The sequence below is a fragment of the Cervus elaphus genome, unplaced genomic scaffold (genome assembly GCF_910594005.1).
Source record: "Cervus elaphus unplaced genomic scaffold, mCerEla1.1, whole genome shotgun sequence".
Lineage (NCBI taxonomy): Eukaryota > Metazoa > Chordata > Mammalia > Artiodactyla > Cervidae > Cervus > Cervus elaphus.
In genome coordinates, this window is record NW_025316779.1 from 7,547,353 (window position 1) to 7,831,443 (window position 284,091).

Here is a 284,091-nt window from a genome sequence, read left to right on the forward strand (position 1 = left end):
CAAGTGTCCCTTTCCAAGTGCCACAGGAATCCTGGGACTCCTATCAAGTTTCACGAGAAGTCAGGCATCGGCTCCTTTGGAGGCACTGATCTCCGCGTACCTCTGGAGTTTTCAAAGGATGTGAGGCTATCGGTCGCGATGAGGTGGGAAACTAAGTCTTTCTCTGTGCTTTCCACAGGGGATTCAGACATCCTTTCGTCTTGGGAGATGCAAGACGAGCCTGCATTGAAGTCACTGCAGGGATATCCGGCCTTATTTCGAGTCAGGGCATCGCGGTGTCCATTCCACTTGAGGCCGCAAACTCAGGGTACCTCTCACATACCTAGAGCTGAGAGAAGCCTCCTCTTGAGGTGCTTGTGGTAAGGTGGTATTCCTCTGGAGACGAATCCAGGGACTAACCTCTCTTTTCGAGTTGATTTTTGGTCCATAGAGTTCTTTCGTGTTGCTACAGTGACCTCAGGATCCCTCTAGCCTTGAAACATTGTTCTTGGGGTTTCTCTGGAGTGCCATCAAGGAAATCAAGGCTCCTTTCATGTGTGATGTGCAACACGGAATTGCTCTGCACGCAGTGCAGGGGAATCGGGCCTCTTCTCCCGGCGAGGGGGCAGTCTCATGGTTTTTCTCGAGTTGCGGCGGGAACCTGGGGTATATTCTCGAGTTACGACGGGGATGGCCCTTCCACCCACGTGTTTCTTCAGCGACGTCAGGACTCCTGCCTAGTTGCGAGGAACAACTCTGGATTCTCCTCGAGGCTTGGCAGGGCAATTGGGACGCCTCTCCAGCAGAGGCGGGAGACCAAGTGTCCCTTTCCAAGTGCCACAGGAATCCTGGGACTCCTATCAAGTTTCACGATGAGTCAGGCATCGTCTCCTTTGGAGGCACTGATCTCCGCGTACCTCTGGAGTTTTCAAAGGATGTGCGGCTATCGGTCGCGATGAGGTGGGGAACTAAGTCTTTCTCTGTGCTTTCCACAGGGGATTCAGACATCCTTTCGTCCTGGGAGATGCAAGACAAGCCTGCATTGAAGTCACTGCAGGGATATCCGGCCTTATTTCGAGTCAGGGTATCGCGGTGTCCATTCCACTTGAGGCCGCAAACTCAGGGTCCCTCTCACATACCTAGAGCTGAGAGAAGCCTCCTCTTGAGGTGCTTGTGGTAAGGTGGTATTCCTCTGGAGACGAATCCAGGGACTAACCTCTCTTTTCGAGTTGATTTTTGGTCCACAGAGTTCTTTCGTGTTGATACAGTGACCTCAGGATCCCTCTATCCTTGAAACAGTGTTCTTGGGGTTTCTCTGGAGTGCCATCAAGGAAATCAAGGCTCCTTTCATGTGTGATGTGCAAGACGGAATTGCTCTGCACGCAGTACAGGGGAATCGGGCCTCATCTCGCATCGAGGGGGAAGTCTCATGGTTTTTCTCCAGTTGCGGCGGGAACCTGGGGAATATTCTCGAGTTACGACGGGGATGGCCCTTCCACCCACGTGTTTGTTCAGCCACGTCAGGACTCCTGCCTAGTTGCGAGGGACAACTCGGGATTCTCCTCGAGGCTTGGCAGGGCAATTGGAACGCCTCTCCAGCTGAGGCGGGAGACCAAGGGTCCCTTTCCACGTGCCACAAGAATCCTGGGACTCCTATCAAGTTTCACGAGGAGTCAGGCATCGTCTCCTTTGGAGGCACTGATCTCCGCGTACCTCTGGAGTTTTCAAAGGATGTGAGGCCTCCGGTCGCGATGAGGTGGGGAACTAGGTGTTTCTCTGTGTTCTCCACAGGGGATTCAGACATCCTTTCTTCTTGGGAGATGCAAGACGAGCCTGCATTCAAGTCACTGCAGGGAAATCCGGCCTTATTTCGTGTCAGGGCATCGCGGTGTCCATTCCACTTGAGGCCGCAAACTCAGGGTCCCTCTCACATACCTAGAGCTGAGAGAAGCCTCCTCTTGAGGTGCTTGTGGTAAGGTGGTATTCCTCAGGATTCGAAGCCAGGGACTAACCTCTCATCTCGAGTTGATTTTTGGCCCACGGAGCTCTTTCGTGTTGCTAAAGTGACCTCAGGATCCCTCTAGCCTTGAAACAGTGTTCTTGGGGTTTCTCTGGAGTGCCATCAAGGAAATCAAGGCTCCTTTCATGTGTGATGTGCAACACGGAAATGCTCTGCACGCAGTGCAGGTGAATCGGGCCTCATCTCGCGTCGAGGGGGAAGTCTCATGGTTTTTCTCGAGTTGCGGCGGGAACCTGGGGTATATTCTCGAGTTACGACGGGGATGGCCCTTCCACACACGTGTTTGTTCAGCCATGTCAGGACTCCTGCCTAGTTGCGAGGGACAACTCGGGATTCTCCTCGAGGCTTTGCAGGGCAATTGGGACGCCTCTCCAGCTGAGGCGGGAGACCAAGGGTCCCTTTCCACGTGCCACAGGAATCCTGGGTCTCCTATCAAGTTTCACGAGGAGTCAGGCATCGTCTCCTTTGGAGGCACTGATCTCCGCATACCTCTGGAGTTTTCAAAGGATTTGAGGCCTCCTGTCGCGATGAGGTGGGGAACTAGGTCTTTCTCTGTGGTCTCCACAGGGGATTCAGACACCCTTTCGTCTTGGGAGATGCAAGACGAGGCTGCATTCCAGTCACTGCAGGGATATCCGGCCTTATTTCGAGTCAGGGCATCGCGGTGTCCATTCCACTTGAGGCCGCAAACTCAGGGTCCCTCTCACATACCTAGAGCTGAGAGAAGCCTCCTCTTGAGGTGCTTGTGGTAAGGTGGTATTCCTCTGGAGTCGAAGCCAGGGACTAACCTCTCATCTCGAGTTGATTTTTGGCCCACGGAGCTCTTTCGTGTTGCTACAGTGACCTCAGGATCCCTCTAGCCTTGAAACAGTGTTCTTAGGGTTTCTCTGGAGTGCCATCAAGGAAATCAAGGCTCCTTTCATGTGTGATGTGCAAGACGGAATTGCTCTGCACGCAGTGCAGGGGAATCGGGCCTCATCTCGCGGCGAGGGGGAAGTCTCATGGTTTTTCTCGAGTTGCGGCGGGAACCTGGGGTATATTCTCGAGTTACGACGGGGATGGCCCTTCCACCCACGTGTTTCTTCAGCGACGTCAGGACTCCTGCCTAGTTGCGAGGGACAACTCTGGATTCTCCTCGAGGCTTGGCAGGGCAATTGGGACGCCTCTCCAGCTCAGGCGGGAGACCAAGTGTCGCTTTCCAAGTGCCACAGGAATCCTGGGACTCCTATCAAGTTTCACGAGAAGTCAGGCATCGGCTCCTTTGGAGGCACTGATCTCCGCGTACCTCTGGAGTTTTCAAAGGATGTGAGGCTATCGGTCGCGATGAGGTGGGAAACTAAGTCTTTCTCTGTGCTTTCCACAGGGGATTCAGACATCCTTTCGTCTTGGGAGATGCAAGACGAGCCTGCATTGAAGACACTGCAGGGATATCCGGCCTTATTTCGAGTCAGGGCATCGCGGTGTCCATTCCACTTGAGGCCGCAAACTCAGGGTACCTCTCACATACCTAGAGCTGAGAGAAGCCTCCTCTTGAGGTGCTTGTGGTAAGGTGGTATTCCTCTGGAGACGAATCCAGGGACTAACCTCTCTTTTCGAGTTGATTTTTGGTCCACAGAGTTCTTTCGTGTTGCTACAGTGACCTCAGGATCCCTCTAGCCTTGAAACATTGTTCTTGGGGTTTCTCTGGAGTGCCATCAAGGAAATCAAGGCTCCTTTCATGTGTGATGTGCAACACGGAATTGCTCTGCACGCAGTGCAGGGGAATCGGGCCTCATCTCCCGGCGAGGGGGAAGTCTCATGGTTTTTCTCGAGTTGCGGCGGGAACCTGGGGTATATTCTCGAGTTACGACGGGGATGGCCCTTCCACCCACGTGTTTCTTCAGCGACGTCAGGACTCCTGCCTAGTTGCGAGGAACAACTCTGGATTCTCCTCGAGGCTTGGCAGGGCAATTGGGACGCCTCTCCAGCTGAGGCGGGAGACCAAGTGTCCCTTTCCAAGTGCCACAGGAATCCTGGGACTCCTATCAAGTTTCACGATGAGTCAGGCATCGTCTCCTTTGGAGGCACTGATCTCCGCGTACCTCTGGAGTTTTCAAAGGATGTGCGGCTATCGGTCGCGATGAGGTGGGGAACTAAGTCTTTCTCTGTGCTTTCCACAGGGGATTCAGACATCCTTTCTTCCTGGGAGATGCAAGACGAGCCTGCATTGAAGTCACTGCAGGGATATCCGGCCTTATTTCGAGTCAGGGTATCGCGGTGTCCATTCCACTTGAGGCCGCAAACTCAGGGTCCCTCTCACATACCTAGAGCTGAGAGAAGCCTCCTCTTGAGGTGCTTGTGGTAAGGTGGTGTTCCTCTGGAGACGAATCCAGGGACTAACCTCTCTTTTCGAGTTGATTTTTGGTCCACAGAGTTCTTTCGTGTTGATACAGTGACCTCAGGATCCCTCTATCCTTGAAACAGTGTTCTTGGGGTTTCTCTGGAGTGCCATCAAGGAAATCAAGGCTCCTTTCATGTGTGATGTGCAAGACGGAATTGCTCTGCACGCAGTACAGGGGAATCGGGCCTCATCTCGCATCGAGGGGGAAGTCTCATGGTTTTTCTCGAGTTGCGGCGGGAACCTGGGGAATATTCTCGAGTTACGACGGGGATGGCCCTTCCACCCACGTGTTTGTTCAGCCACGTCAGGACTCCTGCCTAGTTGCGAGGGACAACTCGGGATTCTCCTCGAGGCTTGGCAGGGCAATTGGAACGCCTCTCCAGCTGAGGCGGGAGACCAAGTGTCCCTTTCCACGTGCCACAAGAATCCTGGGACTCCTATCAAGTTTCACGAGGAGTCAGGCATCGTCTCCTTTGGAGGCACTGATCTCCGCGTACCTCTGGAGTTTTCAAAGGATGTGAGGCCTCCGGTCGCGATGAGGTGGGGAACTAGGTGTTTCTCTGTGTTCTCCACAGGGGATTCAGACATCCTTTCTTCTTGGGAGATGCAAGACGAGCCTGCATTCAAGTCACTGCAGGGAAATCCGGCCTTATTTCGAGTCAGGGCATCGCGGTGTCCATTCCACTTGAGGCCGCAAACTCAGGGTCCCTCTCACATACCTAGAGCTGAGAGAAGCCTCCTCTTGAGGTGCTTGTGGTAAGGTGGTATTCCTCAGGATTCGAAGCCAGGGACTAACCTCTCATCTCGAGTTGATTTTTGGCCCACGGAGCTCTTTCGTATTGCTAAAGTGACCTCAGGATCCCTCTAGCCTTGAAACAGTGTTCTTGGGGTTTCTCTGGAGTGCCATCAAGGAAATCAAGGCTCCTTTCATGTGTGATGTGCAACACGGAAATGCTCTGCACGCAGTGCAGGTGAATCGGGCCTCATCTCGCGGCGAGGGGGAAGTCTCATGGTTTTTCTCGAGTTGCGGCGGGAACCTGGGGTATATTCTCGAGTTACGACGGGGATGGCCCTTCCACCCACGTGTTTCTTCAGCGACGTCAGGACTCCTGCCTAGTTGCGAGGGACAACTCGGGATTCTCCTCGAGGCTTGGCAGGGCAATTGGGACGCCTCTCCAGCTGAGACGGGAGACCAAGGGTCCCTTTCCACGTGCCAAAGGAATCCTGGGTCTCCTATCAAGTTTCACGATGAGTCAGGCATCGTCTCCTTTGGAGGCACTGATCTCCGCGTACCTCTGGAGTTTTCAAAGGATGTGAGGCCTCCGGTCGTGATGAGGTGTGGAACTAGGTCTTTCTCTGTGGTCTCCACAGGGGATTCAGACATCCTTTCATCTTGGGAGATGCAAGCCGAGCCTGCATTCAAGTCACTGCAGGGATATCCAGCTTTATTTCGCGTCAGGGCATCGCGGTGTCCATTCCACTTGAGGCCGCAAACTCAGGGTCCCTCTCACATACCTAGAGCTGAGAGAAGCCTCCTCTTGAGGTGCTTGTGGTAAGGTGGTATTCCTCTGGAGTCGAAGCCAGGGACTAACCTCTCATCTCGAGTTGATTTTTGGCCCACGGAGCTCTTTCGTGTTGCTACAGTGACCTCAGGATCCCTCTAGCCTTGAAACAGTGTTCTTGGGGTTTCTCTGGAGTGCAATCAAGGAAATCAAGGCTCCTTTCATGTGTGATGTGCAACACGGAATTGCTCTGCACGCAGTGCAGGGGAATCGGGCCTCATCTCGCGGCGAGGGGGAAGTCTCATGGTTTTTCTCGAGTTGCGGCGGGAACCTGGGGTATATTCTCGAGTTACGACGGGGATGGCCCTTCCACCCACGTGTTTCTTCAGTGACGTCAGGACTCCTGCCTAGTTGCGAGGGACAACTCGGGATTCTCCTCGAGGCTTGGCAGGGCAATTGGGACGCCTCTCCAGCTGAGACGGGAGACCAAGGGTCCCTTTCCACGTGCCAAAGGAATCCTGGGTCTCCTATCAAGTTTCACGATGAGTCAGGCATCGTCTCCTTTGGAGGCACTGATCTCCGCGTACCTCTGGAGTTTTCAAAGGATGTGAGGCCTCCGGTCGTGATGAGGTGTGGAACTAGGTCTTTCTCTGTGGTCTCCACAGGGGATTCAGACATCCTTTCATCTTGGGAGATGCAAGCCGAGCCTGCATTCAAGTCACTGCAGGGATATCCAGCCTTATTTCGCGTCAGGGCATCGCGGTGTCCATTCCACTTGAGGCCGCAAACTCAGGGTCCCTCTCACATACCTAGAGCTGAGAGAAGCCTCCTCTTGACGTGCTTGTGGTAAGGTGGTATTCCTCTGGAGTCGAAGCCAGGGACTAACCTTTCATCTCGAGTTGATTTTTGGCCCACGGAGCTCTTTCGTGTTGCTACAGTGACCTCAGGATCCCTCTAGCCTTGAAACAGTGTTCTTGGGGTTTCTCTGGAGTGCCATCAAGGAAATCAAGGCTCCTTTCATGTGTGATGTGCAACACGGAATTGCTCTGCACGCAGTGCAGGGGAATCGGGCCTCATCTCGCGGCGAGGGGGAAGTCTCATGGTTTTTCTCGAGTTGCGGCGGGAACCTGGGGTATATTCTCGAGTTACGACGGGGATGGCCCTTCCACCCACGTGTTTCTTCAGCGACGTCAGGACTCCTGCCTAGTTGCGAGGGACAACTCTGGATTCTCCTCGAGGCTTGGCAGGGCAATTGGGACGCCTCTCCAGCTGAGGCGGGAGACCAAGTGTCCCTTTCCAAGTGCCACAGGAATCCTGGGACTCCTATCAAGTTTCACGAGAAGTCAGGCATCGGCTCCTTTGGAGCCACTGATCTCCGCGTACCTCTGGAGTTTTCAAAGGATGTGAGGCTATCGGTCGCGATGAGGTGGGGAACTAAGTCTTTCTCTGTGCTTTCCACAGGGGATTCAGACATCCTTTCGTCTTGGGATATGCAAGACGAGACTGCATTGAAGTCACTGCAGGGATATCCGGCCTTATTTCGAGTCAGGGCATCGCGGTGTCCATTCCACTTGAGGCCGCAAACTCAGGGTCCCTCTCACATACCTAGAGCTGAGAGAAGCCTCCTCTTGAGGTGCTTGTGGTAAGGTGGTATTCCTCTGGAGACGAATTCAGGGACTAACCTCTCTTTTCGAGTTGATTTTTGGTCCACAGAGTTCTTTCGTGTTGCTACAGTGACCTCAGGATCCCTCTATCCTTGAAACAGTGTTCTTGGGGTTTCTCTGGAGTGCCATCAAGGAAATCAAGGCTCCTTTCATGTGTGATGTGCAAGACGGAATTGCTCTGCACGCAGTACAGGGGAATCGGGCCTCATCTCGCAGCGAGGGGGAAGTCTCATGGTTTTTCTCGAGTTGCGGCGGGAACCTGGGGTATATTCTCGAGTTACGACGGGGATGGCCCTTCCACCCACGTGTTCGTTTAGCCACGTCAGGACTCCTGCCTAGTTGCGAGGGACAACTCGGGATTCTCCTCGAGGCTTGGCAGGGCAATTGGAACGCCTCTCCAGCTGAGGCGGGAGACCAAGGGTCCCTTTCCACGTGCCACAAGAATCCTGGGACTCCTATCAAGTTTCACGAGGAGTCAGGCATCGTCTCCTTTGGAGCCACTGATCTCCGTGTACCTCTGGAGTTTTCAAAGGATGTGAGGCCTCCGGTCGCGATGAGGTGGGGAACTAGGTATTTCTCTGTGGTCTCCACAGGGGATTCAGACATCCTTTCTTCTTGGGAGATGCAAGACGAACCTGCATTCAAGTCACTGCAGGGATATCCGGCTTTATTTCGAGTCAGGGCATCCCGGTGTCCATTCCACTTGAGGCCGCAAACTCAGGGTCCCTCTCACATACCTAGAGCTGAGAGAAGCCTCCTCTTGAGGTGCTTGTGGTAAGGTGGTATTCCTCAGGAGTCGAAGCCAGGGACTAACCTCTCATCTCGTGTTGATTCTTGGTCCACGGAGCTCTTTCGTGTTGCTACAGTGACCTCAGGATCCCTCTAGCCTTGAAACAGTGTTCTTGGGGTTTCTCTGGAGTGCCATCAAGGAAATCAAGGCTCCTTTCATGTGTGATGTGCAAGACGGAATTGCTCTGCACGCAGTGCAGGGGAATCGGGCCTCATTTTGCGGCGAAGGGGAAGTCTCATGGTTTTTCTCGAGTTGCGGCGGGAACTTGGGGTATATTCTCGAGTTACAACGGGGATGGCCCTTCCACACACGTGTGTGTTCAGCCATGTCAGGACTCCTGCCTAGTTGCGAGGGACAACTCTGGATTCTCCTCGAGGCTTTGCAGGGCAATTGGGACGCCTCTCCAACTGAGACGGGAGACCAAGGGTCCCTTTCCACGTGCCACAGGAATCCTGGGTCTTCTATCAAGTTTCACGAGGAGTCAGGCATCGTCTCCTTTGGAGGCACTGATCTCCGCATACCTCTGGAGTTTTCAAAGGATTTGAGGCCTCCTGTCGCGATGAGGTGGGGAACTAGGTCTTTCTCTGTGGTCTCCACAGGGGATTCAGACACCCTTTCGTCTTGGGAGATGCAAGACGAGCCTGCATTCCAGTCACTGCAGGGATATCCGGCCTTATTTCGAGTCAGGGAATCGCGGTGTCCATTCCACTTGAGGCCGCAAACTCAGGGTCCCTCTCACATACCTAGAGCTGAGAGAAGCCTCCGCTTGAGGTGCTTGTGGTAAGGTGGTATTCCTCTGGAGTCGAAGCCAGGGACTAACCTCTCATCTCGAGTTGATTTTTGATCCACGGAGCTCTTTCCTGTTGCTACAGTGACCTCAGGATCCCTCTAGCCTTGAAACAGTGTTCTTGGGGTTTCTCTGGAGTGCCATGAAGGAAATCAAGGCTCCTTTCATGTGTGATGTGCAACACAGAATTGCTCTGCACGCAGTGCAGGGGAATCGGGCCTCATCTCGCGGCGAGGGGGAAGTCTCATGGTTTTTCTCGAGTTGCGGCGGGAACCTGGGGTATATTCTCGAGTTACGACGGGGATGGCCCTTCCACACACGTGTTTGTTCAGCCACGTCAGGACTCTTGCCTAGTTGCGAGACACAACTTGGGATTCTCCTCGAGGCTTGGCAAGGCAATTGGGACGCCTCTCCAGCTGAGGCGGGAGACCAAGGGTCCCTTTCCACGTGCCACAGGAATCCTGGGACTCCTATCAAGTTTCACGAGGAGTCAGGCATCGTCTCCTTTGGAGCCACTGATCTCCGCGTACCTCTGGAGTTTTCAAAGGATGTGAGGCCTCCGGTCGCGATGAGGTGGGGAACTAAGTCTTTCTCTGTGGTCTCCACAGGGGATTCAGACATCCTTTCATCTTGGGAGATGCAAGACGAGCCTGCATTCAAGTCTCTGCATGGATATCCAGCCTTATTTCGCGTCAGGGCATCGCGGTGTCCATTCCACTTGAGGCCGCAAACTCAGGGTCCCTCTCACATACCTAGAGCTGAGAGAAGCCTCCTCTTGAGGTGCTTGTGGTAAGGTGGTATTCCTCTGGAGTCGAAGCCAGGGACTAACCTCTCATCTCGAGTTGATTTTTGGCCCACGGAGCTCTTTCGTGTTGCTACAGTGACCTCAGGATCCCTCTAGCCTTGAAACAGTGTTCTTGGGGTTTTTCTGGAGTGCAATCAAGGAAATCAAGGCTCCTTTCATGTGTGATGTGCAACACGGAATTGCTCTGCACGCAGTGCAGGGGAATCGGGCCTCATCTCGCGGCGAGGGGGAAGTCTCATGGTTTTTCTCGAGTTGCGTTGGGAACCTGGGGTATATTCTCGAGTTTCGATGGGGATGGCCCTTCCACCCACGTGTTTGTTCAGCGACGTCAGGACTCCTGCCTAGTTGCGAGGGACAACTCGGGATTCTCCTCGAGGCTTGGCAGGGCAATTGGAACGCCTCTCCAGCTGAGACGGGAGACCAAGGGTCCCTTTCCACGGGCCACAAGAATCCTGGCACTCCTATCAAGTTTCACGAGGAGTCAGGCTTCGTCTCCTTTGGAGGCACTGATCTCCGCGTACCTCTGGAGTTTTCAAAGGATATGAGGCCTCCTGTCGCGATGAGGTGGGAACTAGGTCTTTCTCTGTGGTCTCCACAGGGGATTCAGACACCCTTTCGTCTTGGGAGATGCAAGACGAGCCTGCATTCCAGTCACTGCAGGGATATCCGGCCTTATTTCGAGTCAGGGCATCGCGGTGTCCATTCCACTTGAGGCCGCAAACTCAGGGTCCCTCTCACATACCTAGAGCTGAGAGAAGCCTCCGCTTGAGGTGCTTGTGGTAAGGTGGTATTCCTCTGGAGACGAATCCAGGGACTAACCTCTCTTTTCGAGTTGATTTTTGGTCCACAGAGTTCTTTCGTGTTGCTACAGTGACCTCAGGATCCCTCTATCCTTGAAACAGTGTTCTTGGGGTTTCTCTGGAGTGCCATGAAGGAAATCAAGGCTCCTTTCATGTGTGATGTGCAAGACGGAATTGCTCTGCACGCAGTACAGGGGAATCGGGCCTCATCTCGCATCGAGGGGGAAGTCTCATGGTTTTTCTCGAGTTGCGGCGGGAACCTGGGGTATATTCTCGAGTTACGACGGGGATGGCCCTTCCACCCACGTGTTCGTTCAGCCACGTCAGGACTCCTGCCTAGTTGCGAGGGACAACTCGGGATTCTCCTCGAGGCTTCGCAGGACAATTGGAACGCCTCTCCAGCTGAGGCGGGAGACCAAGGGTCCCTTTCCACGTGCCACAAGAATCCTGGGACTCCTATCAAGTTTCACGAGGAGTCAGGCATCGTCTCCTTTGGAGCCACTGATCTCCGCGTACCTCTGGAGTTTTCAAAGGATGTGAGGCCTCCGGTCGCGATGAGGTGGGTAACTAGGTGTTTCTCTGTGGTCTCCACAGGGGATTCAGACATCCTTTCTTCTTGGGAGATGCAAGACGAACCTGCATTCAAGTCACTGCAGGGATATCCGGCCTTATTTCGAGTCAGGGCATCGCGGTGTCCATTCCACTTGAGGCCGCAAACTCAGGGTCCCTCTCACATACCTAGAGCTGAGAGAAGCCTCCTCTTGAGGTGCTTGTGGTAAGGTGGTATTCCTCAGGAGTCGAAGCCAGGGACTAACCTCTCATCTCGTGTTGATTCTTGGTCCACGGAGCTCTTTCGTGTTGCTACAGTGACCGCAGGATCCCTCTAGCCTTGAAACAGTGTTCTTGGGGTTTCTCTGGAGTGCCATCAAGGAAATCAAGGCTCCTTTCATGTGTGATGTGCAAGACGGAATTGCTCTGCACGCAGTGCAGGGGAATCGGGCCTCATTTTGCGGCGAAGGGGAAGTCTCATGGTTTTTCTCGAGTTGCGGCGGGAACTTGGGGTATATTCTCGAGTTACAACGGGGATGGCCCTTCCACACACGTGTGTGTTCAGCCATGTCAGGACTCCTGCCTAGTTGCGAGGGACAACTCTGGATTCTCCTCGAGGCTTTGCAGGGCAATTGGGACGCCTCTCCAACTGAGACGGGAGAACAAGGTTCCCTTTCCACGTGCCACAGGAATCCTGGGTCTTCTATCAAGTTTCACGAGGAGTCAGGCATCGTCTCCTTTGGAGGCACTGATCTCCGCATACCTCTGGAGTTTTCAAAGGATTTGAGGCCTCCTGTCGCGATGAGGTGGGGAACTAGGTCTTTCTCTGTGGTCTCCACAGGGGATTCAGACACCCTTTCGTCTTGGGAGATGCAAGACGAGCCTGCATTCCAGTCACTGCAGGGATATCCGGCCTTATTTCGAGTCAGGGAATCGCGGTGTCCATTCCACTTGAGGCCGCAAACTCAGGGTCCCTCTCACATACCTAGAGCTGAGAGAAGCCTCCGCTTGAGGTGCTTGTGGTAAGGTGGTATTCCTCTGGAGTCGAAGCCAGGGACTAACCTCTCATCTCGAGTTGATTTTTGATCCACGGAGCTCTTTCCTGTTGCTACAGTGACCTCAGGATCCCTCTAGCCTTGAAACAGTGTTCTTGGGGTTTCTCTGGAGTGCCATGAAGGAAATCAAGGCTCCTTTCATGTGTGATGTGCAACACAGAATTGCTCTGCACGCAGTGCAGGGGAATCGGGCCTCATCTCGCGGCGAGGGGGAAGTCTCATGGTTTTTCTCGAGTTGCGGCGGGAACCTGGGGTATATTCTCGAGTTACGACGGGGATGGCCCTTCCACACACGTGTTTGTTCAGCCACGTCAGGACTCTTGCCTAGTTGCGAGACACAACTTGGGATTCTCCTCGAGGCTTGGCAAGGCAATTGGGACGCCTCTCCAGCTGAGGCGGGAGACCAAGGGTCCCTTTCCACGTGCCACAGGAATCCTGGGACTCCTATCAAGTTTCACGAGGAGTCAGGCATCGTCTCCTTTGGAGCCACTGATCTCCGCGTACCTCTGGAGTTTTCAAAGGATGTGAGGCCTCCGGTCGCGATGAGGTGGGGAACTAGGTCTTTCTCTGTGGTCTCCACAGGGGATTCAGACATCCTTTCATCTTGGGAGATGCAAGACGAGCCTGCATTCAAGTCTCTGCATGGATATCCAGCCTTATTTCGCGTCAGGGCATCGCGGTGTCCATTCCACTTGAGGCCGCAAACTCAGGGTCCCTCTCACATACCTAGAGCTGAGAGAAGCCTCCTCTTGAGGTGCTTGTGGTAAGGTGGTATTCCTCTGGAGTCGAAGCCAGGGACTAACCTCTCATCTCGAGTTGATTTTTGGCCCACGGAGCTCTTTCGTGTTGCTACAGTGACCTCAGGATCCCTCTAGCCTTGAAACAGTGTTCTTGGGGTTTTTCTGGAGTGCAATCAAGGAAATCAAGGCTCCTTTCATGTGTGATGTGCAACACGGAATTGCTCTGCACGCAGTGCAGGGGAATCGGGCCTCATCTCGCGGCGAGGGGGAAGTCTCATGGTTTTTCTCGAGTTGCGTTGGGAACCTGGGGTATATTCTCGAGTTTCGATGGGGATGGCCCTTCCACACACGTGTTTGTTCAGCGACGTCAGGACTCCTGCCTAGTTGCGAGGGACAACTCGGGATTCTCCTCGAGGCTTGGCAGGGCAATTGGAACGCCTCTCCAGCTGAGACGGGAGACCAAGGGTCCCTTTCCACGGGCCACAAGAATCCTGGCACTCCTATCAAGTTTCACGAGGAGTCAGGCTTCGTCTCCTTTGGAGGCACTGATCTCCGCGTACCTCTGGAGTTTTCAAAGGATATGAGGCCTCCTGTCGCGATGAGGTGGGAACTAGGTCTTTCTCTGTGGTCTCCACAGGGGATTCAGACACCCTTTCGTCTTGGGAGATGCAAGACGAGCCTGCATTCCAGTCACTGCAGGGATATCCGGCCTTATTTCGAGTCAGGGCATCGCGGTGTCCATTCCACTTGAGGCCGCAAACTCAGGGTCCCTCTCACATACCTAGAGCTGAGAGAAGCCTCCGCTTGAGGTGCTTGTGGTAAGGTGGTATTCCTCTGGAGACGAATCCAGGGACTAACCTCTCTTTTCGAGTTGATTTTTGGTCCACAGAGTTCTTTCGTGTTGCTACAGTGACCTCAGGATCCCTCTATCCTTGAAACAGTGTTCTTGGGGTTTCTCTGGAGTTCTATGAAGGAAATCAAGGCTCCTTTCATGTGTGATGTGCAAGACGGAATTGCTCTGCACGCAGTACAGGGGAATCGGGCCTCATCTCGCATCGAGGGGGAAGTCTCATGGTTTTTCTCGAGTTGCGGCGGGAACCTGGGGTATATTCTCGAGTTACGACGGGGATGGCCCTTCCACCCACGTGTTCGTTCAGCCACGTCAGGACTCCTGCCTAGTTGCGAGGGACAACTCGGGATTCTCCTCGAGGCTTCGCAGGACAATTGGAACGCCTCTCCAGCTGAGGCGGGAGACCAAGGGTCCCTTTCCACGTGCCACAAGAATCCTGGGACTCCTATCAAGTTTCACGAGGAGTCAGGCATCGTCTCCTTTGGAGCCACTGATCTCCGCGTACCTCTGGAGTTTTCAAAGGATGTGAGGCCTCCGGTCGCGATGAGGTGGGTAACTAGGTGTTTCTCTGTGGTCTCCACAGGGGATTCAGACATCCTTTCTTCTTGGGAGATGCAAGACGAACCTGCATTCAAGTCACTGCAGGGATATCCGGCCTTATTTCGAGTCAGGGCATCGCGGTGTCCATTCCACTTGAGGCCGCAAACTCAGGGTCCCTCTCACATACCTAGAGCTGAGAGAAGCCTCCTCTTGAGGTGCTTGTGGTAAGGTGGTATTCCTCAGGAGTCGAAGCCAGGGACTAACCTCTCATCTCGTGTTGATTCTTGGTCCACGGAGCTCTTTCGTGTTGCTACAGTGACCTCAGGATCCCTCTAGCCTTGAAACAGTGTTCTTGGGGTTTCTCTGGAGTGCCATCAAGGAAATCAAGGCTCCTTTCATGTGTGATGTGCAACACGGAATTGCTCTGCACACAGTGCAGGGGAATCGGGCCTCATTTTGCGGCAAAGGGGAAGTCTCATGGTTTTTCTCGAGTTGCGGCGGGAACTTGGGGTATATTCTCGAGTTACAACGGGGATGGCCCTTCCACACACGTGTGTGTTCAGCCATGTCAGGACTCCTGCCTAGTTGCGAGGGACAACTCGGGATTCTCCTCGAGGCTTTGCAGGGCAATTGGGACGCCTCTCCAGCTGAGACGGGAGACCAAGGTTCCCTTTCCACGTGCCACAGGAATCCTGGGTCTCCTATCAAGTTTCACGAGAAGTCAGGCATCGTCTCCTTTGGAGGCACTGATCTCCGCATACCTCTGGAGTTTTCAAAGAATTTGAGGCCTCCTGTCGCGATGAGGTGGGGAACTAGGTCTTTCTCTGTGGTCTCCATAGGGGATTCAGACACCCTTTCGTCTTGGGAGATGCAAGACGAGCCTGCATTCCAGTCACTGCAGGGATATCCGGCCTTATTTCGAGTCAGGGCATCGCGGTGTCCATTCCACTTGAGGCCGCAAACTCAGGGTCCCTCTCACATACCTAGAGCTGAGAGAAGCCTCCGCTTGAGGTGCTTGTGGTAAGGTGGTATTCCTCTGGAGTCGAAGCCAGGGACTAACCTCTCATCTCGCGTTGATTTTTGGTCCACGGAGCTCTTTCGTGTTGCTACAGTGACCTCAGGATCCCTCTAGCCTTGAAACAGTGTTCTTGGGGTTTCTCTGGAGTGCCATGAAGGAAATCAAGGCTCCTTTCATGTGTGATGTGCAACACAGAATTGCTCTGCACGTAGTGCAGGGGAATCGGGCCTCATCTCGCGGCGAGGGGGAAGTCTCATGGTTTTTCTCGAGTTGCGGCGGGAACCTGGGGTATATTCTCGAGTTACGACGGGGATGGCCCTTCCACCCACGTGTTTCTTCAGCGACGTCAGGACTCCAGCCTAGTTGCGAGGGACAACTCTGGATTCTCCTCGAGGCTTGGCAGGGCAATTGGGACGCCTCTCCAGCTGAGGCGGGAGACCAAGTGTCCCTTTCCAAGTGCCACAGAAATACTGGGACTCCTATCAAATTTCACGAGAAGTCAGGCTTCGTCTCCTTTGGAGGCACTGATCTCCGCGTACCTCTGGAGTTTTCAAAGGATGTGAGGCTATCGGTCGCGATGAGGTGGGGAACTGAGTCTTTCTCTGTGCTTTCCACAGGGGATTCAGACATCCTTTCTTCTTGGGAGATGCAAGACGAGCCTGCATTGAAGTCACTGCAGGGATATCCGGCCTTATTTCGAGTCAGGGCATCGCGGTGTCCATTCCACTTGAGGCCGCAAACTCAGGGTCCCTCTCACATACCTAGAGCTGAGAGAAGCCTCCTCTTGAGGTGCTTGTGGTAAGGTGGTATTCCTCTGGAGACGAATCCAGGGACTAACCTCTCTTTTCGAGTTGATTTTTGGTCCACAGAGTTCTTTCGTGTTGCTACAGTGACCTCAGGATCCCTCTATCCTTGAAACAGTGTTCTTGGGGTTTCTCTGGAGTGCCATGAAGGAAATCAAGGCTCCTTTCATGTGTGATGTGCAAGACGGAATTGCTCTGCACGCAGTACAGGGGAATCGGGCCTCATCTCGCATCGAGGGGGAAGTCTCATGGTTTTTCTCGAGTTGCGGCGGGAACCTGGGGTATATTCTCGAGTTACGACGGGGATGGCCCTTCCACCCACGTGTTTGTTCAGCCACGTCAGGACTCCTGCCTAGTTGCGAGGGACAACTCGGGATTCTCCTCGAGGCTTGGCAGGGCAATTGGAACGCCTCTCCAGCTGAGGCGGGAGACCAAGGGTCCCTTTCCACATGCCACAAGAATCCTGGGACTCCTATCAAGTTTCACGAGGAGTCAGGCATCGTCTCCTTTGGAGGCACTGATCTCCGCGTACCTCTGGAGTTTTCAAAGGATGTGAGGCCTCCGTTCGCGATGAGGTGGGGAACTAGGTGTTTCTCTGTGGTCTCCAGAAGGAATTCAGACATGCTTTCTTCTTGGGAGAAGCAAGACGAGCCTGCATTCAAGTCACTGCAGGGATATCCGGCCTTATTTCGAGCCAGGGCATCGCGGTGTCCATTCCACTTGAGGCCGCAAACTCAGGGTCCCTCTCACATACCTAGAGCTGAGAGAAGCCTCCTCTTGAGGTGCTTGTGGTAAGGTGGTATTCCTCAGGAGTCGAAGCCAGGGACTAACCTCTCATCTCGTGTTGATTCTTGGTCCACAGAGCTCTTTCGTGTTGCTACAGTGACCTCAGGATCCCTCTAGCCTTGAAACAGAGTTCTTGGGGTTTCTCTGGAGTGCCATCAAGGAAATCAAGGCTCCTTTCATGTGTGATGTGCAACACGGAATTGCTCTGCACGCAGTGCAGGGGAATCGGGCCTCATCTCGCATCGAGGGGGAAGTCTCATGGTTTTTCTCGAGTTGCGGCGGGAACCGGGGGTATATTCTCGAGTTACGATGGGGATGGCCCTTCCACCCATGTGTTTGTTCAGCCACGTCATGACTCCTGCCTAGTTGCGAGACACAACTTGGGATTCTCCTCGAGGCTTGGCAGGGCAATTGGGACGCCTCTCCAGCTGAGGCGGGAGACCAAGGGTCCCTTTCCACGTGCCACAAGAATCCTGGGACTCCTATCAAGTTTCACGAGGAGTCAGGCATTGTCTCCTTTGGAGGCACTGATCTCCGCGTACCTCTGGAGTTTTCAAAGGATGTGAGGCCTCCGGTCGCGATGAGGTGTGGAACTAGGTGTTTCTCTGTGGTCTCCACAGGGGATTCAGACATCCTTTCTTCTTGGGAGATGCAAGACGAGCCTGCATTCAAGTCACTGCAGGGATATCCGGCCTTATTTCGAGTCAGGGCATCGCGGTGTCCATTCCACTTGAGGCCGCAAACTCAGGATCCCTCTCACATGCCTAGAGCTGAGAGAAGCCTCCTCTTGAGGTGCTTGTGGTAAGGTGGTATTCCTCAGGAGTGGAAGCCAGGGACTAACCTCTCATGTCGTGTTGATTCTTGGTCCACGGAGCTCTTTCGTGTTGCTACAGTGACCTCAGGATCCCTCTAGCCTTGAAACAGTGTTCTTGGGGTTTCTCTGGAGTGCCATGAAGGAAATCAAGGCTCCTTTCATGTGTGATGTGCAACACGGAATTGCTCTGCACGCAGTCCAGGGGAATCGGGCCTCATCTCGCGGCGAGGGGGAAGTCTCATGGTTTTTCTCGAGTTGCGGCGGGAACCTGGGGTATATTCTCGAGTTACGACGGGGATGGCCCTTCCACACACGTGTGTGTTCAGCCATGTCAGGACTCCTGCCTAGTTGCGAGGGACAACTCGGGATTCTCCTCGAGGCTTTGCAGGGCAATTGGGACGCCTCTCCAGCTGAGACGGGAGACCAAGGGTCCCTTTTCACGTGCCACAGGAATCCTGGGTCTCCTATCAAGTTTCACGAGGAGTCAGGCATCGTCTCCTTTGCAGGCACTGATCTCCGCATACCTCTGGAGTTTTCAAAGGATTTGAGGCCTCCTGTCGCGATGAGGTGGGGAACTAGGTCTTTCTCTGTGGTCTCCACAGGGGATTCAGACACCCTTTCGTCTTGGGAGATGCAAGACGAGCCTGCATTCCAGTCACTGCAGGGATATCGGCCTTATTTCGAGTCAGGGCATCGCGGTGTCCATTCCACTTGAGGCCCCAAACTCAGGGTCCCTCTCACATACCTAGAGCTGAGAGAAGCCTCCTCTTGAGGTGCTTGTGGTAAGGTGGTATTCCTCTGGAGTCGAAGCCAGGGACTAACCTCTCATCTCGAGTTGATTTTTGGTCCACGGAGCTCTTTCGTGTTGCTACAGTGACCTCAGGATCCCTCTAGCCTTGAAACAGTGTTCTTGGGGTTTCTCTGGAGTGCCATGAAGGAAATCAAGGCTCCTTTCATGTGTGGTGTGCAACACAGAATTGCTCTGCACGCAGTGCAGGGGAATCGGGCCTCATCTCGTGGCGAGGGGGAAGTCTCATGGTTTTTCTCGAGTTGCGGCGGGAACCTGGGGTATATTCTCGAGTTACGACGGGGATGGCCCTTCCACACACGTGTGTGTTCAGCCATGTCAGGACTCCTGCCTAGTTGCGAGGGACAACTCGGGATTCTCCTCGAGGCTTTGCAGGGCAATTGGGACGCCTCTCCAGCTGAGACGGGAGACCAAGGGTCCCTTTCCACGTCCCACAGGAATCCTGGGTCTCCTATCAAGTTTCACGAGGAGTCAGGCATCGTCTCCTTTGGAGGCACTGATCTCCACATACCTCTGGAGTTTTCAAAGGATTTGAGGCCTCCTGTCGCGATGAGGTGGGGAACTAGGTCTTTCTCTGTGGTCTCCACAGGGGATTCAGACACCCTTTCGTCTTGGGAGATGCAAGACGAGCCTGCATTCCAGTCACTGCAATGATATCCGGCCTCATTTCGAGTCAGGGCATCGCGGTGTCCATTCCACTTGAGGTCACAAACTCAGGGTCCCTCTCACATACCTAGAGCTGAGAGAAGCCTCCTCTTGAGGTGCTTGTGGTAAGGTGGTATTACTCTGGAGTCGAAGCCAGGGACTAACCTCTCATCTCGAGTTAATTTTTTGTCCACGGAGCTCTTTCGTGTTGCTACAGTGACCTCAGGATCCCTCTAGCCTTGAAACAGTGTTCTTGGGGTTTCTCTGGAGTGCCATCAAGGAAATCAAGGCTCCTTTCGTGTGTGATGTGCAACACAGAATTGCTCTGCACGCAGTGCAGGGGAATCGGGTCTCATCTCGCGGCGAGGGGGAAGTCTCATGGTTTTTCTCGAGTTGCGGCGGGAACCTGGGGTATATTCTCGAGTTACGACGGGGATGGCCCTTCAACCCACGTGTTTCTTCAGCGACGTCAGGACTCATGCCTAGTTGCGAGGGACAACTCTGGATTCTCCTCGAGGCTTGGCAGGGCAATTGGGACGCCTCTCCAGCTGAGGCGGGAGACCAAGTGTCCCTTTCCAAGTGCCACAGGAATCCTGGGACTCCTATCAAGTTTCACGAGGAGTCAGGCATCGTCTCCTTTGGAGGCACTGATCTCCGCGTACCTCTGGAGTTTTCAAAGGATATGAGGCTATAGGTCGCGATGAGGTGGGGAACTAAGTCTTTCTCTGTGCTTTCCACAGGGGATTCAGACATCCTTTCGTCCTGGGAGATGCAAGACGAGCCTGCATTGAAGTCACTGCAGGGATATCCGGCCTTATTTCGAGTCAGGGCATCGCGGTGTCCATTCCACTTGAGGCCGCAAACTCAGGGTCCCTCTCACATACCTAGAGCTGAGAGAAGCCTCCTCTTGAGGTGCTTGTGGTAAGGTGGTATTCCTCAGGAGTCGAAGCCAGGGACTAACCTCTCATCTCGTGTTGATTCTTGGTCCACGGAGCTCTTTCGTGTTGCTACAGTGACCTCAGGATCCCTCTAGCCTTGAAACAGTGTTCTTGGGGTTTCTCTGGAGTGCCATCAAGGAAATCAAGGCTCCTTTCATGTGTGATGTGCAACACGGAATTGCTCTGCACACAGTGCAGGGGAATCGGGCCTCATTTTGCGGCAAAGGGGAAGTCTCATGGTTTTTCTCGAGTTGCGGCGGGAACTTGGGGTATATTCTCGAGTTACAACGGGGATGGCCCTTCCACACACGTGTGTGTTCAGCCATGTCAGGACTCCTGCCTAGTTGCGAGGGACAACTCGGGATTCTCCTCGAGGCTTTGCAGGGCAATTGGGACGCCTCTCCAGCTGAGACGGGAGACCAAGGTTCCCTTTCCACGTGCCACAGGAATCCTGGGTCTCCTATCAAGTTTCACGAGAAGTCAGGCATCGTCTCCTTTGGAGGCACTGATCTCCGCATACCTCTGGAGTTTTCAAAGAATTTGAGGCCTCCTGTCGCGATGAGGTGGGGAACTAGGTCTTTCTCTGTGGTCTCCATAGGGGATTCAGACACCCTTTCGTCTTGGGAGATGCAAGACGAGGCTGCATTCCAGTCACTGCAGGGATATCCGGCCTTATTTCGAGTCAGGGCATCGCGGTGTCCATTCCACTTGAGGCCGCAAACTCAGGGTCCCTCTCACATACCTAGAGCTGAGAGAAGCCTCCGCTTGAGGTGCTTGTGGTAAGGTGGTATTCCTCTGGAGTCGAAGCCAGGGACTAACCTCTCATCTCGCGTTGATTTTTGGTCCACGGAGCTCTTTCGTGTTGCTACAGTGACCTCAGGATCCCTCTAGCCTTGAAACAGTGTTCTTGGGGTTTCTCTGGAGTGCCATGAAGGAAATCAAGGCTCCTTTCATGTGTGATGTGCAACACAGAATTGCTCTGCACGTAGTGCAGGGGAATCGGGCCTCATCTCGCGGCGAGGGGGAAGTCTCATGGTTTTTCTCGAGTTGCGGCGGGAACCTGGGGTATATTCTCGAGTTACGACGGGGATGGCCCTTCCACCCACGTGTTTCTTCAGCGACGTCAGGACTCCAGCCTAGTTGCGAGGGACAACTCTGGATTCTCCTCGAGGCTTGGCAGGGCAATTGGGACGCCTCTCCAGCTGAGGCGGGAGACCAAGTGTCCCTTTCCAAGTGCCACAGAAATACTGGGACTCCTATCAAATTTCACGAGAAGTCAGGCTTCGTCTCCTTTGGAGGCACTGATCTCCGCGTACCTCTGGAGTTTTCAAAGGATGTGAGGCTATCGGTCGCGATGAGGTGGGGAACTGAGTCTTTCTCTGTGCTTTCCACAGGGGATTCAGACATCCTTTCTTCTTGGGAGATGCAAGACGAGCCTGCATTGAAGTCACTGCAGGGATATCCGGCCTTATTTCGAGTCAGGGCATCGCGGTGTCCATTCCACTTGAGGCCGCAAACTCAGGGTCCCTCTCACATACCTAGAGCTGAGAGAAGCCTCCTCTTGAGGTGCTTGTGGTAAGGTGGTATTCCTCTGGAGACGAATCCAGGGACTAACCTCTCTTTTCGAGTTGATTTTTGGTCCACAGAGTTCTTTCGTGTTGCTACAGTGACCTCAGGATCCCTCTATCCTTGAAACAGTGTTCTTGGGGTTTCTCTGGAGTGCCATGAAGGAAATCAAGGCTCCTTTCATGTGTGATGTGCAAGACGGAATTGCTCTGCACGCAGTACAGGGGAATCGGGCCTCATCTCGCATCGAGGGGGAAGTCTCATGGTTTTTCTCGAGTTGCGGCGGGAACCTGGGGTATATTCTCGAGTTACGACGGGGATGGCCCTTCCACCCACGTGTTTGTTCAGCCACGTCAGGACTCCTGCCTAGTTGCGAGGGACAACTCGGGATTCTCCTCGAGGCTTGGCAGGGCAATTGGAACGCCTCTCCAGCTGAGGCGGGAGACCAAGGGTCCCTTTCCAAGTGCCACAAGAATCCTGGGACTCCTATCAAGTTTCACGAGGAGTCAGGCATCGTCTCCTTTGGAGGCACTGATCTCCGCGTACCTCTGGAGTTTTCAAAGGATGTGAGGCCTCCGTTCGCGATGAGGTGGGGAACTAGGTGTTTCTCTGTGGTCTCCAGAAGGGATTCAGACATGCTTTCTTCTTGGGAGAAGCAAGACGAGCCTGCATTCAAGTCACTGCAGGGATATCCGGCCTTATTTCGAGCCAGGGCATCGCGGTGTCCATTCCACTTGAGGCCGCAAACTCAGGGTCCCTCTCACATACCTAGAGCTGAGAGAAGCCTCCTCTTGAGGTGCTTGTGGTAAGGTGGTATTCCTCAGGAGTCGAAGCCAGGGACTAACCTCTCATCTCGTGTTGATTCTTGGTCCACAGAGCTCTTTCGTGTTGCTACAGTGACCTCAGGATCCCTCTAGCCTTGAAACAGAGTTCTTGGGGTTTCTCTGGAGTGCCATGAAGGAAATCAAGGCTCCTTTCATGTGTGATGTGCAACACGGAATTGCTCTGCACGCAGTCCAGGGGAATCGGGCCTCATCTCGCGGCGAGGGGGAAGTCTCATGGTTTTTCTCGAGTTGCGGCGGGAACCTGGGGTATATTCTCGAGTTACGACGGGGATGGCCCTTCCACACACGTGTGTGTTCAGCCATGTCAGGACTCCTGCCTAGTTGCGAGGGACAACTCGGGATTCTCCTCGAGGCTTTGCAGGGCAATTGGGACGCCTCTCCAGCTGAGACGGGAGACCAAGGGTCCCTTTTCACGTGCCACAGGAATCCTGGGTCTCCTATCAAGTTTCACGAGGAGTCAGGCATCGTCTCCTTTGCAGGCACTGATCTCCGCATACCTCTGGAGTTTTCAAAGGATTTGAGGCCTCCTGTCGCGATGAGGTGGGGAACTAGGTCTTTCTCTGTGGTCTCCACAGGGGATTCAGACACCCTTTCGTCTTGGGAGATGCAAGACGAGCCTGCATTCCAGTCACTGCAGGGATATCGGCCTTATTTCGAGTCAGGGCATCGCGGTGTCCATTCCACTTGAGGCCCCAAACTCAGGGTCCCTCTCACATACCTAGAGCTGAGAGAAGCCTCCTCTTGAGGTGCTTGTGGTAAGGTGGTATTCCTCTGGAGTCGAAGCCAGGGACTAACCTCTCATCTCGAGTTGATTTTTGGTCCACGGAGCTCTTTCGTGTTGCTACAGTGACCTCAGGATCCCTCTAGCCTTGAAACAGTGTTCTTGGGGTTTCTCTGGAGTGCCATGAAGGAAATCAAGGCTCCTTTCATGTGTGGTGTGCAACACAGAATTGCTCTGCACGCAGTGCAGGGGAATCGGGCCTCATCTCGTGGCGAGGGGGAAGTCTCATGGTTTTTCTCGAGTTGCGGCGGGAACCTGGGGTATATTCTCGAGTTACGACGGGGATGGCCCTTCCACACACGTGTGTGTTCAGCCATGTCAGGACTCCTGCCTAGTTGCGAGGGACAACTCGGGCTTCTCCTCGAGGCTTTGCAGGGCAATTGGGACGCCTCTCCAGCTGAGACGGGAGACCAAGGGTCCCTTTCCACGTCCCACAGGAATCCTGGGTCTCCTATCAAGTTTCACGAGGAGTCAGGCATCGTCTCCTTTGGAGGCACTGATCTCCACATACCTCTGGAGTTTTCAAAGGATTTGAGGCCTCCTGTCGCGATGAGGTGGGGAACTAGGTCTTTCTCTGTGGTCTCCACAGGGGATTCAGACACCCTTTCGTCTTGGGAGATGCAAGACGAGCCTGCATTCCAGTCACTGCAATGATATCCGGCCTCATTTCGAGTCAGGGCATCGCGGTGTCCATTCCACTTGAGGTCACAAACTCAGGGTCCCTCTCACATACCTAGAGCTGAGAGAAGCCTCCTCTTGAGGTGCTTGTGGTAAGGTGGTATTACTCTGGAGTCGAAGCCAGGGACTAACCTCTCATCTCGAGTTAATTTTTTGTCCACGGAGCTCTTTCGTGTTGCTACAGTGACCTCAGGATCCCTCTAGCCTTGAAACAGTGTTCTTGGGGTTTCTCTGGAGTGCCATCAAGGAAATCAAGGCTCCTTTCGTGTGTGATGTGCAACACAGAATTGCTCTGCACGCAGTGCAGGGGAATCGGGTCTCATCTCGCGGCGAGGGGGAAGTCTCATGGTTTTTCTCAAGTTGCGGCGGGAACCTGGGGTATATTCTCGAGTTACGACGGGGATGGCCCTTCCACACACGTGTTTGTTCAGCCACGTCAGGACTCTTGCCTAGTTGCGAGACACAACTCGGGATTCTCCTCGAGGCTTGGCAAGGCAATTGGGACGGCTCTCCAGCTGAGGCGGGAGACCAAGGGTCCCTTTCCACGTGCCACAGGAATCCTGGGACTCCTATCAAGTTTCACGAGGAGTCAGGCATCTTCTCCTTTGGAGGCAATGATCTCCGCGTACCTCTGGAGTTTTCAAAGGATGTGAGGCCTCCGGTCGCGATGAGGTGGGGAACTAGTTCTTTCTCTGTGGTCTCCACAGGAGATTCAGACATCCTTTCATCTTGGGAGATGCAAGACGAGCCTGCATTCAAGTCACTGCAGGGATATCCAGCCTTATTTCGCGTCAGGGCATCGCGGTGTCCATTCCACTTGAGGCCGCAAACTCAGGGTCCCTCTCACATACCTAGAGCTGAGAGAAGCCTCCTCTTGAGGTGCTTGTGGTAAGGTGGTATTCCTCTGGAGTCGAAGCCAGGGACTAACCTCTCATCTCGAGTTGATTTTTGGTCCACGGAGCGCTTTCGTGTTGCTACAGTGACCTCAGGATCCCTCTAGCCTTGAAACAGTGTTCTTGGGGTTTCTCTGGAGTGCCATGAAGGAAATCAAGGCTGCTTTCATGTGTGATGTGCAAGACGGCATTGCTCTGCACGCAGTGCAGGGGAATCGGGCCTCATCTCGCGGCGAGGGGGAAGTCTCATGGTTTTTCTCGAGTTGCGGCGGGAACCTGGGGTATATTCTCGAGTTACGACGGGGATGGCCCTTCCACCCACGTGTTTCTTCAGCGACGTCAGGACTCCTGCCTAGTTGCGAGGGACAACTCGGGATTCTCCTCGAGGCTTGGCAGGGCAATTGGGACGCCTCTCCAGCTGAGGCGGGAGACCAAGTGTCCCTTTCCAAGTGCCACAGGAATCCTGGGACTCCTATCAAGTTTCACGAGGAGTCAGGCATCGTCTCCTTTGGAGGCACTGATCTCCGCGTACCTCTGGAGTTTTCAAAGGATATGAGGCTATAGGTCGCGATGAGGTGGGGAACTAAGTCTTTCTCTGTGCTTTCCACAGGGGATTCAGACATCCTTTCGTCCTGGGAGATGCAAGACGAGCCTGCATTGAAGTCACTGCAGGGATATCCGGCCTTATTTCGAGTCAGGGCATCGCGGTGTCCATTCCACTTGAGGCCGCAAACTCAGGGTCCCTCTCACATACCTATAGCTGAGAGAAGCCTCCTCTTGAGGTGCTTGTGGTAAGGTGGTATTCCTCTGGAGACGAATCCAGGGACTAACCTCTCTTTTCGAGTTGATTTTTGGTCCACAGAGTTCTTTCGCGTTGCTACAGTGACCTCAGGATCCCTCTATCCTTGAAACAGTGTTCTTGGGGTTTCTCTGGAGTGCCATCAAGGAAATCAAGGCTCCTTTCATGTGTGATGTGCAAGACGGAATTGCTCTGCACGCAGTACAGGGGAATCGGGCCTCATCTCGCATCGAGGGGGAAGTCTCATGGTTTTTCTCGAGTTGCGGCGGGAACCTGGGGTATATTCTCGAGTTACGATGGGGATGGCCCTTCCACCCATGTGTTTGTTCAGCCACGTCAGGACTCCTGCCTAGTTGCGAGGGACAACTCGGGATTCTCCTCGAGGCTTGGCAGGGCAATTGGGACGCCTCTCCAGCTGAGGCGGGAGACCAAGGGTCCCTTTCCACGTGCCACAAGAATCCTGGGACTCCTATCAAGTTTCACGAGGAGTCAGGCATCGTCTCCTTTGGAGGCACTGATCTCCGCGTACCTCTGGAGTTTTCAAAGGATGTGAGGCCTCCTGTCGCGATGAGGTGGGGAACTAGATCTTTCTCTGTGGTCTCCACAGGGGATTCAGACACCCTTTCGTCTTGGGAGATGCAAGACGAGCCTGCATTCCAGTCACTGCAGGGATATCCGGCCTTATTTCGCGTCAGGGCATCGCGGTGTCCATTCCACTTGAGACCGCAAACTCAGGGTCCCTCTCACATACCTAGAGCTGAGAGAAGCCTCCTCTTGAGGTGCTTGTGGTAAGGTGGTATTCCTCAGGAGTCGAAGCCAGGGACTAACCTCTCATCTCGTGTTGATTCTTGGTCCACGGAGCTCTTTCGTGTTGCTACAGTGACCTCAGGATCCCTCTAGCCTTGAAACAGTGTTCTTGGGGTTTCTCTGGAGTGCTATCAAGGAAATCAAGGCTCCTTTCATGTGTGATGTGCAACACGGAATTGCTCTGCACGCAGTGCAGGGGAATCGGGCCTCATCTCGCGGCGAGGGGGAAGTCTCATGGTTTTTCTCGAGTTGCGGCAGGAACCTGGGGTATATTCTCGAGTTACGACGGGGATAGCCCTTCCACACACGTGTGTGTTCAGCCATGTCAGGACTCCTGCCTAGTTGCGAGGGACAACTCGGGATTCTCCTCGAGGCTTTGCAGGGCAATTGGGACGCCTCTCCAGCTGAGACGGGAGACCAAGGGTCCCTTTCCACGTGCCAAAGGAATTCTGGGTCTCCTATCAAGTTTCACGAGGAGTCAGGCATCATCTCCTTTGGAGGCACTGATCTCTGCATACCTCTGGAGTCTTCAAAGGATTTGAGGCCTCCTGTCGCGATGAGGTGGGGAACTAGGTCTTTCTCTGTGGTCTCCACAGGGGATTCAGACATCCTTTCATCTTGGGAGATGCAAGACGAGCCTGCATTCCAGTCACTGCAGGGATATCCGGCCTTATTTCGAGTCAGGGCATCGCGGTGTCCATTCCACTTGAGGCCACAAACTCAGGGTCCCTCTCACATACCTAGAGCTGAGAGAAGCCTCCTCTTGAGGTGCTTGTGGTAAGGTGGTATTCCTCTGGAGTCGAAGCCAGGGACTAACCTATCATCTCGAGTTGATTTTTGGTCCACGGAGCTCTTTCGTGTTGCTACAGTGACCTCAGGATCCCTCTAGACTTGAAACAGTGTTCTTGGGGTTTCTCTGGAGTGCCATCAAGGAAATCAAGGCTCCTTTCATGTGTGATGTGCAACACAGAATTGCTCTGCACGCAGTGCAGGGGAATCGGGCCTCATCTCGCGGCGAGGGGGAAGTCTCATGGTTTTTCTCGAGTTGCGGCGGGAACCTGGGGTATATTCTCGAGTTACGACGGGGATGGCCCTTCCACCCACGTGTTTCTTCAGCGACGTCAGGACTCCTGCCTAGTTGCGAGGGACAACTCTGGATTCTCCTCGAGGCTTGGCAGGGCAATTGGGACGCCTCTCCAGCTGAGGCGGGAGACCAAGTGTCCCTTTCCAAGTGCCACAGGAATCCTGGGACTCCTATCAAATTTCACGAGGAGTCAGGCATCGTCTCCTTTGGAGGCACTGATCTCCGCGTACCTCTGGAGTTTTCAAAGGATGTGAGGCTATCGGTCGCAATGAGGTGGGGAACTAAGTCTTTCTCTGTGCTTTCCACAGGGGATTCAGACATCCTTTCGTCCTGGGAGATGCAAGACGAGCCTGCATTGAAGTCACTGCAGGGATATCCGGCCTTATTTCGAGTCAGGGCATCGCGGTGTCCATTCCACTTGAGGCCGCAAACTCAGGGTCCCTCTCACATACCTATAGATGAGAGAAGCCTCCTCTTGAGGTGCTTGTGGTAAGGTGGTATTCCTCTGGAGACGAATCCAGGGACTAACCTCTCTTTTCGAGTTGATTTTTGGTCCACAGAGTTCTTTCGCGTTGCTACAGTGACCTCAGGATCCCTCTATCCTTGAAACAGTGTTCTTGGGGTTTCTCTGGAGTGCCATCAAGGAAATCAAGGCTCCTTTCATGTGTGATGTGCAAGACGGAATTGCTCTGCACGCAGTACAGGGGAATCGGGCCTCATCTCGCATCGAGGGGGAAGTCTCATGGTTTTTCTCGAGTTGCGGCGGGAACCTGGGGTATATTCTCGAGTTACGACGGGGATGGCCCTTCCACCCACGTGTTTGTTCAGCCACGTCAGGACTCCTGCCTAGTTGCGAGGGACAACTCGGGATTCTCCTCGAGGCTTGGCAGGGCAATTGGGACGCCTCTCCAGCTGAGGCGGGAGACCAAGGGTCCCTTTCCACGTGCCACAAGAATCCTGGGACTCCTATCAAGTTTCACGAGGAGTCAGGCATCGTCTCCTTTGGAGGCACTGATCTCCGCGTACCTCTGGAGTTTTCAAAGGATGTGAGGCCTCCTGTCGCGATGAGGTGGGGAACTAGATCTTTCTCTGTGGTCTCCACAGGGGATTCAGACACCCTTTCGTCTTGGGAGATGCAAGACGAGCCTGCATTCCAGTCACTGCAGGGATATCCGGCCTTATTTCGCGTCAGGGCATCGCGGTGTCCATTCCACTTGAGACCGCAAACTCAGGGTCCCTCTCACATACCTAGAGCTGAGAGAAGCCTCCTCTTGAGGTGCTTGTGGTAAGGTGGTATTCCTCAGGAGTCGAAGCCAGGGACTAACCTCTCATCTCGTGTTGATTCTTGGTCCACGGAGCTCTTTCGTGTTGCTACAGTGACCTCAGGATCCCTCTAGCCTTGAAACAGTGTTCTTGGGGTTTCTCTGGAGTGCCATCAAGGAAATCAAGGCTCCTTTCATGTGTGATGTGCAACACGGAATTGCTCTGCATGCAGTTCAGGGGAATCGGGCCTCATCTCGCGGCGAGGGGGAAGTCTCATGGTTTTTCTCGAGTTGCGGCGGGAACCTGGGGTATATTCTCGAGTTACGACGGGGATGGCACTTCCACACACGTGTGTGTTCAGCGACGTCAGGACTCCTGCCTAGTTGCGAGGGACAACTCGGGATTCTCCTCGAGGCTTTGCAGGGCAATTGGGACGCCTCTCCAGCTGAGACGGGAGACCAAGGTTCCCTTTCCACGTGCCACAGGAATCCTGGGTCTCCTATCAAGTTTCACGAGGAGTCAGGCATCGTCTCCTTTGGAGGCACTGATCTCCGCATACCTGTGGAGTTTTCAAAGGATTTGAGGCCTCCTGTCGCGATGAGGTGGGGAACTAGGTCTTTCTCTGTGGTCTCCACTGGGGATTCAGACACCCTTTCGTCTTGGGAGATGCAAGACGAGGCTGCATTCCAGTCACTGCAGGGATATCCGGCCTTATTTCGAGTCAGGGCATCGCGGTGTCCATTCCACTTGAGGCCGCAAACTCAGGGTCCCTCTCACATACCTAGAGCTGAGAGAAGCCTCCTCTTGAGGTGCTTGTGGTAAGGTGGTATTCCTCTGGAGTCGAAGCCAGGGACTAACCTCTCATCTCGAGTTGATTTTTTCGTCCACGGAGCTCTTTCGTGTTGCTACAGTGACCTCAGGATCCCTCTATCCTTGAAACAGTGTTCTTGGGGTTTCTCTGGAGTGCCATCAAGGAAATCAAGACTCCTTTCATGTGTGATGTGCAACACGGAATTGCTCTGCACGCAGTGCAGGGGAATCGGGCCTCATCTCGCGGCGAGGGGGAAGTCTCATGGTTTTTCTCGAGTTGCGGCGGGAACCTGGGGTATATTCTCCAGTTACGACGGGGATGGCCCTTCCACCCACGTGTTTCTTCAGCCACGTCAGGACTCCTGCCTAGTTGCGAGGGACAACTCTGGATTCTCCTCGAGGATTTGCAGGGCAATTGGGACGCCTCTCCAGCTGAGGCGGGAGACCAAGTGTCCCTTTCCAAGTGCCACAGGAATCCTGGGTCTCCTATCAAGTTTCACGAGGAGTCAGGCATCGTCTCCTTTGGAGGCACTGATCTCCGCATACCTCTGGAGTTTTCAAAGGATTTGAGGCCTCCTGTCGCGATGAGGTGGGGAACTAGGTCTTTCTCTGTGGGCTCCACAGGGGATTCAGACACCCTTTCGTCTAGGGAGATGCAAGACGAGCCTGCATTGAAGTCACTGCAGGGATATCCGGCCTTATTTCGAGTCAGGGCATCGCGGTGTCCATTCCACTTGAGGCCGCAAACTCAGGGTCCCTCTCACATACCTAGAGCTGAGAGAAGCCTCCTCTTGAGGTGCTTGTGGTAAGGTGGTATTCCTCTGGAGACGAATCCAGGGACTAACCTCTCTTTTCGAGTTGATTTTTGGTCCACAGAGTTCTTTCGTGTTGCTACAGTGACCTCAGGATCCCTCTATCCTTGAAACAGTGTTCTTGGGGTTTCTCTGGAGTGCCATCAAGGAAATCAAGGCTCCTTTCATGTGTGATGTGCAAGACGGAATTGCTCTGCACGCAGTACAGGGGAATCGGGCCTCATCTCGCATCGAGGGGGAAGTCTCATGGTTTTTCTCGAGTTGCGGCGGGAACCTGGGGTATATTCTCGAGTTACGACGGGGATGGCACTTCCACACACGTGTGTGTTCAGCGACGTCAGGACTCCTGCCTAGTTGCGAGGGACAACTAGGGATTCTCCTCGAGGCTTTGCAGGGCAATTGGGACGCCTCTCCAGCTGAGACGGGAGACCAAGGTTCCCTTTCCACGTGCCACAGGAATCCTGGGTCTCCTATCAAGTTTCACGAGGAGTCAGGCATCGTCTCCTTTGGAGGCACTGATCTCCGCATACCTGTGGAGTTTTCAAAGGATTTGAGGCCTCCTGTCGCGATGAGGTGGGGAACTAGGTCTTTCTCTGTGGTCTCCACTGGGGATTCAGACACCCTTTCGTCTTGGGAGATGCAAGACGAGGCTGCATTCCAGTCACTGCAGGGATATCCGGCCTTATTTCGAGTCAGGGCATCGCGGTGTCCATTCCACTTGAGGCCGCAAACTCAGGGTCCCTCTCACATACCTAGAGCTGAGAGAAGCCTCCTCTTGAGGTGCTTGTGGTAAGGTGGTATTCCTCTGGAGTCGAAGCCAGGGACTAACCTCTCATCTCGAGTTGATTTTTTCGTCCACGGAGCTCTTTCGTGTTGCTACAGTGACCTCAGGATCCCTCTATCCTTGAAACAGTGTTCTTGGGGTTTCTCTGGAGTGCCATCAAGGAAATCAAGACTCCTTTCATGTGTGATGTGCAACACGGAATTGCTCTGCACGCAGTGCAGGGGAATCGGGCCTCATCTCGCAGCGAGGGGGAAGTCTCATGGTTTTTCTCGAGTTGCGGCGGGAACCTGGGGTATATTCTCGAGTTACGACGGGGATGGCCCTTCCACCCACGTGTTTCTTCAGCGACGTCAGGACTCCTGCCTAGTTGCGAGGGACAACTCTGGATTCTCCTCGAGGATTTGCAGGGCAATTGGGACGCCTCTCCAGCTGAGGCGGGAGACCAAGTTTCCCTTTCCAAGTGCCACAGGAATCCTGGGTCTCCTATCAAGATTCACGAGGAGTCAGGCATCGTCTCCTTTGGAGGCACTGATCTCCGCATACCTCTGGAGTTTTCAAAGGATTTGAGGCCTCCTGTCGCGATGAGGTGGGGAACTAGGTCTTTCTCTGTGGTCTCCACAGGGGATTCAGACACCCTTTCGTCTTGGGAGATGCAAGACGAGCCTGCATTCCAGTCACTGCAGGGATATCCGGCCTTATTTCGAGTCAGGGCATCGCGGTGTCCATTCCACTTGAGGCCGCAAACTCAGGGTCCCTCTCACATACCTAGAGCTGAGAGAAGCCTCCTCTTGAGGTGCTTGTGGTAAGGTGGTATTCCTCTGGAGTCGAAGCCAGGGACTAACCTCTCATCTCGTGTTGATTCTTGGTCCACGGAGCTCTTTCGTGTTGCTACAGTGACCTCAGGATCCCTCTAGCCTTGAAACAGTGTTCTTGGGGTTTCTCTGGAGTGCCATCAAGGAAATCAAGGCTCCTTTCATGTGTGATGTGCAACACGGAATTGCTCTGCATGCAGTTCAGGGGAATCGGGCCTCATCTCGCGGCGAGGGGGAAGTCTCATGGTTTTTCTCGAGTTGCGGCGGGAACCTGGGGTATATTCTCGAGTTACGACGGGGATGGCACTTCCACACACGTGTGTGTTCAGCGACGTCAGGACTCCTGCCTAGTTGCGAGGGACAACTCGGGATTCTCCTCGAGGCTTTGCAGGGCAATTGGGACGCCTCTCCAGCTGAGACGGGAGACCAAGGTTCCCTTTCCACGTGCCACAGGAATCCTTGGTCTCCTATCAAGTTTCACGAGGAGTCAGGCATCGTCTCCTTTGGAGGCACTGATCTCCGCATACCTGTGGAGTTTTCAAAGGATTTGAGGCCTCCTGTCGCGATGAGGTGGGGAACTAGGTCTTTCTCTGTGGTCTCCACTGGGGATTCAGACACCCTTTCGTCTTGGGAGATGCAAGACGAGGCTGCATTCCAGTCACTGCAGGGATATCCGGCCTTATTTCGAGTCAGGGCATCGCGGTGTCCATTCCACTTGAGGCCGCAAACTCAGGGTCCCTCTCACATACCTAGAGCTGAGAGAAGCCTCCTCTTGAGGTGCTTGTGGTAAGGTGGTATTCCTCTGGAGTCGAAGCCAGGGACTAACCTCTCATCTCGAGTTGATTTTTTCGTCCACGGAGCTCTTTCGTGTTGCTACAGTGACCTCAGGATCCCTCTATCCTTGAAACAGTGTTCTTGGGGTTTCTCTGGAGTGCCATCAAGGAAATCAAGACTCCTTTCATGTGTGATGTGCAACACGGAATTGCTCTGCACGCAGTGCAGGGGAATCGGGCCTCATCTCGCGGCGAGGGGGAAGTCTCATGGTTTTTCTCGAGTTGCGGCGGGAACCTGGGGTATATTCTCCAGTTACGACGGGGATGGCCCTTCCACCCACGTGTTTCTTCAGCCACGTCAGGACTCCTGCCTAGTTGCGAGGGACAACTCTGGATTCTCCTCGAGGATTTGCAGGGCAATTGGGACGCCTCTCCAGCTGAGGCGGGAGACCAAGTGTCCCTTTCCAAGTGCCACAGGAATCCTGGGTCTCCTATCAAGTTTCACGAGGAGTCAGGCATCGTCTCCTTTGGAGGCACTGATCTCCGCATACCTCTGGAGTTTTCAAAGGATTTGAGGCCTCCTGTCGCGATGAGGTGGGGAACATGTCTTTCTCTGTGGGCTCCACAGGGGATTCAGACACCCTTTCGTCTAGGGAGATGCAAGACGAGCCTGCATTGAAGTCACTGCAGGGATATCCGGCCTTATTTCGAGTCAGGGCATCGCGGTGTCCATTCCACTTGAGGCCGCAAACTCAGGGTCCCTCTCACATACCTAGAGCTGAGAGAAGCCTCCTCTTGAGGTGCTTGTGGTAAGGTGGTATTCCTCTGGAGACGAATCCAGGGACTAACCTCTCTTTTCGAGTTGATTTTTGGTCCACAGAGTTCTTTCGTGTTGCTACAGTGACCTCAGGATCCCTCTATCCTTGAAACAGTGTTCTTGGGGTTTCTCTGGAGTGCCATCAAGGAAATCAAGGCTCCTTTCATGTGTGATGTGCAAGACGGAATTGCTCTGCACGCAGTACAGGGGAATCGGGCCTCATCTCGCATCGAGGGGGAAGTCTCATGGTTTTTCTCGAGTTGCGGCGGGAACCTGGGGTATATTCTCGAGTTACGACGGGGATGGCCCTTCCACCCACGTGTTTGTTCAGCCACGTCAGGACTCCTGCCTAGTTGCGAGGGACAACTCGGGATTCTCCTCGAGGCTTGGCAGGGCAATTGGAACGCCTCTCCAGCTGAGGCGGGAGACCAAGGGTCCCTTTCCACGTGCCACAAGAATCCTGGGACTCCTATCAAGTTTCACGAGGAGTCAGGCATCGTCTCCTTTGGAGGCACTGATCTCCGCGTACCTCTGGAGTTTTCAAAGGATGTGAGGCCTCCGGTCGCGATGAGGTGGGTAACTAGGTCTTTCTCTGTGGTCTCCACAGGGGATTCAGACATCCTTTCTTCTTGGGAGATGCAAGACGAGCCTGCATTCCAGTCACTGCAGGGATATCCGGCCTTATTTCGAGTCAGGGCATCGCGGTGTCCATTCCACTTGAGGCCGCAAACTCAGGATCCCTCTCACATACCTAGAGCTGAGAGAAGCCTCCTCTTGAGGTGCTTGTGGTAAGGTGGCATTCCTCAGGAGTCGAAGCCAGGGACTAACCTCTCTTTTCGAGTTGATTCTGTGTCCACGGAGCTCTTTCATGTTGCTACAGTGACCTCAGGATCCCTCTAGCCTTGAAACAGTGTTCTTGGGGTTTCTCTGGAGTGCCATCAAGGAAATCAAGGCTCCTTTCATGTGTGATGTGCACCACGGAATTGCTCTGCACGCAGTGCAGGGGAATCAGGCCTCATCTCGCGGCGAGGGGGAAGTCTCATGGTTTTTCTCGAGTTGCGGCGGGAACCTGGGGTATATTCTCGAGTTACGACGGGGATGGCCCTTCCACACACGTGTGTGTTCCGCGACGTCAGGACTCCTGCCTAGTTGCGAGGGACAACTCGGGATTCTCCTCGAGGCTTTGCAGGGCAATTGGGACGCCTCTCCAGCTGAGACGGGAGACCAAGGGTCCCTTTCCACGTGCCACAGGAATCCTGGGTCTCCTATCAAGTTTCACGAGGAGTCAGGCATCGTCTCCTTTGGAGGCACTGATCTCCGCATACCTCTGGAGTTTTCAAAGGATTTGAGGCCTCCTGTCGCGATGAGGTGGGGAACTAGGTCTTTCTCTGTGGTCTCCACAGCGGATTCAGACACCCTTTCCTCTTGGGAGATGGAAGACGGGCCTGCATTCCAGTCACTGTAGGGATATCCGGCCTTATTTCGAGTCAGGGCATCGCGGTGTCCATTCCACTTGAGGCCGCAAACTCAGGGTCCCTCTCACACACCTAGAGCTGAGAGAAGCCTCCTCTTGTGGTGCTTGTGGTAAGGTGGTATTCCTCTGGAGTCGAAGCCAGGGACTAACCTCTCATCTCGAGTTGATTTTTGGTCCACGGAGCTCTTTCTTGTTGCTACAGTGACCTCAGGATCCCTCTAGCCTTGAAACAGTGTTCTTGGGGTTTCTCTGGAGTGCCATGAAGGAAATCAAGGCTCCTTTCATGTGTGATGTGCAACACAGAATTGCTCTGCATGCAGTGCCGGGGAATCGGGCCTCATCTCACGGCGAGGGGGAAGTCTCATGGTTTTTCTCGAGTTGCGGCGGGAACCTGGGGTATATTCTCGAGTTACGACGGGGATGGACCTTCCACACACGTGTTTATTCAGCCACGTCAGGACTCTTGCCTAGTTGCGAGACACAACTCGGGATTCTCCTCGAGGCTTGGCAAGGCAATTGGGACGCCTCTCCAGCTGAGGCGGGAGACCAAGGGTCCCTTTCCACGTGCCACAGGAATCCTGGGACTCCTATCAAGTTTCACGAGGAGTCAGGCATCGTCTCCTTTGGAGGCACTGATCTCCGCGTACCTCTGGAATTTTCAAAGGATGTGAGGCTATCGGTCGCGATGAGGTGGGGAACTAAGTCTTTCTCTGTGCTTTCCACAGGGGATTCAGACATCCTTTCGTCCTGGGAGATGCAACACGAGCCTGCATTGAAGTCACTGCAGGGATATCCGGCATTATTTCGAGTCAGGGCATCGCGGTGTCCATTCCACTTGAGGCCGCAAACTCAGGGTCCCTCTCACATACCTAGAGCTGAGAGAAGCCTCCTCTTGAGGTGCTTGTGGTAAGGTGGTATTCCTCTGGAGACGAATCCAGGGACTAACCTCTCTTTTCGAGTTGATTTTTGGTCCACAGAGTTCTTTCGTGTTGCTACAGTGACCTCAGGATCCCTCTATCCTTGAAACAGTGTTCTTGGGGTTTCTCTGGAGTGCCATCAAGGAAATCAAGGCTCCTTTCATGTGTGATGTGCAAGACGGAATTGCTCTGCACGCAGTACAGGGGAATCGGGCCTCATCTCGCATCGAGGGGGAAGTCTCATGGTTTTTCTCGAGTTGCGGTGGGAACCTGGGGTATATTCCCGAGTTACGACGGGGATGGCCCTTCCACCCACGTATTTGTTCAGTCACATCAGGACTCCTGCCTAGTTGCGAGGGACAACTCGGGATTCTCCTCGAGGCTTGGCAGGGCAATTGGAACGCCTCTCCAGCTGAGGCGGGAGACCAAGGGTCCCTTTCCACGTGCCAGAAGAATCCTGGGACTGCTATCAAGTTTCACGAGGAGTCAGGCATCGTCTCCTTTGGAGGCACTGATCTTCGCGTTCCTCTGGAGTTTTCAAAGGATGTGAGGCCTGCGGTCGCGATGAGGTGGGGAATTAGGTGTTTCTCTGTGGTCTCCACAGGGGATTCAGACATCCTTTCATCTTGGGAGATGCAAGACGAGCCTGCATTCAAGTCACTGCAGGGATATCCGGCCTTATTTCGCGTCAGGGCATCGCGGTGTCCATTCCACTTGAGACCGCAAACTCAGGATCCCTCTCACATACCTAGAGCTGAGAGAAGCCTCCTCTTGAGGTGCTTGTGGTAAGGTGGTATTCCTCAGGAGTCGCAGCCAGGGACTAACCTTTCATCTCGTGTTGATTCTTGGTCCACGGAGCTCTTTCGTGTTGCTACAGTGACCTCAGTATCCCTCTAGCCTTGAAACAGTGTTCTTGGGGTTTCTCTGGAGTGCCATCAAGGAAATCAAGGCTCCTTTCATGTGTGATGTGCAACACGGAATTGCTCTGCACGCAGTGCAGGGGAATCGGGCCGCATCTCACGGCGAGGGGGAAGTCTCATGGTTTTTCTCGAGTTGCGGCGGGAACCTGGGGTATATTCTCGAGTTACGACGAGAATGGCCCTTCCACCCACGTGTTCCTTCAGCGACGTCAGGACTCCTGCCTAGTTGCGAGGGACAACTCGGGATTCTCCTCGAGGCTTTGCAGGGCAATTGGGACGCATCTGCAGCTGAGACGGGAGACAAAGGGTCCCTTTCCAAGTGCCACAGGAATCCTTGGTCTCCTATCAAGTTTCACGAGGAGTCAGGCATCGTCTCCTTTGGAGGCACTGATCTCCGCATACCTCTGGAGTTTTCAAAGGATTTGAGGCCTCCTGTCGCGATGAGGTGGGGAACTAGATCTTTCTCTGTGGTCTCCACAGGGGATTCAGACACCCTTTCGTCCTGGGAGATGCAAGACGAGCCTGCATTCCAGTCACTGCAGGACTATCCGGCCTTATTTCGAGTCAGGGCATCGCGGTGTCCATTCCACTTGAGGCCGCAAACTCAGGGTCCCTCTCACATACCTAGAGCTGAGAGAAGCCTCCTCTTGAGGTGCTTGTGGTAAGGTGGTATTCCTCTGGAGTCCAAGCCAGGGACTAACCTCTCATCTCGAGTTGATTCTTGGTCCACGGAGCTCTTTCGTGTTGCTACAGTGACCTCAGGATCCTTCTAGCCTTGAAACAGTGTTCTTGGGGTTTCTCTGGAGTGCCATGAAGGAAATCAAGGCTCCTTTCATGTGTGATGTGCAACACAGAATTGCTCTGCACGCAGTGCAGGGTAATCGGGCCTCATCTCGCGGCGAGGGGGAAGTCTCATGGTTTTTCTCGAGTTGCGGTGGGAACCTGGGGTATATTCTCGAGTTACGACGGGGATGGCCCTTCCACACACGTGTTTGTTCAGCCACGTCAGGACTCTTGCCTAGTTGAGAGACACAACTCGTGATTCTCCTCGAGGCTTGGCAAGGCAATTGGGACGCCTCTCCAGCTGAGGCGGGAGACCAAGGGTCCCTTTCCACGTGCCACAGGAATCCTGGGACTCCTATCAAGTTTCACGAGGAGTCAGGCATCGTCTCCTTTGGAGGCACTGATCTCCGCGTACCTCTGGAGTTTTCAAAGGATGTGAGGCCTCCGGTCGCGATGAGGTGGGGAACTAGGTCTTTCTCTGTGGTCTCCACAGGGGATTCAGACATCCTTTCGTCCTGGGAGATGCAAGACGAGCCTGCATTGAAGTCACTGCAGGGATATCCGGCCTTATTTCGAGTCAGGGCATCGCGGTGTCCATTCCACTTGAGGCCGCAAACTCAGGGTCCCTCTCACATACCTAGAGCTGAGAGAAGCCTCCTCTTGAGGTGCTTGTGGTAAGGTGGTATTCCTCTGGAGACGAATCCAGGGACTAACCTCTCTTTTCGAGTTGATTTTTGGTCCACAGAGTTCTTTCGTGTTGCTACAGTGACCTCAGGATCCCTCTAGCCTTGAAACAGTGTTCTTGGGGTTTCTCTGGAGTGCCATCAAGGAAATCAAGGCTCCTTTCATGTGTGATGTGCAAGACGGAATTGCTCTGCACGCAGTACAGGGGAATCGGGCCTCATCTCGCATCGAGGGGGAAGTCTCATGGTTTTTCTCGAGTTGCGGTGGGAACCTGGGGTATATTCTCGAGTTACGACGGGGATGGCCCTTCCACCCACGTGTTTGTTCAGCCACGTCAGGACTCCTGCCTAGTTGCGAGGGACAACTCGGGATTCTCCTCGAGGCTTGGCAGGGCAATTGGGACGCCTCTCCAGCTGAGGCGGGAGACCAAGGGTCCCTTTCCACGTGCCACAGGAATCCTGGGACTCCTATCAAGTTTCACGAGGAGTCAGGCATCGTCTCCTTTGGAGGCACTGATCTCCACGTACCTCTGGAGTTTTCAAAGGATGTGAGGCTATCGGTCGCGATGAGGTGGGGAACTAAGTCTTTCTCTGTGCTTTCCACAGGGGATTCAGACATCCTTTTGTCCTGGGAGATGCAAGACGAGCCTGCATTGAAGTCACTGCAGGGATATCCGGCCTTATTTTGAGTCAGGGCATCGCGGTGTCCATTCCACTTGAGGCCGCAAACTCAGGGTCCCTCTCACATACCTAGAGCAGAGAGAAGCCTCCTCTTGAGGTGCTTGTGGTAAGGTGGTATTCCTCTGGAGACGAATCCAGGGACTAACCTCTCTTTTCGGGTTGATTTCTGGTCCACAGAGTTCTTTCGTGTTGCTACAGTGACCTCAGGATCCCTCTATCCTTGAAACAGTGTTCTGGGGTTTCTCTGGAGTGCCATCAAGGAAATCAAGGCTCCTTTCATGTGTGATGTGCAAGACGGAATTGCTCTGCACGCAGTACAGGGGAATCGGGCCTCATCTCGCATCGAGGGGGAAGTCTCATGGTTTTTCTCGAGTTGCGGCGGGAACCTGGGGTATATTCTCGAGTTACGACGGGGATGGCCCTTCCACCCACGTGTTTGTTCAGCCACGTCAGGACTCCTGCCTAGTTGCGAGGGACAACTCGGGATTCTCCTCGAGGCTTGGCAGGGCAATTGGAACGCCTCTCCAGCTGAGGCGGGAGACCAAGGGTCCCTTTCCACGTGCCACAAGAATCCTGGGACTCCTATCAAGTTTCACGAGGAGGCAGGCATCGTCTCCTTTGGAGGCACTGATCTCCGCGTACCTCTGGAGTTTTCAAAGGATGTGAGGCCTCCGGTCGCGATGAGGTGGGGAACTGGGTGTTTCTCTGTGGTCTCCACAGGGGATTCAGACATCCTTTCTTCTTGGGAGATGCAAGACGAGCCTGCATTCAAGTCACTGCAGGGATATCCGGCCTTATTTCGAGTCAGGGCATCGCGGTGTCCATTCCACTTGAGGCCGCAAACTCAGGATCCCTCTCACATACCTAGAGCTGAGAGAAGCCTCCTCTTGAGGTGCTTGTGGTAAGGTGGTATTCCTCACGAGTCGAAGCCAGGGACTAACCTCTCATCTCGTGTTGATTCTTGGTCCACAGAGCTCTTTCTTGTTGCTACAGTGACCTCAGGATCCCTCTAGCCTTGAAACAGTGTTCTTGGGGTTTCTCTGGAGTGCCATCAAGGAAATCAAGGCTCCTTTCATGTGTGATGTGCAACACGGAATTGCTCTTCACGCAGTGCAGGGGAATCGGGCCTCATCTCGCGGCGAGGGGGAAGTCTCATGGTTTTTCTCGAGTTGCGGCGGGAACCTGGGGTATATTCTCGAGTTACGAGGGGATGGCCCTTCCACACACGTGTTTGTTCAGCCACGTCAGGACTCTTGCCTAGTTGCGAGCCACAACTCGGGATTCTCCTCTAGGCTTGGCAAGGCAATTGGGACGCCTCTCCAGCTGAGGCGGGGGACCAAGGGTCCCTTTCCACGTGCCATAGGAATCCTGGGACTCCTATCAAGTTTCACGAGGAGTCAGGCATCGTCTCCTTTGGAGGCACTGACCTCCGCGTACCTCTGGAGTTTTCAAAGGATGTGAGGCCTCCGGTCGCGATGAGGTGGGGAACTAGGTCTTTCTCTGTGGTCTCCACAGGGGATTCAGACATCCTTTCATCTTGGGAGATGCAAGACGAGCCTGCATTCCAGTCACTGCAGGGATATCCAGCCTTATTTCGCGTCAGGGCATCGCGGTGTCCATTCCACTTGAGGCCGCTAACTCAGGGTCCCTCTCACATACCTAGAGCTGAGAGAAGCCTCCTCTTGAGGTGCTTGTGGTAAGGTGGTATTCCTCTGGAGTCGAAGCCAGGGACTAACCTCTCATCTCGAGTTGATTTTTGGCCCACGGGGCTCTTTCGTGTTGCTACAGTGACCTCAGGATCCCTCTAGCCTTGAAACAGTGTTCTTGGGGTTTCTCTGGAGTGCCATCAAGGAAATCAAGGCTCCTTTCATGTGTGATGTGCAACACGGAATTGCTCTGCACGCAGTGCAGGGGAATCGGACCTCATCTCGCGGCGAGGGGGAAGTCTCATGGTTTTTCTCGAGTTGCGGCGGGAACCTGGGGTATATTCTCGAGTTACGACGGGGATGGCCCTTCCACCCACGTGTTTCTTCAGCGACGTCAGGACTCCTGCCTAGTTGCGAGGGACAACTCTGGATTCTCCTCGAGCCTTGGCAGGGCAATTGGGACGCCTCTCCAGCTGAGGCGGGAGACCAAGTGTCCCTTTCCAAGTGCCACAGGAATCCTGGGACTCCTATCAAGTTTCACGAGGAGTCAGGCATCGTCTCCTTTGGAGGCACTGATTTCCGCGTACCTCTGGAGTTTTCAAAGGATTTGAGGCCTCCTGTCGCGATGAGGTGGGGAACTAGGTCTTTCTCTGTGGTCTCCACAGGGGATTCAGACACCCTTTCGTCTTGGGAGATGCAAGACGAGCCTGCATTCCAGTCACTGCAGGGATATCCGGCCTTATTTCGAGTCAGGGCATCGCGGTGTCCATTCCACTTGAGGCCGCAAACTCAGGGTCCCTCTCACATACCTAGAGCTGAGAGAAGCCTCCTCTTGAGGTGCTTGTGGTAAGGTGGTATTCCTCTGGAGTCGAAGCCAGGGACTAACCTCTCATCTCGAGTTGATTTTTGGTCCACGGAGCTCTTTCGTGTTGCTACAGTGACCTCAGGATCCCTCTAGCGTTGAAACAGTGTTCTTGGGGTTTCTCTGGAGTGCCATGAAGGAAACCAAGGCTCCTTTCATGTGTGATGTGCAACACAGAATTGCTCTGCACGCAGTGCAGGGGAATCGGGCCTCATCTCGCGGCGAGGGGGAAGTCTCATGGTTTTTCTCGAGTTGCAGTGGGAACCTGGGGTATATTCTCGAGTTACGACGGGGATGGCCCTTCCACACACGTGTGTGTTCAGCCACGTCAGGACTCTTGCCTAGTTGCGAGACAGAACTCGGGATTCTCCTCGAGGCTTGGCAAGGCAATTGGGACGCCTCTCCAGCTGAGGCGGGAGACCAAGGGTCCCTGTCCTCGTGCCACAGGAATCCTGGGACTCCTATCAAGTTTCACGAGGAGTCAGGCATCGTCTCCTTTGGAGGCACTGATCTCCGCGTACCTCTGGAGTTTTCAAAGGATGTGAGGCTATCGGTCACGATGAGGTGGGGAACTAAGTCTTTCTCTGTGCTTTCCACAGGGGATTCAGACATCCTTTCGTCCTGGGAGATGCAAGACGCGCCTGCATTGAAGTCACTGCAGGGATATCCGGCCTTATTTCGAGTCAGGGCATCGCGGTGTCCATTCCACTTGAGGCCGCAAACTCAGGGTCCCTCTCACATACCTAGAGCTGAGAGAAGCCTCCTCTTGAGGTGCTTGTGGTAAGGTGGTATTCCTCTGGAGACGAATCCAGGGACTAACCTCTCTTTTCGAGTTGATTTCTGGTCCACAGAGTTCTTTCGTGTTGCTACAGTGACCTCAGGATCCCTCTATCCTTGAAACAGTGTTCTGGGGTTTCTCTGGAGTGCCATCAAGGAAATCAAGGCTCCTTTCATGTGTGATGTGCAAGACGGAATTGCTCTGCACGCAGTACAGGGGAATCGGGCCTCATCTCGCATCGAGGGGGAAGTCTCATGGTTTTTCTCGAGTTGCGGCGGGAACCTGGGGTATATTCTCGAGTTACGACGGGGATGGCCCTTCCACCCACGTGTTTGTTCAGCCACGTCAGGACTCCTGCCTAGTTGCGAGGGACAACTCGGGATTCTCCTCGAGGCTTGGCAGGGCAATTGGAACGCCTCTCCAGCTGAGGCGGGAGACCAAGGGTCCCTTTCCACGTGCCACAAGAATCCTGGGACTCCTATCAAGTTTCACGAGGAGTCAGGCATCGTCTCCTTTGGAGGCACTGATCTCCGCGTACCTCTGGAGTTTTCAAAGGATGTGAGGCCTCCGGTCGCGATGAGGTGGGGAACTGGGTGTTTCTCTGTGGTCTCCACAGGGGATTCAGACATCCTTTCTTCTTGGGAGATGCAAGACGAGCCTGCCTTCAAGTCACTGCAGGGATATCCGGCCTTATTTCGAGTCAGGGCATCGCGGTGTCCATTCCACTTGAGGCCGCAAACTCAGGATCCCTCTCACATACCTAGAGCTGAGAGAAGCCTCCTCTTGAGGTGCTTGTGGTGAGGTGGTATTCCTCAGGAGTCGAAGCCAGGGAGTAACCTCTCATCTCGTGTTGATTCTTGGTCCACGGAGCTCTTTCGTGTTGCTACAGTGACCTCAGGATCCCTCTAGCCTTGAAACAGTGTTCTTGGGGTTTCTCTGGAGTGCCATCAAGGAAATCAAGGCTCCTTTCATGTGTGATGTGCAACACGGAATTGCTCTGCACGCAGTGCAGGGGAATCGGGCCTCATCTCGCCGCGAGGGGGAAGTCTCATGGTTTTTCTCGAGTTGCGGCGGGAACCTGGGGTATATTCTCGAGTTACGACGGGGATGGCCCTTCCACACACGTGTGTGTTCAGCCATGTCAGGACTCCTGCCTAGTTGCGAGGGACAACTCGGGATTCTCCTCGAGGCTTTGCAGGGCAATTGGGACGCCTCTCCAGCTGAGACGGGAGACCAAGGGTCCCTTTCCACGTGCCACAGGAATCCTGGGTCTCCTATCAAGTTTCACGAGGAGTCAGGCATCGTCTCCTTTGGAGCCACTGATCTTCGCATACCTCTGGAGTTTTCAAAGGATTTGAGGCCTCCTGTCGCGATGAGGTGGGGAACTAGGTCTTTCTCTGTGGTCTCCACAGGGGATTCAGACACCCTTTCGTCTTGGGAGATGCAAGACGAGCCTGCATTCCAGTCACTGCAGGGATATCCGGCCTTATTTCGAGTCAGGGCCTCGCGGTGTCCATTCCACTTGAGGCCGCTAACTCAGGGTCCCTCTCACATACCTAGAGCTGAGAGAAGCCTCCTCTTGAGGTGCTTGTGGTAAGGTGGTATTCCTCTGGAGTCGAAGCCAGGGACTAACCTCTCATCTCGAGTTGATTTTTGGCCCACGGAGCTCTTTCGTGTTGCTACAGTGACCTCAGGATCCCTCTAGCCTTGAAACAGTGTTCTTGGGGTTTCTCTGGAGTGCCATCAAGGAAATCAAGGCTCCTTTCATGTGTGATGTGCAACACGGAATTGCTCCGCACGCAGTGCAGGGAAATCGGACCTCATCTCGCGGCGAGGGGGAAGTCTCATGGTTTTTCTCGAGTTGCGGCGGGAACCTGGGGTATATTCTCGAGTTACGACGGGGATGGCCCTTCCACCCACGTGTTTCTTCAGCGATGTCAGGACTCCTGCCTAGTTGCGAGGGACAACTCTGGATTCTCCTCGAGGCTTGGCAGGGCAATTGGGACGCCTCTCCAGCTGAGGCGGGAGACCAAGTGTCCCTTTCCAAGTGCCACAGGAATCCTGGGACTCCTATCAAGTTTCACGAGGAGTCAGGCATCGTCTCCTTTGGAGGCACTGATCTCCGCGTACCTCTGGAGTTTTCAAAGGATTTGAGGCCTCCTGTCGCGATGAGGTGGGGAACTAGGTCTTTCTCTGTGGTCTCCACAGGGGATTCAGACACCCTTTCGTCTTGGGAGATGCAAGACGAGCCTGCATTCCAGTCACTGCAGGGATATCCGGCCTTATTTCGAGTCAGGGCATCGCGGTGTGCATTACACTTGAGGCCGCAAACTCAGGGTCCCTCTCACATACCTAGAGCTGAGAGAAGCCTCCTCTTGAGGTGCTTGTGGTAAGGTGCTATTCCTCTGGAGTCGAAGCCAGGGACTAACCTCTCATCTCGAGTTGATTTTTGGTCCACGGAGCACTTTCGTGTTGCTACAGTGACCTCAGGATCCCTCTAGCCTTGAAACAGTATTCTTGGGGTTTCTCTGGAGTGCCATGAAGGAAACCAAGGCTCCTTTCATGTGTGATGTGCAACACAGAATTGCTCTGCACGCAGTGCAGGGGAATCGGGCCTCATCTCGCGGCGAGGGGGAAGTCTCATGGTTTTTCTCGAGTTGCAGTGGGAACCTGGGGTATATTCTCGAGTTACGACGGGGATGGCCCTTCCACACACGTGTTTGTTCATTCACGTCAGGACTCTTGCCTAGTTGCGAGACACAACTCGGGATTCTCCTCGAGGCTTGGCAAGGCAATTGGGACGCCTCTCCAGCTGAGGCGGGAGACCAAGGGTCCCTTTCCACGTGCCACAGGAATCCTGGGACTCCTATCAAGTTTCACGAGGAGTCAGGCATCGTCTCCTTTGGAGGCACTGATCTCCGCGTACCTCTGGAGTTTTCAAAGGATGTGAGGCCTCCGGTCGCGATGAGGTGGGGAACTAGGTCTTTCTCTGTGGTCTCCACAGGGGATTCAGACATCCTTTCATCTTGGGAGATGCAAGACGAGCCTGCATTCAAGTCACTGCAGGGATATCCAGCCTTATTTCGCGTCAGGGTATCGCGGTGTCCATTCCACTTGAGGCCGCAAACTCAGGGTCCCTCTCACATACCTAGAGCTGAGAGAAGCCTCCTCTTGAGGTGCTTGTGGTAAGGTGGTATTCCTCTGGAGTCGAAGCCAGGGACTAACCTCTCATCTCGAGTTGATTTTTGGTCCACGGAGCTCTTTCGTGTTGCTACAGTGACCTCAGGATCCCTCTAGCCTTGAAACAGTGTTCTTGGGGTTTCTCTGGAGTGCCATCAAGGAAATCAAGGCTCCTTTCATGTGTGATGTGCAACACGGAATTGCTCTGCACGCAGTGCAGGGGAATCGGGCCTCATCTCGCGGCGAGGGGGAAGTCTCATGGTTTTTCTCGAGTAGCGACGGGAACCTGGGGTATATTCTCGAGTTACGACGGGGATGGCCCTTCCACCCAAGTGTTTCTTCAGCGACGTCAGGACTCCTGCCTAGTTGCGAGGGACAACTCGGGATTCTCCTCGAGGCTTTGCAGGGCAATTGGGACGCCTCTCCAGCTGAGGCGGGAGACCAAGTGTCCCTTTCCAAGTGCCACAGGAATCCTGGGACTCCTATCAAGTTTCCCGAGGAGTCAGGCATCGTCTCCTTTGGAGGCACTGATCTCCGCGTACCTCTGGAGTTTTCAAAGGATGTGAGGCTATCGGTCGCGATGAGGTGGGGAACTAAGTCTTTCTCTGTGCTTTCCACAGGGGATTCAGACATCCTTTCGTCCTGGGAGATGTAAGACGAGCCTGCATTGAAGTCACTGCAGGGATATCCGGCCTTATTTCGAGTCAGGGCATCGCGGTGTCCATTCCACTTGAGGCCGCAAACTCAGGGTCCCTCTCACATACCTAGAGCTGAGAGAAGCCTCCTCTTGAGGTGCTTGTGGTAAGGTGGTATTCCTCTGGAGACGAATCCAGGGACTAACCTCTCTTTTCGAGTTGATTTTTGGTCCACAGAGTTCTTTCGTGTTGCTACAGTGACCTCTGGATCCCTCTATCCTTGAAACAGTGTTCTTGGGGTTTCTCTGGAGTGCCATCAAGGAAATCAAGGCTCCTTTCATGTGTGATGTGCAAGACGGAATTGCTCTGCACGCAGTACAGGGGAATCGGGCCTCATCTCGCATCGAGGGGGAAGTCTCATGGTTTTTCTCGAGTTGCGGCGGGAACCTGGGGTATATTCTCGAGTTACGACGGGGATGGCCCTTCCACCCACGTGTTTGTTCAGCCACGTCAGGACTCCTGCCTAGTTGCGAGGGACAACTCGGGATTCTCCTCGAGGCTTGGCAGGGCAATTGGAACGCCTCTCCAGCTGAGGCAGGAGACCAAGGGTCCCTTTCCACGTGCCACAAGAATCCTGGGACTCCTATCAAGTTTCACGAGGAGTCAGGCATCGTCTCCTTTGGAGGCACTGATCTCCGCGTACCTCTGGAGTTTTCAAAGGATGTGAGGCCTCCGGTCGCGATGAGGTGGGGAACTAGGTGTTTCTCTGTGGTCTCCACAGGGGATTCAGACATCCTTTCTTCTTGGGAGATGCAAGACGAGCCTGCATTGAAGTCATTGCAGGGATATCCGGCCTTATTTCGAGTCAGGGCATCACGGTGTCCATTCCACTTGAGGCCGCAAACTCAGGATCCCTCTCACATACCTAGAGCTGAGAGAAGCCTCCTCTTGAGGTGCTTGTGGTAAGGTGGTATTCCTCAGGAGTCGAAGCCAGGGACTAACCTCTCATCTCGTGTTGATTCTTGGTCCACGGAGCTCTTTCGTGTTGCTACAGTGACCTCAGGATCCCTCTAGCCTTGAAACAGTGTTCTTGGGGTTTCTCTGGAGTGCCATCAAGGAAATCAAGGCTCCTTTCATGTGTGATGTGCAACACGGAATTGCTCTGCATGCAGTGCAGGGGAATCGGGCCTCATCTCGCGGCGAGGGGGAAGTCTCATGGTTTTTCTCGAGTTGCGGCGGGAACCTGGGGTATATTCTCGAGTTACGACGGGGATGGCCCTTCCACCCACGTGTTTCTTCAGCGACGTCAGGACTCCTGCCTAGTTGCGAGGGACAACTCTGGATTCTCCTCGAGGCTTGGCAGGGCAATTGGGACGCCTCTCCAGCTGAGGCGGGAGACCAAGTGTCCCTTTCCAAGTGCCACAGGAATCCTGGGACTCCTATCAAGTTTCACGAGGAGTCAGGCATCGTATCCTTTGGAGGCACTGATCTCCGCGTACCTCTGGAGTTTTCAAAGGATTTGAGGCCTCCTGTTGCGAAGAGGTGGGGAACTAGGTCTTTCTCTGTGGTCTCCACAGGGGATTCAGACACCCTTTCGTCTTGGGAGATGCAAGACGAGCCTGCATTGAAGTCACTGCAGGGATATCCGGCCTTATTTCGAGTCAGGGCATCGCGGTGTCCATTCCACTTGAGGCCGCAAACTCAGGGTCCCTCTCACATACCTAGAGCTGAGAGAAGCCTCCTCTTGAGGTGCTTGTGGTAAGGTGGTATTCCTCTGGAGTCGAAGCCAGGGACTAACCTCTCATCTCGAGTTGATTTTTGGTCCACGGAGCTCTTTCGTGTTGCTACAGTGACCTCAGGATCCCTCTAGCCTTGAAACAGTGTTCTTGGGGTTTCTCTGGAGTGCCATGAAGGAAATCAAGGCTCCTTTCATGTGTGATGTGCAACACAGAATTGCTCTGCACGCAGTGCAGGGGAATCGGGCCTCATCTCGCGGCGAGGGGGAAGTCTCATGGTTTTTCTCGAGTTGCGGCGGGAACCTGGGGTATATTCTCGAGTTACCACGGGGATGGCCCTTCCACACACGTGTTTGTTCAGCCACGTCAGGACTCTTGCCTAGTTGCGAGACACAACTCGGGATTCTCCTCGAGGCTTGGCAAGGCAATTGGGACGCCTCTCCAGCTGAGGCGGGAGACCAAGGGTCCCTTTCCACGTGCCACAGGAATCCTGGGACTCCTATCAAGTTTCACGAGGAGTCAGGCATCGTCTCCTTTGGAGGCACTGATCTCCGCGTACCTCTGGAGATTTTAAAGGATGTGAGGTCGCCGGTCGCGATGAGGTGGGGAATTAGGTGTTTCTCTGTGGTCTCCACAGGGGATTCAGACATCCTTTCATCTTGGGAGATGCAAGACGAGCCTGCATTCAAGTCACTGCAGGGATATCCGGCCTTATTTTGCGTCAGGGCATCGCGGTGTCCATTCCACTTGAGACCGCAAACTCAGGATCCCTCTCACATACCTAGAGCTGAGAGAAGCCTCCTCTTGAGGTGCTTGTGGTAAGGTGGTATTCCTCAGGAGTCGCAGCCAGGGACTAACCTTTCATCTCGTGTTGATTCTTGGTCCACGGAGCTCTTTCGTGTTGCTACAGTGACCTCAGTATCCCTCTAGCCTTGAAGCAGTGTTCTTGGGGTTTCTCTGGAGTGCCATCAAGGAAATCAAGGCTCCTTTCATGTGTGATGTGCAACACGGAATTGCTCTGCACGCAGTGCAGGGGAATCGGGCCGCATCTCACGGCGAGGGGGAAGTCTCATGGTTTTTCTCGAGTTGCGGCGGGAACCTGGGGTATATTCTCGAGTTACGACGGGAATGGCCCTTCCACCCACGTGTTCCTTCAGCGACGTCAGGACTCCTGCCTAGTTGCGAGGGACAACTCGGGATTCTCCTCGAGGCTTTGCAGGGCAATTGGGACGCATCTGCAGCTGAGACGGGAGACCAAGGGTCCCTTTCCACGTGCCACAGGAATCCTGGGTCTCCTATCAAGTTTCACGAGGAGTCAGGCATCGTCTCCTTTGGAGGCACTGATCTCCGCATACCTCTGGAGTTTTCAAAGGATTTGAGGCCTCCTGTCGCGATGAGGTGGGGAACTAGATCTTTCTCTGTGGTCTCCACAGGGGATTCAGACATCCTTTCATCTTGGGAGATGCAAGACGAGCCTGCATTCCAGTCACTGCAGGACTATCCGGCCTTATTTCGAGTCAGGGCATCGCGGTGTCCATTCCACTTGAGGCCGCAAACTCAGGGTCCCTCTCACATACCTAGAGCTGAGAGAAGCCTCCTCTTGAGGTGCTTGTGGTAAGGTGGTATTCCTCTGGAGTCCAAGCCAGGGACTAACCTCTCATCTCGAGTTGATTTTTGGTCCACGGAGCTCTTTCGTGTTGCTACAGTGACCTCAGGATCCTTCTAGCCTTGAAACAGTGTTCTTGGGGTTTCTCTGGAGTGCCATCAAGGAAATCAAGGCTCCTTTCATGTGTGATGTGCAACACAGAATTGCTCTGCACGCAGTGCAGGGGAATCGGGCCTCATCTCGCGGCGAGGGGGAAGTCTCATGGTTTTTCTCGAGTTGCGGCGGGAACCTGGGGTATATTCTCGAGTTACGACGGGGATGGCCCTTCCACCCACGTGTTTGTTCAGCCACGTCAGGACTCCTGCCTAGTTGCGAGGGACAACTCGGGATTCTCCTCGAGGCTTGGCAGGGCAATTGGAACGCCTCTCCAGCTGAGGCGGGAGACCAAGGGTCCCTTTCCACGTGCCACAGGAATCCTGGGACTCCTATCAAGTTTCACGAGGAGTCAGGCATCGTCTCCTTTGGAGGCACTGATCTCCACGTACCTCTGGAGTTTTCAAAGGATGTGAGGCTATCGGTCGCGATGAGGTGGGGAACTAAGTCTTTCTCTGTGCTTTCCACAGGGGATTCAGACATCCTTTTGTCCTGGGAGATGCAAGACGAGCCTGCATTGAAGTCACTGCAGGGATATCGGGCCTTATTTTGAGTCAGGGCATCGCGGTGTCCATTCCACTTGAGGCCGCAAACTCAGGGTCCCTCTCACATACCTAGAGCAGAGAGAAGCCTCCTCTTGAGGTGCTTGTGGTAAGGTGGTATTCCTCTGGAGACGAATCCAGGGACTAACCTCTCTTTTCGGGTTGATTTCTGGTCCACAGAGTTCTTTCGTGTTGCTACAGTGACCTCAGGATCCCTCTATCCTTGAAACAGTGTTCTGGGGTTTCTCTGGAGTGCCATCAAGGAAATCAAGGCTCCTTTCATGTGTGATGTGCAAGACGGAATTGCTCTGCACGCAGTACAGGGGAATCGGGCCTCATCTCGCATCGACGGGGAAGTCTCATGGTTTTTCTCGAGTTGCGGCGGGAACCTGGGGTATATTCTCGAGTTACGACGGGGATGGCCCTTCCACCCACGTGTTTGTTCAGCCACGTCAGGACTCCTGCCTAGTTGCGAGGGACAACTCGGGATTCTCCTCGAGGCTTGGCAGGGCAATTGGAACGCCTCTCCAGCTGAGGCGGGAGACCAAGGGTCCCTTTCCACGTGCCACAAGAATCCTGGGACTCCTATCAAGTTTCACGAGGAGGCAGGCATCGTCTCCTTTGGAGGCACTGATCTCCGCGTACCTCTGGAGTTTTCAAAGGATGTGAGGCCTCCGGTCGCGATGAGGTGGGGAACTGGGTGTTTCTCTGTGGTCTCCACAGGGGATTCAGACATCCTTTCTTCTTGGGAGATGCAAGACGAGCCTGCATTCAAGTCACTGCAGGGATATCCGGCCTTATTTCGAGTCAGGGCATCGCGGTGTCCATTCCACTTGAGGCCGCAAACTCAGGATCCCTCTCACATACCTAGAGCTGAGAGAAGCCTCCTCTTGAGGTGCTTGTGGTAAGGTGGTATTCTTCACGAGTCGAAGCCAGGGACTAACCTCTCATCTCGTGTTGATTCTTGGTCCACGGAGCTCTTTCTTGTTGCTACAGTGACCTCAGGATCCCTCTAGCCTTGAAACAGTGTTCTTGGGGTTTCTCTGGAGTGCCATCAAGGAAATCAAGGCTCCTTTCATGTGTGATGTGCAACACGGAATTGCACTGCACGCAGTGCAGGGGAATCGGGCCTCATCTCGCGGCGAGGGGGAAGTCTCATGGTTTTTCTCGAGTTGCGGCGGGAACCTGGGGTATATTCTCGAGTTACGAGGGGATGGCCCTTCCACACACGTGTGTGTTCAGCCATGTCAGGACTCCTGCCTAGTTGCGAGGGACAACTCGGGATTCTCCTCGAGGCTTTGCAGGGCAATTGGGACGCCTCTCCAGCTGAGGCGGGAGACCAAGGGTCCCTTTCCACGTGCCACAGGAATCCTGGGTCTCCTATCAAGTTTCACGAGGAGTCAGGCATCGTCTCCTTTGGAGGCACTGATCTCCGCATACCTCTGGAGTTTTCAAAGGATTTGAGGCCTCCTGTCGCGATGAGGTGGGGAACTAGGTCTTTCTCTGTGGTCTCCACAGGGGATTCAGACATCCTTTCATCTTGGGAGATGCAAGACGAGCCTGCATTCCAGTCACTGCAGGGATATCCAGCCTTATTTCGCGTCAAGGCATCGCGGTGTCCATTCCACTTGAGGTCGCAAACTCAGGGTCCCTCTCACATACCTAGAGCTGAGAGATGCCTCCTCTTGAGGTGCTTGTGGTAAGGTGGTATTCCTCTGGAGTCGAAGCCAGGGACTAACCTCTCATCTCGAGTTGATTTTTGGCCCACGGAGCTCTTTCGTGTTGCTACAGTGACCTCAGGATCCCTCTCGCCTTGAAACAGTGTTCTTGGGTTTTCTCTGGAGTGCCATCAAGGAAATCAAGGCTCCTTTCATGTGTGATGTGCAACACGGAATTGCTCTGCACGCAGTGCAGGGGAATCGGGCCTCATCTCGCGGCGAGGGGGAAGTCTCATGGTTTCTCTCTTGTTGCGGCGGAAACCTGGGGTATATTCTCGAGTTACGACGGGGATGGCCCTTCCACCCACGTGTTTCTTCAGCGACGTCAGGACTCCTGCCTAGTTGCGAGGGACAACTCTGGATTCTCCTCGAGGATTGGCAGGGCAATTGGGACGCCTCTCCAGCTGAGGCGGGAGACCAAGGGTCCCTTTCCAAGAGCCACAGGAATCCTGGGACTCCTATCAAGTTTCACGAGGAGTCAGGCATCGTCTCCTTTGGAGGCACTGATCTCCGCGTACCTCTGGAGTTTTCAAAGGATGTGAGGCTATCGGTCGCGATGAGGTGGGGAACTAAGTCTTTCTCTGTGCTTTCCACAGGGGATTCAGACATCCTTTCGTCCTGGGAGATGCAAGACGCGCCTGCATTGAAGTCACTGCAGGGATATCCGGCCTTATTTCGAGTCAGGGCATCGCGGTGTCCATTCCACTTGAGGCCGCAAACTCAGGGTCCCTCTCACATACCTAGAGCTGAGAGAAGCCTCCTCTTGAGGTGCTTGTGGTAAGGTGGTATTCCTCTGGAGACGAATCCAGGGACTAACCTCTCTTTTCGAGTTGATTTCTGGTCCACAGAGTTCTTTCGTGTTGCTACAGTGACCTCAGGATCCCTCTATCCTTGAAACAGTGTTCTGGGGTTTCTCTGGAGTGCCATCAAGGAAATCAAGGCTCCTTTCATGTGTGATGTGCAAGACGGAATTGCTCTGCACGCAGTACAGGGGAATCGGGCCTCATCTCGCATCGAGGGGGAAGTCTCATGGTTTTTCTCGAGTTGCGGCGGGAACCTGGGGTATATTCTCGAGTTACGACGGGGATGGCCCTTCCACCCACGTGTTTGTTCAGCCACGTCAGGACTCCTGCCTAGTTGCGAGGGACAACTCGGGATTCTCCTCGAGGCTTGGCAGGGCAATTGGAACGCCTCTCCAGCTGAGGCGGGAGACCAAGGGTCCCTTTCCACGTGCCACAAGAATCCTGGGACTCCTATCAAGTTTCACGAGGAGTCAGGCATCGTCTCCTTTGGAGGCACTGATCTCCGCGTACCTCTGGAGTTTTCAAAGGATGTGAGGCCTCCGGTCGCGATGAGGTGGGGAACTGGGTGTTTCTCTGTGGTCTCCACAGGGGATTCAGACATCCTTTCTTCTTGGGAGATGCAAGACGAGCCTGCATTCAAGTCACTGCAGGGATATCCGGCCTTATTTCGAGTCAGGGCATCGCGGTGTCCATTCCACTTGAGGCCGCAAACTCAGGATCCCTCTCACATACCTAGAGCTGAGAGAAGCCTCCTCTTGAGGTGCTTGTGGTAAGGTGGTATTCCTCAGGAGTCGAAGCCAGGGAGTAACCTCACATCTCGTGTTGATTCTTGGTCCACGGAGCTCTTTCGTGTTGCTACAGTGACCTCAGGATCCCTCTAGCCTTGAAACAGTGTTCTTGGGGTTTCTCTGGAGTGCCATCAAGGAAATCAAGGTTCCTTTCATGTGTGATGTGCAACACGGAATTGCTCTGCACGCAGTGCAGGGGAATCGGGCCTCATCTCGCCGCGAGGGGGAAGTCTCATGGTTTTTCTCGAGTTGCGGCGGGAACCTGGGGTATATTCTCGAGTTACGACGGGGATGGCCCTTCCACACACGTGTGTGTTCAGCCATGTCAGGACTCCTGCCTAGTTGCGAGGGACAACTCGGGATTCTCCTCGAGGCTTTGCAGGGCAATTGGGACGCCTCTCCAGCTGAGACGGGAGACCAAGGGTCCCTTTCCACGTGCCACAGGAATCCTGGGTCTCCTATCAAGTTTCACGAGGAGTCAGGCATCGTCTCCTTTGGAGGCACTGATCTTCGCATACCTCTGGAGTTTTCAAAGGATTTGAGGCCTCCTGTCGCGATGAGGTGGGGAACTAGGTCTTTCTCTGTGGTCTCCACAGGGGATTCAGACACCCTTTCGTCTTGGGAGATGCAAGACGAGCCTGCATTCCAGTCACTGCAGGGATATCCGGCCTTATTTCGAGTCAGGGCCTCGCGGTGTCCATTCCACTTGAGGCCGCTAACTCAGGGTCCCTCTCACATACCTAGAGCTGAGAGAAGCCTCCTCTTGAGGTGCTTGTGGTAAGGTGGTATTCCTCTGGAGTCGAAGCCAGGGACTAACCTCTCATCTCGAGTTGATTTTTGGCCCACGGAGCTCTTTCGTGTTGCTACAGTGACCTCAGGATCCCTCTAGCCTTGAAACAGTGTTCTTGGGGTTTCTCTGGAGTGCCATCAAGGAAATCAAGGCTCCTTTCATGTGTGATGTGCAACACGGAATTGCTCCGCACGCAGTGCAGGGAAATCGGACCTCATCTCGCGGCGAGGGGGAAGTCTCATGGTTTTTCTCGAGTTGCGGCGGGAACCTGGGGTATATTCTCGAGTTACGACGGGGATGGCCCTTCCACCCACGTGTTTCTTCAGCGATGTCAGGACTCCTGCCTAGTTGCGAGGGACAACTCTGGATTCTCCTCGAGGCTTGGCAGGGCAATTGGGACGCCTCTCCAGCTGAGGCGGGAGACCAAGTGTCCCTTTCCAAGTGCCACAGGAATCCTGGGACTCCTATCAAGTTTCACGAGGAGTCAGGCATCGTCTCCTTTGGAGGCACTGATCTCCGCGTACCTCTGGAGTTTTCAAAGGATTTGAGGCCTCCTGTCGCGATGAGGTGGGGAACTAGGTCTTTCTCTGTGGTCTCCACAGGGGATTCAGACACCCTTTCGTCTTGGGAGATGCAAGACGAGCCTGCATTCCAGTCACTGCAGGGATATCCGGCCTTATTTCGAGTCAGGGCATCGCGGTGTGCATTACACTTGAGGCCGCAAAATCAGGGTCCCTCTCACATACCTAGAGCTGAGAGAAGCCTCCTCTTGAGGTGCTTGTGGTAAGGTGCTATTCCTCTGGAGTCGAAGCCAGGGACTAACCTCTCATCTCGAGTTGATTTTTGGTCCACGGAGCACTTTCGTGTTGCTACAGTGACCTCAGGATCCCTCTAGCCTTGAAACAGTATTCTTGGGGTTTCTCTGGAGTGCCATGAAGGAAACCAAGGCTCCTTTCATGTGTGATGTGCAACACAGAATTGCTCTGCACGCAGTGCAGGGGAATCGGGCCTCATCTCGCGGCGAGGGGGAAGTCTCATGGTTTTTCTCGAGTTGCAGTGGGAACCTGGGGTATATTCTCGAGTTACGACGGGGATGGCCCTTCCACACACGTGTTTGTTCATTCACGTCAGGACTCTTGCCTAGTTGCGAGACACAACTCGGGATTCTCCTCGAGGCTTGGCAAGGCAATTGGGACGCCTCTCCAGCTGAGGCGGGAGACCAAGGGTCCCTTTCCACGTGCCACAGGAATCCTGGGACTCCTATCAAGTTTCACGAGGAGTCAGGCATCGTCTCCTTTGGAGGCACTGATCTCCGCGTACCTCTGGAGTTTTCAAAGGATGTGAGGCCTCCGGTCGCGATGAGGTGGGGAACTAGGTCTTTCTCTGTGGTCTCCACAGGGGATTCAGACATCCTTTCATCTTGGGAGATGCAAGACGAGCCTGCATTCAAGTCACTGCAGGGATATCCGGCCTTATTTCGAGTCAGGGCATCGCGGTGTCCATTCCACTTGAGGCCGCAAACTCAGGATCCCTCTCACATACCTAGAGCTGAGAGAAGCCTCCTCTTGAGGTGCTTGTGGTAAGGTGGTATTCTTCACGAGTCGAAGCCAGGGACTAACCTCTCATCTCGTGTTGATTCTTGGTCCACGGAGCTCTTTCTTGTTGCTACAGTGACCTCAGGATCCCTCTAGCCTTGAAACAGTGTTCTTGGGGTTTCTCTGGAGTGCCATCAAGGAAATCAAGGCTCCTTTCATGTGTGATGTGCAACACGGAATTGCACTGCACGCAGTGCAGGGGAATCGGGCCTCATCTCGCGGCGAGGGGGAAGTCTCATGGTTTTTCTCGAGTTGCGGCGGGAACCTGGGGTATATTCTCGAGTTACGAGGGGATGGCCCTTCCACACACGTGTGTGTTCAGCCATGTCAGGACTCCTGCCTAGTTGCGAGGGACAACTCGGGATTCTCCTCGAGGCTTTGCAGGGCAATTGGGACGCCTCTCCAGCTGAGGCGGGAGACCAAGGGTCCCTTTCCACGTGCCACAGGAATCCTGGGTCTCCTATCAAGTTTCACGAGGAGTCAGGCATCGTCTCCTTTGGAGGCACTGATCTCCGCATACCTCTGGAGTTTTCAAAGGATTTGAGGCCTCCTGTCGCGATGAGGTGGGGAACTAGGTCTTTCTCTGTGGTCTCCACAGGGGATTCAGACATCCTTTCATCTTGGGAGATGCAAGACGAGCCTGCATTCCAGTCACTGCAGGGATATCCAGCCTTATTTCGCGTCAAGGCATCGCGGTGTCCATTCCACTTGAGGTCGCAAACTCAGGGTCCCTCTCACATACCTAGAGCTGAGAGATGCCTCCTCTTGAGGTGCTTGTGGTAAGGTGGTATTCCTCTGGAGTCGAAGCCAGGGACTAACCTCTCATCTCGAGTTGATTTTTGGCCCACGGAGCTCTTTCGTGTTGCTACAGTGACCTCAGGATCCCTCTCGCCTTGAAACAGTGTTCTTGGGTTTTCTCTGGAGTGCCATCAAGGAAATCAAGGCTCCTTTCATGTGTGATGTGCAACACGGAATTGCTCTGCACGCAGTGCAGGGGAATCGGGCCTCATCTCGCGGCGAGGGGGAAGTCTCATGGTTTCTCTCTTGTTGCGGCGGAAACCTGGGGTATATTCTCGAGTTACGACGGGGATGGCCCTTCCACCCACGTGTTTCTTCAGCGACGTCAGGACTCCTGCCTAGTTGCGAGGGACAACTCTGGATTCTCCTCGAGGATTGGCAGGGCAATTGGGACGCCTCTCCAGCTGAGGCGGGAGACCAAGGGTCCCTTTCCAAGAGCCACAGGAATCCTGGGACTCCTATCAAGTTTCACGAGGAGTCAGGCATCGTCTCCTTTGGAGGCACTGATCTCCGCGTACCTCTGGAGTTTTCAAAGGATGTGAGGCTATCGGTCGCGATGAGGTGGGGAACTAAGTCTTTCTCTGTGCTTTCCACAGGGGATTCAGACATCCTTTCGTCCTGGGAGATGCAAGACGCGCCTGCATTGAAGTCACTGCAGGGATATCCGGCCTTATTTCGAGTCAGGGCATCGCGGTGTCCATTCCACTTGAGGCCGCAAACTCAGGGTCCCTCTCACATACCTAGAGCTGAGAGAAGCCTCCTCTTGAGGTGCTTGTGGTAAGGTGGTATTCCTCTGGAGACGAATCCAGGGACTAACCTCTCTTTTCGAGTTGATTTCTGGTCCACAGAGTTCTTTCGTGTTGCTACAGTGACCTCAGGATCCCTCTATCCTTGAAACAGTGTTCTGGGGTTTCTCTGGAGTGCCATCAAGGAAATCAAGGCTCCTTTCATGTGTGATGTGCAAGACGGAATTGCTCTGCACGCAGTACAGGGGAATCGGGCCTCATCTCGCATCGAGGGGGAAGTCTCATGGTTTTTCTCGAGTTGCGGCGGGAACCTGGGGTATATTCTCGAGTTACGACGGGGATGGCCCTTCCACCCACGTGTTTGTTCAGCCACGTCAGGACTCCTGCCTAGTTGCGAGGGACAACTCGGGATTCTCCTCGAGGCTTGGCAGGGCAATTGGAACGCCTCTCCAGCTGAGGCGGGAGACCAAGGGTCCCTTTCCACGTGCCACAAGAATCCTGGGACTCCTATCAAGTTTCACGAGGAGTCAGGCATCGTCTCCTTTGGAGGCACTGATCTCCGCGTACCTCTGGAGTTTTCAAAGGATGTGAGGCCTCCGGTCGCGATGAGGTGGGGAACTGGGTGTTTCTCTGTGGTCTCCACAGGGGATTCAGACATCCTTTCTTCTTGGGAGATGCAAGACGAGCCTGCATTCAAGTCACTGCAGGGATATCCGGCCTTATTTCGAGTCAGGGCATCGCGGTGTCCATTCCACTTGAGGCCGCAAACTCAGGATCCCTCTCACATACCTAGAGCTGAGAGAAGCCTCCTCTTGAGGTGCTTGTGGTGAGGTGGTATTCCTCAGGAGTCGAAGCCAGGGAGTAACCTCACATCTCGTGTTGATTCTTGGTCCACGGAGCTCTTTCGTGTTGCTACAGTGACCTCAGGATCCCTCTAGCCTTGAAACAGTGTTCTTGGGGTTTCTCTGGAGTGCCATCAAGGAAATCAAGGTTCCTTTCATGTGTGATGTGCAACACGGAATTGCTCTGCACGCAGTGCAGGGGAATCGGGCCTCATCTCGCCGCGAGGGGGAAGTCTCATGGTTTTTCTCGAGTTGCGGCGGGAACCTGGGGTATATTCTCGAGTTACGACGGGGATGGCCCTTCCACACACGTGTGTGTTCAGCCATGTCAGGACTCCTGCCTAGTTGCGAGGGACAACTCGGGATTCTCCTCGAGGCTTTGCAGGGCAATTGGGACGCCTCTCCAGCTGAGACGGGAGACCAAGGGTCCCTTTCCACGTGCCACAGGAATCCTGGGTCTCCTATCAAGTTTCACGAGGAGTCAGGCATCGTCTCCTTTGGAGGCACTGATCTTCGCATACCTCTGGAGTTTTCAAAGGATTTGAGGCCTCCTGTCGCGATGAGGTGGGGAACTAGGTCTTTCTCTGTGGTCTCCACAGGGGATTCAGACACCCTTTCGTCTTGGGAGATGCAAGACGAGCCTGCATTCCAGTCACTGCAGGGATATCCGGCCTTATTTCGAGTCAGGGCCTCGCGGTGTCCATTCCACTTGAGGCCGCTAACTCAGGGTCCCTCTCACATACCTAGAGCTGAGAGAAGCCTCCTCTTGAGGTGCTTGTGGTAAGGTGGTATTCCTCTGGAGTCGAAGCCAGGGACTAACCTCTCATCTCGAGTTGATTTTTGGCCCACGGAGCTCTTTCGTGTTGCTACAGTGACCTCAGGATCCCTCTAGCCTTGAAACAGTGTTCTTGGGGTTTCTCTGGAGTGCCATCAAGGAAATCAAGGCTCCTTTCATGTGTGATGTGCAACACGGAATTGCTCCGCACGCAGTGCAGGGAAATCGGACCTCATCTCGCGGCGAGGGGGAAGTCTCATGGTTTTTCTCGAGTTGCGGCGGGAACCTGGGGTATATTCTCGAGTTACGACGGGGATGGCCCTTCCACCCACGTGTTTCTTCAGCGATGTCAGGACTCCTGCCTAGTTGCGAGGGACAACTCTGGATTCTCCTCGAGGCTTGGCAGGGCAATTGGGACGCCTCTCCAGCTGAGGCGGGAGACCAAGTGTCCCTTTCCAAGTGCCACAGGAATCCTGGGACTCCTATCAAGTTTCACGAGGAGTCAGGCATCGTCTCCTTTGGAGGCACTGATCTCCGCGTACCTCTGGAGTTTTCAAAGGATTTGAGGCCTCCTGTCGCGATGAGGTGGGGAACTAGGTCTTTCTCTGTGGTCTCCACAGGGGATTCAGACACCCTTTCGTCTTGGGAGATGCAAGACGAGCCTGCATTCCAGTCACTGCAGGGATATCCGGCCTTATTTCGAGTCAGGGCATCGCGGTGTGCATTACACTTGAGGCCGCAAAATCAGGGTCCCTCTCACATACCTAGAGCTGAGAGAAGCCTCCTCTTGAGGTGCTTGTGGTAAGGTGCTATTCCTCTGGAGTCGAAGCCAGGGACTAACCTCTCATCTCGAGTTGATTTTTGGTCCACGGAGCACTTTCGTGTTGCTACAGTGACCTCAGGATCCCTCTAGCCTTGAAACAGTATTCTTGGGGTTTCTCTGGAGTGCCATGAAGGAAACCAAGGCTCCTTTCATGTGTGATGTGCAACACAGAATTGCTCTGCACGCAGTGCAGGGGAATCGGGCCTCATCTCGCGGCGAGGGGGAAGTCTCATGGTTTTTCTCGAGTTGCAGTGGGAACCTGGGGTATATTCTCGAGTTACGACGGGGATGGCCCTTCCACACACGTGTTTGTTCATTCACGTCAGGACTCTTGCCTAGTTGCGAGACACAACTCGGGATTCTCCTCGAGGCTTGGCAAGGCAATTGGGACGCCTCTCCAGCTGAGGCGGGAGACCAAGGGTCCCTTTCCACGTGCCACAGGAATCCTGGGACTCCTATCAAGTTTCACGAGGAGTCAGGCATCGTCTCCTTTGGAGGCACTGATCTCCGCGTACCTCTGGAGTTTTCAAAGGATGTGAGGCCTCCGGTCGCGATGAGGTGGGGAACTAGGTCTTTCTCTGTGGTCTCCACAGGGGATTCAGACATCCTTTCATCTTGGGAGATGCAAGACGAGCCTGCATTCAAGTCACTGCAGGGATATCCAGCCTTATTTCGCGTCAGGGTATCGCGGTGTCCATTCCACTTGAGGCCGCAAACTCAGGGTCCCTCTCACATACCTAGAGCTGAGAGAAGCCTCCTCTTGAGGTGCTTGTGGTAAGGTGGTATTCCTCTGGAGTCGAAGCCAGGGACTAACCTCTCATCTCGAGTTGATTTTTGGTCCACGGAGCTCTTTCGTGTTGCTACAGTGACCTCAGGATCCCTCTAGCCTTGAAACAGTGTTCTTGGGGTTTCTCTGGAGTGCCATCAAGGAAATCAAGGCTCCTTTCATGTGTGATGTGCAACACGGAATTGCTCTGCACGCAGTGCAGGGGAATCGGGCCTCATCTCGCGGCGAGGGGGAAGTCTCATGGTTTTTCTCGAGTAGCGACGGGAACCTGGGGTATATTCTCGAGTTACGACGGGGATGGCCTTCCACCCAAGTGTTTCTTCAGCGACGTCAGGACTCCTGCCTAGTTGCGAGGGACAACTCGGGATTCTCCTCGAGGCTTTGCAGGGCAATTGGGACGCCTCTCCAGCTGAGGCGGGAGACCAAGTGTCCCTTTCCAAGTGCCACAGGAATCCTGGGACTCCTATCAAGTTTCCCGAGGAGTCAGGCATCGTCTCCTTTGGAGGCACTGATCTCCGCGTACCTCTGGAGTTTTCAAAGGATGTGAGGCTATCGGTCGCGATGAGGTGGGGAACTAAGTCTTTCTCTGTGCTTTCCACAGGGGATTCAGACATCCTTTCGTCCTGGGACATGCAAGACGAGCCTGCATTGAAGTCACTGCAGGGATATCCGGCCTTATTTCGAGTCAGGGCATCGCGGTGTCCATTCCACTTGAGGCCGCAAACTCAGGGTCCCTCTCACATACCTAGAGCTGAGAGAAGCCTCCTCTTGAGGTGCTTGTGGTAAGGTGGTATTCCTCTGGAGACGAATCCAGGAACTAACCTCTCTTTTCGAGTTGATTTTTGGTCCACAGAGTTCTTTCGTGTTGCTACAGTGACCTCAGGATCCCTCTAGCCTTGAAACAGTGTTCTTGGGGTTTCTCTGGAGTGCCATCAAGGAAATCAAGGCTCCTTTCATGTGTGATGTGCAAGACGGAATTGCTCTGCACGCAGTACAGGGGAATCGGGCCTCATCTCGCATCGAGGGGGAAGTCTCATGGTTTTTCTCGAGTTGCGGCGGGAACCTGGGGTATATTCTCGAGTTACGACGGGGATGGCCCTTCCACCCACGTGTTTGTTCAGCCACGTCAGGACTCCTGCCTAGTTGCGAGGGACAACTCGGGATTCTCCTCGAGGCTTGGCAGGGCAATTGGAACGCCTCTCCAGCTGAGGCAGGAGACCAAGGGTCCCTTTCCACGTGCCACAAGAATCCTGGGACTCCTATCAAGTTTCACGAGGAGTCAGGCATCGTCTCCTTTGGAGGCACTGATCTCCGCGTACCTCTGGAGTTTTCAAAGGATGTGAGGCCTCCGGTCGCGATGAGGTGGGGAACTAGGTGTTTCTCTGCGGTCTCCACAGGGGATTCAGACATCCTTTCTTCTTGGGAGATGCAAGACGAGCCTGCATTGAAGTCACTGCAGGGATATCCGGCCTTATTTCGAGTCAGGGCATCACGGTGTCCATTCCACTCGAGGCCGCAAACTCAGGATCCCTCTCACATACCTAGAGCTGAGAGAAGCCTCCTCTTGAGGTGCTTGTGGTAAGGTGGTATTCCTCAGGAGTCGAAGCCAGGGACTAACCTCTCATCTCGTGTTGATTCTTGGTCCACGGAGCTCTTTCGTGTTGCTACAGTGACCTCAGGATCCCTCTAGCCTTGAAACAGTGTTGTTGGGGTTTCTCTGGAGTGCCATCAAGGAAATCAAGGCTCCTTTCATGTGTGATGTGCAACACGGAATTGCTCTGCATGCAGTGCAGGGGAATCGGGCCTCATCTCGCGGCGAGGGGGAAGTCTCATGGTTTTTCTCGAGTTGCGGCGGGAACCTGGGGTATATTCTCGAGTTACGACGGGTATGGCCTTTCCACACACGTGTGTGTTCAGCCATGTCAGGACTCCTGCCTAGTTGCGAGGGACAACTCGGGATTCTCCTCGAGGCTTTGCAGGGCAATTGGGACGCCTCTCCAGCTGAGACGGGAGACCAAGGGTCCCTTTACACGTGCCACAGGAATCCTGGGTCTCCTATCAAGTTTCACGAGGAGTCAGGCATCGTCTCCTTTGGAGGCACTGATCTCCGCATACCTCTGGAGTTTTCAAAGGATTTGAGGCCTCCTGTCGCGATGAGGTGGGGAACTAGGTCTTTCTCTGTGGTCTCCACAGGGGATTCAGACACCCTGTCGTCTTGGGAGATGCAAGACGAGCCTGCATTCCAGTCACTGCAGGGATATCCGGCCTTATTTCGAGTCAGGGCATCGCGGTGTCCATTCCACTTGAGGCCGCAAACTCAGGGTCCCTCTCACATACCTAGAGCTGAGAGAAGCCTCCTCTTGAGGTGCTTGTGGTAAGGTGGTATTCCTCAGGAGTCGAAGCCAGGGACTAACCTCTCATCTCGTGTTGATTCTTGGTGCACGGAGCTCTTTCGTGTTGCTACAGTGACCTCAGGATCCCTCTAGCCTTGAAACAGTGTTCTTGGGGTTTCTCTGGAGTGCCATCAAGGAAATCAAGGCTCCTTTCATGTGTGATGTGCAACACGGAATTGCTCTGCGTGCAGTGCAGGGGAATCGGGCCTCATCTTGCGGTGAGGGGGAAGTCTCATGGTTTTTCTCGAGTTGCGGCGGGAACCTGGGGTATATTCTCGAGTTACGGTGGGGATGGCCCTTCCACCCACGTGTTTCTTCAGCGACGTCAGGACTCCTGCCTAGTTGCGAGGGACAACTCGGGATTCTCCTCGAGGCTTTGCAGGGCAATTGGGACGCCTCTCCAGCTGAGACGGGAGACCAAGGGTCCCTTTCCACGTGCCACAGGAATCCTGGGTCTCCTATCAAGTTTCACGAGGAGTCAGGCATCGTCTCCTTTGGAGGCACTGATCTCCGCATACCTCTGGAGTTTTCAAAGGATTTGAGGCCTCCTGTCGCGATGAGGTGGGGAACTAGGTCTTTCTCTGTGGTCTCCACAGGGGATTCAGACATCCTTTCGTCTTGGGAGATGCAAGACGATCCTGCATTCAAGTCACTGCAGGGATATCCGGCCTTATTTCGAGTCAGGGCATCGCGGTGTCCATTCCACTTGAGGCCGCAAACTCAGGGTCCCTCTCACATACCTAGAGCTGAGAGAAGCCTCCTCTTGAGGTGCTTGTGGTAAGGTGGTATTCCTCTGGAGTCGAAGCCAGGGACTAACCTCTCATCTCGAGTTGATTCTTGGTCCACGGAGCTCTTTCGTGTTGCTACAGTGACCTCAGGATCCCTCTAGCCTTGAAACAGTGTTCTTGGGGTTTTTCAGGAGTGCCATGAAGGAAATCAAGGCTCCTTTCATGTGTGATGTGCAACACAGAATTGCTCTGCACGCAGTGCAGGGGAATCGGGCCTCATCTCGCGGCGAGGGGGAAGTCTCATGGTTTTTCTCGAGTTGTGGCGGGAACCTGGGGTATATTCTCGAGGTACGACGGGGATGGCCCTTCCACACACGTGTTTGTTCAGCCACGTCAGGACTCTTGCCTAGTTGCGAGACAGAACTCGGGATTCTCCTCGAGGCTTTGCAAGGCAATTGGGACGCCTCTCCAGCTGAGGCGGGAGACCAAGGGTCCCTGTCCTCGTGCCACAGGAATCCTGGGACTCCTATCAAGTTTCACGAGGAGTCAGGCATCGTCTCCTTTGGAGGCACTGATCTCCGCGTACCTCTGGAGTTTTCAAAGGATGTGAGGCCTCCGGTCGCGATGAGGTGGGGAACTAGGTCTTTCTCTGTGGTCTCCACAGGGGATTCAGACATCCTTTCATCTTGGGAGATGCAAGACGAGCCTGCATTCAAGTCACTGCAGGGATATCCAGCCTTATTTCGCGTCAGGGCATCGCGGTGTCCATTCCACTTGAGGTCGCAAACTCAGGGTCCCTCTCACATACCTAGAGCTGAGAGATGCCTCCTCTTGAGGTGCTTGTGGTAAGGTGGTATTCCTCTGGAGTCGAAGCCAGGGACTAACCGCTCATCTCGAGTTGATTTTTGGCCCACGGAGCTCTTTCGTGTTGCTACAGTGACCTCAGGATCCCTCTCGCCTTGAAACAGTGTTCTTGGGGTTTCTCTGGAGTGCCATCAAGGAAATCAAGGCTCCTTTCATGTGTGATGTGCAACACGGAATTGCTCTGCACGCAGTGCAGGGGAATCGGGCCTCATCTCGCGGCGAGGGGGAAGTCTCATGGTTTCTCTCTTGTTGCGGCGGGAACCTGGGGTATATTCTCGAGTTACGACGGGGATGGCACTTCCACACACGTGTGTGTTCAGCCATGTCAGGACTCCTGCCTAGTTGCGAGGGACAACTCGGGATTCTCCTCGAGGCTTTGCAGGGAAATTGGGACGCCTCTCCAGCTGAGACGGGAGACCAAGGGTCCCTTTCCACGTGCCACAGGAATCCTGGGTCTCCTATCAAGTTTCACGAGGAGTCAGGCATCGTCTCCTTTGGAGGCACTGATCTTCGCATACCTCTGGAGTTTTCAAAGGATTTGAGGCCTCCTGTCGCGATGAGGTGGGGAACTAGGTCTTTCTCTGTGGTCTCCACAGGGGATTCAGACACCCTTTCGTCCTGGGAGTTGCAAGACGAGCCTGCATTCAAGTCACTGCAGGGATATCCGGCCTTATTTCGAGTCAGGGCCTCGCGGTGTCCATTCCACTTGAGGCCGCTAACTCAGGGTCCCTCTCACATACCTAGAGCTGAGAGAAGCCTCCTCTTGAGGTGCTTGTGGTAAGGTGGTATTCCTCTGGAGTCGAAGCCAGGGACTAACCTCTCATCTCGAGTTGATTTTTGGCCCACGGAGCTCTTTCGTGTTGCTACAGTGACCTCAGGATCCCTCTAGCCTTGAAACAGTGTTCTTGGGGTTTCTCTGGAGTGCCATCAAGGAAATCAAGGCTCCTTTCATGTGTGATGTGCAACACGGAATTGCTCCGCACGCAGTGCAGGGAAATCGGACCTCATATCGCGGCGAGGGGGAAGTCTCATGGTTTTTCTCGAGTTGCGGCGGGAACCTGGGGTATATTCTCGAGTTACGACGGGGATGGCCCTTCCACCCACGTGTTTCTTCAGCGATGTCAGGACTCCTGCCTAGTTGCGAGGGACAACTCTGGATTCTCCTCGAGGCTTGGCAGGGCAATTGGGACGCCTCTCCAGCTGAGGCGGGAGACCAAGTGTCCCTTTCCAAGTGCCACAGGAATCCTGGGACTCCTATCAAGTTTCACGAGGAGTCAGGCATCGTCTCCTTTGGAGGCACTGATCTCCGCGTACCTCTGGTGTTTTCAAAGGATTTGAGGCCTCCTGTCGCGATGAGGTGGGGAACTAGGTCTTTCTCTGTGGTCTCCACAGGGGATTCAGACACCCTTTCGTCTTGGGAGATGCAAGACGAGCCTGCATTCCAGTCACTGCAGGGATATCCGGCCTTATTTCGAGTCAGGGCATCGCGGTGTGCATTACACTTGAGGCCGCAAACTCAGGGTCCCTCTCACATACCTAGAGCTGAGAGAAGCCTCCTCTTGAGGTGCTTGTGGTAAGGTGCTATTCCTCTGGAGTCGAAGCCAGGGACTAACCTCTCATCTCGAGTTGATTTTTGGTCCACGGAGCACTTTCGTGTTGCTACAGTGACCTCAGGATCCCTCTAGCCTTGAAACAGTATTCTTGGGGTTTCTCTGGAGTGCCATGAAGGAAACCAAGGCTCCTTTCATGTGTGATGTGCAACACAGAATTGCTCTGCACGCAGTGCAGGGGAATCGGGCCTCATCTCGCGGCGAGGGGGAAGTCTCATGGTTTTTCTCGAGTTGCAGTGGGAACCTGGGGTATATTCTCGAGTTACGACGGGGATGGCCCTTCCACACACGTGTTTGTTCATTCACGTCAGGACTCTTGCCTAGTTGCGAGACACAACTCGGGATTCTCCTCGAGGCTTGGCAAGGCAATTGGGACGCCTCTCCAGCTGAGGCGGGAGACCAAGGGTCCCTTTCCACGTGCCACAGGAATCCTGGGACTCCTATCAAGTTTCACGAGGAGTCAGGCATCGTCTCCTTTGGAGGCACTGATCTCCGCGTACCTCTGGAGTTTTCAAAGGATGTGAGGCCTCCGGTCGCGATGAGGTGGGGAACTAGGTCTTTCTCTGTGGTCTCCACAGGGGATTCAGACATCCTTTCATCTTGGGAGATGCAAGACGAGCCTGCATTCAAGTCACTGCAGGGATATCCAGCCTTATTTCGCGTCAGGGTATCGCGGTGTCCATTCCACTTGAGGCCGCAAATTCAGGGTCCCTCTCACATACCTAGAGCTGAGAGAAGCCTCCTCTTGAGGTGCTTGTGGTAAGGTGGTATTCCTCTGGAGTCGAAGCCAGGGACTAACCTCTCATCTCGAGTTGATTTTTGGTCCACGGAGCTCTTTCGTGTTGCTACAGTGACCTCAGGATCCCTCTAGCCTTGAAACAGTGTTCTTGGGGTTTCTCTGGAGTGCCATCAAGGAAATCAAGGCTCCTTTCATGTGTGATGTGCAACACGGAATTGCTCTGCACGCAGTGCAGGGGAATCGGGCCTCATCTCGCGGCGAGGGGGAAGTCTCATGGTTTTTCTCGAGTAGCGACGGGAACCTGGGGTATATTCTCGAGTTACGACGGGGATGGCCCTTCCACCCAAGTGTTTCTTCAGCGACGTCAGGACTCCTGCCTAGTTGCGAGGGACAACTCGGGATTCTCCTCGAGGCTTTGCAGGGCAATTGGGACGCCTCTCCAGCTGAGGCGGGAGACCAAGTGTCCCTTTCCAAGTGCCACAGGAATCCTGGGACTCCTATCAAGTTTCCCGAGGAGTCAGGCATCGTCTCCTTTGGAGGCACTGATCTCCGCGTACCTCTGGAGTTTTCAAAGGATGTGAGGCTATCGGTCGCGATGAGGTGGGGAACTAAGTCTTTCTCTGTGCTTTCCACAGGGGATTCAGACATCCTTTCGTCCTGGGAGATGCAAGACGAGCCTGCATTGAAGTCACTGCAGGGATATCCGGCCTTATTTCGAGTCAGGTCATCGCGGTGTCCATTCCACTTGAGGCCGCAAACTCAGGGTCCCTCTCACATACCTAGAGCTGAGAGAAGCCTCCTCTTGAGGTGCTTGTGGTAAGGTGGTATTCCTCTGGAGACGAATCCAGGGACTAACCTCTCTTTTCGAGTTGATTTTTGGTCCACAGAGTTCTTTCGTGTTGCTACAGTGACCTCAGGTTCCCTCTATCCTTGAAACAGTGTTCTTGGGGTTTCTCTGGAGTGCCATCAAGGAAATCAAGGCTCCTTTCATGTGTGATGTGCAAGACGGAATTGCTCTGCACGCAGTACAGGGGAATCGGGCCTCATCTCGCATCGAGGGGGAAGTCTCATGGTTTTTCTCGAGTTGCGGCGGGAACCTGGGGTATATTCTCGAGTTACGACGGGGATGGCCCTTCCACCCACGTGTTTGTTCAGCCACGTCAGGACTCCTGCCTAGTTGCGAGGGACAACTCGGGATTCTCCTCGAGGCTTGGCAGGGCAATTGGAACGCCTCTCCAGCTGAGGCAGGAGACCAAGGGTCCCTTTCCACGTGCCACAAGAATCCTGGGACTCCTATCAAGTTTCACGAGGAGTCAGGCATCGTCTCCTTTGGAGGCACTGATCTCCGCGTACCTCTGGAGTTTTCAAAGGATGTGAGGCCTCCGGTCGCGTTGAGGTGGGGAACTAGGTGTTTCTCTGTGGTCTCCACAGGGGATTCAGACATCCTTTCTTCTTGGGAGATGCAAGACGAGCCTGCATTGAAGTCACTGCAGGGATATCCGGCCTTATTTCGAGTCAGGGCATCACGGTGTCCATTCCACTTGAGGCCGCAAACTCAGGATCCCTCTCACATACCTAGAGCTGAGAGAAGCCTCCTCTTGAGGTGCTTGTGGTAAGGTGGTATTCCTCAGGAGTCGAAGCCAGGGACTAACCTCTCATCTCGTGTTGATTCTTGGTCCACGGAGCTCTTTCGTGTTGCTACAGTGACCTCAGGATCCCTCTAGCCTTGAAACAGTGTTGTTGGGGTTTCTCTGGAGTGCCATCAAGGAAATCAAGGCTCCTTTCATGTGTGATGTGCAACACGGAATTGCTCTGCATGCAGTGCAGGGGAATCGGGCCTCATCTCGCGGCGAGGGGGAAGTCTCATGGTTTTTCTCGAGTTGCGGCGGGAACCTGGGGTATATTCTCGAGTTACGACGGGGATGGCCCTTCCACCCACGTGTTTCTTCAGCGACGTCAGGACTCCTGCCTAGTTGCGAGGGACAACTCTGGATTCTCCTCGAGGCTTGGCAGGGCAATTGGGACGCCTCTCCAGCTGAGGCGGGAGACCAAGTGTCCCTTTCCAAGTGCCACAGGAATCCTGGGACTCCTATCAAGTTTCACGAGGAGTCAGGCATCGTATCCTTTGGAGGCACTGATCTCCGCGTACCTCTGGAGTTTTCAAAGGATTTGAGGCCTCCTGTTTCGAAGAGGTGGGGAACTAGGTCTTTCTCTGTGGTCTCCACAGGGGATTCAGACACCCTTTCGTCTTGGGAGATGCAAGACGAGCCTGCATTGAAGTCACTGCAGGGATATCCGGCCTTATTTCGAGTCAGGGCATCGCGGTGTCCATTCCACTTGAGGCCGCAAACTCAGGGTCCCTCTCACATACCTAGAGCTGAGAGAAGCCTCCTCTTGAGGTGCTTGTGGTAAGGTGGTATTCCTCTGGAGTCGAAGCCAGGGACTAACCTCTCATCTCGAGTTGATTTTTGGTCCACGGAGCTCTTTCGTGTTGCTACAGTGACCTCAGGATCCCTCTAGCCTTGAAACAGTGTTCTTGGGGTTTCTCTGTAGTGCCATGAAGGAAATCAAGGCTCCTTTCATGTGTGATGTGCAACACAGAATTGCTCTGCACGCAGTGCAGGGGAATCGGGCCTCATCTCGCGGCGAGGGGGAAGTCTCATGGTTTTTCTCGAGTTGCGGCGGGAACCTGGGGTATATTCTCGAGTTACCACGGGGATGGCCCTTCCACACACGTGTTTGTTCAGCCACGTCAGGACTCTTGCCTAGTTGCGAGACACAACTCGGGATTCTCCTCGAGGCTTGGCAAGGCAATTGGGACGCCTCTCCAGCTGAGGCGGGAGACCAAGGGTCCCTTTCCACGTGCCACAGGAATCCTGGGACTCCTATCAAGTTTCACGAGGAGTCAGTCATCGTCTCCTTTGGAGGCACTGATCTCCGCGTACCTCTGGAGTTTTTAAAGGATGTGAGGTCGCCGGTCGCGATGAGGTGGGGAACTAGGTCTTTCTCTGTGGTCTCCACAGGGGATTCAGACATCCTTTCATCTTGGGAGATGCAAGACGAGCCTGCATTCAAGTCACTGCAGGGATATCCGGCCTTATTTCGAGTCAGGGCATCGCGGTGTCCATTCCACTTGAGGCCGCAAACTCAGGGTCCCTCTCACATACCTAGAGCTGAGAGAAGCCTCCTCTTGAGGTGCTTGTGGTAAGGTGGTATTCCTCAGGAGTCGAAGCCAGGGACTAACCTCTCATCTCGTGTTGATTCTTGGTGCACGGAGCTCTTTCGTGTTGCTACAGTGACCTCAGGATCCCTCTAGCCTTGAAACAGTGTTCTTGGGGTTTCTCTGGAGTGCCATCAAGGAAATCAAGGCTCCTTTCATGTGTGATGTGCAACACGGAATTGCTCTGCGTGCAGTGCAGGGGAATCGGGCCTCATCTCGCGGCGAGGGGGAAGTCTCATGGTTTTTCTCGAGTTGCGGCGGGAACCTGGGGTATATTCTCGAGTTACGGTGGGGATGGCCCTTCCACCCACGTGTTTCTTCAGCGACGTCAGGACTCCTGCCTAGTTGCGAGGGACAACTCGGGATTCTCCTCGAGGCTTTGCAGGGCAATTGGGACGCCTCTCCAGCTGAGACGGGAGACCAAGGGTCCCTTTCCACGTGCCACAGGAATCCTGGGTCTCCTATCAAGTTTCACGAGGAGTCAGGCATCGTCTCCTTTGGAGGCACTGATCTCCGCATACCTCTGGAGTTTTCAAAGGATTTGAGGCCTCCTGTCGCGATGAGGTGGGGAACTAGGTCTTTCTCTGTGGTCTCCACAGGGGATTCAGACATCCTTTCGTCTTGGGAGATGCAAGACGATCCTGCATTCAAGTCACTGCAGGGATATCCGGCCTTATTTCGAGTCAGGGCATCGCGGTGTCCATTCCACTTGAGGCCGCAAACTCAGGGTCCCTCTCACATACCTAGAGCTGAGAGAAGCCTCCTCTTGAGGTGCTTGTGGTAAGGTGGTATTCCTCTGGAGTCGAAGCCAGGGACTAACCTCTCATCTCGAGTTGATTTTTGGTCCACGGAGCTCTTTCGTGTTGCTACAGTGACCTCAGGATCCCTCTAGCCTTGAAACAGTGTTCTTGGGGTTTTTCAGGAGTGCCATGAAGGAAATCAAGGCTCCTTTCATGTGTGATGTGCAACACAGAATTGCTCTGCACGCAGTGCAGGGGAATCGGGCCTCATCTCGCGGCGAGGGGGAAGTCTCATGGTTTTTCTCGAGTTGTGGCGGGAACCTGGGGTATATTCTCGAGTTACGACGGGGATGGCCCTTCCACACACGTGTTTGTTCAGCCACGTCAGGACTCTTGCCTAGTTGCGAGACACAACTCGGGATTCTCCTCGAGGCTTGGCAAGGCAATTGGGACGCCTCTCCAGCTGAGGCGGTAGACCAAGGGTCCCTTTCCACGTGCCACAGGAATCCTGGTACTCCTATCAAGTTTCACGAGGAGTCAGGCATCGTCTCCTTTGGAGGCACTGATCTCCGCGTACCTCTGGAGTTTTCAAAGGATGTGAGGCCTCCGATCGCGATGAGGTGGGGAACTAGGTCTTTCTCTGTGGTCTCCACAGGGGATTCAGACATTCTTTCATCTTGGGAGATGCAAGATGAGCCTGCATTCAAGTCACTGCAGGGATATCCAGCCTTATTTCGCGTCAGGGCATCGCGGTGTCCATTCCACTTGAGGCCGCAAACTCAGGGTCCCTCTCACATACCTAGAGCTGAGAGAAGCCTCCTCTTGAGGTGCTTGTGGTAAGGTGGTATTCCTCAGGAGTCGAAGCCAGGGACTAACCTCTCATCTCGAGTTGATTTTTGGCCCACGGAGCTCTTTCGTGTTGATACAGTGACCTCAGGATCCCTCTAGCCTTGAAACAGTGTTCTTGGGGTTTCTCTGGAGTGCCATCAAGGAAATCAAGGCTCCTTTCATGTGTGATGTGCAACACGGAATTGCTCTGCACGCAGTGCAGGGGAATCGGTCCTCATCTCGCGGCGAGGGGGAAGTCTCATGGTTTTTCTCGAGTTGCGGCGGGAACCTGGGGTATATTCTCGAGTTACGACGGGGATAGCCCTTCCACCCACGTGTTTCTTCAGCGACGTCAGGACTCCTGCCTAGTTGCGAGGGATAACTCTGGATTCTCCTTGAGGCTTGGCAGGGCAATTGGGACGCCTCTCCAGCTGAGACGGGAGACCAAGTGTCCCTTTCCAAGTGCCACAGGAATCCTGGGACTCCTATCAAGTTTCACGAGGAGTCAGGCATCGTCTCCTTTGGAGGCACTGATCTCCGCGTACCTCTGGAGTTTTCAAAGGATGTGAGGCTATCGGTCGCGATGAGGTGGGGAACGAAGTCTTTCTCTGTGCTTTCCACAGGGGATTCAGACATCCTTTCGTCCTGGGACATGCAAGACGAGCCTGCATTGAAGTCACTGCAGGGATATCCGGCCTTATTTCGAGTCAGGGCATCGCGGTGTCCATTCCACTTGAGGCCGCAAACTCAGGGTCCCTCTCACATACCTAGAGCTGAGAGAAGCCTCCTCTTGAGGTGCTTGTGGTAAGGTGGTATTCCTCTGGAGACGAATCCAGGGACTAACCTCTCTTTTCGAGTTGATTTTTGGTCCACAGATTTCTTTCGTTTTGCTACAGTGACCTCAGGATCCCTCTAGCCTTGAAACAGTGTTCTTGGGGTTTCTTTGGAGTGCCATGAAGGAAATCAAGGCTCCTTTCATGTGTGATGTGCAAGACGGAATTGCTCTACACGCAGTGCAGGGGAATCGGGCCTCATCTCGCGGCGAGGGGGAAGTCTCATGGTTTTTCTCGAGTTGCGGCGGGAACCTGGGGTATATTCTCGAGTTACGACGGGGATGGGCCTTCCACACACGTGTGTGTTCAGCCATGTCAGGACTCCTGCCTAGATGCGAGGGATAACTCTGGATTCTCCTCGAGGCTTTGCAGGGCAATTGGGACGCCCCTCCAGCTGAGACGGGAGACCAAGTGTCCCTTTCCAAGTGCCACAGGAATCCTGGGTCTCCTATCAAGTTTCACGAGGAGTCAGGCATCGTCTCCTTTGGAGGCACTGATCTCCGCATACCTCTGGAATTTTCAAAGGATTTGAGGCCTCCTGTCGCGATGAGGTGGGGAACTAGGTCTTTCTCTGTGGTCTCCACAGGGGATTCAGACACCCTTTCGTCTTGGGAGATGCAAGACGAGCCTGCATTCCAGTCACTGCAGGGATATCCGGCCTTATTTCGAGTCAGGGCATCGCGGTGTCCATTCCACTTGAGGCCGCAAACTCAGGGTCCCTCTCACATACCTAGAGCTGAGAGAAGCCTCCTCTTGAGGTGCTTGTGGTAAGGTGGTATTCCTCTGGAGTCGAAGCCAGGGACTAACCTCTCATCTCGAGTTGATTTTTGGCCCACGGAGCTCTTTCGTGTTGCTACAGTGACCTCAGGATCCCTCTAGCCTTGAAACAGTGTTCTTGGGGTTTCTCTGGAGTGCCATCAAGGAAATCAAGGCTCCTTTCATGTGTGATGTGCAAGACGGAATTGCTCTGCATGCAGTGCAGGGGAATCGGGCCTCATCTCGCGGCGAGGGGGAAGTCTCATGGTTTTTCTCGAGTTGCGGCGAGAACCTGGGGTATATTCTCGAGTTACGACGGGGATGGCCCTTCCACCCACGTGTTTCTTCAGCCACGTCAGGACTCCTGCCTAGTTGCGAGGGACAATTCTGGATTCTCCTCGAGGCTTGGCAGGGCAATTGGGACGCCTCTCCAGCTGAGGCGGGAGACCAAGTGTCCCTTTCCAAGTGCCACAGGAATCCTGGGACTCCTGTCAAGTTTCACGAGGAGTCAGGCATCGTCTCCTTTGGAGGCACTGATCTCCGCGTACCTCTGGAGATTTCAAAGGATGTGATTCTATCGGTCGCGATGAGGTGGGGAACTAAGTCTTTCTCTGTGCTTTCCACTGGGGATTCAGACATCCTTTCATCCTGGGAGATGCAAGACGAGCCTGCATTGAAGTCACTGCAGGGATATCCGGCCTTATTTCGAGTCAGGGCATCGCGGTGTCCATTCCACTTGAGGCCGCAAACTCAGGGTCCCTCTCACATACCTAGAGCTGAGAGAAGCCTCCTCTTGAGGTGCTTGTGGTAAGGTGGTATTCCTCTGGAGACGAATCCAGGGACTAACCTCTCTTTTCGAGTTGATTTTTGGTCCACAGAGTTCTTTCGTGTTGCTACAGTGACCTCAGGATCCCTCTAGCCTTGAAACAGTGTTCTTGGGGTTTCTCTGGAGTGCCATCAAGGAAATCAAGGCTCCTTTCATGTGTGATGTGCAAGACGGAATTGCTCTGCACGCAGTACAGGGGAATCGGGCCTCATCTCGCATCGAGGGGGAAGTCTCATGGTTTTTCTCGAGTTGCGGCGGGAACCTGGGGTATATTCTCGAGTTACGACGGGGATGGCCCTTCCACCCACGTGTTTGTTCAGCCACGTCAGGACTCCTGCCTAGTTGCGAGGGACAACTCGGGATTCTCCTCGAGGCTTGGCAGGGCAATTGGAACGCCTCTCCAGCTGAGGCGGGAGACCAAGGGTCCCTTTCCAAGTGCCACAGGAATCCTGGGACTCCTATCAAGTTTCCCGAGGAGTCAGGCATCGTCTCCTTTGGAGGCACTGATCTCCGCGTACCTCTGGAGTTTTCAAAGGATGTGAGGCCTCCAGTCGCGATGAGGTGGGGAACTAGGTGTTTCTCTGTGGTCTCCACAGGGGATTCAGACATCCTTTCTTCTTGGGAGATGCAAGATGAGCCTGCATTCAAGTCACTGCAGGGATATCCAGCCTTATTTCGAGTCAGGGCATCGCGGTGTCCATTCCACTTGAGGCCGCAAATTCAGGATCCCTCTCACATACCTAGAGCTGAGAGAAGCCTCCTCTTGAGGTGCTTGTGGTAAGGTGGTATTCCTCAGGAGTCGAAGCCAGGGACTAACCTCTCATCTCGTGTTGATTCTTGGTCCACGGAGCTCTTTCGTGTTGCTACAGTGACCTCAGGATCCCTCTAGCCTTGAAACAGTGTTCTTGGGGTTTCTCTGGAGTGCCATGAAGGAAATCAAGGCTCCTTTCATGTGTGATGTGCAAGACGGAATTGCTCTACACGCAGTGCTGGGGAATCGGGCCTCATCTCGCGGCGAGGGGGAAGTCTCATGGTTTTTCTCGAGTTGCGGCGGGAACCTGGGGTATATTCTCGAGTTACGACGGGTATGGCCTTTCCACACACGTGTGTGTTCAGCCATGTCAGGACTCCTGCCTAGTTGCGAGGGACAACTCGGGATTCTCCTCGAGGCTTTGCAGGGCAATTGGGACGCCTCTCCAGCTGAGACGGGAGACCAAGGGTCCCTTTCCACGTGCCACAGGAATCCTGGGTCTCCTATCAAGTTTCACGAGGAGTCAGGCATCGTCTCCTTTGGAGGCACTGATCTCCGCATACCTCTGGAGTTTTCAAAGGATTTGAGGCCTCCTGTCGCGATGAGGTGGGGAACTAGGTCTTTCTCTGTGGTCTCCACAGGGGATTCAGACACCCTGTCGTCTTGGGAGATGCAAGACGAGCCTGCATTCCAGTCACTGCAGGGATATCCGGCCTTATTTCGAGTCAGGGCATCGCGGTGTCCATTCCACTTGAGGCCGCAAACTCAGGGTCCCTCTCACATACCTAGAGCTGAGAGAAGCCTCCTCTTGAGGTGCTTGTGGTAAGGTGGTATTCCTCAGAAGTCGAAGCCAGGGACTAACCTCTCATCTCGAGTTGATTTTTGGTCCACGGAGCTCTTTCGTGTTGCTACAGTGACCTCAGGATCCCTCTAGCCTTGAAACAGTGTTCTTGGGGTTTCTCTGGAGTGCCATGAAGGAAATCAAGGCTCCTTTCATGTGTGATGTGCAACACAGAATTGCTCTGCATGCAGTGCAGGGGAATCGGGCCTCATCTCGCGGCGAGGGGGAAGTCTCATGGTTTTTCTCGAGTTGCGGCGGGAACCTGGGGTATATTCTCGAGTTACGACGGGGATGGCCCTTCCACACACGTGTGTGTTCAGCCATGTCAGGACTCCTGCCTAGATGCGAGGGATAACTCTGGATTCTCCTCGAGGCTTTGCAGGGCAATTGGGACGCCCCTCCAGCTGAGACGGGAGACCAAGTGTCCCTTTCCAAGTGCCACAGGAATCCTGGGTCTCCTATCAAGTTTCACGAGGAGTCAGGCATCGTCTCCTTTGGAGGCACTGATCTCCGCATACCTCTGGAATTTTCAAAGGATTTGAGGCCTCCTGTCGCGATGAGGTGGGGAACTAGGTCTTTCTCTGTGGTCTCCACAGGGGATTCAGACACCCTTTCGTCTTGGGAGATGCAAGACGAGCCTGCATTCCAGTCACTGCAGGGATATCCGGCCTTATTTCGAGTCAGGGCATCGCGGTGTCCATTCCACTTGAGGCTGCAAACTCAGGGTCCCTCTCACATACCTAGAGCTGAGAGAAGCCTCCTCTTGAGGTGCTTGTGGTAAGGTGGTATTCCTCTGGAGTCGAAGCCAGGGACTAACCTCTCATCTCGAGTTGATTTTTGGCCCACGGAGCTCTTTCGTGTTGCTACAGTGACCTCAGGATCCCTCTAGCCTTGAAACAGTGTTCTTGGGGTTTCTCTGGAGTGCCATCAAGGAAATCAAGGCTCCTTTCATGTGTGATGTGCAAGACGGAATTGCTCTGCATGCAGTGCAGGGGAATCGGGCCTCATCTCGCGGCGAGGGGGAAGTCTCATGGTTTTTCTCGAGTTGCGGCGAGAACCTGGGGTATATTCTCGAGTTACGACGGGGATGGCCCTTCCACCCCCGTGTTTCTTCAGCCACGTCAGGACTCCTGCCTAGTTGCGAGGGACAACTCTGGATTCTCCTCGAGGCTTGGCAGGGCAATTGGGACGCCTCTCCAGCTGAGGCGGGAGACCAAGTGTCCCTTTCCAAGTGCCACAGGAATCCTGGGACTCCTGTCAAGTTTCACGAGGAGTCAGGCATCGTCTCCTTTGGAGGCACTGATCTCCGCGTACCTCTGGAGATTTCAAAGGATGTGATTCTATCGGTCGCGATGAGGTGGGGAACTAAGTCTTTCTCTGTGCTTTCCACAGGGGATTCAGACATCCTTTCGTCCTGGGAGATGCAAGACGAGCCTGCATTGAAGTCACTGCAGGGATATCCGGCCTTATTTCGAGTCAGGGCATCGCGGTGTCCATTCCACTGGAGGCCGCAAACTCAGGGTCCCTCTCACATACCTAGAGCTGAGAGAAGCCTCCTCTTGAGGTGCTTGTGGTAAGGTGGTATTCCTCTGGAGACGAATCCAGGGACTAACCTCTCTTTTCGAGTTGATTTTTGGTCCACAGAGTTCTTTCGTGTTGCTACAGTGACCTCAGGATCCCTCTAGCCTTGAAACAGTGTTCTTGGGGTTTCTCTGGAGTGCCATCAAGGAAATCAAGGCTCCTTTCATGTGTGATGTGCAAGACGGAATTGCTCTGCACGCAGTACAGGGGAATCGGGCCTCATCTCGCATCGAGGGGGAAGTCTCATGGTTTTTCTCGAGTTGCGGCGGGAACCTGGGGTATATTCTCGAGTTACGACGGGGATGGCCCTTCCACCCACGTGTTTGTTCAGCCACGTCAGGACTCCTGCCTAGTTGCGAGGGACAACTCGGGATTCTCCTCGAGGCTTGGCAGGGCAATTGGAACGCCTCTCCAGCTGAGGCGGGAGACCAAGGGTCCCTTTCCAAGTGCCACAGGAATCCTGGGACTCCTATCAAGTTTCACGAGGAGTCAGGCATCGTCTCCTTTGGAGGCACTGATCTCCGCGTACCTCTGGAGTTTTCAAAGGATGTGAGGCCTCCAGTCGCGATGAGGTGGGGAACTAGGTGTTTCTCTGTGGTCTCCACAGGGGATTCAGACATCCTTTCTTCTTGGGAGATGCAAGATGAGCCTGCATTCAAGTCACTGCAGGGATATCCAGCCTTATTTCGAGTCAGGGCATCGCGGTGTCCATTCCACTTGAGGCCGCAAATTCAGGATCCCTCTCACATACCTAGAGCTGAGAGAAGCCTCCTCTTGAGGTGCTTGTGGTAAGGTGGTATTCCTCAGGAGTCGAAGCCAGGGACTAACCTCTCATCTCGTGTTGATTCTTGGTCCACGGAGCTCTTTCGTGTTGCTACAGTGACCTCAGGATCCCTCTAGCCTTGAAACAGTGTTCTTGGGGTTTCTCTGGAGTGCCATCAAGGAAATCAAGGCTCCTTTCATGTGTGATGTGCAAGACGGAATTGCTCTACACGCAGTGCTGGGGAATCGGGCCTCATCTCGCGGCGAGGGGGAAGTATCATGGTTTTTCTCGAGTTGCGGCGGGAACCTGGGGTATATTCTCGAGTTACGACGGGTATGGCCTTTCCACACACGTGTGTGTTCAGCCATGTCAGGACTCCTGCCTAGTTGCGAGGGACAACTCGGGATTCTCCTCGAGGCTTTGCAGGGCAATTGGGACGCCTCTCCAGCTGAGACGGGAGACCAAGGGTCCCTTTCCACGTGCCACAGGAATCCTGGGTCTCCTATCAAGTTTCACGAGGAGTCAGGCATCGTCTCCTTTGGAGGCACTGATCTCCGCATACCTCTGGAGTTTTCAAAGGATTTGAGGCCTCCTGTCGCGATGAGGTGGGGAACTAGGTCTTTCTCTGTGGTCTCCACAGGGGATTCAGACACCCTGTCGTCTTGGGAGATGCAAGACGAGCCTGCATTCCAGTCACTGCAGGGATATCCGGCCTTATTTCGAGTCAGGGCATCGCGGTGTCCATTCCACTTGAGGCCGCAAACTCAGGGTCCCTCTCACATACCTAGAGCTGAGAGAAGCCTCCTCTTGAGGTGCTTGTGGTAAGGTGGTATTCCTCAGAAGTCGAAGCCAGGGACTAACCTCTCATCTCGAGTTGATTTTTGGTCCACGGAGCTCTTTCGTGTTGCTACAGTGACCTCAGGATCCCTCTAGCCTTGAAACAGTGTTCTTGGGGTTTCTCTGGAGTGCCATGAAGGAAATCAAGGCTCCTTTCATGTGTGATGTGCAACACAGAATTGCTCTGCATGTAGTGCAGGGGAATCGGGCCTCATCTCGCGGCGAGGGGGAAGTCTCATGGTTTTTCTCGAGTTGCGGCGGGAACCTGGGGTATATTCTCGAGTTACGACGGGGATGGCCCTTCCACACACGTGTGTGTTCAGCCATGTCAGGACTCCTGCCTAGATGCGAGGGATAACTCTGGATTCTCCTCGAGGCTTTGCAGGGCAATTGGGACGCCCCTCCAGCTGAGACGGGAGACCAAGTGTCCCTTTCCAAGTGCCACAGGAATCCTGGGTCTCCTATCAAGTTTCACGAGGAGTCAGGCATCGTCTCCTTTGGAGGCACTGATCTCCGCATACCTCTGGAATTTTCAAAGGATTTGAGGCCTCCTGTCGCGATGAGGTGGGGAACTAGGTCTTTCTCTGTGGTCTCCACAGGGGATTCAGACACCCTTTCGTCTTGGGAGATGCAAGACGAGCCTGCATTCCAGTCACTGCAGGGATATCCGGCCTTATTTCGAGTCAGGGCATCGCGGTGTCCATTCCACTTGAGGCTGCAAACTCAGGGTCCCTCTCACATACCTAGAGCTGAGAGAAGCCTCCTCTTGAGGTGCTTGTGGTAAGGTGGTATTCCTCTGGAGTCGAAGCCAGGGACTAACCTCTCATCTCGAGTTGATTTTTGGCCCACGGAGCTCTTTCGTGTTGCTACAGTGACCTCAGGATCCCTCTAGCCTTGAAACAGTGTTCTTGGGGTTTCTCTGGAGTGCCATCAAGGAAATCAAGGCTCCTTTCATGTGTGATGTGCAAGACGGAATTGCTCTGCATGCAGTGCAGGGGAATCGGGCCTCATCTCGCGGCGAGGGGGAAGTCTCATGGTTTTTCTCGAGTTGCGGCGAGAACCTGGGGTATATTCTCGAGTTACGACGGGGATGGCCCTTCCACCCACGTGTTTCTTCAGCCACGTCAGGACTCCTGCCTAGTTGCGAGGGACAACTCTGGATTCTCCTCGAGGCTTGGCAGGGCAATTGGGACGCCTCTCCAGCTGAGGCGGGAGACCAAGTGTCCCTTTCCAAGTGCCACAGGAATCCTGGGACTCCTGTCAAGTTTCACGAGGAGTCAGGCATCGTCTCCTTTGGAGGCACTGATCTCCGCGTACCTCTGGAGATTTCAAAGGATGTGATTCTATCGGTCGCGATGAGGTGGGGAACTAAGTCTTTCTCTGTGCTTTCCACAGGGGATTCAGACATCCTTTCATCCTGGGAGATGCAAGACGAGCCTGCATTGAAGTCACTGCAGGGATATCCGGCCTTATTTCGAGTCAGGGCATCGCGGTGTCCATTCCACTGGAGGCCGCAAACTCAGGGTCCCTCTCACATACCTAGAGCTGAGAGAAGCCTCCTCTTGAGGTGCTTGTGGTAAGGTGGTATTCCTCTGGAGACGAATCCAGGGACTAACCTCTCTTTTCGAGTTGATTTTTGGTCCACAGAGTTCTTTCGTGTTGCTACAGTAACCTCAGCATCCCTCTAGCCTTGAAACATTGTTCTTGGGGTTTCTCTGGAGTGCCATCAAGGAAATCAAGGCTCCTTTCATGTGTGATGTGCAAGACGGAATTGCTCTGCACGCAGTACAGGGGAATCGGGCCTCATCTCGCATCGAGGGGGAAGTCTCATGGTTTTTCTCGAGTTGCGGCGGGAACCTGGGGTATATTCTCGAGTTACGACGGGGATGGCCCTTCCACCCACGTGTTTGTTCAGCCACGTCAGGACTCCTGCCTAGTTGCGAGGGACAACTCGGGATTCTCCTCGAGGCTTGGCAGGGCAATTGGAACGCCTCTCCAGCTGAGGCGGGAGACCAAGGGTCCCTTTCCACGTGCCACAAGAATCCTGGGACTCCTATCAAGTTTCACGAGGAGTCAGGCATCGTCTCCTTTGGAGGCACTGATCTCCGCGTACCTCTGGAGTTTTCAAAGGATGTGAGGCCTCCAGTCGCGATGAGGTGGGGAACTAGGTGTTTCTCTGTGGTCTCCACAGGGGATTCAGACATCCTTTCTTCTTGGGAGATGCAAGATGAGCCTGCATTCAAGTCACTGCAGGGATATCCAGCCTTATTTCGAGTCAGGGCATCGCGGTGTCCATTCCACTTGAGGCCGCAAATTCAGGATCCCTCTCACATACCTAGAGCTGAGAGAAGCCTCCTCTTGAGGTGCTTGTGGTAAGGTGGTATTCCTCAGGAGTCGAAGCCAGGGACTAACCTCTCATCTCGTGTTGATTCTTGGTCCACGGAGCTCTTTCGTGTTGCTACAGTGACCTCAGGATCCCTCTAGCCTTGAAACAGTGTTCTTGGGGTTTCTCTGGAGTGCCATGAAGGAAATCAAGGCTCCTTTCATGTGTGATGTGCAAGACGGAATTGCTCTACACGCAGTGCTGGGGAATCGGGCCTCATCTCGCGGCGAGGGGGAAGTCTCATGGTTTTTCTCGAGTTGCGGCGGGAACCTGGGGTATATTCTCGAGTTACGACGGGTATGGCCTTTCCACACACGTGTGTGTTCAGCCATGTCAGGACTCCTGCCTAGTTGCGAGGGACAACTCGGGATTCTCCTCGAGGCTTTGCAGGGCAATTGGGACGCCTCTCCAGCTGAGACGGGAGACCAAGGGTCCCTTTCCACGTGCCACAGGAATCCTGGGTCTCCTATCAAGTTTCACGAGGAGTCAGGCATCGTCTCCTTTGGAGGCACTGATCTCCGCATACCTCTGGAGTTTTCAAAGGATTTGAGGCCTCCTGTCGCGATGAGGTGGGGAACTAGGTCTTTCTCTGTGGTCTCCACAGGGGATTCAGACACCCTGTCGTCTTGGGAGATGCAAGACGAGCCTGCATTCCAGTCACTGCAGGGATATCCGGCCTTATTTCGAGTCAGGGCATCGCGGTGTCCATTCCACTTGAGGCCGCAAACTCAGGGTCCCTCTCACATACCTAGAGCTGAGAGAAGCCTCCTCTTGAGGTGCTTGTGGTAAGGTGGTATTCCTCAGGAGTCGAAGCCAGGGACTAACCTCTCATCTCGAGTTGATTTTTGGTCCACGGAGCTCTTTCGTGTTGCTACAGTGACCTCAGGATCCCTCTAGCCTTGAAACAGTGTTCTTGGGGTTTCTCTGGAGTGCCATGAAGGAAATCAAGGCTCCTTTCATGTGTGATGTGCAAGACGGAATTGCTCTACACGCAGTGCAGGGGAATCGGGCCTCATCTCGCGGCGAGGGGGAAGTCTCATGGTTTTTCTCGAGTTGCGGCGGGAACCTGGGGTATATTCTCGAGTTACGACGGGGATGGCCCTTCCACACACGTGTTTGTTCAGCCACGTCAGGACTCTTGCCTAGTTGCGAGGGACACCTCGGGATTCTCCTCGAGGCTTGGCAAGGCAATTTTGACACCTCTCCAGCTGAGGCGGGAGACCAAGGGTCCCTTTCCACGTGCCACAGGAATCCTGGGACTCCTAACAAGTTTCACGAGGAGTCAGGCATCGTCTCCTTTGGAGGCACTGATCTCCGCGTACCTCTGGAGTTTTCAAAGGATGTGAGGCCTCTGGTCGCGATGAGGTGGGGAACTAGGTCTTTCTCTGTGGTCTCCACAGGGGATTCAGACATCCTTTCATCTTGGGAGATGCAAGACGAGCCTGCATTCAAGTCAATGCAGGGATATCCAGCCTTATTTCGCGTCAGGGCATCGCGGTGTCCATTCCACTTGAGGCCGCAAACTCAGGGTCCCTCTCACATACCTAGAGCTGAGAGAAGCCTCCTCTTGAGGTGCTTGTGGTAAGGTGGTATTCCTCTGGAGTCGAAGCCAGGGACTAACCTCTCATCTCGAGTTGATTTTTGGCCCACGGAGCTCTTTCGTGTTGCTACAGTGACCTCAGGATCCCTCTAGCCTTGAAACAGTGTTCTTGGGGTTTCTCTGGAGTGCCATGAAGGAAATCAAGGCTCCTTTCATGTGTGATGTGCAACACGGAATTGCTCTGCACGCAGTGCAGGGGAATCGGTCCTCATCTCGCGGCGAGGGGGAAGTCTCATGGTTTTTCTCGAGTTGCGGCGGGAACCTGGGGTATATTCTCGAGTTACGACGGGGATGGCCCTTCCACCCACGTGTTTCTTCAGCGACGTCAGGACTCCTGCCTAGTTGCGAGGGATAACTCTGGATTCTCCTCGAGGCTTGGCAGGGCAATTGGGACGCCTCTCCAGCTGAGACGGGAGACCAAGTGTCCCTTTCCAAGTGCCACAGGAATCCTGGGACTCCTATCAAGTTTCACGAGGAGTCAGGCATCGTCTTCTTTGGAGGCACTGATCTCCGCGTACCTCTGGAGTTTTCAAAGGATGTGAGGCTATCGGTTGCGATGAGGTGGGGAACTAAGTCTTTCTCTGTGCTTTCCACAGGGGATTCAGACATTCTTTCATCTTGGGAGATGCAAGATGAGCCTGCATTCAAGTCACTGCAGGGATATCCAGCCTTATTTCGCGTCAGGGCATCGCGGTGTCCATTCCACTTGAGGCCGCAAACTCAGGGTCCCTCTCACATACCTAGAGCTGAGAGAAGCCTCCTCTTGAGGTGCTTGTGGTAAGGTGGTATTCCTCAGGAGTCGAAGCCAGGGACTAACCTCTCATCTCGAGTTGATTTTTGGCCCACGGAGCTCTTTCGTGTTGATACAGTGACCTCAGGATCCCTCTAGCCTTGAAACAGTGTTCTTGGGGTTTCTCTGGAGTGCCATGAAGGAAATCAAGGCTCCTTTCATGTGTGATGTGCAACACGGAATTGCTCTGCACGCAGTGCAGGGGAATCGGTCCTCATCTCGCGGCGAGGGGGAAGTCTCATGGTTTTTCTCGAGTTGCGGCGGGAACCTGGGGTATATTCTCGAGTTACGACGGGGATAGCCCTTCCACCCACGTGTTTCTTCAGCGACGTCAGGACTCCTGCCTAGTTGCGAGGGATAACTCTGGATTCTCCTTGAGGCTTGGCAGGGCAATTGGGACGCCTCTCCAGCTGAGACGGGAGACCAAGTGTCCCTTTCCAAGTGCCACAGGAATCCTGGGACTCCTATCAAGTTTCACGAGGAGTCAGGCATCGTCTCCTTTGGAGGCACTGATCTCCGCGTACCTCTGGAGTTTTCAAAGGATGTGAGGCTATCGGTCGCGATGAGGTGGGGAACGAAGTCTTTCTCTGTGCTTTCCACAGGGGATTCAGACATCCTTTCGTCCTGGGACATGCAAGACGAGCCTGCATTGAAGTCACTGCAGGGATATCCGGCCTTATTTCGAGTCAGGGCATCGCGGTGTCCATTCCACTTGAGGCCGCAAACTCAGGGTCCCTCTCACATACCTAGAGCTGAGAGAAGCCTCCTCTTGAGGTGCTTGTGGTAAGGTGGTATTCCTCTGGAGACGAATCCAGGGACTAACCTCTCTTTTCGAGTTGATTTTTGGTCCACAGAGTTCTTTCGTTTTGCTACAGTGACCTCAGGATCCCTCTAGCCTTGAAACAGTGTTCTTGGGGTTTCTTTGGAGTGCCATGAAGGAAATCAAGGCTCCTTTCATGTGTGATGTGCAAGACGGAATTGCTCTACACGCAGTGCAGGGGAATCGGGCCTCATCTCGCGGCGAGGGGGAAGTCTCATGGTTTTTCTCGAGTTGCGGCGGGAACCTGGGGTATATTCTCGAGTTACGACGGGGATGGGCCTTCCACACACGTGTGTGTTCAGCCATGTCAGGACTCCTGCCTAGATGCGAGGGATAACTCTGGATTCTCCTCGAGGCTTTGCAGGGCAATTGGGACGCCCCTCCAGCTGAGACGGGAGACCAAGTGTCCCTTTCCAAGTGCCACAGGAATCCTGGGTCTCCTATCAAGTTTCACGAGGAGTCAGGCATCGTCTCCTTTGGAGGCACTGATCTCCGCATACCTCTGGAATTTTCAAAGGATTTGAGGCCTCCTGTCGCGATGAGGTGGGGAACTAGGTCTTTCTCTGTGGTCTCCACAGGGGATTCAGACACCCTTTCGTCTTGGGAGATGCAAGACGAGCCTGCATTCCAGTCACTGCAGGGATATCCGGCCTTATTTCGAGTCAGGGCATCGCGGTGTCCATTCCACTTGAGGCCGCAAACTCAGGGTCCCTCTCACATACCTAGAGCTGAGAGAAGCCTCCTCTTGAGGTGCTTGTGGTAAGGTGGTATTCCTCTGGAGTCGAAGCCAGGGACTAACCTCTCATCTCGAGTTGATTTTTGGCCCACGGAGCTCTTTCGTGTTGCTACAGTGACCTCAGGATCCCTCTAGCCTTGAAACAGTGTTCTTGGGGTTTCTCTGGAGTGCCATCAAGGAAATCAAGGCTCCTTTCATGTGTGATGTGCAACACGGAATTGCTCTGCATGCAGTGCAGGGGAATCGGGCCTCATCTCGCGGCGAGGGGGAAGTCTCATGGTTTTTCTCGAGTTGCGGCGAGAACCTGGGGTATATTCTCGAGTTACGACGGGGATGGCCCTTCCACCCACGTGTTTCTTCAGCCACGTCAGGACTCCTGCCTAGTTGCGAGGGACAATTCTGGATTCTCCTCGAGGCTTGGCAGGGCAATTGGGACGCCTCTCCAGCTGAGGCGGGAGACCAAGTGTCCCTTTCCAAGTGCCACAGGAATCCTGGGACTCCTGTCAAGTTTCACGAGGAGTCAGGCATCGTCTCCTTTGGAGGCACTGATCTCCGCGTACCTCTGGAGATTTCAAAGGATGTGATTCTATCGGTCGCGATGAGGTGGGGAACTAAGTCTTTCTCTGTGCTTTCCACAGGGGATTCAGACATCCTTTCATCCTGGGAGATGCAAGACGAGCCTGCATTGAAGTCACTGCAGGGATATCCGGCCTTATTTCGAGTCAGGGCATCGCGGTGTCCATTCCACTTGAGGCCGCAAACTCAGGGTCCCTCTCACATACCTAGAGCTGAGAGAAGCCTCCTCTTGAGGTGCTTGTGGTAAGGTGGTATTCCTCTGGAGACGAATCCAGGGACTAACCTCTCTTTTCGAGTTGATTTTTGGTCCACAGAGTTCTTTCGTGTTGCTACAGTGACCTCAGGATCCCTCTAGCCTTGAAACAGTGTTCTTGGGGTTTCTCTGGAGTGCCATCAAGGAAATCAAGGCTCCTTTCATGTGTGATGTGCAAGACGGAATTGCTCTGCACGCAGTACAGGGGAATCGGGCCTCATCTCGCATCGAGGGGGAAGTCTCATGGTTTTTCTCGAGTTGCGGCGGGAACCTGGGGTATATTCTCGAGTTACGACGGGGATGGCCCTTCCACCCACGTGTTTGTTCAGCCACGTCAGGACTCCTGCCTAGTTGCGAGGGACAACTCGGGATTCTCCTCGAGGCTTGGCAGGGCAATTGGAACGCCTCTCCAGCTGAGGCGGGAGACCAAGGGTCCCTTTCCAAGTGCCACAGGAATCCTGGGACTCCTATCAAGTTTCACGAGGAGTCAGGCATCGTCTCCTTTGGAGGCACTGATCTCCGCGTACCTCTGGAGTTTTCAAAGGATGTGAGGCCTCCAGTCGCGATGAGGTGGGGAACTAGGTGTTTCTCTGTGGTCTCCACAGGGGATTCAGACATCCTTTCTTCTTGGGAGATGCAAGATGAGCCTGCATTCAAGTCACTGCAGGGATATCCAGCCTTATTTCGAGTCAGGGCATCGCGGTGTCCATTCCACTTGAGGCCGCAAATTCAGGATCCCTCTCACATACCTAGAGCTGAGAGAAGCCTCCTCTTGAGGTGCTTGTGGTAAGGTGGTATTCCTCAGGAGTCGAAGCCAGGGACTAACCTCTCATCTCGTGTTGATTCTTGGTCCACGGAGCTCTTTCGTGTTGCTACAGTGACCTCAGGATCCCTCTAGCCTTGAAACAGTGTTCTTGGGGTTTCTCTGGAGTGCCATGAAGGAAATCAAGGCTCCTTTCATGTGTGATGTGCAAGACGGAATTGCTCTACACGCAGTGCTGGGGAATCGGGCCTCATCTCGCGGCGAGGGGGAAGTCTCATGGTTTTTCTCGAGTTGCGGCGGGAACCTGGGGTATATTCTCGAGTAACGACGGGTATGGCCTTTCCACACACGTGTGTGTTCAGCCATGTCAGGACTCCTGCCTAGTTGCGAGGGACAACTCGGGATTCTCCTCGAGGCTTTGCAGGGCAATTGGGACGCCTCTCCAGCTGAGACGGGAGACCAAGGGTCCCTTTCCACGTGCCACAGGAATCCTGGGTCTCCTATCAAGTTTCACGAGGAGTCAGGCATCGTCTCCTTTGGAGGCACTGATCTCCGCATACCTCTGGAGTTTTCAAAGGATTTGAGGCCTCCTGTCGCGATGAGGTGGGGAACTAGGTCTTTCTCTGTGGTCTCCACAGGGGATTCAGACACCCTGTCGTCTTGGGAGATGCAAGACGAGCCTGCATTCCAGTCACTGCAGGGATATCCGGCCTTATTTCGAGTCAGGGCATCGCGGTGTCCATTCCACTTGAGGCCGCAAACTCAGGGTCCCTCTCACATACCTAGAGCTGAGAGAAGCCTCCTCTTGAGGTGCTTGTGGTAAGGTGGTATTCCTCAGAAGTCGAAGCCAGGGACTAACCTCTCATCTCGAGTTGATTTTTGGTCCACGGAGCTCTTTCGTGTTGCTACAGTGACCTCAGGATCCCTCTAGCCTTGAAACAGTGTTCTTGGGGTTTCTCTGGAGTGCCATGAAGGAAATCAAGGCTCCTTTCATGTGTGATGTGCAACACAGAATTGCTCTGCATGCAGTGCAGGGGAATCGGGCCTCATCTCGCGGCGAGGGGGAAGTCTCATGGTTTTTCTCGAGTTGCGGCGGGAACCTGGGGTATATTCTCGAGTTACGACGGGGATGGCCCTTCCACACACGTGTGTGTTCAGCCATGTCAGGACTCCTGCCTAGATGCGAGGGATAACTCTGGATTCTCCTCGAGGCTTTGCAGGGCAATTGGGACGCCCCTCCAGCTGAGACGGGAGACCAAGTGTCCCTTTCCAAGTGCCACAGGAATCCTGGGTCTCCTATCAAGTTTCACGAGGAGTCAGGCATCGTCTCCTTTGGAGGCACTGATCTCCGCATACCTCTGGAATTTTCAAAGGATTTGAGGCCTCCTGTCGCGATGAGGTGGGGAACTAGGTCTTTCTCTGTGGTCTCCACAGGGGATTCAGACACCCTTTCGTCTTGGGAGATGCAAGACGAGCCTGCATTCCAGTCACTGCAGGGATATCCGGCCTTATTTCGAGTCAGGGCATCGCGGTGTCCATTCCACTTGAGGCTGCAAACTCAGGGTCCCTCTCACATACCTAGAGCTGAGAGAAGCCTCCTCTTGAGGTGCTTCTGGTAAGGTGGTATTCCTCTGGAGTCGAAGCCAGGGACTAACCTCTCATCTCGAGTTGATTTTTGGCCCACGGAGCTCTTTCGTGTTGCTACAGTGACCTCAGGATCCCTCTAGCCTTGAAACAGTGTTCTTGGGGTTTCTCTGGAGTGCCATCAAGGAAATCAAGGCTCCTTTCATGTGTGATGTGCAAGACGGAATTGCTCTGCATGCAGTGCAGGGGAATCGGGCCTCATCTCGCGGCGAGGGGGAAGTCTCATGGTTTTTCTCGAGTTGCGGCGAGAACCTGGGGTATATTCTCGAGTTACGACGGGGATGGCCCTTCCACCCACGTGTTTCTTCAGCCACGTCAGGACTCCTGCCTAGTTGCGAGGGACAACTCTGGATTCTCCTCGAGGCTTGGCAGGGCAATTGGGACGCCTCTCCAGCTGAGGCGGGAGACCAAGTGTCCCTTTCCAAGTGCCACAGGAATCCTGGGACTCCTGTCAAGTTTCACGAGGAGTCAGGCATCGTCTCCTTTGGAGGCACTGATCTCCGCGTACCTCTGGAGATTTCAAAGGATGTGATTCTATCGGTCGCGATGAGGTGGGGAACTAAGTCTTTCTCTGTGCTTTCCACAGGGGATTCAGACATCCTTTCATCCTGGGAGATGCAAGACGAGCCTGCATTGAAGTCACTGCAGGGATATCCGGCCTTATTTCGAGTCAGGGCATCGCGGTGTCCATTCCACTGGAGGCCGCAAACTCAGGGTCCCTCTCACATACCTAGAGCTGAGAGAAGCCTCCTCTTGAGGTGCTTGTGGTAAGGTGGTATTCCTCTGGAGACGAATCCAGGGACTAACCTCTCTTTTCGAGTTGATTTTTGGTCCACAGAGTTCTTTCGTGTTGCTACAGTGACCTCAGCATCCCTCTAGCCTTGAAACAGTGTTCTTGGGGTTTCTCTGGAGTGCCATCAAGGAAATCAAGGCTCCTTTCATGTGTGATGTGCAAGACGGAATTGCTCTGCACGCAGTACAGGGGAATCGGGCCTCATCTCGCATCGAGGGGGAAGTCTCATGGTTTTTCTCGAGTTGCGGCGGGAACCTGGGGTATATTCTCGAGTTACGACGGGGATGGCCCTTCCACCCACGTGTTTGTTCAGCCACGTCAGGACTCCTGCCTAGTTGCGAGGGACAACTCGGGATTCTTCTCGAGGCTTGGCAGGGCAATTGGAACGCCTCTCCAGCTGAGGCGGGAGACCAAGGGTCCCTTTCCACGTGCCACAAGAATCCTGGGACTCCTATCAAGTTTCACGAGGAGTCAGGCATCGTCTCCTTTGGAGGCACTGATCTCCGCGTACCTCTGGAGTTTTCAAAGGATGTGAGGCCTCCAGTCGCGATGAGGTGGGGAACTAGGTGTTTCTCTGTGGTCTCCACAGGGGATTCAGACATCCTTTCTTCTTGGGAGATGCAAGATGAGCCTGCATTCAAGTCACTGCAGGGATATCCAGCCTTATTTCGAGTCAGGGCATCGCGGTGTCCATTCCACTTGAGGCCGCAAATTCAGGATCCCTCTCACATACCTAGAGCTGAGAGAAGCCTCCTCTTGAGGTGCTTGTGGTAAGGTGGTATTCCTCAGGAGTCGAAGCCAGGGACTAACCTCTCATCTCGTGTTGATTCTTGGTCCACGGAGCTCTTTCGTGTTGCTACAGTGACCTCAGGATCCCTCTAGCCTTGAAACAGTGTTCTTGGGGTTTCTCTGGAGTGCCATGAAGGAAATCAAGGCTCCTTTCATGTGTGATGTGCAAGACGGAATTGCTCTACACGCAGTGCTGGGGAATCGGGCCTCATCTCGCGGCGAGGGGGAAGTCTCATGGTTTTTCTCGAGTTGCGGCGGGAACCTGGGGTATATTCTCGAGTTACGACGGGTATGGCCTTTCCACACACGTGTGTGTTCAGCCATGTCAGGACTCCTGCCTAGTTGCGAGGGACAACTCGGGATTCTCCTCGAGGCTTTGCAGGGCAATTGGGACGCCTCTCCAGCTGAGACGGGAGACCAAGGGTCCCTTTCCACGTGCCACAGGAATCCTGGGTCTCCTATCAAGTTTCACGAGGAGTCAGGCATCGTCTCCTTTGGAGGCACTGATCTCCGCATACCTCTGGAGTTTTCAAAGGATTTGAGGCCTCCTGTCGCGATGAGGTGGGGAACTAGGTCTTTCTCTGTGGTCTCCACAGGGGATTCAGACACCCTGTCGTCTTGGGAGATGCAAGACGAGCCTGCATTCCAGTCACTGCAGGGATATCCGGCCTTATTTCGAGTCAGGGCATCGCGGTGTCCATTCCACTTGAGGCCGCAAACTCAGGGTCCCTCTCACATACCTAGAGCTGAGAGAAGCCTCCTCTTGAGGTGCTTGTGGTAAGGTGGTATTCCTCAGGAGTCGAAGCCAGGGACTAACCTCTCATCTCGAGTTGATTTTTGGTCCACGGAGCTCTTTCGTGTTGCTACAGTGACCTCAGGATCCCTCTAGCCTTGAAACAGTGTTCTTGGGGTTTCTCTGGAGTGCCATGAAGGAAATCAAGGCTCCTTTCATGTGTGATGTGCAAGACGGAATTGCTCTACACGCAGTGCAGGGGAATCGGGCCTCATCTCGCGGCGAGGGGGAAGTCTCATGGTTTTTCTCGAGTTGCGGCGGGAACCTGAGGTATATTCTCGAGTTACGACGGGGATGGCCCTTCCACACACGTGTTTGTTCAGCCACGTCAGGACTCTTGCCTAGTTGCGAGACACACCTCGGGATTCTCCTCGAGGCTTGGCAAGGCAATTTTGACACCTCTCCAGCTGAGGCGGGAGACCAAGGGTCCCTTTCCACGTGCCACAGGAATCCTGGGACTCCTAACAAGTTTCACGAGGAGTCAGGCATCGTCTCCTTTGGAGGCACTGATCTCCGCGTACCTCTGGAGTTTTCAAAGGATGTGAGGCCTCTGGTCGCGATGAGGTGGGGAACTAGGTCTTTCTCTGTGGTCTCCACAGGGGATTCAGACATCCTTTCATCTTGGGAGATGCAAGACGAGCCTGCATTCAAGTCAATGCAGGGATATCCAGCCTTATTTCGCGTCAGGGCATCGCGGTGTCCATTCCACTTGAGGCCGCAAACTCAGGGTCCCTCTCACATACCTAGAGCTGAGAGAAGCCTCCTCTTGAGGTGCTTGTGGTAAGGTGGTATTCCTCTGGAGTCGAAGCCAGGGACTAACCTCTCATCTCGAGTTGATTTTTGGCCCACGGAGCTCTTTCGTGTTGATACAGTGACCTCAGGATCCCTCTAGCCTTGAAACAGTGTTCTTGGGGTTTCTCTGGAGTGCCATGAAGGAAATCAAGGCTCCTTTCATGTGTGATGTGCAACACGGAATTGCTCTGCACGCAGTGCAGGGGAATCGGTCCTCATCTCGCGGCGAGGGGGAAGTCTCATGGTTTTTCTCGAGTTGCGGCGGGAACCTGGGGTATATTCTCGAGTTACGACGGGGATGGCCCTTCCACCCACGTGTTTCTTCAGCGACGTCAGGACTCCTGCCTAGTTGCGAGGGATAACTATGGATTCTCCTCGAGGCTTGGCAGGGCAATTGGGACGCCTCTCCAGCTGAGACGGGAGACCAAGTGTCCCTTTCCAAGTGCCACAGGAATCCTGGGACTCCTATCAAGTTTCACGAGGAGTCAGGCATCGTCTTCTTTGGAGGCACTGATCTCCGCGTACCTCTGGAGTTTTCAAAGGATGTGAGGCTATCGGTTGCGATGAGGTGGGGAACTAAGTCTTTCTCTGTGCTTTCCACAGGGGATTCAGACATCCTTTCGTCCTGGGAGATGCAAGACGAGCCTGCATTGAAGTCACTGCCGGGATATCCGGCCTTATTTCGAGTCAGGGCATCGCGGTGTCCATTCCACTTGAGGCCACAAACTCAGGGTCCCTCTCACATACCTAGAGCTGAGAGAAGCCTCCTCTTGAGGTGCTTGTGGTAAGGTGGTATTCCTCTGGAGACGAATCCAGGGACTAACCTCTCTTTTCGAGTTGATTTTTGGTCCACAGAGTTCTTTCGTGTTGCTACAGTGACCTCAGGATCCCTCTAGCCTTGAAACCGTGTTCTTGGGGTTTCTCTGGAGTGCCATCAAGGAAATCAAGGCTCCTTTCATGTGTGATGTGCAAGACGGAATTGCTCTGCACGCAGTACAGGGGAATCGGGCCTCATCTCGCATCGAGGGGGAAGTCTCATGGTTTTTCTCGAGTTGCGGCGGGAACCTGGGGTATATTCTCGAGTTACGACGGGGATGGCCCTTCCACCCACGTGTTTGATCAGCCACGTCAGGACTCCTGTCTAGTTGCGAGGGACAACTCGGGATTCTCCTCGAGGCTTGGCACGGCAATTGGAACGCCTCTCCAGCTGAGGCGGGAGACCAAGTGTCCCTTTCCATGTGCCACAAGAATCCTGGGACTCCTATCAAGTTTCACGAGGAGTCAGGCATCGTCTCCTTTGGAGGCACTGATCTCCGCGTACCTCTGGAGTTTTCAAAGGATGTGAGGTCTCCGGTCGCGATGAGGTGGGGAACTAGGTGTTTCTCTGTGGTCTCCACAGGGGATTCAGACATCCTTTCTTCTTGGGAGATGCAAGACGAGCCTGCATTCAAGTCACTGCAGGGATATCCGGCCTTATTTCGAGTCAGGGCATCGCGGTGTCCATTCCACTTGAGGCCGCAAACTCAGGGTCCCTCTCACATACCTAGAGCTGAGAGAAGCCTCCTCTTGAGGTGCTTGTGGTAAGGTGGTATTCCTCTGGAGTCGAAGCCAGGGACTAACCTCTCATCTCGAGTTGATTTTTGGCCCACGGAGCTCTTTCGTGTTGCTACAGTGACCTCAGGATCCCTCTAGCCTTGAAACAGTGTTCTTGGGGTTTCTCTGGAGTTCCATCAAGGAAATCAAGGCTCCTTTCATGTGTGATGTGCAACACGGAATTGCTCTGCACGCAGTGCAGGGGAATCGGCCCTCATCTCGCGGCGAGGGGGAAGTCTCATGGTTTTTCTCGAGTTGTGGCGGGAACCTGGGGTATATTCTCGAGTTACGACGGGGATGGCCCTTCCACACACGTGTGTGTTCAGCCATGTCAGGACTCCTGCCTAGTTGCGAGGGACAACTCGGGATTCTCCTCGAGGCTTTGCAGGGCAATTGGGACGCCTCTCCAGCTGAGACGGGAGACCAAGGGTCCCTTTCCACGTGCCACAGGAATCCTGGGTCTCCTATCAAGTTTCATGAGGAGTCAGGCATCGTCTCCTTTGGAGACACTGATCTCCGCATACCTCTGGAGTTTTCAAAGGATTTGAGGCCTCCTGTCGTGATGAGGTGGGGAACTAGGTCTTTCTCTGTGGTCTCCACAGGGGATTCAGACACCCTTTGGTCTTGGGAGATGCAAGACGAGCCTGCATTCCAGTCACTGCAGGGATATCCGGCCTTATTTAGAGTCAGGGCATCGCGGTGTCCATTCCACTTGAGGCCGCAAACTCAGGGTCCCTCTCACATACCTAGAGCTGAGAGAAGCCTCCTCTTGAGGTGCTTGTGGTAAGGTGGTATTCCTCTGGAGTCGAAGCCAGGGACTAACCTCTCATCTCGAGTTGATTTTTGGTCCACGGAGCTCTTTCGTGTTGCTACAGTGACCTCAGCATCCCTCTAGCCTTGAAACAGTGTTCTTGGGGTTTCTCTGGAGTGCCATCAAGGAAATCAAGGCTCCTTTCATGTGTGATGTGCAACACAGAATTGCTCTGCACGCAGTGCAGGGGAATCGGGCCGCATCTCGCGGCGAGGGGGAAGTCTCATGGTTTTTCTCGAGTTGCGGCGGGAACCTGGGGTATATTCTCCAGTTACGGCGGGGATGGCCCTTCCACACACGTGTGTGTTCAGCCACGTCAGGACTCTTGCCTAGTTGCGAGACACAACTCGGGATTCTCCTCGAGGCTTGGCAAGGCAATTGGGACGCCTCTCCAGCTGAGGCGGGAGAACAAGGGTCCCTTTCCACGTGCCACAGGAATCCTGGGTCTCCTATCAAGTTTCACGAGGAGTCAGGCATCGTCTCCTTTGGAGGCACTAATCTCCGCGTACCTCTGGAGTTTTCAAAGGATGTGAGGCCTCCGGTCGCGATGAGGTGGGGAACTAGGTGTTTCTCTGTGGTCTCCACAGGGGATTCAGACATCCTTTCATCTTGGGAGATGCAAGACGAGCCTGCATTCAAGTCACTGCAGGGATATCCGGCCTTATTTCGCGTCAGGGCATCACGGTGTCCATTCCACTTGAGGCCGCAAACTCAGGGTCCCTCTCACATACCTAGAGCTGAGAGAAGCCTCCTCTTGAGGTGCTTGTGGTAAGGTGGTATTCCTCTGGAGTCGAAGCCAGGGACTAACCTCTCATCTCGAGTTGATTTTTGGCCCACGGAGCTCTTTCGTGTTGCTACAGTGACCTCAGGATCCCTCTAGCCTTGAAACAGTGTTCTTGGGGTTTCTCTGGAGTGCCATCAAGGAAATCAAGGCTCCTTTCATGTGTGATGTGCAACACGGAATTGCTCTGCACGCAGTGCAGGGGAATCGGGCCTCATCTCGCGGCGAGGGGGAAGTCTCATGGTTTTTCTCGAGTTGCGGCGGGAACCTGGGGTATATTCTCGAGTTACGACGGGGATGGCCCTTCCACCCACGTGTCTCTTCAGCGACGTCAGGGCTCCTGCCTAGTTGCGAGGGACAACTCTGGATTCTCCTCGAGGCTTGGCAGGGCAATTGGGACGCCTCTCCAGCTGAGGCGGGAGACCAAGTGTCCCTTTCCAATTGCCACAGGAATCCAGGGACTCCTATCAAGTTTCCCGAGGAGTCAGGCATCGTCTCCTTTGGAGGCACTGATCTCCGCGTACCTCTGGAGTTTTCAAAGGATGTGAGGCTATCGGTCGCGATGAGGTGGGGAACTAAGTCTTTCTCTGTGCTTTCCACAGGGGATTCAGACATCCTTTCGTCCTGGGAGATGCAAGACGAGCCTGCATTGAAGTCACTGCAGGGATATCCGGCCTTATTTCGAGTCAGGGCATCGCGGTGTCCATTCCACTTGAGGCCGCAAACTCAGGGTCCCTCTCACATACCTAGAGCTGAGAGAAGCCTCCTCTTGAGGTGCTTGTGGTAAGGTGGTATTCCTCTGGAGACGAATCCAGGGACTAACCTCTCTTTTCGAGTTGATTTTTGGTCCACAGAGTTCTTTCGTGTTGCTACAGTGACCTCAGGATCCCTCTAGCCTTGAAACAGAGTTCTTGGGGTTTCTCTGGAGTGCCATCAAGGAAATCAAGGCTCCTTTCATGTGTGATGTGCAAGACGGAATTGCTCTGCACGCAGTACAGGGGAATCGGGCCTCATCTCGTATCGAGGGGGAAGTCTCATGGTTTTTCTCGAGTTGCGGCGGGAACCTGGGGTATATTCTCGAGTTACGACGGGGATGGCCCTTCCACCCACGTGTTTGTTCAGCCACGTCAGGACTCCTGCCTAGTTGCGAGGGACAACTCGGGATTCTCCTCAAGGCATGGCAGGGCAATTGGAACACCTCTCCAGCTGAGCCGGGAGACCAAGGGTCCCTTTCCACGTGCCACAAGAATCCTGGGACTCCTATCAAGTTTCACGAGGAGTCAGGCATCGTCTCCTTTGGAGGCACTGATCTCCGCATACCTCTGGAGTTTTCAAAGGATTTGAGGCCTCCGGTCGCGATGAGGTGGGGAACTAGGTCTTTCTCTGTGGTCTCCACAGGGGATTCAGACACCCTTTCGTCTTGGGAGATGCAAGACGAGCCTGCATTCCAGTCACTGCAGGGATATCCGGCCTTATTTCGAGTCAGGGCATCGCGGTGTCCATTCCACTTGAGGCCGCAAACTCAGGGTCCCTCTCACATACCTAGAGCTGAGAGAAGCCTCCTCTTGAGGTGCTTGTGGTAAGGTGGTATTCCTCTGGAGTCGAAGCGAGGGACTAACCTCTCATCTCAAGTTGATTTTTGGCCCACGGAGCTCTTTCGTGTTGCTACAGTGACCTCAGGATCCCTCTAGCCTTGAAACAGTGTTCTTGGGGTTTCTCTGGAGTGCCATCAAGGAAATCAAGGCTCCTTTCATGAGTGATGTGCAAGATGGAATTGCTCTGCATGCAGTGCAGGGGAATCGGGCCTCATCTCGCGGCGAGGGGGAAGTCTCATGGTTTTTCTCGAGTTGCGGCGAGAACCTGGGGTATATTCTCGAGTTACGACGGGGATGGCCCTTCCACCCACGTGTTTCTTCAGCCACGTCAGGACTCCTGCCTAGTTGCGAGGGACAACTCTGGATTCTCCTCGAGGCTTGGCAGGGCAATTGGGACGCCTCTCCAGCTGAGGCGGGAGACCAAGTGTCCCTTTCCAAGTGCCACAGGAATCCTGGGACTCCTATCAAGTTTCACGAGGAGTCAGGCATCGTCTCCTTTGGAGGCACTGATCTCCGCGTACCTCTGGAGATTTCAAAGGATGTGAGGCTATCGGTCGCGATGAGGTGGGGAACTAAGTCTTTCTCTGTGCTTTCCACAGGGGATTCAGACATCCTTTTGTCCTGGGACATGCAAGACGAGCCTGCATTGAAGTCACTGCAGGGATATCCGGCCTTATTTCGAGTCAGGGCATCGCGGTGTCCATTCCACTTGAGGCCGCAAACTCAGGGTCCCTCTCACATACCTAGAGCTGAGAGAAGCCTCCTCTTGAGGTGCTTGTGGTAAGGTGGTATTCCTCTGGAGACGAATCCAGGGACTAACCTCTCTTTTCGAGTTGATTTTTGGTCCACAGAGTTCTTTCCTGTTGCTACAGTGACCTCAGGATCCCTCTATCCTTGAAACAGTGTTCTTGGGGTCTCTCTGGAGTGCCATCAAGGAAATCAAGGCTCCTTTCATGTGTGATGTGCAAGACGGAATTGCTCTGCACGCAGTACAGGGGAATTGGGCCTCATCTCGCCGCGAGGGGGAAGTCTCATGGTTTTTCTCGAGTTGCGGCGGGAACCTGGGGTATATTCTCGAGTTACGACGGGGATGGCACTTCCACACACGTGTGTGTTCAGCCATGTCAGGACTCGTGCCTAGTTGCGAGGGACAACTCGGGATACTCCTCGAGGCTTTGCAGGGCAATTGGGACGCCTCTCCAGCTGAGACGGGAGACCAAGGGTCCCTTTCCACGTGCCACAGGAATCCTGGGTCTCCTATCAAGTTTGACGAGGAGTCAGGCATCGTCTCCTTTGGAGGCACTGATCTCCACATACCTCTGGAGTTTTCAAAGGATTTGAGGCCTCCTGTCGCGATGAGGTGGGGAACTAGGTCTTTCTCTGTGGTCTCCACAGGGGATTCAGACACCCTTTCGTCTTGGGAGATGCAAGACGAGCCTGCATTCCAGTCACTGCAGGGATATCCGGCCTTATTTCGAGTCAGGGCATCGCGGTGTCCATTCCACTTGAGGCCGCAAACTCAGGGTCCCTCTCACATACCTAGAGCTGAGAGAAGCCTCCTCTTGAGGTGCTTGTGGTAAGGTGGTATTCCTCTGGAGTCGAAGCCAGGGACTAACCTCTCATCTCGAGTTGATTTTTGGTCCACGGAGCTCTTTCGTGTTACTACAGTGACCTCAGGATCCCTCTAGCCTTGAAACAGTGTTCTTGGGGTTTCTCTGGAGTGCCATGAAGGAAATCAAGGCTCCTTTCATGTGTGATGTGCAACACAGAATTGCTCTGCACGCAGTGCAGGGGAATCGGGCCTCATCTCGCGGCGAGGGGGAAGTCTCATGGTTTTTCTCGAGTTGCGGCGGGAACCTGGGGTATATTCTCGAGTTACAACGGGGATGGCCCTTCCACACACGTGTTTGTTCAGCCACGTCAGGACTCTTGCCTAGTTGCGAGACACAACTCGGGATTCTCCTCGAGGCTTGGCAAGGCAATTGGGACGCCTCTCCAGCTGAGGCGGGAGACCAAGGGTCCCTTTCCACGTGCCACAGGAATCCTGGGACTCCTATCAAGTTTCACGAGGAGTCAGGCATCGTCTCCTTTGGAGGCACTGATCTCCGCGTACCTCTGGAGTTTTCAAAGGATGTGAGGCCTCCGGTCGCGATGAGGTGGGGAACTAGTTGTTTCTCTGTGGTCTCCACAGGGGATTCAGACATCCTTTCTTCTGGGGAGATGCAAGACGAGCCTGCATTCAAGTCACTGCAGGGATATCCGGCCTTATTTCGAGTCAGGGCATCGCGGTGTCCATTCCACTTGAGGCCGCAAACTCAGGGTCCCTCTCACATACCTAGAGCTGAGAGAAGCCTCCTCTTGAGGTGCTTGTGGTAAGGTGGTATTCCTCTGGAGTCGAAGCCAGGGACTAACCTCTCATCTCGTGTTGATTCTTGGTCCACGGAGCTCTTTCGTGTTGATCCAGTGACCTCAGGATCCCTCTAGCCTTGAAACAGTGTTCTTGGGGTTTCTCTGGAGTACCATCAAGGAAATCAAGGCTCCTTTCATGTGTGATGTGCAACACGGAATTGCTCTGTACGCAGTACAGGGGAATCGGGCCTCATCTCGCATCGAGGGGGAAGTCTCATGGTTTTTCTCGAGTTGCGGCGGGAACCTGGGGTATATTCTCGAGTTACGACGGGGATGGCCCTTCCACCCACGTGTTTGTTCAGCCACGTCAGGACTCCTGCCTAGTTGCGAGGGACAACTCGGGATTCTCCTCGAGGCTTGGCAGGGCAATTGGAACGCCTCTCCAGCTGAGGCGGGAGACCAAGGGTCCCTTTCCACGTGCCACAAGAATCCTGGGACTCCTATCAAGTTTCACGAGGAGTCAGGAATCGTCTCCTTTGGAGGCACTGATCTCCGCGTACCTCTGGAGTTTTCAAAGGATGTGAGGCTATCGGTTGCGATGAGGTGGGGAACTAAGTCTTTCTCTGTGCTTTCCACAGGGGATTCAGACATCCTTTCGTCCTGGGAGATGCAAGACGAGCCTGCATTGAAGTCACTGCCGGGATATCCGGCCTTATTTCGAGTCAGGGCATCGCGGTGTCCATTCCACTTGAGGCCGCAAACTCAGGGTCCCTCTCACATACCTAGAGCTGAGAGAAGCCTCCTCTTGAGGTGCTTGTGGTAAGGTGGTATTCCTCTGGAGACGAATCCAGGGACTAACCTCTCTTTTCGAGTTGATTTTTGGTCCACAGAGTTCTTTCGTGTTGCTACAGTGACCTCAGGATCCCTCTAGCCTTGAAACCGTGTTCTTGGGGTTTCTCTGGAGTGCCATCAAGGAAATCAAGGCTCCTTTCATGTGTGATGTGCAAGACGGAATTGCTCTGCACGCAGTACAGGGGAATCGGGCCTCATCTCGCATCGAGGGGGAAGTCTCATGGTTTTTCTCGAGTTGCGGCGGGAACCTGGGGTATATTCTCGAGTTACGACGGGGATGGCCCTTCCACCCACGTGTTTGATCAGCCACGTCAGGACTCCTGCCTAGTTGCGAGGGACAACTCGGGATTCTCCTCGAGGCTTGGCACGGCAATTGGAACGCCTCTCCAGCTGAGGCGGGAGACCAAGGGTCCCTTTCCATGTGCCACAAGAATCCTGGGACTCCTATCAAGTTTCACGAGGAGTCAGGCATCGTCTCCTTTGGAGGCACTGATCTCCGCGTACCTCTGGAGTTTTCAAAGGATGTGAGGTCTCCGGTCGCGATGAGGTGGGGAACTAGGTGTTTCTCTGTGGTCTCCACAGGGGATTCAGACATCCTTTCTTCTTGGGAGATGCAAGACGAGCCTGCATTCAAGTCACTGCAGGGATATCCGGCCTTATTTCGAGTCAGGGCATCGCGGTGTCCATTCCACTTGAGGCCGCAAACTCAGGGTCCCTCTCACATACCTAGAGCTGAGAGAAGCCTCCTCTTGAGGTGCTTGTGGTAAGGTGGTATTCCTCTGGAGTCGAAGCCAGGGACTAACCTCTCATCTCGAGTTGATTTTTGGCCCACGGAGCTCTTTCGTGTTGCTACAGTGACCTCAGGATCCCTCTAGCCTTGAAACAGTGTTCTTGGGGTTTCTCTGGAGTTCCATCAAGGAAATCAAGGCTCCTTTCATGTGTGATGTGCAACACGGAATTGCTCTGCACGCAGTGCAGGGGAATCGGCCCTCATCTCGCGGCGAGGGGGAAGTCTCATGGTTTTTCTCGAGTTGTGGCGGGAACCTGGGGTATATTCTCGAGTTACGACGGGGATGGCCCTTCCACACACGTGTGTGTTCAGCCATGTCAGGACTCCTGCCTAGTTGCGAGGGACAACTCGGGATTCTCCTCGAGGCTTTGCAGGGCAATTGGGACGCCTCTCCAGCTGAGACGGGAGACCAAGGGTCCCTTTCCACGTGCCACAGGAATCCTGGGTCTCCTATCAAGTTTCATGAGGAGTCAGGCATCGTCTCCTTTGGAGACACTGATCTCCGCATACCTCTGGAGTTTTCAAAGGATTTGAGGCCTCCTGTCGTGATGAGGTGGGGAACTAGGTCTTTCTCTGTGGTCTCCACAGGGGATTCAGACACCCTTTGGTCTTGGGAGATGCAAGACGAGCCTGCATTCCAGTCACTGCAGGGATATCCGGCCTTATTTAGAGTCAGGGCATCGCGGTGTCCATTCCACTTGAGGCCGCAAACTCAGGGTCCCTCTCACATACCTAGAGCTGAGAGAAGCCTCCTCTTGAGGTGCTTGTGGTAAGGTGGTATTCCTCTGGAGTCGAAGCCAGGGACTAACCTCTCATCTCGAGTTGATTTTTGGTCCACGGAGCTCTTTCGTGTTGCTACAGTGACCTCAGCATCCCTCTAGCCTTGAAACAGTGTTCTTGGGGTTTCTCTGGAGTGCCATGAAGGAAATCAAGGCTCCTTTCATGTGTGATGTGCAACACAGAATTGCTCTGCACGCAGTGCAGGGGAATCGGGCCGCATCTCGCGGCGAGGGGGAAGTCTCATGGTTTTTCTCGAGTTGCGGCGGGAACCTGGGGTATATTCTCCAGTTACGGCGGGGATGGCCCTTCCACACACGTGTGTGTTCAGCCACGTCAGGACTCTTGCCTAGTTGCGAGACACAACTCGGGATTCTCCTCGAGGCTTGGCAAGGCAATTGGGACGCCTCTCCAGCTGAGGCGGGAGAACAAGGGTCCCTTTCCACGTGCCACAGGAATCCTGGGTCTCCTATCAAGTTTCACGAGGAGTCAGGCATCGTCTCCTTTGGAGGCACTAATCTCCGCGTACCTCTGGAGTTTTCAAAGGATGTGAGGCCTCCGGTCGCGATGAGGTGGGGAACTAGGTCTTTCTCTGTGGTCTCCACAGGGGATTCAGACATCCTTTCATCTTGGGAGATGCAAGACGAGCCTGCATTCAAGTCACTGCAGGGATATCCGGCCTTATTTCGCGTCAGGGCATCACGGTGTCCATTCCACTTGAGGCCGCAAACTCAGGGTCCCTCTCACATACCTAGAGCTGAGAGAAGCCTCCTCTTGAGGTGCTTGTGGTAAGGTGGTATTCCTCTGGAGTCGAAGCCAGGGACTAACCTCTCATCTCGAGTTGATTTTTGGCCCACGGAGCTCTTTCGTGTTGCTACAGTGACCTCAGGATCCCTCTAGCCTTGAAACAGTGTTCTTGGGGTTTCTCTGGAGTGCCATCAAGGAAATCAAGGCTCCTTTCATGTGTGATGTGCAACACGGAATTGCTCTGCACGCAGTGCAGGGGAATCGGGCCTCATCTCGCGGCGAGGGGGAAGTCTCATGGTTTTTCTCGAGTTGCGGCGGGAACCTGGGGTATATTCTCGAGTTACGACGGGGATGGCCCTTCCACCCACGTGTCTCTTCAGCGACGTCAGGGCTCCTGCCTAGTTGCGAGGGACAACTCTGGATTCTCCTCGAGGCTTGGCAGGGCAATTGGGACGCCTCTCCAGCTGAGGCGGGAGACCAAGTGTCCCTTTCCAATTGCCACAGGAATCCAGGGACTCCTATCAAGTTTCCCGAGGAGTCAGGCATCGTCTCCTTTGGAGGCACTGATCTCCGCGTACCTCTGGAGTTTTCAAAGGATGTGAGGCTATCGGTCGCGATGAGGTGGGGAACTAAGTCTTTCTCTGTGCTTTCCACAGGGGATTCAGACATCCTTTCGTCCTGGGAGATGCAAGACGAGCCTGCATTGAAGTCACTGCAGGGATATCCGGCCTTATTTCGAGTCAGGGCATCGCGGTGTCCATTCCACTTGAGGCCGCAAACTCAGGGTCCCTCTCACATACCTAGAGCTGAGAGAAGCCTCCTCTTGAGGTGCTTGTGGTAAGGTGGTATTCCTCTGGAGACGAATCCAGGGACTAACCTCTCTTTTCGAGTTGATTTTTGGTCCACAGAGTTCTTTCGTGTTGCTACAGTGACCTCAGGATCCCTCTAGCCTTGAAACAGAGTTCTTGGGGTTTCTCTGGAGTGCCATCAAGGAAATCAAGGCTCCTTTCATGTGTGATGTGCAAGACGGAATTGCTCTGCACGCAGTACAGGGGAATCGGGCCTCATCTCGTATCGAGGGGGAAGTCTCATGGTTTTTCTCGAGTTGCGGCGGGAACCTGGGGTATATTCTCGAGTTACGACGGGGATGGCCCTTCCACCCACGTGTTTGTTCAGCCACGTCAGGACTCCTGCCTAGTTGCGAGGGACAACTCGGGATTCTCCTCGAGGCTTGGCAGGGCAATTGGAACACCTCTCCAGCTGAGCCGGGAGACCAAGGGTCCCTTTCCACGTGCCACAAGAATCCTGGGACTCCTATCAAGTTTCACGAGGAGTCAGGCATCGTCTCCTTTGGAGGCACTGATCTCCGCATACCTCTGGAGTTTTCAAAGGATTTGAGGCCTCCGGTCGCGATGAGGTGGGGAACTAGGTCTTTCTCTGTGGTCTCCACAGGGGATTCAGACACCCTTTCGTCTTGGGAGATGCAAGACGAGCCTGCATTCCAGTCACTGCAGGGATATCCGGCCTTATTTCGAGTCAGGGCATCGCGGTGTCCATTCCACTTGAGGCCGCAAACTCAGGGTCCCTCGCACATACCTAGAGCTGAGAGAAGCCTCCTCTTGAGGTGCTTGTGGTAAGGTGGTATTCCTCTGGAGTCGAAGCGAGGGACTAACCTCTCATCTCAAGTTGATTTTTGGCCCACGGAGCTCTTTCGTGTTGCTACAGTGACCTCAGGATCCCTCTAGCCTTGAAACAGTGTTCTTGGGGTTTCTCTGGAGTGCCATCAAGGAAATCAAGGCTCCTTTCATGAGTGATGTGCAAGATGGAATTGCTCTGCATGCAGTGCAGGGGAATCGGGCCTCATCTCGCGGCGAGGGGGAAGTCTCATGGTTTTTCTCGAGTTGCGGCGAGAACCTGGGGTATATTCTCGAGTTACGACGGGGATGGCCCTTCCACCCACGTGTTTGTTCAGCCACGTCAGGACTCCTGCCTAGTTGCGAGGGACAACTCTGGATTCTCCTCGAGGCTTGGCAGGGCAATTGGGACGCCTCTCCAGCTGAGGCGGGAGACCAAGGGTCCCTTTCCAAGTGCCACAGGAATCCTGGGACTCCTATCAAGTTTCACGAGGAGTCAGGCATCGTCTCCTTTGGAGGCACTGATCTCCGCGTACCTCTGGAGATTTCAAAGGATGTGAGGCTATCGGTCGCGATGAGGTGGGGAACTAAGTCTTTCTCTGTGCTTTCCACAGGGGATTCAGACATCCTTTTGTCCTGGGACATGCAAGACGAGCCTGCATTGAAGTCACTGCAGGGATATCCGGCCTTATTTCGAGTCAGGGCATCGCGGTGTCCATTCCACTTGAGGCCGCAAACTCAGGGTCCCTCTCACATACCTAGAGCTGAGAGAAGCCTCCTCTTGAGGTGCTTGTGGTAAGGTGGTATTCCTCTGGAGACGAATCCAGGGACTAACCTCTCTTTTCGAGTTGATTTTTGGTCCACAGAGTTCTTTCGTGTTGCTACAGTGACCTCAGGATCCCTCTATCCTTGAAACAGTGTTCTTGGGGTCTCTCTGGAGTGCCATCAAGGAAATCAAGGCTCCTTTCATGTGTGATGTGCAAGACGGAATTGCTCTGCACGCAGTACAGGGGAATTGGGCCTCATCTCGCCGCGAGGGGGAAGTCTCATGGTTTTTCTCGAGTTGCGGCGGGAACCTGGGGTATATTCTCGAGTTACGACGGGGATGGCACTTCCACACACGTGTGTGTTCAGCCATGTCAGGACTCCTGCCTAGTTGCGAGGGACAACTCGGGATACTCCTCGAGGCTTTGCAGGGCAATTGGGACGCCTCTCCAGCTGAGACGGGAGACCAAGGGTCCCTTTCCACGTGCCACAGGAATCCTGGGTCTCCTATCAAGTTTGACGAGGAGTCAGGCATCGTCTCCTTTGGAGGCACTGATCTCCACATACCTCTGGAGTTTTCAAAGGATTTGAGGCCTCCTGTCGCGATGAGGTGGGGAACTAGGTCTTTCTCTGTGGTCTCCACAGGGGATTCAGACACCCTTTCGTCTTGGGAGATGCAAGACGAGCCTGCATTCCAGTCACTGCAGGGATATCCGGCCTTATTTAGAGTCAGGGCATCGCGGTGTCCATTCCACTTGAGGCCGCAAACTCAGGGTCCCTCTCACATACCTAGAGCTGAGAGAAGCCTCCTCTTGAGGTGCTTGTGGTAAGGTGGTATTCCTCTGGAGTCGAAGCCAGGGACTAACCTCTCATCTCGAGTTGATTTTTGGTCCACGGAGCTCTTTCGTGTTACTACAGTGACCTCAGGATCCCTCTAGCCTTGAAACAGTGTTCTTGGGGTTTCTCTGGAGTGCCACGAAGGAAATCAAGGCTCCTTTCATGTGTGATGTGCAACACAGAATTGCTCTGCACGCAGTGCAGGGGAATCGGGCCTCATCTCGCGGCGAGGGGGAAGTCTCATGGTTTTTCTCGAGTTGCGGCGGGAACCTGGGGTATATTCTCGAGTTACAACGGGGATGGCCCTTCCACACACGTGTTTGTTCAGCCACGTCAGGACTCTTGCCTAGTTGCGAGACACAACTCGGGATTCTCCTCGAGGCTTGGCAAGGCAATTGGGACGCCTCTCCAGCTGAGGCGGGAGACCAAGGGTCCCTTTCCACGTGCCACAGGAATCCTGGGACTCCTATCAAGTTTCACGAGGAGTCAGGCATCGTCTCCTTTGGAGGCACTGATCTCCGCGTACCTCTGGAGTTTTCAAAGGATGTGAGGCCTCCGGTCGCGATGAGGTGGGGAACTAGTTGTTTTTCTGTGGTCTCCACAGGGGATTCAGACATCCTTTCTTCTGGGGAGATGCAAGACGAGCCTGCATTCAAGTCACTGCAGGGATATCCGGCCTTATTTCGAGTCAGGGCATCGCGGTGTCCATTCCACTTGAGGCCGCAAACTCAGGGTCCCTCTCACATACCTAGAGCTGAGAGAAGCCTCCTCTTGAGGTGCTTGTGGTAAGGTGGTATTCCTCTGGAGTCGAAGCCAGGGACTAACCTCTCATCTCGTGTTGATTCTTGGTCCACGGAGCTCTTTCGTGTTGATCCAGTGACCTCAGGATCCCTCTAGCCTTGAAACAGTGTTCTTGGGGTTTCTCTGGAGTACCATCAAGGAAATCAAGGCTCCTTTCATGTGTGATGTGCAACACGGAATTGCTCTGTACGCAGTACAGGGGAATCGGGCCTCATCTCGCATCGAGGGGGAAGTCTCATGGTTTTTCTCGAGTTGCGGCGGGAACCTGGGGTATATTCTCGAGTTACGACGGGGATGGCCCTTCCACCCACGTGTTTGTTCAGCCACGTCAGGACTCCTGCCTAGTTGCGAGGGACAACTCGGGATTCTCCTCGAGGCTTGGCAGGGCAATTGGAACGCCTCTCCAGCTGAGGCGGGAGACCAAGGGTCCCTTTCCACGTGCCACAAGAATCCTGGGACTCCTATCAAGTTTCACGAGGAGTCAGGCATCGTCTCCTTTGGAGGCACTGATCTCCGCGTACCTCTGGAGTTTTCAAAGGATGTGAGGCCTGCGGTCGCGATGAGGTGGGGAACTAGGTGTTTCTCTGTGGTCTCCACAGGGGATTCAGACATCCTTTCTTCTTGGGAGATGCAAGGCGAGCCTGCATTAAAGTCACTGCAGGGATATCCGGCCTTATTTCGAGTCAGGGCATCGCGGTGTCCATTCCACTTGAGGCCGCAAACTCAGAATCCCTCTCACATACCTAGAGCTGAGAGAAGCCTCCTCTTGAGGTGCTTGTGGTAAGGTGGTATTCCTCAGGAGTCGAAGCCAGGGACTAACCTCTCATCTCGTGTTGATTCTTGGTCCACGGAGCTCTTTCGTGTTGCTACAGTGACCTCAGGATCCCTCTAGCCTTGAAACAGTGTTCTTGGGGTTTCTCTGGAATGCCATCAAGGAAATCAAGGCTCCTTTCATGTGTGATGTACAACACGGAATTGCTCTGCACGCAGTGCAGGGGAATCGGGCCTCATCTCGCGGCGAGGGGGAAGTCTCATGGTTTTTCTCGAGTTGCGGCGGGAACCTGGGGTATATTCTCGAGTTACGACGGGGATGGCACTTCCACACACGTGTGTGTTCAGCCATGTCAGGACTCCTGCCTAGTTGCGAGGGACAACTCGGGATACTCCTCGAGGCTTTGCAGGGCAATTGGGACGCCTCTCCAGCTGAGACGGGAGACCAAGGGTCCCTTTCCACGTGCCACCGGAATCCTGGGTCTCCTATCAAGTTTCACGAGGAGTCAGGCATCGTCTCCTTTGGAGGCACTGATCTCCGCATACCTCTGGAGTTTTCAAAGGATTTGAGGCTTCCTGTCGCGATGAGGTGGGGAACTAGGTCTTTCTCTGTGGTCTCCACAGGGGATTCAGACACCCTTTCGTCTTGGGAGATGAAAGACGAGCCTGCATTCCAGTCACTGCAGGGATATCCGGCCTTATTTCGAGTCAGGGCATCGCGGTGTCCATTCCACTTGAGGCCGCAAACTCAGGATCCCTCTCACATACCTAGAGCTGAGAGAAGCCTCCTCTTGAGGTGCTTGTGGTAAGGTGGTATTCCTCAGGAGTCGAAGCCAGGGACTAACCTCTCATCTCGTGTTGATTCTTGGTCCACGGAGCTCTTTCGTGTTGCTACAGTGACCTCAGGATCCCTCTAGCCTTGAAACAGTGTTCTTGGGGTTTCTCTGGAGTGCCATGAAGGAAATCAAGGCTCCTTTCATGTGTGATGTGCAACACGGAATTGCTCTGCACGCAGTGCAGGGGAATCGGGCCTCATCTCGCGGCGAGGGGGAAGTCTCATGGTTTTTCTCGAGTTGCGGCGGGAACCTGGGGTATATTCTCGAGTTACGACGGGGATGGCCCTTCCACACACGTGTTTGATCAGCCAAGTCAGGACTCTTGCCTAGTTGCGAGACACAACTCGGGATTCTCCTCGAGGATTGGCAAGGCAATTGGGACGCCTCTCCAGCTGAGGCGGGAGACCAAGGGTCCCTTTCCACGTGCCACAGGAATCCTGGGACTCCTATCAAGTTTCACGAGGAGTGTGGCATCGTCTCCTTTGGAGGCACTGATCTCCGCGTACCTCTGGAGTTTTCAAAGGATGTGAGGCCTCCGGTCGCGATGAGGTGGGGAACTAGGTCTTTCTCTGTGGTCTCCACAGGGGATTCAGACATCCTTTCATCTTGGGAGATGCAAGACGAGCCTGCATTCAAGTCATTGCAGGGATATCCAGCCTTATTTCGCGTCAGGGCATCGCGGTATTCATTCCACTTGAGGCCGCAAACTCAGGGTCCCTCTCACATACCTAAAGCTGAGAGATGCCTCCTCTTGAGGTGCTTGTGGTAAGGTGGTATTCCTCTGGAGTCGAAGCCAGGGACTAACCTCTCATCTCGAGTTGATTTTTGGCCCACGGAGCTCTTTCGTGTTGCTACAGTGACCTCAGGATCCCTCTAGCCTTGAAACAGTGTTCTTGGGGTTTCTCTGGAGTGCCATGAAGGAAATCAATGCTCCTTTCATGTGTGATGTGCAACACAGAATTGCTCTGCACGCAGTGCAGGGGAATCGGGCCTCATCTCGGGGCGAGGGGGAAGTCTCATGGTTTTTCTCGAGTTGCGGCGGGAACCTGGGGTATATTCTCGGGTTACGACGGGGATGGCCCTTCCACACACGTGTTTGTTCAGCCACGTCAGGACTCTTGCCTAGTTGCGAGACACAACTCGGGATTCTCCTCGAGGCTTGGCAAGGCAATTGGGACTCCTCTCCAGCTGAGGCGGGAGACCAAGGGTCCCTTTCCACGTGCCACAGGAATCCTGGGACTCCTATCAAGTTTCACGAGGAGTCAGGCATCGTCTCCTTTGGAGGCACTGATCTCCGCGTACCTCTGGAGTTTTCAAAGGATGTGAGGCCTCCGGTCGCGATGAGGTGGGGAACTAGGTCTTTCTCTGTGGTCTCCACAGGGGATTCAGACACCCTTTCGTCCTGGGAGATGCAAGACGAGCCTGCATTCCAGTCACTGCAGGGATATCCGGCCTTATTTTGAGTCAGGGCCTCGCGGTGTCCATTCCACTTGAGGCCGCAAACTCAGAATCCCTCTCACATACCTAGAGCTGAGAGAAGCCTCCTCTTGAGGTGCTTGTGGTAAGGTGGTATTCCTCAGGAGTCGAAGCCAGGGACTAACCTCTCATCTCGTGTTGATTCTTGGTCCACGGAGCTCTTTCGTGTTGCTACAGTGACCTCAGGATCCCTCTAGCCTTGAAACAGTGTTCTTGGGGTTTCTCTGGAGTGCCATGAAGGAAATCAAGGCTCCTTTCATGTGTGATGTGCAACACGGAATTGCTCTGCACGCAGTGCAGGGGAATCGGGCCTCATCTCGCGGCGAGGGGGAAGTCTCATGGTTTTTCTCGAGTTGCGGCGGGAACCTGGGGTATATTCTCGAGTTACGACGGGGATGGCCCTTCCACACACGTGTGTGTTCAGCCATGTCAGGACTCCTGCCTAGTTGCGAGGGACAACTCGGGATTCTCCTCGAGGCTTTGCAGGGCAATTGGGACGCCTCTCCAGCTGAGACGGGAGACCAAGGGTCCCTTTCCACGTGCCACAGGAATCCTGGGTCTCCTATCAAGTTTCACGAGGAGTCAGGCATCGTCTCCTTTGGAGGCACTGATCTCCGCGTACCTCGGGAGTTTTCAAAGGATTTGAGGCTTCCTGTCGCGATGAGGTGGGGAACTAGGTCTTTCTCTGTGGTCTCCACAGGGGATTCAGACACCCTTTCGTGTTGGGAGATGCAAGAGGAGCCTGCATTCCAGTCACTGCAGAGATATCCGGCCTTATTTCGAGTCAGGGCATCGCGGTGTCCATTCCACTTGAGGCCGCAAACTCAGGGTCCCTCTCACATACCTAGAGCTGAGAGAAGCCTCCTCTTGAGGTGCTTGTGGTAAGGTGGTATTCCTCTGGAGTCGAAGCCAGGGACTAACCTCTCATCTCGAGTTGATTATTGGTCCACAGAGCTCTTTCGTGTTGCTACAGTGACCTCAGGATCCCTCTAGCCTTGAAACAGTGTTCTTGGGGTTTCTCTGGAGTGCCATGAAGGAAATCAAGGCTCCTTTCATGTGTGATGTGCAACACAGAATTGCTCTGCACGCAGTGCAGGGGAATCCGGCCTCATCTCGCGGCGAGGGGGAAGTCTCATGGTTTTTCTCGAGTTGCGGCGGGAACCTGGGGTATATTCTCGAGTTACGTCGGGGATGGCCCTTCCACACACGTGTTTGTTCAGCCACGTCAGGACTCTTGCCTAGTTGCGAGACAAAACTCGGGATTCTCCTCAAGGCTTGGCAAGGCAATTGGGACGCCTCTCCAGCTGAGGCGGGAGACCAAGGGTCCCTTTCCACGTGCCACAGGAATCCTGGGACTCCTATCAAGTTTCACGAGGAGTCAGGCATCGTCTCCTTTGGAGGCACTGATCTCCGCGTACCTCTGGAGTTTTCAAAGGATGTGAGGCCTCCGGTCGCGATGAGGTGGGGAACTAGGTCTTTCTCTGTGGTCTCCACAGGGGATTCAGACATCCTTTCTTCTGGGGAGATGCAAGACGAGCCTGCATTCCAGTCACTGCAGGGATATCCGGCCTTATTTCGAGTCAGGGCATCGCGGTGTCCATTCCACTTGAGGCCGCAAACTCAGGGTCCCTCTCACATACCTAGAGCTGAGAGAAGCCTCCTCTTGAGGTGCTTGTGGTAAGGTGGTATTCCTCTGGATTCGAAGCCAGGGAGGAACCTCTCATCTCGAGTTGATTTTTGGTCCACGGAGCTCTTTCGTGTTGCTACAGTGACCTCAGGATCCCTCTAGCCTTGAAACAGTGTTCTTGGGGTTTCTCTGGAGTGCCATCAAGGAAATCAAGGCTCCTTTCATGTGTGATGTGCCACACAGAATTGCTCTGCATGCAGTGCAGGGGAATCAGGCCTCATCTCGCGGCGAGGGGGAAGTCTCATGGTTTTTCTCGAGTTGTGGCGGGAACCTGGGGTATATTCTCGAGTTACGACGGGGATGGCCCTTCCACACACTTTTTTGTTCAGCCACGTCAGGACTCTTGCCTAGTTGCGAGACACAACTCGGGATTCTCCTCGAGGCTTGGCAAGGCAATTGAGACGCCTCTCCAGCTGAGGCGGGAGACCAAGGGTCCCTTTCCACGTGCCACAGGAATCCTGGGACTCCTATCAAGTTTCACGAGGAGTCAGGCATCGTCTCCTTTGGAGGCACTGATCTCCGCGTACATCTGGAGTTTTCAAAGGATGTGAGGCCTCCGGTCGCGATAAGGTGGGGAACTAGGTCTTTCTCTGTGGTCTCCACAGGGGATTCAGACATCCTTTCATCTTGGGAGATGCAAGACGAGCCTGCATTCAAGTCACTGCAGGGATATCCGGCCTTATTTCGAGTCAGGGCATCGCGGTGTCCATTCCACTTGAGGCCGCAAACTCAGGGTCCCTCTCACATACCTAGAGCTGAGAGTAGCCTCCTCTTGAGGTGCTTGTGGTAATGTGGTATTCCTCTGGAGGCGAAGCCAGGGACTAACCTCTCATCTCGAGTTGATTTTTGGCACACGGAGCTCTTTCGTGTTGCTACAGTGACCTCAGGATCCCTCTAGCCTTGAAACAGTGTTCTTGGGTTTTCTCTGGAGTGCCATCAAGGAAATCAAGGCTCCTTTCATGTGTGATGTGCAAGACGGAATTGCTCTGCACGCAGTACAGGGGAATCGGGCCTCATCTCGCATCGAGGGGGAAGTCTCATGGTTTTTCACGAGTTGCGGCGGGAACCTAGGGTATATTCTCGAGTTACGACGGGGATGGCCCTTCCATCCACGTGTTTGTTCAGCCACGTCAGGACTCCTGCCTAGTTGCGAGGGACAACTCGGGATTCTCCTCGAGGCTTGGCAGGGCAATTGGAACGCCTCTCCAGCTGAGGCGGGAGACCAAGGGTCCCTTTCCACGTGCCACAAGAATCCTGGGACTCCTATCAAGTTTCACGAGGAGTCAGGCATCGTCTCCTTTGGAGGCACTGATCTCCGCGTATCTCTGGAGTTTTCAAAGGATGTGAGGCCTCCGGTCGCGATGAGGTGGGGAACTAGGTCTTTCTCTGTGGTCTCCACAGGGGATTCAGACATCCTTTCATCTTGGGAGATGCAAGACGAGCCTGCATTCAAGTCACTGCAGGGATATCCAGCCTTATTTCGTGTCAGGGCATCGCGGTGTCCATTCCACTTGAGGCCGCAAACTCAGGGTCCCTCTCACATACCTAGAGCTGAGAGAAGCCTCCTCTTGAGGTCCTTGTGGTAAGGTGGTATTCCTCTGGAGTCGAAGCCAGGGACTAACCTCTCATCTCGAGTTGATTCTTGGTCCACGGAGCTCTTTCGTGTTGCTACAGTGACCTCAGGATCCCTCTAGCCTTGAAACAGTGTTCTTGGGGTTTCTCTGGAGTGCCATCAAGGAAATCAAGGCTCCTTTCATGTGTGATGTGCAACACAGAATTGGTCTGCATGCAGTGCAGGGGAATCGGGCCTCATCTCGCAGCGAGGGGGAAGTCTCATGGTTTTTCTCGAGTTGCGGCGGGAACCTGGGGTATATTCTCGAGTTACGACGGGGATGGCCCTTCCACCCACGTGTTTCTTCAGCGACGTCAGGACTCCTGCCTAGTTGCGAGGGACAACTCTGGATTCTCCTCGAGGCTTGGCAGGGCAATTGGGACGCCTCTCCAGCTGAGACGGGAGACCAAGGGTCCCTTTCCATGTGCCACAGGAATCCTGGGTCTCCTATCAAGTTTCACGAGGAGTCAGGCATCGTCTCCTTTGGAGGCACTGATCTCCGCATACCTCTGGAGTTTTCAAAGGATTTGAGGCCTCCTGTCGCGATGAGGTGGGGAACTAGGTCTTGCTCTGTGGTCTCCACAGGGGATTCAGACACCCTTTCGTCTTGGGAGATGCAAGACGAGCCTGCATTCCAGTCACTGCAGGGATATCCGGCCTTATTTCGAGTCAGGGCATCGCGGTGTCCATTCCACTTGAGGCCCCAAACTCAGGGTCCCTCTCACATACCTAGAGCTGAGAGAAGCCTCCTCTTGAGGTGCTTGTGGTAAGGTGGTATTCCTCTGGAGTCGAAGCCAGGGACTAACCTCTCATCTCGAGTTGATTTTGGGTCCACGGAGCTCTTTCGTGTTGCTACAGTGACCTCAGGATCCCTCTAGCCTTGAAACAGTGTTCTTGGGGTTTCTCTGGAGTGCCATGAAGGAAATCAAGGCTCCTTTCATGTGTGATGTGCAACACGGAATTGCTCTGCACGCAGTGCAGGCGAATCGGGCCTCATCTCGCGGCGAGGGGGAAGTCTCATGGTTTTTCTCGAGTTGCGGCGGGAACCTGGGGTATATTCTCGAGTTATGACGGGGATGGCCCTTCCACCCACGTGTTTGTTCAGCCACGTCAGGACTCTTGCCTAGTTGCGAGACACAACTCGGGATTCTCCTCGAGGCTTGGCAAGGCAATTGGGACGCCTCTCCAGCTGAGGCGGGAGACCAAGGGTCCCTTTCCACGTGCCCCAGGAATCCTGGGACTCCTATCAAGTTTCACGAGGAGTCAGGCATCGTCTCCTTTGGAGGCACTGATCTCCGCGTACCTCTGGAGTTTTCAAAGGATGTGAGGCCTCCGGTCGCGATGAGGTGGGGAACTAGGTCTTTCTGTGGTCTCCACAGGGGATTCAGACATCCTTTCATCTTGGGAGATGCAAGACGAGCCTGCATTCAAGTCACTGCATGGATATCCAGCCTTATTTCGCGTCAGGGCATCGCGGTGTCCATTCCACTTGAGGCCGCAAACTCAGGGTCCCTCTCACATACCTAGAGCTGAGAGAAGCCTCCTCTTGAGGTGCTTGTGGTAAGGTGGTATTCCTCTGGAGTCGAAGCCAGGGACTAACCTCTCATCTCGAGTTGATTTTTGGCCCACGGAGCTGTTTCGTGTTGCTACAGTGACCTTAGGATCCCTCTAGCCTTGAAACAGTGTTCTTGGGGTTTCTCTGGAGTGCCATCAAGGAAATCAAGGCTCCTTTCATGTGTGATGTGCAACACGGAATTGCTCTGCACGCAGTGCAGGGGAATCGGGCCTCATCTCGCGGCGAGGGGGAAGTCTCATGGTTTTTCTCGAGTTGCGGCGGGAACCTGGGGTATATTCTCGAGTTACGACGGGGATGGCCCTTCCACCCACGTGTTTCATCAGCGACCTCAGGACTCCTGCCTAGTTGCGAGGGACAACTCGGGATTCTCCTCAAGGCTTTGCAGGGCAATTGGGACGCCTCTCCAGCTGAGGCGGGAGACCAAGTGTCCCTTTCCAAGTGCCACAGGAATCCTGGGACTCCTATCAAGTTTCACGAGGAGTCAGGCATCGTCTCCTTTGGAGGCACTGATCTCCGCGTACCTCTGGAGTTTTCAAAGGATGTGAGGCTATCGGTCGCGATGAGGTGGGGAACTAAGTCTTTCTCTGTGCTTTCCACAGGGGATTCAGACATCCTTTCGTCCTGGGAGATGCAAGACGAGCCTGCATTGAAGTCACTGCAGGGATATCCGGCCTTATTTCGATTCAGGGCATCACGGTGTCCATTCCACTTGAGGCCGCAAACTCAGGGTCCCTCTCACATACCTAGAGCTGAGAGAAGCCTCCTCTTGAGGTGCTTGTGGTAAGGTGGTATTCCTCTGGAGACGAATCCAGGGACTAACCTCTCTTTACGAGTTGATTTTTGGTCCACAGAGTTCTTTCGTGTTGCTACAGTGACCTCAGGATCTTTCTATCCTTGAAACAGTGTTCTTGGGGTTTCTCTGGAGTGCCATCAAGGAAATCAAGGCTCCTTTCATGTGTGATGTGCAAGACGGAATTGCTCTGCACGCAGTACAGGGGAATTGGGCCTCATCTCGCATCGAGGGGGAAGTCTCATGGTTTTTCTCGAGTTGCGGCGGGAACCTGGGGTATATTCTCGAGTTACGACGGGGATGGCCCTTCCACCCACGTGTTTGTTCAGCCACGTCAGGACTCCTGCCTAGTTGCGAGGGACAACTCGGGATTCTCCTCGAGGCTTGGCAGGGCAATTGGAACGCCTCTCCAGCTGAGGCGGGAGACAAAGGGTCCCTTTCCACGTGCCACAAGAATCCTGGGACTCCTATCAAGTTTCACGAGGAGTCAGGCATCGTCTCCTTTGGAGGCACTGATCTCCGCGTACCTCTGGAGTTTTCAAAGGATGTGAGGCCTCCGGTCGCGATGAGGTGGGGAACTAGGTCTTTCTCTGTGGTCTCCACAGGGGATTCAGACATCCTTTCTTCTTGGGAGATGCAAGACGAGCCTGCATTCAAGTCACTGCAGGGATATCCGGCCTTATTTCGAGTCAGGGCATCGCGGTGTCCATTCCACTTGAGGCCGCAAACTCAGGATCCCTCTCACATACCTAGAGCTGAGAGAAGCCTCCTCTTGAGGTGCTTGTGGTAAGGTGGTATTCCTCAGGAGTCGAAGCCAGGGACTAACCTCTCATCTCGTGTTGATTCTTGGTCCACGGAGCTCTTTCGTGTTGCTACAGTGACCTCAGGATCCCTCTAGCCTTGAAACAGTGTTCTTGGGGTTTCTCTGGAGTGCCATCAAGGAAATCAAGGCTCCTTTCATGTGTGATGTGCAACACGGAATTGCGCTGCACGCAGTGCAGGGGAATCGGGCCTCATCTCGCGGCGAGGGGGAAGTCTCATGGTTTTTCTCGAGTTGCGGCGGGAACCTGGGGTATATTCTCGAGTTACGACGGGGATGGCCCTTCCACACACGTGTTTGTTCAGCCACGTCAGGACTCTTGCCTAGTTGCGAGACACAACTCGGGATTCTCCTCGAGGCTTGGCAAGGCAATTGGGATGCCTCTCCAGCTGAGGCGGGAGACCAAGGGTCCCTTTCCACGTGCCACAGGAATCCTGGGACTCCTATCAAGTTTCACGAGGAGTCAGGCATCGTCTCCTTTGGAGGCACTGATCTCCGCGTACCTCTGGAGTTTTCAAAGGATGTGAGGCCTCCGGTCGCGATGAGGTGGGGAACTAGGTCTTTCTCTGTGCTCTCCACAGGGGATTCAGACATCCTTTCATCTTGGGAGATGCAAGACGAGCCTGCATTCAAGTCACTGCAGGGATATCCAGCCTTATTTCGCGACCGGGCATCGCGGTGTCCATTCCACTTGAGGCCGCAATCTCAGGGTCCCTCTCACATACCTAGAGCTGAGAGAAGCCTCCTCTTGAGGTGCTTGTGGTAAGGTGGTATTCCTCTGGAGTCGAAGCCAGGGACTAACCTCTCATCTCGAGTTGATTTTTGGCCCACGGAGCTCTTTCGTGTTGCTACAGTGACCTCAGGATCCCTCTAGCCTTGAAACAGTGTTCTTGGGGTTTCTCTGGAGTGCCATCAAGGAAATCAAGGCTCCTTTCATGTGTGATGTGCAACACGGAATTGCTCTGCACGCAGTGCAGGGGAATCGGGCCTCATCTCGCGGCGAGGGGGAAGTCTCATGGTTTTTCTCGAGTTGCGGCGGGAACCTGGGGTATATTCTCGAGTTACGACGGGGATGGCCCTTCCAACCACGTGTTTCATCAGCGACGTCAGGACTCCTGCCTAGTTGCGTGGGACAACTCGGGATTCTCCTCAAGGCTTTGCAGGGCAATTGGGACGCCTCTCCAGCTGAGGCGGGAGACCAAGTGTCCCTTTCCAAGTGCCACAGGAATCCTGGGACTCCTATCAAGTTTCACGAGGAGTCAGGCATCGTCTCCTTTGGAGGCACTGATCTCCGCGTACCTCTGGAGTTTTCAAAGGATGTGAGGCTATCGGTCGCGATGAGGTGGGGAACTAAGTCTTTCTCTGTGCTTTCCACAGGGGATTCAGACATCCTTTCGTCCTGGGAGATGCAAGACGAGCCTGCATTGAAATCACTGCAGGGATATCCGGCCTTATTTCGAGTCAGGGCATCGCGATGTCCATTCCACTTGAGGCCGCAAACTCAGGGTCCCTCTCACATACCTAGAGCTGAGAGAAGCCTCCTCTTGAGGTGCTTGTGGTAAGGTGGTATTCCTCTGGAGACGAATCCAGGGACTAACCTCTCTTTTCGAGTTGATTTTTGGTCCACAGAGTTCTTTCGTGTTGCTACAGTGACCTCAGGATCCCTCTATCCTTGAAACAGTGTTCTTGGGGTTTCTCTGGAGTGCCATCAAGGAAATCAAGGCTCCTTTCATGTGTGATGTGCAAGACGGAATTGCTCTGCACGCAGTACAGGGGAATCGGGCCTCATCTCGCAGCGAGGGGGAAGTCTCATGGTTTTTCTCGACTTGCGGCGGGTACCTGGGGTATATTCTCGAGTTACGACGGGGATGGCCCTTCCACCCACGTGTTTGTTCAGCCATGTCAGGACTCCTGCCTAGTTGCGAGGGACAACTCGGGATTCTCCTCGAGGCTTGGCAGGGCAATTGGAACGCCTCTCCAGCTGAGGCGGGAGACCAAGCGTCCCTTTCCACGTGCCACAAGAATCCTGGGACTCCTATCAAGTTTCACGAGGAGTCAGGCATCGTCTCCTTTGGAGGCACTGATCTCCGCGTACCTCTGGAGTTTTCAAAGGATGTGAGGCCTGCGGTCGCGATGAGGTGGGGAACTAGGTCTTTCTCTGTGGTCTCCACAGGGGATTCAGACATCCTTTCTTCTTGGGAGATGCAAGACGAGCCTGCATTCAAGTCACTGCAGGGATATCCGGCCTTATTTCGAGTCAGTGAATCGCGGTGTCCATTCCACTTGAGGCCGCAAACTCAGGATCCCTCTCACATACCTAGAGCTGAGAGAAGCCTCCTCTTGAGGTGCTTGTGGTAAGGTGGTATTCCTCTGGAGTCGAAGCCAGGGACTAACCTCTCATCTCGAGTTGATTTTTGGTCCACGGAGCTCTTTCGTGTTGCTCCAGTGACCTCAGGATCCCTCTAGCCTTGAAACAGTGTTCTTGGGATTTCTCTGGAGTGCCATCAAGGAAATCAAGGCTCCTTTCATGTGTGATGTGCAACACGGAATTGCTCTGCACGCAGTGCAGGGGAATCGGGCCTCATTTCGCGGCGAGGGGGAAGTCTCATGGTTTTTCTCGAGTTGCGGCGGGAACCTGGGGTATATTCTCGAGTTACGACGGGGATGGCCCTTCCACCCACGTGTTTGTTCAGCCACGTCAGGACTCCTGCCTAGTTGCGAGGGACAACTCGGGATTCTCCTCGAGGCTTGGCAGGGCAATTGGGACGCCTCTCCAGCTGAGGCGGGACACCAAGTGTCCCTTTCCAAGTGCCACAGGAATCCTGGGACTCCTATCAAGTTTCACGAGGAGTCAGGCGTCGTCTCCTTTGGAGGCACTGATCTCCGCGTACCTCTGGAGTTTTCAAAGGATGTGAGGCTATCGGTCGCGATGAGGTGGGGAACTAAATCTTTCTCTGTGCTTTCCACAGGGGATTCAGACATCCTTTCGTCCTGGGAGATGCAAGACGAGCCTGCATTGAAGTCACTGCAGGGATATCCGGCCTTATTTCGAGTCAGGGCATCGCGGTGTCCATTCCACTTGAGGCCGCAAACTCAGGGTCCCTCTCACATACCAAGAGCTGAGAGAAGCCTCCTCTTGAGGTGCTTGTGGTAAGGTGGTATTCCTCTGGAGACGAATCCAGGGACTAACCTCTCTTTTCGAGTTGATTTTTGGTCCACAGAGTTCTTTCGTGTTGCTACAGTGACCTCAGGATCCCTCTATCCTTGAAACAGTGTTCTTGGGGTTTCTCTGGAGTGCCATCAAGGAAATCAAGGCTCCTTTCATGTGTGATGTGCAAGACGGAATTGCTCTGCACGCAGTACAGGGGAATCGGGCCTCATCTCGCATCGAGGGGGAAGTCTCATGGTTTTTCTCGAGGTGCGGCGGGAACCTGGGGTATATTCTCGAGTTACGACGGGGATGGCCCTTCCACCCACGTGTTTGTTCAGCCACGTCAGGACTCCTGCCTAGTTGCGAGGGACAACTCGGGATTCTCCTCGAGGCTTGGCAGGGCAATTGGAACGCCTCTCCAGCTGAGGCGGGAGACCAAGTGTCCCTTTCCACGTGCCACAAGAATCCTGGGACTCCTATCAAGTTTCACGAGGAGTCAGGCATCGTCTCCTTTGGAGGCACTGATCTCCGCGTACCTCTGGAATTTTCAAAGGATGTGAGGCCTGCGGTCGCGATGAGGTGGGGAACTAGGTGTCTCTCTGTGGTCTCCACAGGGGATTCAGACATCCTTTCTTCTTGGGAGATGCAAGACGAGCCTGCATTCAAGTCACTGCAGGGATATCCGGCCTTATTTCGAGTCAGGGCATCGCGGTGTCCATTCCACTTGAGGCCGCAAACTCAGGATCCCTCTCACATACCTAGAGCTGAGAGAAGCCTCCTCTTGAGGTGCTTGTGGTAAGGTGGTATTCCTCAGGAGTCGAAGCCAGGGACTAACCTCTCATCTCGTGTTGATTCTTGGTCCACGGAGCTCTTTCGTGTTGCTACAGTGACCTCAGGATCCCTCTAGCCTTGAAACAGTGTTCTTGGGGTTTCTCTGGAGTGCCATGAAGGAAATCAAGGCTCCTTTCATGTGTGATGTGCAACACAGAATTGCTCTGCACGCAGTGCAGGGGAATCGGGCCTCATCTCGCGGCGAGGGGGAAGTCTCATGGTTTTTCTCGAGTTGCGGCGGGAACCTGGGGTATATTCTCGAGTTACGACGGGGATGGCCCTTCCACCCACGTGTGTGTTCAGCCATGTCAGGACTCCTGCCTAGTTGCGAGGGACAACTCGGGATTCTCCTCGAGGCTTTGCAGGGCAATTGGGACACCTCTCCAGCTGAGACGGGAGACCAAGGGTCCCTTTCCACGTGCCACAGGAATCCTGGGTCTCCTATCAAGTTTCACGAGGAGTCAGGCATCGTCTCCTTTGGAGGCACTGATCTCCGCATACCTCTGGAGTTTTCAAAGGATTTGAGGCCTCCTGTCGCGATGAGGTGGGGAACTAGGTCTTTCTCTGTGGTCTCCACAGGGGATTCAGACACCCATTCGTCTTGGGAGATGCTAGACGAGCCTGCATTCCAGTCACTCCAGGCATATCCGGCCTTATTTCGAGTCAGGGCATCGCGGTGTCCATTCCACTTGAGGCCGCAAACTCAGGGTCCCACTCACATACCTAGAGCTGAGAGAAGCCTCCTCTTGAGGTGCTTGTGGTAAGGTGGTATTCCTCTGGAGTCGAAGCCAGGGACTAACCTCTCATCTCGAGTTGATTTTTGGTCCACGGAGCTCTTTCGTGTTGCTACAGTGACCTCAGGATCCCTCTAGCCTTGAAACAGTGTTCTTGGGGTTTCCCTGGAGTGCCATGAAGGAAATAAAGGCTCCTTTCATGTGTGATGTGCAACACAGAATAGCTCTGCACGCAGTGCAGGGGAATCGGGCCTCATCTCGCGGCGAGGGGGAAGTCTCATGGTTTTTCTCGAGTTGCGGCGGGAACCTGAGGTATATTCTCGAGTTACGACGGGGATGGCCCTTCCACCCACGTGTTTGTTCAGCCACGTCAGGACTCCTGCCTAGTTGCGAGGGACAACTCTGGATTCTCCTCGAGGCTTGGCAGGGCAATTGGGACGCCTCTCCAGCTGAGGCGGGAGACCAAGTGTCCCTTTCAAAGTGCCACAGGAATCCTGGGACTCCTATCAAGTTTCACGAGGAGTCAGGCATCGTCTCCTTTGGAGGCACTGATCTCCGCGTACCTCTGGAGTTTTCAAAGGATGTGAGGCCTCCGGTCGCGATGAGGTGGGGAACTAGGTGTCTCTCTGTGGTCTCCACAGGGGATTCAGACATCCTTTCTTCTTGGGAGATGCAAGACGAGCCTGCATTCAAGTCACTGCAGGGATATCCGGCCTTATTTCGAGTCAGGGCATCGCGGTGTCCATTCCACTTGAGGCCGCAAACTCAGGATCCCTCTCACATACCTAGAGCTGAGAGAAGCCTCCTCTTGAGGTGCTTGTGGTAAGGTGGTATTCCTCAGGAGTCGAAGCCAGGGACTAACCTCTCATCTCGTGTTGATTCTTGGTCCACGGAGCTCTTTCGTGTTGCTACAGTGACCTCAGGATCCCTCTAGCCTTGAAACAGTGTTCTTGGGGTTTCTCTGGAGTGCCATGAGGGAAATCAAGGCTCCTTTCATGTGTGATGTGCAACACAGAATTGCTCTGCACGCAGTGCAGGGGAATCGGGCTTCATCTCGCGGCGAGGGGGAAGTCTCATGGTTTTTCTCGAGTTGCGGCGGGAACCTGGGGTATATTCTCGAGTTACGACGGGGATGGCCCTTCCACACACGTGTTTGTTCAGCCACGTCAGGACTCTTGCCTAGTTGTGAGACACAACTCGGGATTCTCCTCGAGGCTTGGCAAGGCAATTGGGACGCCTCTCCAGCTGAGGCGGGAGACCAAGTGTCCCTTTCCACGTGCCACAGGAATCCTGGGACTCCTATCAAGTTTCACGAGGAGTCAGGCATCGTCTCCTTTGGAGGCACTGATCTCCGCGTACCTCTGGAGTTTTCAAAGGATGTGAGGCCTCCGGTCGCGATGAGGTGGGGAACTAGGTCTTTCTCTGTGGTCTCCACAGGGGATTCAGACATCCTTTCATCTTGGGAGATGCAAGACGAGACTGCATTCAAGTCACTGCAGGGATATCCAGCCTTATTTCGCGTCAGCGCATCGCGGTGTCCATTCCACTTGAGGCCGCAAACTCAGGGTCCCTCTCACATACCTAGAGCTGAGAGAAGCCTCCTCTTGAGGTGCTTGTGGTAAGGTGGTATTCCTCTGGAGTCGAAGCCAGGGACTAACCTCTCATCTCGAGTTGATTTTTGGCCCACGGAGCTCGTTCGTGTTGCTACAGTGACCTCAGGATCCCTCTAGCCTTGAAACAGTGTTCTTGGGGTTTCTCTGGAGTGCCATCAAGGAAATCAAGGCTCCTTTCATGTGTGATGTGCAACACGGAATTGCTCTGCACGCAGTGCAGGGGAATCGGGCCTCATCTCGCGGCGAGGGGGAAGTCTCATGGTTTTTCTCGAGTTGCGGCGGGAACCTGGGGTATATTCTCGAGTTACGACGGGGATGGCCCTTCCACCCACGTGTTTGTTCAGCGATGTCAGGACTCCTGCCTAGTTGCGAGGGACAACTCTGGATTCTCCTCGAGGCTTGGCAGGGCAATTGGGACGCCTCTCCAGCTGAGGCGGGAGACCAAGTGTCCCTTTCCAAGTGCCACAGGAATCCTGGGACTCCTATCAAGTTTCACGAGGAGTCAGGCATCGTCTCCTTTGGAGGCACTGATCTCCGCGTACCTCTGAAGTTTTCAAAGGATGTGACCCTTTCGGTCGCGATGAGGTGGGGAACTAAGTCTTTCTCTGTGCTTTCCACAGGGGATTCAGGCATCCTTTCGTCCTGGGAGATGCAAGACGAGCCTGCATTGAAATCACTGCAGGGATATCCGGCCTTATTTTGAGTCAGGGCATCGCGATGTCCATTCCACTTGAGGCCGCAAACTCAGGGTCCCTCTCACATACCTAGAGCTGAGAGAAGCCTCCTCTTGAGGTGCTTGTGGTAAGGTGGTATTCCTCTGGAGTCGAAGCCAGGGACTAACCTCTCATCTCGAGTTGATTTTTGGCCCACGGAGCTCTTTCGTGTTGCTCCAGTGACCTCAGGATCCCTCTAGCCTTGAAACAGTGTTCTTGGGATTTCTCTGGAGTGCCATCAAGGAAATCAAGGCTCCTTTCATGTGTGATGTGCAACACGGAATTGCTCTGCACGCAGTGCAGGGGAATCGGGCCTCATCTCCCGGCGAGGGGGAAGTCTCATGGTTTTTCTCGAGTTGCGGCGGGAACCTGGGGTATATTCTCGAGTTACGACGGGGATGGCCCTTCCACCCACGTGTTTGTTCAGCCACCTCAGGACTCCTGCCTAGTTGCGAGGGACAACTCGGGATTCTCCTCGAGGCTTGGCAGGGCAATTGGGACGCCTCTCCAGCTGAGGCGGGAGACCAAGGGTCCCTTTCCAAGTGCCACAGGAATCCTGGGACTCCTATCAAGTTTCACGAGGAGTCAGGCGTCGTCTCCTTTGGAGGCACTGATCTCCGCGTACCTCTGGAATTTTCAAAGGATGTGAGGCCTGCGGTCGCGATGAGGTGGGGAACTAGGTGTCTCTCTGTGGTCTCCACAGGGGATTCAGACATCCTTTCTTCTTGGGAGATGCAAGACGAGCCTGCATTCAAGTCACTGCAGGGATATCCGGCCTTATTTCGAGTCAGGGCATCGCGGTGTCCATTCCACTTGAGGCCGCAAACTCAGGATCCCTCTCACATACCTAGAGCTGAGAGAAGCCTCCTCTTGAGGTGCTTGTGGTAAGGTGGTATTCCTCAGGAGTCGAAGCCAGGGACTAACCTCTCATCTCGTGTTGATTCTTGGTCCACGGAGCTCTTTCGTGTTGCTACAGTGACCTCAGGATCCCTCTAGCCTTGAAACAGTGTTCTTGGGGTTTCTCTGGAGTGCCATGAAGGAAATCAAGGCTCCTTTCATGTGTGATGTGCAACACAGAATTGCTCTGCACGCAGTGCAGGGGAATCGGGCCTCATCTCGCGGCGAGGGGGAAGTCTCATGGTTTTTCTCGAGTTGCGGCGGGAACCTGGGGTATATTCTCGAGTTACGACGGCGATGGCCCTTCCACCCACGTGTGTGTTCAGCCATGTCAGGACTCCTGCCTAGTTGCGAGGGACAACTCGGGATTCTCCTCGAGGCTTTGTAGGGCAATTGGGACACCTCTCCAGCTGAGACGGGAGACCAAGGGTCCCTTTCCACGTGCCACAGGAATCCTGGGTCTCCTATCAAGTTTCACGAGGAGTCAGGCATCGTCTCCTTTGGAGGCACTGATCTCCGCATACCTCTGGAGTTTTCAAAGGATTTGAGGCCTCCTGTCGCGATGAGGTGGGGAACTAGGTCTTTCTCTGTGGTCTCCACAGGGGATTCAGACACCCTTTCGTCTTGGGAGATGCAAGACGAGCCTGCATTCCAGTCACTGCAGGCATATCCGGCCTTATTTCGAGTCAGGGCATCGCGGTGTCCATTCCACTTGAGGCCGCAAACTCAGGGTCTCACTCACATACCTAGAGCTGAGAGAAGCCTCCTCTTGAGGTGCTTGTGGTAAGGTGGTATTCCTCTGAAGTCGAAGCCAGGGACTAACCTCTCATCTCGAGTTGATTTTTGGTCCACGGAGCTCTTTCGTGTTGATACAGTGACCTCAGGATCCCTCTAGCCTTGAAACAGTGTTCTTGGGTTTTCCCTGGAGTGCCATGAAGGAAATAAAGGCTCCTTTCATGTGTGATGTGCAACACAGAATAGCTCTGCTCGCAGTGCAGGGGAATCGGGCCTCATCTCGCGGCGAGGGGGAAGTCTCATGGTTTTTCTCGAGTTGCGGCGGGAACCTGGGGTATATTCTCGAGTTACGACGGGGATGGCCCTTCCACCCACGTGTTTGTTCAGCCACGTCAGGACTCCTGCCTAGTTGCGAGGGACAACTCTGGATTCTCCTCGAGGTTTGGCAGGGCAATTGGGACGCCTCTCCAGCTGAGGCGGGAGACCAAGTGTCCCTTTCAAAGTGCCACAGGAATCCTGGGACTCCTATCAAGTTTCACGAGGAGTCAGGCATCGTCTCCTTTGGAGGCACTGATCTCCGCGTACCTCTGGAGTTTTCAAAGGATGTGAGGCCTCCGGTCGCGATGAGGTGGGGAACTAGGTGTCTCTCTGTGGTCTCCACAGGGGATTCAGACATCCTTTCTTCTTGGGAGATGCAAGACGAGCCTGCATTCAAGTCACTGCAGGGATATCCGGCCTTATTTCGAGTCAGGGCATCGTGGTGTCCATTCCACTTGAGGCCGCAAACTCAGGGTCCCTCTCACATACCTAGAGATGAGAGAAGCCTCCTCTTGAGGTGCTTGTGGTAAGGTGGTATTCCTCTAGAGTCGAAGCCAGGAACTAACCTCTCATCTCGAGTTGATTTTTGGTCCACGGAGCTCTTTCGTGTTGCTACAGTGACCTCAGGATCCCTCTAGCCTTGAAACAGTGTTCTTGGGGTTTCTCTGGAGTGCCATCAAGGAAATCAAGGCTCCTTTCATGTGTGATGTGCAACACAGAATTGCTCTGCACGCAGTGCAGGGGAATCGGGCCTCATCTCGCAGCAAGGGGGAAGTCTCATGGTTTTTCTCGAGTTGCGGCGGGAACCTGGGGTATATTCTCGAGTTACGACGGGGATGGCCCTTCCACCCACGTGTTTCTTCAGCCACGTCAGGACTCCTGCCTAGTTGCGAGGGACAACTCGGGATTCTCCTCGAGGCTTGGCAGGGCAATTGGGACGCCTCTCCAGCTGAGGCGGGAGACCAAGTGTCCCTTTCCAAGTGCCACAGGAATCCTGGGACTCCTATCAAGTTTCACGAGGAGTCAGGCATCGTCTCCTTTGGAGGCACTGATCTCCGCATACCTCTGGAGTTTTCAAAGGATTTGAGTCCTCCTGTCGCGATGAGGTGGGGAACTAGGTGTTTCTCTGTGGTCTCCACAGGGGATTCAGACACCGTTTCGTCTTGGGAGATGCAAGACGAGCCTGCATTCCAGTCACTGCAGGGATATCCGGCCTTATTTCAAGTCAGGGCATCGCGGTGTCCATTGCACTTGAGGCCGCAAACTCAGGGTCCCTCTCACATACCTAGAGCTGAGAGAAGCCTCCTCTTGAGGTGCTTGTGGTAAGGTGGTATTCCTCTGGAGTCGAAGACAGGGACTAACCTCTCATCTCGAGTTGATTTTTGGTCCACGGAGCTCTTTCGTGTTGCTACAGTGACCTCAGGATCCCTCTAGCCTTGAAACAGTGTTCTTGGGGTTTCTCTGGAGTGCCATCAAGGAAATCAAGGCTCCTTTCATGTGTGATGTGCAACACAGAATTGCTCTGCACGCAGTGCAGGGGAATCGGGCCTCATCTCGCGGCGAGGGGGAAGTCTCATGGTTTTTCTCGAATTGCGGCGGGAACCTGGGGTATATTCTCGAGTTACGACGGGGATGGCCCTTCCACACACGTGTTTCTTCAGCCACGTCAGGACTCCTGCCTAGTTGCGAGGGACAACTCGGGATTCTCCTCGAGGCTTGGCAAGGCAATTGGGACGCCTCTCCAGCTGAGACGGGAGACCAAGTGTCCCTTTCCACGTGCCACAGGAATCCTGGGTCTCCTATCAAGTTTCACGAGGAGTCAGGCATCGTCTCCTTTGGAGGCACTGATCTCCGCATACCTCTGGAGTTTTCAAAGGATTTGAGGCCTCCTGTCGCGATGAGGTGGGGAACTAGGTGTTTCTCTGTGGTCTCCACAGGGGATTCAGACACCGTTTCGTCTTGGGAGATGCAAGACGAGCCTGCATTCCAGTCACTGCAGGGATATCCGGCCTTATTTCAAGTCAGGGCATCGCGGTGTCCATTCCACTTGAGGCCGCAAACTCAGGGTCCCTCTCACATACCTAGAGCTGAGAGAAGCCTCCTCTTGAGGTGCTTGTGGTAAGGTGGTATTCCTCTGGAGTCGAAGACAGGGACTAACCTCTCATCTCGAGTTGATTTTTGGTCCACGGAGCTCTTTCGTGTTGCTACAGTGACCTCAGGATCCCTCTAGCCTTGAAACAGTGTTCTTGGGGTTTCTCTGGAGTGCCATCAAGGAAATCAAGGCTCCTTTCATGTGTGATGTGCAACACAGAATTGCTCTGCACGCAGTGCAGGGGAATCGGACCTCATCTCGCGGCGAGGGGGAAGTCTCATGGTTTTTCTCGAATTGCGGCGGGAACCTGGGGTATATTCTCGAGTTACGACGGGGATGGCCCTTCCACACACGTGTTTCTTCAGCCACGTCAGGACTGCTGCCTAGTGGTGAGGGACAACTCGGGATTCTCCTCGAGGCTTGGCAAGGCAATTGGGACGCCTCTCCAGCTGAGGCGGGAGACCAAGTGTCCCTTTCCACGTGCCACAGGAATCCTGGGACTCCTATCAAGTTTCACGAGGAGTCATGCATCGTCTCCTTTGGAGGCACTGATCTCCGCGTACCTCTGGAGTTTTCAAAGGATGTGAGGCCTCCGGTCGCGATGAGGTGGGGAACTAGGTCTTTCTCTGTGGTCTCCACAGGGGATTCAGACATCCTTTCATCTTGGGAGATGCAAGACGAGCCTGCATTCAAGTCACTGCAGGGATATTCAGCCTTATTTCGCATCAGGGCATCGCGGTGTCCATTCCACTTGAGGCCGCAAACTCAGGGTCCCTCTCACATACCTAGAGATGAGAGAAGCCTCCTCTTGAGGTGCTTGTGGTAAGGTGGTATTCCTCTAGAGTCGAAGCCAGGAACTAACCTCTCATCTCGAGTTGATTTTTGGTCCACGGAGCTCTTTCGTGTTGCTACAGTGACCTCAGGATCCCTCTAGCCTTGAAACAGTGTTCTTGGGGTTTCTCTGGAGTGCCATCAAGGAAATCAAGGCTCCTTTCATGTGTGATGTGCAACACAGAATTGCTCTGCACGCAGTGCAGGGGAATCGGGCCTCATCTCGCAGCAAGGGGGAAGTCTCATGGTTTTTCTCGAGTTGCGGCGGGAACCTGGGGTATATTCTCGAGTTACGACGGGGATGGCCCTTCCACCCACGTGTTTCTTCAGCCACGTCAGGACTCCTGCCTAGTTGCGAGGGACAACTCGGGATTCTCCTCGAGGCTTGGCAGGGCAATTGGGACGCCTCTCCAGCTGAGGCGGGAGACCAAGTGTCCCTTTCCAAGTGCCACAGGAATCCTGGGACTCCTATCAAGTTTCACGAGGAGTCAGGCATCGTCTCCTTTGGAGGCACTGATCTCCGCATACCTCTGGAGTTTTCAAAGGATTTGAGTCCTCCTGTCGCGATGAGGTGGGGAACTAGGTGTTTCTCTGTGGTCTCCACAGGGGATTCAGACACCGTTTCGTCTTGGGAGATGCAAGACGAGCCTGCATTCCAGTCACTGCAGGGATATCCGGCCTTATTTCAAGTCAGGGCATCGCGGTGTCCATTGCACTTGAGGCCGCAAACTCAGGGTCCCTCTCACATACCTAGAGCTGAGAGAAGCCTCCTCTTGAGGTGCTTGTGGTAAGGTGGTATTCCTCTGGAGTCGAAGACAGGGACTAACCTCTCATCTCGAGTTGATTTTTGGTCCACGGAGCTCTTTCGTGTTGCTACAGTGACCTCAGGATCCCTCTAGCCTTGAAACAGTGTTCTTGGGGTTTCTCTGGAGTGCCATCAAGGAAATCAAGGCTCCTTTCATGTGTGATGTGCAACACAGAATTGCTCTGCACGCAGTGCAGGGGAATCGGGCCTCATCTCGCGGCGAGGGGGAAGTCTCATGGTTTTTCTCGAATTGCGGCGGGAACCTGGGGTATATTCTCGAGTTACGACGGGGATGGCCCTTCCACACACGTGTTTCTTCAGCCACGTCAGGACTCCTGCCTAGTTGCGAGGGACAACTCGGGATTCTCCTCGAGGCTTGGCAAGGCAATTGGGACGCCTCTCCAGCTGAGACGGGAGACCAAGTGTCCCTTTCCACGTGCCACAGGAATCCTGGGTCTCCTATCAAGTTTCACGAGGAGTCAGGCATCGTCTCCTTTGGAGGCACTGATCTCCGCATACCTCTGGAGTTTTCAAAGGATTTGAGGCCTCCTGTCGCGATGAGGTGGGGAACTAGGTGTTTCTCTGTGGTCTCCACAGGGGATTCAGACACCGTTTCGTCTTGGGAGATGCAAGACGAGCCTGCATTCCAGTCACTGCAGGGATATCCGGCCTTATTTCAAGTCAGGGCATCGCGGTGTCCATTCCACTTGAGGCCGCAAACTCAGGGTCCCTCTCACATACCTAGAGCTGAGAGAAGCCTCCTCTTGAGGTGCTTGTGGTAAGGTGGTATTCCTCTGGAGTCGAAGACAGGGACTAACCTCTCATCTCGAGTTGATTTTTGGTCCACGGAGCTCTTTCGTGTTGCTACAGTGACCTCAGGATCCCTCTAGCCTTGAAACAGTGTTCTTGGGGTTTCTCTGGAGTGCCATCAAGGAAATCAAGGCTCCTTTCATGTGTGATGTGCAACACAGAATTGCTCTGCACGCAGTGCAGGGGAATCGGACCTCATCTCGCGGCGAGGGGGAAGTCTCATGGTTTTTCTCGAATTGCGGCGGGAACCTGGGGTATATTCTCGAGTTACGACGGGGATGGCCCTTCCACACACGTGTTTCTTCAGCCACGTCAGGACTGCTGCCTAGTGGTGAGGGACAACTCGGGATTCTCCTCGAGGCTTGGCAAGGCAATTGGGACGCCTCTCCAGCTGAGGCGGGAGACCAAGTGTCCCTTTCCACGTGCCACAGGAATCCTGGGACTCCTATCAAGTTTCACGAGGAGTCATGCATCGTCTCCTTTGGAGGCACTGATCTCCGCGTACCTCTGGAGTTTTCAAAGGATGTGAGGCCTCCGGTCGCGATGAGGTGGGGAACTAGGTCTTTCTCTGTGGTCTCCACAGGGGATTCAGACATCCTTTCATCTTGGGAGATGCAAGACGAGCCTGCATTCAAGTCACTGCAGGGATATTCAGCCTTATTTCGCATCAGGGCATCGCGGTGTCCATTCCACTTGAGGCCGCAAACTCAGGGTCCCTCTCACATACCTAGAGATGAGAGAAGCCTCCTCTTGAGGTGCTTGTGGTAAGGTGGTATTCCTCTAGAGTCGAAGCCAGGAACTAACCTCTCATCTCGAGTTGATTTTTGGTCCACGGAGCTCTTTCGTGTTGCTACAGTGACCTCAGGATCCCTCTAGCCTTGAAACAGTGTTCTTGGGGTTTCTCTGGAGTGCCATCAAGGAAATCAAGGCTCCTTTCATGTGTGATGTGCAACACAGAATTGCTCTGCACGCAGTGCAGGGGAATCGGGCCTCATCTCGCAGCAAGGGGGAAGTCTCATGGTTTTTCTCGAGTTGCGGCGGGAACCTGGGGTATATTCTCGAGTTACGACGGGGATGGCCCTTCCACCCACGTGTTTGTTCAGCCACGTCAGGACTCCTGCCTAGTTGCGAGGGACAACTCGGGATTCTCCTCGAGGCTTGGCAGGGCAATTGGGACGCCTCTCCAGCTGAGGCGGGAGACCAAGTGTCCCTTTCCAAGTGCCACAGGAATCCTGGGACTCCTATCAAGTTTCACGAGGAGTCAGGCATCGTCTCCTTTGGAGGCACTGATCTCCGCATACCTCTGGAGTTTTCAAAGGATTTGAGTCCTCCTGTCGCGATGAGGTGGGGAACTAGGTGTTTCTCTGTGGTCTCCACAGGGGATTCAGACACCGTTTCGTCTTGGGAGATGCAAGACGAGCCTGCATTCCAGTCACTGCAGGGATATCCGGCCTTATTTCAAGTCAGGGCATCGCGGTGTCCATTGCACTTGAGGCCGCAAACTCAGGGTCCCTCTCACATACCTAGAGCTGAGAGAAGCCTCCTCTTGAGGTGCTTGTGGTAAGGTGGTATTCCTCTGGAGTCGAAGACAGGGACTAACCTCTCATCTCGAGTTGATTTTTGGTCCACGGAGCTCTTTCGTGTTGCTACAGTGACCTCAGGATCCCTCTAGCCTTGAAACAGTGTTCTTGGGGTTTCTCTGGAGTGCCATCAAGGAAATCAAGGCTCCTTTCATGTGTGATGTGCAACACAGAATTGCTCTGCACGCAGTGCAGGGGAATCGGGCCTCATCTCGCGGCGAGGGGGAAGTCTCATGGTTTTTCTCGAATTGCGGCGGGAACCTGGGGTATATTCTCGAGTTACGACGGGGATGGCCCTTCCACACACGTGTTTCTTCAGCCACGTCAGGACTCCTGCCTAGTTGCGAGGGACAACTCGGGATTCTCCTCGAGGCTTGGCAAGGCAATTGGGACGCCTCTCCAGCTGAGACGGGAGACCAAGTGTCCCTTTCCACGTGCCACAGGAATCCTGGGTCTCCTATCAAGTTTCACGAGGAGTCAGGCATCGTCTCCTTTGGAGGCACTGATCTCCGCATACCTCTGGAGTTTTCAAAGGATTTGAGGCCTCCTGTCGCGATGAGGTGGGGAACTAGGTGTTTCTCTGTGGTCTCCACAGGGGATTCAGACACCGTTTCGTCTTGGGAGATGCAAGACGAGCCTGCATTCCAGTCACTGCAGGGATATCCGGCCTTATTTCAAGTCAGGGCATCGCGGTGTCCATTCCACTTGAGGCCGCAAACTCAGGGTCCCTCTCACATACCTAGAGCTGAGAGAAGCCTCCTCTTGAGGTGCTTGTGGTAAGGTGGTATTCCTCTGGAGTCGAAGACAGGGACTAACCTCTCATCTCGAGTTGATTTTTGGTCCACGGAGCTCTTTCGTGTTGCTACAGTGACCTCAGGATCCCTCTAGCCTTGAAACAGTGTTCTTGGGGTTTCTCTGGAGTGCCATCAAGGAAATCAAGGCTCCTTTCATGTGTGATGTGCAACACAGAATTGCTCTGCACGCAGTGCAGGGGAATCGGACCTCATCTCGCGGCGAGGGGGAAGTCTCATGGTTTTTCTCGAATTGCGGCGGGAACCTGGGGTATATTCTCGAGTTACGACGGGGATGGCCCTTCCACACACGTGTTTCTTCAGCCACGTCAGGACTGCTGCCTAGTGGTGAGGGACAACTCGGGATTCTCCTCGAGGCTTGGCAAGGCAATTGGGACGCCTCTCCAGCTGAGGCGGGAGACCAAGTGTCCCTTTCCACGTGCCACAGGAATCCTGGGACTCCTATCAAGTTTCACGAGGAGTCATGCATCGTCTCCTTTGGAGGCACTGATCTCCGCGTACCTCTGGAGTTTTCAAAGGATGTGAGGCCTCCGGTCGCGATGAGGTGGGGAACTAGGTCTTTCTCTGTGGTCTCCACAGGGGATTCAGACATCCTTTCATCTTGGGAGATGCAAGACGAGCCTGCATTCAAGTCACTGCAGGGATATTCAGCCTTATTTCGCATCAGGGCATCGCGGTGTCCATTCCACTTGAGGCCGCAAACTCAGGGTCCCTCTCACATACCTAGAGTTGAGAGAAGCCTCCTCTTGAGGTGTTTGTGGTAAGGTGGTATTCCTCTGGAGTCGAAGCCAGGGACTAACCTCTCATCTCGAGTTGATTTTTGGCCCACGGAGCTCTTTCGTGTTGCTACAGTGACCTCAGGATCCCTCTAGCCTTGAAAGAGGGTTCTTGGGGTTTCTCTGGAGTGCCATGAAGGAAATCAAGGCTCCTTTCATGTGTGATGTGCAACAGAGAATTGCTCTGCACGCAGTGCAGGGGAATCGGGCCTCATCTCGCGGCGAGGGGGAAGTCTCATGGTTTTTCTCGAATTGCGGCGGGAACCTGGGGTATATTCTCGAGTTACGACGGGGATGGCCCTTCCACACACGTGTTTTTTCAGCCACGTCAGGACTCTTGCCTAGTTGCGAGACACAACTCGGGATTCTCCTCGAGGCTTGGCAGGGCAATTGGGACGCCTCTCCAGCTGAGGCGGGAGACCAAGGGTCCCTTTCCACGTGCCACAGGAATCCTGGGACTCCTATCAAGTTTCACGAGGAGTCAGGCATCGTCTCCTTTGGAGGCACTGATCTCCGCGTACCTCTGGAGTTTTCAAAGGATGTGAGGCCTCCGGTCGCGATGAGGTGGGGAACTAGGTCTTTCTCTGTGGTCTCCACAGGGGATTCAGACATCCTTTCATCTTGGGAGATGCAAGACGAGCCTGCATTCAAGTCACTGGAGGGATATCCAGCCTTATTTCGAGTCAGGGCATCGCGGTGTCCATTCCACTTGAGGCCGCAAACTCAGGGTCCCTCTCACATACCTAGAGCTGAGAGAAGCCTCCTCTTGAGGTGCTTGTGGTAAGGTGGTATTCCTCTGGAGTCGAAGCCAGGGACTAACCTCTCATCTCGAGTTGATTTTTGGCCCACGGAGCTCTTTCGTGTTGCTACAGTGACCTCAGGATCCCTCTAGCCTTGAAACAGTGTTCTTGGGGTTTCTCTGGAGTGCCATCAAGGAAATCAAGGCTCCTTTCATGTGTGATGTGCAACACGGAATTGCTCTGCACGCAGTTCAGGGGAATCGGGTCTCATCTCGCGGCGAGGGGGAAGTCTCATGGTTTTCTCGAGTTGCGGCGGGAACCTGGGGTATATTCTCGAGTTACGACGGGGATGGCCCTTCCACACACGTGTTTGTTCAGCCACGTCAGGACTCCTGCCTAGTTGCGAGGGACAACTCTGGATTCTCCTCGAGGCTTTGCAGGGAAATTGGGACGCCTCTCCAGCTGAGGCGGGAGACCAAGTGTCCCTTTCCAAGTGACACAGGAATCCTGGGTCTCCTATGAAGTTTCACGAGGAGTCAGGCATCGTCTCCTTTGGAGGCACTGATCTCCGCGTACCTCTGGAGTTTTCAATGGATGTGAGGCTATCGGTCGCGATGAGGTGGGGAACTAAGTCTTTCTCTGTGCTTTCCACAGGGGATTCAGACATCCTTTCGTCCTGGGAGATGCAAGACGAGCCTGCATTGAAGTCACTGCAGGGATATCCGGCCTTATTTCGAGTCAGGGCATCGCGGTGTCCATTCCACTTGAGGCCGCAAACTCAGGGTCCCTCTCACATACCTAGAGCTGAGAGAAGCCTCCTCTTGAGGTGCTTGTGGTAAGGTGGTATTCCTCTGGAGACGAATCCAGGGACTAACCTCTCTTTTCGAGTTGATTTTTGGTCCACAGAGTTCTTTCGTGTTGCTACAGTGACCTCAGGATCCCTCTATCCTTGAAACAGTGTTCTTGGGGTTTCTCTGGAGTGCCATCAAGGAAATCAAGGCTCCTTTCATGTGTGATGTGCAAGACGGAATTGCTCTGCACGCAGTACAGGGGAATCGGGCCTCATCTCGCATCGAGGGGGAAGTCTCATGGTTTTTCTCGAGTTGCGGCAGGAACCTGGGGTATATTCTCGAGTTACGACGGGGATGGCCCTTCCACACACGTGTGTGTTCAGCCATGTCAGGACTCTTGCTTAGTTGCGAGGGACAATTCGGGATTCTCCTCGAGGCTTTGCAGGGCAATTGGGACGCCTCTCCAGCTGAGACGGGAGACCAAGGGTCCCTTTCCACGTGCCACAGGTATCCTGGGTCTCCTATCAAGTTTCACGAGGAGTCAGGCATCGTCTCCTTTGGAGGCACTGATCTCCGCATACCTCTGGAGTTTTCAAAGGATGTGAGGCCTCCGGTCGCGATGAGGTGGGGAACTAGGTCATTCTCTGTGGTCTCCACAGGGGATTCAGACACCCTTTCGTCTTGGGAGATGCAAGACGAGCCTGCATTCCAGTCCCTGCAGGGATATCCGGCCTTATTTCGAGTCAGGGCATCGCGGTGTCCATTCCACTTGAGGCCGCAAACTCAGGGTCCCTCTCACATACCTAGAGCTGAGAGAAGCCTCCTCTTGAGGTGCTTGTGGTAAGGTGGTATTCCTCTGGAGTCGAAGCCAGGGACTAACCTCTCATCTCGAGTTGATTTTTGGTCCACGGAGCTCTTTCATGTTGCTACAGTGACCTCAGGATCCCTCTATCCTTGAAACAGTGTTCTTGGGGTTTCTCTGGAGTGCCATGAAGGAAATCAAGGCTCCTTTCATGTGTGATGTGCAACAGAGAATTGCTCTGCACGCAGTGCAGGGGAATCGGGCCTCATCTCGCGGCGAGGGGGAAGTCTCATGGTTTTTCTCGAATTGCGGCGGGAACCTGGGGTATATTCTCGAGTTACGACGGGGATGGCCCTTCCACACACGTGTTTTTTCAGCCACGTCAGGACTCTTGCCTAGTTGCGAGACACAACTCGGGATTCTCCTCGAGGCTTGGCAGGGCAATTGGGACGCCTCTCCAGCTGAGGCGGGAGACCAAGGGTCCCTTTCCACGTGCCACAGGAATCCTGGGACTCCTATCAAGTTTCACGAGGAGTCAGGCATCGTCTCCTTTGGAGGCACTGATCTCCGCGTACCTCTGGAGTTTTCAAAGGATGTGAGGCCTCCGGTCGCGATGAAGTGGGGAACTAGGTCTTTCTCTGTGGTCTCCACAGGGGATTCAGACATCCTTTCATCTTGGGAGATGCAAGACGAGCCTGCATTCAAGTCACTGGAGGGATATCCAGCCTTATTTCGAGTCAGGGCATCGCGGTGTCCATTCCACTTGAGGCCGCAAACTCAGGGTCCCTCTCACATACCTAGAGCTGAGAGAAGCCTCCTCTTGAGGTGCTTGTGGTAAGGTGGTATTCCTCTGGAGTCGAAGCCAGGGACTAACCTCTCATCTCGAGTTGATTTTTGGCCCACGGAGCTCTTTCGTGTTGCTACAGTGACCTCAGGATCCCTCTAGCCTTGAAAGAGTGTTCTTGGGGTTTCTCTGGAGTGCCATCAAGGAAATCAAGGCTCCTTTCATGTGTGATGTGCAACACGGAATTGCTCTGCACGCAGTTCAGGGGAATCGGGTCTCATCTCGCGGCGAGGGGGAAGTCTCATGGTTTTCTCGAGTTGCGGCGGGAACCTGGGGTATATTCTCGAGTTACGACGGGGATGGCCCTTCCACACACGTGTTTGTTCAGCCACGTCAGGACTCCTGCCTAGTTGCGAGGGACAACTCTGGATTCTCCTCGAGGCTTTGCAGGGAAATTGGGACGCCTCTCCAGCTGAGGCGGGAGACCAAGTGTCCCTTTCCAAGTGACACAGGAATCCTGGGTCTCCTATGAAGTTTCACGAGGAGTCAGGCATCGTCTCCTTTGGAGGCACTGATCTCCGCGTACCTCTGGAGTTTTCCATGGATGTGAGGCTATCGGTCGCGATGAGGTGGGGAACTAAGTCTTTCTCTGTGCTTTCCACAGGGGATTCAGACATCCTTTCGTCCTGGGAGATGCAAGACGAGCCTGCATTGAAGTCACTGCAGGGATATCCGGCCTTATTTCGAGTCAGGGCATCGCGGTGTCCATTCCACTTGAGGCCGCAAACTCAGGGTCCCTCTCACATACCTAGAGCTGAGAGAAGCCTCCTCTTGAGGTGCTTGTGGTAAGGTGGTATTCCTCTGGAGACGAATCCAGGGACTAACCTCTCTTTTCGAGTTGATTTTTGGTCCACAGAGTTCTTTCGTGTTGCTACAGTGACCTCAGGATCCCTCTAGCCTTGAAACAGTGTTCTTGGGGTTTCTCTGGAGTGCCATCAAGGAAATCAAGGCTCCTTTCATGTGTGATGTGCAACACAGAATTGCTCTGCACGCAGTGCAGGGGAATCGGGCCTCATCTCGCGGCGAGGGGGAAGTCTCATGGTTTTTCTCGAGTTGCGGCGGGAACCTGGGGTATATTCTCGAGTTACGACGGGGATGGCCCTTCCACACACGTGTTTGTTCAGCCACGTCAGGACTCTTGCCTAGTTGCGAGACACAACTCGGGATTCTCCTCGAGGCTTGGCAAGGCAATTGGGACGCCTCTCCAGCTGAGGCGGGAGACCAAGCGTCCCTTTCCACGTGCCACAGGAATCCTGGGACTCCTATCAAGTTTCACGAGGAGTGAGGCATCGTCTCCTTTGGAGGCACTGATCTCCGCGTACCTCTGGAGTTTTCAAAGGATGTGAGGCCTCCGGTCGCGATGAGGTGGGGAACTAGGTCTTTCTCTGTTGTCTCCACAGGGGATTCAGACATCCTTTCATCTTGGGAGATGCAAGACGAGCCTGCATTCAAGTCACTGCAGGGATATCCAGCCTTATTTCGCGTCAGGGCATCGCGGTGTCCATTCCACTTGAGGCCGCAAACTCAGGGTCCCTCTCACATACATAAAGCTGAGAGAAGCCTCCTCTTGAGGTGCTTGTGGTAAGGTGGTATTCCTCTGGAGTCGAAGCCAGGGACTAACCTCTCATCTCGAGTTGATTTTTGGCCCACGGAGCTCTTTCGTGTTGCTCCAGTGACCTCAGGATCCCTCTAGCCTTGAAACAGTGTTCTTGGGATTTCTCTGGAGTGCCATCAAGGAAATCAAGGCTCCTTTCATGTGTGATGTGCAACACGGAATTGCTCTGCACGCAGTGCAGGGGAATCGGGCCTCATCTCCCGGCGAGGGGGAAGTCTCATGGTTTTTCTCGAGTTGCGGCGGGAACCTGGGGTATATTCTCGAGTTACGACGGGGATGGCCCTTCCACCCACGTGTTTGTTCAGCCACCTCAGGACTCCTGCCTAGTTGCGAGGGACAACTCGGGATTCTCCTCGAGGCTTGGCAGGGCAATTGGGACGCCTCTCCAGCTGAGGCGGGAGACCAAGGGTCCCTTTCCAAGTGCCACAGGAATCCTGGGACTCCTATCAAGTTTCACGAGGAGTCAGGCGTCGTCTCCTTTGGAGGCACTGATCTCCGCGTACCTCTGGAATTTTCAAAGGATGTGAGGCCTGCGGTCGCGATGAGGTGGGGAACTAGGTGTCTCTCTGTGGTCTCCACAGGGGATTCAGACATCCTTTCTTCTTGGGAGATGCAAGACGAGCCTGCATTCAAGTCACTGCAGGGATATCCGGCCTTATTTCGAGTCAGGGCATCGCGGTGTCCATTCCACTTGAGGCCGCAAACTCAGGATCCCTCTCACATACCTAGAGCTGAGAGAAGCCTCCTCTTGAGGTGCTTGTGGTAAGGTGGTATTCCTCAGGAGTCGAAGCCAGGGACTAACCTCTCATCTCGTGTTGATTCTTGGTCCACGGAGCTCTTTCGTGTTGCTACAGTGACCTCAGGATCCCTCTAGCCTTGAAACAGTGTTCTTGGGGTTTCTCTGGAGTGCCATGAAGGAAATCAAGGCTCCTTTCATGTGTGATGTGCAACACAGAATTGCTCTGCACGCAGTGCAGGGGAATCGGGCCTCATCTCGCGGCGAGGGGGAAGTCTCATGGTTTTTCTCGAGTTGCGGCGGGAACCTGGGGTATATTCTCGAGTTACGACGGCGATGGCCCTTCCACCCACGTGTGTGTTCAGCCATGTCAGGACTCCTGCCTAGTTGCGAGGGACAACTCGGGATTCTCCTCGAGGCTTTGTAGGGCAATTGGGACACCTCTCCAGCTGAGACGGGAGACCAAGGGTCCCTTTCCACGTGCCACAGGAATCCTGGGTCTCCTATCAAGTTTCACGAGGAGTCAGGCATCGTCTCCTTTGGAGGCACTGATCTCCGCATACCTCTGGAGTTTTCAAAGGATTTGAGGCCTCCTGTCGCGATGAGGTGGGGAACTAGGTCTTTCTCTGTGGTCTCCACAGGGGATTCAGACACCCTTTCGTCTTGGGAGATGCAAGACGAGCCTGCATTCCAGTCACTGCAGGCATATCCGGCCTTATTTCGAGTCAGGGCATCGCGGTGTCCATTCCACTTGAGGCCGCAAACTCAGGGTCTCACTCACATACCTAGAGCTGAGAGAAGCCTCCTCTTGAGGTGCTTGTGGTAAGGTGGTATTCCTCTGAAGTCGAAGCCAGGGACTAACCTCTCATCTCGAGTTGATTTTTGGTCCACGGAGCTCTTTCGTGTTGATACAGTGACCTCAGGATCCCTCTAGCCTTGAAACAGTGTTCTTGGGTTTTCCCTGGAGTGCCATGAAGGAAATAAAGGCTCCTTTCATGTGTGATGTGCAACACAGAATAGCTCTGCTCGCAGTGCAGGGGAATCGGGCCTCATCTCGCGGCGAGGGGGAAGTCTCATGGTTTTTCTCGAGTTGCGGCGGGAACCTGGGGTATATTCTCGAGTTACGACGGGGATGGCCCTTCCACCCACGTGTTTGTTCAGCCACGTCAGGACTCCTGCCTAGTTGCGAGGGACAACTCTGGATTCTCCTCGAGGTTTGGCAGGGCAATTGGGACGCCTCTCCAGCTGAGGCGGGAGACCAAGTGTCCCTTTCAAAGTGCCACAGGAATCCTGGGACTCCTATCAAGTTTCACGAGGAGTCAGGCATCGTCTCCTTTGGAGGCACTGATCTCCGCGTACCTCTGGAGTTTTCAAAGGATGTGAGGCCTCCGGTCGCGATGAGGTGGGGAACTAGGTGTCTCTCTGTGGTCTCCACAGGGGATTCAGACATCCTTTCTTCTTGGGAGATGCAAGACGAGCCTGCATTCAAGTCACTGCAGGGATATCCGGCCTTATTTCGAGTCAGGGCATCGTGGTGTCCATTCCACTTGAGGCCGCAAACTCAGGGTCCCTCTCACATACCTAGAGATGAGAGAAGCCTCCTCTTGAGGTGCTTGTGGTAAGGTGGTATTCCTCTAGAGTCGAAGCCAGGAACTAACCTCTCATCTCGAGTTGATTTTTGGTCCACGGAGCTCTTTCGTGTTGCTACAGTGACCTCAGGATCCCTCTAGCCTTGAAACAGTGTTCTTGGGGTTTCTCTGGAGTGCCATCAAGGAAATCAAGGCTCCTTTCATGTGTGATGTGCAACACAGAATTGCTCTGCACGCAGTGCAGGGGAATCGGGCCTCATCTCGCAGCAAGGGGGAAGTCTCATGGTTTTTCTCGAGTTGCGGCGGGAACCTGGGGTATATTCTCGAGTTACGACGGGGATGGCCCTTCCACCCACGTGTTTCTTCAGCCACGTCAGGACTCCTGCCTAGTTGCGAGGGACAACTCGGGATTCTCCTCGAGGCTTGGCAGGGCAATTGGGACGCCTCTCCAGCTGAGGCGGGAGACCAAGTGTCCCTTTCCAAGTGCCACAGGAATCCTGGGACTCCTATCAAGTTTCACGAGGAGTCAGGCATCGTCTCCTTTGGAGGCACTGATCTCCGCATACCTCTGGAGTTTTCAAAGGATTTGAGTCCTCCTGTCGCGATGAGGTGGGGAACTAGGTGTTTCTCTGTGGTCTCCACAGGGGATTCAGACACCGTTTCGTCTTGGGAGATGCAAGACGAGCCTGCATTCCAGTCACTGCAGGGATATCCGGCCTTATTTCAAGTCAGGGCATCGCGGTGTCCATTGCACTTGAGGCCGCAAACTCAGGGTCCCTCTCACATACCTAGAGCTGAGAGAAGCCTCCTCTTGAGGTGCTTGTGGTAAGGTGGTATTCCTCTGGAGTCGAAGACAGGGACTAACCTCTCATCTCGAGTTGATTTTTGGTCCACGGAGCTCTTTCGTGTTGCTACAGTGACCTCAGGATCCCTCTAGCCTTGAAACAGTGTTCTTGGGGTTTCTCTGGAGTGCCATCAAGGAAATCAAGGCTCCTTTCATGTGTGATGTGCAACACAGAATTGCTCTGCACGCAGTGCAGGGGAATCGGGCCTCATCTCGCGGCGAGGGGGAAGTCTCATGGTTTTTCTCGAATTGCGGCGGGAACCTGGGGTATATTCTCGAGTTACGACGGGGATGGCCCTTCCACACACGTGTTTCTTCAGCCACGTCAGGACTCCTGCCTAGTTGCGAGGGACAACTCGGGATTCTCCTCGAGGCTTGGCAAGGCAATTGGGACGCCTCTCCAGCTGAGACGGGAGACCAAGTGTCCCTTTCCACGTGCCACAGGAATCCTGGGTCTCCTATCAAGTTTCACGAGGAGTCAGGCATCGTCTCCTTTGGAGGCACTGATCTCCGCGTACCTCTGGAGTTTTCAAAGGATTTGAGGCCTCCTGTCGCGATGAGGTGGGGAACTAGGTGTTTCTCTGTGGTCTCCACAGGGGATTCAGACACCGTTTCGTCTTGGGAGATGCAAGACGAGCCTGCATTCAAGTCACTGCAGGGATATCCGGCCTTATTTCAAGTCAGGGCATCGCGGTGTCCATTCCACTTGAGGCCGCAAACTCAGGGTCCCTCTCACATACCTAGAGCTGAGAGAAGCCTCCTCTTGAGGTGCTTGTGGTAAGGTGGTATTCCTCTGGAGTCGAAGACAGGGACTAACCTCTCATCTCGAGTTGATTTTTGGTCCACGGAGCTCTTTCGTGTTGCTACAGTGACCTCAGGATCCCTCTAGCCTTGAAACAGTGTTCTTGGGGTTTCTCTGGAGTGCCATCAAGGAAATCAAGGCTCCTTTCATGTGTGATGTGCAACACAGAATTGCTCTGCACGCAGTGCAGGGGAATCGGACCTCATCTCGCGGCGAGGGGGAAGTCTCATGGTTTTTCTCGAATTGCGGCGGGAACCTGGGGTATATTCTCGAGTTACGACGGGGATGGCCCTTCCACACACGTGTTTCTTCAGCCACGTCAGGACTGCTGCCTAGTGGTGAGGGACAACTCGGGATTCTCCTCGAGGCTTGGCAAGGCAATTGGGACGCCTCTCCAGCTGAGGCGGGAGACCAAGTGTCCCTTTCCACGTGCCACAGGAATCCTGGGACTCCTATCAAGTTTCACGAGGAGTCATGCATCGTCTCCTTTGGAGGCACTGATCTCCGCGTACCTCTGGAGTTTTCAAAGGATGTGAGGCCTCCGGTCGCGATGAGGTGGGGAACTAGGTCTTTCTCTGTGGTCTCCACAGGGGATTCAGACATCCTTTCATCTTGGGAGATGCAAGACGAGCCTGCATTCAAGTCACTGCAGGGATATTCAGCCTTATTTCGCATCAGGGCATCGCGGTGTCCATTCCACTTGAGGCCGCAAACTCAGGGTCCCTCTCACATACCTAGAGTTGAGAGAAGCCTCCTCTTGAGGTGTTTGTGGTAAGGTGGTATTCCTCTGGAGTCGAAGCCAGGGACTAACCTCTCATCTCGAGTTGATTTTTGGCCCACGGAGCTCTTTCGTGTTGCTACAGTGACCTCAGGATCCCTCTAGCCTTGAAAGAGGGTTCTTGGGGTTTCTCTGGAGTGCCATGAAGGAAATCAAGGCTCCTTTCATGTGTGATGTGCAACAGAGAATTGCTCTGCACGCAGTGCAGGGGAATCGGGCCTCATCTCGCGGCGAGGGGGAAGTCTCATGGTTTTTCTCGAATTGCGGCGGGAACCTGGGGTATATTCTCGAGTTACGACGGGGATGGCCCTTCCACACACGTGTTTTTTCAGCCACGTCAGGACTCTTGCCTAGTTGCGAGACACAACTCGGGATTCTCCTCGAGGCTTGGCAGGGCAATTGGGACGCCTCTCCAGCTGAGGCGGGAGACCAAGGGTCCCTTTCCACGTGCCACAGGAATCCTGGGACTCCTATCAAGTTTCACGAGGAGTCAGGCATCGTCTCCTTTGGAGGCACTGATCTCCGCGTACCTCTGGAGTTTTCAAAGGATGTGAGGCCTCCGGTCGCGATGAAGTGGGGAACTAGGTCTTTCTCTGTGGTCTCCACAGGGGATTCAGACATCCTTTCATCTTGGGAGATGCAAGACGAGCCTGCATTCAAGTCACTGGAGGGATATCCAGCCTTATTTCGAGTCAGGGCATCGCGGTGTCCATTCCACTTGAGGCCGCAAACTCAGGGTCCCTCTCACATACCTAGAGCTGAGAGAAGCCTCCTCTTGAGGTGCTTGTGGTAAGGTGGTATTCCTCTGGAGTCGAAGCCAGGGACTAACCTCTCATCTCGAGTTGATTTTTGGCCCACGGAGCTCTTTCGTGTTGCTACAGTGACCTCAGGATCCCTCTAGCCTTGAAACAGTGTTCTTGGGGTTTCTCTGGAGTGCCATCAAGGAAATCAAGGCTCCTTTCATGTGTGATGTGCAACACGGAATTGCTCTGCACGCAGTTCAGGGGAATCGGGTCTCATCTCGCGGCGAGGGGGAAGTCTCATGGTTTTCTCGAGTTGCGGCGGGAACCTGGGGTATATTCTCGAGTTACGACGGGGATGGCCCTTCCACACACGTGTTTGTTCAGCCACGTCAGGACTCCTGCCTAGTTGCGAGGGACAACTCTGGATTCTCCTCGAGGCTTTGCAGGGAAATTGGGACGCCTCTCCAGCTGAGGCGGGAGACCAAGTGTCCCTTTCCAAGTGACACAGGAATCCTGGGTCTCCTATGAAGTTTCACGAGGAGTCAGGCATCGTCTCCTTTGGAGGCACTGATCTCCGCGTACCTCTGGAGTTTTCAATGGATGTGAGGCTATCGGTCGCGATGAGGTGGGGAACTAAGTCTTTCTCTGTGCTTTCCACAGGGGATTCAGACATCCTTTCGTCCTGGGAGATGCAAGACGAGCCTGCATTGAAGTCACTGCAGGGATATCCGGCCTTATTTCGAGTCAGGGCATCGCGGTGTCCATTCCACTTGAGGCCGCAAACTCAGGGTCCCTCTCACATACCTAGAGCTGAGAGAAGCCTCCTCTTGAGGTGCTTGTGGTAAGGTGGTATTCCTCTGGAGACGAATCCAGGGACTAACCTCTCTTTTCGAGTTGATTTTTGGTCCACAGAGTTCTTTCGTGTTGCTACAGTGACCTCAGGATCCCTCTATCCTTGAAACAGTGTTCTTGGGGTTTCTCTGGAGTGCCATCAAGGAAATCAAGGCTCCTTTCATGTGTGATGTGCAAGACGGAATTGCTCTGCACGCAGTACAGGGGAATCGGGCCTCATCTCGCATCGAGGGGGAAGTCTCATGGTTTTTCTCGAGTTGCGGCAGGAACCTGGGGTATATTCTCGAGTTACGACGGGGATGGCCCTTCCACACACGTGTGTGTTCAGCCATGTCAGGACTCTTGCTTAGTTGCGAGGGACAATTCGGGATTCTCCTCGAGGCTTTGCAGGGCAATTGGGACGCCTCTCCAGCTGAGACGGGAGACCAAGGGTCCCTTTCCACGTGCCACAGGAATCCTGGGTCTCCTATCAAGTTTCACGAGGAGTCAGGCATCGTCTCCTTTGGAGGCACTGATCTCCGCATACCTCTGGAGTTTTCAAAGGATGTGAGGCCTCCGGTCGCGATGAGGTGGGGAACTAGGTCATTCTCTGTGGTCTCCACAGGGGATTCAGACACCCTTTCGTCTTGGGAGATGCAAGACGAGCCTGCATTCCAGTCCCTGCAGGGATATCCGGCCTTATTTCGAGTCAGGGCATCGCGGTGTCCATTCCACTTGAGGCCGCAAACTCAGGGTCCCTCTCACATACCTAGAGCTGAGAGAAGCCTCCTCTTGAGGTGCTTGTGGTAAGGTGGTATTCCTCTGGAGTCGAAGCCAGGGACTAACCTCTCATCTCGAGTTGATTTTTGGTCCACGGAGCTCTTTCATGTTGCTACAGTGACCTCAGGATCCCTCTATCCTTGAAACAGTGTTCTTGGGGTTTCTCTGGAGTGCCATGAAGGAAATCAAGGCTCCTTTCATGTGTGATGTGCAACAGAGAATTGCTCTGCACGCAGTGCAGGGGAATCGGGCCTCATCTCGCGGCGAGGGGGAAGTCTCATGGTTTTTCTCGAATTGCGGCGGGAACCTGGGGTATATTCTCGAGTTACGACGGGGATGGCCCTTCCACACACGTGTTTTTTCAGCCACGTCAGGACTCTTGCCTAGTTGCGAGACACAACTCGGGATTCTCCTCGAGGCTTGGCAGGGCAATTGGGACGCCTCTCCAGCTGAGGCGGGAGACCAAGGGTCCCTTTCCACGTGCCACAGGAATCCTGGGACTCCTATCAAGTTTCACGAGGAGTCAGGCATCGTCTCCTTTGGAGGCACTGATCTCCGCGTACCTCTGGAGTTTTCAAAGGATGTGAGGCCTCCGGTCGCGATGAAGTGGGGAACTAGGTCTTTCTCTGTGGTCTCCACAGGGGATTCAGACATCCTTTCATCTTGGGAGATGCAAGACGAGCCTGCATTCAAGTCACTGGAGGGATATCCAGCCTTATTTCGAGTCAGGGCATCGCGGTGTCCATTCCACTTGAGGCCGCAAACTCAGGGTCCCTCTCACATACCTAGAGCTGAGAGAAGCCTCCTCTTGAGGTGCTTGTGGTAAGGTGGTATTCCTCTGGAGTCGAAGCCAGGGACTAACCTCTCATCTCGAGTTGATTTTTGGCCCACGGAGCTCTTTCGTGTTGCTACAGTGACCTCAGGATCCCTCTAGCCTTGAAAGAGTGTTCTTGGGGTTTCTCTGGAGTGCCATCAAGGAAATCAAGGCTCCTTTCATGTGTGATGTGCAACACGGAATTGCTCTGCACGCAGTTCAGGGGAATCGGGTCTCATCTCGCGGCGAGGGGGAAGTCTCATGGTTTTCTCGAGTTGCGGCGGGAACCTGGGGTATATTCTCGAGTTACGACGGGGATGGCCCTTCCACACACGTGTTTGTTCAGCCACGTCAGGACTCCTGCCTAGTTGCGAGGGACAACTCTGGATTCTCCTCGAGGCTTTGCAGGGAAATTGGGACGCCTCTCCAGCTGAGGCGGGAGACCAAGTGTCCCTTTCCAAGTGACACAGGAATCCTGGGTCTCCTATGAAGTTTCACGAGGAGTCAGGCATCGTCTCCTTTGGAGGCACTGATCTCCGCGTACCTCTGGAGTTTTCCATGGATGTGAGGCTATCGGTCGCGATGAGGTGGGGAACTAAGTCTTTCTCTGTGCTTTCCACAGGGGATTCAGACATCCTTTCGTCCTGGGAGATGCAAGACGAGCCTGCATTGAAGTCACTGCAGGGATATCCGGCCTTATTTCGAGTCAGGGCATCGCGGTGTCCATTCCACTTGAGGCCGCAAACTCAGGGTCCCTCTCACATACCTAGAGCTGAGAGAAGCCTCCTCTTGAGGTGCTTGTGGTAAGGTGGTATTCCTCTGGAGACGAATCCAGGGACTAACCTCTCTTTTCGAGTTGATTTTTGGTCCACAGAGTTCTTTCGTGTTGCTACAGTGACCTCAGGATCCCTCTATCCTTGAAACAGTGTTCTTGGGGTTTCTCTGGAGTGCCATCAAGGAAATCAAGGCTCCTTTCATGTGTGATGTGCAACACAGAATTGCTCTGCACGCAGTGCAGGGGAATCGGGCCTCATCTCGCGGCGAGGGGGAAGTCTCATGGTTTTTCTCGAGTTGCGGCGGGAACCTGGGGTATATTCTCGAGTTACGACGGGGATGGCCCTTCCACACACGTGTTTGTTCAGCCACGTCAGGACTCTTGCCTAGTTGCGAGACACAACTCTGGATTCTCCTCGAGGCTTGGCAAGGCAATTGGGACGCCTCTCCAGCTGAGGCGGGAGACCAAGCGTCCCTTTCCACGTGCCACAGGAATCCTGGGACTCCTATCAAGTTTCACGAGGAGTGAGGCATCGTCTCCTTTGGAGGCACTGATCTCCGCGTACCTCTGGAGTTTTCAAAGGATGTGAGGCCTCCGGTCGCGATGAGGTGGGGAACTAGGTCTTTCTCTGTTGTCTCCACAGGGGATTCAGACATCCTTTCATCTTGGGAGATGCAAGACGAGCCTGCATTCAAGTCACTGCAGGGATATCCAGCCTTATTTCGCGTCAGGGCATCGCGGTGTCCATTCCACTTGAGGCCGCAAACTCAGGGTCCCTCTCACATACATAAAGCTGAGAGAAGCCTCCTCTTGAGGTGCTTGTGGTAAGGTGGTATTCCTCAGGAGTCGAAGCCAGGGACTAACCTCTCATCTCGAGTTGATTTTGGGTCCACGGAGCTCTTTCTTGTTGCTACAGTGACCTCAGGATCCCTCTAGCCTTGAAACAGTGTTCTTGGGGTTTCTCTGGAGTGCCATGAAGGAAATCAAGGCTCCTTTCATGTGTGATGTGCAACACGGAATTGCTCTGCACGCAGTGCAGGGGAATCGGGCCTCATCTCGCAGCGAGGGGGAAGTCTCATGGTTTTTCTCGAGTTGCGGCGGGAACCTGGGGTATATTCTCGAGTTACGACGGGGATGGCCCTTCCACCCACGTGTTTCTTCAGCGACGTCAGGACTCCTGCCTAGTTGCGAGGGACACCTCGGGATTCTCCTCGAGGCTTTGCAGGGCAATTGGGACGCCTCTCCAGCTGAGGCGGGAGACAAAGTGTCCCTTTCCAAGTGCCACAGGAATCCTGGGACTCCTATCAAGTTTCACAAGAAGTCAGGCATCGTCTCCTTTGGAGGCACTGATATCCGCGTACCTCTGGAATTTTCAAAGGATGTGAGGCTATCGGTCGCGATGAGGTGGGAAACTAAGTCTTTCTCTGTGCTTTCCACAGGGGATTCAGACATCCTTTCGTCCTGGGAGAAGCAAGACGAGCCTGCATTGAAGTCACTGCAGGGATATCCAGCCTTATTTCGAGTCAGGGCATCGCGGTGTCCATTCCACTTGAGGCCGCAAACTCAGGGTCCCTCTCACATACCTAGAGCTGAGAGAAGCCTCCTCTTGAGGTGCTTGTGGTAAGGTGGTATTCCTCTGGAGACGAATCCAGGGACTAACCTCTCTTTTCGAGTTGATTTTTGGTCCACAGAGTTCTTTCGTGTTGCTACAGTGACCTCAGGATCCCTCTATCCTTGAAACAGTGTTCTTGGGGTTTCTCTGGAGTGCCATGAAGGAAATCAAGGCTCCTTTCATGTGTGATGTGCAACACAGAATTGCTCTGCACGCAGTGAAGGGGAATCGGGCCTCATCTCGCGGCGAGGGGGAAGTCTCATGGTTTTTCTCGAGTTGCGGCGGGAACCTGGGGTATACTCTCGAGTTACGACGGGGATGGCCCTTCCACACACGTGTTTGTTCAGCCACGTCAGGACTCTTGCCTAGTTGCGAGACACAACTCGGGATTCTCCTCGAGGCTTGGCAAGGCAATTGGGACGCCTCTCCAGCTGAGGCGGGAGACCAAGGGTCCCTTTCCACGTGCCACAGGAATCCTGGGACGCCTATCAAGTTTCACGAGGAGTCAGGCATCGTCTCCTTTGGAGGCACTGATCTCCGCGTACCTCTGGAGTTTTCAAAGGATGTGAGGCCTCCGGTCGCGATGAGGTGGGGAACTAGGTCTTTCTCTGTGGTCTCCACAGGGGATTCAGACATCCTTTCTTCTTGGGAGATGCAAGACGAGCCTGCATTCAAGTCACTGCAGGGATATCCGGCCTTATTTCGAGTCAGGGCATCGCGGTGTCCATTCCACTTGAGGCCGCAAACTCAGGATCCCTCTCACATACCTAGAGCTGCGAGAAGGCTCCTCTTGAGGTGCATGTGGTAAGGTGGTATTCCTCAGGATTCGAAGCCAGGGACTAACCTCTCATCTCGTGTTGATTCTTGGTCCACGGAGCTCTTTCGTGTTGCTACAGTGACCTCAGGATCCCTCTAGCCTTGAAACAGTGTTCTTGGGGTTTCTCTGGAGTGCTATCAAGGAAATCAAGGCTCCTTTCATGTGTGATGTGCAACACGGAATTGCTCTGCACGCACTGCAGGGGAATTGGGCCTCATCTCGCGGCGAGGGGGAAGTCTCATGGTTTTTCTCGAGTTGCGGCGGGAACCTGGGGTATATTCTCGAGTTACGACGGGGATGGCCCTTCCACCCACGTGTTTCTTCAGCGACGTCAGGACTCCTGCCTAGTTGCGAGGGACAACTCGGGATTCTCCTCGAGGCTTGGCAGGGCAATTGGGACGCCTCTCGAGCTGAGGCGGGAGACCAAGCGTCCCTTTCCACGTGCCACAGGAATCCTGGGACTCCTATCAAGATTCACGAGGAGTGAGGCATCGTCTCCTTTGGAGGCACTGATCTCCGCGTACCTCTGGAGTTTTCAAAGGATGTGAGGCCTCCGGTCGCGATGAGGTGGGGAACTAGGTCTTTCTCTGTGGTCTCCACAGGGGATTCAGACATCCTTTCATCTTGGGAGATGCAAGACGAGCCTGCATTCAAGTCACTGCAGGGATATCCAGCCTTATTTCGCGTCAGGGCATCGCGGTGTCCATTCCACTTGAGGCCGCAAACTCAGGGTCCCTCTCACATACATAAAGCTGAGAGAAGCCTCCTCTTGAGGTGCTTGTGGTAAGGTGGTATTCCTCAGGAGTCGAAGCCAGGGACTAACCTCTCATCTCGAGTTGATTTTGGGTCCACGGAGCTCTTTCGTGTTGCTACAGTGACCTCAGGATCCCTCTAGCCTTGAAACAGTGTTCTTGGGGTTTCTCTGGAGTGCCATGAAGGAAATCAAGGCTCCTTTCATGTGTGATGTGCAACACGGAATTGCTCTGCACGCAGTGCAGGGGAATCGGGCCTCATCTCGCGGCGAGGGGGAAGTCTCATGGTTTTTCTCGAGTTGCGGCGGGAACCTGGGGTATATTCTCGAGTTACGACGGGGATGGCCCTTCCACCCACGTGTTTCTTCAGCGACGTCAGGACTCCTGCCTAGTTGCGAGGGACAACTCTGGATTCTCCTCGAGGCTTGGCAGGGCAATTGGGACGCCTCTCCAGCTGAGGCGGGAGACCAAGTGTCCCTTTCCAAGTGCCACAGGAATCCTGGGACTCCTATCAAGTTTCACGAGAAGTCAGGCATCGTCTCCTTTGGAGGCACTGATATCCGCGTACCTCTGGAATTTTCAAAGGATGTGAGGCTATCGGTCGCGATGAGGTGGGAAACTAAGTCTTTCTCTGTGCTTTCCACAGGGGATTCAGACATTCTTTCGTCCAGGGAGAAGCAAGACGAGCCTGCATTGAAGTCACTGCAGGGATATCCAGCCTTATTTCGAGTCAGGGCATCGCGGTGTCCATTCCACTTGAGGCCGCAAACTCAGGGTCCCTCTCACATACCTAGAGCTGAGAGAAGCCTCCTCTTGAGGTGCTTGTGGTAAGGTGGTATTCCTCTGGAGACGAATCCAGGGACTAACCTCTCTTTTCGAGTTGATTTTTGGTCCACAGAGTTCTTTCGTGTTGCTACAGTGACCTCAGGATCCCTCTATCCTTGAAACAGTGTTCTTGGGGTTTCTCTGGAGTGCCATGAAGGAAATCAAGGCTCCTTTCATGTGTGATGTGCAACACGGAATTGCTCTGCACGCAGTGCAGGGGAATCGGGCCTCATCTCGCGGCGAGGGGGAAGTCTCATGGTTTTTCTCGAGTTGCGGCGGGAACCTGGGGTATACTCTCGAGTTACGACGGGGATGGCCCTTCCACACACGTGTTTGTTCAGCCACGTCAGGACTCTTGCCTAGTTGCGAGACACAACTCGGGATTCTCCTCGAGGCTTGGCAAGGCAATTGGGACGCCTCTCCAGCTGAGGCGGGAGACCAAGGGTCCCTTTCCACGTGCCACAGGAATCCTGGGACTCCTATCAAGTTTCACGAGGAGTCAGGCATCGTCTCCTTTGGAGGCACTGATCTCCGTGTACCTCTGGAGTTTTCAAAGGATGTAGGCCTCCGGTCGCGATGAGGTGGGGAACTAGGTCTTTCTCTGTGGTCTCCACAGGGGATTCAGACATCCTTTCATCTTGGGAGATGCAAGACGAGCCTGCATTCAAGTCACTGCAGGGATATCCAGCCTTATTTCGCGTCAGGGCATCGCGGTGTCCATTCCACTTGAGGCCGCAAACTCAGGGTCCCTCTCACATACATAGAGCTGAGAGAAGCCTCCTCTTGAGGTGCTTGTGGTAAGGTGGTATTCCTCAGGAGTCGAAGCCAGGGACGAACCTCTCATCTCGAGTTGATTTTTGGCCCACGGAGCTCTTTCGTGTTGCTACAGTGACCTCAGGATCCCTCTAGCCTTGAAACAGTGTTCTTGGGGTTTCTCTGGAGTGCCATCAAGGAAATCAAGGCTCCTTTCATGTGTGATGTGCAACACGGAATTGCTCTGCACGCAGTGCAGGGGAATCGGGCCTCATCTCGCAGCGAGGGGGAAGTCTCATGGTTTTTCTCGAGTTGCGGCGGGAACCTGGGGTATATTCCCGAGTTACGACGGGGATGGCCCTTCCACCCACGTGTTTCTTCAGCGACGTCAGGACTCCTGCCTAGTTGCGAGGGACAACTCTGGATTCTCCTCGAGGCTTGGCAGGGCAATTGGGACGCCTCTCCAGCTGAGGCGGGAGACCAAGTGTCCCTTTCCAAGTGCCACAGGAATCCTGGGACTCCTATCAAGTTTCACGAGGAGTCAGGCATCGTCTCCTTTGGAGGCACTGATCTCCGCGTACCTCTGGAGTTTTCAAAGGATGTGAGGCTATCGGTCGCGATGAGGTGGGGAACTAAGTCTTTCTCTGTGCTTTCCACAGGGGATTCAGACATCCTTTCGTCTTGGGAGATGCAAGACGAGCCTGCATTGAAGTCACTGCAGGGATATCCGGCCTTATTTCGAGTCAGGGCATCGCGGTGTCCATTCCACTTGAGGCCGCAAACTCAGGGTCCCTCTCACATACCTAGAGCTGAGAGAAGCCTCCTCTTGAGGTGCTTGTGGTAAGGTGGTATTCCTCTGGAGACGAATCCAGGGACTAACCTCTCTTTTCGAGTTGTTTTGTGGTCCACAGAGTTCTTTCGTGTTGCTACAGTGACCTCAGGATCCCTCTAGCCTTGAAACAGTGTTCTTGGGGTTTCTCTGGAGTGCCATCAAGGAAATCAAGGCTCCTTTCATGTGTGATGTGCAAGACGGAATTGCTCTGCACGCAGTACAGGGGAATCGGGCCTCATCTCGCATCGAGGGGGAAGTCTCATGGTTTTTCTCGAGTTGCGGCGGGAACCTGGGGTATATTCTCGAGTTACGACGGGGATGGCCCTTCCACACACGTGTTTGTTCAGCCACGTCAGGACTCCTGCCTAGTTGCGAGGGACAACTCGGGATTCTCCTCGAGGCTTGGCAGGGCAATTGGAACGCCTCTCCAGCTGAGGCGGGAGACCAAGGGTCCCTTTCCACGTGCCACAAGAATCCTGGGACTCCTATCAAGTTTCACGAGGAGTCAGGCATCGTCTCCTTTGGAGGCACTGATCTCCGCGTACCTCTGGAGTTTTCAAAGAATGTGAGGCCTCCGGTCGCGATGAGGTGGGGAACTAGTTCTTTCTCTGTGGTCTCCACAGGGGATTCAGACATCCTTTCTTCTTGGGAGATGCAAGACGAGCCTGCATTCAAGTCACTGCAGGGATATCCGGCCTTATTTCGAGTCAGGGCATCGCGGTGTCCATTCCACTTGAGGCCGCAAACTCAGGATCCCTCTCACATACCTAGAGCTGCGAGAAGGCTCCTCTTGAGGTGCTTGTGGTAAGGTGGTATTCCTCAGGATTCGAAGCCAGGGACTAACCTCTCATCTCGTGTTGATTCTTGGTCCACGGAGCTCTTTCGTGTTGCTACAGTGACCTCAGGATCCCTCTAGCCTTGAAACAGTGTTCTTGGGGTTTCTCTGGAGTGCTATCAAGGAAATCAAGGCTCCTTTCATGTGTGATGTGCAACACGGAATTGCTCTGCACGCAGTGCAGGGGAATTGGGCCTCATCTCGCGGCGAGGGGGAAGTCTCATGGTTTTTCTCGAGTTGCGGCGGGAACCTGGGGTATATTCTCGAGTTACGACGGGGATGGCCCTTCCACCCACGTGTTTCTTCAGCGACGTCAGGACTCCTGCCTAGTTGCGAGGGACAACTCTGGATTCTCCTCGAGGCTTGGCAGGGCAATTGGGACGCCTCTCCAGCTGAGGCGGGAGACCAAGTGTCCCTTTCCAAGTGCCACAGGAATCCTGGGACTCCTATCAAGTTTCACGAGAAGTCAGGCATCGTCTCCTTTGGAGGCACTGATCTCCGCGTACCTCTGGAGTTTTCAAAGAATGTGAGGCTATCGGTCGCGATGAGGTGGGGAACTAAGTCTTTCTCTGTGCTTTAAACAGGGGATTCAGACATCCTTTCGTCTTGGGAGATGCAAGACGAGCCTGCATTGAAGTCACTGCAGGAATATCCGGCCTTATTTCGCGTCAGGGCATCGCGGTGTCCATTCCACTTGAGGCCGCAAACTCAGGGTCCCTTTCACATACCTAGAGCTGAGAGAAGCCTCCTCTTGAGGTGCTTGTGGTAAGGTGGTATTCCTCAGGAGTCGAAGCCAGGGACTAACCTCTCATCTCGAGTTGATTTTTGGCCCACGGAGCTCTTTCGTGTTGCTACAGTGACCTCAGGATCCCTCTAGCCTTGAAACAGTGTTCTTGGGGTTTCTCTGGAGTGCCATCAAGGAAATCAAGGCTCCTTTCATGTGTGATGTGCAAGACGGAATTGCTCTGCACGCAGTACAGGGGAATTGGGCCTCATCTCGCATCGAGGGGGAAGTCTCATGGTTTTTCTCGAGTTGCGGCGGGAACCTGGGGTATATTCTCGAGTTACGACGGGGATGGCCCTTCCACCCACGTGTTTGTTCAGCCACGTCAGGACTCCTGCCTAGTTGCGAGGGACAACTCGGGATTCTCCTCGAGGCTTGGCAGGGCAATTGGGACGCCTCTCCAGCTGAGGCGGGAGACCAAGGGTCCCTTTCCACGTGCCAAAGGAATCCTGGGTCTCCTATCAAGTTTCACGAGGAGTCAGGCATCGTCTCCTTTGGAGGCACTGATCTCCTCATACCTCTGGAGTTTTCAAAGATTTTGAGGCCTCCTGTCGCGATGAGGTGGGGAACTAGGTCTTTCTCTGTGGTCTCCACAGGGGATTCAGACACCCTTTCGTCTTGGGAGATGCAAGACGAGCCTGCATTCCAGTCACTGCAGGAATATCCGGCCTTATTTCGAGTCAGGGCATCGCGGTGTCCATTCCACTTGAGGCCGCAAACTCAGGGTCCCTCTCACATACCTAGAGCTGAGAGAAGCCTCCTCTTGAGGTGCTTGTGGTAAGGTGGTATTCCTCTGGAATCGAAGCCAGGGACTAACCTCTCATCTCGAGTTGATTTTTGGCCCACGGAGCTCTTTCGTGTTGCTACAGTGACCTCAGGATCCCTGTATCCTTGAAACAGTGTTCTTGGGGTTTCTCTGGAGTGCCATGAAGGTAATCAAGGCTCCTTTCATGTGTGATGTGCAACACAAAATTGCTCTGCACGCAGTGCAGGGAAATCGGGCCTCATCTCGCGGCGAGGGGGAAGTCTCATGGTTTTTCTCGAGTTGCGGCGGGAACCTGGGGTATATTCTCGAGTTACGACGGGGATGGCCCTTCCACACACGTGTTTGTTCAGCCACGTCAGGACTCTTGCCTAGTTGCGAGACACAACTCGGGATTCTCCTCGAGGCTTGGCAAGGCAATTGGGACGCCTCTCCAGCTGAGGCGGGAGACCAAGGGTCCCTTTCCACGTGCCACAGGAATCCTGGGACTCCTATCAAGTTTCACGAGGAGTCAGGCATCGTCTCCTTTGCAGGCATTGATCTCCGCGTACCTCTGGAGTTTTCAAAGGATGTGAGGCCTCCGGTCGCGATGAGGTGGGGAACTAGGTCTTTCTATGTGGTCTCCACAGGGGATTCAGACATCCTTTCATCTTGGGAGATGCAAGACGAGCCTCCATTCAAGTCACTGCAGGGATATCCAGCTTTATTTCGCGTCAGAGCATCGCGGTGTCCATTCCACTTGAGGCCGCAAACTCAGGGTCCCTCTCACATACCTCGAGCTGAGAGAAGCCTCCTCTTGAGGTGCTTGTGGTAAGGTGGTATTCCTCTGGAGTCGAAGCCAGGGACTAACCTCTCATCTCGAGTTGATTTTTGGCCCACGGAGTTCTTTCGTGTTGCTACAGTGACCTCAGGATCCCTCTAGCCTTGAAACAGTGTTCTTGGGGTTTCTCTGGAGTGCCATCAAGGAAATCAAGGCTCCTTTCATGTGTGATGTGCAACACGGAATTGCTCTGCACGCAGTGCAGGGGAATCGGGCCTCATCTCGCGGCGAGGGGGAAGTCTCATGGTTTTTCTCGAGTTGCGGTGGGAACCTGAGGTATATTCTCGAGTTACGACAGGGATGGCCCTTCCACCCACGTGTTTGTTCAGCCACGTCAGGACTCCTGCCTAGTTGCGAGGGACAACTCTGGATTCTCCTCGAGGCTTGGCATGGCAATTGGGACGCCTCTCCAGCTGAGGCGGGAGACCAAGTGTCCCTTTCCAAGTGCCACAGGAATCCTGGGACTCCTATCAAGTTTCACGAGGAGTCAGGCATCGTCTCCTTTGGAGGCACTGATCTCCGCGTACCTCTGGAGTTTTCAAAGGATGTGAGGCTATCGGTCGCGATGAGGTGGGGAACTAAGTCTTTCTCTGTGCTTTCCACAGGGGATTCAGACAACCTTTCGTCCTGGGAGATGCAAGACGAGCCTGCATTGAAGTCACTGCAGGGATATCCGGCCTTATTTCGAGTCAGGGCATCGCGGTGTCCATTCCACTTGAGGCCGCAAACTCAGGGTCCCTCTCACATACCTAGAGCTGAGAGAAGCCTCCTCTTGAGGTGCTTGCGGTAAGGTGGTATTCCTCTGGAGACGAATCCAGGGACTAACCTCTCTTTTCGAGTTGATTTTTGGTCCACAGAGTTCTTTCGTGTTGCTACAGTGACCTCAGGATCCCTCTATCCTTGAAACAGTGTTCTTGGGGTTTCTCTGGAGTGCCATCAAGGAAATCAAGGCTCCTTTCATGTGTGATGTGCAAGACGGAATTGCTCTGCACGCAGTACAGGGGAATCGGGCCTCATCTCGCATCGAGGGGGAAGTCTCATGGTTTTTCTCGAGTTGCGGCGGGAACCTGGGGTATATTCTCGAGTTATGACGGGGATGGCCCTTCCACCCACGTGTTTGTTCAGCCACGTCAGGACTCCTGCCTAGTTGCGAGGGACAACTCGGGATTCTCCTCGAGGCTTGGCAGGGCAATTGGAACGCCTCTCCAGCTGAGGCGGGAGACCAAGGGTCCCTTTCCACGTGCCACAAGAATCCTGGGACTGCTATCAAGTTTCACGAGGAGTCAGGCATCGTCTCCTTTGGAGGCACTGATCTCCGCGTACCTCTGGAGTTTTCAAAGGATGTGAGGCCTCCGGTCGCGATGAGGTGGGGAACTAGGTCTTTCTCTGTGGTCTCCACAGGGGATTCAGACATCCTTTCGTCTTGGGAAATGCAAGACGAGCCTGCATTCAAGTCACTGCAGGGATATCCGGCCTTATTTCGAGTCAGGGCATCGCGGTGTCCATTCCACTTGAGGCCGCAAACTCAGGGTCCCTCTCACATACCTAGAGCTGAGAGAAGCCTCCTCTTGAGGTGCTTGTGGTAAGGTGGTATTCCTCAGGAGTCGAAGCCAGGGACTAACCTCTCATCTCGTGTTGATTCTTGGTCCACGGAGCTCTTTCGTGTTGCTACAGTGACCTCAGGATCCCTCTAGCCTTGAAACAGTGTTCTTGGGGTTTCTCTGGAGTGCCATCAAGGAAATCAAGGCTCCTTTCATGTGTGATGTGCAACACGGAATTGCTCTGCACGCAGGGCAGGGGAATCGGGCCTCATCTCGCGGCGAGGGGGAAGTCTCATGGTTTTTCTCGAGTTGCGGCGGGAACCTGGGGTATATTCTCGAGTTACGACGGGGATGGCCCTTCCACCCACGTGTTTCTTCAGCGACGTCAGGACTCCTGCCTAGTTGCGAGGGACACCTCGGGATTCTCCTCGAGGCTTTGCAGGGCAATTGGGACGCCTCTCCAGCTGAGACGGGAGACCAAGTGTCCCTTTCCACGTGCCACAGGAATCCTGGGTCTCCTATCAAGTTTCACGAGGAGTCAGGCATCGTCTCCTTTGGAGGCACTGATCTCCGCATACCTCTGGAGTTTTCAAAGGATTTGAGGCCTCCTGTCGCGATGAGGTGGGGAACTAGGTCTTTCTCTGTGGTCTCCACAGGGGATTCAGACACCCTTTCGTCTTGGGAGATGCAAGACGAGCCTGCATTTCAGTCACTGCAGGGATATCCAGCCTTATTTCGCGTCAGGGCATCGCGGTGTCCATTCCACTTGAGGCCGCAAACTCAGGGTCCCTCTCACATACCTAGAGCTGAGAGAAGCCTCCTCTTGAGGTGCTTGTGGTAAGGTGGTATTCCTCTGGAGTCGAAGCCAGGGACTAACCTCTCATCTCGAGTTGATTTTTGGTCCACGGAGCTCTTTCGTGTTGCTACAGTGACCTCAGGATCCCTCTAGCCTTGAAACAGTGTTCTTGGGGTTTCTCTGGAGTGCCATCAAGGAAATCAAGGCTCCTTTCATGTGTGATGTGCAACACAGAATTGCTCTGCACGCAGTGCAGGGGAATCGGGCCTCATCTCGCGGCGAGGGGGAAGTCTCATGGTTTTTCTCGAGTTGCGGCGGGAACCTGAGGTATATTCTCGAGTTACGACAGGGATGGCCCTTCCACCCACGTGTTTCTTCAGCGACGTCAGGACTCCTGCCTAGTTGCGAGGGACAACTCTGGATTCTCCTCGAGGCTTGGCATGGCAATTGGGACGCCTCTCCAGCTGAGGCGGGAGACCAAGTGTCCCTTTCCAAGTGCCACAGGAATCCTGGGACTCCTATCAAGTTTCACGAGGAGTCAGGCATCGTCTCCTTTGGAGGCACTGATCTCCGCGTACCTCTGGAGTTTTCAAAGGATGTGAGGCTATCGGTCGCGATGAGGTGGGGAACTAAGTCTTTCTCTGTGCTTTCCACAGGGGATTCAGACAACCTTTCGTCCTGGGAGATGCAAGACGAGCCTGCATTGAAGTCACTGCAGGGATATCCGGCCTTATTTCGAGTCGGGCATCGCGGTGTCCATTCCACTTGAGGCCGCAAACTCAGGGTCCCTCTCACATACCTAGAGCTGAGAGAAGCCTCCTCTTGAGGTGCTTGTGGTAAGGTGGTATTCCTCTGGAGACGAATCCAGGGACTAACCTCTCTTTTCGAGTTGATTTTTGGTCCACAGAGTTCTTTCGTGTTGCTACAGTGACCTCAGGATCCCTCTATCCTTGAAACAGTGTTCTTGGGGTTTCTCTGGAGTGCCATCAAGGAAATCAAGGCTCCTTTCATGTGTGATGTGCAAGACGGAATTGCTCTGCACGCAGTACAGGGGAATCGGGCCTCATCTCGCATCGAGGGGGAAGTCTCATGGTTTTTCTCGAGTTGCGGCGGGAACCTGGGGTATATTCTCGAGTTATGACGGGGATGGCCCTTCCACCCACGTGTTTGTTCAGCCACGTCAGGACTCCTGCCTAGTTGCGAGGGACAACTCGGGATTCTCCTCGAGGCTTGGCAGGGCAATTGGAACGCCTCTCCAGCTGAGGCGGGAGACCAAGGGTCCCTTTCCACGTGCCACAAGAATCCTGGGACTGCTATCAAGTTTCACGAGGAGTCAGGCATCGTCTCCTTTGGAGGCACTGATCTCCGCGTACCTCTGGAGTTTTCAAAGGATGTGAGGCTATCGGTCGCGATGAGGTGGGGAACTAGGTCTTTCTCTGTGGTCTCCACAGGGGATTCAGACATCCTTTCGTCTTGGGAAATGCAAGACGAGCCTGCATTCAAGTCACTGCAGGGATATCCGGCCTTATTTCGAGTCAGGGCATCGCGGTGTCCATTCCACTTGAGGCCGCAAACTCAGGGTCCCTCTCACATACCTACAGCTGAGAGAAGCCTCCTCTTGAGGTGCTTGTGGTAAGGTGGTATTCCTCAGGAGTCGAAGCCAGGGACTAACCTCTCATCTCGGGTTGATTCTTGGTCCACAGAGCTCTTTCGTGTTGCTACAGTGACCTCAGGATCCCTCTAGCCTTATAACAGTGTTCTTGGGGTTTCTCTGGAGTGCCATCAAGGAAATCAAGGCTCCTTTCATGTGTGATGTGCAACACGGAATTGCTCTGCACGCAGGGCAGGGGAATCGGGCCTCATCTCGCAGCGAGGGGGAAGTCTCATGGTTTTTCTCGAGTTGCGGCGGGAACCTGGGGTATATTCTCGAGTTACGACGGGGATGGCCCTTCCACCCACGTGTTTCTTCAGCGACGTCAGGACTCCTGCCTAGTTGCGAGGGACAACTCGGGATTCTCCTCGAGGCTTTGCAGGGCAATTGGGACGTCTCTCCAGCTGAGACGGGAGACCAAGTGTCCCTTTCCACGTGCCACAGGAATCCTGGGTCTCCTATCAAGTTTCACGAGGAGTCAGGCATCGTCTCCTTTGGAGGCACTGATCTCCGCATACCTCTGGAGTTTTCAAAGGATTTGAGGCCTCCTGTCGCGATGAGGTGGGGAACTAGGTCTTTCTCTGTGGTCTCCACAGGGGATTCAGACACCCTTTCGTCTTGGGAGATGCAAGACGAGCCTGCATTCCAGTCACTGCAGGGATATCCAGCCTTATTTCGCGTCAGGGCATCGCGGTGTCCATTCCACTTGAGGCCGCAAACTCAGGGTCCCTCTCACATACCTAGAGCTGAGAGAAGCCTCCTCTTGAGGTGCTTGTGGTAAGGTGGTATTCCTCTGGAGTCGAAGCCAGGGACTAACCTCTCATCTCGAGTTGATTTTTGGCCCACGGAGCTCTTTCGTGTTGCTACAGTGACCTCAGGATCCCTCTAGCCTTGAAACAGTGTTCTTGGGGTTTCTCTGGAGTGCCATCAAGGAAATCAAGGCTCCTTTCATGTGTGATGTGCAACACAGAATTGCTCTGCACGCAGTGCAGGGGAATCGGGCCTCATCTCGCGGCGAGGGGGAAGTCTCATGGTTTTTCTCGAGTTGCGGCGGGAACCTGGGGTATATTCTCGAGTTACGACGGGGATGGCCCTTCCACACACGTGTTTGTTCAGCGACGTCAGGACTCTTGCCTAGTTGCGAGACACAACTCGGGATTCTCCTCGAGGCTTGGCAAGGCAATTGGGACGCCTCTCCAGCTGAGGCGGGAGACCAAGGGTCCCTTTCCACGTGCCACAGGAATCCTGGGACTCCTATCAAGTTTCACGAGGAGTCAGGCATCGTCTCCTTTGCAGTCACTGATCTCCGCGTACCTCTGGAGTTTTCAAAGGATGTGAGGCCTCCGGTCGCGATGAGGTGGGGAACTAGGTCTTTCTCTGTGGTCTCCACAGGGGATTCAGACATCCTTTCTTCTTGGGAGATGCAAGACGAGCCTGCATTCAAGTCACTGCAGGGATATCCAGCCTTATTTCGCGTCAGGGCATCGCGGTGTCCATTCCACTTGAGGCCGCAAACTCAGGATCCCTCTCACATACCTAGAGCTGAGAGAAGCCTCCTCTGGAAGTGCTTGTGGTAAGGTGGTATTCCTCTGGATTCGAAGCCAGGGACTAACCTCTCATCTCGAGTTGATTTTTGGTCCACGGAGCTCTTTCGTGTTGCTACAGTGACCTCAGGATCCCTCTAGCCTTGAAACAGTGTTCTTCGGGTTTCTCTGGAGTGACATCAAGGAAATCAAGGCTCCTTTCATGTGTGATGTGCAACACAGAATTGCTCTGCACGCAGTGCAGGGGAATCGGGCCTCATCTCGCGGCGAGGGGGACGTCTCATGGTTTTTCTCGAGTTGCGGCGGGAACCTGGGGTATATTCTCGAGTTACGACGGGGATGGACCTTCCACCCACGTGTTTCTTCAGCGACGTCAGGACTCCTGCCTAGTTGCGAGGGACAACTCTGGATTCTCCTCGAGGCTTGGCAGGGCAATTGGGACGCCTCTCCCGCTCAGGCGGGAGACCAAGTGTCCCTTTCCAAGTGCCACAGGAATCCTGGGACTCCTATCAAGTTTCACGAGGAGTCAGGCATCGTCTCCTTTGGAGGCACTGATCTCCGCGTACCTCTGGAGTTTTCAAAGGATGTGAGGCTATCGGTCGCGATGAGGTGGGGAACTAAGTCTTTCTCTGTGCTTTCCACAGGGGATTCAGACATCCTTTCGTCCTGGGAGATGCAAGACGAGCCTGCATTGAAGTCACTGCAGGGATATCCGGCCTTATTTCGAGTCAGGGCATCGCGGTGTCCATTCCACTTGAGGCCGCAAACTCAGGGTCCCTCTCACATACCTAGAGCTGAGAGAAGCCTCCTCTTGAGGTGCTTGTGGTAAGGTGGTATTCCTCTGGAGACGAATCCAGGGACTAACCTCTCTTTTCGAGTTGATTTGTGGTCCACAGAGTTCTTTCGTGTTGCTACAGTGACCTCAGGATCCCTCTAGCCTTGAAACAGTGTTCTTGGGGTTTCTCTGGAGTGCCATCAAGGAAATCAAGGCTCCTTTCATGTGTGATGTGCAAGACGGAATTGCTCTGCACGCAGTACAGGGGAATCGGGCCTCATCTCGCATCGAGGGGGAAGTCTCATGGTTTTTCTCGAGTTGCGGCGGGAACCTGGGGTATATTCTCGAGTTACGACTGGGATGGCCCTTCCACCCACGTGTTGGTTCAGCCACGTCAGGACTCCTGCCGAGTTGCGAAGGACAACTCTGGATTCTCCTCGAGGCTTGGCAGGGCAATTGGAACGCCTCTCCAGCTGAGGCGGGAGACCAAGGGTCCCTTTCCACGTGCCACAAGAATCCTGGGACTCCTATCAAGTTTCACGAGGAGTCAGGCATCGTCTCCTTTGGAGGCACTGATCTCCGTGTACCTCTGGAGTTTTCAAAGGATGTGAGGCCTCCGGTCGCGATGAGGTGGGGAATTAGGTGTTTCTCTGTGGTCTCCACAGGGGATTCAGACATCCTTTCTTCTTGGGAGATGCAAGACGAGCCTGCATTCAAGTCACTGCAGGGATATACGGCCTTATTTCGAGTCAGGGCATCGCGGTGTCCATTCCACTTGAGGCCGCAAACTCAGGATCCCTCTCACATACCTAGAGCTGAGAGAAGCCTCCTCTTGAGGTGCTTGTGGTAAGGTGGTATTCCTCAGGAGTCGAAGCCAGGGACTAACCTCTCATCTCGTGTTGATTCTTGGTCCACGTAGCTCTTTCATGTTGCTACAGTGACCTCAGGATCCCTCTAGCCTTGAAACAGTGTTCTTGGGGTTTCTCTGGAGTGCCGTCAAGGAAATCAAGGCTCCTTTCATGTGTGATGTGCAACACGGAATTGCTCTGCACGCAGTGCAGGGGAATCGGGCCTCATCTCGCGGCGAGGGGGAAGTCTCATGGTTTTTCTCGAGTTGCGGCGGAACCTGGGGTATATTCTCGAGTTACGACGGGGATGGCCCTTCCACCCACGTGTTTCTTCAGCGACGTCAGGACTCCTGCCTAGTTGCGAGGGACAACTCGGGATTCTCCTCGAGGCTTTGCAGGGCAATTGGGACGCCTCTCCAGCTGAGACGGGAGACCAAGGGTCCCTTTCCACGTACCACAGGAATCCTGGGTCTCCTATCAAGTTTCACGAGGAGTCAGGCATCGTCTCCTTTGGAGGCACTGATCTCCGCATACCTCTGGAGTTTTCAAAGGATTTGAGGCCTCCTGTCGCGATGAGGTGGGGAACTAGGTCTTTCTCTGTGGTCTCCACAGGGGATTCAGACACCCTTTCGTCTTGGGAGATGCAAGACGAGCCTGCATTCCAGTCACTGCAGGGATATCCGGCCTTATTTCGAGTCAGGGCATCGCGGTGTCCATTCCACTTGAGGCCGCAAACTCAGGGTCCCACTCACATACCTAGAGCTGAGAGAAGCCTCCTCTTGAGGTGCTTGTGGTAAGATGGTATTCCTCTGGAGTCGAAACCAGGGACTAACCTCTCATCTCGAGTTGATTTTTGGCCCACGGAGCTCTTTCGTGTTGCTACAGTGACCTCAGGATCCCTCTAGCCTTGAAACAGTGTTCTTGGGGTTTCTCTGGAGTGCCATCAAGGAAATCAAGGCTCCTTTCATGTGTGATGTGCAACACGGAATTGCTCTGCACGCAGTGCAGGGGAATCGGGCCTCATCTCGCGGCGAGGGGGAAGTCTCATGGTTTTTCTCGAGTTGCGGCGGGAACCTGGGGTATATTCTCGAGTTACGACGGGGATGGCCCTTCCACCCACGTGTTTCTTCAGCGACGTCAGGACTCCTGCCTAGTTGCGAGGGACAACTCTGGATTCTCCTCGAGGCTTGGCAGGGCAATTGGGACGCCTCTCCAGCTCAGGCGGGAGACCAAGTGTCCCTTTCCAAGTGCCACAGGAATCCTGGGACTCCTATCAAGTTTCACGAGGAGTCAGGCATCGTCTCCTTTGGAGGCACTGATCTCCGCGTACCTCTGGAGTTTTCAAAGGATGTGAGGCTATCGGTCGCGATGAGGTGGGGAACTAAGTCTTTCTCTGTGCTTTCCACAGGGAATTCAGACATCCTTTCGTCCTGGGAGATGCAAGACGAGCCTGCATTGAAGTCACTGCAGGGATATCCGGCCTTATTTCGAGTCAGGGCATCGCGGTGTCCATTCCACTTGAGGCCGCAAACTCAGGGTCCCTCTCACATACCTAGAGCTGAGAGAAGCCTCCTCTTGAGGTGCTTGTGGTAAGGTGGTATTCCTCTGGAGACGAATCCAGGGACTAACCTCTCTTTTCGAGTTGATTTTTGGTCCACGGAGCTCTTTCGTGTTGCTACAGTGACCTCAGGATCCCTCTATCCTTGAAACAGTGTTCTTGGGGTTTCTCTGGAGTGCCATCAAGGAAATCAAGGCTCCTTTCATGTGTGATGTGCAAGACGGAATTGCTCTGCACGCAGTACAGGGGAATCGGGCCTCATCTCGCATCGAGGGGGAAGTCTCATGGTTTTTCTCGAGTTGCGGCGGGAACCTGGGGTATATTCTCGAGTTACGACGGGGATGGCCCTTCCACCCACGTGTTTGTTCAGCCACGTCAGGACTCCTGCCTAGTTGCGAGGGAAAACTCGGGATTCTCCTCGAGGCTTGGCACGGCAATTGGAACGCCTCTCCAGCTGAGGCGGGAGACCAAGGGTCCCTTTCCACGTGCCACAGGAATCCTGGGACTCCTATCAAGTTTCACGAGGAGTCAGGCATCGTCTCCTTTGGAGGCACTGATCTCCGCGTACCTCTGGAGTTTTCAAAGGATGTGAGGCCTCCGGTCGCGATGAGGTGGGGAACTAAGTCTTTCTCTGTGGTCTCCACAGGGGATTCAGACATCCTTTCATCTTGGGAGATGCAAGAAGAGCCTGCATTCAAGTCACTGCAGGGATATCCAGCCTTATTTCGCGTCAGGGCATCGCGGTGTCCATTCCACTTGAGGCCGCAAACTCAGGGTCCCTCTCACATACATAGAGCTGAGAGAAGCCTCCTCTTGAGGTGCTTGTGGTAAGGTGGTATTCCTCAGGAGTCGAAGCCAGGGACTAACCTCTCATCTCGAGTTGATTTTTGGCCCACGGAGCTCTTTCGTGTTGCTACAGTGACCTCAGGATCCCTCTAGCCTTGAAACAGTGTTCTTGGGGTTTCTCTGGAGTGCCATCAAGGAAATCAAGGCTCCTTTCATGTGTGATGTGCAACACAGAATTGCTCTGCACGCAGTGCAGGGGAATCGGGCCTCATCTCGCAGCGAGGGGGAAGTCTCATGGTTTTTCTCGAGTTGCGGCGGGAACCTGGGGTATATTCTCGAGTTACGACGGGGATGGCCCTTCCACACACGTGTTTGTTCAGCCACGTCAGGACTCTTGCCTAGTTGCGAGACACAACTCGGGATTCTCCTCGAGGCTTGGCAAGGCAATTGGGACGCCTCTCCAGCTGAGGCGGGAGACCAAGGGTCCCTTTCCACGTGCCACAGGAATCCTGGGACTCCTATCAAGTTTCACGAGGAGTCAGGCATCGTCTCCTTTGGAGGCACTGATCTCCGCGTACCTCTGGAGTTTTCAAAGGATGTGAGGCCTCTGGTCGCGATGAGGTGGGGAACTAGGTCTTTCTCTGTGGTCTCCACAGGGGATTCAGACATCCTTTCATCTTGGGAGATGCAAGACGAGCCTGCATTCAAGTCACTGCAGCGATATCCAGCCTTATTTCGCGTCAGGGCATCGCGGTGTCCATTCCACTTGAGGCCGCAAACTCAGGGTCCCTCTCACATACCTAGAGCTGAGTGTAGCCTCCTCTTGAGGTGCTTGTGGTAAGGTGGTATTCCTCAGGAGTCGAAGCCAGGGACTAACCTCTCATCTCGAGTTGATTTTGGGTCCACGGAGCTCTTTCTTGTTGCTACAGTGACCTCAGGATCCCTCTAGCCTTGAAACAGTGTTCTTGGGGTTTCTCTGGAGTGCCATGAAGGAAATCAAGGCTCCTTTCATGTGTGATGTGCAACACGGAATTGCTCTGCACGCAGTGCAGGGGAATCGGGCCTCATCTCGCAGCGAGGGGGAAGTCTCATGGTTTTTCTCGAGTTGCGGCGGGAACCTGGGGTATATTCTCGAGTTACGACGGGGATGGCCCTTCCACCCACGTGTTTCTTCAGCGACGTCAGGACTCCTGCCTAGTTGCGAGGGACACCTCGGGATTCTCCTCGAGGCTTTGCAGGGCAATTGGGACGCCTCTCCAGCTGAGGCGGGAGACAAAGTGTCCCTTTCCAAGTGCCACAGGAATCCTGGGACTCCTATCAAGTTTCACAAGAAGTCAGGCATCGTCTCCTTTGGAGGCACTGATATCCGCGTACCTCTGGAATTTTCAAAGGATGTGAGGCTATCGGTCGCGATGAGGTGGGAAACTAAGTCTTTCTCTGTGCTTTCCACAGGGGATTCAGACATCCTTTCGTCCTGGGAGAAGCAAGACGAGCCTGCATTGAAGTCACTGCAGGGATATCCAGCCTTATTTCGAGTCAGGGCATCGCGGTGTCCATTCCACTTGAGGCCGCAAACTCAGGGTCCCTCTCACATACCTAGAGCTGAGAGAAGCCTCCTCTTGAGGTGCTTGTGGTAAGGTGGTATTCCTCTGGAGACGAATCCAGGGACTAACCTCTCTTTTCGAGTTGATTTTTGGTCCACAGAGTTCTTTCGTGTTGCTACAGTGACCTCAGGATCCCTCTATCCTTGAAACAGTGTTCTTGGGGTTTCTCTGGAGTGCCATGAAGGAAATCAAGGCTCCTTTCATGTGTGATGTGCAACACAGAATTGCTCTGCACGCAGTGAAGGGGAATCGGGCCTCATCTCGCGGCGAGGGGGAAGTCTCATGGTTTTTCTCGAGTTGCGGCGGGAACCTGGGGTATACTCTCGAGTTACGACGGGGATGGCCCTTCCACACACGTGTTTGTTCAGCCACGTCAGGACTCTTGCCTAGTTGCGAGACACAACTCGGGATTCTCCTCGAGGCTTGGCAAGGCAATTGGGACGCCTCTCCAGCTGAGGCGGGAGACCAAGGGTCCCTTTCCACGTGCCACAGGAATCCTGGGACGCCTATCAAGTTTCACGAGGAGTCAGGCATCGTCTCCTTTGGAGGCACTGATCTCCGCGTACCTCTGGAGTTTTCAAAGGATGTGAGGCCTCCGGTCGCGATGAGGTGGGGAACTAGGTCTTTCTCTGTGGTCTCCACAGGGGATTCAGACATCCTTTCTTCTTGGGAGATGCAAGACGAGCCTGCATTCAAGTCACTGCAGGGATATCCGGCCTTATTTCGAGTCAGGGCATCGCGGTGTCCATTCCACTTGAGGCCGCAAACTCAGGATCCCTCTCACATACCTAGAGCTGCGAGAAGGCTCCTCTTGAGGTGCATGTGGTAAGGTGGTATTCCTCAGGATTCGAAGCCAGGGACTAACCTCTCATCTCGTGTTGATTCTTGGTCCACGGAGCTCTTTCGTGTTGCTACAGTGACCTCAGGATCCCTCTAGCCTTGAAACAGTGTTCTTGGGGTTTCTCTGGAGTGCTATCAAGGAAATCAAGGCTCCTTTCATGTGTGATGTGCAACACGGAATTGCTCTGCACGCACTGCAGGGGAATTGGGCCTCATCTCGCGGCGAGGGGGAAGTCTCATGGTTTTTCTCGAGTTGCGGCGGGAACCTGGGGTATATTCTCGAGTTACGACGGGGATGGCCCTTCCACCCACGTGTTTCTTCAGCGACGTCAGGACTCCTGCCTAGTTGCGAGGGACAACTCGGGATTCTCCTCGAGGCTTGGCAGGGCAATTGGGACGCCTCTCGAGCTGAGGCGGGAGACCAAGCGTCCCTTTCCACGTGCCACAGGAATCCTGGGACTCCTATCAAGATTCACGAGGAGTGAGGCATCGTCTCCTTTGGAGGCACTGATCTCCGCGTACCTCTGGAGTTTTCAAAGGATGTGAGGCCTCCGGTCGCGATGAGGTGGGGAACTAGGTCTTTCTCTGTGGTCTCCACAGGGGATTCAGACATCCTTTCATCTTGGGAGATGCAAGACGAGCCTGCATTCAAGTCACTGCAGGGATATCCAGCCTTATTTCGCATCAGGGCATCGCGGTGTCCATTCCACTTGAGGCCGCAAACTCAGGGTCCCTCTCACATACATAAAGCTGAGAGAAGCCTCCTCTTGAGGTGCTTGTGGTAAGGTGGTATTCCTCAGGAGTCGAAGCCAGGGACTAACCTCTCATCTCGAGTTGATTTTGGGTCCACGGAGCTCTTTCGTGTTGCTACAGTGACCTCAGGATCCCTCTAGCCTTGAAACAGTGTTCTTGGGGTTTCTCTGGAGTGCCATGAAGGAAATCAAGGCTCCTTTCATGTGTGATGTGCAACACGGAATTGCTCTGCACGCAGTGCAGGGGAATCGGGCCTCATCTCGCGGCGAGGGGGAAGTCTCATGGTTTTTCTCGAGTTGCGGCGGGAACCTGGGGTATATTCTCGAGTTACGACGGGGATGGCCCTTCCACCCACGTGTTTCTTCAGCGACGTCAGGACTCCTGCCTAGTTGCGAGGGACAACTCTGGATTCTCCTCGAGGCTTGGCAGGGCAATTGGGACGCCTCTCCAGCTGAGGCGGGAGACCAAGTGTCCCTTTCCAAGTGCCACAGGAATCCTGGGACTCCTATCAAGTTTCACGAGAAGTCAGGCATCGTCTCCTTTGGAGGCACTGATATCCGCGTACCTCTGGAATTTTCAAAGGATGTGAGGCTATCGGTCGCGATGAGGTGGGAAACTAAGTCTTTCTCTGTGCTTTCCACAGGGGATTCAGACATTCTTTCGTCCAGGGAGAAGCAAGACGAGCCTGCATTGAAGTCACTGCAGGGATATCCAGCCTTATTTCGAGTCAGGGCATCGCGGTGTCCATTCCACTTGAGGCCGCAAACTCAGGGTCCCTCTCACATACCTAGAGCTGAGAGAAGCCTCCTCTTGAGGTGCTTGTGGTAAGGTGGTATTCCTCTGGAGACGAATCCAGGGACTAACCTCTCTTTTCGAGTTGATTTTTGGTCCACAGAGTTCTTTCGTGTTGCTACAGTGACCTCAGGATCCCTCTATCCTTGAAACAGTGTTCTTGGGGTTTCTCTGGAGTGCCATGAAGGAAATCAAGGCTCCTTTCATGTGTGATGTGCAACACGGAATTGCTCTGCACGCAGTGCAGGGGAATCGGGCCTCATCTCGCGGCGAGGGGGAAGTCTCATGGTTTTTCTCGAGTTGCGGCGGGAACCTGGGGTATACTCTCGAGTTACGACGGGGATGGCCCTTCCACACACGTGTTTGTTCAGCCACGTCAGGACTCTTGCCTAGTTGCGAGACACAACTCGGGATTCTCCTCGAGGCTTGGCAAGGCAATTGGGACGCCTCTCCAGCTGAGGCGGGAGACCAAGGGTCCCTTTCCACGTGCCACAGGAATCCTGGGACTCCTATCAAGTTTCACGAGGAGTCAGGCATCGTCTCCTTTGGAGGCACTGATCTCCGTGTACCTCTGGAGTTTTCAAAGGATGTAGGCCTCCGGTCGCGATGAGGTGGGGAACTAGGTCTTTCTCTGTGGTCTCCACAGGGGATTCAGACATCCTTTCATCTTGGGAGATGCAAGACGAGCCTGCATTCAAGTCACTGCAGGGATATCCAGCCTTATTTCGCGTCAGGGCATCGCGGTGTCCATTCCACTTGAGGCCGCAAACTCAGGGTCCCTCTCACATACATAGAGCTGAGAGAAGCCTCCTCTTGAGGTGCTTGTGGTAAGGTGGTATTCCTCAGGAGTCGAAGCCAGGGACGAACCTCTCATCTCGAGTTGATTTTTGGCCCACGGAGCTCTTTCGTGTTGCTACAGTGACCTCAGGATCCCTCTAGCCTTGAAACAGTGTTCTTGGGGTTTCTCTGGAGTGCCATCAAGGAAATCAAGGCTCCTTTCATGTGTGATGTGCAACACGGAATTGCTCTGCACGCAGTGCAGGGGAATCGGGCCTCATCTCGCAGCGAGGGGGAAGTCTCATGGTTTTTCTCGAGTTGCGGCGGGAACCTGGGGTATATTCCCGAGTTACGACGGGGATGGCCCTTCCACCCACGTGTTTCTTCAGCGACGTCAGGACTCCTGCCTAGTTGCGAGGGACAACTCTGGATTCTCCTCGAGGCTTGGCAGGGCAATTGGGACGCCTCTCCAGCTGAGGCGGGAGACCAAGTGTCCCTTTCCAAGTGCCACAGGAATCCTGGGACTCCTAACAAGTTTCACGAGAAGTCAGGCATCGTCTCCTTTGGAGGCACTGATCTCCGCGTACCTCTGGAGTTTTCAAAGGATGTGAGGCTATCGGTCGCGATGAGGTGGGGAACTAAGTCTTTCTCTGTGCTTTCCACAGGGGATTCAGACATCCTTTCGTCTTGGGAGATGCAAGACGAGCCTGCATTGAAGTCACTGCAGGGATATCCGGCCTTATTTCGAGTCAGGGCATCACGGTGTCCATTCCACTTGAGGCCGCAAACTCAGGGTCCCTCTCACATACCTAGAGCTGAGAGAAGCCTCCTCTTGAGGTGCTTGTGGTAAGGTGGTATTCCTCTGGAGACGAATCCAGGGACTAACCTCTCTTTTCGAGTTGTTTTGTGGTCCACAGAGTTCTTTCGTGTTGCTACAGTGACCTCAGGATCCCTCTAGCCTTGAAACAGTGTTCTTGGGGTTTCTCTGGAGTGCCATCAAGGAAATCAAGGCTCCTTTCATGTGTGATGTGCAAGACGGAATTGCTCTGCACGCAGTACAGGGGAATCGGGCCTCATCTCGCATCGAGGGGGAAGTCTCATGGTTTTTCTCGAGTTGCGGCGGGAACCTGGGGTATATTCTCGAGTTACGACGGGGATGGCCCTTCCACACACGTGTTTGTTCAGCCACGTCAGGACTCCTGCCTAGTTGCGAGGGACAACTCGGGATTCTCCTCGAGGCTTGGCAGGGCAATTGGAACGCCTCTCCAGCTGAGGCGGGAGACCAAGGGTCCCTTTCCACGTGCCACAAGAATCCTGGGACTCCTATCAAGTTTCACGAGGAGTCAGGCATCGTCTCCTCTGGAGGCACTGATCTCCGCGTACCTCTGGAGTTTTCAAAGAATGTGAGGCTATCGGTCGCGATGAGGTGGGGAACTAAGTCTTTCTCTGTGCTTTAAACAGGGGATTCAGACATCCTTTCGTCTTGGGAGATGCAAGACGAGCCTGCATTGAAGTCACTGCAGGAATATCCGGCCTTATTTCGCGTCAGGGCATCGCGGTGTCCATTCCACTTGAGGCCGCAAACTCAGGGTCCCTTTCACATACCTAGAGCTGAGAGAAGCCTCCTCTTGAGGTGCTTGTGGTAAGGTGGTATTCCTCAGGAGTCGAAGCCAGGGACTAACCTCTCATCTCGAGTTGATTTTTTGCCCACGGAGCTCTTTCGTGTTGCTACAGTGACCTCAGGATCCCTCTAGCCTTGAAACAGTGTTCTTGGGGTTTCTCTGGAGTGCCATCAAGGAAATCAAGGCTCCTTTCATGTGTGATGTGCAAGACGGAATTGCTCTGCACGCAGTACAGGTGAATTGGGCCTCATCTCGCATCGAGGGGGAAGTCTCATGGTTTTTCTCGAGTTGCGGCGGGAACCTGGGGTATATTCTCGAGTTACGACGGGGATGGCCCTTCCACCCACGTGTTTGTTCAGCCACGTCAGGACTCCTGCCTAGTTGCGAGGGACAACTCGGGATTCTCCTCGAGGCTTGGCAGGGCAATTGGGACGCCTCTCCAGCTGAGGCGGGAGACCAAGGGTCCCTTTCCACGTGCCAAAGGAATCCTGGGTCTCCTATCAAGTTTCACGAGGAGTCAGGCATCGTCTCCTTTGGAGGCACTGATCTCCTCATACCTCTGGAGTTTTCAAAGATTTTGAGGCCTCCTGTCGCGATGAGGTGGGGAACTAGGTCTTTCTCTGTGGTCTCCACAGGGGATTCAGACACCCTTTCGTCTTGGGAGATGCAAGACGAGCCTGCATTCCAGTCACTGCAGGAATATCCGGCCTTATTTCGAGTCAGGGCATCGCGGTGTCCATTCCACTTGAGGCCGCAAACTCAGGGTCCCTCTCACATACCTAGAGCTGAGAGAAGCCTCCTCTTGAGGTGCTTGTGGTAAGGTGGTATTCCTCTGGAATCGAAGCCAGGGACTAACCTCTCATCTCGAGTTGATTTTTGGCCCACGGAGCTCTTTCGTGTTGCTACAGTGACCTCAGGATCCCTGTATCCTTGAAACAGTGTTCTTGGGGTTTCTCTGGAGTGCCATGAAGGTAATCAAGGCTCCTTTCATGTGTGATGTGCAACACAAAATTGCTCTGCACGCAGTGCAGGGAAATCGGGCCTCATCTCGCGGCGAGGGGGAAGTCTCATGGTTTTTCTCGAGTTGCGGCGGGAACCTGGGGTATATTCTCGAGTTACGACGGGGATGGCCCTTCCACACACGTGTTTGTTCAGCCACGTCAGGACTCTTGCCTAGTTGCGAGACACAACTCGGGATTCTCCTCGAGGCTTGGCAAGGCAATTGGGACGCCTCTCCAGCTGAGGCGGGAGACCAAGGGTCCCTTTCCACGTGCCACAGGAATCCTGGGACTCCTATCAAGTTTCACGAGGAGTCAGGCATCGTCTCCTTTGCAGGCATTGATCTCCGCGTACCTCTGGAGTTTTCAAAGGATGTGAGGCCTCCGGTCGCGATGAGGTGGGGAACTAGGTCTTTCTATGTGGTCTCCACAGGGGATTCAGACATCCTTTCATCTTGGGAGATGCAAGACGAGCCTCCATTCAAGTCACTGCAGGGATATCCAGCTTTATTTCGCGTCAGAGCATCGCGGTGTCCATTCCACTTGAGGCCGCAAACTCAGGGTCCCTCTCATATACCTCGAGCTGAGAGAAGCCTCCTCTTGAGGTGCTTGTGGTAAGGTGGTATTCCTCTGGAGTCGAAGCCAGGGACTAACCTCTCATCTCGAGTTGATTTTTGGCCCACGGAGTTCTTTCGTGTTGCTACAGTGACCTCAGGATCCCTCTAGCCTTGAAACAGTGTTCTTGGGGTTTCTCTGGAGTGCCATCAAGGAAATCAAGGCTCCTTTCATGTGTGATGTGCAACACGGAATTGCTCTGCACGCAGTGCAGGGGAATCGGGCCTCATCTCGCGGCGAGGGGGAAGTCTCATGGTTTTTCTCGAGTTGCGGTGGGAACCTGAGGTATATTCTCGAGTTACGACAGGGATGGCCCTTCCACCCACGTGTTTCTTCAGCCACGTCAGGACTCCTTCCTAGTTGCGAGGGACAACTCTGGATTCTCCTCGAGGCTTGGCATGGCAATTGGGACGCCTCTCCAGCTGAGGCGGGAGACCAAGTGTCCCTTTCCAAGTGCCACAGGAATCCTGGGACTCCTATCAAGTTTCACGAGGAGTCAGGCATCGTCTCCTTTGGAGGCACTGATCTCCGCGTACCTCTGGAGTTTTCAAAGGATGTGAGGCTATCGGTCGCGATGAGGTGGGGAACTAAGTCTTTCTCTGTGCTTTCCACAGGGGATTCAGACATCCTTTCGTCCTGGGAGATGCAAGACGAGCCTGCATTGAAGTCACTGCAGGGATATCCGGCCTTATTTCGAGTCAGGGCATCGCGGTGTCCATTCCACTTGAGGCCGCAAACTCAGGGTCCCTCTCACATACCTAGAGCTGAGAGAAGCCTCCTCTTGAGGTGCTTGCGGTAAGGTGGTATTCCTCTGGAGACGAATCCAGGGACTAACCTCTCTTTTCGAGTTGATTTTTGGTCCACAGAGTTCTTTCGTGTTGCTACAGTGACCTCAGGATCCCTCTATCCTTGAAACAGTGTTCTTGGGGTTTCTCTGGAGTGCCATCAAGGAAATCAAGGCTCCTTTCATGTGTGATGTGCAAGACGGAATTGCTCTGCACGCAGTACAGGGGAATCGGGCCTCATCTCGCATCGAGGGGGAAGTCTCATGGTTTTTCTCGAGTTGCGGCGGGAACCTGGGGTATATTCTCGAGTTATGACGGGGATGGCCCTTCCACCCACGTGTTTGTTCAGCCACGTCAGGACTCCTGCCTAGTTGCGAGGGACAACTCGGGATTCTCCTCGAGGCTTGGCAGGGCAATTGGAACGCCTCTCCAGCTGAGGCGGGAGACCAAGGGTCCCTTTCCACGTGCCACAAGAATCCTGGGACTCCTATCAAGTTTCACGAGGAGTCAGGCATCGTCTCCTTTGGAGGCACTGATCTCCGCGTACCTCTGGAGTTTTCAAAGGATGTGAGGCCTCCGGTCGCGATGAGGTGGGGAACTAGGTCTTTCTCTGTGGTCTCCACAGGGGATTCAGACATCCTTTCGTCTTGGGAAATGCAAGACGAGCCTGCATTCAAGTCACTGCAGGGATATCCGGCCTTATTTCGAGTCAGGGCATCGCGGTGTCCATTCCACTTGAGGCCGCAAACTCAGGGTCCCTCTCACATACCTAGAGCTGAGAGAAGCCTCCTCTTGAGGTGCTTGTGGTAAGGTGGTATTCCTCAGGAGTCGAAGCCAGGGACTAACCTCTCATCTCGTGTTGATTCTTGGTCCACGGAGCTCTTTCGTGTTGCTACAGTGACCTCAGGATCCCTCTAGCCTTGAAACAGTGTTCTTGGGGTTTCTCTGGAGTGCCATCAAGGAAATCAAGGCTCCTTTCATGTGTGATGTGCAACACGGAATTGCTCTGCACGCAGTGCAGGGGAATCGGGCCTCATCTCGCGGCGAGGGGGAAGTCTCATGGTTTTTCTCGAGTTGCGGCGGGAACCTGGGGTATATTCTCGAGTTACGACGGGGATGGCCCTTCCACCCACGTGTTTCTTCAGCGACGTCAGGACTCCTGCCTAGTTGCGAGGGACACCTCGGGATTCTCCTCGAGGCTTTGCAGGGCAATTGGGACGCCTCTCCAGCTGAGACGGGAGACCAAGTGTCCCTTTCCACGTGCCACAGGAATCCTGGGTCTCCTATCAAGTTTCACGAGGAGTCAGGCATCGTCTCCTTTGGAGGCACTGATCTCCGCATACCTCTGGAGTTTTCAAAGGATTTGAGGCCTCCTGTCGCGATGAGGTGGGGAACTAGGTCTTTCTCTGTGGTCTCCACAGGGGATTCAGACACCCTTTCGTCTTGGGAGATGCAAGACGAGCCTGCATTTCAGTCACTGCAGGGATATCCAGCCTTATTTCGCGTCAGGGCATCGCGGTGTCCATTCCACTTGAGGCCGCAAACTCAGGGTCCCTCTCACATACCTAGAGCTGAGAGAAGCCTCCTCTTGAGGTGCTTGTGGTAAGGTGGTATTCCTCTGGAGTCGAAGCCAGGGACTAACCTCTCATCTCGAGTTGATTTTTGGTCCACGGAGCTCTTTCGTGTTGCTACAGTGACCTCAGGATCCCTCTAGCCTTGAAACAGTGTTCTTGGGGTTTCTCTGGAGTGCCATCAAGGAAATCAAGGCTCCTTTCATGTGTGATGTGCAACACAGAATTGCTCTGCACGCAGTGCAGGGGAATCGGGCCTCATCTCGCGGCGAGGGGGAAGTCTCATGGTTTTTCTCGAGTTGCGGCGGGAACCTGAGGTATATTCTCGAGTTACGACAGGGATGGCCCTTCCACCCACGTGTTTCTTCAGCGACGTCAGGACTCCTGCCTAGTTGCGAGGGACAACTCTGGATTCTCCTCGAGGCTTGGCATGGCAATTGGGACGCCTCTCCAGCTGAGGCGGGAGACCAAGTGTCCCTTTCCAAGTGCCACAGGAATCCTGGGACTCCTATCAAGTTTCACGAGGAGTCAGGCATCGTCTCCTTTGGAGGCACTGATCTCCGCGTACCTCTGGAGTTTTCAAAGGATGTGAGGCTATCGGTCGCGATGAGGTGGGGAACTAAGTCTTTCTCTGTGCTTTCCACAGGGGATTCAGACAACCTTTCGTCCTGGGAGATGCAAGACGAGCCTGCATTGAAGTCACTGCAGGGATATCCGGCCTTATTTCGAGTCGGGCATCGCGGTGTCCATTCCACTTGAGGCCGCAAACTCAGGGTCCCTCTCACATACCTAGAGCTGAGAGAAGCCTCCTCTTGAGGTGCTTGTGGTAAGGTGGTATTCCTCTGGAGACGAATCCAGGGACTAACCTCTCTTTTCGAGTTGATTTTTGGTCCACAGAGTTCTTTCGTGTTGCTACAGTGACATCAGGATCCCTCTATCCTTGAAACAGTGTTCTTGGGGTTTCTCTGGAGTGCCATCAAGGAAATCAAGGCTCCTTTCATGTGTGATGTGCAAGACGGAATTGCTCTGCACGCAGTACAGGGGAATCGGGCCTCATCTCGCATCGAGGGGGAAGTCTCATGGTTTTTCTCGAGTTGCGGCGGGAACCTGGGGTATATTCTCGAGTTACGACGGGGATGGCCCTTCCACCCACGTGTTTGTTCAGCCACGTCAGGACTCCTGCCTAGTTGCGAGGGACAACTCGGGATTCTCCTCGAGGCTTGGCAGGGCAATTGGAACGCCTCTCCAGCTGAGGCGGGAGACCAAGGGTCCCTTTCCACGTGCCACAAGAATCCTGGGACTGCTATCAAGTTTCACGAGGAGTCAGGCATCGTCTCCTTTGGAGGCACTGATCTCCGCGTACCTCTGGAGTTTTCAAAGGATGTGAGGCCTCCGGTCGCGATGAGGTGGGGAACTAGGTCTTTCTCTGTGGTCTCCACAGGGGATTCAGACATCCTTTCGTCTTGGGAAATGCAAGACGAGCCTGCATTCAAGTCACTGCAGGGATATCCGGCCTTATTTCGAGTCAGGGCATCGCGGTGTCCATTCCACTTGAGGCCGCAAACTCAGGGTCCCTCTCACATACCTACAGCTGAGAGAAGCCTCCTCTTGAGGTGCTTGTGGTAAGGTGGTATTCCTCAGGAGTCGAAGCCAGGGACTAACCTCTCATCTCGTGTTGATTCTTGGTCCACAGAGCTCTTTCGTGTTGCTACAGTGACCTCAGGATCCCTCTAGCCTTATAACAGTGTTCTTGGGGTTTCTCTGGAGTGCCATCAAGGAAATCAAGGCTCCTTTCATGTGTGATGTGCAACACGGAATTGCTCTGCACGCAGGGCAGGGGAATCGGGCCTCATCTCGCGGCGAGGGGGAAGTCTCATGGTTTTTCTCGAGTTGCGGCGGGAACCTGGGGTATATTCTCGAGTTACGACGGGGATGGCCCTTCCACCCACGTGTTTCTTCAGCGACGTCAGGACTCCTGCCTAGTTGCGAGGGACAACTCGGGATTCTCCTCGAGGCTTTGCAGGGCAATTGGGACGCCTCTCCAGCTGAGACGGGAGACCAAGTGTCCCTTTCCACGTGCCACAGGAATCCTGGGTCTCCTATCAAGTTTCACGAGGAGTCAGGCATCGTCTCCTTTGGAGGCACTGATCTCCGCATACCTCTGGAGTTTTCAAAGGATTTGAGGCCTCCTGTCGCGATGAGGTGGGGAACTAGGTCTTTCTCTGTGGTCTCCACAGGGGATTCAGACACCCTTTCGTCTTGGGAGATGCAAGACGAGCCTGCATTCCAGTCACTGCAGGGATATCCAGCCTTATTTCGCGTCAGGGCATCGCGGTGTCCATTCCACTTGAGGCCGCAAACTCAGGGTCCCTCTCACATACCTAGAGCTGAGAGAAGCCTCCTCTTGAGGTGCTTGTGGTAAGGTGGTATTCCTCTGGAGTCGAAGCCAGGGACTAACCTCTCATCTCGAGTTGATTTTTGGTCCACGGAGCTCTTTCGTGTTGCTACAGTGACCTCAGGATCCCTCTAGCCTTGAAACAGTGTTCTTGGGGTTTCTCTGGAGTGCCATCAAGGAAATCAAGGCTCCTTTCATGTGTGATGTGCAACACAGAATTGCTCTGCACGCAGTGCAGGGGAATCGGGCCTCATCTCGCGGCGAGGGGGAAGTCTCATGGTTTTTCTCGAGTTGCGGCGGGAACCTGGGGTATATTCTCGAGTTACGACGGGGATGGCCCTTCCACACACGTGTTTGTTCAGCGACGTCAGGACTCTTGCCTAGTTGCGAGACACAACTCGGGATTCTCCTCGAGGCTTGGCAAGGCAATTGGGACGCCTCTCCAGCTGAGGCGGGAGACCAAGGGTCCCTTTCCACGTGCCACAGGAATCCTGGGACTCCTATCAAGTTTCACGAGGAGTCAGGCATCGTCTCCTTTGCAGGCACTGATCTCCGCGTACCTCTGGAGTTTTCAAAGGATGTGAGGCCTCCGGTCGCGATGAGGTGGGGAACTAGGTCTTTCTCTGTGGTCTCCACAGGGGATTCAGACATCCTTTCTTCTTGGGAGATGCAAGACGAGCCTGCATTCAAGTCACTGCAGGGATATCCAGCCTTATTTCGCGTCAGGGCATCGCGGTGTCCATTCCACTTGAGGCCGCAAACTCAGGATCCCTCTCACATACCTAGAGCTGAGAGAAGCCTCCTCTTGAAGTGCTTGTGGTAAGGTGGTATTCCTCTGGATTCGAAGCCAGGGACTAACCTCTCATCTCGAGTTGATTTTTGGTCCACGGAGCTCTTTCGTGTTGCTACAGTGACCTCAGGATCCCTCTAGCCTTGAAACAGTGTTCTTCGGGTTTCTCTGGAGTGACATCAAGGAAATCAAGGCTCCTTTCATGTGTGATGTGCAACACAGAATTGCTCTGCACGCAGTGCAGGGGAATCGGGCCTCATCTCGCGGCGAGGGGGACGTCTCATGGTTTTTCTCGAGTTGCGGCGGGAACCTGGGGTATATTCTCGAGTTACGACGGGGATGGACCTTCCACCCACGTGTTTCTTCAGCGACGTCAGGACTCCTGCCTAGTTGCGAGGGACAACTCTGGATTCTCCTCGAGGCTTGGCAGGGCAATTGGGACGCCTCTCCCGCTCAGGCGGGAGACCAAGTGTCCCTTTCCAAGTGCCACAGGAATCCTGGGACTCCTATCAAGTTTCACGAGGAGTCAGGCATCGTCTCCTTTGGAGGCACTGATCTCCGCGTACCTCTGGAGTTTTCAAAGGATGTGAGGCTATCGGTCGCGATGAGGTGGGGAACTAAGTCTTTCTCTGTGCTTTCCACAGGGGATTCAGACATCCTTTCGTCCTGGGAGATGCAAGACGAGCCTGCATTGAAGTCACTGCAGGGATATCCGGCCTTATTTCGAGTCAGGGCATCGCGGTGTCCATTCCACTTGAGGCCGCAAACTCAGGGTCCCTCTCACATACCTAGAGCTGAGAGAAGCCTCCTCTTGAGGTGCTTGTGGTAAGGTGGTATTCCTCTGGAGACGAATCCAGGGACTAACCTCTCTTTTCGAGTTGATTTTTGGTCCACAGAGTTCTTTCGTGTTGCTACAGTGACCTCAGGATCCCTCTAGCCTTGAAACAGTGTTCTTGGGGTTTCTCTGGAGTGCCATCAAGGAAATCAAGGCTCCTTTCATGTGTGATGTGCAAGACGGAATTGCTCTGCACGCAGTACAGGGGAATCGGGCCTCATCTCGCATCGAGGGGGAAGTCTCATGGTTTTTCTCGAGTTGCGGCGGGAACCTGGGGTATATTCTCGAGTTACGACTGGGATGGCCCTTCCACCCACGTGTTGGTTCAGCCACGTCAGGACTCCTGCCGAGTTGCGAAGGACAACTCTGGATTCTCCTCGAGGCTTGGCAGGGCAATTGGAACGCCTCTCCAGCTGAGGCGGGAGACCAAGGGTCCCTTTCCACGTGCCACAAGAATCCTGGGACTCCTATCAAGTTTCACGAGGAGTCAGGCATCGTCTCCTTTGGAGGCACTGATCTCCGTGTACCTCTGGAGTTTTCAAAGGATGTGAGGCCTCCGGTCGCGATGAGGTGGGGAATTAGGTGTTTCTCTGTGGTCTCCACAGGGGATTCAGACATCCTTTCTTCTTGGGAGATGCAAGACGAGCCTGCATTCAAGTCACTGCAGGGATATACGGCCTTATTTCGAGTCAGGGCATCGCGGTGTCCATTCCACTTGAGGCCGCAAACTCAGGATCCCTCTCACATACCTAGAGCTGAGAGAAGCCTCCTCTTGAGGTGCTTGTGGTAAGGTGGTATTCCTCAGGAGTCGAAGCCAGGGACTAACCTCTCATCTCGTGTTGATTCTTGGTCCACGTAGCTCTTTCATGTTGCTACAGTGACCTCAGGATCCCTCTAGCCTTGAAACAGTGTTCTTGGGGTTTCTCTGGAGTGCCGTCAAGGAAATCAAGGCTCCTTTCATGTGTGATGTGCAACACGGAATTGCTCTGCACGCAGTGCAGGGGAATCGGGCCTCATCTCGCGGCGAGGGGGAAGTCTCATGGTTTTTCTCGAGTTGCGGCGGAACCTGGGGTATATTCTCGAGTTACGACGGGGATGGCCCTTCCACCCACGTGTTTCTTCAGCGACGTCAGGACTCCTGCCTAGTTGCGAGGGACAACTCGGGATTCTCCTCGAGGCTTTGCAGGGCAATTGGGACGCCTCTCCAGCTGAGACGGGAGACCAAGGGTCCCTTTCCACGTACCACAGGAATCCTGGGTCTCCTATCAAGTTTCACGAGGAGTCAGGCATCGTCTCCTTTGGAGGCACTGATCTCCGCATACCTCTGGAGTTTTCAAAGGATTTGAGGCCTCCTGTCGCGATGAGGTGGGGAACTAGGTCTTTCTCTGTGGTCTCCACAGGGGATTCAGACACCCTTTCGTCTTGGGAGATGCAAGACGAGCCTGCATTCCAGTCACTGCAGGGATATCCGGCCTTATTTCGAGTCAGGGCATCGCGGTGTCCATTCCACTTGAGGCCGCAAACTCAGGGTCCCACTCACATACCTAGAGCTGAGAGAAGCCTCCTCTTGAGGTGCTTGTGGTAAGATGGTATTCCTCTGGAGTCGAAACCAGGGACTAACCTCTCATCTCGAGTTGATTTTTGGCCCACGGAGCTCTTTCGTGTTGCTACAGTGACCTCAGGATCCCTCTAGCCTTGAAACAGTGTTCTTGGGGTTTCTCTGGAGTGCCATCAAGGAAATCAAGGCTCCTTTCATGTGTGATGTGCAACACGGAATTGCTCTGCACGCAGTGCAGGGGAATCGGGCCTCATCTCGCGGCGAGGGGGAAGTCTCATGGTTTTTCTCGAGTTGCGGCGGGAACCTGGGGTATATTCTCGAGTTACGACGGGGATGGCCCTTCCACCCACGTGTTTCTTCAGCGACGTCAGGACTCCTGCCTAGTTGCGAGGGACAACTCTGGATTCTCCTCGAGGCTTGGCAGGGCAATTGGGACGCCTCTCCAGCTCAGGCGGGAGACCAAGTGTCCCTTTCCAAGTGCCACAGGAATCCTGGGACTCCTATCAAGTTTCACGAGGAGTCAGGCATCGTCTCCTTTGGAGGCACTGATCTCCGCGTACCTCTGGAGTTTTCAAAGGATGTGAGGCTATCGGTCGCGATGAGGTGGGGAACTAAGTCTTTCTCTGTGCTTTCCACAGGGAATTCAGACATCCTTTCGTCCTGGGAGATGCAAGACGAGCCTGCATTGAAGTCACTGCAGGGATATCCGGCCTTATTTCGAGTCAGGGCATCGCGGTGTCCATTCCACTTGAGGCCGCAAACTCAGGGTCCCTCTCACATACCTAGAGCTGAGAGAAGCCTCCTCTTGAGGTGCTTGTGGTAAGGTGGTATTCCTCTGGAGACGAATCCAGGGACTAACCTCTCTTTTCGAGTTGATTTTTGGTCCACGGAGCTCTTTCGTGTTGCTACAGTGACCTCAGGATCCCTCTAGCCTTGAAACAGTGTTCTTGGGGTTTCTCTGGAGTGCCATCAAGGAAATCAAGGCTCCTTTCATGTGTGATGTGCAAGACGGAATTGCTCTGCACGCAGTACAGTGGAATCGGGCCTCATCTCGCATCGAGGGGGAAGTCTCATGGTTTTTCTCGAGTTGCGGCGGGAACCTGGGGTATATTCTCGAGTTACGACGGGGATGGCCCTTCCACCCACGTGTTTGTTCAGCCACGTCAGGACTCCTGCCTAGTTGCGAGGGAAAACTCGGGATTCTCCTCGAGGCTTGGCACGGCAATTGGAACGCCTCTCCAGCTGAGGCGGGAGACCAAGGGTCCCTTTCCACGTGCGACAGGAATCCAGGGACTCCTATCAAGTTTCACGAGGAGTCAGGCATCGTCTCCTTTGGAGGCACTGATCTCCGCGTACCTCTGGAGTTTTCAAAGGATGTGAGGCCTCCGGTCGCGATGAGGTGGGGAACTAGGTCTTTCTCTGTGGTCTCCACAGGGGATTCAGACATCCTTTCGTCTTGGGAGATGCAAGACGAGCCTGCATTCCAGGCACTGCAGGGATATCCGGCCTTTTTTCGAGTCAGGGCATCGCGGTGTCCATTCCACTTGAGGCCGCAAACTCAGGGTCCCTCTCACATACCTAGAGCTGAGAGAAGCCTCCTCTTGAGGTGCTTGTGGTAAGGTGGTATTCCTCTGGAGACGAATCCAGGGACTAACCTCTCTTTTCGAGTTGATTTTTGGTCCACAGAGTTCTTTCGTGTTGCTACAGTGACCTCAGGATCCCTCTATCCTTGAAACAGTGTTCTTGGGGTTTCTCTGGAGTGCCATCAAGGAAATCAAGGCTCCTTTCATGTGTGATGTGCAAGACGGAATTGCTCTGCACGCAGTACAGGGGAATCGGGCCTCATCTCGCGGCGAGGGGGAAGTCTCATGGTTTTTCTCGAGTTGCGGCGGGAACCTGGGGTATATTCTCGAGTTACGACGGGGATGGCCCTTCCACACACGTGTGTGTTCAGCCACGTCAGGACTCTTGCCTAGTTGCGAGACACAACTCGGGATTCTCCTCGAGGCTTGGCAAGGCAATTGGGACGCCTCTCCAGCTGAGGCGGGAGACCAAGGGTCCCTTTCCACGTGCCACAGGAATCCTGGGACTCCTATCAAGTTTCACGAGGAGTCAGGCATCGTCTCCTTTGGAGGCACTGATCTCCGCGTACCTCTGGAGTTTTCAAAGGATGTGAGGCCTCCGGTCGCGATGAGGTGGGGAACTAAGTCTTTCTCTGTGGTCTCCACAGGGGATTCAGACATCCTTTCATCTTGGGAGATGCAAGAAGAGCCTGCATTCAAGTCACTGCAGGGATATCCAGCCTTATTTCGCGTCAGGGCATCGCGGTGTCCATTCCACTTGAGGCCGCAAACTCAGGGTCCCTCTCACATACATAGAGCTGAGAGAAGCCTCCTCTTGAGGTGCTTGTGGTAAGGTGGTATTCCTCAGGAGTCGAAGCCAGGGACTAACCTCTCATCTCGAGTTGATTTTTGGCCCACGGAGCTCTTTCGTGTTGCTACAGTGACCTCAGGATCCCTCTAGCCTTGAAACAGTGTTCTTGGGGTTTCTCTGGAGTGCCATCAAGGAAATCAAGGCTCCTTTCATGTGTGATGTGCAACACAGAATTGCTCTGCACGCAGTGCAGGGGAATCGGGCCTCATCTCGCAGCGAGGGGGAAGTCTCATGGTTTTTCTCGAGTTGCGGCGGGAACCTGGGGTATATTCTCGAGTTACGACGGGGATGGCCCTTCGACACACGTGTTTGTTCAGCCACGTCAGGACTCTTGCCTAGTTGCGAGACACAACTCGGGATTCTCCTCGAGGCTTGGCAAGGCAATTGGGACGCCTCTCCAGCTGAGGCGGGAGACCAAGGGTCCCTTTCCACGTGCCACAGGAATCCTGGGACTCCTATCAAGTTTCACGAGGAGTCAGGCATCGTCTCCTTTGGAGGCACTGATCTCCGCGTACCTCTGGAGTTTTCAAAGGATGTGAGGCCTCTGGTCGCGATGAGGTGGGGAACTAGGTCTTTCTCTGTGGTCTCCACAGGGGATTCAGACATCCTTTCATCTTGGGAGATGCAAGAGGAGCCTGCATTCAAGTCACTGCAGCGATATCCAGCCTTATTTCGCGTCAGGGCATCGCGGTGTCCATTCCACTTGAGGCCGCAAACTCAGGGTCCCTCTCACATACCTAGAGCTGAGTGTAGCCTCCTCTTGAGGTGCTTGTGGTAAGGTGGTGTTCCTCTGGAGTCGAAGCCAGGGACTAACCTCTCATCTCGAGTTGATTTTTGGCCCACGGAGCTCTTTCGTGTTGCTACAGTGACCTCAGGATCCCTCTATCCTTGAAACAGTGTTCTTGGGGTTTCTCTGGAGTGCCATCAAGGAAATCAAGCCTCCTTTCATGTGTGATGTGCACCACGGAATTGCTCTGCACGCAGTGCAGGGGAATCGGGCCTCATCTCGCGGCGAGGGGGAAGTCTCATGGTTTTTCTCGAGTTGCGGCGGGAACCTGGGGTATATTCTCGAGTTACGACGGGGATGGCCCTTCCACCCACGTGTTTCTTCAGCGACGTCAGGACTCCTGCCTAGTTGCGAGGGACAACTCTGGATTCTCCTCGAGACTTGGCAGGGCAATTGGGACGCCTCTCCAGCTGAGGCGGGAGACCAAGTGTCCGTTTCCAAGTGCCACAGGAATCCTGGGACTCCTATCAAGTTTCACGAGGAGTCAGGCATCATCTCCTTTGGAGGCACTGATCTCCGCGTACCTCTGGAGTTTTCAAAGGATGTGAGGCTATCGGTCGCGATGAGGTGGGGAACTAAGTCTTTCTCTGTGCTTTCCACAGGGGATTCAGACATCCTTTCGTCCTGGGAGATGCAAGACGAGCCTGCATTGAAGTCACTGCAGGGATATCCGGCCTTATTTCGAGTCAGGGCATCGCGGTGTCCATTCCACTTGAGGCCGCAAACTCAGGGTCCCTCTCACATACCTAGAGCTGAGAGAAGCCTCATCTTGAGGTGCTTGTGGTAAGGTGGTATTCCTCTGGAGACGAATCCAGGGACTAACTTCTCTTTTCGAGTTGATTTTTGGTCCACAGAGTTCTTTCGTGTTGCTACAGTGACCTCAGGACCCCTCTATCCTTGAAACAGTGTTCTTGGGGTTTCTCTGGAGTGCCATCAAGGAAATCAAGGCTCCTTTCATGTGTGATGTGCAGGACGGAATTGCTCTGCACGCAGTACAGGGGAATCGGGCCTCATCTCGCATCGAGGGGGAAGTCTCATGGTTTTTCTCGAGTTGCGGCGGGAACCTGGGGTATATTCTCGAGTTACGACGGGGATGGCCCTTCCACCCACGTGTTTGTTCAGCCACGTCAGGACTCCTGCCTAGTTGCGAGGGACAACTCGGGATTCTCCTCGAGGCTTGGCAGGGTAATTGGAACGCCTCTCCAGCTGAGGCGGTAGACCAAGGGTACCTTTCCACGTGCCACAAGAATCCTGGGACTCCTATCAAGTTTCACGAAGAGTCAGGCATCGTCTCCTTTGGAGGCACTGATCTCCGCGTACCTCTGGAGTTTTCAAAGGATGTGAGGCCTCCGGTCGCGATGAGGTGGGTAACTAGGTCTTTCTCTGTGGTCTCCACAGGGGATTCAGACATCCTTTCTTCTTGGGAGATGCAAGACGAGCCTGCATTCAAGTCACTGCAGGGATATCCGGCCTTATTTCGAGTCAGGGCATCGCGGTGTCCATTCCACTTGAGGCCGCAAACTCAGGATCCCTCTCACATACCTAGAGCTGAGAGAAGCCTCCTCTTGAGGTGCTTGTGGTAAGGTGGTATTCCTCCGGAGTCGAAGCCTGGTACTAACCTCTCATCTCGTGTTGATTCTTGGTCCACGGAGCTCTTTCGTGTTGCTACAGTGACCTCAGGATCCCTCTAGCCTTGAAACAGTGTTCTTAGGGTTTCTCTGGAGTGCCATCAAGGAAATCAAGGCTCCTTTCATGTGTGATGTGCAACACGGAATTGCTCTGCACGCAGTGCAGGGGTATCGGGCCTCATCTCGCGGCGAGGGGGAAGTCTCATGGTTTCTCTCGAGTTGCGGTGGGAACCTGGGGTATATTCTCGAGTTACGACGGGGATGACCCTTCCACACACGTGTTTCTTCAGCCACGTCAGGACTCCTGCCTAGTTGCGAGGGACAACTCGGGATTCTCCTCGAGGCTTTGCAGGGCAATTGGGACGCCTCTCCAGCTGAGACGGGAGACCAAGGGTCCCTTTCCACGTGCCACAGGAATCCTGGGACTCCTATCAAGTTTCACGAGGAGTCAGGCATTGTCTCCTTTGGAGGCACTGATCTCCGCATACCTCTGGAGTTTTCAAAGGATTTGAGGCCTCCTGTCGCTATGAGGTGGGGAACTCGGTCTTTCTCTGTGGTCTCCACAGGGGATTCAGACACCCTTTCGTCTTGGGAGAAGCAAGACGAGCCTGCATTCCAGTCACTGCAGGGATATCCGGCCTTATTTCGAGTCAGGGCATCGCGGTGTCCATTCCACTTGAGGCCGCAAACTCAGGGTCCCTCTCACATACCTAGAGATGAGAGAAGCCTCCTCTTGAGGTGCTTGTGGTAAGGTGGTATTCCTCTGGAGTCGAAGCCAGGGACAAACCTCTCATCTCGAGTTGATTTTTGGTCCATGGAGCTCTTTCGTGTTGATACAGTGACCTCAGGATCCCTCTATCCTTGAAACAGTGTTCTTGGGGTTTCTCTGGAGTGCCATGAAGGAAATCAAGGCTCCTTTCATGTGTGATGTGCAACACGGAATTGCTCTGCACGCAGTGCAGGGGAATCGGGCCTCATCTCGCGGCGAGGGGGAAGTCTCATGGTTTTTCTCGAGTTGCGGCGGGAACCTGGGGTATATTCTCGAGTTACGACGGGGATGGCCCTTCCACCCACGTGTTTCTTCAGCGACGTCAGGACTCCTGCCTAGTTGCGAGGGACAACTCTGGATTCTCCTCGAGGCTTGGCAGGGCAATTGGGACGCCTCTCCAGCTCAGGCGGGAGACCAAGTGTCCCTTTCCAAGTGCCACAGGAATCCTGGGACTCCTATCAAGTTTCACGAGGAGTCAGGCATCGTCTCCTTTGGAGGCACTGATCTCCGCGTACCTCTGGAGTTTTCAAAGGATGTGAGGCTATCGGTCGCGATGAGGTGGGGAACTAAGTCTTTCTCTGTGCTTTCCACAGGGAATTCAGACATCCTTTCGTCCTGGGAGATGCAAGACGAGCCTGCATTGAAGTCACTGCAGGGATATCCGGCCTTATTTCGAGTCAGGGCATCGCGGTGTCCATTCCACTTGAGGCCGCAAACTCAGGGTCCCTCTCACATACCTAGAGCTGAGAGAAGCCTCCTCTTGAGGTGCTTGTGGTAAGGTGGTATTCCTCTGGAGACGAATCCAGGGACTAACCTCTCTTTTCGAGTTGATTTTTGGTCCACAGAGTTCTTTCGTGTTGCTACAGTGACCTCAGGATCCCTCTATCCTTGAAACAGTGTTCTTGGGGTTTCTCTGGAGTGCCATGAAGGAAATCAAGGCTCCTTTCATGTGTGATGTGCAACACAGAATTGCTCTGCACGCAGTGCAGGGGAATCGGGCCTCATCTCGCGGCGAGGTGGAAGTCTCATGGTTTTTCTCGAGTTGCGGCGGGAACCTGGGGTATATTCTCGAGTTACGACGGGGATGGCCCTTCCACCCACGTGTTTCTTCAGCGACGTCAGGACTCCTGCCTAGTTGCGAGGGACAACTCGGGATTCTCCTCGAGGCTTGGCAGGGCAATTGGGACGCCTCTCCAGCTGAGACGGGAGACCAAGGGTCCCTTTCCACGTGCCACAGGAATCCTGGGTCTCCTATGAAGTTTCACGAGGAGTCAGGCATCGTCTCCTTTGGAGGCACTGATCTCCGCGTACCTCTGGAGTTTTCAAAGGATGTGAGGCTATCGGTCGCGATGAGGTGGGGAACTAAGTCTTTCTCTGTGCTTTCCACAGGGGATTCAGACATCCTTTCGTCTTGGGAGATGCAAGACGAGCCTGCATTGAAGTCACTGCAGGGATATCCGGCCTTATTTCGCGTCAGGGCATCGCGGTGTCCATTCCACTTGAGGCCGCAAACTCAGGGTCCCTCTCACATACCTAGAGCTGAGAGAAGCCTCCTCTTGAGGTGCTTGTGGTAAGGTGGTATTCCTCTGGAGACGAAGCCAGGGACTAACCTCTCATCTCGAGTTGATTTTTGGCCCACGGAGCTCTTTCGTGTTGCTACAGTGACCTCAGGATGCCTCTAGCCTTGAAACAGTGTTCTTGGGGTTTCTCTGGAGTGCCATCAAGGAAATCAAGGCTCCTTTCATGTGTGATGTGCAAGACGGAATTGCTCTGCACGCAGTACAGGGGAATTGGGCCTCATCTCGCATCGAGGGGGAAGTCTCATGGTTTTTCTCGAGTTGCGGCGGGAACCTGGGGTATATTCTCGAGTTACGACGGGGATGGCCCTTCCACCCACGTGTTTGTTCAGCCACGTCAGGACTCCTGCCTAGTTGCGAGGGACAACTCGGGATTCTCCTCGAGGCTTGGCAGGGCAATTGGGACGCCTCTCCAGCTGAGGCGGGAGAACAAGTGTCCCTTTCCACGTGCCAAAGGAATCCTGGGTCTCCTATCAAGTTTCACGAGGAGTCAGGCATCGTCTCCTTTGGAGGCACTGATCTCCTCATACCTCTGGAGTTTTCAAAGATTTTGAGGCCTCCTGTCGCGATGAGGTGGGAAACTAGGTCTTTCTCTGTGGTCTCCACAGGGGATTCAGACACCCTTTCGTCTTGGGAGATGCAAGACGAGCCTGCATTCCAGTCACTGCAGGAATATCCGGCCTTATTTCGAGTCAGGGCATCGCGGTGTCCATTCCACTTGAGGCCGCAAACTCAGGGTCCCTCTCACATACCTAGAGCTGAGAGAAGCCTCCTCTTGAGGTGCTTGTGGTAAGGTGGTATTCCTCTGGAATCGAAGCCAGGGACTAACCTCTCATCTCGAGTTGATTTTTGGTCCACGGAGCTCTTTCGTGTTGCTACAGTGACCTCAGGATCCCTCTAGCCTTGAAACAGTGTTCTTGGGGTTTCTCTGGAGTGCCATGAAGGTAATCAAGGCTCCTTTCATGTGTGATGTGCAACACAAAATTGCTCTGCACGCAGTGCAGGGAAATCGGGCCTCATCTCGCGGCGAGGGGGAAGTCTCATGGTTTTTCTCGAGTTGCGGCGGGAACCTGGGGTATATTCTCGAGTTACGACGGGGATGGCCCTTCCACCCACGTGTTTGTTCAGCCACGTCAGGACTCTTGCCTAGTTGCGAGACACAACTCGGGATTCTCCTCGAGGCTTGGCAAGGCAATTGGGACGCCTCTCCAGCTGAGGCGGGAGACCAAGCGTCCCTTTCCACGTGCCACAGGAATCCTGGGACTCCTATCAAGATTCACGAGGAGTGAGGCATCGTCTCCTTTGGAGGCACTGATCTCCGCGTACCTCTGGAGTTTTCAAAGGATGTGAGGCCTCCGGTCGCGATGAGGTGGGGAACTAGGTCTTTCTCTGTGGTCTCCACAGGGGATTCAGACATCCTTTCATCTTGGGAGATGCAAGACGAGCCTGCATTCAAGTCACTGCAGGGATATCCAGCCTTATTTCGAGTCAGGGCATCGCGGTGTCCATTCCACTTGAGGCCGCAAACTCAGGGTCCCTCTCACATACATAAAGCTGAGAGAAGCCTCCTCTTGAGGTGCTTGTGGTAAGGTGGTATTCCTCAGGAGTTGAAGCCAGGGACTAACCTCTCATCTCGAGTTGATTTTGGGTCCACGGAGCTCTTTCGTGTTGCTACAGTGACCTCAGGATCCCTCTAGCCTTGAAACAGTGTTCTTGGGGTTTCTCTGGAGTGCCATGAAGGAAATCAAGGCTCCTTTCATGTGTGATGTGCAACACGGAATTGCTCTGCACGCAGTGCAGGGGAATCGGGCCTCATCTCGCGGCGAGGGGGAAGTCTCATGGTTTTTCTCGAGTTGCGGCGGGAACCTGGGGTATATTCTCGAGTTACGACGGGGATGGCCCTTCCACCCACGTGTTTCTTCAGCGACGTCAGGACTCCTGCCTAGTTGCGAGGGACAACTCTGGATTCTCCTCGAGGCTTGGCAGGGCAATTGGGACGCCTCTCCAGCTGAGGCGGGAGACCAAGTGTCCCTTTCCAAGTGCCACAGGAATCCTGGGACTCCTATCAAGTTTCACGAGAAGTCAGGCATCGTCTCCTTTGGAGGCACTGATATCCGCGTACCTCTGGAATTTTCAAAGGATGTGAGGCTATCGGTCGCGATGAGGTGGGAAACTAAGTCTTTCTCTGTGCTTTCCACAGGGGATTCAGACATTCTTTCGTCCAGGGAGAAGCAAGACGAGCCTGCATTGAAGTCACTGCAGGGATATCCAGCCTTATTTCGAGTCAGGGCATCGCGGTGTCCATTCCACTTGAGGCCGCAAACTCAGGGTCCCTCTCACATACCTAGAGCTGAGAGAAGCCTCCTCTTGAGGTGCTTGTGGTAAGGTGGTATTCCTCTGGAGACGAATCCAGGGACTAACCTCTCTTTTCGAGTTGATTTTTGGTCCACAGAGTTCTTTCGTGTTGCTACAGTGACCTCAGGATCCCTCTATCCTTGAAACAGTGTTCTTGGGGTTTCTCTGGAGTGCCATGAAGGAAATCAAGGCTCCTTTCATGTGTGATGTGCAACACGGAATTGCTCTGCACGCAGTGCAGGGGAATCGGGCCTCATCTCGCGGCGAGGGGGAAGTCTCATGGTTTTTCTCGAGTTGCGGCGGGAACCTGGGGTATACTCTCGAGTTACGACGGGGATGGCCCTTCCACACACGTGTTTGTTCAGCCACGTCAGGACTCTTGCCTAGTTGCGAGACACAACTCGGGATTCTCCTCGAGGCTTGGCAAGGCAATTGGGACGCCTCTCCAGCTGAGGCGGGAGACCAAGGGTCCCTTTCCACGTGCCACAGGAATCCTGGGACTCCTATCAAGTTTCACGAGGAGTCAGGCATCGTCTCCTTTGGAGGCACTGATCTCCGTGTACCTCTGGAGTTTTCAAAGGATGTAGGCCTCCGGTCGCGATGAGGTGGGGAACTAGGTCTTTCTCTGTGGTCTCCACAGGGGATTCAGACATCCTTTCATCTTGGGAGATGCAAGACGAGCCTGCATTCAAGTCACTGCAGGGATATCCAGCCTTATTTCGCGTCAGGGCATCGCGGTGTCCATTCCACTTGAGTCCGCAAACTCAGGGTCCCTCTCACATACATAGAGCTGAGAGAAGCCTCCTCTTGAGGTGCTTGTGGTAAGGTGGTATTCCTCAGGAGTCGAAGCCAGGGACGAACCTCTCATCTCGAGTTGATTTTTGGCCCACGGAGCTCTTTCGTGTTGCTACAGTGACCTCAGGATCCCTCTAGCCTTGAAACAGTGTTCTTGGGGTTTCTCTGGAGTGCCATCAAGGAAATCAAGGCTCCTTTCATGTGTGATGTGCAACACGGAATTGCTCTGCACGCAGTGCAGGGGAATCGGGCCTCATCTCGCAGCGAGGGGGAAGTCTCATGGTTTTTCTCGAGTTGCGGCGGGAACCTGGGGTATATTCCCGAGTTACGACGGGGATGGCCCTTCCACCCACGTGTTTCTTCAGCGACGTCAGGACTCCTGCCTAGTTGCGAGGGACAACTCTGGATTCTCCTCGAGGCTTGGCAGGGCAATTGGGACGCCTCTCCAGCTGAGGCGGGAGACCAAGTGTCCCTTTCCAAGTGCCACAGGAATCCTGGGACTCCTAACAAGTTTCACGAGAAGTCAGGCATCGTCTCCTTTGGAGGCACTGATCTCCGCGTACCTCTGGAGTTTTCAAAGGATGTGAGGCTATCGGTCGCGATGAGCTGGGGAACTAAGTCTTTCTCTGTGCTTTCCACAGGGGATTCAGACATCCTTTCGTCTTGGGAGATGCAAGACGAGCCTGCATTGAAGTCACTGCAGGGATATCCGGCCTTATTTCGAGTCAGGGCATCACGGTGTCCATTCCACTTGAGGCCGCAAACTCAGGGTCCCTCTCACATACCTAGAGCTGAGAGAAGCCTCCTCTTGAGGTGCTTGTGGTAAGGTGGTATTCCTCTGGAGACGAATCCAGGGACTAACCTCTCTTTTCGAGTTGTTTTGTGGTCCACAGAGTTCTTTCGTGTTGCTACAGTGACCTCAGGATCCCTCTAGCCTTGAAACAGTGTTCTTGGGGTTTCTCTGGAGTGCCATCAAGGAAATCAAGGCTCCTTTCATGTGTGATGTGCAAGACGGAATTGCTCTGCACGCAGTACAGGGGAATCGGCCCTCATCTCGCATCGAGGGGGAAGTCTCATGGTTTTTCTCGAGTTGCGGCGGGAACCTGGGGTATATTCTCGAGTTACGACGGGGATGGCCCTTCCACACACGTGTTTGTTCAGCCACGTCAGGACTCCTGCCTAGTTGCGAGGGACAACTCGGGATTCTCCTCGAGGCTTGGCAGGGCAATTGGAACGCCTCTCCAGCTGAGGCGGGAGACCAAGGGTCCCTTTCCACGTGCCACAAGAATCCTGGGACTCCTATCAAGTTTCACGAGGAGTCAGGCATCGTCTCCTTTGGAGGCACTGATCTCCGCGTACCTCTGGAGTTTTCAAAGAATGTGAGGCCTCCGGTCGCGATGAGGTGGGGAACTAGGTCTTTCTCTGTGGTCTCCACAGGGGATTCAGACATCCTTTCTTCTTGGGAGATGCAAGACGAGCCTGCATTCCAGTCACTGCAGGGATATCCAGCCTTATTTCGCGTCAGGGCATCGCGGTGTCCATTCCACTTGAGGCCGCAAACTCAGGGTCCCTCTCACATACCTAGAGCTGAGAGAAGCCTCCTCTTGAGGTGCTTGTGGTAAGTTGGTATTCCTCTGGAGTCGAAGCCAGGGACTAACCTCTCATCTCGAGTTGATTTTTGGTCCACGGAGCTCTTTCGTGTTGCTACAGTGACCTCAGGATCCCTCTAGCCTTGAAACAGTGTTCTTGGGGTTTCTCTGGAGTGCCATCAAGGAAATCAAGGCTCCTTTCATGTGTGATGTGCAACACAGAATTGCTCTGCACGCAGTGCAGGGGAATCGGGCCTCATCTCGCGGCGAGGGGGAAGTCTCATGGTTTTTCTCGAGTTGCGGCGGGAACCTGGGGTATATTCTCGAGTTACGACGGGGATGGCCCTTCCACACACGTGTTTGTTCAGCCACGTCAGGACTCTTGCCTAGTTGCGAGACACAACTCGGGATTCTCCTCGAGGCTTGGCAAGGCAATTGGGACGCCTCTCCAGCTGAGGCGGGAGACCAAGGGTCCCTTTCCACGTGCCACAGGAATCCTGGGACTCCTATCAAGTTTCACGAGGAGTCAGGCATCGTCTCCTTTGCAGGCACTGATCTCCGCGTACCTCTGGAGTTTTCAAAGGATGTGAGGCCTCCGGTCGCGATTAGGTGGGGAACTAGGTCTTTCTCTGTGCTTTCCACAGGGAATTCAGACATCCTTTCGTCCTGGGAGATGCAAGACGAGCCTGCATTGAAGTCACTGCAGGGATATCCGGCCTTATTTCGAGTCAGGGCATCGCGGTGTCCATTCCACTTGAGGCCGCAAACTCAGGGTCCCTCTCACATACCTAGAGCTGAGAGAAGCCTCCTCTTGAGGTGCTTGTGGTAAGGTGGTATTCCTCTGGAGACGAATCCAGGGACTAACCTCTCTTTTCGAGTTGATTTTTGGTCCACGGAGCTCTTTCGTGTTGCTACAGTGACCTCAGGATCCCTCTATCCTTGAAACAGTGTTCTTGGGGTTTCTCTGGAGTGCCATCAAGGAAATCAAGGCTCCTTTCATGTGTAATGTGCAAGACGGAATTGCTCTGCACGCAGTACAGTGGAATCGGGCCTCATCTCGCATCGAGGGGGAAGTCTCATGGTTTTTCTCGAGTTGCGGCGGGAACCTGGGGTATATTCTCGAGTTACGACGGGGATGGCCCTTCCACCCACGTGTTTGTTCAGCCACGTCAGGACTCCTGCCTAGTTGCGAGGGAAAACTCGGGATTCTCCTCGAGGCTTGGCACGGCAATTGGAACGCCTCTCCAGCTGAGGCGGGAGACCAAGGGTCCCTTTCCACGTGCCACAGGAATCCAGGGACTCCTATCAAGTTTCACGAGGAGTCAGGCATCGTCTCCTTTGGAGGCACTGATCTCCGCGTACCTCTGGAGTTTTCAAAGGATGTGAGGCCTCCGGTCGCGATGAGGTGGGGAACTAGGTCTTTCTCTGTGGTCTCCACAGGGGATTCAGACATCCTTTCGTCTTGGGAGATGCAAGACGAGCCTGCATTCCAGGCACTGCAGGGATATCCGGCCTTATTTCGAGTCAGGGCATCGCGGTGTCCATTCCACTTGAGGCCGCAAACTCAGGGTCCCTCTCACATACCTAGAGCTGAGAGAAGCCTCCTCTTGAGGTGCTTGTGGTAAGGTGGTATTCCTCTGGAGACGAATCCAGGGACTAACCTCTCTTTTCGAGTTGATTTTTGGTCCACAGAGTTCTTTCGTGTTGCTACAGTGACCTCAGGATCCCTCTATCCTTGAAACAGTGTTCTTGGGGTTTCTCTGGAGTGCCATCAAGGAAATCAAGGCTCCTTTCATGTGTGATGTGCAAGACGGAATTGCTCTGCACGCAGTACAGGGGAATCGGGCCTCATCTCGCGGCGAGGGGGAAGTCTCATGGTTTTTCTCGAGTTGCGGCGGGAACCTGGGGTATATTCTCGAGTTACGACGGGGATGGCCCTTCCACACACGTGTGTGTTCAGCCACGTCAGGACTCTTGCCTAGTTGCGAGACACAACTCGGGATTCTCCTCGAGGCTTGGCAAGGCAATTGAGACGCCTCTCCAGCTGAGGCGGGAGACCAAGGGTCCCTTTCCACGTGCCACAGGAATCCTGGGACTCCTATCAAGTTTCACGAGGAGTCAGGCATCGTCTCCTTTGGAGGCACTGATCTCCGCGTACCTCTGGAATTTTCAAAGGATGTGAGGCCTCCGGTCGCGATGAGGTGGGGAACTAAGTCTTTCTCTGTGGTCTCCACAGGGGATTCAGACATCCTTTCATCTTGGGAGATGCAAGAAGAGCCTGCATTCAAGTCACTGCAGGGATATCCAGCCTTATTTCGCGTCAGGGCATCGCGGTGTCCATTCCACTTGAGGCCGCAAACTCAGGGTCCCTCTCACATACATAGAGCTGAGAGAAGCCTCCTCTTGAGGTGCTTGTGGTAAGGTGGTATTCCTCAGGAGTCGAAGCCAGGGACTAACCTCTCATCTCGAGTTGATTTTTGGCCCACGGAGCTCTTTCGTGTTGCTACAGTGACCTCAGGATCCCTCTAGCCTTGAAACAGTGTTCTTGGGGTTTCTCTGGAGTGCCATGAAGGAAATCAAGGCTCCTTTCATGTGTGATGTGCAACACAGAATTGCTCTGCACGCAGTGCAGGGGAATCGGGCCTCATCTCGCGGCGAGGGGGAAGTCTCATGGTTTTTCTCGAGTTGCGGCGGGAACCTGGGGTATATTCTCGAGTTACGACGGGGATGGCCCTTCCACACACGTGTTTGTTCAGCCACGTCAGGACTCTTGCCTAGTTGCGAGACACAACTCGGGATTCTCCTCGAGGCTTGGCAAGGCAATTGGGACGCCTCTCCAGCTGAGGCGGGAGACCAAGGGTCCCTTTCCACGTGCCACAGGAATCCTGGGTCTCCTATCAAGTTTCACGAGGAGTCAGGCATCGTCTCCTTTGGAGGCACTGATCTCCGCGTACCTCTGGAGTTTTCAAAGGATGTGAGGCCTCCGGTCGCGATGAGGTGGGGAACTAGGTCTTTCTCTGTGGTCTCCACAGGGGATTCAGACATCCTTTCACCTTGGGAGATGCAAGACGAGCCTGCATTCAAGTCACTGCAGCGATATCCAGCCTTATTTCGCGTCAGGGCATCGCGGTGTCCATTCCACTTGAGGCCGCAAACTCAGGGTCCCTCTCACATACCTAGAGCTGAGTGTAGCCTCCTCTTGAGGTGCTTGTGGTAAGGTGGTGTTCCTCTGGAGTCGAAGCCAGGGACTAACCTCTCATCTCGAGTTGATTTTTGGCCCACGGAGCTCTTTCGTGTTGCTACAGTGACCTCAGGATCCCTCTAGCCTTGAAACAGTGTTCTTGGGGTTTCTCTGGAGTGCCATCAAGGAAATCAAGCCTCCTTTCATGTGTGATGTGCACCACGGAATTGCTCTGCACGCAGTGCAGGGGAATCGGGCCTCATCTCGCGGCGAGGGGGAAGTCTCATGGTTTTTCTCGAGTTGCGGCGGGAACCTGGGGTATATTCTCGAGTTACGACGGGGATGGCCCTTCCACCCACGTGTTTCTTCAGCGACGTCAGGACTCCTGCCTAGTTGCGAGGGACAACTCTGGATTCTCCTCGAGTCTTGGCAGGGCAATTGGGACGCCTCTCCAGCTGAGGCGGGAGACCAAGTGTCCGTTTCCAAGTGCCACAGGAATCCTGGGACTCCTATCAAGTTTCACGAGGAGTCAGGCATCATCTCCTTTGGAGGCACTGATCTCCGCGTACCTCTGGAGTTTTCAAAGGATGTGAGGCTATCGGTCGCGATGAGGTGGGGAACTAAGTCTTTCTCTGTGCTTTCCACAGGGGATTCAGACATCCTTTCGTCCTGGGAGATGCAAGACGAGCCTGCATTGAAGTCACTGCCGGGATATCCGGCCTTATTTCGAGTCAGGGCATCGCGGTGTCCATTCCACTTGAGGCCGCAAACTCAGGGTCCCTCTCACATACCTAGAGCTGAGAGAAGCCTCCTCTTGAGGGGCTTGTGGTAAGGTGGTATTCCTCTGGAGACGAATCCAGGGACTAACCTCTCTTTTCGAGTTGATTTTTGGTCCACAGAGTTCTTTCGTGTTGCTACAGTGACCTCAGGACCCCTCTATCCTTGAAACAGTGTTCTTGGGGTTTCTCTGGAGTGCCATCAAGGAAATCAAGGCTCCTTTCATGTGTGATGTGCAAGACGGAATTGCTCTGCACGCAGTACAGGGGAATCGGGCCTCATCTCGCATCGAGGGGGAAGTCTCATGGTTTTTCTCGAGTTGCGGCGGGAACCTGGGGTATATTCTCGAGTTACGACGGGGATGGCCCTTCCACCCACGTGTTTGTTCAGCCACGTCAGGACTCCTGCCTAGTTGCGAGGGACAACTCGGGATTCTCCTCGAGGCTTGGCAGGGTAATTGGAACGCCTCTCCAGCTGAGGCGGTAGACCAAGGGTACCTTTCCACGTGCCACAAGAATCCTGGGACTCCTATCAAGTTTCACGAAGAGTCAGGCATCGTCTCCTTTGGAGGCACTGATCTCCGCGTACCTCTGGAGTTTTCAAAGGATGTGAGGCCTCCGGTCGCGATGAGGTGGGTAACTAGGTCTTTCTCTGTGGTCTCCACAGGGGATTCAGACATCCTTTCTTCTTGGGAGATGCAAGACGAGCCTGCATTCAAGTCACTGCAGGGATATCCGGCCTTATTTCGAGTCAGGGCATCGCGGTGTCCATTCCACTTGAGGCCGCAAACTCAGGATCCCTCTCACATACCTAGAGCTGAGAGAAGCCTCCTCTTGAGGTGCTTGTGGTAAGGTGGTATTCCTCCGGAGTCGAAGCCTGGTACTAACCTCTCATCTCGTGTTGATTCTTGGTCCACGGAGCTCTTTCGTGTTGCTACAGTGACCTCAGGATCCCTCTAGCCTTGAAACAGTGTTCTTAGGGTTTCTCTGGAGTGCCATCAAGGAAATCAAGGCTCCTTTCATGTGTGATGTGCAACACGGAATTGCTCTGCACGCAGTGCAGGGGTATCGGGCCTCATCTCGCGGCGAGGGGGAAGTCTCATGGTTTCTCTCGAGTTGCGGTGGGAACCTGGGGTATATTCTCGAGTTACGACGGGGATGACCCTTCCACACACGTGTTTCTTCAGCGACGTCAGGACTCCTGCCTAGTTGCGAGGGACAACTCGGGATTCTCCTCGAGGCTTTGCAGGGCAATTGGGACGCCTCTCCAGCTGAGACGGGAGACCAAGGGTCCCTTTCCACGTGCCACAGGAATCCTGGGACTCCTATCAAGTTTCACAAGGAGTCAGGCATTGTCTCCTTTGGAGGCACTGATCTCCGCATACCTCTGGAGTTTTCAAAGGATTTGAGGCCTCCTGTCGCTATGAGGTGGGGAACTAGGTCTTTCTCTGTGGTCTCCACAGGGGATTCAGACACCCTTTCGTCTTGGGAGATGCAAGACGAGCCTGCATTCCAGTCACTGCAGGGATATCCGGCCTTATTTCGAGTCAGGGCATCGCGGTGTCCATTCCACTTGAGGCCGCAAACTCAGGGTCCCTCTCACATACCTAGAGATGAGAGAAGCCTCCTCTTGAGGTGCTTGTGGTAAGGTGGTATTCCTCTGGAGTCGAAGCCAGGGACAAACCTCTCATCTCGAGTTGATTTTTGGTCCATGGAGCTCTTTCGTGTTGTTACAGTGACCTCAGGATCCCTCTAGCCTTGAAACAGTGTTCTTGGGGATTCTCTGGAGTGCCATCAAGGAAATCAAGGCTCCTTTCATGTGTGATGTGCAACACAGAATTGCTCTGCACGCAGTGCAAGGGAATCGGGCCTCATCTCGTGGCGAGGGGGAAGTCTCATGATTTTTCTCGAGTTGCGGCGGGAACCTGGGGTATATTCTCGAGTTACGACGGGGATGGCCCTTCCACACACGTGTTTGTTCAACCACGTCAGGACTCTTGCCTAGTTGCGAGACACAACTCGGGATTCTCCTCGAGGCTTGGCAAGGCAATTGGGACGCCTCTCCAGCTGAGGCGGGAGACCAAGTGTCCCTTTCCACGTGCCACAGGAATCCTGGGACTCCTATCAAGTTTCACGAGGAGTCAGGCATCGTCTCCTTTGGAGGCACTGATCTCCGCGTACCTCTGGAGTTTTCAAAGGATGTGAGGCCTCCGGTCGAGATGAGGTGGGGAATTAGGTGTTTCTCTGTGGTCTCCACAGGGGATTCAGACATCCTTTCGTCCTGGGAGATGCAAGACGAGCCTGCATTCAAGTCACTGCAGGGATATCCGGCCTTATTTCGAGTCAGGGCATCGCGGTGTCCATTCCACTTGAGGCCGCAAACTCAGGGTCCCTCTCACATACCTAGAGCTGAGAGAAGCCTCCTCTTGAGGTGCTTGTGGTAAGGTGGTATTCCTCTGGAGACGAATCCAGGGACTAACCTCTCTTTTCGAGTTGATTTTTGGTCCACAGAGTTCTTTCGTGTTGCTACAGTGACCTCAGGATCCCTCTATCCTTGAAACAGTGTTCTTGGGGTTTCTCTGGAGTGCCATCAAGGAAATCAAGGCTCCTTTCATGTGTGATGTGCAAGACGGAATTGCTCTGCACGCAGTACAGTGGAATCGGGCCTCATCTCGCATCGAGGGGGAAGTCTCATGGTTTTTCTCGAGTTGCGGCGGGAACCTGGGGTATATTCTCGAGTTACGACGGGGATGGCCCTTCCACCCACGTGTTTGTTCAGCCACGTCAGGACTCCTGCCTAGTTGCGAGGGACAACTCGGGATTCTCCTCGAGGCTTGGCACGGCAATTGGAACGCCTCTCCAGCTGAGGCGGGAGACCAAGGGTCCCTTTCCACGTGCCACAGGAATCCAGGGACTCCTATCAAGTTTCACGAGGAGTCAGGCATCGTCTCCTTTGGAGGCACTGATCTCCGCGTACCTCTGGAGTTTTCAAAGGATGTGAGGCCTCCGGTCGCGATGAGGTGGGGAACTAGGTCTTTCTCTGTGGTCTCCACAGGGGATTCAGACATCCTTTCGTCTTGGGAGATGCAAGACGAGCCTTCATTCCAGGCACTGCAGGGATATCCGGCCTTATTTCGAGTCAGGGCATCGCGGTGTCCATTCCACTTGAGGCCGCAAACTCAGGGTCCCTCTCACATACCTAGAGCTGAGAGAAGCCTCCTCTTGAGGTGCTTGTGGTAAGGTGGTATTCCTCTGGAGACGAATCCAGGGACTAACCTCTCTTTTCGAGTTGATTTTTGGTCCACAGAGTTCTTTCGTGTTGCTACAGTGACCTCAGGATCCCTCTATCCTTGAAACAGTGTTCTTGGGGTTTCTCTGGAGTGCCATCAAGGAAATCAAGGCTCCTTTCATGTGTGATGTGCAAGACGGAATTACTCTGCACGCAGTACAGGGGAATCGGGCCTCATTTCGCGGCGAGGGGGAAGTCTCATGGTTTTTCTCGAGTTGCGGCGGGAACCTGGGGTATATTCTCGAGTTACGACGGGGATGGCCCTTCCACACACGTGTGTGTTCAGCCACGTCAGGACTCTTGCCTAGTTGCGAGACACAACTCGGGATTCTCCTCGAGGCTTGGCAAGGCAAGTGAGACGCCTCTCCAGCTGAGGCGGGAGACCAAGGGTCCCTTTCCACGTGCCACAGGAATCCTGGGACTCCTATCAAGTTTCACGAGGAGTCAGGCATCGTCTCCTTTGGAGGCACTGATCTCCGCGTACCTCTGGAGTTTTCAAAGGATGTGAGGCCTCCGGTCGCGATGAGGTGGGGAACTAAGTCTTTCTCTGTGGTCTCCACAGGGGATTCAGACATCCTTTCATCTTGGGAGATGCAAGAAGAGCCTGCATTCAAGTCACTGCAGGGATATGCAGCCTTATTTCGCGTCAGGGCATCGCGGTGTCCATTCCACTTGAGGCCGCAAACTCAGGGTCCCTCTCACATACATAGAGCTGAGAGAAGCCTCCTCTTGAGGTGCTTGTGGTAAGGTGGTATTCCTCAGGAGTCGAAGCCAGGGACTAACCTCTCATCTCGAGTTAATTTTTGGCCCACGGAGCTCTTTCGTGTTGCTACAGTGACCTCAGGATCCCTCTAGCCTTGAAACAGTGTTCTTGGGGTTTCTCTGGAGTGCCATCAAGGAAATCAAGGCTCCTTTCATGTGTGATGTGCAACACAGAATTGCTCTGCACGCAGTGCAGGGGAATCGGGCCTCATCTCGCGGCGAGGGGGAAGTCTCATGGTTTTTCTCGAGTTGCGGCGGGAACCTGGGGTATATTCTCGAGTTACGACGGGGATGGCCCTTCCACACACGTGTTTGTTCAGCCACGTCAGGACTCTTGCCTAGTTGCGAGACACAACTCGGGATTCTCCTCGAGGCTTGGCAAGGCAATTGGGACGCCTCTCCAGCTGAGGCGGGAGACCAAGGGTCCCTTTCCACGTGCCACAGGAATCCTGGGACTCCTATCAAGTTTCACGAGGAGTCAGGCATCGTCTCCTTTGGAGGCACTGATCTCCGCGTACCTCTGGAGTTTTCAAAGGATGTGAGGCCTCCGGTCGCGATGAGGTGGGGAACTAGGTCTTTCTCTGTGGTCTCCACAGGGGATTCAGACATCCTTTCATCTTGGGAGATGCAAGACGAGCCTGCATTCAAGTCACTGCAGCGATATCCAGCCTTATTTCGCGTCAGGGCATCGCGGTGTCCATTCCACTTGAGGCCGCAAACTCAGGGTCCCTCTCACATACCTAGAGCTGAGTGTAGCCTCCTCTTGAGGTGCTTGTGGTAAAGTGGTGTTCCTCTGGAGTCGAAGCCAGGGACTAACCTCTCATCTCGAGTTGATTTTTGGCCCACGGAGCTCTTTCGTGTTGCTACAGTGACCTCAGGATCCCTCTATCCTTGAAACAGTGTTCTTGGGGTTTCTCTGGAGTGCCATCAAGGAAATCAAGCCTCCTTTCATGTGTGATGTGCACCACGGAATTGCTCTGCACGCAGTGCAGGGGAATCGGGCCTCATCTCGCGGCGAGGGGGAAGTCTCATGGTTTTTCTCGAGTTGCGGCGGGAACCTGGGGTATATTCTCGAGTTACGACGGGGATGGCCCTTCCACCCACGTGTTTCTTCAGCGACGTCAGGACTCCTGCCTAGTTGCGAGGGACAACTCTGGATTCTCCTCGAGTCTTGGCAGGGCAATTGGGACGCCTCTCCAGCTGAGGCGGGAGACCAAGTGTCCGTTTCCAAGTGCCACAGGAATCCTGGGACTCCTATCAAGTTTCACGAGGAGTCAGGCATCATCTCCTTTGGAGGCACTGATCTCCGCGTACCTCTGGAGTTTTCAAAGGATTTGAGGCTATCGGTCGCGATGAGGTGGGGAACTAAGTCTTTCTCTGTGCTTTCCACAGGGGATTCAGACATCCTTTCGTCCTGGGAGATGCAAGACGAGCCTGCATTGAAGTCACTGCAGGGATATCCGGCCTTATTTCGAGTCAGGGCATCGCGGTGTCCATTCCACTTGAGGCCGCAAACTCAGGGTCCCTCTCACATACCTAGAGCTGAGAGAAGCCTCCTCTTGAGGTGCTTGTGGTAAGGTGGTATTCCTCTGGAGACGAATCCAGGGACTAACCTCTCTTTTCGAGTTGATTTTTGGTCCACAGAGTTCTTTCGTGTTGCTACAGTGACCTCAGGACCCCTCTATCCTTGAAACAGTGTTCTTGGGGTTTCTCTGGAGTGCCATCAAGGAAATCAAGGCTCCTTTCATGTGTGATGTGCAAGACGGAATTGCTCTGCACGCAGTACAGGGGAATCGGGCCTCATCTCGCATCGAGGGGGAAGTCTCATGGTTTTTCTCGAGTTGCGGCGGGAACCTGGGGTATATTCTCGAGTTACGACGGGGATGGCCCTTCCACCCACGTGTTTGTTCAGCCACGTCAGGACTCCTGCCTAGTTGCGAGGGACAACTCGGGATTCTCCTCGAGGCTTGGCAGGGTAATTGGAACGCCTCTCCAGCTGAGGCGGTAGACCAAGGGTACCTTTCCACGTGCCACAAGAATCCTGGGACTCCTATCAAGTTTCACGAAGAGTCAGGCATCGTCTCCTTTCGAGGCACTGATCTCCGCGTACCTCTGGAGTTTTCAAAGGATGTGAGGCCTCCGGTCGCGATGAGGTGGGTAACTAGGTCTTTCTCTGTGGTCACCACAGGGGATTCAGACATCCTTTCTTCTTGGGAGATGCAAGACGAGCCTGCATTCAAGTCACTGCAGGGATATCCGGCCTTATTTCGAGTCAGGGCATCGCGGTGTCCATTCCACTTGAGGCCGCAAACTCAGGATCCCTCTCACATACCTAGAGCTGAGAGAAGCCTCCTCTTGAGGTGCTTGTGGTAAGGTGGTATTCCTCCGGAGTCGAAGCCTGGTACTAACCTCTCATCTCGTGTTGATTCTTGGTCCACGGAGCTCTTTCGTGTTGCTACAGTGACCTCAGGATCCCTCTAGCCTTGAAACAGTGTTCTTAGGGTTTCTCTGGAGTGCCATCAAGGAAATCAAGGCTCCTTTCATGTGTGATGTGCAACACGGAATTGCTCTGCACGCAGTGCAGGGGTATCGGGCCTCATCTCGCGGCGAGGGGGAAGTCTCATGGTTTCTCTCGAGTTGCGGTGGGAACCTGGGGTATATTCTCGAGTTACGACGGGGATGACCCTTCCACACACGTGTTTCTTCAGCGACGTCTGGACTCCTGCCTAGTTGCGAGGGACAACTCGGGATTCTCCTCGAGGCTTTGCAGGGCAATTGGGACGCCTCTCCAGCTGAGACGGGAGACCAAGGGTCCCTTTCCACGTGCCACAGGAATCCTGGGTCTCCTATCAAGTTTCACGAGGAGTCAGGCATTGTCTCCTTTGGAGGCACTGATCTCCGCATACCTCTGGAGTTTTCAAAGGATTTGAGGCCTCCTGTCGCTATGAGGTGGGGAACTCGGTCTTTCTCTGTGGTCTCCACAGGGGATTCAGACACCCTTTCGTCTTGGGAGATGCAAGACGAGCCTGCATTCCAGTCACTGCAGGGATATCCGGCCTTATTTCGAGTCAGGGCATCGCGGTGTCCATTCCACTTGAGGCCGCAAACTCAGGGTCCCTCTCACATACCTAGAGATGAGAGAAGCCTCCTCTTGAGGTGCTTGTGGTAAGGTGGTATTCCTCTGGAGTCGAAGCCAGGGACAAACCTCTCATCTCGAGTTGATTTTTGGTCCATGGAGCTCTTTCGTGTTGTTACAGTGACCTCAGGATCCCTCTAGCCTTGAAACAGTGTTCTTGGGGATTCTCTGGAGTGCCATCAAGGAAATCAAGGCTCCTTTCATGTGTGATGTGCAACACAGAATTGCTCTGCACGCAGTGCAGGGGAATCGGGCCTCATCTCGTGGCGAGGGGGAAGTCTCATGATTTTTCTCGAGTTGCGGCGGGAACCTGGGGTATATTCTCGAGTTACGACGGGGATGGCCCTTCCACACACGTGTTTGTTCAACCACGTCAGGACTCTTGCCTAGTTGCGAGACACAACTCGGGATTCTCCTCGAGGCTTGGCAAGGCAATTGGGACGCCTCTCCAGCTGAGGCGGGAGACCAAGTGTCCCTTTCCACGTGCCACAGGAATCCTGGGACTCCTATCAAGTTTCACGAGGAGTCAGGCATCGTCTCCTTTGGAGGCACTGATCTCCGCGTACCTCTGGAGTTTTCAAAGGATGTGAGGCCTCCGGTCGAGATGAGGTGGGGAATTAGGTGTTTCTCTGTGGTCTCCACAGGGGATTCAGACATCCTTTCTTCCTGGGAGATGCAAGACGAGCCTGCATTCAAGTCACTGCAGGGATATCCGGCCTTATTTCGAGTCAGGGCATCGCGGTGTCCTTTCCCCTTGAGGCCGCAAACTCAGGATCCCTCTCACATACCTAGAGCTGAGAGAAGCCTCCTCTTCAGTTGCTTGTGGTAAGTTGGTATTCCTCAGGAGTCGAAACCAGGGACTAACCTCTCATCTCGAGTTGATTCTTGGTCCACGGAGCTCTTTCGTGTTGCTACAGTGACCTCAGGATCCCTCTAGCCTTGAAACAGTGTTCTTGGGGTTTCTCTGGAGTGCCATCAAGGAAATCAAGGCTCCTTTCATGTGTGATGTGCAACACGGAATTGCTCTGCACGCAGTGCAGGGGAATCGGGCCTCATCTCGCGGCGAGGGGGAAGTCTCATGGTTTTTCTCGAGTTGCGGCGGGAACCTGGGGTATATTCTCGAGTTACGACGGGGATGGCCCTTCCACCCACGTGTTTCTTCAGCGACGTCAGGACTCCTGCCTAGTTGCGAGGGACAACTCGGGATTCTCCTCGAGGCTTTGCAGGGCAATTGGGACGCCTCTCCAGCTGAGACGGGAGACCAAGGGTCCCTTTCCACGTGCCACAGGAATCCTGGGTCTCCTATGAAGTTTCACGAGGAGTCAGGCATCGTCTCCTTTGGAGGCACTGATCTCCGCATACCTCTGGAGTTTTCAAAGGATTTGAGGCCTCCTGTCGCGATGAGGTGGGGAACTACGTCTTTCTCTGTGGTCTCCACAGGGGATTCAGACACCCTTTCGTCTTGGGAGATGCAAGACGAGCCTGCATTCCAGTCACTGCAGGGATATCCGGCCTTATTTCGAGTCAGAGCATCACGGTGTCCATTCCACTTGAGGCCGCAAACTCAGGGTCCCTCTCACATACCTAGAGCTGAGAGAAGCCTCCTCTTGAGGTGCTTGTGGTAAGGTGGTATTCCTCTGGAGTCGAAGCCAGGGTCTAACCTCTCATCTCGAGTTGATTTTTGGTCCACAGAGTTCTTTCGTGTTGATACAGTGACCTCAGGATCCCTCTATCCTTGAAACAGTGTTCTTGGGGTTTCTCTGGAGTGCCATCAAGGAAATCAAGGCTCCTTTCATGTGTGATGTGCAACACAGAATAGCTCTGCACGCAGTGCAGAGGAATCGGGCCTCATCTCGCGGCGAGGGGGAAGTCTCATGGTTTTTCTCGAGTTGCGGCGGGAACCTGGGGTATATTCTCGAGTTACGACGGGGATGGCCCTTCCACACACGTGTTTGTTCAGCCACGTCAGGACTCTTGCCTAGTTGCGAGACACAACTCGGGATACTCCTCGAGGCTTGGCAAGGCAATTGGGACGCCTCTCCAGCTGAGGCGGGAGACCAAGGGTCCCTTTCCACGTGCCACAGGAATCCTGGGACTCCTATCAAGTTTCACGAGGAGTCAGGCATCGTCTCCTTTGGAGGCACTGATCTCCGCGTACCTCTGGAGTTTTCAAAGGATGTGAGGCCTCCGGTCGCGATGAGGTGGGGAACTTGGTCTTTCTCTGTGGTCTCCACAGGGGATTCAGACATCCTTTCATCTTGGGAGATGCAAGACGAGCCTGCATTCAAGTCACTGCAGGGATATCCAGCCTTATTTCGCGTCCGGGCATCGCGGTGTCCATTCCACTTGAGGCCGCAAACTCAGGGTCCCTCTCACATACCTAGAGCTGAGAGAAGCCTCCTCTTGAGGTGCTTGTGGTAAGGTGGTATTCCTCTGGAGTCGAAGCCAGGGACAAACCTCTCATCTCGAGTTGATTTTTGGTCCATGGAGCTCTTTCGTGTTGTTACAGTGACCTCAGGATCCCTCTAGCCTTGAAACAGTGTTCTTGGGGATTCTCTGGAGTGCCATCAAGGAAATCAAGGCTCCTTTCATGTGTGATGTGCAACACAGAATTGCTCTGCACGCAGTGCAAGGGAATCGGGCCTCATCTCGTGGCGAGGGGGAAGTCTCATGATTTTTCTCGAGTTGCGGCGGGAACCTGGGGTATATTCTCGAGTTACGACGGGGATGGCCCTTCCACACACGTTTTTGTTCAACCACGTCAGGACTCTTGCCTAGTTGCGAGACACAACTCGGGATTCTCCTCGAGGCTTGGCAAGGCAATTGGGACGCCTCTCCAGCTGAGGCGGGAGACCAAGTGTCCCTTTCCACGTGCCACAGGAATCCTGGGACTCCTATCAAGTTTCACGAGGAGTCAGGCATCGTCTCCTTTGGAGGCACTGATCTCCGCGTACCTCTGGAGTTTTCAAAGGATGTGAGGCCTCCGGTCGAGATGAGGTGGGGAATTAGGTGTTTCTCTGTGGTCTCCACAGGGGATTCAGACATCCTTTCGTCCTGGGAGATGCAAGACGAGCCTGCATTGAAGTCACTGCAGGGATATCCGGCCTTATTTCGAGTCAGGGCATCGCGGTGTCCATTCCACTTGAGGCCGCAAACTCAGGGTCCCTCTCACATACCTAGAGCTGAGAGAAGCCTCCTCTTGAGGTGCTTGTGGTAAGGTGGTATTCCTCTGGAGACGAATCCAGGGACTAACCTCTCTTTTCGAGTTGATTTTTGGTCCACAGAGTTCTTTCGTGTTGCTACAGTGACCTCAGGATCCCTCTATCCTTGAAACAGTGTTCTTGGGGTTTCTCTGGAGTGCCATCAAGGAAATCAAGGCTCCTTTCATGTGTGATGTGCAAGACGGAATTGCTCTGCACGCAGTACAGTGGAATCGGGCCTCATCTCGCATCGAGGGGGAAGTCTCATGGTTTTTCTCGAGTTGCGGCGGGAACCTGGGGTATATTCTCGAGTTACGACGGGGATGGCCCTTCCACCCACGTGTTTGTTCAGCCACGTCAGGACTCCTGCCTAGTTGCGAGGGACAACTCGGGATTCTCCTCGAGGCTTGGCACGGCAATTGGAACGCCTCTCCAGCTGAGGCGGGAGACCAAGGGTCCCTTTCCACGTGCCACAGGAATCCAGGGACTCCTATCAAGTTTCACGAGGAGTCAGGCATCGTCTCCTTTGGAGGCACTGATCTCCGCGTACCTCTGGAGTTTTCAAAGGATGTGAGGCCTCCGGTCGCGATGAGGTGGGGAACTAGGTCTTTCTCTGTGGTCTCCACAGGGGATTCAGACATCCTTTCGTCTTGGGAGATGCAAGACGAGCCTTCATTCCAGGCACTGCAGGGATATCCGGCCTTATTTCGAGTCAGGGCATCGCGGTGTCCATTCCACTTGAGGCCGCAAACTCAGGGTCCCTCTCACATACCTAGAGCTGAGAGAAGCCTCCTCTTGAGGTGCTTGTGGTAAGGTGGTATTCCTCTGGAGACGAATCCAGGGACTAACCTCTCTTTTCGAGTTGATTTTTGGTCCACAGAGTTCTTTCGTGTTGCTACAGTGACCTCAGGATCCCTCTATCCTTGAAACAGTGTTCTTGGGGTTTCTCTGGAGTGCCATCAAGGAAATCAAGGCTCCTTTCATGTGTGATGTGCAAGACGGAATTACTCTGCACGCAGTACAGGGGAATCGGGCCTCATTTCGCGGCGAGGGGGAAGTCTCATGGTTTTTCTCGAGTTGCGGCGGGAACCTGGGGTATATTCTCGAGTTACGACGGGGATGGCCCTTCCACACACGTGTGTGTTCAGCCACGTCAGGACTCTTGCCTAGTTGCGAGACACAACTCGGGATTCTCCTCGAGGCTTGGCAAGGCAATTGAGACGCCTCTCCAGCTGAGGCGGGAGACCAAGGGTCCCTTTCCACGTGCCACAGGAATCCTGGGACTCCTATCAAGTTTCACGAGGAGTCAGGCATCGTCTCCTTTGGAGGCACTGATCTCCGCGTACCTCTGGAGTTTTCAAAGGATGTGAGGCCTCCGGTCGCGATGAGGTGGGGAACTAAGTCTTTCTCTGTGGTCTCCACAGGGGATTCAGACATCCTTTCATCTTGGGAGATGCAAGAAGAGCCTGCATTCAAGTCACTGCAGGGATATGCAGCCTTATTTCGCGTCAGGGCATCGCGGTGTCCATTCCACTTGAGGCCGCAAACTCAGGGTCCCTCTCACATACATAGAGCTGAGAGAAGCCTCCTCTTGAGGTGCTTGTGGTAAGGTGGTATTCCTCAGGAGTCGAAGCCAGGGACTAACCTCTCATCTCGAGTTAATTTTTGGCCCACGGAGCTCTTTCGTGTTGCTACAGTGACCTCAGGATCCCTCTAGCCTTGAAACAGTGTTCTTGGGGTTTCTCTGGAGTGCCATCAAGGAAATCAAGGCTCCTTTCATGTGTGATGTGCAACACAGAATTGCTCTGCACGCAGTGCAGGGGAATCGGGCCTCATCTCGCGGCGAGGGGGAAGTCTCATGGTTTTTCTCGAGTTGCGGCGGGAACCTGGGGTATATTCTCGAGTTACGACGGGGATGGCCCTTCCACACACGTGTTTGTTCAGCCACGTCAGGACTCTTGCCTAGTTGCGAGACACAACTCGGGATTCTCCTCGAGGCTTGGCAAGGCAATTGGGACGCCTCTCCAGCTGAGGCGGGAGACCAAGGGTCCCTTTCCACGTGCCACAGGAATCCTGGGACTCCTATCAAGTTTCACGAGGAGTCAGGCATCGTCTCCTTTGGAGGCACTGATCTCCGCGTACCTCTGGAGTTTTCAAAGGATGTGAGGCCTCCGGTCGCGATGAGGTGGGGAACTAGGTCTTTCTCTGTGGTCTCCACAGGGGATTCAGACATCCTTTCATCTTGGGAGATGCAAGACGAGCCTGCATTCAAGTCACTGCAGCGATATCCAGCCTTATTTCGCGTCAGGGCATCGCGGTGTCCATTCCACTTGAGGCCGCAAACTCAGGGTCCCTCTCACATACCTAGAGCTGAGTGTAGCCTCCTCTTGAGGTGCTTGTGGTAAAGTGGTGTTCCTCTGGAGTCGAAGCCAGGGACTAACCTCTCATCTCGAGTTGATTTTTGGCCCACGGAGCTCTTTCGTGTTGCTACAGTGACCTCAGGATCCCTCTAGCCTTGAAACAGTGTTCTTGGGGTTTCTCTGGAGTGCCATCAAGGAAATCAAGCCTCCTTTCATGTGTGATGTGCACCACGGAATTGCTCTGCACGCAGTGCAGGGGAATCGGGCCTCATCTCGCGGCGAGGGGGAAGTCTCATGGTTTTTCTCGAGTTGCGGCGGGAACCTGGGGTATATTCTCGAGTTACGACGGGGATGGCCCTTCCACCCACGTGTTTCTTCAGCGACGTCAGGACTCCTGCCTAGTTGCGAGGGACAACTCTGGATTCTCCTCGAGTCTTGGCAGGGCAATTGGGACGCCTCTCCAGCTGAGGCGGGAGACCAAGTGTCCGTTTCCAAGTGCCACAGGAATCCTGGGACTCCTATCAAGTTTCACGAGGAGTCAGGCATCATCTCCTTTGGAGGCACTGATCTCCGCGTACCTCTGGAGTTTTCAAAGGATTTGAGGCTATCGGTCGCGATGAGGTGGGGAACTAAGTCTTTCTCTGTGCTTTCCACAGGGGATTCAGACATCCTTTCGTCCTGGGAGATGCAAGACGAGCCTGCATTGAAGTCACTGCAGGGATATCCGGCCTTATTTCGAGTCAGGGCATCGCGGTGTCCATTCCACTTGAGGCCGCAAACTCAGGGTCCCTCTCACATACCTAGAGCTGAGAGAAGCCTCCTCTTGAGGTGCTTGTGGTAAGGTGGTATTCCTCTGGAGACGAATCCAGGGACTAACCTCTCTTTTCGAGTTGATTTTTGGTCCACAGAGTTCTTTCGTGTTGCTACAGTGACCTCAGGACCCCTCTATCCTTGAAACAGTGTTCTTGGGGTTTCTCTGGAGTGCCATCAAGGAAATCAAGGCTCCTTTCATGTGTGATGTGCAAGACGGAATTGCTCTGCACGCAGTACAGGGGAATCGGGCCTCATCTCGCATCGAGGGGGAAGTCTCATGGTTTTTCTCGAGTTGCGGCGGGAACCTGGGGTATATTCTCGAGTTACGACGGGGATGGCCCTTCCACCCACGTGTTTGTTCAGCCACGTCAGGACTCCTGCCTAGTTGCGAGGGACAACTCGGGATTCTCCTCGAGGCTTGGCAGGGTAATTGGAACGCCTCTCCAGCTGAGGCGGTAGACCAAGGGTACCTTTCCACGTGCCACAGGAATCCTGGGACTCCTATCAAGTTTCACGAAGAGTCAGGCATCGTCTCCTTTGGAGGCACTGATCTCCGCGTACCTCTGGAGTTTTCAAAGGATGTGAGGCCTCCGGTCGCGATGAGGTGGGTAACTAGGTCTTTCTCTGTGGTCTCCACAGGGGATTCAGACATCCTTTCTTCTTGGGAGATGCAAGACGAGCCTGCATTCAAGTCACTGCAGGGATATCCGGCCTTATTTCGAGTCAGGGCATCGCGGTGTCCATTCCACTTGAGGCCGCAAACTCAGGGTCCCTCTCACATACCTAGAGATGAGAGAAGCCTCCTCTTGAGGTGCTTGTGGTAAGGTGGTATTCCTCTGGAGTCGAAGCCAGGGACAAACCTCTCATCTCGAGTTGATTTTTGGTCCATGGAGCTCTTTCGTGTTGTTACAGTGACCTCAGGATCCCTCTAGCCTTGAAACAGTGTTCTTGGGGATTCTCTGGAGTGCCATCAAGGAAATCAAGGCTCCTTTCATGTGTGATGTGCAACACAGAATTGCTCTGCACGCAGTGCAGGGGAATCGGGCCTCATCTCGTGGCGAGGGGGAAGTCTCATGATTTTTCTCGAGTTGCGGCGGGAACCTGGGGTATATTCTCGAGTTACGACGGGGATGGCCCTTCCACACACGTGTTTGTTCAACCACGTCAGGACTCTTGCCTAGTTGCGAGACACAACTCGGGATTCTCCTCGAGGCTTGGCAAGGCAATTGGGACGCCTCTCCAGCTGAGGCGGGAGACCAAGTGTCCCTTTCCACGTGCCACAGGAATCCTGGGACTCCTATCAAGTTTCACGAGGAGTCAGGCATCGTCTCCTTTGGAGGCACTGATCTCCGCGTACCTCTGGAGTTTTCAAAGGATGTGAGGCCTCCGGTCGAGATGAGGTGGGGAATTATGTGTTTCTCTGTGGTCTCCACAGGGGATTCAGACATCCTTTCTTCCTGGGAGATGCAAGACGAGCCTGCATTCAAGTCACTGCAGGGATATCCGGCCTTATTTCGAGTCAGGGCATCGCGGTGTCCTTTCCCCTTGAGGCCGCAAACTCAGGATCCCTCTCACATACCTAGAGCTGAGAGAAGCCTCCTCTTCAGTTGCTTGTGGTAAGGTGGTATTCCTCAGGAGTCGAAACCAGGGACTAACCTCTCATCTCGAGTTGATTCTTGGTCCACGGAGCTCTTTCGTGTTGCTACAGTGACCTCAGGATCCCTCTAGCCTTGAAACAGTGTTCTTGGGGTTTCTCTGGAGTGCCATCAAGGAAATCAAGGCTCCTTTCATGTGTGATGTGCAACACGGAATTGCTCTGCACGCAGTGCAGGGGAATCGGGCCTCATCTCGCGGCGAGGGGGAAGTCTCATGGTTTTTCTCGAGTTGCGGCGGGAACCTGGGGTATATTCTCGAGTTACGACGGGGATGGCCCTTCCACCCACGTGTTTCTTCAGCGACGTCAGGACTCCTGCCTAGTTGCGAGGGACAACTCGGGATTCTCCTCGAGGCTTTGCAGGGCAATTGGGACGCCTCTCCAGCTGAGACGGGAGACCAAGGGTCCCTTTCCACGTGCCACAGGAATCCTGGGTCTCCTATGAAGTTTCACGAGGAGTCAGGCATCGTCTCCTTTGGAGGCACTGATCTCCGCATACCTCTGGAGTTTTCAAAGGATTTGAGGCCTCCTGTCGCGATGAGGTGGGGAACTACGTCTTTCTCTGTGGTCTCCACAGGGGATTCAGACACCCTTTCGTCTTGGGAGATGCAAGACGAGCCTGCATTCCAGTCACTGCAGGGATATCCGGCCTTATTTCGAGTCAGAGCATCACGGTGTCCATTCCACTTGAGGCCGCAAACTCAGGGTCCCTCTCACATACCTAGAGCTGAGAGAAGCCTCCTCTTGAGGTGCTTGTGGTAAGGTGGTATTCCTCTGGAGTCGAAGCCAGGGTCTAACCTCTCATCTCGAGTTGATTTTTGGTCCACAGAGTTCTTTCGTGTTGATACAGTGACCTCAGGATCCCTCTATCCTTGAAACAGTGTTCTTGGGGTTTCTCTGGAGTGCCATCAAGGAAATCAAGGCTCCTTTCATGTGTGATGTGCAACACAGAATAGCTCTGCACGCAGTGCAGGGGAATCGGGCCTCATCTCGCGGCGAGGGGGAAGTCTCATGGTTTTTCTCGAGTTGCGGCGGGAACCTGGGGTATATTCTCGAGTTACGACGGGGATGGCCCTTCCACACACGTGTTTGTTCAGCAACGTCAGGACTCTTGCCTAGTTGCGAGACACAACTCGGGATACTCCTCGAGGCTTGGCAAGGCAATTGGGACGCCTCTCCAGCTGAGGCGGGAGACCAAGGGTCCCTTTCCACGTGCCACAGGAATCCTGGGACTCCTATCAAGTTTCACGAGGAGTCAGGCATCGTCTCCTTTGGAGGCACTGATCTCCGCGTACCTCTGGAGTTTTCAAAGGATGTGAGGCCTCCGGTCGCGATGAGGTGGGGAACTTGGTCTTTCTCTGTGGTCTCCACAGGGGATTCAGACATCCTTTCATCTTGGGAGATGCAAGACGAGCCTGCATTCAAGTCACTGCAGGGATATCCAGCCTTATTTCGCGTCCGGGCATCGCGGTGTCCATTCCACTTGAGGCCGCAAACTCAGGGTCCCTCTCACATACCTAGAGCTGAGAGAAGCCTCCTCTTGAGGTGCTTGTGGTAAGGTGGTATTCCTCTGGAGTCGAAGCCAGGGACTAACCTCTCATCTCGAATTGATTTTTGGCCCACGGAGCTCTTTCGTGTTGCTACAGGGACCTCAGGATCCCTCTAGCCTTGAAACAGTGTTCTTGGGGTTTCTCTGGAGTGCCATCAAGGAAATCAAGGCTCCTTTCTTGTGTGATGTGCAACACGGAATTGCTCTGCACGCAGTGCAGGGGAATCGGGCCTCATCTCGCGGCGAGGGGGAAGTCTCATGGTTTTTCTCGAGTTGCGGCGGGAACCTGGGGTATATTCTCGAGTTACGACGGGTATGGCCCTTCCACCCACGTGTGTGTTCAGCCACGTCAGGACTCCTGCCTAGGTGCGAGGGACAACTCGGGATTCTCCTCGAGGCTTGGCAAGGCAATTGGGACGCCTCTCCAGCTGAGGCGGGAGACCAAGGGTCCCTTTCCACGTGCCGCAGGAATCCTGGGACTCCTATCAAGTTTCACGAGGAGTCAGGCATCGTCTCCTTTGGAGGCACTGATCTCCGCGTACCTCTGGAGTTTTCAAAAGATGTGAGGCCTCCGGTCGCGATGAGGTGGGGAACTAGGTCTTTCTCTGTGGTCTCCACAGGGGATTCAGACATCCTTTCATCTTGGGAGATGCAAGACGAGCCTGCATTCAAGTCACTGCAGGGATATCCAGCCTTATTTCGCGTCAGCGTATCGCGGTGTCCATTCCACTTGAGGCCGCAAACTCAGGGTCCCTCTCACATACCTAGAGCTGAGAGAAGCCTCCTCTTGAGGTGCTTGTGGTAAGGTGGTATTCCTCTGGAGTCGAAGCCAGGGACTAACCTCTCATCTCGAGTTGATTTTTGGCCCACGGAGCTCTTTCGTGTTGCTACAGTGACCTCAGGATCCCTCTAGCCTTGAAACAGTGTTCTTGGGGTTTCTCTGGAGTGCCATCAAGGAAATCAAGGCTCCTTTCATGTGTGATGTGCAACACGGAATTGCTCTGCACGCAGTGCAGGGGAATCGGGCCTCATCTCGCGGCGAGGGGGAAGTCTCATGGTTTTTCTCGAGTTGCGGCGGGAACCTGGGGTATATTCTCGAGTTACGACGGGGATGGCCCTTCCACCCACGTGTTTCTTCAGCGACGTCAGGACTCCTGCCTAGTTGCGAGGGACAACTCGGGATTCTCCTCGAGGCTTGGCAGGGCATTTGGGACGCCTCTCCAGCTGAGGCGGGAGACCAAGTGTCCCTTTCCACGTGCCACAGGAATCCAGGGACTCCTATCAAGTTTCACGAGGAGTCAGGCATCGTCTCCTTTGGAGGCACTGATCTCCGCGTAGCTCTGGAGTTTTCAAAGGATGTGAGGCCTCCGGTCGCGATGAGGTGGGGAACTAGGTCTTTCTCTGTGGTCTCCACAGGGGATTCAGACATCCTTTCGTCTTGGGAGATGCAAGACGAGCCTTCATTCCAGGCACTGCAGGGATATCCGGCCTTATTTCGAGTCAGGGCATCGCGGTGTCCATTCCACTTGAGGCCGCAAACTCAGGGTCCCTCTCACATACCTAGAGCTGAGAGAAGCCTCCTCTTGAGGTGCTTGTGGTAAGGTGGTATTCCTCTGGAGACGAATCCAGGGACTAACCTCTCTTTTCGAGTTGATTTTTGGTCCACAGAGTTCTTTCGTGTTGCTACAGTGACCTCAGGATCCCTCTATCCTTGAAACAGTGTTCTTGGGGTTTCTCTGGAGTGCCATCAAGGAAATCAAGGCTCCTTTCATGTGTGATGTGCAACACAGAATTGCTCTGCACGCAGTGCAGGGGAATCGGGCCTCATCTCGCGGCGAGGGGGAAGTCTCATGGTTTTTCTCGAGTTGCGGCGGGAACCTGGGGTATATTCTCGAGTTACGACGGGGATGGCCCTTCCACACACGTGTTTGTTCAGCCACGTCAGGACTCTTGCCTAGTTGCGAGACACAACTCGGGATTCTCCTCGAGGCTTGGCAAGGCAATTGGGACGCCTCTCCAGCTGAGGCGGGAGACCAAGGGTCCCTTTCCACGTGCCACAGGAATCCTGGGACTCCTATCAAGTTTCACGAGGAGTCAGGCATCGTCTCCTTTGGAGGCACTGATCTCCGCGTACCTCTGGAGTTTTCAAAGGATGTGAGGCCTCCGGTCGCGATGAGGTGGGGAACTAGGTCTTTCTCTGTGGTCTCCACAGGGGATTCAGACATCCTTTCATCTTGGGAGATGCAAGACGAGCCTGCATTCAAGTCACTGCAGCGATATCCAGCCTTATTTCGCGTCAGGGCATCGCGGTGTCCATTCCACTCGAGGCCGCAAACTCAGGGTCCCTCTCACATACCTAGAGCTGAGTGTAGCCTCCTCTTGAGGTGCTTGTGGTAAAGTGGTGTTCCTCTGGAGTCGAAGCCAGGGACTAACCTCTCATCTCGAGTTGATTTTTGGCCCACGGAGCTCTTTCGTGTTGCTACAGTGACCTCAGGATCCCTCTAGCCTTGAAACAGTGTTCTTGGGGTTTCTCTGGAGTGCCATCAAGGAAATCAAGCCTCCTTTCATGTGTGATGTGCACCACGGAATTGCTCTGCACGCAGTGCAGGGGAATCGGGCCTCATCTCGCGGCGAGGGGGAAGTCTCATGGTTTTTCTCGAGTTGCGGCGGGAACCTGGGGTATATTCTCGAGTTACGACGGGGATGGCCCTTCCACCCACGTGTTTCTTCAGCGACGTCAGGACTCCTGCCTAGTTGCGAGGGACAACTCTGGATTCTCCTCGAGTCTTGGCAGGGCAATTGGGACGCCTCTCCAGCTGAGGCGGGAGACCAAGTGTCCGTTTCCAAGTGCCACAGGAATCCTGGGACTCCTATCAAGTTTCACGAGGAGTCAGGCATCATCTCCTTTGGAGGCACTGATCTCCGCGTACCTCTGGAGTTTTCAAAGGATTTGAGGCTATCGGTCGCGATGAGGTGGGGAACTAAGTCTTTCTCTGTGCTTTCCACAGGGGATTCAGACATCCTTTCGTCCTGGGAGATGCAAGACGAGCCTGCATTGAAGTCACTGCAGGGATATCCGGCCTTATTTCGAGTCAGGGCATCGCGGTGTCCATTCCACTTGAGGCCGCAAACTCAGGGTCCCTCTCACATACCTAGAGCTGAGAGAAGCCTCCTCTTGAGGTGCTTGTGGTAAGGTGGTATTCCTCTGGAGACGAATCCAGGGACTAACCTCTCTTTTCGAGTTGATTTTTGGTCCACAGAGTTCTTTCGTGTTGCTACAGTGACCTCAGGACCCCTCTATCCTTGAAACAGTGTTCTTGGGGTTTCTCTGGAGTGCCATCAAGGAAATCAAGGCTCCTTTCATGTGTGATGTGCAAGACGGAATTGCTCTGCACGCAGTACAGGGGAATCGGGCCTCATCTCGCATCGAGGGGGAAGTCTCATGGTTTTTCTCGAGTTGCGGCGGGAACCTGGGGTATATTCTCGAGTTACGACGGGGATGGCCCTTCCACCCACGTGTTTGTTCAGCCACGTCAGGACTCCTGCCTAGTTGCGAGGGACAACTCGGGATTCTCCTCGAGGCTTGGCAGGGTAATTGGAACGCCTCTCCAGCTGAGGCGGTAGACCAAGGGTACCTTTCCACGTGCCACAAGAATCCTGGGACTCCTATCAAGTTTCACGAAGAGTCAGGCATCGTCTCCTTTGGAGGCACTGATCTCCGCGTACCTCTGGAGTTTTCAAAGGATGTGAGGCCTCCGGTCGCGATGAGGTGGGTAACTAGGTCTTTCTCTGTGGTCTCCACAGGGGATTCAGACATCCTTTCTTCTTGGGAGATGCAAGACGAGCCTGCATTCAAGTCACTGCAGGGATATCCGGCCTTATTTCGAGTCAGGGCATCGCGGTGTCCATTCCACTTGAGGCCGCAAACTCAGGATCCCTCTCACATACCTAGAGCTGAGAGAAGCCTCCTCTTGAGGTGCTTGTGGTAAGGTGGTATTCCTCCGGAGTCGAAGCCTGGTACTAACCTCTCATCTCGTGTTGATTCTTGGTCCACGGAGCTCTTTCGTGTTGCTACAGTGACCTCAGGATCCCTCTAGCCTTGAAACAGTGTTCTTAGGGTTTCTCTGGAGTGCCATCAAGGAAATCAAGGCTCCTTTCATGTGTGATGTGCAACACGGAATTGCTCTGCACGCAGTGCAGGGGTATCGGGCCTCATCTCGCGGCGAGGGGGAAGTCTCATGGTTTCTCTCGAGTTGCGGTGGGAACCTGGGGTATATTCTCGAGTTACGACGGGGATGACCCTTCCACACACGTGTTTCTTCAGCGACGTCTGGACTCCTGCCTAGTTGCGAGGGACAACTCGGGATTCTCCTCGAGGCTTTGCAGGGCAATTGGGACGCCTCTCCAGCTGAGACGGGAGACCAAGGGTCCCTTTCCACGTGCCACAGGAATCCTGGGACTCCTATCAAGTTTCACGAGGAGTCAGGCATTGTCTCCTTTGGAGGCACTGATCTCCGCATACCTCTGGAGTTTTCAAAGGATTTGAGGCCTCCTGTCGCTATGAGGTGGGGAACTCGGTCTTTCTCTGTGGTCTCCACAGGGGATTCAGACACCCTTTCGTCTTGGGAGATGCAAGACGAGCCTGCATTCCAGTCACTGCAGGGATATCCGGCCTTATTTCGAGTCAGGGCATCGCGGTGTCCATTCCACTTGAGGCCGCAAACTCAGGGTCCCTCTCACATACCTAGAGATGAGAGAAGCCTCCTCTTGAGGTGCTTGTGGTAAGGTGGTATTCCTCTGGAGTCGAAGCCAGGGACAAACCTCTCATCTCGAGTTGATTTTTGGTCCATGGAGCTCTTTCGTGTTGTTACAGTGACCTCAGGATCCCTCTAGCCTTGAAACAGTGTTCTTGGGGATTCTCTGGAGTGCCATCAAGGAAATCAAGGCTCCTTTCATGTGTGATGTGCAACACAGAATTGCTCTGCACGCAGTGCAGGGGAATCGGGCCTCATCTCGTGGCGAGGGGGAAGTCTCATGATTTTTCTCGAGTTGCGGCGGGAACCTGGGGTATATTCTCGAGTTACGACGGGGATGGCCCTTCCACACACGTGTTTGTTCAACCACGTCAGGACTCTTGCCTAGTTGCGAGACACAACTCGGGATTCTCCTCGAGGCTTGGCAAGGCAATTGGGACGCCTCTCCAGCTGAGGCGGGAGACCAAGTGTCCCTTTCCACGTGCCACAGGAATCCTGGGACTCCTATCAAGTTTCACGAGGAGTCAGGCATCGTCTCCTTTGGAGGCACTGATCTCCGCGTACCTCTGGAGTTTTCAAAGGATGTGAGGCCTCCGGTCGAGATGAGGTGGGGAATTAGGTGTTTCTCTGTGGTCTCCACAGGGGATTCAGACATCCTTTCTTCCTGGGAGATGCAAGACGAGCCTGCATTCAAGTCACTGCAGGGATATCCGGCCTTATTTCGAGTCAGGGCATCGCGGTGTCCTTTCCCCTTGAGGCCGCAAACTCAGGATCCCTCTCACATACCTAGAGCTGAGAGAAGCCTCCTCTTCAGTTGCTTGTGGTAAGGTGGTATTCCTCAGGAGTCGAAACCAGGGACTAACCTCTCATCTCGAGTTGATTCTTGGTCCACGGAGCTCTTTCGTGTTGCTACAGTGACCTCAGGATCCCTCTAGCCTTGAAACAGTGTTCTTGGGTTTTCTCTGGAGTGCCATCAAGGAAATCAAGGCTCCTTTCATGTGTGATGTGCAACACGGAATTGCTCTGCACGCAGTGCAGGGGAATCGGGCCTCATCTCGCGGCGAGGGGGAAGTCTCATGGTTTTTCTCGAGTTGCGGCGGGAACCTGGGGTATATTCTCGAGTTACGACGGGGATGGCCCTTCCACCCACGTGTTTCTTCAGCGACGTCAGGACTCCTGCCTAGTTGCGAGGGACAACTCGGGATTCTCCTCGAGGCTTTGCAGGGCAATTGGGACGCCTCTCCAGCTGAGACGGGAGACCAAGGGTCCCTTTCCACGTGCCACAGGAATCCTGGGTCTCCTATGAAGTTTCACGAGGAGTCAGGCATCGTCTCCTTTGGAGGCACTGATCTCCGCATACCTCTGGAGTTTTCAAAGGATTTGAGGCCTCCTGTCGCGATGAGGTGGGGAACTACGTCTTTCTCTGTGGTCTCCACAGGGGATTCAGACACCCTTTCGTCTTGGGAGATGCAAGACGAGCCTGCATTCCAGTCACTGCAGGGATATCCGGCCTTATTTCGAGTCAGAGCATCACGGTGTCCATTCCACTTGAGGCCGCAAACTCAGGGTCCCTCTCACATACCTAGAGCTGAGAGAAGCCTCCTCTTGAGGTGCTTGTGGTAAGGTGGTATTCCTCTGGAGTCGAAGCCAGGGTCTAACCTCTCATCTCGAGTTGATTTTTGGTCCACAGAGTTCTTTCGTGTTGATACAGTGACCTCAGGATCCCTCTATCCTTGAAACAGTGTTCTTGGGGTTTCTCTGGAGTGCCATCAAGGAAATCAAGGCTCCTTTCATGTGTGATGTGCAACACAGAATAGCTCTGCACGCAGTGCAGGGGAATCGGGCCTCATCTCGCGGCGAGGGGGAAGTCTCATGGTTTTTCTCGAGTTGCGGCGGGAACCTGGGGTATATTCTCGAGTTACGACGGGGATGGCCCTTCCACACACGTGTTTGTTCAGCCACGTCAGGACTCTTGCCTAGTTGCGAGACACAACTCGGGATACTCCTCGAGGCTTGGCAAGGCAATTGGGACGCCTCTCCAGCTGAGGCGGGAGACCAAGGGTCCCTTTCCACGTGCCACAAGAATCCTGGGACTCCTATCAAGTTTCACGAGGAGTCAGGCATCGTCTCCTTTGGAGGCACTGATCTCCGCGTACCTCTGGAGTTTTCAAAGGATGTGAGGCCTCCGGTCGCGATGAGGTGGGGAACTTGGTCTTTCTCTGTGGTCTCCACAGGGGATTCAGACATCCTTTCATCTTGGGAGATGCAAGACGAGCCTGCATTCAAGTCACTGCAGGGATATCCAGCCTTATTTCGCGTCCGGGCATCGCGGTGTCCATTCCACTTGAGGCCGCAAACTCAGGGTCCCTCTCACATACCTAGAGCTGAGAGAAGCCTCCTCTTGAGGTGCTTGTGGTAAGGTGGTATTCCTCTGGAGTCGAAGCCAGGGACTAACCTCTCATCTCGAATTGATTTTTGGCCCACGGAGCTCTTTCGTGTTGCTACAGGGACCTCAGGATCCCTCTAGCCTTGAAACAGTGTTCTTGGGGTTTCTCTGGAGTGCCATCAAGGAAATCAAGGCTCCTTTCTTGTGTGATGTGCAACACGGAATTGCTCTGCACGCAGTGCAGGGGAATCGGGCCTCATCTCGCGGCGAGGGGGAAGTCTCATGGTTTTTCTCGAGTTGCGGCGGGAACCTGGGGTATATTCTCGAGTTACGACGGGTATGGCCCTTCCACCCACGTGTGTGTTCAGCCACGTCAGGACTCCTGCCTAGGTGCGAGGGACAACTCGGGATTCTCCTCGAGGCTTGGCAAGGCAATTGGGACGCCTCTCCAGCTGAGGCGGGAGACCAAGGGTCCCTTTCCACGTGCCGCAGGAATCCTGGGACTCCTATCAAGTTTCACGAGGAGTCAGGCATCGTCTCCTTTGGAGGCACTGATCTCCGCGTACCTCTGGAGTTTTCAAAAGATGTGAGGCCTCCGGTCGCGATGAGGTGGGGAACTAGGTCTTTCTCTGTGGTCTCCACAGGGGATTCAGACATCCTTTCATCTTGGGAGATGCAAGACGAGCCTGCATTCAAGTCACTGCAGGGATATCCAGCCTTATTTCGCGTCAGGGTATCGCGGTGTCCATTCCACTTGAGGCCGCAAACTCAGGGTCCCTCTCACATACCTAGAGCTGAGAGAAGCCTCCTCTTGAGGTGCTTGTGGTAAGGTGGTATTCCTCTGGAGTCGAAGCCAGGGACTAACCTCTCATCTCGAGTTGATTTTTGGCCCACGGAGCTCTTTCGTGTTGCTACAGTGACCTCAGGATCCCTCTAGCCTTGAAACAGTGTTCTTGGGGTTTCTCTGGAGTGCCATCAAGGAAATCAAGGCTCCTTTCATGTGTGATGTGCAACACGGAATTGCTCTGCACGCAGTGCAGGGGAATCGGGCCTCATCTCGCGGCGAGGGGGAAGTCTCATGGTTTTTCTCGAGTTGCGGCGGGAACCTGGGGTATATTCTCGAGTTACGACGGGGATGGCCCTTCCACCCACGTGTTTCTTCAGCGACGTCAGGACTCCTGCCTAGTTGCGAGGGACAACTCGGGATTCTCCTCGAGGCTTGGCAGGGCATTTGGGACGCCTCTCCAGCTGAGGCGGGAGACCAAGTGTCCCTTTCCACGTGCCACAGGAATCCAGGGACTCCTATCAAGTTTCACGAGGAGTCAGGCATCGTCTCCTTTGGAGGCACTGATCTCCGCGTAGCTCTGGAGTTTTCAAAGGATGTGAGGCCTCCGGTCGCGATGAGGTGGGGAACTAGGTCTTTCTCTGTGGTCTCCACAGGGGATTCAGACATCCTTTCGTCTTGGGAGATGCAAGACGAGCCTTCATTCCAGGCACTGCAGGGATATCCGGCCTTATTTCGAGTCAGGGCATCGCGGTGTCCATTCCACTTGAGGCCGCAAACTCAGGGTCCCTCTCACATACCTAGAGCTGAGAGAAGCCTCCTCTTGAGGTGCTTGTGGTAAGGTGGTATTCCTCTGGAGACGAATCCAGGGACTAACCTCTCTTTTCGAGTTGATTTTTGGTCCACAGAGTTCTTTCGTGTTGCTACAGTGACCTCAGGATCCCTCTATCCTTGAAACAGTGTTCTTGGGGTTTCTCTGGAGTGCCATCAAGGAAATCAAGGCTCCTTTCATGTGTGATGTGCAAGACGGAATTGCTCTGCACGCAGTACAGGGGAATCGGGCCTCATCTCGCGGCGAGGGGGAAGTCTCATGCTTTTTCTCGAGTTGCGGCGGGAACCTGGGGTATATTCTCGAGTTACGACGGGGATGGCCCTTCCACACACGTGTGTGTTCAGCCACGTCAGGACTCTTGCCTAGTTGCGAGACACAACTCGGGATTCTCCTCGAGGCTTGGCAAGGCAATTGAGACGCCTCTCCAGCAGAGGCGGGAGACCAAGGGTCCCTTTCCACGTGCCACAGGAATCCTGGGACTCCTATCAAGTTTCACGAGGAGTCAGGCATCGTCTCCTTTGGAGGCACTGATCTCCGCGTACCTCTGGAGTTTTCAAAGGATGTGAGGCCTCCGGTCGCGATGAGGTGGGGAACTAAGTCTTTCTCTGTGGTCTCCACAGGGGATTCAGACATCCTTTCATCTTGGGAGATGCAAGAAGAGCCTGCATTCAAGTCACTGCAGGGATATCCAGCCTTATTTCGCGTCAGGGCATCGCGGTGTCCATTCCACTTGAGGCCGCAAACTCAGGGTCCCTCTCACATACATAGAGCTGAGAGAAGCCTCCTCTTGAGGTGCTTGTGGTAAGGTGGTATTCCTCAGGAGTCGAAGCCAGGGACTAACCTCTCATCTCGAGTTAATTTTTGGCCCACGGAGCTCTTTCGTGTTGCTACAGTGACCTCAGGATCCCTCTAGCCTTGAAACAGTGTTCTTGGGGTTTCTCTGGAGTGCCATCAAGGAAATCAAGGCTCCTTTCATGTGTGATGTGCAACACGGAATTGCTCTGCACGCAGTGCAGGGGAATCGGGCCCCATCTCGCGGCGAGGGGGAAGTCTCATGGTTTTTCTCGAGTTGCGGCGGGAACCTGGGGTATATTCTCGAGTTACGACGGGGATGGCCCTTCCACACACGTGTTTGTTCAGCCACGTCAGGACTCTTGCCTAGTTGCGAGACACAACTCGGGATTCTCCTCGAGGCTTGGCAGGGCAATTGGAACGCCTCTCCAGCTGAGGCGGGAGACCAAGGGTCCCTTTCCACGTGCCACAGGAATCCTGGGACTCCTATCAAGTTTCACGAGGAGTCAGGCATCGTCTCCTTTGGAGGCACTGATCTCCGCGTACCTCTGGAGTTTTCAAAGGATGTGAGGCCTCCGGTCGCGATGAGGTGGGGAACTAGGTCTTTCTCTGTGGTCTCCACAGGGGATTCAGACATCCTTTCATCTTGGGAGATGCAAGACGAGCCTGCATTCAAGTCACTGCAGCGATATCCAGCCTTATTTCGCGTCAGGGCATCGCGGTGTCCATTCCACTTGAGGCCGCAAACTCAGGGTCCCTCTCACATACCTAGAGCTGAGTGTAGCCTCCTCTTGAGGTGCTTGTGGTAAGGTGGTGTTCCTCTGGAGTCGAAGCCAGGGACTAACCTCTCATCTCGAGTTGATTTTTGGCCCACGGAGCTCTTTCGTGTTGCTACAGTGACCTCAGGATCCCTCTAGCCTTGAAACAGTGTTCTTGGGGTTTCTCTGGAGTGCCATCAAGGAAATCAAGCCTCCTTTCATGTGTGATGTGCACCACGGAATTGCTCTGCACGCAGTGCAGGGGAATCGGGCCTCATCTCGCGGCGAGGGGGAAGTCTCATGGTTTTTCTCGAGTTGCGGCGGGAACCTGGGGTATATTCTCGAGTTACGACGGGGATGGCCCTTCCACCCACGTGTTTCTTCAGCGACGTCAGGACTCCTGCCTAGTTACGAGGGACAACTCTGGATTCTCCTCGAGTCTTGGCAGGGCAATTGGGACGCCTCTCCAGCTGAGGCGGGAGACCAAGTGTCCGTTTCCAAGTGCCACAGGAATCCTGGGACTCCTATCAAGTTTCACGAGGAGTCAGGCATCATCTCCTTTGGAGGCACTGATCTCCGCGTACCTCTGGAGTTTTCAAAGGATGTGAGGCTATCGGTCGCGATGAGGTGGGGAACTAAGTCTTTCTCTGTGCTTTCGACAGGGGATTCAGACATCCTTTCGTCCTGGGAGATGCAAGACGAGCCTGCATTGAAGTCACTGCAGGGATATCCGGCCTTATTTCGAGTCAGGGCATCGCGGTGTCCATTCCACTTGAGGCCGCAAACTCAGGGTCCCTCTCACATACCTAGAGCTGAGAGAAGCCTCCTCTTGAGGTGCTTGTGGTAAGGTGGTATTCCTCTGGAGACGAATCCAGGGACTAACCTCTCTTTTCGAGTTGATTTTTGGTCCACAGAGTTCTTTCGTGTTGCTACAGTGACCTCAGGATCCCTCTATCCTTGAAACAGTGTTCTTGGGGTTTCTCTGGAGTGCCATCAAGGAAATCAAGGCTCCTTTCATGTGTGATGTGCAAGACGGAATTGCTCTGCACGCAGTACAGGGGAATCGGGCCTCATCTCGCGGCGAGGGGGAAGTCTCATGGTTTTTCTCGAGTTGCGGCGGGAACCTGGGGTATATTCTCGAGTTACGACGGGGATGGCCCTTCCACCCACGTGTTTGTTCAGCCACGTCAGGACTCCTGCCTAGTTGCGAGGGACAACTCGGGATTCTCCTCGAGGCTTGGCAGGGTAATTGGAACGCCTCTCCAGCTGAGGCGGTAGACCAAGGGTACCTTTCCACGTGCCACAAGAATCCTGGGACTCCTATCAAGTTTCACGAGGAGTCAGGCATCGTCTCCTTTGGAGGCACTGATCTCCGCGTACCTCTGGAGTTTTCAAAGGATGTGAGGCCTCCGGTCGCGATGAGGTGGGTAACTAGGTCTTTCTCTGTGGTCTCCACAGGGGATTCAGACATCCTTTCTTCTTGGGAGATGCAAGACGAGCCTGCATTCAAGTCACTGCAGGGATATCCGGCCTTATTTCGAGTCAGGGCATCGCGGTGTCCATTCCACTTGAGGCCGCAAACTCAGGATCCCTCTCACATACCTAGAGCTGAGAGAAGCCTCCTCTTGAGGTGCTTGTGGTAAGGTGGTATTCCTCCGGAGTCGAAGCCTGGTACTAACCTCTCATCTCGTGTTGATTCTTGGTCCACGGAGCTCTTTCGTGTTGCTACAGTGACCTCAGGATCCCTCTAGCCTTGAAACAGTGTTCTTAGGGTTTCTCTGGAGTGCCATCAAGGAAATCAAGGCTCCTTTCATGTGTGATGTGCAACACGGAATTGCTCTGCACGCAGTGCAGGGGTATCGGGCCTCATCTCGCGGCGAGGGGGAAGTCTCATGGTTTCTCTCGAGTTGCGGTGGGAACCTGGGGTATATTCTCGAGTTACGACGGGGATGACCCTTCCACACACGTGTTTCTCCAGCGACGTCTGGACTCCTGCCTAGTTGCGAGGGACAACTCGGGATTCTACTCGAGGCTTTGCAGGGCAATTGGGACGCCTCTCCAGCTGAGACGGGAGACCAAGGGTCCCTTTCCACGTGCCACAGGAATCCTGGGACTCCTATCAAGTTTCACGAGGAGTCAGGCATTGTCTCCTTTGGAGGCACTGATCTCCGCATACCTCTGGAGTTTTCAAAGGATTTGAGGCCTCCTGTCGCTATGAGGTGGGGAACTCGGTCTTTCTCTGTGGTCTCCACAGGGGATTCAGACACCCTTTCGTCTTGGGAGATGCAAGACGAGCCTGCATTCCAGTCACTGCAGGGATATCCGGCCTTATTTCGAGTCAGGGCATCGCGGTGTCCATTCCACTTGAGGCCGCAAACTCAGGGTCCCTCTCACATACCTAGAGATGAGAGAAGCCTCCTCTTGAGGTGCTTGTGGTAAGGTGGTATTCCTCTGGAGTCGAATTCAGGGACAAACCTCTCATCTCGAGTTGATTTTTGGTCCATGGAGCTCTTTCGTGTTGTTACAGTGACCTCAGGATCCCTCTAGCCTTGAAACAGTGTTCTTGGGGATTCTCTGGAGTGCCATCAAGGAAATCAAGGCTCCTTTCATGTGTGATGTGCAACACAGAATTGCTCTGCACGCAGTGCAGGGGAATCGGGCCTCATCTCGTGGCGAGGGGGAAGTCTCATGATTTTTCTCGAGTTGCGGCGGGAACCTGGGGTATATTCTCGAGTTACGACGGGGATGGCCCTTCCACACACGTGTTTGTTCAACCACGTCAGGACTCTTGCCTAGTTGCGAGACACAACTCGGGATTCTCCTCGAGGCTTGGCAAGGCAATTGGGACGCCTCTCCAGCTGAGGCGGGAGACCAAGTGTCCCTTTCCACGTGCCACAGGAATCCTGGGACTCCTATCAAGTTTCACGAGGAGTCAGGCATCGTCTCCTTTGGAGGCACTGATCTCCGCGTACCTCTGGAGTTTTCAAAGGATGTGAGGCCTCCGGTCGAGATGAGGTGGGGAATTAGGTGTTTCTCTGTGGTCTCCACAGGGGATTCAGACATCCTTTCTTCTTGGGAGATGCAAGACGAGCCTCCATTCAAGTCACTGCAGGGATATCCGGCCTTATTTCGAGTCAGGGCATCGCGGTGTCCTTTCCCCTTGAGGCCGCAAACTCAGGATCCCTCTCACATACCTAGAGCTGAGAGAAGCCTCCTCTTCAGTTGCTTGTGGTAAGGTGGTATTCCTCAGGAGTCGAAACCAGGGACTAACCTCTCATCTCGAGTTGATTCTTGGTCCACGGAGCTCTTTCGTGTTGCTACAGTGACCTCAGGATCCCTCTAGCCTTGAAACAGTGTTCTTGGGGTTTCTCTGGAGTGCCATCAAGGAAATCAAGGCTCCTTTCATGTGTGATGTGCAAGACGGAATTGCTCTGCATGAAAGAAAGGGGAATCGGGCCTCATCTCGCATCGAGGGGGAAGTCTCATGGTTTTTCTCGAGTTGCGGCGGGAACCTGGGGTATATTCTCGAGTTACGACGGGGATGGCCCTTCCACACACGTGTTGGTTCAGCCACGTCAGGACTCTTGCCTAGTTGCGAGACACAACTCGGGATTCTCCTCGAGGCTTGGCAAGGCAATTGGGACGCCTCTCCAGCTGAGGCGGGAGACCAAGTGTCCCTTTCCAAGTGCCACAGGAATCCTGGGACTCCTATCAAGTTTCACGAGGAGTCAGGCATCGTCTCCTTTGGAGGCACTGATCTCCGCGTACCTCTGGAGTTTTCAAAGGATGTGAGGCTATCGGTCGCGATGAGGTGGGGAACTAAGTCTTTCTCTGTGCTTTCCACAGGGGATTCAGACATCCTTTCGTCCTGGGAGATGCATGACGAGCCTGCATTGAAGTCACTGCAGGGATATCCGGCCTTATTTCGAATCAGGGCATCGCGGTGTCCATTCCACTTGAGGCCGCAAACTCAGGGTCCCTCTCACATACCTAGAGCTGAGAGAAGCCTCCTCTTGAGGTGCTTGTGGTAAGGTGGTATTCCTCTGGAGACGAATCCAGGGACTAACCTCTCTTTTCGAGTTGATTTGTGGTCCACAGAGTTCTTTCGTGTTGCTACAGTGACCTCAGGATCCCTCTAGCCTTGAAACAGTGTTCTTGGGGTTTCTCTGGAGTGCCATCAAGGAAATCAAGGCTCCTTTCATGTGTGATGTGCAAGACGGAATTGCTCTGCACGCAGTACAGGGGAATCGGGCCTCATCTCGCGGCGAGGGGGAAGTCTCATGGTTTTTCTCGAGTTGCGGCGGGAACCTGGGGTATATTCTCGAGTTACGACGGGGATGGCCCTTCCACCCACGTGTTTGTTCAGCCACGTCAGGACTCCTGCCTAGTTGCGAGGGACAACTCGGGATTCTCCTCGAGGCTTGGCAGGGCAATTGGAACGCCTCTCCAGCTGAGGCGGGAGACCAAGGGTCCCTTTCCACGTGCCACAAGAATCCTGGGACTCCTATCAAGTTTCACGAGGAGTCAGGCATCGTCTCCTTTGGAGGCACTGATCTCCGCGTACCTCTGGAGTTTTCAAAGGATGTGAGGCCTCCGGTCGCGATGAGGTGGGGAACTTGGTCTTTCTCTGTGGTCTCCACAGGGGATTCAGACATCCTTTCATCTTGGGAGATGCAAGACGAGCCTGCATTCAAGTCACTGCAGGGATATCCAGCCTTATTTCGCGTCCGGGCATCGCGGTGTCCATTCCACTTGAGGCCGCAAACTCAGGGTCCCTCTCACATACCTAGAGCTGAGAGAAGCTTCCTCTTGAGATGCTTGTGGTAAGGTGGTATTCCTCTGGAGTCGAAGCCAGGGACTAACCTCTCATCTCGAGTTGATTTTTGGCCCACAGAGCTCTTTCGTGTTGCTACAGTGACCTCAGGATCCCTCTAGCCTTGAAACAGTGTTCTTGGGGTTTCTCTGGAGTGCCATCAAGGAAATCAAGGCTCCTTTCATGGGTGATGTGCAACACGGAATTGCTCTGCACGCAGTGCAGGGGAATCGGGCCTCATCTCGCGGCGAGGGGGAAGTCTCATGGTTTTTCTCGAGTTGCGGCGGGAACCTGGGGTATATTCTCGAGTTACGACGGGGATGGCCCTTCCACCCACGTGTTTCTTCAGCGACGTCAGGACTCCTGCCTAGTTGCGAGGGACAACTCGGGATTCTCCTCGAGGCTTGGCAGGGCAATTGGGACGCCTCTCCAGCTGAGACGGGAGACCAAGGGTCCCTTTCCACGTGCCACAGGAATCCTGGGTCTCCTATCAAGTTTCACGAGGAGTCAGGCATCATCTCCTTTGGAGGCACTGATCTCCGCATACCTCTGGAGTTTTCAAAGGATGTGAGGCATCCGGTCGCGATGAGGTGGGGAACTAGGTCTTTCTCTGTCGTCTCCACAGGGGATTCAGACATCCTTTCGTCTTGGGAGATGCAAGACGAGCCTGCATTCCAGGCACTGCAGGGATATCCGGCCTTATTTCGAGTCAGGGCATCGCGGTGTCCATTCCACTTGAGGCCGCAAACTCAGGGTCCCTCTCACATACCTAGAGCTGAGAGAAGCCTCCTCTTGAGGTGCTTGTGGTAAGGTGGTATTCCTCTGGAGACGAATCCAGGGACTAACCTCTCTTTTCGAGTTGATTTTTGGTCCACAGAGTTCTTTCGTGTTGCTACAGTGACCTCAGGATCCCTCTATCCTTGAAACAGTGTTCTTGGGGTTTCTCTGGAGTGCCATCAAGGAAATCAAGGCTCCTTTCATGTGTGATGTGCAAGACGGAATTGCTCTGCACGCAGTACAAGGGAATCGGGCCTCATCTCGCATCGAGGGGGAAGTCTCATGGTTTTTCTCGAGTTGCGGCGGGAACCTGGGGTATATTCTCGAGTTACGACGGGGATGGCCCTTCCACACACGTGTGTGTTCAGCCACGTCGGGACTCTTGCCTAGTTGCGAGACACAACTCGGGATTCTCCTCGAGGCTTGGCAAGGCAATTGAGACGTCTCTCCAGCTGAGGCGGGAGACCAAGGGTCCCTTTCCACGTGCCACAGGAATCCTGGGACTCCTATCAAGTTTCACGAGGAGTCAGGCATCGTCTCCTTTGGAGGCACTGATCTCCGCGTACCTCTGGAGTTTTCAAAGGATGTGAGGCCTCCGGTCGCGATGAGGTGGGGAACTAGGTCTTTCTCTGTGGTCTCCACAGGGGATTCAGACACCCTTTCTTCTTGGCAGATGAAAGACGAGCCTGCATTCAAGTCAATGCAGGGATATCCAGCCTTATTTCGCGTCAGGGCATCGCGGTGTACATTCCACTTGAGGCCGCAAACTCAGGGTCCCTCTCACATACCTAGAGCTGAGAGAAGCCTCCTCTTGAGGTGCTTGTGGTAAGGTGGTATTCCTCTGGAGTCGAAGCCAGGGACTAACCTCTCATCTCGAGTTGATTTTTGGCCCACGGAGCTCTTTCGTGTTGCTACAGTGACCTCAGGATCCCTCTAGCCTTGAAACAGTGTTCTTGGGGTTTCTCTGGAGTGCCATCAAGGAAATCAAGGCTCCTTTCTTGTGTGATGTGCAACACGGAATTGCTCTGCACGCAGTGCAGGGGAATCGGGCCTCATCTCGCGGCGAGGGGGAAGTCTCATGGTTTTTCTCGAGTTGCGGCGGGAACCTGGGGTATATTCTCGAGTTACGACGGGGATGGCCCTTCCACCCACGTGTTTCTTCAGCGACGTCAGGACTCCTGCCTAGTTGCGAGGGACAACTCGGGATTCTCCTCGAGGCTTGGCAGGGCATTTGGTACGCCTCTCCAGCTGAGGCGGGAGACCAAGTGTCCCTTTCCAAGTGCCACAGGAATCCTGGGACTCCTATCAAGTTTCACGAGGAGTCAGGCATCGTCTCCTTTGGAGGCACTGATCTCCGCGTACCTCTGGAGTTTTCAAAGGATGTGAGGCTATCGGTCGCGATGAGGTGGGGAACTAAGTCTTTCTCTGTGCTTTCCACAGGGGATTCAGACATCCTTTCGTCCTGGGAGATGCAAGACGAGCCTGCATTGAAGTCACTGCAGGGATATCCGGCCTTATTTCGAGTCAGGGCATCGCGGTGTCCATTCCACTTGAGGCCGCAAACTCAGGGTCCCTCTCACATACCTAGAGCTGAGAGAAGCCTCCTCTTGAGGTGCTTGTGGTAAGGTGGTATTCCTCTGGAGTCGAAGCCAGGGACTAACCTCTCATCTCGAGTTGATTTTTGGCCCACGGAGCTCTTTCGTGTTCCTACAGTGACCTCAGGATCCCTCTATCCTTGAAACAGTGTTCTTGGGGTTTCTCTGGAGTGCCATGAAGGAAATCAAGGCTCCTTTCATGTGTGATGTGCAAGACGGAATTGCTCTGCACACAGTGCAGGGGAATCGGGCCTCATCTCGCGGCGAGGGGGAAGTCTCATGGTTTTTCTCGAGTTGCGGCGGGAACCTGGGGTATATTCTCGAGTTACGACGGGGATGGCCCTTCCACCCACGTGTTTCTTCAGCGACGTCAGGACTCCTGCCTAGTTGCGAGGGACAACTCGGGATTCTCCTCGAGGCTTGGCAGGGCAATTGGGACGCCTCTCCAGCTGAGACGCGAGACCAAGTGTCCCTTTCCACGTGCCACAGAATCCTGGGTCTCCTATCAAGTTTCACGAGGAGTCAGGCATCGTCTCCTTTGGAGGCACTGATCTCCGCGTACCTCTGGAGTTTTCAAAGGATGTGAGGCCTCCGGTCGCGATGAGGTGGGGAACTAGGTCTTTCTCTCTGGTCTCCACAGGGGATTCAGACATCCTTTCGTCCTGGGAGATGCATGACGAGCCTGCATTGAAGTCACTGCAGGGATATCCGGCCTTATTTCGAGTCAGGGCATCGCGGTGTCCATTCCACTTGAGGCCGCAAACTCAGGGTCCCTCTCACATACCTAGAGCTGAGAGAAGCCTCCTCTTGAGGTGCTTGTGGTAAGGTGGTATTCCTCTGGAGACGAATCCAGGGACTAACCTCTCTTTTCGAGTTGATTTTTGGTCCACAGAGTTCTTTCGTGTTGCTACAGTGACCTCAGGATCCTTCTAGCCTTGAAACAGTGTTCTTGGCGTTTCTCTGGAGTGCCATCAAGGAAATCAAGGCTCTTTCATGTGTGATGTGCAGGACGGAATTGCTCTGCACTCAGTACAGGGGAATCGGGCCTCATCTCGCATCGAGGGGGAAGTCTCATGGTTTTTCTCGAGTTGCGGCGGGAACCTGGGGTATATTCTCGAGTTACGACGGGGATGGCCCTTCCACCCACGTGTTTCTTCAGCGACTTCAGGACTCCTGCCTAGTTGCGAGGGACAACTCTGGATTCTCCTCGAGGCTTGGCAGGGCAATTGGGACGCCTCTCCAGCTGAGGCGGGAGACCAAGTGTCCCTTTCCAAGTGCCACAGGAATCCTGGGTCTCCTATCAAGTTTCACGAGGAGTCAGGCATCGTCTCCTTTGGAGGCACTGATCTCCGTGTACCTCTGGAGTTTTCAAAGGATGTGAGGCCTCCGGTCGCGATGAGGTGGGGAACTAGGTCTTTCTCTGTGGTCTCCACAGGGGATTCAGACATCCTTTCGTCCTGGGAGATGCAAGACGAGCCTGCATTGAAGTCACTGCAGGGATATCCGGCCTTATTTCGAGTCAGGGCATCGCGATGTCCATTCCACTTGAGGCCGCAAACTCAGGGTCCCTCTCACATACCTAGAGCTGAGAGAAGCCTCCTCTTGAGGTGCTTGTGGTAAGGTGGTATTCCTCTGGAGACGAATCCAGGGACTAACCTCTCTTTTCGAGTTGATTTTCGGTCCACAGAGTTCTTTCGTGTTGCTACTGTGACCTCAGGATCCCTCTATCCTTGAAACAGTGTTCTTGGGGTTTCTCTGGAGTGCCATCAAGGAAATCAAGGCTCCTTTCATGTGTGATGTGCAAGACGGAATTGCTCTGCACGCAGTACAGGGGAATCGGGCCTCATCTCGCATCGAGGGGGAAGTCTCATGGTTTTTCTCGAGTTGCGGCGGGAACCTGGGGTATATTCTCGAGTTACGACGGGGATGGCCCTTCCACCCACGTGTGTGTTCAGCCACGTCAGGACTCTTGCCTAGGTGCGAGACACAACTCGGGATTCTCCTCGAGGCTTGGCAAGGCAATTGGGACGCCTCTCCAGCTGAGGCGGGAGACCAAGGGTCCCTTTCCACGTGCCGCAGGAATCCTGGGACTCCTATCAAGTTTCACGAGGAGTCAGGCATCGTCTCCTTTGGAGGCACTGATCTCCGCGTACCTCTGGAGTTTTCAAAGGATGTGAGGACTCCGATCGCGATGAGGTGGGGAACTAGTTCTTTCTCTGTGGTCTCCACAGGGGATTCAGACATCCTTTCATCTTGGGAGATGAAAGACGAGCCTGCATTCAATTCACTGCAGGGATATCCAGCCTTATTTCACGTCAGGGCATCGCGGTGTCCATTCCACTTGAGGCCGCAAACTCAGGGTCCCTCTCACATACCTAGAGCTGAGAGAAGCCTCCTCTTGAGGTGCTTGTGGTAAGGTGGTATTCCTCTGGAGTCGAAGCCAGGGACTAACCTCTCATCTCGAGTTGATTTTTGGCCCACGGAGCTCTTTCGTGTTGCTACAGTGACCTCAGGATCCCTCTAGCCTTGAAACAGTGTTCTTGGGGTTTCTCTGGAGTGCCATCAAGGAAATCAAGGCTCCTTTCATGTGTGATGTGCAACACGGAATTGCTCTGCACGCAGTGCAGGGGAATCGGGCCTCATCTCGCATCGAGGGGGAAGTCTCATGGTTTTTCTCGAGTTGCGGCGGGAACCTGGGGTATATTCTCGAGTTACGACAGGGATGGCCCTTCCACACACGTGTTTCTTCAGCGACGTCAGGACTCCTGCCTAGTTGCGAGGGACAACTCTGGATTCTCCTCGAGGCTTGGCAGGGCATTTGGGACGCCTCTCCAGCTGAGGCGGGAGACCAAGTGTCCCTTTCCAAGTGCCACAGGAATCCTGGGACTCCTATCAAGTTTCACGAGGAGTCAGGCATCGTCTCCTTTGGAGGCACTGATCTCCGCGTACCTCTGGAGTTTTCAAAGGATGTGAGGCTATCGGTCGCGATGAGGTGGGGAACTAAGTCTTTCTCTGTGCTTTCCACAGGGGATTCAGACATCCTTTCGTCCTGGGAGATGCAAGACGAGCCTGCATTGAAGTCACTGCAGGGATATCCGGCCTTATTTCGAGTCAGGGCATCGCGGTGTCCATTCCACTTGAGGCCGCAAACTCAGGGTCCCTCTCACATACCTAGAGCTGAGAGAAGCCTCCTCTTGAGGTGCTTGTGGTAAGGTGGTATTCCTCTGGAGACGAATCCAGGGACTAACCTCTCTTTTCGAGTTGATTTTTGGTCCACAGAGTTCTTTCGTGTTGCTACAGTGACCTCAGGATGCCTCTATCCTTGAAACAGTGTTCTTGGGGTTTCTCTGGAGTGCCATCAAGGAAATCAAGGCTCCTTTCATGTGTGATGTGCAAGACGGAATTGCTCTGCACGCAAGAAAGGGGAATCGGGCCTCATCTCGCATCGAGGGGGAAGTCTCATGGTTTTTCTCGAGTTGCGGCGGGAACCTGGGGTATATTCTCGAGTTACGACGGGGATGGCCCTTCCACACACGTGTTTGTTCAGCCACGTCAGGACTCCTGCCTAGTTGCGAGACACAACTCGGGATTCTCCTCGAGGCTTTGCAGGGCAATTGGAACGCCTCTCCAGCTGAGGCTGGAGACCAAGGGTCCCTTTCCACGTGCCACAAGAATCCTGGGACTCCTATCAAGTTTCACGAGGAGTCTGGCATCGTCTCCTTTGGAGGCACTGATCTCCGCGTACCTCTGGAGTTTTCAAAGGATGTGAGGCCTCCGGTCGCGATGAGGTGGGGAACTAGGTGTTTCTCTGTGGTCTCCACAGGGGATTCAGACACCCTTTCTTCTTGGCAGATGCAAGACGAGCCTGCATTCAAGTCAATGCAGGGATATCCGGCCTTATTTCGAGTCAGGGCATCGCGGTGTCCATTCCACTTGAGGCCGCAAACTCAGGATCCCTCTCACATACCTAGAGCTGAGAGAAGCCTCCTCTTGAGGTGCTTGTGGTAAGGTGGTATTCCTCAGGAGTTGAAGCCAGGGACTAACCTCTCATCTCGTGTTGATTCTTGGTCCACGGAGCTCTTTCGTGTTGCAACAGTGACCTCAGGATCCCTCTAGCCTTGAAACAGTGTTCTTGGGGTTTCTCTGGAGTGCCATGAAGGAAATCAAGGCTCCTTTCATGTGTGATGTGCAACACGGAATTGCTCTGCACGCAGTGCAGGGGAATCGGGCCTCATCTCGCGGCGAGGGGGAAGTCTCTTGGTTTTTCTCGAGTTGCGGCGGGAACCTGGGGTATATTCTCGAGTTACGACGGGGATGGCCCTTCCACACACGTGTTTGTTCAGCCATGTCAGGACTCCTGCCTAGTTGCGAGGGACAACTCGCGATTCTCCTCGAGGCTTTGCAGGGCAATTGGGACGCCTCTCCAGCTGAGACGGGAGACCAAGGGTCCCTTTCCACGTGCCACAGGAATCCTGGGTCTCCTATCAAGTTTCACGAGGAGTCAGGCATCGTCTCCTTTGGAGGCACTGATCTCCCCATACCTCTGGAGTTTTCAAAGGATTTGAGGCCTGCTGTCGCGATGAGGTGGGGAACTACGTCTTTCTCTGTGGTCTCCACAGGGGATTCAGACACCCTTTCTTCTTGGGAGATGCAAGACGAGCCTGCATTCCAGTCACTGCAGGGATATCCGGCCTTATTTCGAGTCAGGGCATCGCGATGTCCATTCCACTTGAGGCCGCAAACTCAGGATCCCTCTCACATACCTAGAGCTGAGAGAAGCCTCCTCTTGAAGTGCTTGTGGTAAGGTGGTATTCCTCTGGAGTCGAAACCAGGGACTAACCTCTCATCTCGAGTTGATTTTGGTCCACGGAGCTCTTTCGTGTTGCTACAGTGACCTCAGGATCCCTCTAGCCTTGAAACAGTGTTCTTGGGGTTTCTCTGGAGTGCCATGAAGGAAATCAAGGCTCCTTTCATGTGTGATGTGCAACACAGAATTGCTCTGCACGCAGTGCAGGGGAATCGGGCCTCATCTCGCGGCGAGGGGGAAGTCTCATGGTTTTTCTCGAGTTGCGGCGGGAACCTGGGGTATATTCTCGAGTTACGACGGGGATGGCCCTTCCACACACGTGTTTGTTCAGCCACGTCAGGACTCTTGCCTAGTTGCGAGAAACAACTCGGGATTCTCCTCGAGGCTTGGCAGGGCAATTGGAACGCCTCTCCAGCTGAGGCGGGAGACCAAGGGTCCCTTTCCACGTTCCACAAGAATCCTGGGACTCCTATCAAGTTTCACGAGGAGTCAGGCATCGTCTCCTTTGGAGGCACTGATCTCCGCATACCTCTGGAGTTTTCAAAGGATGTGAGGCCTCCGGTCGCGATGAGGTGGGGAACTAGGTCTTTCTCTGTGGTCTCCACAGGGGATTCAGACATCCTTTCGTATTGGGAGATGAAAGACGAGCCTGCATTCCAGTCACTGCAGGAATGTCCGGCCTTATTTCGAGTCAGGGCATCGCGGTGTCCATTCCACTTGAGGCCGCAAACTCAGGGTCCCTCTCACATACCTAGAGCTGAAAGAAACCTCCTCTTGAGGTGCTTGTGGTAAGGTGGTATACCTCTGGAGTCGAAGCCAGGGACTAACCTCTCATCTCGAGTTGACTTTTGGTCCACGGAGGTCTTTCGTGTTGCTACAGTGACCTCAGGATCCCTCTAGCCTTGAAACAGTGTTCTTGGGGTTTCTCTGGAGTGCCATGAAGGAAATCAAGGCTCCTTTCATGTGTGATGTGCAACACAGAATTGCTCTGCACGCAGTGCAGGGGAATCGGGCCTCATCTCGCGGCGAGGGGGAAGTCTCATGGTTTTTCTCGAGTTGCGGCGGGAACCTGGGGTATATTCTCGAGTTACGACGGGGTGGCCCTTCCACCCACGTGTTTCTTCAGCGACGTCAGGACTCCTGCCTAGTTGCGAGGGACAACTCTGGATTCTCCTCGAGGCTTGGCAGGGCAATTGGAACGCCTCTCCAGCTGAGGCGGGAGACCAAGTGTCCCTTTCCAAGTGCCACAGGAATCCTGGGACTCCTATCAAGTTTCACGAGGAGTCAGGCATCGTCTCCTTTGGAGGCACTGATCTCCGCGTACCTCTGGAGTTTTCAAAGGATGTGAGGCTATCGGTCGCGATGAGGTGGGGAACTAAGTCTTTCTCTGTGCTTTCCACAGGGGATTCAGACATCCTTTCGTCCTGGGAGATGCATGACGAGCCGGCATTGAAGTCACTGCAGGGATATCCGGCCTTATTTCGAGTCAGGGCATCGCGGTGTCCATTCCACTTGAGGCCGCAAACTCAGGGTCCCTCTCACATACCTAGAGCTGAGAGAAGCCTCCTCTTGAGGTGCTTGTGGTAAGGTGGTATTCCTCTGGAGACGAATCCAGGGACTAACCTCTCTTTTCGAGTTGATTTTTGGTCCACAGAGTTCTTTCGTGTTGCTACAGTGACCTCAGGATCCTTCTAGCCTTGAAACAGTGTTCTTGGGGTTTCTCTGGAGTGCCATCAAGGAAATCAAGGCTCTTTCATGTGTGATGTGCAGGACGGAATTGCTCTGCACTCAGTACAGGGGAATCGGGCCTCATCTCGCATCGAGGGGGAAGTCTCATGGTTTTTCTCGAGTTGCGGCGGGAACCTGGGGTATATTCTCGAGTTACGACGGGGATGGCCCTTCCACCCACGTGTTTCTTCAGCGACTTCAGGACTCCTGCCTAGTTGCGAGGGACAACTCTGGATTCTCCTCGAGGCTTGGCAGGGCAATTGGGACGCCTCTCCAGCTGAGGCGGGAGACCAAGTGTCCCTTTCCAAGTGCCACAGGAATCCTGGGTCTCCTATCAAGTTTCACGAGGAGTCAGGCATCGTCTCCTTTGGAGGCACTGATCTCCGTGTACCTCTGGAGTTTTCAAAGGATGTGAGGCTATCGGTCGCGATGAGGTGGGGAACTAAGTCTTTCTCTGTGCTTTCCACAGGGGATTCAGACATCCTTTCGTCCTGGGAGATGCAAGACGAGCCTGCATTGAAGTCACTGCAGGGATATCCGGCCTTATTTCGAGTCAGGGCATCGCGGTGTCCATTCCACTTGAGGCCGCAAACTCAGGGTCCCTCTCACATACCTAGAGCTGAGAGAAGCCTCCTCTTGAGGTGCTTGTGGTAAGGTGGTATTCCTCTGGAGACGAATCCAGGGACTAACCTCTCTTTTCGAGTTGATTTTCGGTCCACAGAGTTCTTTCGTGTTGCTACTGTGACCTCAGGATCCCTCTATCCTTGAAACAGTGTTCTTGGGGTTTCTCTGGAGTGCCATCAAGGAAATCAAGGCTCCTTTCATGTGTGATGTGCAAGACGGAATTGCTCTGCACGCAGTACAGGGGAATCGGGCCTCATCTCGCATCGAGGGGGAAGTCTCATGGTTTTTCTCGAGTTGCGGCGGGAACCTGGGGTATATTCTCGAGTTACGACGGGGATGGCCCTTCCACCCACGTGTGTGTTCAGCCACGTCAGGACTCTTGCCTAGGTGCGAGACACAACTCGGGATTCTCCTCGAGGCTTGGCAAGGCAATTGGGACGCCTCTCCAGCTGAGGCGGGAGACCAAGTGTCCCTTTCCACGTGCCGCAGGAATCCTGGGACTCCTATCAAGTTTCACGAGGAGTCAGGCATCGTCTCCTTTGGAGGCACTGATCTCCGCGTACCTCTGGAGTTTTCAAAGGATGTGAGGCCTCCGGTCGCGATGAGGTGGGGAACTAGTTCTTTCTCTGTGGTCTCCACAGGGGATTCAGACATCCTTTCATCTTGGGAGATGCAAGACGAGCCTGCATTCAATTCACTGCAGGGATATCCAGCCTTATTTCACGTCAGGGCATCGCGGTGTCCATTCCACTTGAGGCCGCAAACTCAGGGTCCCTCTCACATACCTAGAGCTGAGAGAAGCCTCCTCTTGAGGTGCTTGTGGTAAGGTGGTATTCCTCTGGAGTCGAAGCCAGGGACTAACCTCTCATCTCGAGTTGATTTTTGGCCCACGGAGCTCTTTCGTGTTGCTACAGTGACCTCAGGATCCCTCTAGCCTTGAAACAGTGTTCTTGGGGTTTCTCTGGAGTGCCATGAAGGAAATCAAGGCTCCTTTCATGTGTGATGTGCAACACGGAATTGCTCTGCACGCAGTGCAGGGGAATCGGGCCTCATCTCGCGGCGAGGGGGAAGTCTCATGGTTTTTCTCGAGTTGCGGCGGGAACCTGGGGTATATTCTCGAGTTACGACAGGGATGGCCCTTCCACACACGTGTTTCTTCAGCGACGTCAGGACTCCTGCCTAGTTGCGAGGGACAACTCTGGATTCTCCTCGAGGCTTGGCAGGGCAATTGGGACGCCTCTCCAGCTGAGGCGGGAGACCAAGTGTCCCTTTCCAAGTGCCACAGGAATCCTGGGACTCCTATCAAGTTTCACGAGGAGTCAGGCATCGTCTCCTTTGGAGGCACTGATCTCCGCGTACCTCTGGAGTTTTCAAAGGATGTGAGGCTATCGGTCGCGATGAGGTGGGGAACTAAGTCTTTCTCTGTGCTTTCCACAGGGGATTCAGACATCCTTTCGTCCTGGGAGATGCAAGACGAGCCTGCATTGAAGTCACTGCAGGGATATCCGGCCTTATTTCGAGTCAGGGCATCGCGGTGTCCATTCCACTTGAGGCCGCAAACTCAGGGTCCCTCTCACATACCTAGAGCTGAGAGAAGCCTCCTCTTGAGGTGCTTGTGGTAAGGTGGTATTCCTCTGGAGACGAATCCAGGGACTAACCTCTCTTTTCGAGTTGATTTTTGGTCCACAGAGTTCTTTCGTGTTGCTACAGTGACCTCAGGATCCCTCTAGCCTTGAAACAGTGTTCTTGGGGTTTCTCTGGAGTGCCATCAAGGAAATCAAGGCTCCTTTCATGTGTGATGTGCAAGACGGAATTGCTCTGCACGCAAGAAAGGGGAATCGGGCCTCATCTCGCATCGAGGGGGAAGTCTCATGGTTTTTCTCGAGTTGCGGCGGGAACCTGGGGTATATTCTCGAGTTACGACGGGGATGGCCCTTCCACACACGTGTTTGTTCAGCCACGTCAGGACTCCTGCCTAGTTGCGAGACACAACTCGGGATTCTCCTCGAGGCTTTGCAGGGCAATTGGAACGCCTCTCCAGCTGAGGCTGGAGACCAAGGGTCCCTTTCCACGTGCCACAAGAATCCTGGGACTCCTATCAAGTTTCACGAGGAGTCTGGCATCGTCTCCTTTGGAGGCACTGATCTCCGTGTACCTCTGGAGTTTTCAAAGGATGTGAGGCCTCCGGTCGCGATGAGGTGGGGAACTAGGTGTTTCTCTGTGGTCTCCACAGGGGATTCAGACACCCTTTCTTCTTGGCAGATGCAAGACGAGCCTGCATTCAAGTCAATGCAGGGATATCCGGCCTTATTTCGAGTCAGGGCATCGCGGTGTCCATTCCACTTGAGGCCGCAAACTCAGGATCCCTCTCACATACCTAGAGCTGAGAGAAGCCTCCTCTTGAGGTGCTTGTGGTAAGGTGGTATTCCTCAGGAGTTGAAGCCAGGGACTAACCTCTCATCTCGTGTTGATTCTTGGTCCACGGAGCTCTTTCGTGTTGCTACAGTGACCTCAGGATCCCTCTAGCCTTGAAACAGTGTTCTTGGGGTTTCTCTGGAGTGCCATGAAGGAAATCAAGGCTCCTTTCATGTGTGATGTGCAACACGGAATTGCTCTGCACGCAGTGCAGGGGAATCGGGCCTCATCTCGCGGCGAGGGGGAAGTCTCTTGGTTTTTCTCGAGTTGCGGCGGGAACCTGGGGTATATTCTCGAGTTACGACGGGGATGGCCCTTCCACACACGTGTTTGTTCAGCCATGTCAGGACTCCTGCCTAGTTGCGAGGGACAACTCGCGATTCTCCTCGAGGCTTTGCAGGGCAATTGGGACGCCTCTCCAGCTGAGACGGGAGACCAAGCGTCCCTTTCCACGTGCCACAGGAATCCTGGGTCTCCTATCAAGTTTCACGAGGAGTCAGGCATCGTCTCCTTTGGAGGCACTGATCTCCCCATACCTCTGGAGTTTTCAAAGGATTTGAGGCCTGCTGTCGCGATGAGGTGGGGAACTACGTCTTTCTCTGTGGTCTCCACAGGGGATTCAGACACCCTTTCTTCTTGGGAGATGCAAGACGAGCCTGCATTCCAGTCACTGCAGGGATATCCGGCCTTATTTCGAGTCAGGGCATCGCGATGTCCATTCCACTTGAGGCCGCAAACTCAGGATCCCTCTCACATACCTAGAGCTGAGAGAAGCCTCCTCTTGAAGTGCTTGTGGTAAGGTGGTATTCCTCTGGAGTCGAAACCAGGGACTAACCTCTCATCTCGAGTTGATTTTGGTCCACGGAGCTCTTTCGTGTTGCTACAGTGACCTCAGGATCCCTCTAGCCTTGAAACAGTGTTCTTGGGGTTTCTCTGGAGTGCCATGAAGGAAATCAAGGCTCCTTTCATGTGTGATGTGCAACACAGAATTGCTCTGCACGCAGTGCAGGGGAATCGGGCCTCATCTCGCGGCGAGGGGGAAGTCTCATGGTTTTTCTCGAGTTGCGGCGGGAACCTGGGGTATATTCTCGAGTTACGACGGGGATGGCCCTTCCACACACGTGTTTGTTCAGCCACGTCAGGACTCTTGCCTAGTTGCGAGACACAACTCGGGATTCTCCTCGAGGCTTGGCAGGGCAATTGGAACGCCTCTCCAGCTGAGGCGGGAGACCAAGGGTCCCTTTCCACGTTCCACAAGAATCCTGGGACTCCTATCAAGTTTCACGAGGAGTCAGGCATCGTCTCCTTTGGAGGCACTGATCTCCGCATACCTCTGGAGTTTTCAAAGGATGTGAGGCCTCCGGTCGCGATGAGGTGGGGAACTAGGTCTTTCTCTGTGGTCTCCACAGGGGATTCAGACATCCTTTCATCTTGGGAGATGCAAGACGAGCCTGCATTCAAGTCACTGCAGGGATATCCAGCCTTATATCGCGTCAGGGCATCGCGGTGTCCATTCCACTTGAGGCCGCAAACTCAGGGTCCCTCTCACATACCTAGAGCTGAGAGAAGCCTCCTCTTGAGGTGCTTGTGGTAAGGTGGTATTCCTCTGGAGTCGAAGCCAGGGACTAACCTCTCATCTCGAGTTGATTTTTGGCCCACGGAGCTCTTTCGTGTTGCTACAGTGACCTCAGGATCCCTCTAGCCTTGAAACAGTGTTCTTGGGGTTTCTCTGGAGTGCCATGAAGGAAATCAAGGCTCCTTTCATGTGTGATGTGCAAGACGGAATTGCTCTGCACGCAGTGCAGGGGAATCGGGCCTCATCTCGCGGCGAGGGGGAAGTCTCATGGTTTTTCTCGAGTTGCGGCGGGAACCTGGGGTATATTCTCGAGTTACGACGGGGATGGCCCTTCCACCCACGTGTTTCTTCAGCGACGTCAGGACTCCTGCCTAGTTGCGAGGGACAACTCGGGATTCTCCTCGAGGCTTGGCAGGGCAATTGGGACGCCTCTCCAGCTGAGGCGGGAGACCAAGTGTCCCTTTCCAAGTGCCACAGGAATCCTGGGACTCCTATCAAGTTTCACGAGGAGTCAGGCATCGTCTCCTTTGGAGGCACTGATCTCCGCGTACCTCTGGAGTTTTCAGAGGATGTGAGGCTATCGGTCGCGATGAGGTGGGGAACTAAGTCTTTCTCTGTGCTTTCCACAGGGGATTCAGACATCCTTTCGTACTGGGAGATGCAAGACGAGCCTGCATTGAAGTCACTGCAGGGATATCCGGCCTTATTTCGAGTCAGGGCATCGCGGTGTCCATTCCACTTGAGGCCACAAACTCAGGGTCCCTCTCACATACATAGAGCTGAGAGAAGCCTCCTCTTGAGGTGCTTGTGGTAAGGTGGTATTCCTCTGGAGACGAATCCAAGGACTAACCTCTCTTTTCGAGTTGATTTTTGGTCCACAGAGTTCTTTCGTGTTGCTACAGTGACCTCAGGATCCCTCTAGCCTTGAAACAGTGTTCTTGGGGTTTCTCTGAAGTGCCATCAAGGAAATCAAGGCTCCTTTCATGTGTGATGTGCAACACGGAATTGCTCTGCACGCAGTGCAGGGGAATCGGGCCTCATCTCGCATCGAGTGGGAAGTCTCATGGTTTTTCTCGAGTTGCGGCGGGAACCTGAGGTATATTCTCGAGTTACGACGGGGATGGCCCTTCCACCCACGTGTTTGTTCAGCCACGTCAGGACTCCTGCCTAGTTGCGAGGGACAACTCGGGATTCTCCTCGAGGCTTGGCAGGGCAATTGGAACACCTCTCCAGCTGAGGCGGGAGACCAAGGGTCCCTTTCCACGTGCCACAAGAATTCTGGGACTCCTATCAAGTTTCACGAGGAGTCAGGCATCGTCTCTTTGGAGGCACTGATCTCCGCGTACCTCTGGAGTTTTCAAAGGATGTGAGGCCTCCGGTCGCGATGAGGTGGGGAACTAGGTGTTTCTCTGTGGTCTCCACAGGGGATTCAGACACACTTTCTTCTTGGGAGATGCAAGACGAGCCTGCATTCAAGTCACTGCAGGGATATCCGGCCTTATTTCGAGTCAGGGCATCGCGGTGTCCATTCCACTTGAGGCCGCAAACTCAGGGTCCCTCTCACATACCTAGAGCTGAGAGAAGCCTCCTCTTGAGGTGCTTGTGGTAAGGTGGTATTCCTCTGGAGTCGAAGCCAGGGACTAACCTCTCATCTCGAGTTGATTTTTGGCCCACGGAGCTCTTTCGTGTTGCTACAGTGACCTCAGGATCCCTCTAGCCTTGAAACAGTGTTCTTGGGGTTTCTCTGGAGTGCCATCAAGGAAATCAAGGCTCCTTTCATGTGTGATGTGCAACACGGAATTGCTCTGCACGTAGTGCAGGGGAATCGGGCCTCATCTCGCGGCGAGGGGGAAGTCTCATGGTTTTTCTCGAGTTGCGGCGGGAACCTGGTGTATATTCTCGAGTTACGACGGGGATGGCCCTTCCACCCACGTGTTTCTTCAGCCACGTCAGGACTCCTGCCTAGTTGCGAGGGACAACTCGGGATTCTCCTCGAGGCTTGGCAGGGCAATTGGAACGCCTCTCCAGCTGAGGCGGGAGACCAAGGGTCCCTTTCCACGTGCCACAAGAATCCTGGGACTCCATTCAAGTTTCACGAGGAGTCAGGCATCGTCTCCTTTGGAGGCACTGATCTCCGCGTACCTCTGGAGTTTTCAAAGGATGTGAGGCCTCCGGTCGCGATGAGGTGGGGAACTAGGTCTTTCTCTGTGGTCTCCACAGGGGATTCAGACATTCTTTCGTCTTGGGAGATGCAAGACGAGCCTGCATTCCAGTCACTGCAGGGATATCCGGCCTTATTTCGAGTCAGGGCATCGCGGTGTCCATTCCTCTTGAGGCAGCAAACTCAGGGTCCCTCTCACATACCTAGAGCTGAGAGAAGCCTCCTCTTGAGGTGCTTGTGGTAAGGTGGTATTCCTCTGGAGTCGAAGCCAGGGACTAACCTCTCATCTCGAGTTGATTTTGGTCCACGGAGCTCTTTCGTGTTGCTACAGTGACCTCAGGATCCCTCTAGCCTTGAAACAGTGTTCTTGGGGTTTCTCTGGAGTGCCATGAAGGAAATCAAGGCTCCTTTCATGTGTGATGTGCAACACAGAATTGCTCTGCACGCAGTGCAGGGGAATCGGGCCTCATCTAGCGGCGAGGGGGAAGTCTCATGGTTTTTCTCGAGTTGCGGCGGGAACCTGGGGTATATTCTTGAGTTACGACGGGGATGGCCCTTCCACACACGTGTTTGTTCAGCCACGTCAGGACTCTTGCCTAGTTGCGAGACACAACTCGGGATTCTCCTCGAGGCTTGGCAAGGCAATTGGGACGCCTCTCCAGCTGAGGCGGGAGACCAAGGGTCCCTTTCCACGTGCCACAGGAATCCTGGGACTCCTATCAAGTTTCACGAGGAGTCAGGCATCGTCTCCTTTGGAGGCACTGATCTCCGCGTACCTCTGGAGTTTTCAAAGGATGTGAGGCCTCTGGTCGTGATGAGTTGGGGAACTAGGTCTTTCTCTGTGGTCTCCACAGGGGATTCAGACATCCTTTCATCTTGGGAGATGCAAGACGAGCCTGCATTCAAGTCACTGCAGGGATATCCAGCCTTATTTCGCGTCAGGGCATCGCGGTGTCCATTCCACTTGAGGCCGCAAACTCAGGGTCCCTCTCACATACCTAGAGCTGAGAGAAGCCTCCTCTTGAGGTGCTTGTGGTAAGGTGGTATTCCTCTGGAGTCGAAGCCAGGGACTAACCTCTCATCTCGAGTTGATTTTTGGCCCACGGAGCTCTTTCGTGTTGCTACAGTGACCTCAGGATCCCTCTAGCCTTGAAACAGTGTTCTTGGGGTTTCTCTGGAGTGCCATCAAGGAAATCAAGGCTCCTTTCATGTGTGATGTGCAACACGGAATTGCTCTGCACGCAGTGCAGGGGAATCGGGCCTCATCTCGCGGCGAGGGGGAAGTCTCATGGTTTTTCTCGAGTTGCGGCGGGAACCGGGGGTATATTCTCGAGTTACGATGGGGATGGCACTTCCACACACGTGTTTCTTCAGCGACGTCAAGACTCCTGCCTAGTTGCGAGGGACAACTCTGGATTCTCCTCGAGGCTTGGCAGGGCAATTGGGACGCCTCTCCAGCTGAAGCGGGAGACCAAGTGTCCCTTTCCAAGTGCCACAGGAATCCTGGGACTCCTATCAAGTTTCACGAGGAGTCAGGCATCGTCTCCTTTGGAGGCACTGATCTCCGCGTACCTCTGGAGTTTTCAAAGGATGTGAGGCTATCGGTCGCGATGAGGTGGGGAACTAAGTCTTTCTCTGTGCTTTCCACAGGGGATTCAGACATCCTTTCGTCCTGGGAGATGCAAGACGAGCCTGCATTGAAGTCACTGCAGGGATATCCGGCCTTATTTCGAGTCAGGGCATCGCGGTGTCCATTCCAATTGAGGCCGCAAACTCAGGGTCCCTCTCACATACCTAGAGCTGAGAGAAGCCTCCTCTTGAGGTGCTTGTGGTAAGGTGGCATTCCTCTGGAGACGAATCCAGGGACTAACCTCTCTTTTCGAGTTGATTTTTGGTCCACAGAGTTCTTTCGTGTTGCTACAGTGACCTCAGGATCCCTCTAGCGTTGAAACAGTGTTCTTGGGGTTTCTCTGGAGTGCCATCAAGGAAATCAAGGCTCCTTTCATGTGTGATGTGCAAGACGGAATTGCTCTGCACGCAGGACAGGGGAATCGGGCCTCATCTCGCATCGAAGGGGAAGTCTCATGGTTTTTCTCGAGTTGCGGCGGGAACCTGGGGTATATTCTCGAGTTACGACGGGGATGGCCCTTCCACCCACGTGTTTGTTCAGCCACGTCAGGACTCCTGCCTAGTTGCGAGGGAGAACTCGGGATTCTCCTCGTGGCTTGGCAGGGCAATTGGAACGCCTCTCCAGCTGAGGCGGGAGACCAAGGGTCCCTTTCCACGTACCACAAGAATCCTGGGACTCCTATCAAGTTTCACGAGGAGTCAGGCATCGTCTCCTTTGGAGGCACTGATCTCCGCGTACCTCTGGAGTTTTCAAAGGATGTGAGGCCTCCGGTCGCGATGAGGTGGGGAACTAGGTGTTTCTCTGTGGTCTCCACAGGGGATTCAGACATCCTTTCTTCTTGGGAGATGCAAGACGAGCCTGCATTCAAGTCACTGCATGGATATCCGGCCTTATTTCGAGTCAGGGCATCGCGGTGTTCATTCCACTTGAGGCCGCAAACTCAGGATCCCTCTCACATACCTAGAGCTGAGAGAAGCCTCCTCTTGAGGTGCTTGTGGTAAGGTGGTATTCCTCTGGAGTCGAAGCCAGGGACTAACCTCTCATCTCGTGTTGATTCTTGGTCCACGGAACTCTTTCGTGTTGCTACAGTGACCTCAGGATCCCTCTAGCCTTGAAACAGTGTTCTTGGGGTTTCTCTGGAGTGCCATCAAGGAAATCAAGGCTCCTTTCATGTGTGATGTGCAACACGGAATTGCTCTGCACGCAGTGCAGGGGAATCGGGCCTCATCTCGCGGCGAGGGGGAAGTCTCATGGTTTTTCTCGAGTTGCGGTGGGAACCTGGGGTATATTCTCGAGTTACGACGGGGATGGCCCTTCCACCCACGTGTTTCTTCAGCGACGTCAGGACTCCTGCCTAGTTGCGAGGGACAACTCTGGATTCTCCTCGAGGCTTGGCAGGGCAATTGGGACGCCTCTCCAGCTGAGGCGGGAGACCAAGTGTCCCTTTCCAAGTGCCACAGGAATCCTGGGACTCCTATCAAGTTTCACGAGGAGTCAGGCATCGTCTCCTTTGGAGGCACTGATCTCCGCGTACCTCTGGAGTTTTCAGAGGATGTGAGGCTATCGGTCGCGATGAGATGGGGAACTAAGTCTTTCTCTGTGCTTTCCACAGGGGATTCAGACATTCTTTCGTCCTGGGAGATGCAAGACGAGCCTGCATTGAAGTCACTGCAGGGATATCCGGCCTTATTTCGAGTCAGGACATCGCGGTGTCCATTCCACTTGAGGCCGCAAACTCAGGGTCCCTCTCACATACCTAGAGCTGAGAGAAGCCTCCTCTTGAGGTGCTTGTGGTAAGGTGGTATTCCTCTGGAGACGAATCCAGGGACTAACCTCTCTTTTCGAGTTGATTTTTGGTCCACAGATTTCTTTCGTGTTGCTACAGTGACCTCAGGATCCCTCTAGCCTTGAAACAGTGTTCTTGGGGTTTCTCTGAAGTGCCATCAAGGAAATCAAGGCTCCTTTCATGTGTGATGTGCAAGACGGAATTGCTCTGCACGCAGGACAGGGGAATCGGGCCTCATCTCGCATCGAGGGGGAAGTCTCATGGTTTTTCTCGAGTTGCGGCGGGAACCTGGGGTATATTCTCGAGTTACGAAGGGGATGGCCCTTCCACCCACTTGTTTGTTCAGCCACGTCAGGACTCCTGCCTAGTTGTGAGGGACAATTCGGGATTCTCCTCGAGGCTTGGCAGGGCAATTGGAACACCTCTCCAGCTGAGGCGGGAGACCAAGGGTTCCTTTCCACGTGCCACAAGAATTCTGGGACTCCTATCAAGTTTCACGAGGAGTCAGGCATCGTCTCTTTGGAGGCACTGATCTCCGCGTACCTCTGGAGTTTTCAAAGGATGTGAGGCCTCCGGTCGCGATGAGGTGGGGAACTAGGTGTTTCTCTGTGGTCTCCACAGGGGATTCAGACACCCTTTCTTCTTGGGAGATGCAAGACGAGCCTGCATTCAAGTCACTGCAGGGATATCCGGCCTTATTTCGAGTCAGGGCATCGCGATGTCCATTCCACTTGAGGCAGCAAACTCAGGGTCCCTCTCACATACCTAGAGCTGAGAGAAGCCTCCTCTTGAGGTGCTTGTGGTAAGGTGGTATTCCTCTGGAGTTGAAGCCAGGGACTAACCTCTCATCTCGAGTTGATTTTGGTCCACGGAGCTCTTTCGTGTTGCTACAGTGACCTCAGGATCCCTCTAGCCTTGAAACAGTGTTCTTGGGGTTTCTCTGGAGTGCCATGAAGGAAATCAAGGCTCCTTTCATGTGTGATGTGCAACACAGAATTGCTCTGCACGCAGTGCAGGGGAATCGGGCCTCATCTCGCGGCGAGGGGGAAGTCTCATGGTTTTTCTCGAGTTGCGGCGGGAACCTGGGGTATATTCTCGAGTTACGACGGGGATGGCCCTTCCACACACGTGTTTGTTCAGCCACGTCAGGACTCTTGCCTAGTTGCGAGACACAACTCGGGATTCTCCTCGAGGCTTGGCAAGGCAATTGGGACGCCTCTCCAGCTGAGGCGGGAGACCAAGGGTCCCTTTCCACGTGCCACAGGAATCCTGGGACTCCTATCAAGTTTCACGAGGAGTCAGGCATCGTCTCCTTTGGAGGCACTGATCTCCGCGTACCTCTGGAGTTTTCAAAGGATGTGAGGCCTCTGGTCGTGATGAGTTGGGGAACTAGGTCTTTCTCTGTGGTCTCCACAGGGGATTCAGACATCCTTTCATCTTGGGAGATGCAAGACGAGCCTGCATTCAAGTCACTGCAGGGATATCCAGCCTTATTTCGCGTCAGGGCATCGCGGTGTCCATTCCACTTGAGGCCGCAAACTCAGGGTCCCTCTCACATACCTAGAGCTGAGAGAAGCCTCCTCTTGAGGTGCTTGTGGTAAGGTGGTATTCCTCTGGAGTCGAAGCCAGGGACTAACCTCTCATCTCGAGTTGATTTTTGGCCCACGGAGCTCTTTCGTGTTGCTACAGTGACCTCAGGATCCCTCTAGCCTTGAAACAGTGTTCTTGGGGTTTCTCTGGAGTGCCATCAAGGAAATCAAGGCTCCTTTCATGTGTGATGTGCAACACGGAATTGCTCTGCACGCAGTGCAGGGGAATCGGGCCTCATCTCGCGGCGAGGGGGAAGTCTCATGGTTTTTCTCGAGTTGCGGCGGGAACCTGGGGTATATTCTCGAGTTACGATGGGGATGGCCCTTCCACCCACTTATTTCTTCAGCGACGTCAAGACTCCTGCCTAGTTGCGAGGGACAACTCTGGATTCTCCTCGAGGCTTGGCAGGGCAATTGGGACGCCTCTCCAGCTGAAGCGGGAGACCATGTGTCCCTTTCCAAGTGCCACAGGAATCCTGGGACTCCTATCAAGTTTCACGAGGAGTCAGGCATCGTCTCCTTTGGAGGCACTGATCTCCGCGTACCTCTGGAGTTTTCAAAGGATGTGAGGCTATCGGTCGCGATGAGGTGGGGAACTAAGTCTTTCTCTGTGCTTTCCACAGGGGATTCAGACATCCTTTCGTCCTGGGAGATGCAAGACGAGCCTGCATTGAAGTCACTGCAGGGATATCCGGCCTTATTTCGAGTCAGGGCATCGCGGTGTCCATTCCACTTGAGGCCGCAAACTCAGGGTCCCTCTCACATACCTAGAGCTGAGAGAAGCCTCCTCTTGAGGTGCTTGTGGTAAGGTGGCATTCCTCTGGAGACGAATCCAGGGACTAACCTCTCTTTTCGAGTTGATTTTTGGTCCACAGAGTTCTTTCGTGTTGCTACAGTGACCTCAGGATCCCTCTAGCGTTGAAACAGTGTTCTTGGGGTTTCTCTGGAGTGCCATCAAGGAAATCAAGGCTCCTTTCATGTGTGATGTGCAAGACGGAATTGCTCTGCACGCAGGACAGGGGAATCGGGCCTCATCTCGCATCGAGGGGGAAGTCTCATGGTTTTTCTCGAGTTGCGGCGGGAACCTGGGGTATATTCTCGAGTTACGACGGGGATGGCCCTTCCACCCACGTGTTTGTTCAGCCACATCAGGACTCCTGCCTAGTTGCGAGGGACAACTCGGGATTCTCCTCGAGGCTTGGCAGGGCAATTGGAACACCTCTCCAGCTGAGGCGGGAGACCAAGGGTTCCTTTCCACGTGACACAAGAATTCTGGGACTCCTATCAAGTTTCACGAGGAGTCAGGCATCGTCTCTTTGGAGGCACTGATCTCCGCGTACCTCTGGAGTTTTCAAAGGATGTGAGGCCTCCGGTCGCGATGAGGTGGGGAACTAGGTGTTTCTCTGTGGTCTCCACAGGGGATTCAGACACCCTTTCTTCTTGGGAGATGCAAGACGAGCCTGCATTCAAGTCACTGCAGGGATATCCGGCCTTATTTCGAGTCAGGGCATCGCGGTGTCCATTCCACTTGAGGCTGCAAACTCAGGATCCCTCTCACATACCTAGAGCTGAGAGAAGCCTCCTCTTGAGGTGCTTGTGGTAAGGTGGTATTCCTCTGGAGTCGAAGCCAGGGACTAACCTCTCATCTCGTGTTGATTCTTGGTCCACGGAGCTCTTTCGTGTTGCTACAGTGACCTCAGGATCCCTCTAGCCTTGAAACAGTGTTCTTGGGGTTTCTCTGGAGTGCCATCAAGGAAATCAAGGCTCCTTTCATGTGTGATGTGCAACACGGAATTGCTCTGCACGCAGTGCAGGGGAATCGGGCCTCATCTCGCGGCGAGGGGGAAGTCTCATGGTTTTTCTCGAGTTGCGGCGGGAACCTGGGGTATATTCTCGAGTTACGACGGGGATGGCCCTTCCACCCACGTGTTTGTTCAGCCACGTCAGGACTCCTGCCTAGTTGCGAGGGACAACTCGGGATTCTCCTCGAGGCTTTGCAGGGCAATTGGGACGCCTCTCCAGCTGAGACGGGAGACCAAGGGTCCCTTTCCTCGTGCCACAGGAATCCTGGGTCTCCTATCAAGTTTCACGAGGAGTCAGGCATCGTCTCCTTTGGAGGCACTGATCTCCGCATACCTCTGGAGTTTTCAAAGGATGTGAGGCCTCCGGTCGCGATGAGGTGGGGAACTACGTCTTTCTCTGTGGTCTCCACAGGGGATTCAGAAACCCTTTCGTCTTGGGAGATGCAAGACGAGCCTGCATTCCAGTCACTGCAGGGATATCCGGCCTTATTTCGAGTCAGGGCATCGCGATGTCCATTCCACTTGAGGCAGCAAACTCAGGGTCCCTCTCACATACCTAGAGCTGAGAGAAGCCTCCTCTTGAGGTGCTTGTGGTAAGGTGGTATTCCTCTGGAGTTGAAGCCAGGGACTAACCTCTCATCTCGAGTTGATTTTGGTCCACGGAGCTCTTTCGTGTTGCTACAGTGACCTCAGGATCCCTCTAGCCTTGAAACAGTGTTCTTGGGGTTTCTCTGGAGTGCCATGAAGGAAATCAAGGCTCCTTTCATGTGTGATGTGCAACACAGAATTGCTCTGCACGCAGTGCAGGGGAATCGGGCCTCATCTCGCGGCGAGGGGGAAGTCTCATGGTTTTTCTCGAGTTGCGGCGGGAACCTGGGGTATATTCTCGAGTTACGACGGGGATGGCCCTTCCACACACGTGTTTGTTCAGCCACGTCAGGACTCTTGCCTAGTTGCGAGACACAACTCGGGATTCTCCTCGAGGCTTGGCAAGGCAATTGGGACGCCTCTCCAGCTGAGGCGGGAGACCAAGGGTCCCTTTCCACGTGCCACAGGAATCCTGGGACTCCTATCAAGTTTCACGAGGAGTCAGGCATCGTCTCCTTTGGAGGCACTGATCTCCGTGTACCTCTGGAGTTTTCAAAGGATGTGAGGCCTCTGGTCGTGATGAGTTGGGGAACTAGGTCTTTCTCTGTGGTCTCCACAGGGGATTCAGACATCCTTTCATCTTGGGAGATGCAAGACGAGCCTGCATTCAAGTCACTGCAGGGATATCCAGCCTTATTTCGCGTCAGGGCATCGCGGTGTCCATTCCACTTGAGGCCGCAAACTCAGGGTCCCTCTCACATACCTAGAGCTGAGAGAAGCCTCCTCTTGAGGTGCTTGTGGTAAGGTGGTATTCCTCTGGAGTCGAAGCCAGGGACTAACCTCTCATCTCGAGTTGATTTTTGGCCCACGGAGCTCTTTCGTGTTGCTACAGTGACCTCAGGATCCCTCTAGCCTTGAAACAGTGTTCTTGGGGTTTCTCTGGAGTGCCATCAAGGAAATCAAGGCTCCTTTCATGTGTGATGTGCAACACGGAATTGCTCTGCACGCAGTGCAGGGGAATCGGGCCTCATCTCGCGGCGAGGGGGAAGTCTCATGGTTTTTCTCGAGTTGCGGCGGGAACCTGGGGTATATTCTCGAGTTACGATGGGGATGGCCCTTCCACCCACTTATTTCTTCAGCGACGTCAAGACTCCTGCCTAGTTGCGAGGGACAACTCTGGATTCTCCTCGAGGCTTGGCAGGGCAATTGGGACGCCTCTCCAGCTGAAGCGGGAGACCAAGTGTCACTTTCCAAGTGCCACAGGAATCCTGGGACTCCTATCAAGTTTCACGAGGAGTCAGGCATCGTCTCCTTTGGAGGCACTGATCTCCGCGTACCTCTGGAGTTTTCAAAGGATGTGAGGCTATCGGTCGCGATGAGGTGGGGAACTCAGTCTTTCTCTGTGCTTTCCACAGGGGATTCAGACATCCTTTCGTCCTGGGAGATGCAAGACGAGCCTGCATTGAAGTCACTGCAGGGATATCCGGCCTTATTTCGAGTCAGGGCATCGCGGTGTCCATTCCACTTGAGGCCGCAAACTCAGGGTCCCTCTCACATACCTAGAGCTGAGAGAAGCCTCCTCTTGAGGTGCTTGTGGTAAGGTGGCATTCCTCTGGAGACGAATCCAGGGACTAACCTCTCTTTTCGAGTTGATTTTTGGTCCACAGAGTTCTTTCGTGTTGCTACAGTGACCTCAGGATCCCTCTAGCCTTGAAACAGTGTTCTTGGGGTTTCTCTGGAGTGCCATCAAGGAAATCAAGGCTCCTTTCATGTGTGATGTGCAAGACGGAATTGCTCTGCACGCAGTACAGGGGAATCGGGCCTCATCTCGCATCGAGGGGGAAGTCTCATGGTTTTTCTCGAGTTGCGGCGGGAACCTGGGGTATATTCTCGAGTTACGACGGGGATGGCCCTTCCACCCACGTGTTTGTTCAGCCACGTCAGGACTTCTGCCTAGTTGCGAGGGACAACTCGGGATTCTCCTCGTGGCTTGGCAGGGCAATTGGAACGCCTCTCCAGCTGAGGCGGGAGACCAAGTGTCCCTTTCCACGTGCCACAAGAATCCTGGGACTCCTATCAAGTTTCACGAGGAGTCAGGCATCGTCTCCTTTGGAGGCACTGATCTCCGCGTACCCTGGAGTTTTCAAAGGATGTGAGGCCTCCGGTCGCGATGAGGTGGGGAACTAGGTGTTTCTCTGTGGTCTCCACAGGGGATTCAGACATCCTTTCTTCTTGGGAGATGCAAGACGAGCCTGCATTCAAGTCACTGCAGGGATATCCGGCCTTATTTCGAGTCAGGGCATCGCGGTGTCCATTCCACTTGAGGCCGCAAACTCAGGATCCCTCTCACATACCTAGAGCTGAGAGAAGCCTCCTCTTGAGGTGCTTGTGGTAAGGTGGTATTCCTCAGGAGTCGAAGCCAGGGACTAACCTCTCATCTCATGTTGATTCTTGGTCCACGGAGCTCTTTCGTGTTGCTACAGTGACCTCAGGATCCCTCTAGCCTTGAAACAGTGTTCTTGGGGTTTCTCTGGAGTGCCATCAAGGAAATCAAGGCTCCTTTCATGTGTGATGTGCAACACGGAATTGCTCTGCACGCAGTGCAGGGGAATCGGGCCTCATCTCGCGGCGAGGGGGAAGTCTCATGGTTTTTCTCGAGTTGCGGCGGGAACCTGGGGTATATTCTCGAGTTACGACGGGGATGGCCCTTCCACACACGTGTGTGTTCAGCCATGTCAGGACTCCTGCCTAGTTGCGAGGGACAACTCGGGATTCTCCTCGAGGCTTTGCAGGGCAATTGGGACGCCTCTCCAGCTGAGACGGAAGACCAAGGGTCCCTTTCCACGTGCCACAGGAATCCTGGGTCTACTATCAAGTTTCACGAGGATTCAGGCATCGTCTCCTTTGGAGGCACTGATCTCCGCATACCTCTGGAGGTTTCAAAGGATTTGAGGCCTCCTGTCGCGATGAGTTGGGGAACTAGGTCTTTCTCTGTGGTCTCCACAGGGGATTCAGACACCCTTTCGTCTTGGGAGATGCCAGACGAGCCTGCATTCCAGTCACTGCAGGGATATCCGGCCTTATTTCGAGTCAGGGCATCGCGGTGTCCATTCCACTTGAGGCCGCAAACTCAGGGTCCCTCTCACATACCTAGAGCTGAGAAAAACCTCCTCTTGAGGTGCTTGTGGTAAGGTGGTATTCCTCTGGAGTCGAAGCCAGGGACTAACCTCTCATCTCGAGTTGATTTTTGGTCCACGGAGCTCTTTCGTGTTGCTACAGTGACCTCAGGATCCCTCTTGCCTTGAAACAGTATTCTTGGGGTTTCTCTGGAGTGCCATGAAGGAAATCAAGGCTCCTTTCATGTGTGATGTGCAACACAGAATTGCTCTGCACGCAGTGCAGGGGAATCGGGCCTCATCTCGCGGCGAGGGGGAAGTCTCATGGTTTTTCTCGAGTTGCGGCGGGAACCTGGGGTATATTCTCGAGTTACGACGGGGATGGCCCTTCCACACACGTGTTTCTTCAGCCACGTCAGGACTCTTGCCTAGTTGCGAGACACAACTCGGGATTCTCCTCGAGGCTTGGCAGGGCAATTGGGACGCCTCTCCAGCTGAGGCGGGAGACCAAGGGTCCCTTTCCACGTGCCACAGGAATCCTGGGACTCCTATCAAGTTTCACGAAGAGTCAGGCATCGTCTCCTTTGGAGGCACTGATCTCCGCGTACCTCTGGAGTTTTCAAAGGATGTGAGGCCTCCGGTCGCGATGAGGTGGGGAACTAGGTCTTTCTCTGTGGTCTCCACAGGGGATTCAGACATCCTTTCATCTTGGGAGATGCAAGACGAGCCTGCATTCAAGTCACTGCAGGGATATCCAGCCTTATTTCGCGTCAGGGCATCGCGGTGTCCATTCCACTTGAGGCCGCAAACTCAGGGTCCCTCTCACATACCTAGAGCTGAGAGAAGCCTCCTCTTGAGGTGCTTGTGGTAAGGTGGTATTCCTCTGGAGTCGAAGCCAGGGACTAACCTCTCATCTCGAGTTGATTTTTGGCCCACGGAGCTCTTTCGTGTTGCTACAGTGACCTCAGGATCCCTCTAGCCTTGAAACAGTGTTCTTGGGGTTTCTCTGGAGTGCCATCAAGGAAATCAAGGCTCCTTTCATGTGTGATGTGCAACACGGAATTGCTCTGCACGCAGTGCAGGGGAATCGGGCCTCGTCTCGCGGCGAAGGGGAAGTCTCATGGTTTTTCTCGAGTTGCGGCGGGAACCTGGGGTATATTCTCGAGTTACGACGGGGATGGCCCTTCCACCCACGTGTTTCTTCAGCAACGTCAGGACTCCTGCCTAGTTGCGAGGGACAACTCTGGATTCTCCTCGAGGCTTGGCAGGGCAATTGGGACGCCTCTCCAGCTGAGGCGGGAGACCAAGTGTCCCTTTCCAAGTGCCACAGGAATCCTGGGACTCCTAGCAAGTTTCACGAGGAGTCAGGCATCGTCTCCTTTGGAGGCACTGATCTCCGCGTACCTCTGGAGTTTTCAAAGGATGTGAGGCTATCGGTCGCGATGAGGTGGGGAACTAAGTCTTTCTCTGTGCTTTCCACAGGGGATTCAGACATCCTTTCGTCCTGGGAGATGCAAGACGAGCCTGCATTGAAGTCACTGAAGGGATATCCGGCCTTATTTCGAGTCAGGGCATCGCGGTGTCCATTCCACTTGAGGCCGCAAACTCAGGGTCCCTCTCACATACCTAGAGCTGAGAGAAGCCTCCTCTTGAGGTGCTTGTGGTAAGGTGGTATTCCTCTGGAGACGAATCCAGGGACTAACCTCTCTTTTCAAGTTGATTTTTGGTCCACAGAGTTCTTTCGTGTTGCTACAGTGACCTCAGGATCCCTCTATCCTTGAAACAGTGTTCTTGGGGTTTCTCTGGAGTGCCATGAAGGAAATCAAGGCTCCTTTCATGTGTGATGTGCAAGACGGAATTGCTCTGCACGCAGTACAGGGGAATCGGGCCTCATCTCGCATCGAGGGGGAAGTCTCATGGTTTTTCTCGAGTTGCGGCGGGAACCTGGGGTATATTCTCGAGTTACGACGGGGACGGCCCTTCCACCCACGTGTTTGTTCAGCCACGTCAGGACTCTTGCCTAGTTGCGAGACACAACTCGGGATTCTCCTCGAGGCTTGGCAGGGCAATTGGGACGCCTCTCCAGCTGAGACGGGAGACCAAGGGTCCCTTTCCACGTGCCACAGGAATCCTGGGACTCCTATCAAGTTTCACGAGGAGTCAGGCATCGTCTCCTTTGGAGGCACTGATCTCCGCGTACCTCTGGAGTTTTCAAAGGATGTGAGGCCTCCGGTCGCGATGAGGTGGGGAACTAGGTCTTTCTCTGTGGTCTCCACAGGGGATTCAGACATCCTTTCATCTTGGGAGATGCAAGACGAGCCTGCATTCAAGTCACTGCAGGGATATCCAGCCTTATTTCGCGTCAGGGCATCGCGGTGTCCATTCCACTTGAGGCCGCAAACTCAGGGTCCCTCTCACATACCTAGAGCTGAGAGAAGCCTCCTCTTGAGGTGCTTGTGGTAAGGTGGTATTCCTCTGGAGTCGAAGCCAGGGACTAACCTCTCATCTCGAGTTGATTTTTGGCCCACGGAGCTCTTTCGTGTTGCTACAGTGACCTCAGGATCCCTCTAGCCTTGAAACAGTGTTCTTGGGGTTTCTCTGGAGTGCCATCAAGGAAATCAAGGCTCCTTTCATGTGTGATGTGCAACACGGAATTGCTCTGCACGCAGTGCAGGGGAATCGGGCCTCATCTCGCGGCGAGGGGGAAGTCTCATGGTTTTTCTCGAGTTGCGGCGGGAACCTGGGGTATATTCTCGAGTTACGATGGGGATGGCCCTTCCACCCACTTATTTCTTCAGCGACGTCAAGACTCCTGCCTAGTTGCGAGGGACAACTCTGGATTCTCCTCGAGGCTTGGCAGGGCAATTGGGACGCCTCTCCAGCTGAAGCGGGAGACCAAGTGTCACTTTCCAAGTGCCACAGGAATCCTGGGACTCCTATCAAGTTTCACGAGGAGTCAGGCATCGTCTCCTTTGGAGGCACTGATCTCCGCGTACCTCTGGAGTTTTCAAAGGATGTGAGGCTATCGGTCGCGATGAGGTGGGGAACTCAGTCTTTCTCTGTGCTTTCCACAGGGGATTCAGACATCCTTTCGTCCTGGGAGATGCAAGACGAGCCTGCATTGAAGTCACTGCAGGGATATCCGGCCTTATTTCGAGTCAGGGCATCGCGGTGTCCATTCCACTTGAGGCCGCAAACTCAGGGTCCCTCTCACATACCTAGAGCTGAGAGAAGCCTCCTCTTGAGGTGCTTGTGGTAAGGTGGCATTCCTCTGGAGACGAATCCAGGGACTAACCTCTCTTTTCGAGTTGATTTTTGGTCCACAGAGTTCTTTCGTGTTGCTACAGTGACCTCAGGATCCCTCTAGCCTTGAAACAGTGTTCTTGGGGTTTCTCTGGAGTGCCATCAAGGAAATCAAGGCTCCTTTCATGTGTGATGTGCAAGACGGAATTGCTCTGCACGCAGGACAGGGGAATCGGGCCTCATCTCGCATCGAGGGGGAAGTCTCATGGTTTTTCTCGAGTTGCGGCGGGAACCTGGGGTATATTCTCGAGTTACGACGGGGATGGCCCTTCCACCCACGTGTTTGTTCAGCCACGTCAGGACTTCTGCCTAGTTGCGAGGGACAACTCGGGATTCTCCTCGTGGCTTGGCAGGGCAATTGGAACGCCTCTCCAGCTGAGGCGGGAGACCAAGTGTCCCTTTCCACGTACCACAAGAATCCTGGGACTCCTATCAAGTTTCACGAGGAGTCAGGCATCGTCTCCTTTGGAGGCACTGATCTCCGCGTACCCTGGAGTTTTCAAAGGATGTGAGGCCTCCGGTCGCGATGAGGTGGGGAACTAGGTGTTTCTCTGTGGTCTCCACAGGGGATTCAGACATCCTTTCTTCTTGGGAGATGCAAGACGAGCCTGCATTCAAGTCACTGCAGGGATATCCGGCCTTATTTCGAGTCAGGGCATCGCGGTGTCCATTCCACTTGAGGCCGCAAACTCAGGATCCCTCTCACATACCTAGAGCTGAGAGAAGCCTCCTCTTGAGGTGCTTGTGGTAAGGTGGTATTCCTCAGGAGTCGAAGCCAGGGACTAACCTCTCATCTCGTGTTGATTCTTGGTCCACGGAGCTCTTTCGTGTTGCTACAGTGACCTCAGGATCCCTCTAGCCTTGAAACAGTGTTCTTGGGGTTTCTCTGGAGTGCCATCAAGGAAATCAAGGCTCCTTTCATGTGTGATGTGCAACACGGAATTGCTCTGCACGCAGTGCAGGGGAATCGGGCCTCATCTCGCGGCGAGGGGGAAGTCTCATGGTTTTTCTCGAGTTGCGGCGGGAACCTGGGGTATATTCTCGAGTTACGACGGGGATGGCCCTTCCACACACGTGTGTGTTCAGCCATGTCAGGACTCCTGCCTAGTTGCGAGGGACAACTCGGGATTCTCCTCGAGGCTTTGCAGGGCAATTGGGACGCCTCTCCAGCTGAGACGGAAGACCAAGGGTCCCTTTCCACGTGCCACAGGAATCCTGGGTCTACTATCAAGTTTCACGAGGATTCAGGCATCGTCTCCTTTGGAGGCACTGATCTCCGCATACCTCTGGAGGTTTCAAAGGATTTGAGGCCTCCTGTCGCGATGAGTTGGGGAACTAGGTCTTTCTCTGTGGTCTCCACAGGGGATTCAGACACCCTTTCGTCTTGGGAGATGCCAGACGAGCCTGCATTCCAGTCACTGCAGGGATATCCGGCCTTATTTCGAGTCAGGGCATCGCGGTGTCCATTCCACTTGAGGCCGCAAACTCAGGGTCCCTCTCACATACCTAGAGCTGAGAAAAACCTCCTCTTGAGGTGCTTGTGGTAAGGTGGTATTCCTCTGGAGTCGAAGCCAGGGACTAACCTCTCATCTCGAGTTGATTTTTGGTCCACGGAGCTCTTTCGTGTTGCTACAGTGACCTCAGGATCCCTCTTGCCTTGAAACAGTATTCTTGGGGTTTCTCTGGAGTGCCATGAAGGAAATCAAGGCTCCTTTCATGTGTGATGTGCAACACAGAATTGCTCTGCACGCAGTGCAGGGGAATCGGGCCTCATCTCGCGGCGAGGGGGAAGTCTCATGGTTTTTCTCGAGTTGCGGCGGGAACCTGGGGTATATTCTCGAGTTACGACGGGGATGGCCCTTCCACACACGTGTTTCTTCAGCCACGTCAGGACTCTTGCCTAGTTGCGAGACACAACTCGGGATTCTCCTCGAGGCTTGGCAGGGCAATTGGGACGCCTCTCCAGCTGAGGCGGGAGACCAAGGGTCCCTTTCCACGTGCCACAGGAATCCTGGGACTCCTATCAAGTTTCACGAAGAGTCAGGCATCGTCTCCTTTGGAGGCACTGATCTCCGCGTACCTCTGGAGTTTTCAAAGGATGTGAGGCCTCCGGTCGCGATGAGGTGGGGAACTAGGTCTTTCTCTGTGGTCTCCACAGGGGATTCAGACATCCTTTCATCTTGGGAGATGCAAGACGAGCCTGCATTCAAGTCACTGCAGGGATATCCAGCCTTATTTCGCGTCAGGGCATCGCGGTGTCCATTCCACTTGAGGCCGCAAACTCAGGGTCCCTCTCACATACCTAGAGCTGAGAGAAGCCTCCTCTTGAGGTGCTTGTGGTAAGGTGGTATTCCTCTGGAGTCGAAGCCAGGGACTAACCTCTCATCTCGAGTTGATTTTTGGCCCACGGAGCTCTTTCGTGTTGCTACAGTGACCTCAGGATCCCTCTAGCCTTGAAACAGTGTTCTTGGGGTTTCTCTGGAGTGCCATCAAGGAAATCAAGGCTCCTTTCATGTGTGATGTGCAACACGGAATTGCTCTGCACGCAGTGCAGGGGAATCGGGCCTCGTCTCGCGGCGAAGGGGAAGTCTCATGGTTTTTCTCGAGTTGCGGCGGGAACCTGGGGTATATTCTCGAGTTACGACGGGGATGGCCCTTCCACCCACGTGTTTCTTCAGCGACGTCAGGACTCCTGCCTAGTTGCGAGGGACAACTCTGGATTCTCCTCGAGGCTTGGCAGGGCAATTGGGACGCCTCTCCAGCTGAGGCGGGAGACCAAGTGTCCCTTTCCAAGTGCCACAGGAATCCTGGGACTCCTAGCAAGTTTCACGAGGAGTCAGGCATCGTCTCCTTTGGAGGCACTGATCTCCGTGTACCTCTGGAGTTTTCAAAGGATGTGAGGCTATCGGTCGCGATGAGGTGGGGAACTAAGTCTTTCTCTGTGCTTTCCACAGGGGATTCAGACATCCTTTCGTCCTGGGAGATGCAAGACGAGCCTGCATTGAAGTCACTGAAGGGATATCCGGCCTTATTTCGAGTCAGGGCATCGCGGTGTCCATTCCACTTGAGGCCGCAAACTCAGGGTCCCTCTCACATACCTAGAGCTGAGAGAAGCCTCCTCTTGAGGTGCTTGTGGTAAGGTGGTATTCCTCTGGAGACGAATCCAGGGACTAACCTCTCTTTTCAAGTTGATTTTTGGTCCACAGAGTTCTTTCGTGTTGCTACAGTGACCTCAGGATCCCTCTATCCTTGAAACAGTGTTCTTGGGGTTTCTCTGGAGTGCCATCAAGGAAATCAAGGCTCCTTTCATGTGTGATGTGCAAGACGGAATTGCTCTGCACGCAGTACAGGGGAATCGGGCCTCATCTCGCATCGAGGGGGAAGTCTCATGGTTTTTCTCGAGTTGCGGCGGGAACCTGGGGTATATTCTCGAGTTACGACGGGGACGGCCCTTCCACCCACGTGTTTGTTCAGCCACGTCAGGACTCTTGCCTAGTTGCGAGACACAACTCGGGATTCTCCTCGAGGCTTGGCAGGGCAATTGGGACGCCTCTCCAGCTGAGACGGGAGACCAAGGGTCCCTTTCCACGTGCCACAGGAATCCTGGGACTCCTATCAAGTTTCACGAGGAGTCAGGCATCGTCTCCTTTGGAGGCACTGATCTCCGCGTACCTCTGGAGTTTTCAAAGGATGTGAGGCCTCCGGTCGCGATGAGGTGGGGAACTAGGTCTTTCTCTGTGGTCTCCACAGGGGATTCAGACATCCTTTCATCTTGGGAGATGCAAGACGAGCCTGCATTCAAGTCACTGCAGGGATATCCAGCCTTATTTCGCGTCAGGGCATCGCGGTGTCCATTCCACTTGAGGCCGCAAACTCAGGGTCCCTCTCACATACCTAGAGCTGAGAGAAGCCTCCTCTTGAGGTGCTTGTGGTAAGGTGGTATTCCTCTGGAGTCGAAGCCAGGGACTAACCTCTCATCTCGAGTTGATTTTTGGCCCACGGAGCTCTTTCGTGTTGCTACAGTGACCTCAGGATCCCTCTAGCCTTGAAACAGTGTTCTTGGGGTTTCTCTGGAGTGCCATCAAGGAAATCAAGGCTCCTTTCATGTGTGATGTGCAACACGGAATTGCTCTGCACGCAGTGCAGGGGAATCGGGCCTCATCTCGCGGCGAGGGGGAAGTCTCATGGTTTTTCTCGAGTTGCGGCGGGAACCTGGGGTATATTCTCGAGTTACGACGGGGATGGCCCTTCAACCCACGTGTTTCTTCAGCGACGTCAGGACTCCTGCCTAGTTGCGAGGGACAACTCTGGATTCTCCTCGAGGCTTGGCAGGGCAATTGGGACGCCTCTCCAGCTGAGGCGGGAGACCAAGTGTCCCTTTCCAAGTGCCACAGGAATCCTGGGACTCCTATCAAGTTTCACGAGGAGTCAGGCATCGTCTCCTTTGGAGGCACTGATCTCCGCGTACCTCTGGTGTTTTCAAAGGATGTGAGGCTATCGGTCGCGATGAGGTGGGGAACTAAGTCTTTCTCTGTGCTTTCCACAGGGGATTCAGACATCCTTTCGTCCTGGGAGATGCAAGACGAGCCTGCATTGAAGTCACTGCAGGGATATCCGGCCTTATTTCGAGTCAGGGCATCGCGGTGTCCATTCCACTTGAGGCCGCAAACTCAGGGTCCCTCTCACATACCTAGAGCTGAGAGAAGCCTCCTCTTGAGGTGCTTGTGGTAAGGTGGTAATCCTCTGGAGACGAATCCAGGGACTAACCTCTCTTTTCGAGTTGATTTTTGGTCCACATAGTTCTTTCGTGTTGCTACAGTGACCTCAGGATCCCTCTAGCCTTGAAACAGTGTTCTTGGGGTTTCTCTGGAGTGCCATCAAGGAAATCAAGGCTCCTTTCATGTGTGATGTGCAACACGGAATTGCTCTGCACGCAGTACAGGGGAATCGGGCCTCATCTCGCATCGAGGGGGAAGTCTCATGGTTTTTCTCGAGTTGCGGCGGGAACCTGGGGTATATTCTCGAGTTACGACGGGGATGGCCCTTCCACCCACGTGTTTGTTCAGCCAGGTCAGGACTCCTGTCTAGTTGTGAGGGACAACTCCGGATTCTCCTCGAGGCTTGGCAGGGCAATTGGGACGCCTCTCCAGCTGAGGCGGGTGACCAAGGGTCCCTTTCCACGTGCCACAAGAATCCTGGGACTCCTATCAAGTTTCACGAGGAGTCAGGCATCGTCTCCTTTGGAGGCACTGATCTCCGCGTACCTCTGGAGTTTTCAAAGGATGTGAGGCCTCCGGTCGCGATGAGGTGGGGAACTAGGTCTTTCTCTGTGGTCTCCACAGGGGATTCAGACATCCTTTCTTCTTGGGAGATGCAAGACGAGCCTGCATTCAAGTCACTGCAGGGATATCCGGCCTTATTTCACGTCAGGGCATCGCGGTGTCCATTCCATTTGAGGCCGCAAACTCAGGGTCCCTCTCACATACCTAGAGCTGAGAGAAGCCTCCTCTTGAGGTGCTTGTGGTAAGGTGGTATTCCTCTGGAGTCGAAGCCAGGGACTAACCTCTCATCTCGAGTTGATTTTTGGCCCACGGAGCTCTTTCGTGTTGCTACAGTGACCTCAGGATCCCTCTAGCCTTGAAACAGTGTTCTTGGGGTTTCTCTGGAGTGCCATCAAGGAAATCAAGGCTCCTTTCATGTGTGATGTGCAACACGGAATTGCTCTGCATGCAGTGCAGGGGAATCGGGCCTCATCTCGCGGCGAGGGGGAAGTCTCATGGTTTTTCTCGAGTTGCGGCGGGAACCTGGGGTATATTCTCGAGTTACGACGGGGATGGCCCTTCCACCCACGTGTTTCTTCAGCGACGTCAGGACTCCTGCCTAGTTGCGAGGGACAACTCTGGATTCTCCTCGAGGCTTGGCAGGGCAATTGGGACGCCTCTCCAGCTGAGGCGGGAGACCAAGTGTCCCTTTCCAAGTGCCACAGGAATCCTGGGACTCCTATCAAGTTTCACGAGGAGTCAGGCATCGTCTCCTTTGGAGGCACTGATCTCCGCGTACCTCTGGAGTTTTCAAAGGATGTGAGGCTATCGGTCGCGATGAGGTGGGGAACTAAGTCTTTCTCTGTGCTTTCCACAGGGGATTCAGACATCCTTTCGTCCTGGGAGATGCAAGACGAGCCTGCATTGAAGTCACTGCAGGGATATCCGGCCTTATTTCGAGTCAGGGCATCGCGGTGTCCATTCCACTTGAGGCCGCAAACTCAGGGTCCCTCTCACATACCTAGAGCTGAGAGAAGCCTCCTCTTGAGGTGCTTGTGGTAAGGTGGTATTCCTCTGGAGACGAATCCAGGGACTAACCTCTCTTTTCGAGTTGATTTTTGGTCCACAGAGTTCCTTCGTGTTGCTACAGTGACCTCAGGATCCCTCTAGCCTTGAAACAGTGTTCTTGGGGTTTCTCTGGAGTGCCATCAAGGAAATCAAGGCTCCTTTCATGTGTGATGTGCAAGACGGAATTGCTCTGCACGCAGTACAGGGGAATCGGGCCTCATCTCGCATCGAGGGGGAAGTCTCATGGTTTTTCTCGAGTTGCGGCGGGAACCTGGGGTATATTCTCGAGTTACGACGGGGATGGCCCTTCCACCCACGTGTTTGTTCAGCCACGTCAGGACTCATGCCTAGTTGCGCGGGACAACTCGGGATTCTCCTCGAGGCTTGGCAGGGCAATTGGAACGCCTCTCCAGCTGAGGCGTGAGACCAAGGATCCCTTTCCACGTGCCACAAGAATCCTGGGACTCCTATCAAGTTTCACGAGGAGTCAGGCATCGTCTCCTTTGGAGGCACTGATCTCCGCATACCTCTGGAGTTTTCAAAGGATTTGAGGCCTCCTGTCGCGATGAGGTGGGGAACTAGGTCTTTCTCTGTGGTCTCCACAGGGGATTCAGACACCCTTTCGTCTTGGGAGATGCAAGACGAGCCTGCATTCCAGTCACTGCAGGGATATCCGGCCTTATTTCGAGTCAGGGCATCGCGGTGTCCATTCCACTTGAGGCCGCAAACTCAGGGTCCCTCTCACATACCTAGAGCTGAGAGAAGCCTCCTCTTGAGGTGCTTGTGGTAAGGTGGTATTCCTCTGGAGTCGAAGCCAGGGACTAACCTCTCATCTCGAGTTGATTTTTGGTCCACGGAGCTCTTTCGTGTTGCTCCAGTGACCTCAGGATCCCTCTAGCCTTGAAACAGTGTTCTTGGGGTTTCTCTGGAGTGCCATCAAGGAAATCAAGGCTCCTTTCATGTGTGATGTGCAACACAGAATTGCTCTGCACGCACTGCAGGGGAATCGGGCCTCATCTCGCGGCGAGGGGGAAGTCTCATGGTTTTTCTCGAGTTGCGGCGGGAACCTGGGGTATATTCTCGAGTTACGACGGGGATGGCCCTTCCACACACGTGTTTGTTCAACCACGTCAGGACTCTTGCCTAGTTGCGAGACTCAACTCGGGATTCTCCTCGAGGCTTGGCAAGGCAATTGGGACGCCTCTCCAGCTGAGGCGGGAGACCAAGGGTCCCTTTCCACGTGCCACAGGAATCCTGGGACTCCTATCAAGTTTCACGAGGAGTCAGGCATCGTCTCCTTTGGAGGCACTGATCTCCGCGTACCTCTGGAGTTTTCAAAGGATGTGAGGCCTCCGGTCGCGATGAGGTGGGGAACTAGGTGTTTCTCTGTGGTCTCCACAGGGGATTCAGACATCCTTTCTTCTTGGGAGATGCAAGACGAGCCTGCATTCCAGTCACTGCAGGGATATCCGGCCTTATTTCGAGTCAGGGCATCGCGGTGTCCATTCCACTTGAGGCCGCAAACTCAGGATCCCTCTCACATACCTAGAGCTGAGAGAAGCCTCCTCTTGAGGTGCTTGTGGTAAGGTGGTATTCCTCAGGAGTCGAAGCCAGGGACTAACCTCTCATCTCGTGTTGATTCTTGGTCCACGGAGCTCTTTCGTGTTGCTACAGTGACCTCAGGATCCCTCTAGCCTTGAAACAGTGTTCTTAGGGTTTCTCTGGAGTGCCATCAAGGAAATCAAGGCTCCTTTCATGTGTGATGTGCAACACAGAATTGCTCTGCACGCAGTGCAGGGGAATCGGGCCTCATCTCGCGGCGAGTGGGAAGTCTCATGGTTTTTCTCGAGTTGCGGCGGGAACCTGGGGTATATTCTCGAGTTACGACGGGGATGGCCCTTCCACCCACGTGTTTCTTCAGCGACGTCAGGACTCCTGCCTAGTTGCGAGGGACAACTCGGGATTCTCCTCGAGGCTTTGCAGGGCAATTGGGACGCCTCTCCAGCTGAGACGGGAGACGAAGGGTCCCTTTCCACGTGCCACAGGAATCCTGGGTCTCCTATGAAGTTTCACGAGAAGTCAGGCATCGTCTCCTTTGGAGGCACTGATCTCCGCATACCTCTGGAGTTTTCAAAGGATTTGAGGCCTCCTGTCGCGATGAGGTGGGGAACTAGGTCTTTCTCTGTGGTCTCCACAGGGGATTCAGACACCCTTTCGTCTTGGGAGATGCAAGACGAGCCTGCATTCCAGTCACTGCAGGGATATTCGGCCTTATTTCGAGTCAGGGCATCGCGGTGTCCATTCCACTTGAGGCCGCAAACTCAGGGTCCCTCTCACATACCTAGAGCTGAGAGAAGCCTCCTCTTGAGGTGCTTGTGGTAAGGTGGTATTCCTCTGGAGTCGAAGCCAGGGACTAACCTCTCATCTCGAGTTGATTTTTGGTCCACGGAGCTCTTTCGTGTTGCTACAGTGACCTCAGGATCCCTCTAGCCTTGAAACAGTGTTCTTGGGGTTTCTCTGGAGTGCCATCAAGGAAATCAAGGCTCCTTTCATGTGTGATGTGCAACACGGAATTGCTCTGCACGCAGTGCAGGGGAATCGGGCCTCATCTCGCGGCGAGGGGGAAGTCTCATGGTTTTTCTCGAGTTGCGGCGGGAACCTGGGGTATATTCTCGAGTTACGACGGGGATGGCCCTTCCACACACGTGTTTGTTCAACCACGTCAGGACTCTTGCCTAGTTGCGAGACTCAACTCGGGATTCTCCTCGAGGCTTGGCAAGGCAATTGGGACGCCTCTCCAGCTGAGGCGGGAGACCAAGGGTCCCTTTCCACGTGCCACAGGAATCCTGGGACTCCTATCAAGTTTCACGAGGAGTCAGGCATCGTCTCCTTTGGAGGCACTGATCTCCGCGTACCTCTGGAGTTTTCAAAGGATGTGAGGCCTCCGGTCGCGATGAGGTGGGGAACTAGGTCTTTCTCTGTGGTCTCCACAGGGGATTCAGACATCCTTTCTTCTTGGGAGATGCAAGACGAGCCTGCATTCAAGTCACTGCAGGGATATCCAGCCTTATTAGGCATCAGGGCATCGCGGTGTCCATTCCACTTGAGGCCGCAAACTCAGGGTCCCTCTCACATACCTAGAGCTGAGAGAAGCCTCCTCTTGAGGTGCTTGTGGTAAGGTGGTATTCCTCTGGAGTCGAAGCCAGGGACTAACCTCTCATCTCGAGTTGATTTTTGGCCCACGGAGCTCTTTCGTCTTGCTACAGTGACCTCAGGATCCCTCTAGCCTTGAAACAGTGTTCTTGGGGTTTCTCTGGAGTGCCATCAAGGAAATCAAGGCTCCTTTCATGGGTGATGTGCAACACGGAATTGCTCTGCAGGCAGTGCAGGGGAATCGGGCCTCATCTCGCGGCGAGGGGAAAGTCTCATGGTTTTTCTCGAGTTGCGGCGGGAACCTGGGGTATATTCTCGAGTTACGACGGGGATGGCCCTTCCACCCACGTGTTTCTTCAGCGACGTCAGGACTCCTGCCTAGTTGCGAGGGACAACTCTGGATTCTCCTCGAGGCTTGGCAAGGCAATTGGAATGCCTCTCCAGCTGAGGCGGGAGACCAAGTGTCCCTTTCCAAGTGCCACAGGAATCCTGGGACTCATATCAAGTTTCACGAGGAGTCAGGCATCATCTCCTTTGGAGGCACTGATCTCCGCGTACCTCTGGAGTTTTCAAAGGATGTGAGGCTATCGGTCGCGATGAGGTGGGGAACTAAGTCTTTCTCTGTGCTTTCCACAGGGGATTCAAACATCCTTTCGTCCTGGGAGATGCAAGACGAGCCTGCATTGAAGTCACTGCAGGGATATCCGGCCTTATTTCGAGTCAGGGCATCGCGGTGTCCATTCCACTTGAGGCCGCAAACTCAGGGTCCCTCTCACATACCTAGAGCTGAGAGAAGCCTCCTCTTGAGGTGCTTGTGGTAAGGTGGTAATCCTCTGGAGACGAATCCAGGGACTAACCTCTCTTTTCGAGTTGATTTTTGGTCCACAGAGTTCTTTCGTGTTGCTACAGTGACCTCAGGATCCCTCTAGCCTTGAAACAATGTTCTTGGGGTTTCTCTGGAGTGCCATCAAGGAAATCAAGGCTCCTTTCATGTGTGATGTGCAACACGGAATTGCTCTGCACGCAGTACAGGGGAATCGGGCCTCATCTCGCATCGAGGGGGAAGTCTCATGGTTTTTCTCGAGTTGCGGCGGGAACCTGGGGTATATTCTCGAGTTACGACGGGGATGGCCCTTCCACCCACGTGTTTGTTCAGCCAGATCAGGACTCCTGCCTAGTTGTGAGGGACAACTCCGGATTCTCCTCGAGGCTTGGCAGGGCAATTGGGACGCCTCTCCAGCTGAGGCGGGTGACCAAGGGTCCCTTTCCACGTGCCACAAGAATCCTGGGACTCCTATCAAGTTTCACGAGGAGTCAGGCATCGTCTCCTTTGGAGGCACTGATCTCCGCGTACCTCTGGAGTTTTCAAAGGATGTGAGGCCTCCGGTCGCGATGAGGTGGGGAACTAGGTCTTTCTCTGTGGTCTCCACAGGGGATTCAGACATCCTTTCATCTTGGGAGATGCAAGACGAGCCTGCATTCAAGTCACTGCAGGGATATCCAGCCTTATTTCACGTCAGGGCATCGCGGTGTCCATTCCATTTGAGGCCGCAAACTCAGGGTCCCTCTCACATACCTAGAGCTGAGAGAAGCCTCCTCTTGAGGTGCTTGTGGTAAGGTGGTATTCCTCTGGAGTCGAAGCCAGGGACTAACCTCTCATCTCGAGTTGATTTTTGGCCCACGGACCTCTTTCGTGTTGCTACAGTGACCTCAGGATCCCTCTAGCCTTGAAACAGTGTTCTTGGGGTTTCTCTGGAGTGCCATCAAGGAAATCAAGGCTCCTTTCATGTGTGATGTGCAACACGGAATTGCTCTGCACGCAGTGCAGGGGAATCGGGCCTCATCTCGCGGCGAGGGGGAAGTCTCATGGTTTTTCTCGAGTTGCGGCGGGAACCTGGGGTATATTCTCGAGTTACGACGGGGATGGCCCTTCCACCCACGTGTTTCTTCAGCGACGTCAGGACTCCTGCCTAGTTGCGAGGGACAACTCTGGATTCTCCTCGAGGCTTGGCAGGGCAATTGGGACGCCTCTCCAGCTGAGGCGGGAGACCAAGTGTCCCTTTCCAAGTGCCACAGGAATCCTGGGACTCCTATCAAGTTTCACGAGGAGTCAGGCATCGTCTCCTTTGGAGGCACTGATCTCCGCGTACCTCTGGAGTTTTCAAAGGATGTGAGGCTATCGGTCGCGATGAGGTGGGGAACTAAGTCTTTCTCTGTGCTTTCCACAGGGGATTCAGACATCCTTTCGTCCTCGGAGATGCAAGACGAGCCTGCATTGAAGTCACTGCAGGGATATCCGGCCTTATTTCGAGTCAGGGCATCGCGGTGTCCATTCCACTTGAGGCCGCAAACTCAGGGTCCCTCTCACATACCTAGAGCTGAGAGAAGCCTCCTCTTGAGGTGCTTTTGGTAAGGTGGTAATCCTCTGGAGACGAATCCAGGGACTAACCTCTCTTTTCGAGTTGATTTTTGGTCCACAGAGTTCTTTCGTGTTGCTACAGTGACCTCAGGATCCCTCTAGCCTTGAAACAATGTTCTTGGGGTTTCTCTGGAGTGCCATCAAGGAAATCAAGGCTCCTTTCATGTGTGATGTGCAACACGGAATTGCTCTGCACGCAGTACAGGGGAATCGGGCCTCATCTCGCATCGAGGGGGAAGTCTCATGGTTTTTCTCGAGTTGCGGCGGGAACCTGGGGTATATTCTCGAGTTACGACGGGGATGGCCCTTCCACCCACGTGTTTGTTCAGCCAGATCAGGACTCCTGCCTAGTTGTGAGGGACAACTCCGGATTCTCCTCGAGGCTTGGCAGGGCAATTGGGACGCCTCTCCAGCTGAGGCGGGTGACCAAGGGTCCCTTTCCACGTGCCACAAGAATCCTGGGACTCCTATCAAGTTTCACGAGGAGTCAGGCATCGTCTCCTTTGGAGGCACTGATCTCCGCGTACCTCTGGAGTTTTCAAAGGATGTGAGGCCTCCGGTCGCGATGAGGTGGGGAACTAGGTCTTTCTCTGTGGTCTCCACAGGGGATTCAGACATCCTTTCATCTTGGGAGATGCAAGACGAGCCTGCATTCAAGTCACTGCAGGGATATCCAGCCTTATTTCACGTCAGGGCATCGCGGTGTCCATTCCATTTGAGGCCGCAAACTCAGGGTCCCTCTCACATACCTAGAGCTGAGAGAAGCCTCCTCTTGAGGTGCTTGTGGTAAGGTGGTATTCCTCTGGAGTCGAAGCCAGGGACTAACCTCTCATCTCGAGTTGATTTTTGGCCCACGGACCTCTTTCGTGTTGCTACAGTGACCTCAGGATCCCTCTAGCCTTGAAACAGTGTTCTTGGGGTTTCTCTGGAGTGCCATCAAGGAAATCAAGGCTCCTTTCATGTGTGATGTGCAACACGGAATTGCTCTGCACGCAGTGCAGGGGAATCGGGCCTCATCTCGCGGCGAGGGGGAAGTCTCATGGTTTTTCTCGAGTTGCGGCGGGAACCTGGGGTATATTCTCGAGTTACGACGGGGATGGCCCTTCCACCCACGTGTTTCTTCAGCGACGTCAGGACTCCTGCCTAGTTGCGAGGGACAACTCTGGATTCTCCTCGAGGCTTGGCAGGGCAATTGGGACGCCTCTCCAGCTGAGGCGGGAGACCAAGTGTCCCTTTCCAAGTGCCACAGGAATCCTGGGACTCCTATCAAGTTTCACGAGGAGTCAGGCATCGTCTCCTTTGGAGGCACTGATCTCCGCGTACCTCTGGAGTTTTCAAAGGATGTGAGGCTATCGGTCGCGATGAGGTGGGGAACTAAGTCTTTCTCTGTGCTTTCCACAGGGGATTCAGACATCCTTTCGTCCTCGGAGATGCAAGACGAGCCTGCATTGAAGTCACTGCAGGGATATCCGGCCTTATTTCGAGTCAGGGCATCGCGGTGTCCATTCCACTTGAGGCCGCAAACTCAGGGTCCCTCTCACATACCTAGAGCTGAGAGAAGCCTCCTCTTGAGGTGCTTGTGGTAAGGTGGTATTCCTCTGGAGACGAATCCAGGGACTAACCTCTCTTTTCGAGTTGATTTTTGGTCCACAGAGTTCCTTCGTGTTGCTACAGTGACCTCAGGATCCCTCTAGCCTTGAAACAGTGTTCTTGGGGTTTCTCTGGAGTGCCATCAAGGAAATCAAGGCTCCTTTCATGTGTGATGTGCAACACGGAATTGCTCTGCACGCAGTGCAGGGGAATCGGGCCTCATCTCGCGGCGAGGGGGAAGTCTCATGGTTTTTCTCGAGTTGCGGCGGGAACCTGGGGTATATTCTCGAGTTACGACGGGGATGGCCCTTCCACCCACGTGTTTGTTCAGCCACGTCAGGACTCCTGCCTAGTTGCGAGGGACAACTCGGGATTCTCCTCGAGGCTTGGCAGGGCAATTGGAACGCCTCTCCAGCTGAGGCGGGAGACCAAGGATCCCTTTCCACGTGCCACAAGAATCCTGGGACTCCTATCAAGTTTCACGAGGAGTCAGGCATCGTCTCCTTTGGAGGCACTGATCTCCGCATACCTCTGGAGTTTTCAAAGGATTTGAGGCCTCCTGTCGCGATGAGGTGGGGAACTAGGTCTTTCTCTGTGGTCTCCACAGGGGATTCAGACACCCTTTCGTCTTGGGAGATGCAAGACGAGCCTGCATTCCAGTCACTGCAGGGATATCCGGCCTTATTTCGAGTCAGGGCATCGCGGTGTCCATTCCACTTGAGGCCGCAAACTCAGGGTCCCTCTCACATACCTAGAGCTGAGAGAAGCCTCCTCTTGAGGTGCTTGTGGTAAGGTGGTATTCCTCTGGAGTCGAAGCCAGGGACTAACCTCTCATCTCGAGTTGATTTTTGGCCCACGGAGCTCTTTCGTCTTGCTACAGTGACCTCAGGATCCCTCTAGCCTTGAAACAGTGTTCTTGGGGTTTCTCTGGAGTGCCATCAAGGAAATCAAGGCTCCTTTCATGGGTGATGTGCAACACGGAATTGCTCTGCACGCAGTGCAGGGGAATCGGGCCTCATCTCGCGGCGAGGGGGAAGTCTCATGGTTTTTCTCGAGTTGCGGCGGGAACCTGGGGTATATTCTCGAGTTACGACGGGGATGGCCCTTCCACCCACGTGTTTCTTCAGCGACGTCAGGACTCCTGCCTAGTTGCGAGGGACAACTCTGGATTCTCCTCGAGGCTTGGCAAGGCAATTGGGACGCCTCTCCAGCTGAGGCGGGAGACCAAGGGTCCCTTTCCACGTGCCACAGGAATCCTGGGACTCCTATCAAGTTTCACGAGGAGTCAGGCATCGTCTCCTTTGGAGGCACTGATCTCCGCGTACCTCTGGAGTTTTCAAAGGATGTGAGGCCTCCGGTCGCGATGAGGTGGGAAACTAGGTCTTTCTCTGTGGTCTCCACAGGGGATTCAGACATCCTTTCTTCTTGGGAGATGCAAGACGAGCCTGCATTCAAGTCACTGCAGGGATATCCGGCCTTATTTCGAGTCAGGGCATCGCGGTGTCCATTCCACTTGAGGCCGCAAACTCAGGATCCCTCTCACATACCTAGAGCTGAGAGAAGCCTCCTCTTGAGGTGCTTGTGGTAAGGTGGTATTCCTCAGGAGGCGAAGCCAGGGACTAACCTCTCATCTCGTGTTGATTCTTGGTCCACGGAGCTCTTTCGTGTTGCTACAGTGACCTCAGGATCCCTCTAGCCTTGAAACAGTGTTCTTGGGGTTTCTCTGGAGTGCCATCAAGGAAATCAAGGCTCCTTTCATGTGTGATGTGCAACACGGAATTGCTCTGCACGCAGTGCAGGGGAATCGGGCCTCATCTCGCGGCGAGGGGGAAGTCTCATGGTTTTTCTCGCGTTGCGGCGGGAACCTGGGGTATATTCTCGAGTTCCGACGGGGATGGCCCTTCCACACACGTGTGTGTTCAGCCATGTCAGGACTCCTGCCTAGTTGCGAGACACAACCCGGGATTCTCCTCGAGGCTTTGCAGGGCAATTGGGACGCCTCTCCAGCTGAGACGGGAGACCAAGGGTCCCTTTCCACGTGCCACAGGAATCCTGGGTCTCCTATCAAGTCTCAGGAGGAGTCAGGCATCGTCTCCTTTGGAGGCACTGATCTCCGCATACCTCTGGAGTTTTCAAAGGATGTGAGGCCTCCGGTCGCGATGAGGTGGGGAACTAGGTCTTTCTCTGTGCTTTCCACAGGGGATTCAGACATCCTTTCGTCTTGGGAGATGCAAGACGAGCCTGCATTGAAGTCACTGCAGGGATATCCGGCCTTATTTCGAGTCAGGGCATCGCGGTGTCCATTCCACTTGAGGCCGCAAACTCAGGGTCCCTCTCACATACCTAGAGCTGAGAGAAGCCTCCTCTTGAGGTGCTTGTGGTAAGGTGGTATTCCTCTGGAGTCGAAGCCAGGGACTAACCTCTCATCTCGAGTTGATTTTTGGTCCACGGAGCTCTTTCGTGTTGCTACAGTGACCTCAGGATCCCTCTATCCTTGAAACAGTGTTCTTGGGGTTTCTCTGGAGTGCCATGAAGGAAATCAAGGCTCCTTTCATGTGTGATGTGCAACACAGAATTGCTCTGCACGCAGTGCAGGGGAATCGGGCCTCATCTCGCGGCGAGGGGGAAGTCTCATGGTTTTTCTCGAGTTGCGGCGGGAACCTGGGGTATATTCTCGAGTTACGACGGGGATGGCCCTTCCACACACGTGTTTGTTCAGCCACGTCAGGACTCTTGCCTAGTTGCGAGACACAACTCTGGATTCTCCTCGAGGCTTGGCAGGGCAATTGGGACGCCTCTCCAGCTGAGACGGGAGACCAAGTGTCCCTTTCCACGTGCCACAGGAATCCTGGGACTCCTATCAAGTTTCACGAGGAGTCAGGCATCGTCTCTTTGGAGGCACTGATCTCCCCGTACCTCTGGAGTTTTCAAAGGATGTGAGGCCTCCGGTCGCGATGAGGTGGGGAACTAGGTCTTTCTCTGTGGTCTCCACAGGGGATTCAGACATCCTTTCATCTTGGGAGATGCAAGACGAGCCTGCATTCAAGTCACTGTAGGGATATCCAGCCTTATTTCGCGTCAGGGCATCGCGGTGTCCATTCCACTTGAGGCCGCAAACTCAGGGTCCCTCTCACATACCTAGAGCTGAGAGAAGCCTCCTGTTGAGGTGCTTGTGGTAAGGTGGTATTCCTCTGGAGACGAATCCAGGGACTAACCTCTCTTTTCGAGTTGATTTTTTGGTCCACAGAGTTCTTTCGTGTTGCTACAGTGACCTCAGGATCCCTCTAGCCTTGAAACAGTGTTCTTGGGGTTTCTCTGGAGTGCCATCAAGGAAATCAAGGCTCCTTTCATGTGTGATGTGCAAGACGGAATTGCTCTGCATGCAGTACAGGGGAATCGGGCCTCATCTCGCATCGAGGTGGAAGTCTCATGGTTTTTCTCGAGTTGCGGCGGGAACCTGGGGTATATTCTCGAGTTACGATGGGGATGGCCCTTCCACCCACGTGTTTCTTCAGCCACGTCAGGACTCCTGCCTAGTTGCGAGGGACAACTCGGGATTCTCCTCGAGGCTTGGCAGGGCAATTGGAACGCCTCTCCAGCTGAGGCGGGAGACCAAGGGTCCCTTTCCACGTGCCACAGGAATCCTGGGTCTCCTATCAAGTTTCACGAGGAGTCAGGCATCGTCTCCTTTGGAGGCACTGATCTCCGCATACCTCTGGAGTTTTCAAAGGATTTGAGGCCTCCTGTCGCGATGAGGTGGGGAACTAGGTCTTTCTCTGTGGTCTCCACAGGGGATTCAGACACCCTTTCGTCTTGGGAGATGCAAGACGAGCCTGCATTCCAGTCACTGCAGGGATATCCGGCCTTATTTCGAGTCAGGGCATCGCGGTGTCCATTCCACTTGAGGCCGCAAACTCAGGGTCCCTCTCACATACCTAGAGCTGAGAGAAGCCTCCTCTTGAGGTGCTTGTGGTAAGGTGGTATTCCTCTGGAGTCGAAGCCAGGGACTAACCTCTCATCTCGAGTTGATTTTTGGCCCACGGAGCTCTTTCGTGTTGCTACAGTGACCTCAGGATCCCTCTAGCCTTGAAACAGTGTTCTTGGGGTTTCTCTGGAGTGCCATCAAGGAAATCAAGGCTCCTTTCATGTTTGATGTTCAACACGGAATTGCTCTGCACACAGTGCAGGGGAATCGGGCCTCATCTCGCGGCGAGGGGGAAGTCTCATGGTTTTTCTCGAGTTGCGGCGGGAACCTGGGGTATATTCTCGAGTTACGACGGGGATGGCCCTTCCACCCACGTGTTTCTTCAGCGAAGTCAGGACTCCTGCCTAGTTGCGAGGGACAACTCTGGATTCTCCTCGAGGCTTGGCAGGGCAATTGGGACGCCTCTCCAGCTGAGGCGGGAGACGAAGTGTCCCTTTCCAAGTGCCGCAGGAATCCTGGGACTCCTATCAAGTTTCACGAGGAGTCAGGCATCGTCTCCTTTGGAGGCACTGATCTCCGCGTACCTCTGGAGTTTTCAAAGGATGTGAGGCTATCGGTCGCGATGAGGTGGGGAACTAAGTCTTTCTCTGTGCTTTCCACAGGGGATTCAGACATCCTTTCGTCCTGGGAGATGCAAGACGAGCCTGCATTGAAGTCACTGCAGGGATATCCGGCCTTATTTCGAGTCAGGGCATCGCGGTGTCCATTCCACTTGAGGCCGCAAACTCAGGGTCCCTCTCACATACCTAAAGCTGAGAGAAGCCTCCTCTTGAGGTGCTTGTGGTAAGGTGGTATTCCTCTGGAGACGAATCCAGGGACTAACCTCTCTTTTCGAGTTGATTTTTGGTCCACAGAGTTCTTTCGTGTTGCTACAGTGACCTCAGGATCCCTCTAGCCTTGAAACAGTGTTCTTGGGGTTTCTCTGGAGTGCCATCAAGGAAATCAAGGCTCCTTTCATGTGTGATGTGCAAGACGGAATTGCTCTGCACGCAGTACAGGGGAATCGGGCCTCATCTCGCATCGAGGGGGAAGTCTCATGGTTTTTCTCGAGTTGCGGCGGGAACCTGGGGTATATTCTCGAGTTACGACGGGGATGGCCCTTCCACCCACGTGTTTGTTCAGCCATGTCAGGACTCCTGCCTAGTTGCGAGGGACAACTCGGGATTCTCCTCGAGGCTTGGCAGGGCAATTGGAACGCCTCTCCAGCTGTGGCGGGAGACCAAGGGTCCCTTTCCACGTGCCGCAAGAATCCTGGGACTCCTATCAAGTTTCACGAGGAGTCAGGCATCGTCTCCTTTGGAGGCACTGATCTCCGCGTACCTCTGGAGTTTTCAAAGGATGTGAGGCCTCCGGTCGCGATGAGGTGGGGAACTAGGTGTTTCTCTGTGGTCTCCACAGGGGATTCAGACATCCTTTCTTCTTGGGAGATGCAAGACGAGCCTGCATTCAAGTCACTGCAGGGATATCCGGCCTTATTTCGAGTCAGGGCATCGCGGTGTCCATTCCACTTGAGGCCGCAAACTCAGGATCCCTCTCACATACCTAGAGCTGAGAGAAGCCTCCTCTTGAGGTGCTTGTGGTAAGGTGGTATTCCTCAGGAGTCGAAGCCAGGGACTAACCTCTCATCTCGTGTTGATTCTTGGTCCACGGAGCTCTTTCGTGTTGCTACAGTGACCTCAGGATCCCTCTAGCCTTGAAACAGTGTTCTTGGGGTTTCTCTGGAGTGCCATGAAGGAAATCAAGGCTCCTTTCATGTGTGATGTGCAACACGGAATTGCTCTGCACGCAGTGCAGGGGAATCGGGCCTCATCTCGCGGCGAGGGGGAAGTCTCATGGTTTTTCTCGAGTTGCGGCGGGAACCTGGGGTATATTCTCGAGTTACGACGGGGATGGCCCTTCCACACACGTGTGTGTTCAGCCATGTCAGGACTCCTGCCTATTTGCGAGGGACAACTCTGGATTCTCCTCGAGGCTTTGCAGGGCAATTGGGACGCCTCTCCAGCTGAGACGGGAGACCAAGGGTCCCTTTCCACGTGCCACAGGAATCCTGGGTCTCCTATCAAGTTTCACGAGGAGTCAGGCATCGTCTCCTTTGGAGGCACTGATCTCCGCATACCTCTATAGTTTTCAAAGGATTTGAGGCCTCCTGTCGCGATGAGGTGGGGAACTAGGTCTTTCTCTCTGGTCTCCACAGGGGATTCAGACACCCTTTTGTCTTGGGAGATGCAAGATGAGCCTGCATTCAAGTCACTGCAGGGATATCCGGCCTTATTTCGAGTCAGGGCATCGCGGTGTCCATTCCACTTGAGGCCGCAAACTCAGGGTCCCTCTCACATACCTAGAGCTGAGAGAAGCCTCCTCTTGAGGTGCTTGTGGTAAGGTGGTATTCCTCTGGAGTCGAAGCCAGGGACTAACCTCTCATCTTGAGTTGATTTTTGGTCCACGGAGCTCTTTCGTGTTGCTACAGTGACCTCAGGATCCCTCTAGCCTTGAAACAGTGTTCTTGGGGTTTCTCTGGAGTGCCGTGAAGGAAATCAAGGCTCCTTTCATGTGTGATGTGCAACACAGAATTGCTCTGCACGCAGTGCAGGGGAATCGGGCCTCATCTCGCGGCGAGGGGGAAGTCTCATGGTTTTTCTCGCGTTGCGGCGGGAACCTGGGGTATATTCTCGAGTTCCGACGGGGATGGCCCTTCCACACACGTGTGTGTTCAGCCATGTCAGGACTCCTGCCTAGTTGCGAGACACAACTCGGGATTCTCCTCGAGGCTTTGCAGGGCAATTGGGACGCCTCTCCAGCTGAGACGGGAGACCAAGGGTCCCTTTCCACGTGCCACAGGAATCCTGGGTCTCCTATCAAGTCTCAGGAGGAGTCAGGCATCGTCTCCTTTGGAGGCACTGATCTCCGCATACCTCTGGAGTTTTCAAAGGATGTGAGGCCTCCGGTCGCGATGAGGTGGGGAACTAGGTCTTTCTCTGTGCTTTCCACAGGGGATTCAGACATCCTTTCGTCTTGGGAGATGCAAGACGAGCCTGCATTGAAGTCACTGCAGGGATATCCGGCCTTATTTCGAGTCAGGGCATCGCGGTGTCCATTCCACTTGAGGCCGCAAACTCAGGGTCCCTCTCACATACCTAGAGCTGAGAGAAGCCTCCTCTTGAGGTGCTTGTGGTAAGGTGGTATTCCTCTGGAGTCGAAGCCAGGGACTAACCTCTCATCTCGAGTTGATTTTTGGTCCACGGAGCTCTTTCGTGTTGCTACAGTGACCTCAGGATCCCTCTATCCTTGAAACAGTGTTCTTGGGGTTTCTCTGGAGTGCCATGAAGGAAATCAAGGCTCCTTTCATGTGTGATGTGCAACACAGAATTGCTCTGCACGCAGTGCAGGGGAATCGGGCCTCATCTCGCGGCGAGGGGGAAGTCTCATGGTTTTTCTCGAGTTGCGGCGGGAACCTGGGGTATATTCTCGAGTTACGACGGGGATGGCCCTTCCACACACGTGTTTGTTCAGCCACGTCAGGACTCTTGCCTAGTTGCGAGACACAACTCTGGATTCTCCTCGAGGCTTGGCAGGGCAATTGGGACGCCTCTCCAGCTGAGACGGGAGACCAAGTGTCCCTTTCCACGTGCCACAGGAATCCTGGGACTCCTATCAAGTTTCACGAGGAGTCAGGCATCGTCTCTTTGGAGGCACTGATCTCCCCGTACCTCTGGAGTTTTCAAAGGATGTGAGGCCTCCGGTCGCGATGAGGTGGGGAACTAGGTCTTTCTCTGTGGTCTCCACAGGGGATTCAGACATCCTTTCATCTTGGGAGATGCAAGACGAGCCTGCATTCAAGTCACTGTAGGGATATCCAGCCTTATTTCGCGTCAGGGCATCGCGGTGTCCATTCCACTTGAGGCCGCAAACTCAGGGTCCCTCTCACATACCTAGAGCTGAGAGAAGCCTCCTCTTGAGGTGCTTGTGGTAAGGTGGTATTCCTCTGGAGACGAATCCAGGGACTAACCTCTCTTTTCGAGTTGATTTTTGGTCCACAGAGTTCTTTCGTGTTGCTACAGTGACCTCAGGATCCCTCTAGCCTTGAAACAGTGTTCTTGGGGTTTCTCTGGAGTGCCATCAAGGAAATCAAGGCTCCTTTCATGTGTGATGTGCAAGACGGAATTGCTCTGCACGCAGTACAGGCGAATCGGGCCTCATCTCGCATCGAGGTGGAAGTCTAATGGTTTTTCTCGAGTTGCGGCGGGAACCTGGGGTATATTCTCGAGTTACGATGGGGATGGCCCTTCCACCCACGTGTTTCTTCAGCCACGTCAGGACTCCTGCCTAGTTGCGAGGGACAACTCGGGATTCTCCTCGAGGCTTGGCAGGGCAATTGGAACGCCTCTCCAGCTGAGGCGGGAGACCAAGGGTCCCTTTCCACGTGCCACAGGAATCCTGGGTCTCCTATCAAGTTTCACGAGGAGTCAGGCATCGTCTCCTTTGGAGGCACTGATCTCCGCATACCTCTGGAGTTTTCAAAGGATTTGAGGCCTCCTGTCGCGATGAGGTGGGGAACTAGGTCTTTCTCTGTGGTCTCCACAGGGGATTCAGACACCCTTTCGTCTTGGGAGATGCAAGACGAGCCTGCATTCCAGTCACTGCAGGGATATCCGGCCTTATTTCGAGTCAGGGCATCGCGGTGTCCATTCCACTTGAGGCCGCAAACTCAGGGTCCCTCTCACATACCTAGAGCTGAGAGAAGCCTCCTCTTGAGGTGCTTGTGGTAAGGTGGTATTCCTCTGGAGTCGAAGCCAGGGACTAACCTCTCATCTCGAGTTGATTTTTGGCCCACGGAGCTCTTTCGTGTTGCTACAGTGACCTCAGGATCCCTCTAGCCTTGAAACAGTGTTCTTGGGGTTTCTCTGGAGTGCCATCAAGGAAATCAAGGCTCCTTTCATGTTTGATGTTCAACACGGAATTGCTCTGCACACAGTGCAGGGGAATCGGGCCTCATCTCGCGGCGAGGGGGAAGTCTCATGGTTTTTCTCGAGTTGCGGCGGGAACCTGGGGTATATTCTCGAGTTACGACGGGGATGGCCCTTCCACCCACGTGTTTCTTCAGCGAAGTCAGGACTCCTGCCTAGTTGCGAGGGACAACTCTGGATTCTCCTCGAGGCTTGGCAGGGCAATTGGGACGCCTCTCCAGCTGAGGCGGGAGACGAAGTGTCCCTTTCCAAGTGCCACAGGAATCCTGGGACTCCTATCAAGTTTCACGAGGAGTCAGGCATCGTCTCCTTTGGAGGCACTGATCTCCGCGTACCTCTGGAGTTTTCAAAGGATGTGAGGCTATCGGTCGCGATGAGGTGGGGAACTAAGTCTTTCTCTGTGCTTTCCACAGGGGATTCAGACATCCTTTCGTCCTGGGAGATGCAAGACGAGCCTGCATTGAAGTCACTGCAGGGATATCCGGCCTTATTTCGAGTCAGGGCATCGCGGTGTCCATTCCACTTGAGGCCGCAAACTCAGGGTCCCTCTCACATACCTAAAGCTGAGAGAAGCCTCCTCTTGAGGTGCTTTTGGTAAGGTGGTATTCCTCAGGAGTCGAAGCCAGGGACTAACCTCTCATCTCGTGTTGATTCTTGGTCCACGGAGCTCTTTCGTGTTGCTACAGTGACCTCAGGATCCCTCTAGCCTTGAAACAGTGTTCTTGGGGTTTCTCTGGAGTGCCATGAAGGAAATCAAGGCTCCTTTCATGTGTGATGTGCAACACGGAATTGCTCTGCACGCAGTGCAGGGGAATCGGGCCTCATCTCGCGGCGAGGGGGAAGTCTCATGGTTTTTCTCGAGTTGCGGCGGGAACCTGGGGTATATTCTCGAGTTACGACGGGGATGGCCCTTCCACACACGTGTGTGTTCAGCCATGTCAGGACTCCTGCCTATTTGCGAGGGACAACTCTGGATTCTCCTCGAGGCTTTGCAGGGCAATTGGGACGCCTCTCCAGCTGAGACGGGAGACCAAGGGTCCCTTTCCACGTGCCACAGGAATCCTGGGTCTCCTATCAAGTTTCACGAGGAGTCAGGCATCGTCTCCTTTGGAGGCACTGATCTCCGCATACCTCTAGAGTTTTCAAAGGATTTGAGGCCTCCTGTCGCGATGAGGTGGGGAACTAGGTCTTTCTCTCTGGTCTCCACAGGGGATTCAGACACCCTTTTGTCTTGGGAGATGCAAGATGAGTCTGCATTCCAGTCACTGCAGGGATATCCGGCCTTATTTCGAGTCAGGGCATCGCGGTGTCCATTCCACTTGAGGCCGCAAACTCAGGGTCCCTCTCACATACCTAGAGCTGAGAGAAGCCTCCTCTTGAGGTGCTTGTGGTAAGGTGGTATTCCTCTGGAGTCGAAGCCAGGGACTAACCTCTCATCTCGAGTTGATTTTTGGTCCATGGAGCTCTTTCGTGTTGCTACAGTGACCTCAGGATCCCTCTAGCCTTGAAACAGTGTTCTTGGGGTTTCTCTGGAGTGCCATGAAGGAAATCAAGGCTCCTTTCATGTGTGATGTGCAACACAGAATTGCTCTGCACGCAGTGCAGGGGAATCGGGCCTCATCTCACGGCGAGGGGGAAGTCTCATGATTTTTCTCGAGTTGCGGCGGGAACCTGGGGTATATTCTCGAGTTACGACGGGGATGGCCCTTCCACACACGTGTTTTTTCAGCCACGTCAGGACTCTTGCCTAGTTGCGAGACACTACTCGGGATTCTCCTCGAGGCTTGGCAAGGCAATTGGGACGCCTCTCCAGCTGAGGCGGGAGACCAAGGGTCCCTTTCCACGTGCCACAGGAATCCTGGGACTCCTATCAAGTTTCACGAGGAGTCAGGCATCGTCTCCTTTGGAGGCACTGATCTCCGCGTACCTCTGGAGTTTTCAAAGGATGTGAGGCCTCCGGTCGCGATGAGGTGGGGAACTAGGTCTTTCTCTGTGGTCTCCACAGGGGATTCAGACATCCTTTCATCTTGGGAGATGCAAGACGAGCCTGCATTCAAGTCACTGCAGGGATATCCAGCCTTATTTCGCGTCAGGGCATCGCGGTGTCCATTCCACTTGAGGCCGCAAACTCAGGGTCCCTCTCACATACCTAGAGCTGAGAGAAGCCTCCTCTTGAGGTGCTTGTGGTAAGGTGGTATTCCTCTGGAGTCGAAGCCAGGGACTAACCTCTCATCTCGAGTTGATTTTTGGCCCACGGAGCTCTTTCGTGTTGCTACAGTGACCTCAGGATCCCTCTAGCCTTGAAACAGTGTTCTTGGGGTTTCTCTGGAGTGCCATGAAGGAAATCAAGGCTCCTTTCATGTGTGATGTGCAACACGGAATTACTGTGCACGCAGTGCAGGGGAATCGGGCCTCATCTCGCGGCGAGGGGGAAGTCTCATGGTTTTTCTCGAGTTGCGGCGGGAACCTGGGGTATATTCTCGAGTTACGACGGGGATGGCCCTTCCACACACGTGTTTGTTCAGCCACGTCAGGACTCTTGCCTAGTTGCGAGACACAACTCTGGATTCTCCTCGAGGCTTGGCAGGGCAATTGGGACGCCTCTCCAGCTGAGACGGGAGACCAAGTGTCCCTTTCCACGTGCCACAGGAATCCTGGGACTCCTATCAAGTTTCACGAGGAGTCAGGCATCGTCTCCTTTGGAGGCACTGATCTCCCCGTACCTCTGGAGTTTTCAAAGGATGTGAGGCCTCCGCTCGCGATGAGGTGGGGAACTAGGTCTTTCTCTGTGGTCTCCACAGGGGATTCAGACATCCTTTCATCTTGGGAGATGCAAGACGAGCCTGCATTCAAGTCACTGTAGGGATATCCAGCCTTATTTCGCGTCAGGGCATCGCGGTGTCCATTCCACTTGAGGCCGCAAACTCAGGGTCCCTCTCACATACCTAGAGCTGAGAGAAGCCTCCTCTTGAGGTGCTTGTGGTAAGGTGGTATTCCTCTGGAGACGAATCCAGGGACTAACCTCTCTTTTCGAGTTGATTTTTGGTCCACAGAGTTCTTTCGTGTTGCTACAGTGACCTCAGGATCCCTCTAGCCTTGAAACAGTGTTCTTGGGGTTTCTCTGGAGTGCCATCAAGGAAATCAAGGCTCCTTTCATGTGTGATGTGCAAGACGGAATTGCTCTGCACGCAGTGCAGGGGAATCGGGCCTCATCTCGCATCGAGGTGGAAGTCTCATGGTTTTTCTCGAGTTGCGGCGGGAACCTGGGGTATATTCTCGAGTTACGATGGGGATGGCCCTTCCACCCACGTGTTTCTTCAGCCACGTCAGGACTCCTGCCTAGTTGCGAGGGACAACTCGGGATTCTCCTCGAGGCTTGGCAGGGCAATTGGAACGCCTCTCCAGCTGAGGCGGGAGACCAAGGGTCCCTTTCCACGTGCCACAGGAATCCTGGGTCTCCTATCAAGTTTCACGAGGAGTCAGGCATCGTCTCCTTTGGAGGCACTGATCTCCGCATACCTCTGGAGTTTTCAAAGGATTTGAGGCCTCCTGTCGCGATGAGGTGGGGAACTAGGTCTTTCTCTGTGGTCTCCACAGGGGATTCAGACACCCTTTCGTCTTGGGAGATGCAAGACGAGCCTGCATTCCAGTCACTGCAGGGATATCCGGCCTTATTTCGAGTCAGGGCATCGCGGTGTCCATTCCACTTGAGGCCGCAAACTCAGGGTCCCTCTCACATACCTAGAGCTGAGAGAAGCCTCCTCTTGAGGTGCTTGTGGTAAGGTGGTATTCCTCTGGAGTCGAAGCCAGGGACTAACCTCTCATCTCGAGTTGATTTTTGGCCCACGGAGCTCTTTCGTGTTGCTACAGTGACCTCAGGATCCCTCTAGCCTTGAAACAGTGTTCTTGGGGTTTCTCTGGAGTGCCATGAAGGAAATCAAGGCTCCTTTCATGTTTGATGTTCAACACGGAATTGCTCTGCACACAGTGCAGGGGAATCGGGCCTCATCTCGCGGCGAGGGGGAAGTCTCATGGTTTTTCTCGAGTTGCGGCGGGAACCTTGGGTATATTCTCGAGTTACGACGGGGATGGCCCTTCCACCCACGTGTTTCTTCAGCGAAGTCAGGACTCCTGCCTAGTTGCGAGGGACAACTCTGGATTCTCCTCGAGGCT